The sequence below is a fragment of the Musa acuminata genome, chromosome BXJ1-2, assembly GCF_036884655.1.
Source record: "Musa acuminata AAA Group cultivar baxijiao chromosome BXJ1-2, Cavendish_Baxijiao_AAA, whole genome shotgun sequence".
NCBI lineage: Eukaryota > Viridiplantae > Streptophyta > Magnoliopsida > Zingiberales > Musaceae > Musa > Musa acuminata.
Genome location: NC_088328.1, coordinates 3,584,746 through 3,873,103, shown reverse-complemented (window position 1 = coordinate 3,873,103; position 288,358 = coordinate 3,584,746). Strand labels below are relative to the sequence as shown.

The 288,358-nt window shown below is 37.7% G+C and overlaps 2 protein-coding genes across 2 annotated transcripts; one reads left to right on the top strand and one right to left on the bottom strand.

The window, feature by feature from the left end:
- Nucleotides 1-19,814: 19,814 nt before the first annotated feature.
- LOC135595272 (myb-related protein P-like) lies at nt 19,815-22,802 on the bottom strand. Its single transcript, XM_065085997.1, has 3 exons — nt 22,551-22,802; nt 22,269-22,398; nt 19,815-20,737 (listed from the first exon to the last, which is right to left on the bottom strand). Exons 1-3 carry the CDS (start codon nt 22,681-22,683, stop codon nt 20,038-20,040), a joined length of 963 nt encoding a protein of 320 aa, XP_064942069.1. The 5' UTR covers nt 22,684-22,802; the 3' UTR covers nt 19,815-20,037.
- A 121,573-nt stretch (nt 22,803-144,375) lies between these two features.
- LOC135594650 (bZIP transcription factor 53-like) lies at nt 144,376-144,825 on the top strand. The gene has a single exon (XM_065085063.1). The coding sequence runs from the start codon at nt 144,376-144,378 to the stop codon at nt 144,823-144,825; it is 450 nt and encodes a 149-aa protein (XP_064941135.1).
- The last annotated feature ends 143,533 nt before the right edge of the window (nt 144,826-288,358 follow it).

The following is a 288,358-nucleotide window of genomic DNA, read 5'->3' as shown; positions in this document are numbered from 1 at the left end:
AAGACATCCTTCCAAAGAACAGGAAGGATATGGCACTCAGAACTTTAGAAGACCACTTGAGAGAAAACTCAAGTGATGAGGACTATTACGATGACGAGGCACTTCTAACAAGAAAATTCAAAAAATTCATTAAAAGAAACAAGTTTAAGAATGACACAAAAAATAAACTTGAACCCAAGAAGGACTAAGTTATTTGCTACGAGTGCAAAAAACCAGGATACTACAAAAGTGATTGTCCCCAAGTCAAAAAGAGAACATCAAAGAAGAAGGCGCTCAAAGCAATGTGGGATGACTCGAGCGCGTCCGAAGAAGAGGAGTCCAACACCGAGCAAGTTGCTCATTACACCTTAATGGCCATCGGAGAGGAGGTAACGAATTTAATAGATGTAGATTTATCATTTGATGAATTATTAAATGCCTTCCATGACTTATTTGATGAATGCAAGATTATTAGCAGAAAATACAAATTGCTAAAAAAGGAGAATGATAGTCTTACTTGTAATTTCGATAAGTTAAAAACTGAATATCATGATAGTTTAGGTTCATGCATAAAATGCCATGATCTAGAAACTCTCCAAAAGGAAAACTTGCTACTTAAAGACACCTTGAAAAAATTCGAGGTTGGTAGCAAGTCATTGAACATGATCCTTGCAAGCAAGGGTCACGTTCACAAAAGAAGTGGAATCGGATTTGTGAGAAGTCCTCACCAAAATCCAACCACCTTCATAAAAGGCCCCATCTTACATGTTCGACACCAAAGCAAATGCAACTTTTGTTGCAAACTTGGACACAAAACGCATTATTATACATTCAAAAAAATTAGTCCAAACAGATTAATTTGGGTTCCTAAAGGAACCATGATAAATTCTATGCAACATGATAAAAAATGTTGATCTATTTTTGAGGCACCCAAAAGCAAATGGGTACCTAAAGATCATCCTTTCTTGTAGAAACCTATACCATTGCAAGCTAGGAGCAAGAGATGGTACCTTGATAGTGGATGCTCAAGGCATATGACCGGAGATCCATCTCAATTCTCTAAGCTCACTAGCATAGACGAAGGCTATGTCACCTTCGGAGACAACAACAAGGTTAAAATCATTGGCAAAGGAACCATAGGTAACAAATCCAACTTCTTTATTGAAGATGTTTTGTTAGTTGATGGTTTAAAACATAACCTCTTGAGCATTAGTCAATTATGTGATAAAGGATATATTATCATATTCGAATCTAATGCTTGCATCATTCAAAAACCACACAAAAACACGTCTATGATTGCATTAAAACAAAATAACGTATACACTATTGACATCAATGATTTGTGTAATGAAATGTGTTTTTCGGTTTTGAATGAGGATGCTTGGCTATGGCATAGAAGATTAGGTCATGCTAGCATGAAACTAATCACTCAAATATCATCTTGTTAGAACCCTTGCGGATTCTAAACTTGGGGTTGATCTCTTTAGGGGATCGGCCTCCTTGGAACTCTATAGGGGTTCCTCCCTCCAAGTTGCTGCTCAAAGGCTGCAGAAAAGATTCATCTATTACTTATGAAAAGAGGAGGAATACATGACTATTTATAGGGCTTCTAAACCCTAACTCCTTATAGGACTCCTACTCAAGACTCCTACTTCTAACCAACTCCTAATAGGACTCCTACTTAAGACTCATATTTCTTTACAACTCCTAATTCTTAAGACTCCTATTCCTTTACAACTCCTAATTCTTATCTAAGAAACAACCTCCTACATGAATGCCCCTTTCAATTAGGACTCTCCTAGCTAGAGTCCTAACAGAATGTCCCTCTCAATTAAGACTCTCCTAGTTAGTCCTAACAGTTTTACATGAATATCCCTCTCAATTAGGACTCTCCAAGCTAGAGTCCTATCAGACCCGCCCTCTTCAAATCAGCCTTGTCCTCGAGGCTGATGATTCGTGAATTCTGGGAATTTGATCTTCAAGTCGTCATAGTTCTCCCAAGTGGCATCTTCTATTGGTAGGTTCGCCCACTGTATTAGCACTTCATTAGTGGGTCATCGTCGTCGAGTCACTATCCGTCGATCAATAATGGCACTTGGCTGAGTCTGGAGTTCTCTTTGGGTAGTCATATTTAGTGGGTGGCTTTGGGCTATCTCCAAGCACCTATTTACAACTTCTATCTGCCGTCGATTTGTGGGTGATATGTCACACTCCTTTTCAATTTAGTACCCTGCATATGGAATAACTTTGTCCAAAATCTGCTCTTAAAGATGCAAGTAGAATTTGTCACAAGCACAATGTGTCCCTTATAGCATAATTCTTTTGAGTCCCGATTGTAATGAGCCACGGAGCTTGGTGCTTCCTCTAATTTTTTTTTTTTGATCTTACTAGTCTCCGAATCTTCCTGCCATTCCATCTTAATATCCTCAAGGAAGTCGCTGGTTGGAAGTAAAACAACCGAAAATTCAGCTTGCTCAGGTAGTTGCGAAAGCACATCTGCAAGAACATTCTCTTTCCCCTTTTTGTATGTTATTTCATAATCAAATCCAAGAAGTTTTGTTACCCATTTTTGCTGCTCAAGGGATGATATCTTTCGCTCTAAAAAGTACTTGAGGCTTTTATGGTCGGTTTTAATTTGAAATCGTTGACCAATCAAGTAGGGTCTCCACCTCGTTGCTGCGCGCACAATGGCAAGCATCTCCTTATCATATGTTGACTTATTTTGATGGGAGGGAGATAATGCCTTGCTAGTGTATGTGAGTGGTTGACCATCTTGCATAAGAATGGCTCCAATTCCGACTCCAGATGCGTCGGCCTCAATAATGAAGGGTCGGTTGAAATCTGGTAGTGTTAGCACCAGCGTCGTCGTCATGGCTGCCTTAAGTTTGTCTAAGGCAGCGGAGGCTCTGTCCGACCATTGAAAGACATCTTTTTTCAGTAAGGAAGTAAGTGGTGCACTGATCTCTCCATAGTTTTTCACGAACTTGCAGTAGTAGCCTGTTAAACCCAGAAAGCCATGTAGCAATTTTATATTCCACGGAGTCAGCCAGTTTTGCATTGCTCCAATTTTGAAGGGGTCTACTGCCACACCTTCCTCTGATATGATGTGCCCAAGATATTCCACCTTCTTATGAAGAAAGCAAAAATTCATAGTGGTTGTTGTGTATTCAAAAGGTGGTTTTCGGTATGTCTTCTTCGCATACTCGTATTTGATGATACCCGGATCGAAGGTCCAGCTTTGTGAAGATTTGTGCTCCCTTAGCAACTCATCTACTACTGGAATAGGGTATTTATCCTTGATGGTTATGCCATTGAGAGCTCGGTAATCAACACATAATCTCCATATTCTATCCTTCTTTCGTATGAGGAGCACCGGTGAAGAGTAGGGGCTGCAACTTGGCCGAATAACTCCTGTTTTGAGCATTTCTTTTACAATCCTTTCTATTTCATCCTTCTGGAGATATGGATATTGATATGGCTGAGCATTTGCTGGAGATTTGCCTGGAAGAATCATTATACATTAATCATGCCGACGGGTAAGAGGTAGGTTGCGCGGTTCGTCAAATATATCTGAAAATTCAGCAAGCAAAGGAAGTAGATTTCGATCTTCAAATTTTGTTGGCTCTCCCATAGTTTGTTGCTCAAGTTGTACCAAAAAGCCGCTGCATGCTTTATGCAAAACCTTCTCCATTTGTTGTGTGCAAATCGTCGTTACGTCGCCCTCACGTTTCCCGTGCAGTATCACCTGTTTCTCCTTACTGTAAAATTTTATAATTAGTTGCATAAAATTCCAAGAAATATCACCTAATGTCATCGACCATTTAATTCTGAGTATGGCCTCATGATCATCAAGAGGGAGGAGGAAGAAATCTGCAATTGCGGGCACCTATGATCACACTTCAAAATCCGTCCGTCGACGACTTGAATGACAAACATGCTGTAATTCTCAACAGGTAAGTTCATATGGACAGCAACCTTACTGTTTAGGAAGTTATTAGTGCTGCCCGTGTCGATGAGAATAGTGATCGGTTGTTGTTTGAGAAGGCCTCCAACTTTCATCATTTGCGGGTTTGAGTAGCCGGCTAGTGTATGTACCGTAACTTCGGTCGGTTGGGGCTCTTCTTCTGCATCTTCTTCTTCATATTCAAGGCTCTTTTCTGGATGTTCAATGACCTCTTCTTCTATTGGTTCAATCATAAGAAGTCTCCCTTTACTACAACGATGCTCACGGCTCCACGGCTCGTCACAATGCCAACATAACCCCTTCGCATATCGCTCTTGAAGCTCTACTCTTGTTAACCTCTTTGGTGTGGGGACTTGGTCGACAGTAGGAGGGGCTGAAGGCTTCATTATTACAGATTGAGGAGCGACCCTAGTCCTCCGAGCTTTATGATTCAATTGCTCCTCTTGATGTCGTGCGAAAGAGATGGCTGCCATAAGCGTATACGGTTGTCGCGCTTTAACTTCTCCTCGGATCTCCGGCTTCAAGCCCTCAATGAAGGTCCTCAATAGCTGTTTTTGAGACCAATCACGAGTTTGATTAGATAACCTTTCAAACCTAGTTTGGTACTCCTGAATGGTGGAGGTTTGTCGGATCTTTGCTAGTTGTCTGTCAATATTCTCGTAATCGGTTGGTCTGAAGCGGATTAGCAGTCCTTCTTTGAATTGTCGCCATGAAAGAACTCCATAAGTATGTTCAAACTAGTTAAACCACTGTATAGCATCCCCTTCAAGATGTATAGCTGCAATTTTCACCATAGATGCATCCGCGGTTTTGTGGTACTGAAAATATCGCTCCGCGCGCGAGATCCAACCAATCGGGTCTCTTTCTTCCCATCTAGGGAAGTCCACTCTCATGCATGGATAGTTGGGGTCAGTCATAGAGCTTCCCCTCTCTTGGAAGTCATATCTTTGGGTTTGGTGCGATTGGGCATAGCTCTCTCCTTGATGTGATTTCTTCGTGCTTAGTGGTCGGCCCAATCTGAGTTCGATAAGGAGCATCCGAATCTTATCCTCCATTCGTGCCTCGAAGGCTTTGAATTTAGCATTGATTACCTCCTCAGATGCCATAGTATATGCCGCCAAATCTGTGATGTTAAGATCTCTCTTTTGTTGTCGGGTTAAAGGCATGTATTGGTTGAGAGAGATGATGGTCGAAAGGGTTGGTAGATCGGTGGGTGTAGGCTACGGTTTAGGCTTGTTTTGTAGCTATTTTGGGTGCAATTTGAGGGTGTGGTTTGGTGGAGTTTTAAGGCTGTAGATGAAAGTTTTGGATCTGTGGTAGATGGTAGCAAAGGTTTGATAGAAATAAGTGGAAGTTGCAGCAAGTATGTGCTGTCTTATAAGAGTAGAATTGTCGTCGAAGAAACAACGGTTTCTCGACGTAATTTCCACCAAAAACTTAAGAGAATTGAGGAGGGAATTGATAGAAAAATCACAGATTATATGACAGCAAGGATGTCTAATTTAATCAAGAGAATTTCAGCAGTATAACAGTAAGAAAATTGGTGCAAATTGCGATAGCAGAATTATCGTCGAAAAATTTCAGCGGGTTACGATGAAAATTTGCAGCAACACAATTATTTTTAGAGATGAATTCCTTAATATATCAATTTTACATGGAAGCCAAGATGATCTATGAAGTGTATAAGAAATTTCATTCAAAAAAGATTGCAAATAGATGGGTTAAGTAAACAATATGCCGCTGAAATTTTCTACAGCACAGATTTTTAAGTATAGCAGATTGGACGTAAAAGATCAGTGGTTTATATTGAGAATTTTTTGATGAAACTAAAGGGAAATCCACTGTTAGGAAGTGTCAAAGCTATCATAAAAATTTCGTAGAGATTTGGATAGAAACAATATAGTATCAAGATCAAACAAACAGTGCTATGCGGCTGAAATTTTACAATGCAGATTTTCAAGTATAGCAAATTAGACGTAAAAGATCAATGGTTTATATTGAGAATTTTTTGAAAAAACTAAAGGAAAATCTGCTGTTATGAAGGGTCAAAGATGTCATAAAAATTTCATAGGAATTTGGATAGAAAAAGCACAGTAGCAAGATCAAACAGATGGTGCTATGCGGCTGGAATTCTGCAATGTATCTTTCGTCGTAGAGATGAAAACTTTGTGACGAAAGGTTTATGCAGCAATATAGGAACAGTTTTTTTTTTTTTTTTTTTTCGAATAAGGATAACTAAATTGCAGCAACAGTAAGGTAGGAAACCAGAACCTGTTGCAATTCACGGGGAGATCAAAGGATGATCCACGGTGGTGGAGATTATGGCGGAATTCAGCGACGATCTTTTAAGCAATTGTGGGAATTGCTTTGGGCGATTGTGGAGGGCTGATGGATGGCAGTGGAAGGGCAGCAAGATGCCAAGAACGTTGCTCTGATACCAGGTGTTAGAACCCTTGCGGATTCTAAACTTAGGGTTGATCTCTTTAGGGGATCGACCTCCTTGGAACTCTATAGGGGTTCCTCCCTCCAAGTTGCTGCTCAAAGGCTGCAGAAAAGATTCATCTATTGCTTATGAAAAGAGGAGGAATACATGACTATTTATAAGGCTTCTAAACCCTAACTCCTTATAGGACTCCTACTCAAGACTCCTACTTCAAACCAACTCCTAATAGGACTCCTACTTAAGACTAATATTTCTTTACAACTCTTAATTCTTAAGACTCCTATTCCTTTACAACTCCTAATTCTTCTCTAAGAAACAACCTCCTACATGAATGCCCCTTTCAATTAGGACTCTCCTAGCTAGAGTCCTAACAGAATGTCCCTCTCAATTAGGACTCTCCTAACTAGTCCTAACAGTTTTACATGAATATCCCTCTCAATTAGGACACTCCAAGCTAGAGTCCTAACTCTCCAAGCTAGAGTCCTAACACATCTAAAGAACTTGTAAGAGGAATTCCTCATATCAAGTTCATCAAAGATAATGTATGTGATGCTTGCCAATTAGGTAAACAAATTAAAGGTAGTTTCAAATCTAAGAATCAAATAAGCACCTCTAGGCCCTTACAATTGATCCATATGGACTTGTTCGGACCAATCTCTACATCAAGCCTAGGAGGTAGCAAATACGCCTTCGTCATTGTGGATGACTATAGCAGATACACATGGACTTACTTCTTAAAACAGAAAAATGAATGCTTTAGATATTTTACCATGTTTTGTAAACTTATTCAAAATGAGAAGGGTTCTATAATTTCGTCAATTAAAAGTGATCACGGTGGTGAATTTCAAAACCATGATTTCCAAGAATTTTGTGAACTCAATGGATACAACCATAATTTTTCTACTCCTAGAAATCCTCAACAAAATGGAGTAGTAGAAAGAAAAAATCGAAATTTACAAGAAATGGCAAGAACCATGTTGAATGAACATAGCCTACCCAAATATTTTTGGGCCGAAGCCATAAACTTTGCATGCTATATTTTGAATAGAGTTCTAGTAAGACCCGTACTCACCAAAACTCCCTATGAGTTATGGAACAACAAAAAACCCAATATTTCATATTTTAAAGTCTTTGGGTGTAATTGTTTTATCTTGAATGAAAAAGATAACTTAGGAAAATTTGATACTAAATCCGATGAAGGAATCTTCCTTGGTTATTCTTCGATTTCTAAAGCTTTTCGTATCTTCAATAAAAGAACTTTAATTATTGAAGAATCCATTCATGTTGTTTTCAATGAGATTTCCGAAATCAGGAAAAATGATTTTGATGATGATGTTAATTTTGATTCCTTGAATTTAAATGAAACCCCATCTCCAACTAGCAACTTGGATGCATCCACTTCCGAAACATCCTTACCCAAAGATTGGAAGTATATAGATGCTCATCCTAAGGAGCTAATCTTAGGAGACACATCAAAGGGGGTTCAAACACATTCTTCTCTTAAAATTTTTTGTTCCAACGTCGCTTTTCTCTCCCAAATTGAACCCAAATGTGTTGACGAAGCCATGAAAGATGATTCATGGATTATCGCAATGCAAGATGAATTAAATCAATTTGAGAGAAATGAGGTATGGAAGCTTGTTCCTAGGCCAAATGATCATTTAGTTATTGGTACTAAATGGATTTTTAGAAACAAGCAAGATGAATATGGTATCGTGGTTAGAAACAAGGCTTGATTAGTGGCCAAAGGTTTCAACCAAGAAGAAGGTATCGATTACGAAGAAACCTTCGCTCTTGTGGCTCGATTAGAAGCCATAAGGATGCTCCTTGCCTACGCTAGTAGTAATAATTTTAAGTTGTTTCAAATGGATGTTAAAAGCGCTTTTCTTAATGGCTTTATTTCCGAAGAAATCTATATTGAACAACCTCCTGGATTTGAAAATAATAGCCTCCCTAATCATGTGTTTAGATTAACTAAAGCTCTCTATGGTTTAAAACAAGCTCCGAGGGCTTGGTATGAGAGACTTAGTTCTTTTCTTATTGAAAATAATTTCACAAAAGGTAAGGTTGATACTACATTGTTCATCAAGAATTTTGAAAATAATTTTCTCATTGTTCAGATTTATGTTGATGATATTATCTTTGGTTCTACGAATGAATCTCTTTGTGAATCTTTTGCTAAAACTATGAGTCTTGAATTTGAAATGAGTTTAATGGGAGAATTAACATTCTTCTTAGGCTTACAAATCAAACAACTAAGCAATAGCATCTTTATTAGTCAAACTAAATATGCTATGAATTTGCTAAAAAAGTTTAATATGAATAGCTCAAAAGCTATTAACACTCCTACGAGCACTTCCACTAAGTTAGAAATTGATGAAAGTGGAGAAAGCTTCGATCAAAAAACTTATAGGGGCATGATAGGAAGTTTACTTTACCTCACTGCAACTAGACTAGATATCATGTTCAGTGTAGGACTTTGTGCTAGATTTCAATCAAACCCTAAGATATCTCATCTCAAAGCAGTTAAAGGAATACTTAGATATCTTAATGGTACCACAAATCTAGGATTATGGTACCCAAAATCAAAGAATCTTGAGTTAATTGCTTATGCTGATGCGGACTTTGCTGGCTGTAGACTAGATAGAAAAAGCACATCAGGAACATGTCAATTTTTAGGACATGCCCTTGTTTCCCGGTCATCTAAGGAATAAAATTCGGTTGCACTATCAACAACCGAAGCTGAATATATTGCAGCAAGTGCATGCTGTGCACAAGTTGTATGGATGAAAAACACCTTAGAAGATTATAAAGTTCATCTTAAAAATATTCCCATTAAATGTGATAACACAAGTACAATATGTTTAACAAAGAATCCTATACAACACTCAAGAACAAAACATATTGATATTAGACATCACTTTATACAAGATCATGTTACTAATCATGATGTAATCATAGAGTTCATTGACACTAAACATCAACTAGCTGATATTTTTACAAAACCTCTAAGTGAAGAATAATTTGATTTCATAAGAAGAGAATTAGGAATGTTGATGTGTCTGAATACATAAACTTATTGAAATTATTTTTCGGACTTTATTGATTGATTGATCAATTTCACTTAATTGCTATGATGATTTTACACAATTACCTGTTAGAAATTATGTGTATGAATATAAAAATTTCCATGATGATAAGCATGTTTTGTCTTCATGATCATATTTGAAAATCAATAGCACGGTCTCGTCCGAATGCATGAAAGTCTTAATTTCGTTTTCGGATTCTCTTAAAAATCGGAGTTTCTCGATACATTATCCTCTTCCGGACTTAATAAAGCATATGTCATAACGAGTTTTCTCATCATTGTTGACATATGAAATACATCTCTCATACACCTATGTGAAGAATATTCTTTAAAGAAATAGATTTAATAAAATGATTCCTGATTATATGAATGATAGTGTTTTTACTAACAAGGATTCGTTTCTAATACATATCTTGATCCTTGTGAAAATGAAGCAAGATTTAATCTCTCATCAATTTTAACTTCATTTAAAGTAAACTCACAAATAGATGGTGGAGATGCAGGGTAAAAACAGAATTGATATCTCCATGTCATGGTTGCATAATTGACTCACTATTGAAAATGACATGAACCTAGTAAAGGCATCACACTTATGCTCAAAATTCGCTTATATTGTTCTCCTAGTATCACAATTACCATGCTTTTTGTTGATGACAAAGGGGGAGAAATATATGAGTATTAATGCCATGCTTGCATCACCAAGAGATATATGAATTGCTATGCTATGATTGCTATAATTTGCATTATGCCTTTTTTGTATCATGTCAAGATATCAAACAAAAAATCTTCCTTCGCAATTTTACATGTTGATATCTTACAATATCATGAATTGCTACTATTACCATCATTCAAACTTGTAATGTAAAATTTGAAAATGAATGTCAAGTCTTGACATCATCTTCAGAGAGATACATCATGATGGGAATCATGATGGGAGTATTGATAAGTTTAAATGATTTTAACTTATAAATATGTCTCTTGAATTCAAAGGTTTTGAATTCAAGAATGACTTATCTCAAGTATGGCATATAGATAGGGGGAGTTAAGGTTAACTCCATTATCAATTGATTGTCATCATCAAAAAGGGGGAGATTGTTGAATCTCGGATTTTGATGATGAAGTCAATTGTCATTTGTTATCTAATCTATATGTTGAGATAAGTGTGCAGGATTAACTACGATGAAAGTAAGATATGCAGCAGGAGTTGCGACGGAGTCAAGACAATGATCACGTTGGGAGTTCGAGAGTTCGACGGAAGTTCGGACAATCGTCGGAGGTTCTGCGGGAACAAATCTGAGAAGTCCATGAGCTTGCCAAAGAAGCTCGTCGGAACTCGCCAAGTAGATCGTCGCAAGTCCAGGAGTTTGCCGGAAGTCCGCAAGAGCATCACCGAGGGTTCATCGGATGATCAACGGAAGTTCGCCGGAAGCTCGTCGGAAGAAGCGATTGATGCACCGGAGCAAATTGCAGTAAATGTCTTAGGAAATATCGTAGTTAGCACAATGATTAAGTTGAAAATGGGAGGTAATCCCATTAACTTAATCTTGGGGCAATTGGGCCCCTGAAAAACCCAAATTGGGCCGAATGGATCAACCCATTCGGACCCTGATTTCTGCCAGGCGGTTGAACTGCCCCAGCTAGGCGGTGGCACCGCCTGGGCTCAGTCTCCAAGCGAGACTAGGCGGTGCAACCACCCTTGATAGGAGGTGGCACCACCTGAGTTCGGTCTTCGAGCTCTAGCAGGAGGTGCAACCGCCTCAGTCAAGCGGTGGCACCGCCTGAGCTCAGTCTTCGAGCTTTGGTAGGAGGTGCAACCGCCTCAGTCAGGCAGTGGCACCGCCTGAGCTCGATCTTTGAGCTCTGGTAGGAGGTGCAACCACCCTTGACAGGAGGTGGCACCGCCTAGAGGCTCAATCTTCGAGCTCTGCCAGGCGGTGCAACCGCCTCAGTTAGGCGGTGCAACCGCTAGATCCCGGAATTCCGGGAATTGACAGTTTTGAGCTCGGAATTCAAACTGGGTTGGGGCCTATAAATACCCCACCCTTTGATCACTGAAAGGGCACTCAAACACACCAAAATCCTGATCTTATTCTGTGATTTTTAGAGCTCAAAATTGTTGTAAAAGCCAAAAGTTCTTCTCCCTCTTTTCTTCCAAGTTCTGATCTTTAAAGAGAGGAGAGAAAATTTTGTAAGGGTTGTCTCCTAAGCCTGTCAAAAGGAGTGAAACTGTAAAAGGGTGGTTGGCCTTCGCCTATTGAAGGAAGGCCTCTAGTGAACGTCGGTGACCTCGTCGGTGGAGGAAGCCAAAAGTGGATGTAGGTCAAGATTGACCGAACCACTCTAAATCTCTGTTTGTATTTACTTTAAGCATATTATCTTTACTGCAAACCTCCTCAAAAGCTTACTGCTTTCTGCGCATATACGATTGGGTTTTAAGCTTTTCACTTTCCGAATCGACGTTTATATGTAAATTAGTTTTATCGTACGATCATCATATTTCAGTTTGCGTTTACGTTTTGATTTCTATCATAACTGCAAACTGCCTTTATATCCTTGCTTTAACTGCATCTCGCTTAATCAAGTGATTTACGAATCAGCATTTAGACGTAAATCAGTTTTTTCGTATGAATATCATATTTCAGTTTGCGCCTACTATCTGATTTGAACCATAACTGCAAACTACATTTATATCTTTGCTGCATCTCGCTTAATCAAAAGTTAAAATGATTTACGAATCGGCTTTCTTACTGAAATCACTTTTATCGAACGAACGCAGTTTTTTTTTTAATCGTAGAAGGTTTTCCGCTGCATAATTCACCCCCCCCCCCCTCTTAGTGCTCTTGATCCTAACAAAAGTTATGTTGATAATATGTAATTATATATGCAATACTCATGATTTTATGATGTATGCAATGATGTGAAAGTTAACGGTTTTTATTTTTTGAAATTCAACATTATTTCAACATAGTATATTGATAGGGGGAGTTTTGTTTAAACTCTGTCATCAAATGGTTATCATCATTAAAAAGGGAGAGATTGTTGAATCTTAGATTTTGATAATGAAATTAATTGATGAGTTTACAATCTAATCTATGTTTTAAGTGATGTAGGATTAACTTATATTAGAAAAGACAAATCGACTAAAGTAGGAGGAATCGAACGTTAGACCGGAGTGAAATATGTCAGGAGATTGGACATCGAGCCAGAGGATCGTTCAACATACCGGTAGAAGAATTTCATGCCATGAGTTCAGGCATCAGACCAAAGGATTGAATACTGTGCTAAAAAGATCGAAAGTTACGGGAGTCAACATGCCAATTGGGTAATACGCCGAAGAAGAGGACGACGCGTTGAAGGATCAAACAAAATATCGGATGACCAGTGACATGCCAAACAATATAGGATTCATGCTTGTAATCGTATGTATAAATCGAGTTAGTTTAGAACTAATTATCTTGGTTTGGGGATGAAACAATACCAACTCAATTAGAGGCTAATTAGGCCTGAATCAGGACTGAATTGGGCTTGTTGTTTGGCTCATTCAATGACCTATAGTAGGGTCTAGTAGTGGTACCGCTCAGACTAGGTGGTGGTACCGCCCAAACATAGTTTCTCAAACTATGTCAGGTGGTGGTACCGCTAGATTGGGGGTGGTACTACGCAAACATAGTCTTCCAAACTATGTCAAGCGGTGGTACTATCAGATTGGGCTGTGGTACCACCCAATGTTAGTGTGTCAAGTAGTGGTATCGCTTAGTGTCAGATTGATAGGCGGTGATACTGCCTAGTATTGGCGGTGGCATCGCTAGTACCTCAAAAACCTAGGGATTTGAATTTTGGCTTCGATTTTTTAAGCCATTTGGGGTTTATAAATATCCCATAAATTTTTGCTTGAAATAAACACGAAAGTGGAACAAAAACTCTAGGATTCCAAGGTTGTAATCTCTTAAAGTGTATAGTCTCTCCTTCTAGAGCTTAGTGATAGTTCTAAAGAAAGTATGTGAAGGAACACTTACAAAAGATGGGTGTAAAGGTACTCTCCTGAGCCTATAAAAAGGAGAAAGAGTTACAAGAGTAATTGATCTTCGCCCGTTGGAAAGAAGATTGGTAGTGGAAGCTAGTGGCCTCGAGTAAAGAGAAATCGAGAATAGATGTAGGTCACGATGACCGAACCACTATAAATCTAGTGTGCTCTTTTCTTTTACTACTTACTTAGCTGCTCACTTCACTTTACACTTACTTTAAGTCAAGCTTAAACACTTTTCGATATGGAGTTTATCGAAATGATTTTCCTACGTTGAACGAGTTTTCAAATCGATGTAATTTTTACGTAAATACTAATTCAACCCCTCTCTCTCTCTTCTCTTAGTGTCAATTTTGATCCTAACAAGCTATAGTAGGATAGCAATAGCCGATGCAATAAAGATTACGGGTAATATCATACTTTAGAAAATAAAAGATGCTATGTGTAAATAGATTAAAAAACAAGAGCCCCATTTGATAGATTTCAATAGAAGAATGAGATCTCCTAAATAAATTATTTTTGAACAAAGAGAATCTATTAACTTGAAACTTATGCTGTACATAAAGGGTTTCAATGCCCCATTTGTATATCTAATCCACGTAATACTTTATTTATCCCTATCTTAATTATTTTTTCAATAATTTCTTCAAAAAAATTTCATATTTGAGTATAATTTTGGAAGAATTCGTAGAGCTCCTATGCGAGGTTAAATTACGGCTACATTGGGTTTAGCTCATAAGACTCGAAATTTCTAAGAGTAATAGTAAACCAAGTACTTGTAATTCGATATGCGTTCACATCGCTTTCCTTAGCAAGAGAAAAGTGTCGAGTAGCCAGAAATTGTTGGGTCCAGCCCATATGTGGGCTTGGACAATTGGGCCTATTGAGCCCAAATCAGTAATTAAGAGAGAAAGGGCAAAATTGGGTAGCGTGTAGGCAGTGTGTGTGTGCGCACAGTGAGATTGCAGCGTGCGGCGTGCAGAGAAAAGAGGAGAGAGAAATAGAGAGAGAAAGATTAGGTATCTGAGTTTTCTGCTTGACGATCGGTGGCCAAACGTTGTCAGTTTCGGCCCAAATTTTATGTGGAGAATCCTTGCAGCAAACTCTACAATCCTAACGGTGTTGATCTACAGTTTACCCTCTCTAAGGTACTTCCTGCGATATCTACTCTATGAGACCTAGAATTCTCTTTTGAGGAGATCCATCCTATGTGATGAAGATATGCTATCCTTGAGCCAAGATCTATGATCTTGATGTTATTCTGATCCTCTAGTTATTCTAGAGAAGACCTACTGTAAACCTGTTATCATTATTATTGATAGTGGAAGTTTGAGGTGGACTACGGTCCCGTGGTTTTTCCCACATTGGGTTTTCCACGTTAAAAGATTTGGTCTCACTGTGTGATTGATTTTTGCTCTATTGTTTATGCTGTGCTGGTTGATATTTTCATTTGGATATCAAGTTGGTATTTTGATGAGGAACCTATTTTGATACACAAAGAGGGAAAGAATTATTCCGCTTTAACATGTTTCTTCCCAACAAGTGGCATCAGAGCATCAGGTTGTTTGGTGCTAGTTTTTCTTGTGTGATTGAAATGGAGTTTTATGGTATGTTTAAATTGAACTCATCAAATTATTCCACTTGGAGGCGTCTGATGGAAGATTTGCTATATTGTAAAGATTTGTATAAGCCTATCAAGGTTAAAGATAAACCTTCTACTATGGACGATGAAGAATGGGAAGTTCAACATAGAAAAGCTATTGCCTATATTAGAAGATGGATGGATATAAACTTGCATGAGCATATTTCAGATGAAATCAGAGCTGATGTTGTTTGGCAAAGGTTAGAAAATCTCTTTGCAAAAAAGACAGTGGGAAATAGAATTTCTCTCCTCAGAAGGCTTGTAAATTTGAAGTATAAAGATGGTGGTAACATTGTTGAGCACATAAGCCTATTTCAGAGTCTTGCAAACAAGTTGGTTGCTATGAAAATGAATATAGATGATGAGATGCAGGGATTGTTACTTCTCAGCTCTTTACCAGAAAGTTGGGAAACGTATGTGGTGACTATTTGTAACTCCACGCCAGAGGGGACTCTAACCATAGATATGGTTAAAGACAATTTGCTAAATGAAGATGCAAGAAGGAAAGAATAGGGTGAATCTTCTTCTGGTGCATTTGTTACTGAAAAATAAGAAAGACGTGGAAGAAGTCATAGCAGAAATCCATATGGTTATAGAGGAAGATCCAAGTCTATAAGAGATATCAAATATTTTTACTGTAACAGGCCAGGTCACATGAAGAAAGAGTGTAGGTTTTGGAAGCGAGAACAGAATGAAATGAAGAAAAATGAGAAAGAGATCAATACAGTTGCTGCTGAAGGTAATATCACTATTGTCTGTGATGAAGGTTGTGTTAGCCTTGTAGCTCAGGACAGTAATTGGGTAATTGACTCTAGTGCTTCATTTCATGTTACTTCTCATGGTGATTTCTTTAGATCTTACAGTGCTGGTGATTTTGGTAATGTCAGAATGGGAAACAATAGTACATCTAAGATTGTGGGTATTGGAGATATTTGCTTGGAGACCAGTATTGGGAGCAAATTGATACTCAAAGATGTAAGGCATGTTCCAGATATTCGTCTTAACTTGATATCTACAGGTAGACTTGATGAGGAGGGCTTTACACATTATTTTGGTGAAAGCAAATGGAAACTCACTAAAGGTTCTCTAATCGTGGCAAAAGGAAAGAAGATTAACTCTTTTTATGTCATGGAAGCTAAGCTACACAAAGGAGAGATTAATGCAATTCGAAAAGGTGAAAGTATAGATCTTTGGCATAAGAGGCTTGGACATATCAGCGAGAAGGGACTTCAAACTCTTGCTAGAAAGCAGTTCTTACCAGAGTTGCAAGGTACATCTCTTAAATCTTGTGATCATTGCTTAGCTGGAAAAACACATAGAGTTACGTTTCAGACATATCCATCATCTAGAAGATCAGATGTTATTGATTTAGTTCATACTGATGTTTGTACTATGCAAACTAGAACTCTTGGAGGTGCTCTTTATTTTGTTACTTTTATTGATGACCATTCTAGAAAAGTTTGAGCTTTTGCTTTGAAATCTAAAGACCAGGTACTCGATGCTTTCAAGGAGTTTCATGTTAGTGTTGAAAGAGAAACTGACAGAAAACTAAAGTGTATTCGATCAGATAATGGTGGCGAGTACATGGGTCCTTTTGAGAATTATTGCAGGTTTCATGGTATCAGGCTTGAGAAAACAGTTCCTAAAACTCCTCAGCAGAACGGTGTGGCAGAAAGGATGAACAGAACCATTGAAGAAATGATTAGGTGTATGCTTTCCCACGCCAAGTTACCAAAGTCATTTTGGGGGGAGGCTATGAGAACTACAGTTGACCTAATAAATCTTTCTCCATCAGTTCCTCTGCAAGGTGATGTTCCAGAGAGAGTATAGAGAGGAAAAGATATATCTTATAATCATTTGAGAGTCTTTGGGTGTAAAGCATTTGTGCATATTCCCAAAGATGAGAGGTCCAAGCTTGATAATAAGGCAAAAGCATGTATCTTCTTGGGATATGGTCATGAAGAGTTTGGGTACAGATTATGGGATCTAGTGAACAAGAAGATTATTAGAAGCAGAGATGTTGTGTTTCTTGAAGACCAATTGTTTGATGATGGTGATAATGTTGAGAAGCCAGAAACCTCTGTTTATATTCCTTGGAGTTTGGGTCCAGTTCCTTCACCTGTAGTTCATGATGATCATGGGGGAGATGAACAAGAAGATCATGGTGAGAATGTAAATGATGATACACCTACAGTTGATGATGCTGAACTAACTGAACAGGCACCTCCACCACCAGTTGAGATTCTATTGAGAAGATCCACTAGAGAGCGACAACCCTCTACCAGATATCCTCCACATGAGTATGTTATGCTTACTGACGGGGGAGAGCCAGAAACTTACCAAGAAGCTATTCTACAAGAGAATAAGAGTGAGTGGGTTAAAGCTATGCAAGAAGAGATGAGATCCTTGCTTGAGAAACATACCTATGACTTGGTAAAGTTGCCCAAAGAGAAGAAAGCTCTCAAGAATAAGTGGGTTTATAAATTGAAGACTGAAAACAATAGCTCACAACAGAGATACAAGGCACAACTAGTTGTGAAAGGATTCAGTCAGAAGAAAGGTATTGACTTTGAAGAAATATTTTCTCCGGTTGTGAAAATGTCCTCTATCCGAGTTGTTCTTGGTTTGGCTGCCTGCTTGAATTTAGAAGTTGAGCAACTTGATGTAAAAACAGCATTTCTTCATGGTGACTTAGAAGAAGAAATTTACATGGAGCAACCAGAAGGTTTCAAAGTCAAGGGAAAAGAAAATCTGGTATGTAAGCTTAAGAAAAGCTTATATGGACTCAAACAGGCACCTAGACAGTGGTACAAGAAGTTTGATTCCTTTATGATGAGCTAAGGGTATGATAGAACCACATATGATCATTGTGTGTTTATGAAGAAAATTTTCAGATGATCATTTTATTATTTTACTGCTATATGTTGATGATATGTTGATTGTTGGCCATGATGTTGGAAAAATTGAAAAGCTTAAAAGAGAGCTAAGTAAATCTTTTGCCATGAAAGACTTAGGATCGGTGAGACAAATACTTGGCATGAAGATTCTTCGTGATAGGAAGAAAAGGAAGATTTGGCTATCTCAGGAGACTTACATTGAAAAGGTTCTTGAAAGATTCAACATGAGTAAAGCCAAAGCAGTTTGTTCCCCACTTGTAGGTCATTTCAAGCTTAGTTCGAAACAATGTCCTACAAGTGAGAAAGAAAAAGAAGAAATGTCCAGAGTGCCTTACTCATCTGTAGTAGGCTGTTTGATGTATGCTATGGTTTGTACTAGACCAGATATAGCTCATGCAGTTGGAGTTGTTAGCCGATTTCTCTCAAATCCTGGAAAGGAACATTAAGCAGCAGTGAAATGGATATTAAGATATATAAGAGGTACTTCCAGGTTGTGTTTATGTTTTGGTGATGATGAACCTGTGTTAGAAGGCTACACAGATGCAGACATGGCAGGTGATACTAATTCCAGGAAGTCCACTTCGGGATTCTTGATGACATTTGCAGGAGGAGCAGTCTCTTGGCAGTCTAAGTTACAGAAGTGTGTTGCTCTATCAACCACAAAAGCAGAATACATAGCAGTTACTGAAGCCTGCAAGGAAATTTTATGGATGAAAAAGTTTCTACAGGAATTGGACTTGAAACAGGAAGTATACACTGTTTACTGTGACAGTCAGAGCGCTATTCACCTCTCCAAGAATTCAACATACCATTCTAGATCCAAGCATATTGATGTGAGATATCATTGGATTCGTGATGTGCTTGAGATGAAAGAATTACAGTTGGAAAAGGTGCATACTAATGATAATGGTTCAGATATGTTGACAAAGTCTTTGCCTAAGGAGAAGCTTGAAGCATATAGGCGAAGAGCGGGCTTAGTACAACCCACCATATGAGCTGGAGGGGGAGAATTGTTGGGTCCAGCCCATATGTGGGCTTAGACAATTGGGCCTATTGAGCCCAAATCAGTAATTAAGAGAGAAAGGGCAAAATTGGGCAGCGTGCAGGCAGTGTGTGTGTGCGCACAGTGAGATTGCAACGTGCGGCGTGCAGAGAAAAGAGGAGAGAGAAATAGAGAGAGAAAGATTAGGTTTCTGAGTTTTCTGCTTGACGATCGGTGGCCAAACGTTGTCAGTTTCGGCCCAAATTTTATGTGGAGAATCCTTGCAGCAAACTCTACAATTCTAACGGTGTTGATCTACAGTTTACCCTCTCTAAGGTACTTTCCTGCGATATCTACTCTGTGAGACCTAGAATTCTCTTTTGAGGAGATCCATCCTACGTGATGAAGATATGCTATCCTTGAGCCAAGATCTATGATCTTGATGTTATTCTGATCCTCTAGTTATTCTAGAGAAGACCTACTGTAAACCTGTTATCATTATTATTGATAGTGGAAGTTTGAGATGGACTACGGTCCTGTGGTTTTTTTCACATTGGGTTTTCCACGTTAAAAGATTTGGTCTCACAGTGTGATTAATTTTTGCTCTATTGTTTATGCTGTGCTGGTTGATATTTTTATTTGAATATCAAGTTGGTATTTTGATGAGGAACCTATTTTGATACACAAAGAGGGAAAAAATTATTCCGCTTTAACAGGTTTCTTCCCAACAAAAATGAATGGATAAAAGGTCTCTAAGCTAATTATATCACACAAAAGAGCCAAACATTTCCTACGTCATTCCATAATCTCCTAAAGAGCCTCTTTTTATTTGAAAAGTGGTAAGGAATCTCAAAATGACAACCCCAAAAAGATTGTGAAAACATGCATCATTGATGGCACACCTTCACTCTACAAGAACTACTCTCTTTCTAATGACTTTACATGGTTCCTAGAAGTCGCAACTGTTCCTTTCTAACACGAAGAGCAGTAAGTACCGTCTCCAAAGGACGCTCTAACCTCAAATAAGCCAGCCATCATCTAATGAGCCTTCTTGGTATCCAGAGTCATCCACACCACGGAGGGCTAACTCCCCATTTCCACTGTCCCACATCCATGGCCACATCTCTCCAGCTTCCTCGTTGGCCCCCAAGTCCCACTCCAAGAGCTTCTCCCTTTGCCATGAACCCATCTCATCCTCACTCTTGGATGCCAATTCAACTCTACTTGTGCTCATCACACCACTGTCTGCCTGAGTGTACCCCCACCCAATCATGCTTTCCTCACTTGGACCAAACAGCACGTGTTCCATATCAGCATCTGTGTCCCAAAGCTCACTTACCATCTCTTCATTAGGATCCATGGTGATCCCATCAAACGTGACGCTGCTAGCTTGTTGGTTTTGATCAGGATCGGAAACCATGATATGACCCTCATCACTCTGCACTACCGAAGCTGGGGGCCGGATGTCAGCCATGTCTTGCTTATCTCTTCTGATTTCTCTATTCATGGTGTTGGTCTTCTTCATGGCCGACCGGTCAATGCAGGCACCCTGCTGCCTGCCCCCACCACCGCGAAGCTTACTGAGGTCTAAGACTGCGGCCTTGCTGTCCATTCCAGTTCGCCGGAAGCTTTGGATTTTTCTGCTGAGGTGAGAGTTCCAGTAGTTCTTGATCTCGTTATCGGTTCTTCCCGGGAGATGGCCGGCTATTAGGGACCACCTGCAATGACAGAAGGAAAGACTTCATGAGAGACTCATCGTTGTCGCTCCCTACCTTGATCGTCACTGGCATCGGTCAAAATTAATGCAGTCACGCGAAATTTGATGCGACAATTGAAACGCTCTGGACGGTTGAGCTTATTGAGAAAGTATATTCGCATCTAATTAACTCTACATCATATTATGATATGGTGACTGCCGTCGAGGATTCAAACTGGACTTTGGCGCATGCAGTAGTCATGCGTGCAAGGATTTAGAATATCTAGTTTGTTGATCTCGTTGTCAAGAGTAGAGTCTCCATCGTTGCCATCTCCCAGATTGGTTTTGCGATCAGTAAAAGGGAGAAGATCACTATATATATATACATATATATATATACATATATATACATATATATATATACATATATATACATATATACATACATATATATACATATATACATACATATATATACATATATATACAATACATATATATACATATATATATATACATATATATATATATACATATATATATATATACATTTATATATATATATATATACATTTATATATATATATACATATACATATATATATATACATATACATATATATATATATATACATATACATATATATATATATATATATATATATATATATATATATATATATATATATATATATATATATATATATATATACTTCCTTAAACTCTGAACTCTTAAATCTACAATAAAATGTCAATGATACTTTCATTGTGTACAGCTATCCTCTGAATAAACTAAAAACAGATTCTCTCTCTATCTCTCTCTCCAAGAAGTTAATTATTCTTTTACCTGTTAGCAAATAGCAAGTCAAAACTTGCAGTCTAAAAGAATCAAGAAAACATAAAAGAAGAGATTGAGATTAATAAACAAGAAGCCATGTACGTCAGGTTGTCTTTAGTAGTTTTTTCCTGTTTTCTTTATATGTTTGTTTTGGTGTTAAGCTAAAAGGATTCTGACATCCATGGCGGTAAGCAGAGAGAGAATGAGAGAGGCGTGATGGCGACGAGAACATATAACTTTTCTACAACACGACAAGGCTCTACAAGCTTCAAAAAGTGTACAGAGAAACCCTCGTTTTCCACTTAGGTCCACTGTCACCTCCCGTATTTAAGGAGGGTCGTCGGTATTCGCATAAAAAAGGGATGAATCCTGTCATGGTGAGCCCACCTCTATGTCGATGTGGGCAAACTCCGTGCATGTGAAGAGAGGCAAAAGCATGCACAGCGACTAAAATATGTAAAATAGCGAGAAAAGAACCAATTAATCATCAACTCTCATCAGCAGAAAGGACAAAAAAAATCATCATGTGAGCAACACGCAGTTTGGTTTATTATAAAGTAATGGACTGCCTCGATTGATAGATGGATTTGCCATGAACTCCATGAGAATCCCCAAAATCATTGTTTGATTATATATGTAACTTCCTCAAACTATCATGTAGAAACCACTCTCGATAAAAACATGAAAATGGAGGTAAAAGGATTAGAGCGGTCACCTGTTTCCAAGAGTGGCGTGCAGCTTGATGATGATATCCTCCTCGTCTCTAGTAATGTTACCTCTCTTTAGGTCAGATCTGAGGTAGTTTATCCATCTGAGTCTGCAGCTCTTTCCACACCTCAAGAGCCCTTCCAAACACCAAATACCAAAAAAAAACAAAGCAAAGAAAGAAAGAACAATACAAACAGATTAGAAACCATCCCATGCTCAAGAAGACATAGTTATGCATATGTTCCGAATCCATTTGAACATGAGAGAAGTATATATATTCTTGTTTGACCTGCATTCTTGGGCAGTGATCTCCAGGACCCTTCTCCATTAGCAGCAATGTACTTCACCAGGATCTCATCCTCTTCCGCTGTCCACCTCCCCTTCTTCAGCCCCACCTTCTCACAGCATGGAGCTCTCCCCATTTTCTCCCAGAAGTTGGAAGGAGAGAGCGAGATAGATGGAGGATGAAGATCTGAGTCTGATCTCTACAATGCGAGGGTGGTCAGTGGTAGTTTTCGGGGGACGGGCTCTAATATAAGTTGGCTGCAACAGCAAGCGGGATGGAAGGGTAATAAAGTAGCAGGTGGGTGTGACATAGAGAGAGAGAGAGAGAGAGAGAGAGAGAGAGAGAGAGAGAAAGTCGAGTTGGGAAAGGGAGCCACGTATTCATCACGGCGATGGGGGATGTCGTGGCGCGAGGCTTCGCGTATACGAATCTCACGGGCTTCCGTCAACCACGTTGCTGGCTCGACCCTCTTTCCCTTCCACTCGTGTTTTCTTCTTTTCTCCGCTCAACCCCATTGACTGCATATAATCTTTTTATTCTTCAAGGGTTTTAAATGCCTATTCGTCTTTAATATAGTATGCGTTGTTCCTCAAAATATTTGTGAGTGTGGTGAAATTCGTAGTTACATAGCAATTTTTAAAAAAATTACTGATCAGAATTTGATAATATATCGACGAAAAACTTGTGAATTAGTTTTTTATTCACTGACGTAATAAATTTACCACGGAAATTTTTTTATTCACTGTATATATATATATATATATATATATATATAAGAAAAAGTCGTTTGCAGATATAAGAGGTGTCTCTATTCCGTCATGCTTGTGCATTGAGCATGAGAAGAAGAGTACATTAACAAATGCCGTTGTTCCACGTAAATGTTATTGTAAACACACGGTAGACAGACTTGACAAAGATTCTTTTCATTAAGGGGCAAAACAATAAAATACGAAATGATTGGAAAGACTTTTCCACCCTTTTGATTCCAAAAATATCCAATCGACCAAACACAAATTAAATAAAATAAGATGAACCCCAAGTAACTCAAAGCCATAGCCTTCTGCAATGGGTTACTAGAAGATTACAATCAACTCATTGTACAACCTGAGTTTCAGATTGAGTACTAGTACTCTATCTGGCTAAAAATGATTAGCTACAACTTTAATGGAGCACTGCCTTATCATATATTGTGCATGGAATAGGCTATAGCAACTGTAGAAATTATCATTATTTTCTTAACGTTCCACCTCAATCATTCACTTCTTTCTTTCTCCGTATTTTCTGCATCGCCAATTCAAACACCTCCTTCTCATAATTCCTCCATCATACGTTGCATTCATTACCGCCATACGCATGCAGCACACTTGAGATACAGTCGCAATCTGTAATATTAATTGCGTGCTTTAACTTCTGCGTACTTCTTTCAGAATTATTTTGATAACCAAAGGAAAATTAAAACCTAGATAGAGGGCCACGGTACATCTACTTGGCGGCTTATGGATCTTATATCTATATGTGCCTTTGTTTCATAAAATGGATCACACAACAATTCCAAGAATCATCAGGCTTCTTCCTGTGACAGTCATTGCAATCAACAGAGTATTTGTCATTATAACCATGATCACAGCATTCTCTCGTTGATGCCAAATTATTGGAAGGCGAAAACATAGCTTAATATCAGCGGTATATATTAACAGCCTAATATATCAATAGATAATTTGTTTTTTTCAGTTGTTATGGAGCTTTAATGACAAAAAATACTGAAGTTTGTATTTAGATTTCAACACAGTACGTATGCATGCGTAGACAAAATTGTGGTGACTTTTGCTATTTATATAAGGGAAACAAATAAAATGAAAGTGTATTTATCATCTACATATGCTTGTACAACTGGCAAAATCCAGCTTATATATATATATATATATATATATATATATATATATATATATATATCATATGCCAAATGTAGACAATCTGGATTCTTCCTCCACATTAATTATAGAGCATATTCAAAGAGTATTTTTGTTTCTTATATTAATTGAAATGTTGTCATGACATGCAATGTCAAGGTCACATAAACAACCAAAATGCAGCTAATCAGCAAAAAAAAAAAAAAAAGGAAAAGAAATCCTTGTGGTATTACTGTTGGGACGTTCAGTATTATTTTTTTTTGGTAGCAGATGCATCTTGTAGGTCCTTCACAAAATCTTTGTGTTTGCCACCCCATAAAATGAAGTCATTGGTTTAAATGCAGCCACATGGTTTAGCCTCTTTCGTCTCTAAATAATTTTTCATGGGGACCGTGTAATATGTATGTTATTGGACCTTTTGTTTTTCTGAGGGCAATTGTTTTAGGATAATCTCCATATTTGGGTTTTTCTAGGATTCTACTCGTCATTTCTATATTTCCCGAGGAGCTAAAGCTTATTCCCTGTGAAAAAGATCAAAGTATATTTTAAAAGGAGATGTTATAGTGTTTGATTATTAAACTAAAATACTGTGATTCTATTCAAAAGTACTGTAAATAGAAAATCTGATATTTTTTATTATTTCTTGATGATAAATTATCACAAATATTAAGGTTTCTAAAATATTTGGACCAAGATTCAAGACAAAGTGAAATAAAATATAATTTGTATATTGCTTTGCCATAAAATATATCAAAACATTTATAATTTCAATCTATAGCCGTTAGAATTATCATATAAATTATTTTAGAATATTTCAAAACATATAGTAAAGTTGATACTTATGGTTAATGAGAATTTCAAATGATTCAAACTTATTGTTGCTGTTTTTTAGTAGGCTATAGTGTCTTGAATTGATGACAAAATACTATAGATCCATTAAGAAAACATTCTAAGTGGGAACACCTATTGTTTTATCATTATTATTTTTCAATAAATAAAAACAAATATTATAAGTTTTTTTTTTTAAATTATAGACCTAGATTTAAAGTTACATTAAAATAAAAGGAGCTGTCTTCCTTTATTCTAAATTTATGCCAGAATATTTTTAATCTTCATTCAAAATCACGTGAAAGCTGTCAAATAAAATATCTTATGAAACCATAATGCATATAATAAAGTTAATAATTAAGATTTATGAGAATTTATATTAATTAATATTATATTATAGTGTTTTTCAATACGTTACAGTGTTCTTAGTTTGGTTTAACCAAAAACACCATAACCCTATATAAATACACCATGACATATTTGGTTTATCAAAGAACTGCTTTCACTAATCTGATTCAGGCGGGTTTCAGTGGAAAAATCAAAAAATAAAATTGTTAGCTGTCAGTTAAGATATTTTATAATTTAAAAAAATTGAGGCTCTTTTTTGATATTTTGGAAATGAGGGATCCTATCCAACAAAAAAAAAATCATGTTTTTTTCCGGATAAACACCCTCTTTTTTAAGCCTCAAATCTATTTGATGATTAATAATTTATGAATTTTTAAGGTTGACTTTTACTTGCTCGATTTAAAATCCCATGTCACATCTAAAGCCCGTAGTAATTTACTTTATTTTGTATTTTTTTGAATGAAAAAAAATATAAATACGTTATAACAGTCAAAAGCCACATGTTCAGAAATTGAGTCAAAATTCAAGGACAGGAGATGCTCTTAGTACTCGTTATATAGCCAAAGAATGAGTTTTTCTATTGTTATTTCTATATAAAAATCTCAATTAACTACACTGACACTTTTACCTAGCAGAATATAATCTCACGCGATACTATCAAGTCTCTTCTCAAAAATGTCCAAATTTTGACAACTTGAAGTGAGTTCAAACCTAGATGTCACTGAATTTTTAGTTGACCACATGTTTTATTTTGTAAAATTTCTTGAATAATTAGTTGGTAACAATAAATGATAGATCATGGATGCTAGAGAATATGATATGAGACACTAAGATTTAAGAATTCTTATTTATTATAATAATTTATAATATTTGAAATTCTGAATTTCCTTTTTTAAACTTTTTTTCTAATTGAATCTAATGCAATACAGATTAATAATGTTGAACAGAAGCCAAGAAGATAAGGAGTTCATATTAGGAATGATGATATTAAGTAAAATAATATCTCTAAGATACATAAATCATGGTAATATATTATCCTAATTTTTAATTCTAAAATTATACTAATATATTTTATGATTCTCTCAAATCATGAAAATCATGATAATAATTATAAAATTATATTAATATATTAGAATAAATATTTTATTTTTATTATTAATTAAAAAATCATATTATTATCTTATTTTATAATAACTATTTGTGCATAAATTCATGCAAACTATTGATCAAAATTCAAGCTAGTTATTTCTTTTGTGATACTAAAACATTATGTTCTAACAAGCTTTTCATTCTTCTAAGTTGCTTTAGATTGTTTTTTCTTTTTATTTTTTTCAACAGAGTTGATAATATTTTTTCAACTAGCTAGTCATCACATATTATTCATAACTTCTTTAATCCTAAAAATACTCTCATCTTTGTTAATGCTTAGCCCAAGCTCCTCTCAAATTTGTGCCAACAAATAATGCCTCTTAGCATTCTTAATTTTATTCTTTCTTAATTGATTATGATGTTTTAGATCTTAACAATACTTAACCTAAGTCTTTAATAAACTTCAAAGCTCACCCAAGTTGAGTTTACTCAAGCTTCGAAGCCTAATTTGGCCAGTCAAAGTCAACTCCCACTCAGTACCACATTAGCCTAAATCTCAATCCAAGTAGGACTCGAATTATGATAGCATGCAACCAAATGATAAGCACACTTAGGGATGTTGGTCTTAACAAGTCCTAAAGGCATTAGGACTATCCAATTTCTAAAAAGAGTATCTATAAGACAAAGCGGGCCATCACTCTTAATAATTCCAAAAATTAGTCGGATCTAGGGAAGTCTTCCAACCGAGAGCAATATTAGAATAAGAAGAAAGAAGGAGCTAAGTTTATTGCCTCTCTTTCTTCTAGTCATGTAGCCTTCATCTTCCAATTACCCCATCCTGTCGTAGTGGCATTGTTTTAGTTAGCCCTAGCAATTTGCTAGTGTTGAGAGTCAAAAAAAGAGAATGAGAGGAGGTGCTATCAAGTTTCTTCCAACCACAACCCTTTCTTTCTTGAATTCCAATAGCCAAGCTTTGAAACTTTGTCTAACGAAGTCCAAAAGCCCTATTATTTGCTATCCAAATCTTAGAAAGAGATTCCAATAGCAAAAGAGAAAGAGGAGACTCAAAGATGATCATCCTATTGAGAGAACTCAGGTTCTATCTAAGACATGCATTCTTCTACACCTAGTTGAGTCATTTTATACTTTTTATTTATGTTGCTTAGCCCCATATAGTTAACACTTTTGATTTTAAAATAATATAGGTTATTTTCTTTTGGTTTTACGCATGGTTACATAGCGATATCTTTCTTATCCATCAAAACATTTCATCTAAAAGGTGATATCGGATCAACGAAGTATTAAACCTGAACTCCATACATATTAAGTAGTATAAGAGTAATGATCTTGTAGATAGTTGTCACGCCCCCCCCCCTCCCCCTCCCCCCCCCCCTAATTTATCACATTTAGGAGGTGTGACCCTGTCTAAAATCAATAATATGATAATTCATCATTAATTCAATCCAGGATCCAATCTAACAATTTGAGGATACTAAGAATCATTCAAAATCGATATTCACGATTCATAAACCTGTACGTTACATAAATCATAATCCACTTTACTCAGAGATTCATAAAATCTAAAGGCAACTCAACTAAACATCAACCACAACATAAATCCATAATCGTAGAAATATATACAATCACAAAAAGATAATTATTTACCATGAGTTCTTATCCTTATACAACTTAAACGTATCATTCCATAAACATGAGCGATCCTTTAAACTTTTACAACACATAAGTATCAACATATCGTTAACATTACATCAGTAGTAAAGTATAATATACAACAAAAAAAGACCTATCATCCAACAAAGATTAGCTCAAAAATCTTCGTGCCTTTCACAGCTTCAACCCAATTCTAGCTTTTCAGTGTATGACAAGCTACCTTGAAAAATTTATATAGCAATGGGGTGAGCATAAAGAGCTCAGCAAGCGACTAACATATCCATGGCGATAGGAGAAGTTCAAGCAGGCTTAGTATCAAAATAACAAAAGCAGAAATACAAGCGTTTATTTGGAATCATCTCATTAGATATATAAAAAAATCACAAAGGGTTACCTCATTCGAAAATAGGCATTAGACATAACAATAGGAGAAAGGAAATTGGAGTATTTCATTGGCAAAAGAAGTATTTAGGCATGTATCGAATGACACATTAAGCATTTAGGAGCATATCAAAGGTGTAAGAGTGTTTGGAAGCATAACAATGACATACGAAACACTTCAAAGTATAACAAGTGAACCGAATAATAAACATAAGCTTGTATGTCATTTTTGATGTAGCATGCATTCCATTTTTTTATCCAAAGCATAATATGAACTCATAAACAAAACTTTGGATATCATATCAATAAACATAGAGGGCGCTGTGGGACCATATACATAATGTGATTCATCCATTTCTGGATGACCACCAAGCATAAGTCTCCCACGTTTGGGAGCTCCATCCACCCACGTCTAAGTGAAGTCAATGGGGCTGGTAGAGCAATCGCGGGCTCTAAGCATAACTCCCTTTACTATTTCTGGCAAATGTTCACAATATCCCATAAGACACCAGAGTACAAAAGAGTAGTATGAATAATAACATTGGCACATATCAAAAGCACATGGGAACAACGGAGATATGCATGTGCCTTTATCAAATAAGGAATGCAAACAAAGCATTACATAATAAATTTCAGATATACAATAATTTCAGGATGAACAATACAAGAACTTTAAAGGACTAATATAAAGCTAAATTGAAGAAGAATTTAGCAGAAATCAAATTTCCAATAGGATGAAAATTGAATAGGCAAAACCCAACAAAGTTTTCAATTATGACAGAATTTGAATGGTACATTTTCTGAATTGTTTGAGTGACCAAGCATGCTCCAAATCACTAAAAATAGGTGTCATTGGAAATCTGTATCAATCTATTTTCAGATGAACTCAGATTTATAATTTTTTTGATTCTTAACAGGAAGTTACAACAAATAGAGTAAAGGAAGGTCAGAATTGATCATCCCTGTTTTGCAGACTTGATAGGATCAATTTAAATAGATGTTTCAGAAGGAAAACATACTTCAAAATTTCCAAATTATATGTCAAAAGAAAGATATACGAATCTAGTTTCCAAAGAACCAATTTTGCTTAAGTCAAAATTTTTACTAGAGAGTTATGAGCAATTCAGTAACAGAAGGTTAGAATTGATCATCTCTATTTTGCAGAATTGATAGAATCAATTTAAATAGATATTTCAGAAGGAAAATATACTTCAAAATTTCCAAATTAGGTGTCAAAAGAAAGATATATGAATCTAGTTTCCAAAGAACTAAGTTTAACATATTTCAGAATTTTCACTAGAGTTATGAGCAATTTAGTAACAGAAGGTCAGAATTCATAGTATCTGTTTTACCAAATACATGAGGTCTTTTCATTCAATTGTTTGGATAGGTAAATTTACTCCAAATCTTTCAATTTTTATGTCAAATGAAAGCTCTATAAGTCTCCTTTCGTAGAAAGAGGCTTTTCCTCGATCTGAAATTGGTGCAAAAAGTTATGGTCACACAAGTACTAAAAGGTCAAAATCAGAAAAAATTCAGATTCAACATTTGATGTATAAACGGCATAGATATCTTACATGCAGCCACAATCTCCCAATTTTCTCAAAGTGAAGGTGAAAACAAGGATCAAAATTTATTTCTAGGATGGGTTAGAACACTTGCCTTAGATGAGTTTGATTCCCAAATATAGGGAGTTGATGCAAAACCTCAAACAAAGTTTCCTCTTCTTCTTCTTCTTCTCCTTCTTCTTCTTCTTCTCTTCTTCTTCTTCTCCTCAAACTAACGTTGGCTGCAAAGTTTTTTTTTAATGGTGCCTTAAATTACTTAGGTTTGGCTCATGCTAAAATAGTGAGGTGGCAAGCATGCATGGGGGTTTAGGTGTCAACTTTAGAATAAATGCAAGTGGCTCATCCTTGTTAATGACACATGTCCTCCATTTTATTTTATTTACTCAATTCTAAATATTCTATAAATCATATCAAAAATTTATTATTTACTCTTAGGTCCTTAGCCATAAACTTTAATATAATATTATTTAATAAAAAAAATTATTAAATAATCCTCATATTTACAAACAAGCATTTACTATTTTTTTTTTAAAATGGGGGATGTTACACTCTCCCCTCCTTAAAAGAAAATTTAGTCATCTAAATTTGTCATACCTCTTTCGGCGAAAAGATGAGGATAAACTTTCTTCATTTCTTCCTCTAGTTCCTAAGTCGTTTCATTTGTAGAATGATGCTTCCAAATTACTTTAACCAGAGTAATGATTCTATTTCTTTAGATCTTCTCTTTTTTATCAATAATCCGAATGGGCTCTTCCTTGTAAAATAAGTCTTTCTCAATCACAATCGGCTCATACTCAATGACATGAGAGGGATCAGGTATATACTTTCTGAGCATTGACACATGAAATATATCATGAATATGACACATCAATGGTGGTAAGGCAATCTTATAAGCGACAGAGCCAATTCTTTCAAGGATCTCAAAAAGTCCAATGAACCTTGGGTTTAACTTTCCTTTCTTTCCAAATCTTGCAACGCCTTTGGAAGGGGAGACCTTTAGGAATACAAAATCCCCTACTTGGAACTCGATATCTCGTCTTCTGTTATCAGCATAGCTCTTTTGCCGACTCTAAGCAGCCTTTAGCCTTTTTATGATAACCTGAATCTTTTCAGTAGTCTCTTGTACTTTATCTGGTGCTAACAACTTTCTATCACCAACTTCCTCTCAACATTTAGGCGTTCTGCATTTTCGCCCATACAATGCCTCATAAGGAGCCATCTGAATGCTCGAATGGTAACTATTATTGTATGTGAACTCAATAAGAGAAATATCTTTATCCCATTCACCTCTCCAATCCATAACATAGGCTCTAAGCAAATCCTCAAGTACTTGAATTGTTCTTTCAGATTGACCATCAGTCTGAGGGTGATAGGCAGTGCTAAACTTTACTTTAGTGCCAATAGATTCCTGTAACCCTCTCCAAAATCTAGATAGAAATCTGGAGTCTCTGTCAGAGATTATCTCCTTTGGAACACCATGAAGTCTTACCATTTCATTGATATATAAATCTGCAAGCCTATCAAGAGAATAAGTCATATTGATTGGTAGGAAATGTGCAGATTTCGTTAACCTATCAATGATAACCCAAATAGCATCATGCTTTTTAGAAGTTCGGGGTAGTCCTGAAATAAAGTCCATGGTAATACATTCCCATTTCCATTCAGGAATATCTAAAGGTTGCAACAAACCTCCAGATCTTTGGTATTATGCTTTGACTTGCTGACAAGTCAAACACCTTAAAACATATATTGTAATCTCCTTCTTCATACCTTTCCACCAATAATGACTTTGGAGATCTCTATACATTTTCGTGCTACCAAGATGCATGGTGTACTTTAAATTGTGACCTTCGTTCAAGATTTTGTTCTTGATATCTGGGTTATTTGGAACATATATTCTATCCCCAAATCTCTATAGGCTATCCTCAGAAACTTGAAAATTCAGTTTCAATCCCTTTTCTACTTCATTCGTTAAGTAGATTAAGCATCGATCTCGTAGTTGTCCTTCTTTAATTTATTGAATGAGATCAGATTGCACTTGGATGGAGGCCATCAATATCATTGAGTCTTGCCCTTTTCTCATAATATTCAAATCATAATTCTCTTCTAATAACTTCCATTGCTTTACAAACAAAGTCGTCATAAAACTTGTAGATTTTCTACAAAGGGCATCTACTACAACATTAGCTTTACTTGGGTGATAACGAATGGTACAATCATAATCCTTTAGAAGTTTTATTCATCTTCTTAACTAACACCGGAGCACCCCATGATGAAACACTAGCACTGGAGCACCCTTATCTAATAGTCCTTGTAGTTGCTTTTTCAATTCCACTTACTCAAATGGTGTCATTCTACAAAGAGGCTTAGATATTGGAATTGTCCCAAGGACCAAATCAAAAGCAAATTCATCCTCTCTGTCTAGAGATAATCTAGGCAAGTCATCTTAAGATACATCAGGCAAGGAGGTGAATCATGCCCAATACTCTCAAAATAAAAGATGGGATGATCTAGTATACAAAAAGTGATCATTTTGTATAACAATCTATACTGGTATGATTGGAAGATAGTCAATCCATACTTAATATAATATCAAAACTCCAAATATCTAGGAGAACTAAATCAGCAAGAAGTTCGTGTTCTCCAATAGAAATCAAACAAGATGACCAGATCGAGTTTGTTATCAAACAATCCCTAATAGCCATATTTATATATAGCATATAATCTAGTGGTTTAGGTTGAATGCCCATGTGATAAGCAAAATATTATGAATCAAATCATAGATGAGACACATGATTAAACAAATATTTGCATTCTTTCAGAAACTTGAATAGTACCTTCGACCACTAATTCAAAAGCTTTAGAATCATATTCCGTGATAACATACACTCTGACATGGGCTGATGATTTATGAGATAGTGATTCTTTATTCTTGTCCAAAGGGCAGTCTTTTATTTTATGATCCAAATTTTCACAAGCAAAATAGGCTCCAATCACCTACAAATACAAACTTATTTCATAATTTAACTCGCATCATACACAGGATTGAATCTTTTGTGGTGACTTCCCTTTTTAAATCGATGATGTCTTGACCTTCTTGTTATCACATTCTGATTCATTTCTAATCTTCTTTTTTTTTGGTAAACTTGTCCTTGCTATTCTTGTCCTTGATCTCTAAAAATTCTTTTGATCATCAGAATAATTTCGTACATCAAATATCTTCTCCAATCACATCATCTATTTTTTTGCAACCAATGTATTAGGTTCACCATGCTTCTACTGCGCTACTTAGATTTAATATCCCTGATCATCCCTTTTATCGTACTTAATTAATCAAAAGCATATGAAGTAGGAGGACTAAATGTCCTCGTCATCCTAGATTCCTAAAATGCATCAAAGAAAATTTCCACCAATCACTATAGTTCACTAGACCTCAATATATTTTGCAGGTCAACATATCAAATATTTCAGTGATCCTCAAACCATGCTCTGATACAAACTTTGTCACGCCCCCCCCCGAATTTATCACATTTAGGAGGTGTGACCCTGTCTAAAATCAATAATGTGATAATTCATCATCAATTCAATCCAGGTTCCAATCTAACAATTTGAGGATACTAAGAATAATTTAAAATCGATATTCACGATTCATAAACCTGTACGTTACATAAATCATAATCCACTTCACTCAGAGATTTACAAAATCTAAAGGCAACTCAACTAAACATCAACCACAACACAAATCCATAATCGTAGAAATATATACAATCACAAAAAGATAATTATTTACCATGAGTTCTTATCCTTATACAACTTAAACGTATCATTCCATAAACATGAGCGGTCTTTTAAACTTTTACAACACATAAGTATCAACATATCGTTAACATTACATCAGTAGTAAAGTATAATATACAACAAAAAAGACCTATCATCCAACAAAGATTAGCTCAAAAATCTTCTAGCCTTTCACTGCTTCAAACCAATTCTAGCTTTTCAGTGCATGACAAGCTACCATGAAAAATTTATATAGCAACGGGGTGAGCATAAAGAGCTCAGCAAGTGACTAACATATCCATGGTGATAGGAGAAGTTCAAGCAGGCTTAGTATCAAGATAACAAAAACAGAAATACAAGCGTTTATTTGGAATCATCTCATCAGATATATAAAAAAATCACAAAGGGTTACCTCATTCGAAAATAGGCATAGACATAACAATAGGAGAAAGGAAATTGGAGTATTTCAATGGCAAAAGAAGCATTTAGGCATGTATCGAATGGCACATGAAGCATTTAGGAGCATATCAAAGGTGTAAGAGTGTTTGGAAGCATAACAATGACATACAAAACACTTCAAAGTATAACAAGTGAACCGAATAATAAACACAAGCTTGTATGTCATTTTTGATGTAGCATGCATTCCATTTTTTTATCCAAAGCATAATATGAACTCATAAACAAAGCTTTGGATTTCATATCAATAAACATAGAGGGCACTGTGGGACCACATACATAATGTGATTCATCCATTTCTGGATGACCACCAAGCATATGTCTCCCACGTCTGGGAGCTCCATCCACCCACATCTGAGTGAAGTCAATGGGGCTGGCAGAGCAATCGCGGGCTCTAAGCATAACTCCCTTTACCATATCTGGCAAAGGTTCATAATATCCCATAAGACACCAGAGTACAAAAGGGTGGTATGAATAATAACATTGGCACATATCAGAAGCACATGCGGAACAACGGAGATATGCATGTGCCTTTATCAAACAAGAAAATGCAAACAAAGCATTACATAATAAATTTCAGATATACAATAATTTCAGGATGAACAATACAAGAACTTCAAAGGACTAATATAAAGCTCAATTGAAGAAGAATTTAGCAGAAATCAAATTTCCAATAGGATGAAAATTGAATAGGCAAAACCCAACAAAGTTTTCAATTATGACAAAATTTGAATGGTACATTTTCTGAATTGTTTGAGTGATCAAGCATGCTCCAAATCGCTAAAAATAGGTGTCATTAGAAAGCTGTATCAATCTATATTCAGATGAACTCAGATTTATAATTTTTTTGAGTTCTTAACAGGAAGTTACAACAAATAGAGTAAAGGAAGGTCAGAATCGATCATCCCTGTTTTCCAGACTTGATAGGATCAATTTAAATAGATTTTTCAGGAGGTAAACATACTTCAAAATTTCCAAATTATATGTCAAAAGAAAGATATGCGAATCTAGTTTCCTAAGAATTATATTTTGCATAATTCAGAATTTTCACTAGAGAGTTATGAGCAATTCAGTAACAGAAGGTCAGAATTGATCATCTCTATTTTGCAGAATTGATAGAATCAATTTAAATAGATGTTTCAGAAGGAAAATATACTTCAAAATTTCCAAATTAGGTTTCAAAAGAAAGATACGCGAATCTAGTTTCCAAAGAACTAAGTTTAACATATTTCAGAATTTTCACTAGAGAGTTATGAGCAATTTAGTAACAGAAGGTCAGAATTCATAGTATCTGTTTTACCAAATACATGAGGTCTATTCATTCAATTGTTTAGATAGGTAAATTTACTCCAAATCTTTCAATTTTTATTTCAAATGAATGCTCTATAAGTCTCCTTTCGTATGAAAGATGTTTTTCCTCAATCCGAAATTTGTGCAAAAAGTTATGGTCACACGAGTACTGAAAGGTCAAAATCTGAAAAATTTCAGATTCAACATTTGATGTATAAACGGCATAGATATCTTACATGCAGCCACAATCTCCCAATTTTGTGAAAATCAAGGTGAAATCATGAATCAAAATTTATCACTAGGATGGGTTAGAGCACTTGCCTTAGATGAGTTTGATTCCCAAATATAAGGAGTTGATGCAAAACCTCAAACAAAGTTTCCTCTTCTTCTTCTTCTTCTCCTTCTTCTTCTTCTTCTTCTTCTCTTCTTCTTCTCCTCAAACTAACGTTGGCTGTAAAGTTTCTTTTTAATGGTGCCTTAAATTACTTAGGTTTGGCTCATGCTAAAATAGTGAGGTGGCAAGCATGCATGGGGGTTTAGGTGTCAACTTTAGAATAAATGCAAGTGGCTCATCCTTATTAATGACATATGTCCTCCATTTTATTTTATTTTATTTTTATTTACTCAATTCTGAATATTCTATAAATCATATCAAAATTTTAATATTTACTCTTAGATCCTTAGCTATAAACTTTAATATAATATTATTTAATAAAAAAATATATTAAATAATCCTCATATTTACAAACAAGCATTTACTATTTTTTTTTTTAAATGGGGGATGTTACAATAGTGATCAAGAGACAAGTATACAAAGAGTGGGATGAAAAGCTATAAGATTTGAAGTTTGAGTCATGCTATCTCGGAAGAAGGACCATCAATGATATGGTAGCCAACACATTGATAGCCTTGGCCAACCTTCCTACTCAAATGATAATTTAAATCCAATAGATGGAGATTGTGATAGGTTGGATACAAGTCTAAGCTAACTCTCCGATAACCAATAATCGAGTAAAAAATATCATGGCAAAGAAGAGTGCGTACTCTATTCGAGATGTATAGTATTGAAGAGGATGCTATCGAGTGGAATATCATAGCAAGAACTCGATTGTTTTGAGTCAAGGCTCACATCAACATACCCTCTTATGATAGATCAATTGATGCTAAGATTTAGACACATAGATAGATTAAGTTGACATTTACTTTAATTTATATGATTACAATAATGAGAATAAAATAATGCTTACATGACTAAAGTTGACAAAACATATGCACACATGGTGTAAAGCCTATCTTTGAACCAACGATGATGAAAATATATCATAGATATAATTCAAATGCTCATAGGAGAAAAATTTTACCCTATGGAGTATCTAAAAAAAGATATAGTGATACTATTTGTGCTAAGGAACTAGTTGTGGAAAGGGTATACCATGAGTTTCAACAAGCAATGATGCTAAATTTTTTTCTTAATGATCAATTGACGATGATAAAATACACCTCTAGACTTTATGCACAAATTCATATAGAGTTGAGCTTCATTAATATTTATGATATTTTGATTGCTAGCAATATAGTAATTGTAATTGAGAGAAAGAATTACACTCACGACTAGAAGCCTATAGAAAAGGCCAAATGAGAGCCACATGAAGGCTCAAGAGAATTTTGAGGATGATAAAACTTCTTCTTCCTCAAAATAAAATGATCTATTTTGTGAATATTTTAAAATTATAGATCATTCGAAATAAAAATATTGAAAGGTTCACTAGAAACTCTTTTCAAAAAATTAGTCGAAGAACGATTAAAATTGGTGAACCATGACCACAATTGTGGGTGATGACTCCATTGAACTTTTATTAGTTCCTTACACGGATCTGAGTCTATCACTGATAGCTAGACCGAAGGTTGTAGACTTATATTTGACCACTAGTTCAAAGATTTGAGAAGTACTTTTTAGCATAAAGATCCATGCGAAGTAAGAAGTCAATGCAATTTTTGACATCGAGTGTTGTAAGAATCTTATCTGAACGAGCTTGGCTAAGAAGCTCAGCCTAGAGATGACATTGCATCCATGCCTATATCCTCTTAGATGGCTTCATAATGATATGGAATTGAAAATTGACCAACAATATAAGATATGCTTCACCACTACAAAGGAATTCATCGATGAGATGACATGCGAGATGGTTCTGCTTGATAGATGCTAAATCATCCTTGGGAGCCTCCACTTATGAGATTGAGATGTCATTTATTTTCACTAATTCTAGATGTATCAACTCTAAACGGATAAAAAGAAGTTCCTTATTACTCAAGATTTAATTCGTTCGATAGAAAACTTGACATTCATTGGCTAGGCAAAGAGGATAGTGATCATATGTCGAAAACTCATGGCCCGCATTTTGACATGCAAGAGATCAAACCCTTCCTCAAATATGATAAAAGAGGAGGAGAAACCAAAAGAGGCATATGCAAGCTTGAAGTTCCAAGAAAGGAAAGAAAGCTCTCTAAGTCGATGATGATCGACAATGAAGAGAACCCCAACAAAATAACATGTATAGATTGCATGGTCGGTCATGGTGATGCTGACCACATCAACAAACCGAAACAAAACCTCCAACCTATAGAAAGAGAAAGAAGAAACCTCAAAGAAAGAAACATTAGGAGTTCAATTATCTAATTGGGAGAGCTATGATCAGGAATAATCTCAATGACACTCAACTAAAATCTCGAACAAGCTCCAAAGCTCACCCAACTTGGGCAAACTCAAGCCAAGTCATAACTCAAGCTTCAAAGTCTAATTTAGATAGCTTAAGTCAACTCCTACTCAATGCCATATCAACCCATATTCCAATCTGAGTGGAAGTCAGACTAGGGCAACATGAAGCCAATTGATAAGATGCATTTAGAGACATCAACCTTAAGAAATCTGTTAGGACCCTTTTTCTGAGCTTTTGAATAATATTTATTGAGTCTATTTAATCCAATTATTTATTGAGTCGGTTTGGTTCAATTAGAGTCAAGTAGAGGTTTATTTAATATTTATTTATTATTAGAGTTCAAGTCCTGATGAACTCTGGGTAGAACTCTATAAATAGGGATGTAACTGCTTCTTTTCAGTAATCAATGAAAAATACTATTCTATCTTTTGACAAACCCTAGGAGGCCGATCCCCTCGAAGTGATCAAGGAGGGCCGATCCCCTCGAAGCGATCAAGGAGGGCCGATCCCCTCGAAGTGATCAAGGAGGTCGATCCCCTCGAAGTGATCATTATCATCCCCATTTCTCTCATTTCTTCGACGATAAGACTTTAGGGTCTTATCATTTGGTATCAGAGCCTATGATAAGACCTTTAGGGTCTTATCATTTGGTATCAGAGCCTACGATAAGACTTTAGGATCTTATCATTTGGTATCAGAGCAACGATCCTTGGCGCAGCCTGCCGTAGCCTTGCTTCCCTTCTTCCCCACCACTACTACAAGGCAACTCTTTCTTCACCGTTGTCGCTGTTTCCCTGGCCAACAACCTTCGACCACTGCTCGACCTCCTCGCTGCCCCATCTCATTCAAAAAAAAAAAAAAAAAAGGAAAAACACGAGAGGAAGAAGAAACCGCAGCCACCCCTGCGTCCCCTGCTTCCGGCTAGCCCACCCGCCGCTGCTGCTCTCCGACCAGCGTCCACCATTGCCCCGCTTCCTGGCCGGTGACCACCGCCGCTGCTGTTCCCCGGCTAGGAGACGACGCTGCTAGCGTCCATCCCAGCCCTACTGTTGCCGCCCGCCTCCCCTTGCGTCGCAGCGCAGCCGCTCGACCTTTCCTCATTGGCGATCGTTGGTAACGCTGCTCCCAGCCACGCCACCACCGCTGCCTCTCCACCGTCGCCCGCCTCCCCTTGGGTCGTAGCCGCAGCCGCCGATTGTCGCCCTCCTCGCGGCGACCGAAATAGGGCAACTCACGGGTTGCCCTTGTTCCCAACCGCGTCACCACCACTTTTCCCAACTGCATCGCCGCCGCTCGATCACCCGGCCAACGACCTCTTCTCCTTGCGTCCCCATCTCGCTCGAGTGAGAAGGACCGCCGGCACCGCAGCCGTAGCCGTCGGTTGCCGCAACCCCTCCTTACAGTGGTTGCAGAAATAGAGCTTCCTCTGTTGCCGCAGCCCCTCGTCGATCGCAGCCACGCCTCGAGCGCTGTCGCCTTCCAGCCGACCCACCACCACTGCCAGCCATCGTGCGGTTACCGCTGCTCGCCTCCCAACCGTCGCTCCCCCTGGCTCAGGCGAGAACGACCGCCGCCACTCCCCCTTGCTCTGCCCCCTTGTGACCGAGAAACAAGGCAATCCTCTTGCTGCTACGAACGCCGGTTGCCACCACCGTCGCCACTACTGCCCAGCCAGCGACGACACCGCTCACCGCCTAGCCTGCCATGACTACTGCTGCCAGCCATCGCAGCCTTCACCTCAGCCCCCTCGATCTGCACCGTTGCTGCAGCCCCCTTGCTCTGCATCTTTGCCGCAGCCGCCGGTTGCCACCACTGCAGCCTCAACCCTGGCCGCTTCAACGCCACCTCCCTCTTATTCTGCCTCCGCTGCTACAGTTGTTGGTTGGCATCACCGCAGCCTCAACCCGACTGCTCAATGATTGCTTCCTAGGGTCACAACAGTCACAACCGTTGCCTTTCAGCCTCGGCGCTCTCATCTCACACAGTGACAAAAACACAGGACAGCAACTCTTCCTCCATCGCAGCCACCGCAGCGGCGAGTCCTTGCCAGCGCTGCCCCCAACCACATCACCATCGCTGCCTCCCAGCCCTTAGTAGCAGCGATCCCTCCATGCAGCGACTGCAACAAGCATCGTTGCCTCTCACCAGCGCCTCCTTCCATAGTGTGACAGAAACATAGCAACGCTGCCTTCCATCCGCGCCGTCACAGCCATCGCAGCGGTGAGCCCTTGGCGGTGCTGCCCTAGTCGCACCACCATCGCTGCCTCCAAGCCCTCAGCAACAGCGATCCCTCTATGCAGCGACCGCAACAAGTATCGCTGCTTCCCACGTGGCGACCGCAGCCACATCCCTGCATCCTCGCAGCAACCCTTCATTCTCATAGTGTTGCCACCGACTGCGTCACAACAGCAGCACCGAATAGGGCAGTGATTGATGCCCTTGACCGACACCAAAAATAAAAGTTGAGATTATAGATTTGCAGTCTAATGCAATGGCCACTGATAACTCGGTGAAAGCACAAATGGAAGCATTGGAAATCAGAATTGAGAACCGACTGCAAGAATCACTTAATGATTTCAAAAAGAGCCTACTGGAGAGACTTAGCAAATTTCAACAAAATGGGGGCTCAAGTTCTACGTTGCACAGATCTGAAAATACAGGAAAAGGACCACAAGATTGTGACACAAATTTCTCACACATGAAGATGGAATTTCCGAGGTGGAAAGATGGAGATCCGACCAATTGAATCTCTAAGGCAGAAAATTTTTTCCGTTTTCACAGAACCCCAGAAGAATCCAAGGTAGAAGTGGCCTCAATCCAGCTCAAGGGAGATGTACTCCAGTGGTACGATTGGTATGAAACTTTTCATGGAGTTCCTTCTTGGGAGCAGTTTAAAAGAGGGCTTCTTGTTCGCTTTGGCCCATCCGAATATGAGAATATTGATTGCCAGCTCGCTAAAATTCGTTAGACTTCTACAGTGTTAGAATATCAGAGTAGGTTTGAAAGATTGTCAAATCAAGCTAGAGATTGGTCAGACCGATAACTTATTGATACATTTATTGAAAGGCTTATTCCAGAGATCCGGTGTGAAGTTAAGGCTCGTCAACCCTGCACTATGATAGCTGCGATCTCATTTGCAAATCTATATGAGAAAAAATTTAGCAAGGAAAGATCAGCAAGGGGTTTGTATTATGATGAAAAATAGAGTATGGAGCACCGATGTAAACAAGGGCAACTTCTGATGATTGAACCAATTGGAGAGGAACCGAAAGCTAAGAATGTCGACTCCGATCATGAAGGTATAAATTCTAATGAAGATGTTGGATCTACCATATATATAATGCATGCATTAGCCGACTACTCTAACCCGCAAACTATGGAAGTTGGTAAAACTCTAGAACATCAGCCTGTTATAGTTTTGATTTATACTAGTAGCACTAACAATTTTATGGACAATGAGACTGTTGACCGATTGGCCCATCACATTGAAGACTATGATAGATTCGAAGTAAAGATCGTTGATGGACAGATTTTCACTTGTGATAGCAAAGGTTCAAAGATAAAATTGATTATACAGGGCCAGAAGTTTCGTGCAACAATTACTACACTGAAAGACCGACCCGTTGCTTACACTATCAAAAAGTGGAGATCATACTTACTTGATCAACGGGTTGTGATGCGTTGCAGATAGTCTATGGCTAGTGCTGAAAAAGAAGCTCCCCGAGATTGATGCTGCTCAGCCTTGAGGACAAGGCTGATTTGAAGAGGGAGGAACTATTAGGACCCTTTTTCTGAGCTTTTGAATAATGTTTATTGAGTCTATTTAATTCAGTTATTTATTGAGTCGGTTTGGTTCAATTAGAGTCAAGTAGAGGTTTATTTAATATTTATTTATTATTAAAGTTCAAGTCCTGATGGACTTTGGGTAGAACTCTATAAATAGGGATATAACTGCTTCTTTTCAGTAATCAATGAAAAATACTATTCTGTCTTTTGACAAACCCTAGGAGGCCGATCCCCTCGAAGTGATCAAGGAGGTCGATCCCCTCGAAGTGATCATTATCATCCCCATTTCTCCCATTTTTCTTCGACGATAAGACTTTAGGGTCTTATCATTTGGTATCAGAGCCTACGATAAGACTTTAGGGTCTTATCAAAATCCTAAAGGCATTAAGATTCTTTAAATTAATAGCAACTAAGATTTTTCCAACTGCATGAGAAAATCTTGCTACTTTGTTGGGGAAAATCCTCCCTTCTAACATGTATAAATAGAGAGTATATATCAAACAAAAAAAACATCTTCTTCATCATTTATTCTATCATGGTATCAGAGCCACTCTTGCTTTAGCAAGATCTCCTCTTGTTCCATTGAGTCGACGCTGAGAACCTTCTCTCCTCTACCTCGGTGCACCTCCGACGATATTAATATAAAGCAACGAAGGCTGTCCTACAACCATCACTTTCTTCCTTGTGGCTACTGTGACACTTCCTCGGTGGATAGCGACTGTCTTCTCCCACTGTCGCTCTACGCTATTGTTAGAACCCTTGCAGATTCTAAACTTGGGATTGATATCTTTAGGGGATCAGTTGTTTAATCTCGGATTTTGATGATAAAGTCAATTGTAATTTGTTTAATCTAATATATATGTTGAGAAAAGTGTGTAGGATTAACTATGATAGCAGTAAGACATAAAACAGGTGTTGTGCCGGAGTCACGATCGAGATCTCATTAGGAGTTCGAGAGTTCGACGGAACTCCTAACATTCGTCGGAAATTCTGCCGGAACCAACCGAGAAGTCCAGGAGCTTACCAAAGGCGCTCATCGGAACTCACTAAGAAGATCATCGTAAAGTCCAAGAGCTTGCCGGGAGTCCGCTGGAACATTGCCGAGAGTTCGTCGGATGTTCAACGGAAGTATGTCGGAAGCTCACCGGAAGAGCAATTGACGCACCAGAACAAGAAGCACTGTAAATTATATCTTAATTATTGTAGTTAGAGCATAAATTAAGTTAGGATTGGGAGGTGATCATATTAGCTTAATTAGGGGCCAACTGGGCCCTTAATAGGGCTGAATTGAGCTGCCAATTCAGCCCCTGAAAACATGGTCAGCGGTGGCATCGCTTGGAAGGTAGTGCCCTTGGATTTCTGAGCGGTGGTACCACCCAGACTAGGTGGTGGTACCACCAACAGTAGTGTTGCCAATGGTGGTACCACCCTTGTTTGGCGGTGGTACCACCTAGAGTGAAATTAGTGGTGGTAGTACCGCCTAGTAATGGCAGTGGTACCGCCAGTACACCGAATTCCGAGGATGTGACACTTTTTGGCTCTAATTTTGAAGCCATTGGGGCCTATAAAAATCTTACCCTTTTCTGCATGAAAGGACATGAAAGTATTGGCTTAATCTTGAATTTTTTATTCATAAAAGTGTTGTAAAAGTTAGAGTTCTCCTCTTTCATCTCTTAGCCTTGTAACCATCCAAGAAAGAGAAGTGAGACTTATAAGGGTTGTCTCATAAATCTGGGAAAATGAGAAAGTGCTATAAAGAGGTGTTCGGTATTCACCTATTGAAGGAAGGTCTTTAATGGATGTCGGTGACCTCGTTGGAGGAGGAATCCGAAAGTGGATGTAGGTTACCTTGACCGAACCACTCTAAATTTTGGTTTGCTTTTCATTTGTACAATTTACTTTACTGCAAACCTCCTTAATCTTCTCTTGCACTTTTACAAAAGCTTTCAAGTTCAACTTCTCTCTGAAACTGATTGAATTGAAACCATTTTCGTCGGAATCAGTTTTAAACGAAATAAACAATTTTCTAAAATTACGAAAGTTTTTCGTTGCACTAATTAACCCCCCTCTTAGTGCTGCTCTTAACCCTAACAATTGGTATCAGAGCAAGGTTCACTCTCATTTGATTTTAAACCCAAGAGAAATGACATTTGCTAACAACCTAGAGGACCATTCAATTACACGTCCGCCCATATTCAATGGGACAAATTACATATATTGGAAGACTAGAATGAGGATTTTCCTAATTTCAATAGATTTCAAATTATGAAATATTGTAAAAAATGGCTTTCAAAAGTCTTCTCTTCCAATGAACTATTGGAATGAGTTGGAGAAGAAGACTTTCGTTTTAAACGCAAAGGCTATGAATTCCTTATTTTGTACATTAGATAAAAACGAGTTTAATTGAGTATCGATTTGTGAAATAACTTTTGACATTTGGCACACACTCGAAGTGACTCATGAAGGCACTAGTAGAGTGAAGGAGTCAAAAATTAATCTTTTAGTGCATTCTTATGAGTTGTTTTGAATGAAACTGAGTGAGACCATTGGAGACATATACACCCGATTTACGGATGTCGTCAATGGTCTAAAAGGACTTAGTAAAAGTTTCTCGGATTTTGAACTTGTTAATAACATTTTAAGATCCCTTTTAAAAAGTTGGGACCTTAAAGTAACGGTCATTCAAGAGGCCAAAGATCTAAATAATTTTTCTTTTGAAGAACTAATTGAGTCACTAATGATCTATGAAATGACATGTAAAGCTCATAAAGAGCTTAAGGACACCCTTCTAAAGAACAGGAAAGATATAGTACTAAGAACACAAGAAGACCACTTGAAAGAAAACTCAAGTGATGAAGACTTTGATGATGACGTGACACTCTTAATAAAGAAGTTCAAAAGGTTCATAAAAAAATAAATTTAAAAATGATACTAAAATTAAATTTAAACCTAAGAAAGAACAAAGAGGAGGCAATCAAAGAAGAAGGCTCTCAAAGCTACATAGGACGACTCAAGTGCTTCGGAAGAAGAGGAGCCAACCAACACCGAGCAAGTTGCTTACTATGCACTAATGGCTATTGGAGATGAGGTAACAAGTTCATTAGACGCAAATTTAACTTTCGATGAGCTTTCAGTGCTTTTCATGAATTATTTTATGAATGTAGAACCTTGAGTAAAAAGTACAACTCTTTGAAAAAGGAACATGCTTCTCTTATTAGCGACTTTGATAGAGTAAAGATTAAGCATGAAAATAGCTTAGCTTCCTACATAAAATGCCATGAACTAGAAATACTTCAAAAGGAAAACTTGCTACTCAAAGAAACTTTGAAGAAATTTGAGGTTGGTAGCAAGTCATTGAACATGATCCTTACCAATAAGGGTCACATTCATATAAAAGGTGGAATCGGATTTATGAGTAGCTCTCACCAAAATCCAACCACCTTTGTTAAAGGCCCTAGTTTGCATGTTTCACCCCAAAAGAAATATAACTTTTATTACAAATTTTGGCATATAGCTTATCATTGCCATTTAAGAAACGTAGTCCACACAAATTGATTTGGTTCCTAAAAGAATCTCAAATAACTCAATGTAAAATGATAAGCTATGTAGATCGATTTTTGAGGCTTCCAAGGTCAAATGGGTACCTAAAAATCATCTCTTTTTGTAGAAAAATACACCATCACAAGCTAGGAGCAAGAGATGATACCTTGATAGTGGATGCTCAAGGCATATGACTAGAGATCCATCTCAATTCTCTGAACTCACTAGAATAGACGAAAGATATGTCACCTTCGGAGACAACAACAAGGGTAAAATCGTTTGCAAAGGAACCATATGTAACAAATCCATCTTTTCTATTAAAGATATGTTGTTAGTTGATGGCTTAAACTATAACCATTTGAGCATTAGTCAATTGTGTGATAAAAGATACATTATTAAATTTGAATCTAATGCTTGAATTATTGAAAAACAATACAAAAACACATATATGATTGCACTAAAATAAAATAACGTATACACTATTGACATTAATAATCTTTGCAATGAAATGTGTTTTTCAGTTTTGAATGACGATGCTTGGCTTTGGCATAGGAGATTAGATTATGCTAGCATGAAACTAATCACTCAAATTTCATTTAAAGAACTTATAAGAGGAATTCCTCATATTAAGTTGGTCAAAGATAATGTATGTGATGCATGTTAACTAGGAAAACAAATAAAAGGTAGCTTCAAACCTAAGAACCAAATAAGCACCTCTAGACATTTGCAATTGATCCATATGGACTTGTTCAGACCAATTGCTATATCAAGCCTAGGAGATAGTAAATACACATTTGTCATCATGGATGACTATAGTAGATATACATAGACTTATTTTTTGGCACACAAAAGTGAATACTTTAGGTATTTCTCTAAGTTTTGTAAACTTGTTCAAAATGAAAAGGGTTTTATGATTTCATCAATTCGAAGTGATCACGGTGGTGAATTTAAAAACCATGATTTTCAAGAATTTTATGAATTTAATGGATACAACCACAACTTCTGAGACTCCAAAAAATCCTTAACAAAATGGAGAAGTAGAAAGAAAGAATAGAAATTTACAAGAAATGACAAGAATCATGTTGAATGAACATAGCCTACCCAAATATTTTTGGGCCGAAGCCGTAAACACGATATGCTATGTCGTGAATAGAGTTCTAGTAAGACCCTTACTCACCAAAACTCCTTATGAGTTGTGGAACAATAAAAAACCCAATGTTTCATATTTTAAAGTTTTTGGGTGTAAGTGTTTTATTTTGAATGAAACAAATATATTAGGAAAATTTGATGCTAAATCCGATGAAGGAATTTTTCTTGGCAATTCTTCTATTTCTAAAGTATTTCGTATCTTTAATAAAAGAACTTTGATTATAGAAGAATCTATTCATGTTGTTTTTAATGAGGTTTCTGAAGTTAAGAAAAATGATTTTTATGATGATGTTAATTTTGATGCTTTGAATTTAAATGAAACCCTTTCTCCAACTTGTAACTTAGATACATATACTTCCGAAACATTCTTACCCAAGGATTGAAAGTATGTAGATGCTCATCCTAAGGAGTATGTTAGAACCCTTGCAGATTCTAAACTTGGGGTTAATCTCTTTAGGGGATCGGCCTCCTTGGAACTCTATAGGGGTTCCTCCCTCCAAGTTACTGCTCAAAGGCTGCAGAAAAGATTCATCTATAGCTTAAGAAAAAAGAAGGAATACATGGCTATTTATAGGGCTTCTAAACCCTAACTCCTAATAGGACTCCTACTTAAGACTCTTACTTATAACCAACTCCTAATAGGACTCCTAGTCAAGACTCCTATTCCCTTACAACTCCTAATTCTTCTCTAAGAAAATACCTCCTACATGAATGCCCCTCACAATTAGGACTCTCCTAGCTAGAGTCCTAATAGAATGTCCCTCTCAATTAGGACTCTCCTAGCTAGAGTCCTAATAGTTTTACATGAATGTCCCTCTCAATTAGGACTCTCCAAGCTAGAGTCCTAACAGAGTAATCATAGGAGACACATCTAAAGGGGTTCAAACTCATTCCTCTCTTAAGAATTTTTGTGCAAACGCTGCTTTTCTCTCCAAAATTGAACCTAAATGCATTGATGAGACCTTGAAAGATGATTCATGGGTCATCGTAATGCAAGATGAGTTAAATTAATTTGAGAGAAATGAGGTGTAAAAGCTTGTTCCTAGGCCAAATGACCATTTAGTTATTGGTACTAAATGTGTCTTTAGAAACAAGCAAGATGAATTTGGTATCATGGTTAGAAACAAGGCTAGATTAGTAGCCAAAGGTTTCAACCAAGAAGAAGGGATCTATTATGAAGAGACCTTCGCTCCTATGGCACGATTAGAAGCCATAAGGATGCTCATTGCCTATGTTAGTAGTAATAATTTTAAGTTGTTTCAAATAGATGTTAAAAGTTCATTTCTTAATGGCTTTATTTTCGAAGAAATTTATGTTGAACAACCTCCCAGATTTGAGAATGATAATCTCCCTAATCATGTGTTTAAATTGACTAAAGCTCTCTATGGATTGAAACAAGCCCCAAGGGCTCAGTATAAGAGACTTAGCTCATCTCTTATCGAAAATAATTTTTTTAAAGACAATGTCGATACTACATTGTTTATCAAAAATTTTAAAAATAATTTTTTTATTATTCAAATTTATATTGATGATATTATTTTCATTTCCACGAACGAATCTCTATGTGAGTCATTTGCTAAAAGTATGAGTTTTGAATTTGAAATGAGTTTGATGGGGGAATTAACTTTCTTTTTAGGCTTACAAATCGAACAACTAAGTAATGGTATTTTTCTTAGTCAAGCAAAATATACTTTAGATTTGCTACAAAAGGTTTAATATGGATAGCTCAAAGGCTATCAATACTCCTATGAGCACCTCCACTAAGTTAGACATTGATGAAAGTGGAGAAAGCTTTGATCAAAAAGCTTATAGGGGTATGATAGGAAGTTTACTATACCTCACTGCAACTAGACCGGATATCATGTTTAGTGTAGGATTTTGTGCTAGGTTTTAATCTAATTTTAAGATATATCATCTTAAAGCAGTTAAGAGAATACTTAGATACCTTAAAGGAACCATAAATCTAGGATTATGGTATCCAAAATCTGAGAACTTTGATCTAATTGCTTATGCTGATGCGGATTTTGCAGGATGTATATTAGATAGAAAAAGTACATCCGGAACATGTTAAATTTTAGGAAACGCACTTGTTTCTTGGTCTTCCAAGAAACAAAATCCGGTTGCACTATGTATACCCGAAGCCGAGTACATTATAGCTAGTGCATGTTGTGCACAAGTTGTGTGGATGAAAAATACTTTAGAAAATTATAAGATTCATCTTAAAAACATTCCCATAAAATGTAATAACACAAGTGTAATATGTGTAATAAAAAATCCTATTCAACACTCTAGAACTAAACATATTGATATTAGACATCACTTTATATGAGATCATATTAATAATCATGATGTAATATTAGAGTTTATTGATACGAAACATCAATTAGCCAATATTTTTATAAAGCCCTTAAGTGAAGAATAATTTGATTTTATTAGAAGAGAATTAGAAATGTTAATTTGCCCGAATGCATGAATTTGTCAAATTTCATTTTCGGACTTTCTTGATTCTTTGGATCACTCACTTAACTCTTCTCCTCTTTTGATGCTAAAAATTGTTTACCTTGATGTTGTAAATGCTATTTACTTTAATGTTGGAATTTTATGTTTTGATGCTGAAAATTTCTATGATGATTATGATCTCTATTGAATATTGAGAAGTTTTAATCATACATGATGCAATATTGGATTCTTCATTTTTGAGTGCTACAAGCACTAATGATATTACCTCATACAAGTAGTGATGAAAGGCTATGACAAAACATTTTATAAATGCATGAAGTGTTTATACATATCTTGATGTTTGATTCATGAAAATCATTGACAAATGCATCTCTCACAGATTTCACTCTTATGAATTTTTAATGAGAAATGAATTTGATGTAATGCTCTTCTCACTATGATGTTTTATTCGTGAATTTCTCCTTCATGTGATACTCCTCTCCCATAAATTCTTCTCATGAAAATTGAAGGAATTCCAATGGATATCTTAATCCTTGAAAGATGAATTTGTGTGTGGTAATGAAAACATGTTTTAACGAATCCCTTCTCGTGTGTGATAATGAAAGCATTTGTGTGATAATTTTTGTGGAGATTTGATTTCATATGGATATCTTGATCCTTTTTATGAATCCATTCTCTTTGGCAAAATGAAAGCATGTTTTAATGAAAACTTATTTCTCGTTTTTCGACTTAATTCAAATTATTTCACAAATTTAGTTCTTAATAGATTCTCCCCTTACCATCTTTCCTCTTCTTCATGCAAAATGTGATGACAAAGAGGGAGAAGTTGTTGGAATCTATCGTTTTAATATTAATAACATTTAATGATGAGAACTTTTGAGTATGAAACTTGCTTGATTTTTTTTACCACACTTGTATTGTTGAATTGTTCTTCATTTTGTTTATGATAGAGGGAGAGAAATAATACCAAAATATGATAAATTGATGACAAATATATGCAATGTATTTCATCATATATACTTGAAATGTTTGCTTGATAAATTTCTTTCATTATGATAAGATATCTAGAGCTTAACTTGCTATTTTGTAATTGATATTTTGCCATAGAATGATGAATTGCTATCTTTGTCATCTTTCATATTTGAAATATCATACTTGAAAATGGATGTCATGCCTTGACATCATTTTGAGAAATACTTGGCATCGTATTTTGAAAATATTAGATCATGATAGGAATCATGATGTGCATGTTGATAAGTTTAATGAACTTATCTTATCAGTTTGTTTCTTGAATTCAAAGGTATTGAATTCAAGAATGTCTTTTCTCAAATATGACATATAGATAGGAGGAGTTAAGGTTAACTCTATCATCAATTGATTGTCATCATAAAAAATGGGGGAGATTATTGAATCTCGGATTTTGATGATGAAGTCAGAGATCTCATTGGGAGTTCGAAAGTTCGACGAAAGTCCGGACGTTTATTAGAAGTTGTACCAGAACCAACCGAGAAGTCTAGGAGCTTGCCAAGAATATCTTTTCTCAAATATGGCATATAGATAGGAGGAGTTAAGGTTAACTCTATCATCAATTGATTGTCATCATAAAAAATGGGGGAGATTATTGAATCTCGGATTTTGATGATGAAGTCAGAGATCTCATTGGGAGTTCGAAAGTTCGACGAAAGTCCGGACGTTTATTAGAAGTTATACCAGAACCAACCGAGAAGTCCAGGAGCTTGCCAAGGAAGCTCGTCGAAACTCGCTAAGAAAATCATTGTAAAGTCCAGGAGCTTGCCAGGAGTCTACCGGAACATTGCCGAGAGTTCGTCGGATGTTCGCCGGAAGTACGCCGGAAGCTCGTCGGAAGAGCAATTGACGCACCAGAATAAGAAGTATTATAAATTATGTCTTAATTATCATAGTTAGAGCATAAATTAAGTTAGTATTAGGAGGTTAGGGGCCAATTGGGTCCTTAACAAGGCTAAATTGGGCCAAAGTGAGCTACCAATTCAACCCCTGAAAAAATGGTCGGTGGTGGCACCGCTTGGAAGGCCATGCCCCTGGATTTCTCAATTGTGGTACTACTGGCAGTAGTGCTGTGAGCGGTAGCACCACCCCTGTTCGGCGGTGGTACTGCCCTGAGTAAAATCAGCGACAGTAGTACCGCCCAGTAATAGTGGTAGTACCGCTCGTACCCCGAATTCCAGGGATGTGACACTTTTTGCCTCCAATTTTGAAGCCATTGGATCCTATAAAAATCTCACCCTTTTCTGCATGAAAGGGCACGAATGTATTGGCTTAATCTTAAATTCTTAAGTCATAAAAGTGTTATAAAAGTTAGAGTTCTCCTCCTTCATCTCTTAGCCTTGTAACCATCCAAGAAAGAGGAGTGAGACTTATAAGGGTTGTCTCCTAAACCTGGGAAAAGGAGAAAGTGCTGTAAAGAGATATTTGGTCTTCACCTATTGAAGGAAAGCCTTTAATGGATGCTGATGACCTCGTTAGAGGAGGAATCCGAAAGTAGATGTAGGTCACCTTGACCGAACCACTCTAAATTCTGGTTTGCTTTTCATTTGCGCAATTTACTTTACTACAAACCTCCTTAATTTTCTCTTCCAATTTTATGAAAGCTTTCAAGTTCAACTTCTCTTCGAAACTGATTGAATCGAAACCATTTTCGTCGGACTCAGTTTTAAACGAAACGAACAATTTTCTGAAATCGTGAAAGTTTTTCGCTGCACTAATTCACGCTCTTGATCCTAACATCGGCCTCCTTGGAACTCTATAGGGGTTTCTCCCTCCAAGTTGCTGTTTAAAGGCTGCATAAAAGAATCATCTATTGCTTATCAAAAGAGGAGGAATACATGGCTATTTATAGGGCTTCTAAACCCTAACTCCTAATAGGACTCCTACTTAAGATTCCTACTTCTAACCAACTCCTAATTGGACTCCTACTCAAGACTCCCATTCCTTTACAACTCCTAATTCTTCTCTAAGAAACAACCTCCTAACCTTAGCCGGCCTCTTCACCTCTTTAATAGGGGTCGACTTAGGTAGGTTTTACATGAATGCCCCTCTCTATTAGGACTCTTCTAGCTAGAGTTCTAACAGACACACCCTCTTCAAATCAGACTTGTCTTCGAGGTTGAGATTCCATGAACTCTAGGAATTTGATCTTCAAGTCATCATAGTTCTCCCAAGTGGAGCCTTCTGCTAGTAAGTTCGCCCATTGTATTAGCGATTCAGTAGTGGATCGTCATCGTCAAGTCATGATTTGTCGATAAATCAAGCACTCGACTGGGTCTGGAGTTCTCCTTCGGTAGTCATATTTGGTGGATGGCTTTGGTATGTCTTCAAGCACCTATTCACCACTTCCGTCTAGTCATCGATTTGTGGGTGATATGTCGTACTCTCTTTTAATTTAGTGCCCTACATCTGGAATAACTCTTTAGAAGGTGGCAGCCCTTCGATGAAGTCCATGGAGATGTCAGTCCACACCGAGTCTGGTATGGGTAGTGGTTGTAGCTTCCATAGACTTGCCACTATTTCACTCTTGTGCTGTTGACATACATCATATTGTGTTACATATTCAGCAATAATTTTTTTCATCCCTCTCCAATAAAAAATTTGCTTCACTCTTTTGTAGGTTCTTAGGAATTCGGAGTACCCTGCTAAAGGTGTGGAGTGCATTTCATGCAGGATGATTTTGATGCAAGGGGAGTCAAGTATAAGCACAATGTGACCTTTGTAGCGTAGATCCCTCGAATCCCAAGTGTAGTAGGCTATTGCTCTTGGATCCTCCTCCAGTTTTTTTATGATGTTGTTGATTTTTAGATTCTTCTTCCATTCTTCCCTAATGTCCTCGAGGAAGCTGGTGGTAGGAAGGGAGATGGCTGAAACCTTAGCTTGCTCAAGTAGCCGTGAAAGTGCATATGCAACAACGTTTTCTTTCCCTTTTTTGTAAATAATTTCATAATCAAATCCAAGAAGTTTGGTTACCTATTTTTGCTGCTCAGAGGATGATATCTTTTGCTCCAAAAAGTACTTGAGGCTTCTATGGTCGGTTTTAATTGAAAATATCGGCCGATCAAGTAAGGACTCTACTTGGCCACAGCATGCACAATCATGAGCATCTACTTATCGTAAATAGTAATTTTGAGATGGGAAGGAGATAATGTCTTACTAGTATAAGTGAGGGGGCGGCCATCTTGCATTAGTACAACACCAATTTTGACTCCAGAGGCATCAGCTTCAATAACAAAAGTCTTGCTGAAGTCGGGCACTATCATCATTACGACTTTAAGTTCGTCAAAGGTGGTGGTGGCTTTGTCCAACTATTGGAAAGCATCTTTTTTTAGCAAGGAAGTAAGTGGTTCACTGATCTTTCCATCGTTTTTCATGAACTTACGGGAGTAGCCTGTTAAACCTAGAAAGCTATGTAACAATTTTATGTTCCTCGGGATTGGCTAGTTTTACATTGCTTGAATTATGGAGGGGTCCACCACCACACTTTTCTCTGATATGATATGCCTAAGATATTCCATCTTTTGTTGAAGAAAGCAAAAATTCATAGTGGTCATTGTGTGTTTGAAAAGTGGTTTTCGGTATGTCTTCTTCGCACACTCGTATTTGATGATTACTGGATCAAAGGTCTAGCTTTTTGAAGATTCATGCTCCCTTTTATCCATAAATTCATTTACTACTAGAATAGGGTATTTGTCCTTGACAGTGATGCCATTTAAATCTCGGTAGTAGATGCACATCCGTCAAGTTCCGTCCTTCTTGCATGCAAGTAGCACCAGTGAGGAATAGGGGCTGCAACTTGGCCGAACCACCCCTGTTTCAAGCATCTCCTTTACGATATTTTCAATTTCATTCTTTTAGAGATGAGGATATCGGTATGGCTGAGTGTTTGCTAGTGGCTTGCCCGGAAGGATTGGAATCCTATGGTCATGTTGCCGCATAGGAGGAAGAACGCACGGTTCAGCAAAAATGTTGGCAAATTCAGCAAGCAATTGAGCAAGATTATGATCTTCAATTTCTATTTTCTTCCCCTCTAATTGCTGCTGGAGATGCATCAAAAAGCCACCATTTACCTTGTGCAAAACTTTCTCTATTCGTTGGTCGCACTTTAGGATTCTTCCGTCGATGACCTTTATGTCGAACTTGCTACAACCTTCAATGTGAAGCGCCATCCGAGCAGCAACCTTGCTGTTTAGGAAGTTATTAGTGCTGCCCATGTCGATAAGAATAGTGATCGGTTGTTGTTTGAGAAGGCCTCCAACTTTCATCATTTGCGGGTTTGAGTAGCCGGCAAGTGTGTGTACCGTAACGTCGGTCGGTAGTGGCTCTTCTTCCACATCTTCTTCTTCTTGTTTAAGGCTCTTTTCTAGATATTTTATGACCTCTTCTTATACTGGTTCAATCATAAGAAGTCTCCCTTTTCTACAGCGATGCTCGTGGCTCCACGACTCATCGCAGTGCCAACATAACCCGTTCGTATATTGCTCCCGAAGCTCTTCTCTTGTCAACCTTTTTGGTGTAAGGACTCGGTTGATAGTAGAGGGGGTTGAGGGCTTCAGTATTGCTAGTTGAGGAGTGACCCTAGTCCTTCAGGCTTTATGGTTCAATGGCTCCTCTTGAAATCGTGTGAAAGAGATGGCTGCCATAAGCATGTACGGTTGTCGTATTTTAACTTCTCCCCAGATCTTTGGCCTCAAGCCCTAAATGAAGGTCCCCAATAGCTATTTTTCAGACCATTCATGAGTTTGATTAGATAACATTTCAAACCTAGTTTGGTACTCCTGAATGGTGGAGGTTTGTCGGATCTTTGCTAGTTGTCCATCAACGTTCTTGTAATTGGTCGGTCCGAAGTGGATCAGCAGTCCTTTTTTAAATTGTCACCATGAGAGGACTCCATTAGTGTATTCAAACTAGTCAAACCCTATATGGCATCCCCTTCTAGATGTATAGCTATAATTTCCACCATAGATGCATCCACGATTTTGTGGTACTGAAAATATCGCTCTGTGCGCGAGATCCAACCAATCGGGTCTCCTTCTTCCCATCTAGGGTAGTCCACCCTCATGCATGGATAGTTGGGGTCGGTCATAGAGCCTCCCCTCCCTTGGAAGTCATCTCTTCGGGCTTAGTGTGATTGGGCAGAGCTCTCTCCTTGATGTGATTTCTTCGGGCTTGGTGGCCGGCCCAATCTGAGTTCGGTAAAGAGCATCTGAATCTTATCCTCCATTCGTGCCTCGAAGGCTTCAAATTTAGCATTGATTGCCTCCTCAGATGCCATAGTATATGCCTCCAAATATGTGATGTTAAGATTTCTCTTTTGTTTTCGAGTTAAATACATGTATAGGTTGAGAGAATTGATGGTCGAAAGGGTTGGTGGATCGATGGATTTAGGCTACGATTTAGGCTTATTTTATGGCTGTTTTGGGTGCAGTTTGAGGGTATGGTTTAGTAGAGTTTTAGGGCTGTGATGGAAGTGGATAAAGGTTAGGAAAAAAGTTTTAGATCTGTGGTAGATGGCAGCAAAGTTTTGATAGACATCAGTGGAAGTTGCTGCAGGTATGTGTTGCCTTGTATGAACAAAATTGTCATCAAAGAAACAGCGGTTTCTCGACGAAATTTTTAGAAAAAACTGATAGATTTGAGGAGAGAATTGATAGCAAAATCTCAGTTAATATGACAACAAGGACATCCAATTTAATCAAGAAAATTTTGGCACTATAACAGCAAGGAAATTGGTGCAAGTCGCGATAGCAGAATTCTCGTCAAAAAATTTCAGCGGTTTGCGATGAAAATTTGCAGCAACATAAGAATGTTTTTAGAGATGAATTCCTTAAGAGATTAATCTTAGATAGAAGCCAAGATAATCAATAAAGTGTATAAGAAATTTTATTAAAAAAGGATTACAAATATATCGGTTAGGGCAACAATATGCGGCTACAATTTTTTACAGCATAGATTTTCAAGTATAACTGATTGGACATAAAAGATCAGTGGTTTATATTGAGAATTTTTTGACGAAACTAAAGGAAAATCCATTGTTAGGAAGTGTCAAAGTTGTCATAAAAATTTTGTAGAGATTTGGATTAAAAAAACGCATTAGCAAGATCAAACAAATTGTTCTATGCCGCTGGAATTCTGTAATGTATGTTTTGTCATAGAGATGAAAACTTTACGACGAAAAGTTTATGCAGCAATATAGGAACAATTTTTTTTTTAGATTTTTGAATAAGGATAACTAAATTTTTTATGCAGCAAAAACTAAATTGCAGTAGTAGTAAGGTAGGAAACCAGAAACTTGTTACAATTAACAGGGAGATCAAAGAATGATCCGCGGTGGTGGAGATGATGACGGAATTTGGCGATGATCTTTTAAGCAATTGTGAGAATTGCTTTAGATGACTGTGGAAGGGCAGCTAGATGCCAAGAATGCTGCTCTGATACCAGGTGATAGAACCCTTGCAAATTCTAAACTTGGGGTTGATCTCTTTAGGGGATCGGTCTCCTTGGAACTCTATAGGAGTTCCTCCCTCCAAGTTGCTGCTCAAAGGCTGCAAAAAAGATTCATCTATTGCTTATCAAAAGAGGAGAAATATATAGCTATTTATAGAGCTTCTAAACTCTAACTCCTAATAGGACTCCTACTCAAGACTCCTATTCCTTTACAACTCCTAATTCTTCTCTAAGAAACATTATCCTAACCCTAGCCAACCTCTTCACCTCTTTAATAGTGGTCAGCTTAGGTAGATTTTACATGAAAGCCCCTCTTTATTAGGATTCTCCTAGCTAGAGTCCTAATAGCTGCCCACTCGCTACAACTCGTCGTAGCACTTACTATTGCCTACCTGCTCTCTACCCAAGTGGGACATCCTCTGACTACCCTATCTGTGTTGACGTTCTCCCTAACTCTGAAATCGGCCATCGGATGCATCTAGTCACATTTTTCTGTCATTACATCTTGTCCCAGAACACCTAATCTGCCAGCGGACCCCTTTCTTCTCTACTTGGCGCCATCTTTTGCTTCTTCATCATTTGCTGCAATGCCTCCCTTTGGTTCCTACAGGCTGTCAGCGCGATGACCCCTTCTTCATGATCGTCACTCTCGTGATCACCTGTCGCCGCGAGCCTGCCATCGTCTACGTTGCGCTGCTCCCCGTCATCCTTGGCATTATCCTCGGTAGCAATAATGAACCACCTCCCTATGACTAACCGAAGCTTGACCTCCTCCTCTAACCGAAGCCTTCCGTTGGAGGTACTTGCGTGCGTTGGGCCCACTCTACATCACAATAACGCCTTAGAAATGGCCTTTGGCACAATTACATCGAGGTGAGTGCAGCTCCACTACGTCCTCCTCCACCTCGCACAACACCTTTTGGAAGAGCTCAATGCTATAGGGGAGCTCGAGCAGCCCAATAATGATGTACCCGAACTCCTTCTCTGCCTCAATGAGCAGCATTTGGAATAGTGGGTCAACTGGTTGTCGCACTTGGTGTGGACCATGATCAGCTCCCTCTCTAACGTGCACCGTGGCATTTGTAGCTACTGACCCTCCTCACTGACTCCCTGAAGCCATAGCCTTAATATTATGCAGATCTATAGGTCTCTTAAGAACTATAGATCTCTAACAGATCTACAACAAGAACTATAGATCTCTCACATATCTGCCTTAATCTCTCACAAATCTATTTGAAGAACTACATATTTTACATAGATCTACGATAAGAACTATAGATTTCTCATAGATCTGTGGCAAGAACTGTAGATCTCTCACAGATCTATGGTAAGAACTGTAAATCTCTCACAGATTGCAATGATCGCTGTGGCGGACTATGGCCAAACACTTCCACTGTCGAGGGCTCCTCTCCACTTCCCCTTAATGCAACATTCCTCTTTCTTCTCCCTTAGTGCAAAGAGAAGCAAGGAACAATGCTATCATCATCCCTTACGGGAAGAGTCAATGTAGCAGCCCAAATATTTGGTGCAAAGAAGATGAGCTACTCAAATGCACTAGAAAAGATACTAGATGAGAGTGTCGATCTACATCAATAGTAAGCCACAGGTCATAGTAAAGCTTAAGAGCAAACATATAGGAGGTACACTCTCCAAGAAGAATGATCGAGATGCTGCGAGCAAAGAGAAAGAGAAGCCAAGGTCATCACTAAAAGGAGAATTGGATCTCGAGTTTGCTGGTGCAAAGAAGAAGAAGAAGATGACAATGACAATATGCTGAGCTACTCTTGCAATCATTCCCAGGAACTATACTACATCAAAGCAGAAATAGTTCCCTACCCGACACTGTGGCAGAGTTCCTCATCCCATCCTGATCACCGTCCAATCTCTCAACAGCATATCAAGCCATCTTCTCACCCTCCTTCTATAGCTGAAGACTCCCCTTGCTCCCTCCGATTGGTACATATCCTCAATATGTCTTCATCGTCTACCTCTGACGCTCTAGTTACTATTCCCACAAGGAACCATAGCACTCCTCAACATATAGGCCTTATCTCCATCAATGCTACAGCTCTCATCCCCTTCAAGTTATCTAAAGGTGGCAACTACGAACCCTGATTTGCACAATTTTCTAATATCCTATTTGGCTATGATTTACTGGGCTATGTCGATGACTCTCTTCGTTGTCCACTAGTAATGCTAACATCCCAGAAGCACCCAATCTAGTACCAAATCCAGACCACAATTGCTAAATCCTTTGCCCCACTCATATCTTTATGTGACACTAATGTCGAAGCTTAGTACAAGTTACAAACCACCTTGGCAAATCATTCACGTCCTCGCATGCTTAGTCTCCTATCCAGTCTCATACAAATAAAACAAGAGAGAAGTACTATTATCAATTATCTATAAAATATAAAAGTTATCATCAATAACTTGGCCCTGATAGGTCATTCCCTCAATGATGAAGAAATCATTGTCCATACCCTTAACGGCCTAGGAGACGAGTATAAGGAACTGGCAATAGCAATATGTATATGTGACTCACCGATGTCATTTAAAGAACTCTATGATAAATTAACTGACTATGAGATATATCTCAAGCGTGAGGACAAATTGCCAAGACCATCAATCACAACTCAAGTCAGTTAAAAAATCCAAGAAGAGGGGCAATTAGTATAACAAGATCGTCAACAAAGGTTTGGCCAGAATGCCTCCTAAACTTGTGAGCTCTAAATAAACCCCCCACCCCCCCCCCCCCCCCCCCCCCCCCTCCCTCCTCCACATCATCAATATTTTATTCATAACTATCAAGGCGACTACTTCAATTATCCCCAGCCCTAGCATCCTGCCATACAAATCAACAAAGAGTTATTTGCCAATTATGTGATAAAGTTGGCTACTCTGCAAAAGTCTATCGATCACGACCCAAACTTCCTCCTCCATCACATTGGCCTCAAGCAAATCTCACGACTACTCCAAATACTAGTCAACATAATTAGATTATAGACTCTAGAGCATCTCATCATATCACCTTTGATCTATAGAACTTATCCATCCGCAACAATTATGTGGAAATGAAGACATCATCATCGGTTATAGTAAAGGAATTTCCATTACTCATACTAGTTCCACAATGCTTAATTCACATTACACAAATTTTATATTTGATAATATTTTGTGTGCATCTCACATCAAACAAAATCTCATTTTCATTTCTCAATTCTGCAAACAAAATAATACCTCAATTGAATTCTTTCCTAACTTCTTTCTTATTAAGGATTTTGAGCATGTGGGCATCCTTAGTCCAAGGCCAGAATAAGGATAATATTTATGCATGGCCATCAGTTCCACAAATCACCCAGGCCATTGCTTACTCTTTCATTGTAGCTCCAATTGATGTGTGGCATCATCGTCTTGGTCATCCTTTATCCTCGATCCAACAAAAATTACTTTCTCGTTATTCTCTTCCTACTCTTAAAACTAGTAGCATTATAACTCATTGTGATGCCTATTTTAGTAATAAAATTTATAGACTCCCTTTTGGAATATCTTCCATATCTTGCTCTAAATATTTTGAAGTTATTTATACTGATGTTTGGGGCCATGCCCCAATTGTTGAATCTCAGATTTTGATAATGAAATCAATTGATAAATTATTTAATCCAATCTATATATTGAGAAAAGTTTGTAGGATTAACTACGATAGTGATCAAGGTATAAAATAAAACAAAGTGCCAAAGTCAAGATCGAGATTTTGTTGGGAGTTTGAGAGTTCGTCGAAAGTCCGGAGGTTCATTGGAAATGCTACCGGAATTGACCAAGAAGAAGCTAATCAGAACTCGCAAGAAGATCATCATGAAGTCTAGGAGCTTGCTAGAAGTTTGCTGGAAGATTGCCGAGAGATCATCGAAAGTCCATCGGAAGATCATTGGAAGCTTGTCGAAAGAAACCAAGAGTTACCGGGCTTGTTTTGTTTAGTGTATGTCTTAAAAATCATAGTTAACACATAAATAGGGTTAGGTTTAGGAGATAATCCTATTTACCCTATTAAGGGCCAACTGAGCACATAATTGGACTGGTTTGGGCTGGATTCAAGGCCCAAATATGTTGCTGAACCTTGTTAGGCGGTGGCACCGCCTAGGGTGGGCAGTGGAACCGCCTGAGGCTCAGCCTCCTAGGTGGTCTGGGTAGAGGTATCACCAATAGTTATTACTACTAGGTGGTGGTACCGCTAGAGCCCAGTCTCTGAGGCTCTGTTAGGTGGTAGTATCATCATACTTGACGGTGGTACTACCTAGTGTTAGTGTTGTAGGCGATGGTACTGCTAGTACCCTTAAAACCTAAAATGAAACACTTTTTGGCTCCAATTTTGAAGTCATTGGGGCCTATAAATACCCCACCCTTTTCTATATAAAAGGGCAACAAAATGCAATTATAATGTGAAAAAATTTTAAAGTGTTGGGGTGTAAAAGTGTTGTAAAAGTGCAAAGAGTCCTCCTCGTCCCTCTCTTTAGCTTTGTAATCATCTAAGACGAGGTGTGAGGCTTGTAAAGGTTATCTAGAAAACACTGTAAAGAGATGGTTAGTCTTCACCTATTGAAGCAAGACCATTAGTGGATGCTGGTGACCTCAACGGAGGAGGAATCAGAAGTGGATGTAGGTCACAATGACCAAACCACTATAAATTCCGGTGTGTTCTTTCCTTACTGCTTATTTTTCTTTATTTGTGCTACATTCTATTTTACTTCATTATAAATTATCCAATCACCTCTTCTCTACTCACTTACAAGAGCCAAATGACTTTTCAAAATAGTTCTCATTGAACTAAAGTTTTTTCATCGTACGAAGTTTTCGAAATCACTTAAATTGATCATTTTTATCCGCTGCACTAATTCACCCCCCCCCCCTCTTAGTACTATTCTTGATCCTAACAATTGGTATCAGAGTGAGGTCACTCTTATTTTGGTTTAAAATATAAGAGAGATGACATTTGCCAACAACCAAGAGGGTCATTCAATTACACGTCCACCCATGTTCAATGGGTCAGATTACATATATTAAAAAACTAGAATGAGAAATTTTCTAATTTCTATGGATTTTGAGTTATGAAACATTATGAAAAATGACTTTTAAAAGTCTTCTCTTCCAATGAATGATTGGATGAGTTGGAGAAGAAGACATTCTCTTTAAATGCTAAGGCTATGAATGCCTTGTTTTACGCTTTAGATAAAAATGAGTTCAATTAAATGTCTATTTGTGAAACGACTTTTGATATTTGGTACACACTTGAAATCACTTACAAAGGCACTACTAGAGTAAATGAGTCCAAAATAAATCTTTTAGCCCATACTTATGAATTGTTTTGGATGAAACCAAGTGAGACCATTGGAGACATGTACACCCAGTTTACAGACGTTGTCAATGGTCTAAAAGCACTTGATAAAAGTTTTTCTAACTTTGAACTTGTTAATAAAATATTAAAATCCCTTCCAAAGCATTGGGGCCCTAAAGTAATGGGCATTCAAGAGGTCAAGGATTTGAATAATTTCCCTCTCGAAGAACTTATTGGGTCATTAATAACCTATAAGATGACTTGTAATGCTCAAGAAGAGCTTGAGAATAACCTTCCAAAGAACAGGAAGGATATGATACTAAGAACTTATGAAGACCACTTGAAAGGTAGTTCAAGTGATTAGGACTATAATGATGACTTGGGACTCTTGACAAAAAAGTTCAAAAATTCATAAAAAGAAATAAATCTAAAAATAACACTAAAAATAAAATTGAACCTAAGAAAGAACAAATTATATACTACGAATGCAAGAAGCCAAGACATTTCAAAAGTGAATGTCCCCAAATAAAGAAGAAACAACCAAAGAAGAAGAAGGCACTCAAAGCAACGTGGGATGACTCGAGCGATTCCGAAAATAAAGAACAAAGCAATAAGAAAACTGCCAACTACGCACTAATGGCTATCGGAGATGAGGTAAGTGGTTTATTAGATACAAATTTATCTTTAAATGAGCTTTTAAGTGATTTTCATGATTTGTTGGATGAATGTAGAATAATGAGAAAAAAGTTTAATTGTTTGAAAAAGGAGCATGCCCTTTTAAATACTAAATTTGAAAAATTTAAGCATGATAGTCCTTCGTTGCCTCCATGCACTAAGTGTGAACACTTATAGGCACTTGAGAAGGAAAACTTGCTACTCAAAGAAACTCTAGAAAAGTTTAAGGTTGGTAGCAAGTCCTTGAACATGATCCTTGCCAATAAGGGTCACATTCATAGAAGAGGCAAAATCGGATTTGTGGGTAGCTCTCACCAAAATCCAATCACCTTTATTAAAGGTCCTACCTTGCATGTATCCCCCCCCCCCCCCCACCAAATACAACTTTTGTTGCAAACTCGGACATGTTACTTACAAATGTCCATTTAAGAGATATAGTTCACACAAATTGATTTGGGTTCCTAAAAGGACTGTAAAAAACTCTATACAAAATGATAAGTTGAGTATATTGATTTTTGACGTACCCAAGGTCAAATGGTTACCTAAAAATCATCATTTTTTGTAGAAATATTTACCATCATAAGCTAGGAGAAAGAGATAGTACCTTGATAGTGGATGCTCAAGGCACATGACCAGAGATCCATCTAAATTCTTTAAGATCACTAGCTTAGACAAAGGGTATATCACCTTCAGAGACAACAACAAGGGTAAAATCATTGGCAAAAGAACCATAGGTTACAAATCTAACTTTTTGATTAAAGATTGGTTGTTGATTGATGGCTTAAAGCATAATCTTTTGAGCATTCGTCAATTGTGTGATAAATGATTCATCATTAGATTTGAATCCAATGCTTGCATTATTGAACAACCACACAAAAATACATCTATGATTATCCTAAAATAAAATAATATATACACTATTGACATTGATGATCTTTGTAATAAAATATGTTTTTCGGTTTTGAATGACGATACTTAGCTTTGTCATAGGAGATTAGGTCATGCTAGCATGTAACTAATTTCTCAAATCTCATCTAGAGAACTTGTAAGAGGCATTCCTAAGATTAAGTTTGTGAAAGATAATGTATGTGATGCATGTTAATTAGAAAAACAAATAAAAGGTAGTTTCAAATCAAAGGATCAAATAAGCACCTCTGGACAATTATAATTGATCCATATGGATTTGTTTGGACCAATTGATACAACAAGCCTAGGAGGTAGCAAATACGTGTTTGTAAATGTAGGCGATTATAGTAGATACACTTGGACATACTTCTTGGCACACAAAAATGATTGTTTTAAGTGTTTTTCCAAGTTTTGTAAACTATTTCAAAATGAAAAAGACTTTATGATTTCATCAATTCGGAGCGATCACGGTGATGAATTTCGAAACCGTGATTTTCAAAAATTTTGTAAATCTAGTTTATACAACCACAATTTCTCTACTCCGAGAAATCCTCAACAAAATGAAGTAGTAGAAAGAAAAAATTAGGAGTGTACAAGAAATGACAAGAACTATATTAAACGAATATAGCCTAAGCCTAAGCCGTTAATATGGCATGCTATGTCATGAATAGGATTCTAGTAAGCCCATTACTTTCCAAATTTCCTTATGAACTATAGAAAACAAAAAAACTAATATTTCATATTTTAAAGTTTTCGGTTGTAAATATTTTATCTTGAATGAAAAAGATGCCTTAGGAATGTTTGATGCAAAATCTGATGAAGACATTTTTCTTGGTTATTCTTCTATTTCTAAAATCTTTCGTATCTTTAATAAAAGAACCTTGGTTATAGAAGTGTCTATTCATGTTATCTTTAATGAAGTTTTCAAATTTAAGAAAAATAATTTTGATGATGATATTAATTTTGATGTTTGAATTTGAATAAAATCTCTCCTCCAACTAGCAACTTGGATACATCTTCTTCCGAAACATCCCCTTACCTAAAGAATGGAAGTATGTAGATTCTCATCCTAAGGAGCTAATAATAGGAGATACATCAAAGGGTGTTCAAACTCATTCTTCTTTAAAATTTTTTTTTGCCAATGCCACTTTTCTTTCTCAAATTGAACAAAAATGCATTGACAAAACCTTGAAAGATGATTCATGGGTTATCGCAATGTAAGAAGAGTTGAACGAATTTGAGAGAAAGGAGATGTAGAAGCTTGTTCCAAGACCTAGTGACTATTTAGTTATTTTTACTAAATGAGTCTTTAGAAATAAGTAAGATAAATTTGGTATCACGGTTAGAAATGTTCGGAACGAGTCGACACTAAGAGAGAGAGGGCGGGGGGGGGGGGGGGGGGGGGGGGTGGGGTTGGTGAATTAGTACAGTGGTAAAAACGTCGGTTCTGAAAAATTCTTCATATATTGAAAACCAATTTCGGAAGATGTTAACTTAAAAACGTATTCATAAACGTATTAAAAGTAGTAAGCAAGTAAGGAGGTTTGCAGTAAGATAAATTGCATAAAAGAAAAGGAAAATCAGATTTTTATAGTGGTTTAGTCATCGTGACCTACATCCACTCCGCCAATTCCTCTTCCATCAAGGCCATCGGCATCCACTATCGATATTCCTTTAATAGGCGAAGATCAACCTCCTTCTTACACCCCTCTTCTCCTTTTCACTGGTCTAGGAGACAACCTTTACAAGCACACACTCCTCTCTAAACAAAATTCTAAATTTAAGCTAGAGGAGAGGATTTCTCAAGAGATTTCTATAGTGTTTTATCACTTTTAAACTCTCTGTGCTTGTGTGTTTTAACCAGGGATGAGAGGGGTATTTACAAGTTGATTCAAACTTAGAGCCTAAAAACACCTCATCCCGAGTTTCCTAGGTACGGACGGTACCACCGCCAGTGTTAGTCTAACATTGGGTGGTACGACCACCTGACAGGAGTGGTGGTACCACCGCTGGCAGCATTTACTGTTGGCGGTACCAACTCCCAGAATTCCTAGGGTGTTGTTCCCCAAGCAATGCAACCACCAGCTAGTCTTTCAGCATCCTAGTTGGGCCTTGAATCTGGCCCAAACTAGCCCAACTTTGGGCCCAATTGGCCCCTAATAGAGTTGATGGGATTACCTTCTAATCCCAACTCTGATTATGTGCTAACCATGATTCCTAAGACATATTCTAAGCAAAATAAATCCAGTTTCTTCCGGCGAGCTTCCGGTGATCTTCCAGCTAACTTCCGACGATCTCTCGGCAATGTTCTTATGGACTCCCGGCAAGCTCTTGGACTTCATGACGATCTTCTTGACGAGTTCCGATGAGCTTCTTTGGCAAGCTCTATGACTTCTCGGTCAATTCTGGCAGAACTACCGACGAACGTCCGGACATCTGATGAACTCTCGAACTCCTATCAAAATCGCGTTCATAACTCCGGGACTTCATTTTGCTTTATTCCATGCTATCGTAGTTAATCCTGCACATATAAAATACACTTTGATCTAGACAATTATTACTAATCATGAATCATGTTGTCTAGCATATCATTGGTCCTTCGACGCTTCGTTTGATTCTTCGACGCATCGTCCTCTCTTGCGATCTATTGCCCAATCGGCTAGTTGACCTCCGTAACTCTGATATCCTTAGCGTAATATCCACTCTTCTTGGCCCGATGCCCGAATCTATGGCCCAAAGCCTTCTGTTGATATGTCAACTGATCCTCCATCACGACGTCCAATCTTCTGACATGTTTTTCTCCGGCCCAATATTATTCTTCCTGCTTTAATTATCTCATCCTAATCAAAGCATCCTGTGTCACTCAAAACACAGTTCAAATCATAAGTACTTATCAATTGGTTTTATCATCAAAATATGAGATTCAACAAGAAACAAGGCTAGATTAATGGCCAAGGGTTTCAAACAAGAAGAAGGTATCGATTGTAAAGAAACTTTTGCTCCTATGGCAAGGTTAGATGCAATAAGGATCCTCCTTGCCTATGCTAGTAGTAATAAATTGAAGTTATTTCAAATAGATGTTAAAAGTGCTTTCTTAAATGGCTTTATTTCCGAAGAAGTGTAAATTGAACAAGCACCCAGATTTGAGAACTCACTTTTTCCTAATCATATGTTTAAGTTAACTAAAGCTCTATATGGATTAAAACAAGCCCCGAGGGCTTGGTATAAGAGACTTAGCTCATTTCTTATCTAAAATAATTTCTCTAAAGTTAAAGTCGATACTACATTGTTTATTAAAAATTTTAAAAATAACTTTCTTATTGTTCAAATTTATGTTGATGATATTATTTTTTGTTCTACAAATGAATCCTTATGCAAATCATTTACCAAGAGCATGACCCAAGAGTTTGAAATGAGTTTAGTGGGTAAACTAACTTTCTTTTTAGGCTTACAAATGAAACAACTTAGTGATGTTATTAGGAACGAGTTTTCCAATATGTGTAAACAACTAAATTCGACTATATTCCATAAATCGAGATTCAAGGAAAGCAAACAAACTCTCATTCGAGTTTTCCAATATGTGTATTCCATCCCATTGAACAAGGGAGGACGAATGAGTGAGTGACCCTTTTGAAAGCCAAAAAAAGCCATTTCTCTTTAGTTGTTAAACCAAATGAGAAAAATGAAGCTTTGATACCAACTATTAGGAATGAGTTAGCACTAAGAGGGGGGTTGAATTAGTGCAATGGAAAGATTACGTCAGTTTAAAAAATCTTCGTTCGATTCAAACCGATTTCGACAAAAATCACTTCAGAGATATGTTAACTTTGAAATCGTATTCGTAAGCATAATGGAAGTAAATCAAGTAAGTAGTTTGCAGTGAAGGTAAATAACAAAAATAGAAATGCAAACCAAGTTTTTATAGTGGTTCGATCGTCGTGACCTACATCCATTCCGCTGATTCCCCTTTCGTCGAAGCCACCGGCATCCACTAATGATCTTCCTTTAATAGGCAAAGATCATCCTCATTCTTACAACTCTATTCTCTTTTTGCAAGCTCAGGAGAGAACCTTTATACCCCCTTTTTACAAAGCTTCCCTCACACTCTCCCTTAGAATGGTCTCTAAAATTTAGGACGAGGGACTCTATAATTTACAAGGGTTTTCAACTCTTGAAACATAGAGTTTTTGTTCACTTTTCTTGCTTCTCCAAGTAGGAATCGCTAGGATATTTATAGACCCTAAATTGCTTCAAAAATGGAGCCAAAATTTAAATCCCCGAAATTTCTAGGTATGGGTGGTACCACCGCCCAATTTGGCGGTACCACCACCTAGAAGACTGTGTCTGGGCAGTACCACCATCCAAACTAGTGGTACAACTGCTTGACAGTCTCGAAGACTGTGCCATGATGGTTTCACTTGTTTGGTCACTATTTGTGCCTTTCTCTTGGCCCAACACTACCCAAACTTGGCCCAACTATCCTCTAATTACGTTGGCCCAATTCTAATCCCAATTATGTGTCAACTATAAATTTTAAGATATTTACTAAGCTAAACAAAGTTCGTAAGTCTAGGTTTCTTCCGGCAAGCTTCTGATGATCTTCCGGCGAACTTCCGACGATCTCTCGGCAATGTTCTAATGGACTCCCAACAAGCTCCTGGACTTCACGACGATCTTCTTAGCGAGTTCTGACAAGCTTCTTTAGCAAGCTCCTAGATTTCTTGTTCAATTCTAGCAGAACTTTCGATGAACGTCCGGACTTCTAATGAACTCTCGAACTCGCAACGAAATCGCGTTCTTGACTCTGGGACTTCATTTTGCTTTATGCCTTGGTATTGTAGTTAATCCTGCACACATAAAACATATTTCGATCTAGATAATTATTACTAAACATGAATCATATTGTCCGGCATGTCATTGGTCCATCGACGCTTCGTTTGATTCTATGGTGCATCGTCCTCTCTTGTGGCCTATTGCCCAATCGGTCTGTTAACCTCCGTAACTCTGATATCCTTATGCAATATCCACTCTTCTTAGCCTGATGCTCGAATCCATATCCCGAAGCCTTCTGTCGATACGCCGACCGATCCTCCGACTCGACATCCAATCTTCTGACATGTTTTCCTCCGACCCAACATGATTCTTCCTACTTTAATTGTCTCATCCTGATCGAAGTATCCTGCGTCACTCAAAACGCATATCAAATCATAAACACTTATTAATTGGTTTCATCATCAAAATATGAAATTCAACAATCTCTCCCTTTTTAATGATGACAACCAATTGATTGACGGAGTTACCCTTAACTCCCGGAGTTTAAACAAACTCCCCCTATCAATATGCCATATTGATAGAAACTTTGAAATCATAGTATTTCAACATTACATGCAACATAAGTATTGAAATAACCAATTTATCATATTATTGCATGCATTATAAAATCATGCATAACCAAAATATCCAAATACATCATTGCATGCATGATTATCATTATAACTTCTCTCCCTTTGTCATCGATAAAATGGAAGAGTGCAACAATCAGTTTTTAGAGATATGCAAGTTTTACAACATACAAGCTAGCAAATTTAATGATGTGCAAGTTAGCATATTTGCTTTTCCTTCTGATGTTCAAACTAGTAAATTTTTTAATATACAAGATAGCATCATTTTTGCATTTTCTTGAAAAGTGTAACTTAGCAAAATTCACATGATAGCATCATTCTTTCTTCTCTTTTGAGAAGTGCAAGTCAGCAATTCTTTCTCCCCCTTTGTCATTGGCAAAAAGAGGGGAATAATAATACAATGGTGCAATTCATCAATTTTTAAATTATGAGAAAGATAAAGTGTCATTCTTATTGCAATATCCCATAATTGAGATAAACCTAGAATTCAAGTCAACACAATTTTAATCATGATTCACATCATATGCAATACATCATATTCATCATCATAATGAAATCATAAGTACTACATGCATCATTCCGAGTCATAGATATTTCATATCATGATGGTTTCAATTTGTCAAATTACATACTACCATGCATGATCGTAACTTCTCCCCCTTTTGTCATTGTAAACAAGAAAGAAGAAGGGAAGAACATAATGGTGTAAAATATTTCAATTATTACAAGACATACAAGTCATAAATACAAAGAAATCATGTCATGAAAGATAAGACCATTTGAATACCAAAAGACATAATTCATATAGTAAATCTCTTCTTTAAATAAAATACAAAGAAAAAATCGTAAGAGTACAAAGAAGAGATATTGATTCAAAAAATCTTAAGTAATTCCAAGAAACCAAGATCATGATTTGGATAAAACTCATTCAAATTCAAATCATCAAAATCATCAAAATCACTTTTTGGAAAGTTCAATGAAGGCAACGTAAATAGATTCATATGAGAACTTGATTCATGCATAGGAAATCTTAAGTTATAAATCTTGAAAAATCAAGATAAAAGCTCATTCAAATTCAAATTGTTAACTCAAAATCATTTTCAAGAGATTCAAAATATAACAAACATACATTCATTGATATCATTTTTTGAAAGATCGATAAAGTAGGGATTGAGAAATTCTTTAAGAAAAATATTTTCCTTCCACCTTTTTTTTTATTTGATTTATTTCACACAAGCATGGGCAAGTTTTTTTTATGCGATATCAAAGCATGCATTATCGTTTACGATCGAAAAATAAATTTCATCATCATGAGCAAAAAAATAACACATTAAACATAAGGATTCTGTTAGAACCCTTGCAGATTCTAAACTTGGGGTTGATCTCTTTAGGGGATCAGCCTCCTTGGAACTCTATAGGGGTTCCTCCCTCCAAGTTGCTGCTCAAAGGCTACAGAAAAGATTCATCTATTGTTTAAGAAAAGAGAAGGAATACATGGCTATTTATAGGGCTTATAAACCCTAACTCTTAATAGGACTCCTACTTAAGACTCTTACTTCTAACCAACTCCTAATAGGACTCCTACTCAAGACTCCTATTCCCTTACAACTCCTAATTCTTCTCTAAGAAAAAACCTCCTACATGAATGTCCCTCTCAATTAGGACTCTCCTAGCTAGAGTCCTAACAGAATGTCCCTCTCAATTAGGACTTTCCTAGCTAGAGTCCTAACAGACCTGCCCTCTTCAAATCAGCCTTGTCCTCAAGGCTGAGATTCCATGAACTCAGGGAACTGGGTCTTCAGCTCCTCATATGGTTCCCATGTGGCGTCTTCAAGTGGTAGATTATTCCAATGTACTAGTACTTCAGTAGAGGGATGTCGGCGACGCATCACGATCCTGCGATCGAGGATGGCTTGTAGTTGGGCTTGAATAACTCCATCCTCAGTTGTGTTGGGCAGTTGGATCTGGGGTGACTTGTGTTCTCCCAACTTGGGCTTTAGGCATGATATGTGGAAGACATGGTGAATTTTGGCATCCTAAGGTAATTTAAGTCTGTACGCCACAGCTCCAATATGCTCTGTGATCTGATAGGGCCCATAAAAATGTGAGGATAGCTTCATGGAGGCTCGAGTGTTGATAGAGAGTTGCTTGTATGGTTGTAGGCGAAGATAAACCCAATCTCCCTCTGAAAATTCTCTTTCACTTCGTCGTGTGTCGGCTTGCTGCTTCATTCAGGCTTGAGCAGTAGAGAGATTATCTTTTAACAGTTGTAAGAGTTTGTCCCTATCAATCAATTCTTGGTCAACCTGATCTACCTTGCCCGAGCCAATTACATACTTTGGAATCACAGGGGCTGGTCGACTATACAATGCTTCATAAGGGGCACATTTTGTAGATGAATGATATGTAGTATTATACCACCATTCGGCCCAGGGAAGCCATTTCGCCCACTCTTTTGGTCGGTCGCTAGTGAAACACCGGAGGTACGTCTCTTAGCACCTATTTACCACCTTTGTTTGGCCGTCAGTTTGTGGATGATACGCTGTGCTCATCTTGAGTTTGGTGCCTTGTAACTGAAATAACTCGGTCCAAAATTTACTAGTGAAGATCCTGTCACGATCACTTACGATGGACCTTGGCATCCCATGCAGTTTAACAATATTTTCTATGAAAATCTGGGCAATACTAGCAATAGTGTAGGGATTTCTCACAGCACAAAAATGAGCATATTTCGTAAGTTGATCAACCACCACGAGAATCGTGCTTTTACCTTTGGAAGATGGCAGCCCTTCAATGAAGTCCATGGAGATGTCAGTCCACACTGAGTCTGGTATGGGTAGTGGTTGTAGCTTCCCTGGATTTGCCACAGTTTCACCCTTGTGCTGTTGACATACATCACATTGTGCCACATATTCAGCAATAATTTTTTTCATCCCTCTCCAATAAAAATTTTGCTTCACTCTTTTGTAGGTTCTTAGGAATCCAAAGTGCCCTGCTGAAGGTATGGAGTGCATTTCATGCAAGATGATTGCGATGCAAGGGGAGTCAGGTATAAGCACAATGTGACCTTTGTAGCTAGATCCCTCGAATCCCAAGTGTAGTGCGCTATTGCACTTGGATCCTCCTCCAATTTTTTTATGATGTTGCTGATCTCTGGATCCTTCTTCCATTCTTCCCTAATGTCCTCGAGGAGACCGGTGGTAGGAAGGGAGATAGCTGAAACCTTAGCTTGTTCAGGTAGCCGTGAGAGTGCATCTGCAATAACGTTTTCTTTCCCCTTTTTGTAAATAATTTCATAATCAAATCCAAGAAGTTTGTTTACCCATTTTTGCTACTCAGGGGATGATATCTTTTGTTCCAAAAAGTACTTGAGACTTTTATGGTCAGTTTTAATTTGAAATCGCCGGCCGATCAGGTAGGGTCTCCACCTCGTTACTGCGTGTACAATGGCAAGCATCTCCTTATCATATATTGACATGTTTTGATGGGAGGGAGATAATGTCTTGCTAGTATATGCGAGTAATCGACCATTTTGCATGAGAATGACTCCAATTCCGACTCCAGATGCGTCGGCCTCAATGATGAAGGGTCTATTGAAATCTGGTAGCGCAAGCATCGGCGTCGTTGTCATGGCTGCTTTAAGTTTGTCGAAGGCAGCAGAGGCTTTGTCCGACCATTGGAGAGCATCTTTTTTTAGTAAAGAAGTGAGTGGTGCACTGATCTTCCCATAGTCCTTAACAAATTTTCAGTAGTAACCCGTTAGTCCAAGAAACCCCCACAGTAATTTCACGTTTGTAGGTTTCGGCCAGCCTTGCATTGCCTCAATTTTTGTTGGGTCTACCGCCACTCCTTCTGATATTATATGCCCAAGGTACTCTACTTTTTGCTGGAGAAAGCTGCACTTTGGTTGCTTAACAAAAAGAGTATTCTCCCGAAGGATCGTCAAAACAATCCGTAAATGCTGAAAGTGAGTCTCAAGAGAAGGGCTGTAAATGAGAATATCATCAAAAAATACCAGCACAAATTTACGAAGAAAGCTCTGAAATATATCATTTATAAGACTTTAAAAGGTTGAAGGAGCATTAGTGAGTCCAAAAGGCATTACCAAGAATTCATAATGGCCATCATGTGTGCGAAATGCAGTTTTTGGAATGTCATCGTCGTATACCCGAATTTGGTGGTAACCGGATCCGAGGTCCAACTTCGTGAAGACTCGAACTCCTTTCAATTCATCAAGAAGTTCATCTACCACTGGTATTGGGTACTTGTCCTTGACGGTGATGCCATTTAAAGCTCGATAGTCGATGCACATCCGCCAAGTTCCGTCCTTCTTGCGTACAAGTAGCACTAGTGAGGAATAGGGGCTGCAACTTGGCCGAATCACCCCTGTTTCAAGCATCTCCTTTACAATCTTTTCAATTTCATCTTTCTGGAGGTGAGGATATCAGTACGGTCGAGTGTTCGCTGGTGGCTTGCCCGGAAGGATTGGAATTCGATGGTCAGGTTGCCAAGAAGGAGGAAGACCGCGCGGTTCAGCAAATATGTCGGCAAATTCAGTAAGCAATTAGGCAAGATTTTGATCTTCAATTTCTATTTTCTTCTCTTCTGGTTATGGCTAGAGATGCATCAAAAAGCCACCATTTACCTTGTGTAAAACTTTCTCCATTTGTTGGGTCGAAACAGTGGTAACGTTGCTTCCGCGCTTCTCGCGTAGGATGATCTGTTTGCCCTTACAGTAGAATTTCATAATTAATTTAGAAAAGTTCCAAGAGACATCACCTAGTGTAGTCAGCCATTCTATACCAAGCACTGCCCCATAGTAATCGATTGGTAGGAGGAAGAAATCGGTGATAATTTCTTGGTCTTGTAGTAATAGTTTCACCTGCGGGCATCTTTGGTCGCACTTTAGGATTCTGCCGTCGGCAACCTTTACATCGAACTTGCTGCAACCTTCAATATGCAGCGTCATCCAAGCAGCAACCTTACTATTCAGGAAGTTATTAGTGCTACCCATGTCGATGAGAACAGTGATCGGCTATTGTTTGAGAAGGCCTCCAGCTTTCATCGTTTGCAGATTTGAGTAGCCGGTTAGTGCGTGTACCGTAATGTCGGTCGGCTGTAGCTCTTCTTCCATATCTTCTTCTTCATGTTCAAGGCTCTATTCTAGATATTCAATGACCTCTTTTTCTACTGGTTCAATCATAAGAAGTCTACCTTTTTTACAGCGATGCTCGCGGCTCCATGGCTCGTCGGAATGCCAACATAACCCCTTCGCAGATCGCTCCCGAAGTTCTTCTCTTGTTAACCTTTTCGGTGCAGGGACTCGGTTGATAGTAGGGGGGGCTAAGGGCTTTAGTATTATAGGTCGTGGAGTGATCCTAGTCCTCTAGGCTTCATGGTTCAATCGCTCCTCTTGAAGTCGTGTGAAAGAGATGACTGCCATAAGCGTGTATGGTTGTCGGGCCTTAACTTCTCCCCGGATCTCCGGCTTTAAGCCCTCAATAAAGGTCCCCAATAGTTGTTTTTCAGACCAATCAAGAGTTTGATTAGATAATCTTTCAAACCTGGTTTGGTACTCCTGAATGGTGGAGGTTTGTCGGATCTTTGCTAGTTGTCCGTCAATGTTCTCGTAATAAGTTGGTCTAAAGCGGATCAGTAGTCCTTCTTTGAATTGTCGCCATGAAAGGACTCCATAAGTGTGTTCAAACTAGTCAAACCATTATATGGCATCCCCTTCAAGATGTATAGCTGCAATTTCTGCCATGGATGCATCCGCAGTTTTATGGTACTGGAAATATCGCTCTGCGCGCGAGATCCAACCAATTGGGTCTCCTTCTTCCCATCTAGGGAAGTCCACTCTCATGCGCGAATAGTTGGGGTTGGTCATAGAGCCTCCCCTCTCTTGGAAGTCATCTCTTTGGGCATGATGTGATTGGTTAGAGCTCTCTCCTTGATGTGATTTCTTCGGGCTTGGTGGTCGGCCCAAACTGAATTCGGTAAGGAGAGTCCAAATCTTATCCTCCATTTATGCCTCAAAGGCTTCAAATTTAGCATTGATTGCCTCCTCAGATGTCATAGTATATGACTCCAAATCTGTGATGTTAAGATCTCTCTCTCTTTTATTGACGGGTTAAAGGCATGTATAGGTTCGATAGAAATCAGTGAAAGTTTGCTGCAGAATTGTGTTGTCTTGTAAGAGCAAAATTATCGTCGAAGAAACAACGGTTTCTCGATGAAATCTCTACCAAAAATTTGAGAGATTTGAGGAGGGAATTGATAGTAATATCTTAGTTTATATGACAGAGAAAATATAGTATCAAGATCAAACAAACAGTGCTATGCGGCTGAAATTCTGCAATGTATCTTTTGTTGTAGAGATGAAAACTTTGTGACGAAAAGTTTATGCAGCAATATAGGAACAATTTTTTTTTTTTTTGGATTTTCGGATAGGGATAACTAAATTGCAGCAGCTGTAAGGTAGGAAACCAGAACCTGTTGCAATTCACAAGATGATCCGCGGTGGTGGAGATGATGGCGGAATTTGGCGACGATCTTTTAAGCAATTGTGGGAATTGCTTTGGACAGTTGTGGAGGGTTGATGGATGGCAGTGAGATGCCAAGAACGCTGCTCTGATACCAGGTGTTAGAACCCTTGCAGATTCTAAACTTGGGGTTAATCTCTTTAGGGGATCGGCCTCCTTGGAACTCTATAGGGGTTCCTCCCTCCAAGTTGCTGCTCAAAGGCTGCAAAACAGATTCATCTATTGCTTAAGAAAAGAGAAGGAATACATGGCTATTTATAGGGCTTCTAAACCCTAACTCCTACTTAAGACTCTTACTTCTAACCAACTCCTAATAGGACTCCTACTCAAGACTCCTATTCCCTTACAACTCCTAATTCTTCTCTAAAAAAAAACCTCCTACATGAATGTCCCTCTCAATTATGACTCTCCTAGCTAGAGTCCTAATAGAATGTCCCTGTCAATTAGGACTCTCCTAGCTAGAGTCCTAATAGATTCTTTAAACAAACAATTTGGTTTATCATTTTGATTCTAATGATAATATTTTTTTTTTAAGTGTTTCATTTTATGTGATTGATTTCATATTAGGATGCTTAGGTTTTTCATATGAAAGCCATATATCATAGTTTAGAATTGAAAGAGCAAATCTATTCATGGAAATCATCAAGATCAATAAACCATAAATTACCCAAAAATCATTATTACTTTAAATCATCATACATAATTAAATATAAAATCATCAAGCATGATACTTACATTATTTTATATAAGCATGCCTTTTTCATTTATGCCAAATCAAAACATGCACCATTTTTAAAACTAAAAAAGCAACTTTCATTACGGTAAAAATCGATAAGCCATAAATTACAAGAATCATCATGCATAATTTCGAAATATAAATTCATTAAGCATAAATATTATGCATTATTAAATCATCAAGCATGATTTCACTAAACATGAAGCATTTTTAATCACATTCAGAAATCATCAATTTAGATACATATTCATGCTTCTTAAACACATACATAAAGTTAATCTTACTAGGTCTACAAGCATTAGATTAATATTTTGTTCATTTATCATAAAACATGTAATTTTTGTGATCATTTTCTCAAAATAAAATGAAGCATGATATAACCTTTTTGTAATTTTGATTTTTTATTTTTTACTAACTAATTTAAAAACAACTCATGAAAAAGCACCAAGTAATTTTAAAATAAGGCAAAGAGGTTTTGGTTACCTCATTATCGAAAGCTGTTAAGGTGTAGTTTGCCACCTAGCCTTTGTTGATTTTCTTCTCGAATTCAAGTTCACCATCACTTGAGCTTATGCTCAAGTGGTCTTCAATTATTCTAAGTCTGAAATCCTTCTTGTTCTTTGGAAGGTTGTTTTTAAGTTCGTTTTGTGCATTGTGCACCATTTCATATGTCATCAATGAACTAAAAAGTTCTTCAAGTAAAAAATTATTAAGATTTTTTGCCTCTTGTATTACGGTTACTTTCAGATTCCAACTCTTATTAAGAGAATGTAAAATTTTGTTTACAAGTTCAAAATCCAAAAAACTTCTATCAAGTGCTTTTAACCATTGATGACATCCGTAAAACGGGTGTACATGTCAACAACGGTTTTGCTTGGTTTTATATGAAACAATTCAAAATCATATATTAAAAGATTGACTTTAAAATCTTTAACTCTAGTAGTGCCTTCGTGTGTAATTTCAAGTGTATGCCAAAAGTTAAAAGCGTTTCGCAAGTAGAAATCAAATTGAATTTATTTTTCTCTAAGGCGTAAAATAAGGCATTCATAGCCTTTGCATTTAAAGAGAAAGTCTTCTTCTCCAACTCATTCCAATCGTTCATTGGAAGAAAATATTTTTTAAAATCAAATTCAATTATATTCCATAAATTGAGATTCAACGAAAGCAAGAAATCTCTCATTCGAGTTTTCCAATATGTGTATTCCGTCCCATTGAATAAGGGAGGATGAATGAGAGAGCGACCCTCTTAAAAGTAAAAAAAAGCTATTTCTCTTTAGGTGTTAAACCAAATGAGAAAAATGAGGCTCTGATACCAACTGTTAGGAATGAGTCGGCACTAAGAGGGGGGGGTGAATTAGTGCAACTGAAAGATTATGTCGGTTTAAAAAATCTTCATTCGATTCAAACCGATTTCGACGAAAATCATTTAAGAGAGATGTTAACTTTGAAATCATATTGGTAAGCGTAATAGAAGTAAAGCAAGTAAGTAGTTTACAGTGAAGGTAAATAGCAAGAATAGAAATGCAAACCAAGTTTTTATAGTGGTTCGGTCGCCGTGACCTACATCCACTCCGCTGATTCCCCTTCCGTCGAGGCCACCGGCATCCACTAATGATCTTCCTTTAATAGGCAAAGATCAACCTCCTGTTTACAACTCTATTCTCTTTTTGCAGGCTCAGGAGAGAACCTTCACACCCCCTTTTTACAAAGCTTCCCTCACACTCTCCCTTAGAATGGTCTCTAAACTTTAGGAGGAGGGACTCTATACTTTACAAGGGTTTTCAACTCTAAAGACATAGAATTTTTATTCACTTTTCTTGCTTCTCCATGCAGGAATAGTTAGGGTATTTATAGACCCCAAATGGCTTTAAAAATGAAGTCAAAATTCAAATCACCAAAATTTCAGGGTACGGGCGGTACCACCACCTACATTGGGTGGTACCACCACCTGCAGTCTAACATTGGGTGGTACCACCTCCCAGTCTGGCAGTACCGCCACCTAGAAGACTATGTCTGGGTGGTACCATTGCTTGATAATCTCGGAGACTGTGCCATGACGGTTTCACCTATTTGTTCACTGTTTGGGCCTTTCTCTTGTCCCAACACAGCCCAAACTTGGCCCAACTATCTCTTAATTGGGTTAGCCCAATTTTAATCCCAATTATGTACTAACTATGAATTTTAAGACAATTACTAAGCTAAATAAAGTTTGTAAGTCTAAGTTTCTTACAACGAGCTTCCGACGATCTTCCGGCGAACTTTCGACGATCTCTCAGCAATGTTCCAACAGACTCCTGGCAAGCTCTTGGACTTCACGATAATCATCTTAGCGAGTTCCGACAAGCTTCTTTGGCAAATTCTTGGACTTCTTGGTCAATTCCGGCAGAACTTCCAACGAATGTCCAAACTTTCGATGAACTCTCGACTTCCCAACGAAATCGCGTTCTTGACTCCAGGACTTCAATTTGCTTTATGCGTTGCTATCATAGTTAATCCTGCACACATAAAACACACTTCGATCTAGACAATTATTACTAAGCATGAATCATGTTGTTTGGCATGTCATTGGTCCATCGACGCTTCGTTTGATTTTTTGGCGCATCGTCCTCTCTTGCGGCCTATTGCCCAATCGGCCAGTTGATCTCTACAACTCTAATATCCTTGGCACAATATCTGCTCTTCTTGGCCCGATGCCCGAATCCATGGCCCAAAGCCTTCTATCGATATGTTGACCGAGCCTCCGGCTCAATGTCCAATCTTCTAACATATTTTCCTCCGGCCCAACATGATTTTTCCTACTTTAATTGTCTCATCCTGATCAAAGCATCTTACATCACTCAAAACACAGATCAAGTCATAAACACTTATCAATTGATTTCATCATCAAAATCCGAGATTCAATAAGCTCATGATACCATTTCATAATGATAGACATTTATCAAGCATTCATGAAACATTTCAAGTATCTACGATACATATGATGCATATGAAATACATTTTGATATGTTTCAAGTATTTGCGATGTGTTGAGATGTATTTGACAATTCCAATCATATTTCAAGCATTCACAAAACATTCAAGCATTTACGATAAGATATATTTTACACATTATTTCAAACATTCATAATGCCAATTTGTTATCAATTTGCCACTTTTCTCTCCCTTTGTCATCAACAAAAAGGAGAACCATTCAACAATACAAGTTTGTTAAAAAAATTCAAGCAAGTTCGACACTAATTTATCTAAGCCAAAAAGGAATGTAAGCAAAAACTTTGCATGATAACTACTTTTGATTTTTAAAATGGATAAGCTAACATTTTTACATTAGATGTGCAAAAGCTTTTTGGTTCTTGTGATGTGCAAGTTTCTTTCTTTGTCATAAAACATAAGAAAAAGAGGAAGAAGCATAAGGGAGGAATTCATCAAGAACCAAATTCATGAAAGAAATTGGTCCAAGTCAAATCCAAAACAATAAATGTGTTTCATCAAATCAAGCTTCTATTTTAACAAAGAGAAAGGATTCAATAAAAGGATCAAGATGCCCGTACAAAATCAAATCCTTATTATTGCAAGTGATCATCATATACTAAAAGTCCATAAAAATTTTTCTTTCATAAGAAGAGTAAGGAAGAATTCATGGGAAAAGAGCATCAAATGAATGATCGAAAATCCACAAATAAAATCCATGAGAGATGTATTTGTCAATGAAATCCATGAGTGAAGGGACCAAGTATATCAAAAATCATTAAGTGATGGAGCAAGGGTATGAAATAAATTTGATACCAAGTAAATTAATATTCCAGATTTCATGAAAACCTTATTTACAAAATGAAATAATTTCATGAGAGCTTTATTTAAAAAATCGAGAAAGTCCGAAAAAGATATACAACAAACTCATGCATTCGAATAATTTAACATCTTTAACTCTCTTTTAATGAAACCAAATTGTTTTTCATTTAAAAGTTTTATAAAAATATCGGCTAATTGATGTTTCATATCAATAAACTCTAAAGATATATCATAGTTATTAACATGATCTCTTATGAAATGATGCCTAATATCAATATTATTAGTTCTAGAGTGTTGAATGAGATTTTTTGTTAAACATATTGCACTGGTGTTATCATATTTTATGATAATATTCTTAAGGTGAATCTTATAATCTTCTAATGTATTTTTCATCCATATAACTTGTGCACAACATGCACCAACTGCTATATACTCCGCTTTGGTTGTAGATAATGCAACCAAGTTTTATTTCTTGGAAGACCAACAAACAACTACATGACCTAAGAATTGATATGTTCAGGATGTGCTTTTTCTATCTTCTCTACATGCAGCAAAATCTACATTAGCATAAGCAATTAATTCAAAGTTTTTGGATTTTAGATACCATAATCCTAGATTTGGGGTTCCTTTAAGACATTTAAGAACTTTTTTAACTACTTTAAGATGAGATAGCTTAGGATTAAATTGAAATCTAGTACAAAGTCCTACGCTAAACTTGATATTCGGTCTAGTTGTAGTGAGGTATAGTAAACCACCTATCATACCTCTATAAGTTTTTTTTTCAAATCTTTCTACACTTTCATCCATGTCTAACTTAGTGGAGGTACTTATAGGAGTATTGATAGCTTTTGAACCATCCATTTGAAACCGTTTTAGCAATTCTAATGCATATTTGGTTTGACTAAGAAAAATATCATCACTAAGTTATTTGATTTGTAAGCCTAAAAAGAAAGTTAGTTCACCCATTAAACTCATTTCAAACTCTTGGCTCATACTCTTGGCAAATGATTCGGATAAGGACTCATTTGTAGAACCAAAAATAATATAATTAACAAAAATTTGAACAATAAGAAAGTCACTTTCAAAATTTTTAATAAATAATGTAGTATCAACCTTGCCTTTAGAGAAATCATTTTAGAACTTATGCACAACATGCACCAACTGCTATATACTTCGCTTTGGTTGTAGATAATGCAACCAAGTTTTATTTCTTGGAAGACCAACAAACAACTGCATGACCTAAGAATTGATATGTTTAGAATGTGCTTTTTCTATCTTCTCTACATGCAACAAAATCTGCATTAGCATAAGCAATTAATTCAAAGTTTTTGGATTTTGGATACCATAATCCTAGATTAGGGTTCCTTTAAGATATTTAAGAATTTTTTTAACTACTTTAAGATGAGATAGCTTAGGATTAGATTGAAATCTAGTATAAAGTCCAACGCTAAACTTGATATCCGATCTAGTTGCAGTGAGGTATAGTAAACTACCTATCATACCTCTATAAGTTTTTTTTTCAAATCTTTCTACACTTTCGTCCATGTCTAACTTAGTGGAGGTACTTATAGGAGTTTTGATAGCTTTTGAACCATCCATATGAAACCGTTTTAGCAATTCTAATGCATATTTGGTTTGATTAAGAAAAATATCATTACTAAGTTGTTTGATTTGTAAGCCTAAAAAGAAAGTTAGTTCATCCATTAAACTCATTTTAAACTCTTGGCTCATACTCTTGGTAAATGATTCACATAAAGACTCATTTGTAGAACAAAAAATAATATCATTAACAAAAATTTGAACAATAAAAAGTTACTTTCAAAATTTTTAATAAACAATGTAGTATCGACATTGCATTTAGAGAAATCATTTTAGATAAGAAAGGAGCTAAGTCTCTCATACCAAGCCCTCGAGGCTTATTTTATTCCATATAGAGCTTTAGTTAACTTAAACACATGATTAGGAAAAAGAGAGTTCTCAAATCCAGGTGGTTGTTCAACATACACTTCTTCGGAAATAAAGCCTTTTAAGAAAGCACTTTTAACATCCATTTGAAATAACTTAAAATTATTATTACTAGCATAGGCAAAGAGCATCCTTATAGCTTCTAATATTGCCACAGGAGCGAATGTTTCTTCATAATTGATACATTCTTTTTAGTTGAAACTCTTGGCCACTAATCTAGCCTTATTTTTAACCACGATACCAAATTCATCTTGCTTGTTTCTAAAGATCCATTTAGTACTAACAACTAAATGGTCACTAGGTCTTGAAACAAGCTTCCACACATCATTTCTCTCAAATTGGTTCAACTCTTCTTACACTACAATAACCCATGAATAATCTTTTAAAGCTTCGTCAATACATTTCAGTTTAATTTGAGAAAGAAAAGCAGCGTTGGCACAAAAATTTTTAAAGGAAGAACAAGTTTAAATCCTTAGGATGAGCATCTACATACTTCCATTCCTTAGGTAAGGATGTTTCAGAAGAAGATGTAAATAAGTTGTTAGTTGGAGTAGAGGGTTTATTTAAATTCAAAGCATCAAAATTAAGATCATTATCAAAATCGTTTTTCTTACATTCGAAGACTTCATCAAAGAGAACATGTATAGACTTTTCTATAACCAAAGTTCTTTTATTAAAGATATGAAAGAATTTTGAAATAGAAGAATAACTAAGAAAAATGCTTTTATCAGATTTTGTATCAAATTTTCCTAAGGCATCTTTTTTATTCAAAATAAAATATTTACAACCAAAAACTTTAAAATATAAAATGTTGGGTTTTTTATTATTCCATAATTTAGAAGGAGTTTTGGAAGGTAATGATCTTATTAGAACCCTATTCATGATATAGCATGCAGTCTTTAACGGCGTCGGCCTAAAAATATTTGGGTAGGCTTTGTTCGTTCAACATGGTTCTTGCCATTTCTTGTAAACTCCTATTTTTTTCTTTTTACTATTCTATTTTATTGAGGATTTCTCAAAGTAGAGATATTATGGTTGTATGCACTAGATTCATAAAAAATTTAAAAATTACGATTTTGAAATTCACCACCATGATCACTCTAAATTGATGAAATCATAAAGCCTTTTTTATTTTGAACAAGTTTACAAAACTTAAAAAAATACCTAAAGCAATCACTTTTGTGTGCCAAGAAGTATGTCCAAGTGTATCTACTATAATCGTCTACAATTACAAAGGCGTATTTGCTACCTCCTAAGCTTGTTGTATTAATTGGTCCAAACAAACCCATATGGATCGATTGTAATGGTCTAGAGGTGCTTATTTGATTCTTTGATTTGAAACTACCTTTTATTTGTTTTCTTAATTGACAAGCATCATTACATATTATCGTTAACAAACTGAATGTTTGGAATACCTCTTACAAGTTCTCTAGATAAGATTTAAGAGATCAGTTTCATGCTAGCATGACCTAATCTCCCATGCCAAAACTAAGCGTCATCATTCAAAACCGAAAAACATATTTCATTACAAAGATCATCAATATCGATAGTGTATGTTGAATCTCGAATTTTGATGATGAAACCAATTGATAAGTGTTTCTGATTTGATCTGCGTTTTGAGTGACGCAGGATGTTTTGATCAGGATGAGACAATTAAAGCAGGAAGAATCATGTTGGGCCAGAGGAAAATATGTCAGGAGATTAGAGGTCGAGCTGAAGGATCGGTTGACGTATCGACAAAAGGCTTCAGGCCATGGATTCAAGCATCGAGCCAAGAAGAGCGGATATTGCGCCAAGGATATCGGAGTTGTGGAGGTCAACTGGCTGATTGGGCAATAGGCCGCTTGAGAGGATGATGCACCGAAGAATCAAACGAAGCGTCCATAGACCAATGACATGCCGAACAACATGATTCATGGTTCGTAAGAATTGTCTAGATCGAAGTGTGTTTTATGTGTATAGGATTAACTATGATAACAAGGCATAAAGAAAAATAAAGTCCTAGAGTCAAGAACATGATTTCGTTGGGAGTTTAGAGTTTGTCAAAAATCTAGACGTTCGTCGGATGTTCTGCCAAAATTGACTAAGAAGTCTAGGAGCATGCCAAAGAAGCTCATCGGAACTTATTAAAAAGAATGTCGTGAAGTCCAAGAGCTTGTTTGGAGTCCGCTGGAACATTGCTGAGAGATCGTCGGAAGTTCATCAGAAAAAACCTAGACTTACAGACTTTATTTAGCTTAGTAAATGTCTTAAAATTCATGGTTAGCATATAATTGGGATAAAAATTGGGCTAACCAAATTAGGGGATAGTTAGGCCAAGTTTGGGGTATGTTAAGCCAAGAGAAAGGCCCAAACAGTGACCAAATAGGTGAAACCGTCATGATACAGTCTCTGAGACTGTATTAGGTGGGGGTACCGCATAGACACAGTCTTATAGGTGGTGGTATCGCTAAACTGGGCAATAGTACCGCTCAGTATAGTCGGTGGTACCGCCCGTACCTTGAAATTTCAAGGGATTTGAATTTTGGCTCCATTTTTGAAGTCATTTGGGGTCTATAAATACCTTAGCTATTCCTGCATGGAGTAGCAAGAAAAGTGAATAAACACTCTATGTTTCTAGTGTTGAAAACCCTTGTAAAGTATAGAGTCCCTCCTCCTAAAGTTTAGAGACTATTCTAAGGGAGAATGTGAGGGAAGCTTTGTAAAAAGGGGGTGTAAAGGTTCTCTCCTAAGCTTGCAAAAGGAGAATAAAGTTGTAAGAAGAAGGTTGATCTTTGTCTATTAAAGGAAGATCGTTAGTAGATGCCGGTGGCCTCGACGGAAGAGGAATATGTGAAGTGGATGTAGGTCACAACGACCGAACTGCTATAACTCGATTTGCATTTACTTCTTGCAATTTACATTTACTGTAAACTACCCTTCTTTACTTGCTTTACATCCACTGCACTCTTCCGCATGCTTTCAAGTTAACATATTCCAAAACGAGTTTAATCGTAATGAGATTTTCAAATTGATGTAATTTTTACCGCTGCACTAATTCACCCCCCCCCCCCCCCTCTTAGTGTCGGCTCGTTCCTAATAGTTGGTATCAGAGTCTCGTTTTTCATATTTGGTTTAACACCCAAATAGAAATGGATCTTTTCGGCTTTAAGATGGTCACTCTCTCATTCCTCTTCCCATGTTCAATGGGACGGACTACACATATTAGAAAACTCGAATGAGAGTTTTCTTACTTTCTTTGTATTTGAATTTATGGAATATTATCGAAAGCAGTTTTCGAAAGTCTTCTCTTCCAATGAACCATTGGAATGATTTGGAGAAGAAGACTTTTTCTTTAAATGCTAGAGCTATGAGTGCTCTATTTTGCGCTTTAGATAAAAAGAAATTCAATCGAATTTTTATGTGCGAAACGACTTTCAATATATGGCACACTCTCGAAATCACACACGAAGGCATAAGTAGAGTAAAAGATTCTAAAGTTAATCTTTTAATATACGATTTTGAACCGTTTTATATGAAACTAAGCGAAACCATTGAAGACATGTACAACCATTTTACGGATGTCGTCAATGGTTTAAAAGCACTTGGTAGAAGTTTTTCAGATTTTGAACTTGTAAATAAAATTTTACGTTCTCTTAATAAGAGTTGGGATCCGAAAGTAACTGCAATACAAGAGGCAAAAGATCTTAATAATTTTTCACTTGAAGAACTTTTTGGTTCATTGTTGACATATGAAATGGCACACAATACACAAAACGAATTTAAGAACAACCTTCTAAAGAACAGGAAGGATTTCAGACTTAGAACAATCGAAGACCACTCTAGCATAAGCTTAAGTGATGATGAACTTGAACTCCTCACTATGAAATTTAAAAAGTTCATGAAACAAAAATTAAAGAATAAAAAGAACGCAACTACTTACTATGAATGCAAGAAGAATGAAGCACTTTGGGATGAATTAAGCTCCTCCGAAGATGAGAAGAAAATCAATAAAGGTGATGTGGCAAACTACGCCTTATCGACTTTCGATGACGAGGTAACCAAAATTCTTTTAATTTATTTCGAAATTACATGATGCTTTAGCATGAGTTATTTTTAATTTAGTTTAGAAAAATTATATATATTTTTCTTGAAAATTACATGTTATAAAAAAATACAAAAAATTAGGGATCATGCTTTTCTTTTTCTAGCTTATTTTGAAAAAATGATCATGATAATTGCATGTTTTATGAAAATATAATAATTTTCATATTGTCTTTCGATTATAAATGATGATGCATGACTTTTGTATAGAAAACTAAGCATGAAAAGTTAGATTCACCTAAAAAGAAAAATGCATAACTACAACAAACAAAATGATTTTGATGGAAAATGCTTTATGAAATCATGTTTTAATGATGTAATGAAGTTATAATTTGTATCATAATGATTTTTATTGATCTTAATGATTTCTATGATTTTTCTTGCTCTTTCGATTTTAAACTATGATGTATGGTTTTCATACGAAAAACTTAAGCATCCTAATATGAAATCAATCACACAAAATGAAACACATTAAAAGAAAATTATATTATCATTGGAATCAAAATGATAAACCAAATCGCTTGTTTAAAGAAGCCTTATGTTTAATGTGTTATATTTTTTGTCATGATGAGGAAATTTATTTTTTGGTTTAAATGATTATATATGCTTCGATTTGGCATAAATGAAAAAGGCATGCTTCTATGAAGCAAACAACTTAAAATGAAACAACCAAAAAGGGAATGCATTTTGAAAAAAAAATGTTTGTATCATATTTGATTATTTTACATTTTTTAAACTATGTATGATGAGTTGAAGTAGTAATGGTTTGAATGCATGATTCGACTTTTTTTTTTGTCACACGAATCATGACTTCGTCACTTGATACTCTAAATTTTTTATGATTTATGAAAAATTGAGACACTATGCATGAATCAAGTTCTCGTGTGAATCTATCTATGTTGCCTTCATTGAAATTTTCAAAAAGTGATTTTGATGATCATTTTGATTATTTAAAAGGAGAATTGTCAAAATGATTCATGGAATTTTGGATTCATGATCTTTCATTTGTTTATAACATGGTTGAAATCTTTGTACCTTCGAATTCTTCCCTTCTCCTTTTAATTTTTTGAAATTATACATGTTATATATTGAAGATTTGAAAATATGTTTTGGTATCATGAATACCCAAGAAATGTTGTTTTGACAAATTGAATGAGTTGAAAATGAATGATGATTTTTTTTTCTCTCGATTATAACTTGTGATACTTCTTATATGAATCATCATCTTGATTTCTCAATATTTGATACCATCATAATATGAAATATTTATGATTTGGAATGATGCATGCAATACTTATGATTTTATTACGATGATATGATGTATTGCATATGATGTGAATCATATTTAAAATTGCTTTGACTTGAATTCAATTTGAATTTAAGGTTTATCTCAATTATAGCATATTGCAATAAGAATGACACTTTATCTTTATCATGATTTGAAAATTATTATAAAAGAAAAAAGAGATACAAAATTATATTCTTCCCTTCTTTTTGATAATGACAAATGGGGAGATAGCTTGCTTACTTGCTTGCACATCTAAAGAGAAACAAAAATTGCAAATGTACATATCACAAAAAGAGGCAAAACTTTTTAGTTTGCTCATCTTAAAAGCAAGAAATGCTATCTTGCAATCTCAAGAGAAGCAATAGTGTTGCTATCTTGCCTATCTCAAGAAGCAAAACTTGCAACTTACACATTATAAAAGGAAGCAAGAATCGCTAGCTTGCACACTTCAACAAGAAAGTTATCTTGCATTTGCTTCGAAATATTGCTAGCTTACACCTTCTAAAATGAAAAAAAATAAAAAAAATATTTGCTAGCTTGTATGTTTTAAACTTGCTATCTCACTACCTTGCATATCTAAAACTTGATAGCATACATGTTCTAATATGATGTAGAACTTGCTAAATTTGCTAGCTTGCATAATAATTAAAATGGAGATTATGTTTAGTATGCAATAATTTAAACTTATATTTCAAATACTTGATAGTTGAACTTCTCCTTTTTGTTAATGACAAAGGGAGAGAAGTATGATGTTATGCATAAGTTTTATGATAACATGTTGCTTAGATTTTTGAATCCAAGAGTTCTATCAATATGGTATATTAATAGCGGGAATTTGATTAAACTCCCGGAGTTAAGGTTAACTTCATCATCAATTGGTTATCATCATCAAAAAGGGGGAGATTGTTGAATCTCAGATTTTGATGATGAAACCAATTGATAAATGTTTATGATTTGATCTGTGTTTTGAGTGACGTAGGATGCTTTGATCAGGATGATTAAAGTAGGAAGAATCATGTTGGGCCAGAGGAAAATCTGTTAGAAGATTGGACGTCGAGCCAGAGGATCGGTTGACGTATCGACAAAAGGCATCGAGCAATAGATTCGGGCATCAGGCTAAGAAGAGCTGATATTGCACCAAGGATATCGGAGTTGCAAAGGTTAACTGGCCGATTGGGCAATAGTTCGCAAGAGAGGACGATGCGCTGAAGAATCGGATGAAGCATTTATGGACCAATGACATGCCAAACAACATGATTCATGCTTAGTAATAATTGTCTAGATCAAAGTATGTTTTATGTGTGCAGGATTAACTATGATAGCAGGACATAAAGCAAAATGAAGTCCCGGAGTCAAGAACGAGATTTCGTTGGGAGTTTGAGAGTTCGTCGGAAGTTCGAACGTTCGTCGAAAGTTTTACTGGAATTAACTGAGAAGTCTAGGAGCTTGCTAAAGAAGCTCGTCGAAACTTATTAAGAAGATCATCGTGGAGTCTAGGAGCTTGCCGGGAGTTCGTTGGAACATTGCCGAGAGATCGTCAAAAGTTCGCCGAAAGATCTCCGGAAGAAACCTAGACTTATGGACTTTGTTTAGCTTAGTAAATATTTTAAAATTCATAGTTAACACATAATTGGGATTATAATTGGGCCAACCCAATTAGGGGACATTTGTCCAAGAGAAAGGCCCAAATAGTGACCAAATAGGTGAAACCGTCGTGGCATAGTTTATGAGACTATGTCAGGCAATGGTACCGCCCAAACACAGTCTTCTAAGCAGTGGTACCACCAGACTAGGTGATGGTACCATCCAGTGTCAGGCTATAGGCAGTGGTACTGCCCAGTGTAGGCAGTGTTAGGATCGGAGCGACACTAAGAGGGGGGGGGGGTGAATTAGTGCAACAGAAAACTTTCGACGATTAAAATCGCGTTCATGCGATAAGAGTGATTTCGGTATGAAAGTCGATTCTAAGATTACTTTAACTTAAGATCAAGCGAGATGACGTTAAAGTAAATCTATGAAGGCAGTTTGCAGTTATGATGAAAATCAGAATATAAGCACAAACTGAAATACGACGTTCGTACGATAAAAGCTATTTTGGTATGAAAGCTGATTCATAAACCACTTTAACTTGAGATGAAACGAGATGCAGTTAAAGCAAAGATATAAAGGCAGTTTGCAGTTATGATGGAAATCAGAACGTAAGCGCAAACTGAAATATGATGTTCGTACGATAAAACTGATTTGCGTCTAAACGCCGATTCGGAAAGCACTGAACTTTGAAACACGTTCGTAAAAGCATAGAAGGCAGTAAGCTATTGAGGAGGTTTGCAGTAAAGATAAGATGCTCAAAGTAAATGCAAACCGAGATTTAGAGTGGTTCGGTCAATCTTGACCTACTCCACTTTTGGCTTCCTCCACCGACGAGGTCACCGACGTCAACTAGAGGCCTTCCTTCAATAGGCGAAGGCCAACCACCCTTTTACAGTTTCACTCCTTTTGACGGGCTTACGAGACAACCCTTACAGAATTTTCTCTCCTCTCTTTAAAGATCAGAACTTGGAAGAAAAGAGGAAGAAGAACTTTTGGCCTTTACAACAATTTTGAGCTCTAAGAATCACAGAATAAGATTAGGATTTCGGTGTATGTATGTTGCCTTTCAGTGCTGAATGGGTGAGGTATTTATAGGCCCCAACCCAGTTTGAATTTGGAGCTCAAAACTGTCAATTCCCGGAATTCTGGGATCTGGCGGTTGCACCGCTTGACTAGAGCGGTTGCACCGCCTGGCAGAGCTCGAAGACTGAGCCTCTAGGTGGTGCCACCTCCTGTTAGGGGTGGTTGCACCTCCTGCCAGAGCTCGAAGACCGAGATCAGGCGGTGCCACCTCCTAACTGAGGCGATTGCACTGCTCAGCCAGAGCTCGGAGACCGAGCCCAGGCGATGCCACCTCTGTCAGGGGCGGTTGCACCTCCTGCCAGAGCTTAAAGACTGAGCTCAAGCGGTGCCACCGCCTGACTGAGGCGGTTGAACCGCCTGGCAGAAATCAGGGTCTAAATGGGTTGATCCATTCGGCCCAATTTGGGTGTTTTTAGGGGCCCAATTGCCCCAAGATTAAGTTAATGGGATCACCTCCCATTTCCAACTTAATCATTGTGCTAACTACGATTTTTCCTAAGATATTTACTGCAACTTGCTCCGGTGCGTCAATCGCTTCTTTCGGCGAGCTTCCGGTGAACTTCCATCGATCATCCGATGAACCCTCGGTGATGCTCCTATGGACTTCTGGCAAACTCCTGGACTTGCGACGATCCACTTGGCGAGTTCCGACGAGCTTCTTTGGCAAGCTCATGGACTTCTCGGATTTGTTCCCACAGAACCTCCGACGACTGTCCGAACTTCCGTCAAACTCTCGAACTCCCAACGTGATCATTGTCTTGACTCCGGCGCAACTCCTACTGCATATCTTACTTTCATCGTAGTTAATCCTGCATACTTAAAATAAAACTTCGATTGAGACAATTAATCCTAAGCAATTAACCAAGTTGTCCGGCATGTCATTGGTCCCTCGACGCTTCGTCCGATTCTTCGGCGCATCGTCCTTTCTTGTAGCCTATTGCCCAATCGGCCAATTGATGCCGCAACTCCAATATCCTTGGCATAATACCTACTCTTCTTGGCTCGATGCTCAAGTCCATGGCCCGAAGCCTTCTATCGATACGTCGATCGATCCACCGGCCCGACGTCCAATCTTTTGACATGTTCCTGCGGCACAACATGATTTTTCTGCTTTAATTGTCTCATCCTGATCGAAGCATCCTGTGTCACTCAAAACACAGATTAAATCATAAACATATATCAAGTAGTTTCATCATCAAAATACGAGATTCAATAAAAGTATGATAAACTTTCGACGATTTAAACACTTTCGGAAACTTCGTACTATAAAAGCAACGTTTCGTTTGAAACCGTTTTGATTGCATTTTAACTTGAAGGCAGTAAGCTATTGAAGGGGTTTGCAGTAAGGTATTAGTAGGAAGTAAATGCAAACCAAAGAAGATGGTAGTTTATAGTGGTTCGGTCAATCGTGACCTACATCCACTCCTCCGATTCCTCTTCCGTCGAGGCCACCGGCATCCACTAACGATCTTCCTTTACTAGGCGAAGATCAACCTCCTTCTTACAACCTCTTACAAGTGGTTCACCCCTTTTACAAAGATTTCAATGAAAAGAAAGGAGGTGAACACTCAAGCTATTGAAAACAAGACTTTTCCTAAATCTTTTCTCAACTTCTAGCTTCTCAAAACGTTGTTGTCTCAGTAAAGATTTGAGAGGTATTTATAGGCCTCAAGAGGATTCAAATTTGGGCTCCAAAATTTGAATCCTCTTTGGTTCCCGATGCTAGCGATGCCACCGCTTGTAGTGTCAGACACTGACAGTGGACTGGCGGTGCCACCGTCCAGCCAAGCGGTGCCACCGCCCTGCCCAAGCGGTGCCATCGCTTGGCTCTCGGGTGCTCGGCGGTGCCACCGCGAAACCCTTCGGTTCACTGGTTGGGCTTTAAATTTAGCCTAAACCAAGTCTAATTTTGGGCTCAGTTGGCCCGTAACCAGGATATAGGATTATCTCTTAATCCTAATCCTAATTAATGTGCTAACTACGAATTTAAAGATATTTTCTAAGCTATTACAAAGTCTGCAAGTCAAGACATTTTCCAGCGAGCTTCCGACGAACTTCCGACAGACTTCCGACGAACTCTCGGAAACCATTCTACGGACTCCTGACAAGCTCCTAGACTTCACGATTTGATCTTGGCGAGTTCCAACGAGCTTCTTCGGCAAGCTCCGATCTTTCTCGGTGAGCTCCGCGAACTTCCAACGAACATTCCGGCGAGCTTCCGAAAAACCCTTCGGCAAGCTCCCTACTCATTCTCGGCTAGTTTCGGCAGCATTCTCGACGAACTTTCGGACTTCCGTCGAAATCTCGAACTCGCAACAAATCCTTCGCGCTTGACTCTGACACTTTGTTTCACTTTATGTCTTCATCGTTATCATAGTTAATCCTACACACACAAGTCAAAACTCTACTCCGATCTAGACAATTATTACAAAGCGAATTGACATTTTGTTGCCCAGCACGTCATTGGTTGTCGCTTCGTCCGATTCTTCGGCGCATCGTCCTCTCTTGCGGCTTTTTGCCCAATCGGCGGTTGACCTCCGCAACCCTGATATCCTTGGCGTAATTCCGCTCTTAGCCCGATGCCCGACGTCCGAAGCCTTCTGCCATCCAATATCCTAACGTGATCTCCTCCGGCGCAACGTCAATTCCTCCTGCGTTAACTGTTTAATCCTGATCGAGTAGACCTGCATCACTCAAAATGTAGTTAAACATCTAAACACAATCAATTAGTTTCATCATCAAAATCTGAGATTCAACAATCTCCCCCTTTTTGATGATGACAACTAATTGATGACTAATTGAGTTAACCTTAACTCCCCGGAGTTTAACCAAACTCCCCCTATCAATATGCCATTGATAGAACACTTGGATTATCCCAAATCCAAATAACATTCATCACATGTTATGAAAAACATTTAAACCATCATGCAAATATATATAAAATATTTAATTCAATGCATGAAGTCATCAATATACTTCTCCCCCGTTGTCATCAACAAAAAGGAGAAGTTCCTGTTGAATCTTGGATTTTGATGATGAAGTCAATTGTCATTTGTTATCTAATCTATATGTTGAGATAAGTGTGCAGGATTAACTACGATGAAAATAAGATATGCAACAAGAGTTACGCCGGAGTCAAGACAATGATCACGTTGGGAGTTCGAGAGTTCGACGGAAGTTCGGACAGTCGTCGGAGGTTCTGTGGGAACAAATCCGAGAAGTCCATGAGCTTGCAAAAGAAGCTCGTCGGAACTCGCCAAGTGGATCGTCGCAAGTCCAGGAGTTTGCCGGAAGTCCGCATGCGCATCACCGAGGGTTAATCGGATGATCGACGGAAGTTCGCCGGAAGCTCGCCGGAAGAAGCGATTGACGCACCGGAGCAAGTTGCAGTAAATGTCTTAGAAAATATCGTAGTTAGCATAATGATTAAGTTAGAAATGAGAGGTGATCCCATTAACTTAATCTTGGGGCAATTGGGCCCCTGAAAAACCCAAATTGGGCCGAATGGATCAACCCATTCGGACCCCGATTTCTGCCAAGCAGTTGAACCGCCCAAGCCAGGCGGTGGCACCGCCTAGGATCAGTCTCCGAGTGAGACTGGGCTGTGCAATCGCCCCAGCCAAGAGGTGGCACCGCCTGGGCTCAGTCTCCGAGCTCTGGCTGAGCGGTGCAACCGCCCCAATCAAGCGGTGGCACTGCCTGAGCTCGGTCTTCGAGCTCTGGCAAGAGGTGCAACCGCCACTGACAGAGGTGGCACCGCCCAGAGACTCAGTCATCGAGCTCTGCCAGGCGGTGCAACCGCCTCAGTCAGGCAGTGTAACCGCCAGATCCCGGAATTCCAGGAATTGACAGTTTTGAGCTCCAAATTCAAACTGGGTTGGGGCCTATAAATACCCCACCCATTCAGCACTGAAAGGCAACAAAAAATACACCGAAATCCTATTCTTATTATGTGATTCTTAGAGCTCAAAATTGTTGAAAAGGCCAACAGTTCTTCTCCCTCTTTTCTTCCAAGTTCTGATCTTTAAAGAGAGGAGAGAAAATTCTATAAGGGTTGTCTCCTAAGCCCTTCAAAAGGAGTGAAACTGTAAAAGGGTGGTTGGCCTTCGCCTATTGAAGGAAGGCCTCTAGTTGACGTCGGTGACCTCGTCGGTGGAGGAAGCCAAAAGTGGAGTAGGTCAAGATTGACCGAACCACTCTAAATCTCGGTTTGCATTTACTTTGAGCATCTTATCCTTACTGCAAATCTCCTCAAAAGATTACTGCTTTCTACGCATATACGATTGGGTTTCAAGCTTTGCACTTTCTGAATCGGCGTTTAGACGTAAATCAGTTTTATCGTATGATCATCATATTTCATTTTGCGTTTACGTTTTGATTTCTATCATAACTGCAAACTGCCTTTATATCCTTGCTTTAACTGCATCTCGCTTAATCAAGTGATTTACGAATCAGCATTTAGACGTAAATAAGTTTTTTCGTAAGAATATCATATTTCAGTTTGCGCCTACTATTTGATTTGAACCATAACTGCAAACTGCACTTATATCTTTGCTGCATCTCGCTTATTCAAAAGTTAAAGTGATTTACGAATCAGTTTTCCTACTGAAATCACTTTTATCGAACGAACGCGATTTTTATCGTAGAAGGTTTTCCGCTGCACTAATTCACCCCCCCCCCCCCTCTTAGTGCTCTTGATCCTAACAATTGGTATCAAAGCGGGGTTAACTCTCAAACTGATTAAAACTCAAGAGAGATGGCATCCGCCGGAAACCAAGAGGGCCATTCTATTACACGTCCACCCATGTTCAATGGGACGGACTACACCTATTGGAAGACTTGAATGAGTATCTTTCTTATTTCTATGGATTTTGAACTTTGGAATCTTATCGAAAATGGATTTTCAAAGTCTTCTCTTCCAATAATCGATTGGAATGAATTGGAGAAGAAGGCTTTCGCTCTTAATGCAATGGGTATGAATGCCTTATTTTGTGCACTTGATAAAAACAAGTTTAACCGTGTTTCGACTTGTGAAACCGCATTTGATATTTGGCACACACTCGAAGTGACTCACGAAGGCACAAGTAGAGTGAAAGAGTCAAAAATCAATCTTCTGTTACATTCTTTCAAACTTTTCCGGATGAAACCGAGTGAGACTACTGGCGATATGTTTACCCGTTTCACGGATGTCGTCAACGGTCTAAAAGGACTCGGAAAAAGTTTTTTAGATTTTGAGCTCGTAAATAAGATTCTAAGATCCCTTCCTAAGAGTTGGGATCCTAAAGTCACTGCTATTCAAGAGGCGAAAGATCTAAACAACTTCCCTCTTGAAGAACTAATTGGGTCATTAATGACCTACGAGATGACTTGCAAAGCTCATGAAGAGCAAGAAGACATCCTTCCAAAGAACAGGAAGGATATGGCACTTAGAACTTCAGAAGACCACTTGAGAGAAAACCCGAGTGATGAGGACTGTGACGATGACTTGACACTTCTAACAAGAAAATTTATAAAATTCATTAAAATAAATAAGTTTAAGAATGATACAAAAAATAAACTTGAACCCAAGAAGGACCAAGTTATTTGCTATGAGTGCAAAAAGCCGGGACACTACAAGAGTGATTGTCCCCAAGTCAAAAAGAGACATCAAAGAAGAAGGCGCTCAAAGCAACATGGGATGACTCGAGCGCGTCCGAAGAAGAGGAGTCCAACACCGAGCAAGTTGCTCATTATGCCTTAATGGCCATCGGAGAGGAGGTAACGAATTTAATAGATGCAGATTTATCATTTGATGAATTATTAAATGCCTTCCATGACTTATTTGATGAATGCAAGATTATTAGTAGAAAATACAAATTTCTAAAAAAGGAGCATGATAGTCTTACTTGTAATTTCGATAAGTTAAAATCTGAATATCATGATAGTTTAGGTTCATGCATAAAATGCCATGATCTAGAAACTCTCTAAAAGGAAAACTTGCTACTTAAGGACACCTTGATGAAATTCGAGGTTGGTAGCAAGTCTTTGAACATGATCCTTGCAAACAAGGGTCAAGTTCCCAAAAGAAGTGGAATCGGATTTGTGAGAAGTCCTCATCAAAATCCAACCACCTTCATAAAAGGCCTCATCTTATATGTTCGACACCAAAGCAAATGCAACTTTTGTTGCAAACTTGGACACAAAACGCATTATTATCCATTCAAGAAAATTAGTCCGAACAAATTAATTTGGGTTCCTAAAGGAACCATGATAAATTCTATGCAATATGATAAACAATGTAGATCTATTTTTGAGGCACCCAAAAGCAAATGGGTACCTAAAGATCATCCCTTCTTGTAAAGACATAAAACATCTTAAGCTGGGAGCAAGAAATAATATCCTGCTCTTTGGATTCTCGATATTCATAACCCGAGATCCAAAAAGAACTCGCGATGCCCTCTAGCCTAAATAACATAAGAGGATTAGAAGGTTAGAATTACAAATGTGATATAGATACAATCCTATTTGATCTCTCAGAATTGGAAACCCATGATTCTCACTTCACATATCCTCTAGATTTTCAAACTCATTGATTTCATCCGTTCGTTACTTTCAAATCCAACTATATCATGAACTTACTAAGTTTGTCATGAACTTGCAAGGCTTACCAAACTGAACAATCTGTCACAAATATGTACACGACATTTAGAGTATGCACGTCACAAGATCTATCTTGATCATGCAAAATTTCTTATCTTACAATGAAAATTCTTACGTAATTACGTAAGTAAAGTTGATTGCTCTGAATGAAAATTCTTCTCAAATCAAAAACATTCAAATTAGATCACACTACGTTCAGAACAAGTGCTCACCGCCTACAGGCGGTGGCACCGCCCCAACTGGAGGTAGCACCTCCGGCTATCACGTGTTGCAAGCGATTGCACCGCCCCAGCCAGCGGTGCAACCGCCCGCAATTCTGCCTCTTTTTAACCCGAGCTAGGGCCGGCGGTGGAACCGACCCCAACTCACTCCCTTCCCCTCTTTACTCTTCCAAAGCTTCGCCACCTCTATTTCACCCCTCATAGCATCTCAAATACTCCTCATTTTGAAGCAAATGATCAACAATCTCTCCTTCTATTGAAGATCTCACTAAGGTATTCTCTAAGAACCCCTTCAATTCTGTTTTTGATTCATTTACTCTTGCTCATTACTATCCTCTTAAATAGCAGTAGTTATGGGGTCTAGAAGATCCTCAAGGGACAAAGGGAAGAGGAGATTAGTGGAAGATTTTGATCTTACCCTTTTCGATTCAAAATATCATGCTGAAAAGTTTTCCTCTTTCGAACTTAGGAGTGTCAATAAGGGAAAACATGTAGATTTAAATGAACTAAGAGACTTAGAGACAATCCAATGGTTTGCAAACTTAGATCTACTCCCTATTTTATAAATTAGTGAACCCATCTATCCAAGACTTGTTAGATTGTTTTACAACAATATACAAGTAGATGAAGAAGAAAGAATGTCTACTTATCTCTTAGGACAACACATCTCCATTACGGATAAATTCATTTGCGACATGATAGGCATTCCCATAAAAAATAGAGGACTTTACTTTAGAGGATCATGGGATGATGAAATTGTTGGGACAACATATGTTGAAGCCTTAGGAACAATTTTCGCCAATCCCAACTTAGCATTTGTTCCTAAAAGTTGTGAACATCTACTGCCACTAAACACAAAGGTACTTCATCATATCCTAACTAGCATCATTCTCCCTAAACAATACCATCATAATGAAGTAAGCCAAATAGAATTAGGGACTATGTATTGGATCATGAAAGGACATGACATCTGTCTTGGTTATCTTATCCAGCAAAACATGTTAGAACTATATAAGAAAGACATGATGCTTCCATATGGTGGTATAATCACTAGAATACTGAAAGCCTACGATATTCCAATACCACCGGAAGAAGAAGTAATAAAAGTAGATAGGTTTAGCATAATAAATAAAAATCTACTTCACCGATTAAGATGTGTTTATAGAAACGGTAACTGGGTTAGAATGCCTAGAAGAACCGATCCCCCTCAACCTGAACCAGAACCGGAAACACCAGTCTTTAGGGGTACTCAATCTCCTCCGATCTGTCCCTTTGAGGAAACATATTCATTTGAGCAAACTCATACATCATCTGTCAAAGATATTGGGATTCGAATGGACCGATTTGAACAAAGACAAGAACGGCTCGAACATCGACAAGATCAAATCCTATCTGAGCTGCAGCAAATTCATCGACAATTTGACTCTTTATTTAGGCACTTTAATTTTCCACCTCCTGAATGAGCTTGTACGTGTTTATATGAACACAATCACCTATTATTATTGTAAACTCTTTATGTTACTCATCACAATGCCCTGTGCCTTGATCTTTGATATGGTTACCTGATGTATTTGTTTGTGAGCAGAGTTACGAACATCACTCATTGTTTAATCTCGTTACTCACTGTCGGATTTTACATTGAAATTAAATGTTTTGGTTTCCATGATAAATATGATTTAAGAAAATGATATACCAATGCAGTTGATGCATCATGTTATTATATTGCCATAATATAAAACATCAACTAGCTGATATTTCTACAAAACCTCTAAGTGAAGAACAATTTGATTTCATAAGAAGAGAATTAGGAATGTTGATGTGTCCGAATACATAAACTAGTTAAAATTATCTTTTGGACTTTATTGAATGATCAAATCACTTAATTGCCATTACATACCTAAATAACATGTTGGAAATTATGTGTTGAATACAAAAATTTCCATAACAATAAGCATGTTTTGTCTTCATGATTGTATTTGAAAATCAATAGCATAGTCTTGTCCGAATGCATGAAAGTGTTAATTTCATTTTCGGATTCGTTTAACAATTGGTATCCTAACAATCGGATTTTCTCATACACTTATGAAAAATATTTTTCTGAAATGGATTTGATGAAATGATTCCTGCTTATAAATTCCATCTTGAAATATAGATGATAGTGTTTTTACTTGCAAAGATTTGTTTCACATACATATCTTGATCCTTGTAAAAATGAAGCATGATTTAATCTCTCATCGATTTTAACTTCACAAATAGCCTTCCTCCTTCATGCAAAGAGATTATAACAAATAAAAAGGAAGAAGTATTCAAAGCAATCTATGTATCATGCTTTCCTTTATATGCTTGGAAAATAACATGTAAAGGCATGAACAACTATCACACTTATGCTCAAAATTCGCTTAATGTTCTCCTACTATCACAATTACCATGCTTTTTGTTGATGACAAAGGAGGAGAAATATATGAGTATTAATGCCATGCTTGCATCACCAAGAGATATATGAATTGATGCTATGATTGCTATAATTTGCATTATGCCTTGTTTGTATCATGTAATGATATCAAAATCTTACTTCGCAGTTTTACACGTTGATATCTTACAATATAATGAATTTCTACTATTACCATCATTCAAACCTGTTATGTAAAATTTGAAAATGAATGTCAAGCCTTGACATCATCTTCAGAGAGAAACATCATGATGGGAATCATGATGGGAGTATTGATAAGTTTAAATGATTTTAACTTATCAATATGTCTCTTGAATTCAAAGGTTTTGAATTCGAGAATGACTTATCTCAAGTATGGCATATAGACAAGGGGAGTTAAGGTTAACTCCATTATCAATTGATTGTCATCATCAAAAAGGGGGAGATTGTTGAATCTCGGATTTTGATGATGAAGTCAATTGTCATTTGTTATCTAATCTATATGTTGAGATAAGTGTGCAGGATTAACTACGATGAAAATAAGATATGCAACAGGAGTTGCGCCGGAGTCAAGACAATGATCACGTTAGGAGTTCGAGAGTTCGACGGAAGTTCGGACAATCGTCGGATGTTCTGCGGGAACAAATTCGAGAAGTCAATGAGCTTGCCAAAGAAGCTCGTCGGAACTCGCCAAGTGGATGGTCGCAAGTCCAGAAGTTTGCCGGAAGTCCATAGGAGCATCACTGAGGGTTCATCGGATGATCGACGGAAGTTCGCCGAAAGCTCGCCGGAAGAAGCGATTGATGCACTGGAGCATGTTGCAGTAAATGTCTTAGGAAATATCGTAGTTAGCATAATGATTAAGTTGCAAATGGGAGGTGATCCCATTAACTTAATCTTGGGGCAATTGGGCCCCTGAAAAACCCAAATTGGGCCGAATGGATCAACCCATTCGGACCCTAATTTCTGCCAGGCGGTTGAACCGCCCAAGCCAGATGGTGGCACCGCTTGGGCTCAGTCTCCGAGCGAGACTGGGCGATGCAACCGCCCCAGCCAAGAGGTGGCACCGCCTGGGCTCAATCTCCGAGCTCTAGTTGAGCGGTGCAACCGCCCTAGTCAGGCGGTAGCACCGCCTGAGCTCGATCTTCGAGCTCTAGCAGGAGGTGCAACCGCCCCTGACAGAGGTGGCACCGCCCAGAGACTCAGTCTTCGAGCTTTGCCAGGCGGTACAACCGCCTTAGTCAGGCGGTGCAACCGCTAGATCCCGGAATTCCAGGAATTGACAGTTTTGAGCTCCAAATTCAAACTGGGTTGGGGCCTATAAATACCCCACCCATTCAGCACTGAAAGGCAACGAAAAATACATCGAAATCCTGATCTTATTCTGTGATTCTTAGAGCTCAAAATTGTTGTAAAGGCCAAAAGTTCTTCTCCCTCTTTTCTTCCAAGTTCTGATCTTTAAAGAGAGGAGAGAAAATTCTGTAAGGGTTGTCTCCTAAGCCCGTCAAAAGGAGTGAAACTGTAAAAGGGTGGTTGGCCTTCGCCTATTGATGGAAGGCCTCTAGTTGACGTCAGTGACCTCGTCGGTGGAGGAAGCCAAAAGTGGAGTAGGTCAAAATTGACCGAACCACTCTAAATCTCGGTTTGCATTTACTTTGAGCATCTTATCCTTACTGCAAATCTCTTCAAAAGCTTACTACTCTCTGCGCATATACGATCGGGTTTCAAGCTTTGCACTTTCCGAATCGGCGTTTAGATGTAAATCAGTTTTATCGTACGATCATCATGTTTCATTTTGTGTTTACGTTTTGATTTCTATCATAACTGCAAACTGCCTTTATATCCTTGCTTTAACTGCATCTCGCTTAATCAAGTGATTTACAAATCAGCATTTAGACGTAAATCAGTTTTTTCGTACAAATATCATATTTCAGTTTGCGCCTACTATCTGATTTGAACCATAACTGCAAACTGCACTTATATCTTTGCTGCATCTCGCTTATTCAAAAGTTAAAGTGATTTACGAATCGACTTTCCTACCAAAATCACTTTTATCGAACGAACACGATTTCTATCGTAGAAGGTTTTCTGCTGCACTAATTCATCCCCCCCCCCCCCTCTTAGTGCTCTTGATCCTAACAGTTCCTACTCTTATGTGTTTAGAGAAAAAAAGTTTCATATATTGCATGAAAAATATAGTATCAAATTTTATCATCATGCAATCTAGCAATTAAAGATGTGTAAGTTTAGCATGTTTGCTTTTCTTGAGATAACAACTAATTGCTTCTCTTTAGACTACCATGAGATAGTGATCTTAGCAAATTTTACATCATGCAAGGTAGCAAATTTTTGTGATGTTCAAGATAATAAGTTCTTTCTTCTCTTTTGAGAAGTGCTATTTTCGCTTCCTTTACAAAGTACAAGCTAGCAAAGTGTTTGAAAAGGTGAGCAAGTTTTGCAACATACAAGCTAGCAAAAATTTCGAAAGCAAATACAAGATAGCTTTCTTGTGTAAGCTCATGATTCTTGCTTCCTATTGCAATGTACAAGTTGCAAGTTTTGCTTCTTGTGATTGGTAAGATAGCACTTTTGCAAATTTTTTGTTTCTTAAGATAGGCAAGCTTGTGATGTTTAAGATAGCAAGCTCTTTCTTCTCTTTTGAGAAGTGTCATTTTTGCTTTCTTAGCAAAATGCCAAACTACCAAGAGACAATGTTTTACATGAGGCAAGTAAACAATTTGGCAAGTGTTACATTTGCATCTTCTCTTTAGATGTGCAGGAAAGTAAATAATTTTTTACATTTTCTTGACATTTCAAGCTAGCAATTTTCGGTGATGTTCAAGATATCAATTTCTTCTCTTTTGAGAAGTTTTTTGCCTTTTTCTTGAATTGTGCTAGCAATCTATCTCCCCCTTTGTCATTGTCAAAAAGAAGGGAGAACTCAATGGCTAAAAAATTCAACCATTCAACAAGCCAAATATGCAAAGAATTCATGAAAGATATCAATAAGGATCAATTCGTGAATACCAAAGATATGATTCGTGGTTCATTAAAATTCTTCTTAACAAGTTCACGATCAAGATTCATATAATTCATAATAAAGCAAATTGATATACAATCATCACACAAGACATACAAGGCAAAGAAATCTTGTTTTTTTTTATTATTATGAAATATATGATATCAAGGCTCATGATTCATTTGAAAAGATATAGCACAAAGAGCAACTTGAAACATTCTTATCAAGATCACATTTTAAAATATTCCAAGTATCAAGATATCAATATGACACTTCATTGAATTCTTAGAAATCAAAAGACAAGTTACACTTCATTTGAAGAATTCCTTTTTGATAAATCGAGGGAGCATAATGAACGATCTTGATTTATAAAGAACTTCATGTTATAATTATCAAGATCACGATTTTAATAATTATTTTCTTTAGCAAAGAATCACAAAAACACTTTATTTTTGCATAAGAAATCTCATTGTATTATGATTTATAAATTCTTTCTCTACACATGAATCGTAGGAGATATAATAGCAATGATATCATGATTCATTTGGTAATAAGTAGCAAGGAGAACAATTTGTTTCATGCATAAGAAATCTCAATAAGATCACATTTCACAAGAAATTTCAAGTATCAAATATCAAGTAATCATCATGTTTCTTCTGAAGTCAAGAAGTCAAGGGAAAGTTCATGATTCAGTTAAAACCAAATTTCATTCAAGTTAATAAAAAAAATCATAATCAAATTATCATTTTTGAGATTCATAACATGAATAACATTATTACTATTTCATCAAAATCAATTTCGAGATTCACACAATATCATGAAATCATTAATCTCGATAAGATGGGAAAAACATTTTCATTTTAAGTGATTCTTTTAACACATAAAAAAAAAACTCATTCATAATTCAAGTGATTTACAAGATATCATAAATGAATTTATCACTTGTATTTCATCAAAATCGAGAACTCTAGAGATAGAAAATGATTGAAGCATTTAACAAGATTGAAGCATGATTCATATTTAAAATGTATCTTATGTTGTAAATACGAATCAAGCATTTGTCAAATCTGAAATCATCCTCAAAATTACATTCAATAAATTCATATATGACAAGCATAGATTTATTGAAAAATCAATAAGATAGAGGATTACTTTTCATTTTTATAAATTTCTATTCATGTGATTTGCTTCTTATGAGCATGCCTTTGCCCCCCTTTTTTTTAAAAAAAATGTCAACATTCAAGATAGAAGGGTAAATTTCGTAAAATAAATTATCAAGCATGATTCCATGATAACATTCTTTTAATATCTTGATATTCATTATCAAGTATGATTTCAAAAAGTATGTTTAAGAGAAATCATTAAGACCAAATTTATGATACACTCATTTATTTTCAAAATATTCATTATGTTTATTTTCATGAGATTCACAAGATTGGTAAAATAAATTCATTAATCTCAATAGGATATAAAATTCATTTCTATTTCATACAATTGATTTCATGTGAGGGTATTCAAGTCTTTTTGTGAAAACATGTATCATCATTTAAAATCAAAACATAAGTTTCGTCATTAAGCCGTCAAGACCAAACACATCAAAAATGATATCACATCTATCATCAAAAGACTATCAAGAAATTCATACATAGATGTACATGCACTATGTCATATTAATATGTCATGAGAATGTCATCTTAATTCGTCATAAAAATGATTAAACCAAAAACATGTTAATCCAATTGTTAATTTAAAATGAGAGTTTCAAATCAATATTTACTTCAAAAACTAATGCATGACATAAAATCATCAAGATACACATGCATAGATTAATCCTAAGCATTATTACATATCATATAGTTATCATCCCTAATGTTGCATACATCATTCAACATTTCAAAACATAACATGTATGAAACCTTAGCAATATACTTTTCATGATTAAATTTTTAATTTTTCAAAAATGCTAAAAATAAAAATAATTTTTTATTTTCTATTCCTACTATTTAAATTAAGCACTCATGAAAAACTTCAAGTAATTTTAAAATAATTCAAGAGAGTTGAGTTACTTACCTTGTAGTCGAAGCCCGTCAAAGCCCAATTCGTTGTTTCACCTTTGGAAGTTCTTGATTCATCCTTGGTTGCCTTCCTCTTTTTTGGCCTCTTCCTTCGTTCAAGTTCATTGTCTATTTTAGATTTTTGTTTAATAAACTTATTAAGATTTAGTGTTCGAAGTTCAAGTTCATCATTGTCCTCATCACTTGAGTCATCGCTCAAGTGGTATTCATTTGTCCGGAGTTCCAAATCCTTCCTATTCTTTGGAAGGTGGTTCAAGTATTGATTGTGTTCATCATGTGCATTGCGCACCATTTCATATGTCATCAATGAGCCGATAAGTTCTTCAAGTGGAAAAATATTTAAATCTTTTGTTTCTTGTATTGCCGTTACTTTTGATTCCCAAGCTTTAGAAAGTGATCGTAAAACTTTACTAACAAGTTCAAAATTCGAGAAATATTTGCCAAGAGCTTGTAAACCATTGACGACATCTGTAAAACGAGTGTACATGTCAACAATGGTTTCGCTTGGCTTCATTCGAAAAAGCTCGAAATCATGCATTAAAATGTTAACTTTCGAGTCTTTGACTCTACTAGTTCCCTCGTGCGTGATTTCAAGTGTTCACCAAATATCAAAAGTCGTTTCGCACGTTGAAATCCGATTGAACTCATTTTTGTCCAAAGCGCAAAATAAGGCATTCATAGCCTTTGCGTTTAAAGAAAAATACTTCTTCTCCAAATCCGACCATTCGTTTATCGGTTTAGAGGGAAGTTGAAAATCATTTTCAATGATATTCCATAAATCCAAATTCATAGAAATAAAAAAAACTCTCATTCGAGTTTTCCAATAAGTGTAGTCTAATCCGTTAAACAACGGTGGACGAACAACCGATAAGCCCTCTTGAAAACCATAAAGAGCCATTTCTCTCGGGTGTAAATCCGAAATGAGAAATACCGGGCTCTGATATCAATTGTTAGGATTGGAGCGGCACTAAGAGGGGGTGGGGGTGAATTAGTGTAACGGTAAAGTATGATAAACTTTCGACGATTTAAACACTTTCGGAAACTTCGTACTATAAAAGCAACGTTTCGTTTGAAACTGTTTCAATTGCGTTTTAACTTGAAGGCAGTAAGCTATTGAAGGGGTTTGCAGTAAGGTAATAGCAAGAAGTAAATGCAAACCAGAGAAGACGGTAGTTTATAGTGGTTCGGTCAATCGTGACCTACATCCACTCCTCCGATTCCTCTTCCGTCGAGGCCACCGACATCCACTAATGATCTTCCTTTACTAGGCAAAGATCAACCTCCTTCTTACACCCCTCTTACAACCTCTTACAAGTGGTTCACCCCTTTTACAAAGATTTCAATGAAAAGAAAGGAGGTGAACACTCAAGCTATTGAAAACAAGACTTTTCCTAAAGCTTTTCTCAACTTCTAGCTTCTCAAAAGGTTGTTGTCTCAGCTGAGATTTGAGGGGTATTTATAGGCCTCAAGAGGATTCAAATTTGGGCTCCAAAATTTGAATCCTCTTTGGTTCCCGATGCTGGCGGTGCCACTGCCTGTCAGTGGCGGTGCCACCACCTGTCAGTGTTAGATATTGACAGTGGACTAGCGGTGCCACCGTCCTGCCAAGCGGTGCCACCGCCGGGCTCTTGGGTGCTGGGCGGTACCACCGCCTGGCTCTCGGGTGCTGGGCGGTGCCACCTCCCAGCTCTCGGGTGTTGGGTGTTAGGATCGGAGCGACACTAAGAGGGGGGGGGGTGAATTAGTGCAGCGGATTAAAACTTCGATTTTAACAAAATCTTTCGTACGATAAGAACGGAACTTGAAAAGTTTAACTTGAAAACGTATTCTTAAAGTTGCGCAGCAAGGGTAATAAGTAACTAAAGCAGTAAGAAGATTTGCAGTAATGTAAATGATAATAATAAAATGTAAACCAGAGATTACGTCGATTTTTAGAGTGGTTCGGTCAAATGACCTACTCCACTTGCGATGTCCCTCTTCGATGAGGCTCCCACCTTCCACTAGCAAATCTCTTGAAATGGAAGGGTAAACACCCCTCTTACAACCTTTTACAAGCAGTTCAACCTCTTACAAATTTTCAATAAGAAAGAAGGAGGAGAACTCTCTAGCAAATTGAAAACAAGACTTGCTAAGACTTTTCTCTCAATCAAAATGCTTCTCAAAAGTTGTAACCTCAGCTGAGATTTGAGGGGTATTTATAGGCCTCAAGAGGATTCAAATTTTGGGCTCCAAAATTTGAATTCTCTTTGGGTTCCCGATACTGGCGCTGCCACCGCCCAGCGTTCGGGTGCTGGGAGGTGCAACCGCCCAGCCCAGGAGGTGTCACCGCCCAGCTCTCGGGTGCTGGACGGTGCTACCGCCCAGCCAGGCGGTGCCACCGCCTGGCTCTCCGATTTCACTGGTTTGGCTTAATTTTAGCCCAAACCATATCTGACTTTGGGCCCAGTTGGCCCCTAACCAGGATATAGGATTATCTCTTAATCCTAATCCTAATTACAAGTGAACTACATAACAAAAACACATCCTAAGCAAGCTTTCAACCACGAACGTCGAGTCTTGTTTCGGCGAGCTTTCCGACGAGCTTCTTCCGACGAACTCCCATCAAGCTCCCGATCTTGTGATGACTTTAACGAGTAGCCGAGCCTTCTTAGTGATCTCCGTGAACCTCCGACGATCTCTTCGGTGAACTTCCGAAAATTCCGATAGGTTCCCGATTTCTTCTCGGTTGGTTCCGGCAGCATCTCCGACGATTCTTCGGACTCTTAAACGTCCATCGATCTTGACTCTGGTATTCTTGCTTTGTGTTTTCTGGTTATCGTAGTTAATCCTGCACACTTAACTCAATAATATGGATTAGATTAATTAACCCATCAATTGATTTCATCATCAAAATATGAGATTCAACAATCTCCCCCTTTTTGATGATGACAATCAATTGATGACGGAGTTAAACATAACTCCCCCTATCTATATGCCATATTATGAGAAGATGAAAACACTTGAATTTCATCCATTGAATTCAAGCATAAACCGATAAGTTCTAACCATAGAACTTATCGTTATTCTCATTAAGCAATAGTAAATGCGAAACTTCGATGAAAATCATAAGTCAAATGATATGGGACAATTTTTACTACGATAGGAGATAAAGATTTTCAACATGAATTTCATGATATCGATGTAAGGCATGCTTTCAATATGATCAATCAATCTTGTGATATTCTCAAGGATTTTGCAAGGCATATAAGACATTCATATCACACAAGCTTTTGCAATTCATATAAGTCATGCTATTAAAATGATACAAGTCATCACTTTTCTCCCCCTTTGTCATCAACAAAAAGAGAATGAGACTTGAAACACATAATTTATCATACAAAGATTTTATCATTGATCATACATCACTCATCTATATTATCATTGATCATACAAAGATTTTATCATTCAAAATTAAGTATGCTGAAATATTTACGCAGAGTTCATCTTAAAGGAAAATTCAGCATTCATCCATATTATCAAATCTCTTCTTTTTATAAATAACAAAAATTGTAGATGTACAAAGAAGAGATTGGGATAAGAAAAAAAAAAATTTTAAGTAGTAACTCCAATAAGTCAAGATTATAATTCGAATACAAATCCATTCAAATTCAATTCGTCAACTTGAAACTCATAATCAAGCCATCAAAATCAATTTCGAGATTCAAAATATCATAAAATCATTAATTTTGATCAGATGGAAGCGTTGTTTGACTCAAGATAGGATAAGATAATTTAACAAGTCACCGAGGAACGGAGAGAGAATGAAAAACTTTACGGAAAATCCATTCAAACAAGTTTATTCTTAGGGACAATTTAACATACCTAATTCCCTTCTAATGAATTCAAATTGGTCTTCATTCAAAGCTTTTGTAAATATATCTGCTAATTGATGCTTTGTGTCAATGAATTCTAGAACAACATCATTGTTAAGGACATGATCGCGTATGAAATGATGCCTAACGTCGATGTGCTTAGTTCTAGAGTGCAGAATTGGATTTTTAGTAAGACATATGACACTAGTATTATCACATTTTATGGGAATGTTTTTAAAGTGAATTCCATAGTCTTCTAATGTATTTTTCATCCAAATGACTTGTGCACAACATGCACTTGCAGCAATGTATTCGGCTTCCGCCATAGATAGTGCAACTGAATTTTGTTTCTTGGAAGTCCAAGAAACAAGTGCATGTCCTAAAAATTGGCATGTTCCGGATGTACTTTTTCTATCGATCCTGCATCCGCCAAAATCGGCGTCTGCATAAGCTATTAGATCAAATTTTTCAGATTTTGGATACCACAATCCTAAATTTGGAGTTCCTTTAGATTGAAACCTAGCTCAAAGTCCTACACTAAACATAATATCTGGTCTAGTCGCGGTGAGGTAGAGTAGACTACCTATCATTCCCCTATATGTTTTTTTATCGAAATTTTCACTATTTTCATCCATATCTAACTTAGTCGCAGTACTCATAGGGGTGTTTATTGCTTTTGAATTATCCATGTTAAATCGTTTTAACAATTCTAATGTATATTTAGATTGGTTAAGAAATATACCATCACTAAGTTGTTTGATTTGTAATCCCAAAAAGAAAGTTAATTCACCCATTAAACTCATTTCAAATTCATGACTCATACATTTGGCAAATGATTCACATAGTGATTCATCCGAAGAGCCAAAAATAATATCGTCAACATAAATTTGCACAATAAGAAAATTATTTTCAAAATGTTTAATAAACAATGTAGTATCAACCTTGCCTTTGGTAAAATTATTTAAAATAAGAAAGGAACTAAGCCTTTCATACCAAGCTCTAGGAGCTTGTTTCAAGCCATAGAGAGCTTTAGTCAATTTGAATACATGATTAGGAAGAAGAGAATTTTCAAATCCGGGAGGTTGTTCGACATATATTTCTTCGGAAATAAAACCATTCAAGAAAGCACTTTTGACATCCATTTGAAATAGTTTAAAATTATTACTACTAGCATAGGCAAGGAGCATCCTTTTGGCTTCTAATCGAGCCACGGGAGCGAAGGTTTCTTCGTAATCGATACCTTCTTCTTGATTGAAACCTTTGGCCACTAATCTAGCCTTGTTTCTAACCACGATACCATTTTCGTCTTGCTTGTTTCTAAAGACCCACTTAGTACCTATGACTAAGTGGTCACTTGGTCTAGGAACAAGCTTCCATACCTCATTCCTCTCAAATTGGTTCAATTCTCCTTGCATTGCAATGACCCAAAAATCATCTTTTAAGGCTTCGTCAATGCATTTAGGTTCAATTTGAGAAAGGAAAGTGGCGTTAGCACAAAAATTCTTGAAAGAAGAACGAGTTTGAACCCCTTTTGTTGTATCTCCTATAATTAGCTCCTTTGGATGAGCATCTACATACTTCCATTCTTTGGGTAAAGAAATTTCGGAAGAAGATGCATTCAAATGGCTATTTTGAGGAGGGGGTTCGTTTAAATTCAGATTATCAAAACCAAGATCATCATCAAAATCATTTTTCTTTAAATTAGAAATTTCATTAAAAACTACATGAATAGACTCTTCTATTACTAAGGTCCTTTTGTTAAAGACACGAAAGGCCTTAGAAACGGAGGAGTAACCAAGAAAAATGCCTTCATCGGATTTAGCATCAAATTTACCTAGGGCATCCTTTTCATTTAAAATGAAGCATTTACAACCAAAAACTTTAAAATAAGAAATATTTGGTTTTTTGTTATTCTATAATTCATAGGGAGTTTTTGATAGAGATGGTCTTTTTAGGACCCTATTCATGATGTAACAAGCCGTATTTACGGCTTCGGCCCAAAAATATTTGGGTAAACTATGTTCATTTAACATAGTTCTTGCCATTTCTTGTAGGTTTCTATTTTTCCTTTCAACTACTCCATTTTGTTGAGGATTTCTTGGAGTTGAGAAGTTGTGATTGTACCCATTAACTTCGCAAAAATTTTGAAAGTCACGGTTTTGGAATTCACCACCGTGATCACTCCGAATTGATGAAATCATGAAGCCTTTTTCGTTTTGAGTGAGTTTACAAAATTTAGAGAAACACTTGAAGCAATCACTTTTGTGAGCTAAGAAATATGTCCAAGTGTATCTAGAGTAGTCATCCACAATCACGAAAGCATATTTGCTTCCACCTAGACTTGTTGTATCAATTGGTCCAAATAAATCCAAATGGATCAATTGTAATGGTCTAGTGGTGCTAATTTGATTTTTTGGTTTGAAGCTTGTTTTTATTTGTTTGCCTAGTTGACATGCATCGCATACCTTATACTTAATAAACTTCATATTCGGAATCCCTCGTACTAATTCTTGAGATGAGATTTTCGATATTGTTTTCATGCTTGCATGACCTAATCTCCTATGCCAAAGCCAAGCATCATCATTTACGGCGGAGAAATACATTTCATTACTTAGTTCATCAAGATTGATGGTATAGACATTATTTTGTTTTAAAGCAATCATAGTCATGTTATGATTTGGTTTTTCAATAATGCACATATTTGATTCAAATCTAACGATATAACCTTTATCGCATAGTTGACTAATACTCAAGAGATTATGTTTTAATCCATCAACTAGTAAAACATCATCAATGGTAAAACTAAATTTGTTACCAATAGTTCCCTTGCCAATGATTTTGCCTTTGTTGTTGTCTCCGAAGGTGACGTACCCTTCTTCTTTGCTAGTGAGCATAGAGAAATGAGATGGGTCTCCAATCATATGTCTTGAGCATCCACTATCGAGATACCATCTCTTGCTCCTAGCTTGTGGGTTTGTCTACAAAAGAGGATGATTTTTAGGTACCCATTTGATTTTGGGTGCCTCAAAAATTGACCCACTAACCTTGTTATTTATTTTTGAATCCTTTATAGTTCCTTTAGGAACCCATATTAATTTTTGTGAACTAATTTTCCTAAATGGACATTTGTAGGCAATATGTCCGGATTTGCAACAGAAGTTGCATTTCATATAAGAGGAAACATGTAATGTAGGTCCTTTTATGAAAGTGGTAGGATTTTGATGTAATCCTTTTACAAATCCAATTCCATTTCTATTTGCGATGTGACCCTTGTGTGCAAGGATCATATCTAATCCTTTGCTACCAACCTTAAACTTGTTTAAGGTTTCCTTAAGAAGCAAATTTTCATTTTTTATTGCTTCTAAATGCTCACACTTAGAGCATGGAGGAGTTTGAAGACTATCAAACTTATCTTATAGCAAAGCATGCTCTTTCTTTAAGATACTTAACTTCTTGCTAACAGTTCTACATTCATCAAATAATTCATGAAAAGCGATAGAGAGTTCTTCAAAAGATAAATCTTCATTAAATAAATCACATACCTCTTCTTCTAAAGCCATTAGCGCGTAATGAGCAACTTGCTCGGTGTTGGACTCCTCTTCTTCGGACGCGCTTGAATCATCCCATGTTGCCTTGAGCGCCTTCTTCTTTGATGTCCTCTTTTTGGCTTGAGGACAATCGTTCTTGTAGTGTCCCGGTTTTTTGCATTCATAGCAAATCACTTGGTCATTCTTTTGTTCAAATTTATTTTTTATATTATTTGTAAGTTTGTTCTTTCTTAAATATTTTTTAAATTTTTGAGTCAAAAGTGCAATGTCATTGTCACTGTCCTCATCACTTGATGTTCCTTTCAAGTGGTCTTCTTGTGATTTGAGTGCCATATCCTTCCTGTTCTTGTGATTTGAGTGACCTCAAGAGTTCTCCAAATATCAAAAGCCGAATCACACATTGAAACATGATTAAATTCGTTTTTGTCTAATGCACAAAACAAGGCATTCATAGCCTTTGCATTTAAAGTAAAAACCTTCTTCTCCGATTCATTCCATTCGCTCATCGGAAGAGAAGATTTTTGAAATCCATTCTCAACAATAGACCAAAGCTCAAAGTCCATAGAAATGAGAAAGATCCTCATGCGAGTCTTCCAATATGTGTAATCCGACCCATTAAACAAAGGTGGTCGTGCAATAGAGTGGCCCTCTTGCATGCCGGAGTAAGCCATCTCTCTTGGGTATTAAACCAAATATGAGAGATAACCTCGCTCTGATACAACTTGTTAGGATCGGAGCGGCACTAAGAGGGGGGGGGGGGGGTGAATTAGTGCAGCGGATTAAAACTTCGATTTTAACAAAATCTTTCGTACGATAAGAATGGAACTTGAAAAGTTTAACTTGAAAGCGTATTCTTAAAGTTGCGCAGCAAGGGTAATAAGGAACTAAAGCAGTAAGAAGATTTGCAGTAATGTAAATGACAATAATAAAATGCAAACCAGAGATTACGCCGATTTTTAGAGTGGTTCGGTCAAATGACCTACTCCACTTGCAATGCCCCTCTTCGATGAGGCTCCCACCTTCCACTAGCAAATCTCTTGAAATGGAAGGGTAAACACCCCTCTTACAACCTTTTACAAGCAGTTCAACCTCCTACAAATTTTCAATAAGAAAGAAGGAGGAGAACTCTCTAGCAAATTGAAAACAAGACTTGCTAAGACTTTCTAAGACTTTTCTCTCAATCAAAATGCTTCTCAAAAGTTGTAACCTCAGCTGAGATTTGAGGGGTATTTATAGGCCTCAAGAGGATTCAAATTTTGGGCTCCAAAATTTGAATTCTCTTTGGGTTCCCGATACTGGTGGTGCCACCGCCCAGCGTTCGGGTGCTGGGAGGTGCAACCGCCCAGCCCAGGAGGTGTCACCGCCCAGCTCTCGGATGCTAGATGGTGCTACCGCCGAGCCAGGCGGTGCCACCGCCTGGCTCTCCGATTTCACTGGTTTGGCTTAATTTTAGCCCAAACCATATCTGACTTTGGGCCCAGTTGGCCCCTAACCAGGATATAGGATTATCTCTTAATCCTAATCCTAATTACAAGTGAACTACATAACAAAAACACATCCTATGCAAGCTTTCAACCGCGAACGTCGAGTCTTGTTTCGGCGAGCTTTCCGACGAGCTTCTTCCGACGAACTCCTATCAAGCTCCCGATCTTGTGATGACTTTAACGAGTAGCCGAGCCTTCTCGGTGATCTCCGTGAACCTCTAACGATCTCTTCGGCGAACTTCCAAAAATTCTGATAGGTTCCCGATTTCTTCTCGGTTGGTTCCGGTAGCATCTCCGACGATTCTTCGGACTCTTAAACGTCCATCGATCTTGACTCCGGTATTCTTGCTTTGTGTTTTCTGGTTATCGTAGTTAATCCTGCACACTTAACTCAATAATATGGATTAGATTAATTAACCCATTAATTGATTTCATCATCAAAATCCGAGATTCAACACTGGGTGGTGCAACCGCCCAGTCTGGCAGTGCCACCGCCAAACCCTTCAGTTCACTGGTTGGGCTTTAAATTTAGCCTAAACCAAGTCTAATTTTGGGCTCAGTTGGACCCTAACCAGGATATAGGATTATCTCTTAATCCTAATCCTAATTAATGTGCTAACTACCAATTTAAAGACATTTTCTAAGCTATTACAAAGTCCGCAAGTCAAGACTTTTTCCGGCGAACTTCCGACGGTCTTCCGACGAACTCTCGGAAACCATTCTACGGACTCCCGGCAAGCTCCTAGACTTCACGATTTGATCTTGGCGAGTTCCAATGAGCTTGTTCGGCAAGCTCCGATCTTTCTCAGTGAGCTCCGTGAACTTCCAACGAAACTTCCGGTGAGCTTCCGAAAAACCCTTCGGCAAGCTCCCTACTCATTCTCGGCTAGTTCCGGCAGCATTCCCGACGAACCTTCGGACTTCCATCGAACTCTCGAACTCGCAACAAATCCTTCGCGCTTGACTCCGACACTTTGTTTTGCTTTATGTCTTTATCATTATCGTAGTTAATCCTGCACACACAAGTCAAAACTCTACTCCGATCTATACAATTATTACAAAGCGAATTGACATTCTGTTGCCCGGCACGTCATTGGTTGCCGCTTCATCCGATTCTTCGGCGCATCGTCCTCTCTTGCAGCTTGTTGCCCAATCGGTGGTTGACCTCCACAACCCCGATATCCTTGGTGTAATTCCTCTCTTGGCCCGATGCCCGACGTTCGAAACCTTCTGCCATCCAATATCCTAACGTGATCTCCTCTGGCGCAACGTCATTTCCTCCTGCGTTAACTGTCTAATCCTGATCGAGTAGACCTGCATCACTCAAAATACAGTTAAACATCTAAACACAATCAATTAGTTTCATCATCAAAATCCGAGATTCAACAGGCAGTGTTACCGCCCGTACCCTAAAATTTTAGGGGATTTAAATTTTGGCTCCATTTTTAAAGCCATTTGGGGTCTATAAATACCCTAGCTATTCCTGCATGGAGTAGCAAAAAAAGTGAATAAAAACTCTATATTTCCAGAGTTGAAAATCCTTAAAAAGTATAGAGTCCCTCCTCCTAAAGTTTAGAGACCATTCTAAGGGAGAGTGTGAGGGAAACTTTGTAAAAAGGCAGTGTAAAGGTTCTCTCCCGAGCCTGCAAAAGGAGAATATAGTTGTAAGAAGGAGGTTGATCTTTGATTATTAAAGGAAGATCGTTAGTAGCTGCTGGTTGCCTCGACAGAAGAGGAATCGGTAGAGTGGATGTAGGTCACAACGACCGAACCACTATAACTCGGTTTGCATTTACTTCTTGCAATTTACATTTACTGCAAACTACCCTTCTTTACTTGCTTTACATCCACTGCACTCTTTTGCATGCTTTCAAGTTAACATTTTCTGAAATGGGTTTAATCGCAATGAGATTTTCAAACCGATGTAATTTTTATCGCTGTACTAATTAACTCCCCCCCCCCCCCCTCTCTTAGTGCCGACTCGTTCCTAACAGTATATACATTATTTTTTGTAGGGCAATCATAGATATATTTTTGTGTGGTTTTTCAATAATGCATGCATTGGATTCAAATCTAATAATGTATCCTTTATCATATAATTGACTAATGCTGAAAAGATTATGCTTTAAACCATCAACCAACAGCACATCTTCAATCAAAAAGTAGAATTTGTTACCTATGGTTCCTTTGCCAATGATTTTACCCTTGTTATTGTCTCCGAAGGTGACATACTCTTCCTCTAGGCTAGTGAGCTTAAAGAATTTAGATGGATCTCCGGTCATATGCCTTGAGCATCTACTATTAAGGTACCATCTCTTGCTCCTAGCTTGTGATAGGAAACATTTCTCATCTTCGATAGTCATTAGTGTGTAGTTGGCGATCTTCTTGTTACTTTGTTCTTCGCCTTCGAAATCGCTAGAATCATCCCATGTTGCTTTGAGCGCCTTCTTCTTTCGTTGCTTTTTCTTCACTTGGGGACATTCGCTTTTGAAATGTCTCAACTTATTCATTAGTGTGTACTGGGTTCAATTTTATTTTTAGTGTCATTTTTAGATTTATTTCTTTTTATGAATTTTTTGAACTTTCTTGTCAAGAGTGCCAACTCATCATCATAGTCCTCATCACTTGAATTTACTTTTGAGTGGTCTTCATGAGTTCTTAGTGTCATATCTTTCTTATTTTTTGAAAAGTTATTCTCAAGCTCTTCATGAGCATTGCAAGTCGTTTCGTAGGTCATCAAGGACTCAATAAGTTCTTCGAGCAGAAAGTTGTTCAAGTCCTTGACTTCTTGAATTGCCGTTACTTTAGGATCTCAACTCTTTGGGAGGGATCTTAAAATTTTGTTAACAAGTTCAAAATTATAAAAACTTTTACCAAGTCCTTTTAGACCATTGATGGCATATATAAACTGGGTGTACATGTTTCTAATGGTCTCACTTGGTTTTATTCGATACGATTCATAAGTATGGACTAAGAGATTAATTTTGGGCTCCTTTACCCTACTAGTGCCCTCGTGAGTGATTTCGAGTGTATGTCAAATATCGAAAGTTGTTTCACAAATAGATACTCGATTAAACTCATTTTTATCTAAAACGCAAAATAAGGCATTCATAGCCTTGGCATTTAAAGCGAAAGTATTCTTCTCCAACTTATTCTAATCGTTCATTGGAAGAGAAGACTTTTGAAAGTTGTTTTCCACAATGTTCCATAACTCAAAATCCATAGAAATTAGAAAAATTCACATTCTAGTTCTCCAATAGGTGTAATCCGTCCCATTGAATATGGGCAGATGTGTGATTGAGTGACCCTCTTGGTTGCTAGTAAATGCCATCTCTCTTGGGTTTCAAACCAAAATGAGAGTGACCTCGCTCTGATACCAATTGTTAAGATCAAGAATGACACTAACAGGGGGAGGGGTGAATTAGTGCAGTAGATAAAAACGACAAATTTCAATGATTTTAGAAAACTTCGTTCGATGAAATTCTAAGTTCGACGAAAACCCTTAGTTAGACTCGAATAAGTTTGCAAGTGAGTCGAGAAGAAGGGATTGGATAGTTTGCAATGAAGTAAAGTAAAATGTAGTAAAGAGAATAAGCAATAAGGAAAGAACATACCAAAATTTATAGTGGTTCAGTCATTGTGACCTACATCCACTTCCGATTCCTCCTCCGTCGAGGTCACCGGCTTTCACTAATGGTCTTCCTTCAATAGGCAAAAACCAACCACATCTTTATAACGCTTTCTCCTTTTCATGAGTTTAGGAGATAACCCTTACAAGCCTCACACCTCTTCTTAGATGATTCTAAAACTAAAGAAAGAGAGGACTCTTACACTTTTATACCCCAACACTTAAACATTTTTTCATATTTAGATATCACTTCATTGCCCTTTCATGTAGAAAAGGGTGGGGTATTTATAAGCCCCAATGGCTTCAAAATTGGAGCTAAAAAGTATCTCATCCCAGATTTCCAGAGTATTGATAGTACCACCGCCTGACACTCTAACACTGGGCAGTATCATTGCCTAGTTTATCGATACTACCGCTTAACATAGTCTCAGATATTGAGCTATGACGGTACCATCGCCTAGCAGTAATAACTACCGGTGGTACCATCGCTCAGTCTAGGTGGTACCACTACCCAAACCACTTGGGAGATCGTTCCCTAGGTGGTTCCACCACCCCAGTCTGGCGATGCCACCATCAGAAAGGGTCTAGCAACCTGGTTAAGCCTTGAATCTGGCCTAAACCAATCCAATTATGAGCCCAGTTGGCCCTTAATAGGGTTAATGAGATTACCTCCCAAACCTAAACCTAATTATGTACTAACTATGATTTTTAAGGCATACACTAAACAAAACAAGCCCGATCAGTCTAGGTTTCTTCCGGCAAGCTTCCGATGATCTTCCAGCAAACTTTCAATGATCTCTCGGCAATCTTCCAGCGGACTTCCCGCAAACTCCTATACTTCAAGACGATCTTCTTAGCGAGTTTTGATAAGCTTCTTCTCAGTCAATTCCGGTAGCATTTCCGACGAACCTTCGGACTTCCGACGAACTTTCGAACTCCCAACGAAATCTCGATCTTGACTTCGACACTTCGTTTTGCTTTATGCCTTGATCACTATCATAGTTAATCCTGCACACTTTTCTCAACATATAGATTTAATTAAATAATTTACCAATTGATTTCATCACCAAAATCCGAGATTCAACAATTAGTGCGTAGTTTGCAACTTTGTCTTTGTTGGTTAGCTCATCATCTTCGGATGCACTAAAATCGTCCCAAGTCATATTGAGTACTTTCTTCTTCTTTGGTAGCTTCTTATTCATTTGGAGACATTCATTTTTGAAGTGCCCCAACTTCTTGCGTTCATAGCATATTATTGTGTCCTTTTTTAGTTTATTTTTGTTCATAGTGTTTTATTTTGTTTTATTCATTTTTAAGAATTTTTTAATTTTTCTTGTAAGAAGTGTCAAGTCATCATCATCATCATCATCACTTGAGTTTTCTCCCAAGTGATTTTTTTTTATTCTAAGTCTTATGTCCTTCTTGTTCCTTGGAAGGTTGTTCTCATGTTCATCATGTGCCTTACATGTCATTTCATAGGTCATTAGAGACCCGATAAGTTATTCAAACGGAAAATTATTCAAGTCTTTTACTTCTTGTATTGCTGTTACTTTTGAATCCCAACTTTTTGGAATGGATCTTAGTATTTTATTTGTAAGTTCAAAGTTAAAAAAACTTTTACCAAGTGCTTTTAAACCATTGACGATATTCGTAAAACGAGTGTACATATCTCCAATGGTCTCACTTAGTTTAATTTAAAATAACTCATAACTATACATCAAAGATTAATTTTTGACACTTTAACTCTACTTGTGCTTTCGTGTGTGATTTCGAGTATGTATCAAATATCATGTGTAGTTTCATATATAAAAATCTAATTAAATTCATTTTTGTCTAGAGCACAAAATAAAACGTTTATTGCTTTAGCATTCAAAGAGAAAGTCTTTTTCTCCAAATCATTTCATTCATTCATTAGTTTAGAAGGCATTTGAAAACCACTTTCAATGATATTCCATAAATCGAAATCCATAGAAATCAAAAAAATTCTCGTGTAAGTTTTCCAATATATGTAATCCGTCCCATTGAACATAGAAGGACGAGTGATAGAGTGACCCTCTAGATTACAAATAAAGCCATATCTCTTGGGTGTTAAACCAAACAGAGAGAAATGTGGCTCTGATACCAACTATCAGGATCGTGAATGACACTAAAAGCGGGGGGGAGGCATGAATTAGTGCTATGGAAACTTTCGATGATTTTGAAAAATTACGTTCAATGAAAGTCGATATCTAAAGTGAGCTTGACTTAGAGTAAATATAAAATAGACTGAGCAATAAAATCAGTAAGTAGTAAACAACAAAGGAAAAGAGCACACCGCATTTATAGTAGCTCGGTCGTTATGACCTACGTCCACTTCCAATTCCTCTTCCGTCAAGACCACCTGTGATTACTAATGGTCTTCTTTCAATGGGTGAAGACTAACTACCCTCTTACAAGTCTTTCTCTTTTTCACAAGTTTAGGAGATAATCTTTACAAGTCTTATATATCTCTAATAATAATCACAAATCTTAAGGAGGAGGACACTTAGCACTTATTCAAGACTTTTAGAACTCAAAATCTCAAGACTTTTGTTCACTTTTTATGCTTTATAAGCATGAAATATTGGGGTATTTATAGACCCCAAATGACTTAAAAAATAAAACAAAAAAGTGTCTCATCTCGGGTTTCTAGGGTATTAGGAAATATCACCGTCTACTCCTTTGACAACTAGTGATACTATCGTCAGTCTGAGCGATACGATTGCCTAATAGAGCCTCGAAGATTGAGCTCTAGCGATACCACTACCTGACGACATTAATTGCAAATGGTACGACCATTTAGTCTGGGCGGTACCACCACCCAAACAAGTCCTAAGAGGCCGAGCCTTCGGCGGTTCCATCACCTGACGTGGCTCTATGTCACTAAATTAGCCAAACAATAGGCCCAATTCAACCCTAATTAAGTCCTAATTGACTCCTATTTGAGTTAGTATGATTACTCTCAAAATTAACTCAAATTAAGAGATAACTATGGCAATTAAGGCTTAAACAATTACAATACAAGCAATCTCAATTGTCTATCATGTCGTTTGTTTATCTGAACTTCCGACGAACTTTTGATGCATCGTTCGAACCTTCGACGTGTTGTCCGTTTTATCAGCATGTTGATTCCCGCAACATCCGAATTTATCAATTGATTTCATTATCAAAATCTGAGATTCAATATAAAAAACACCAAAAAAAGAAAAAATAAAAATAAAACAAAACACCAAGTGAATTAATCAACGTTTCAAATTCATAGTTATTCTAATATTACAATATTATAACTATTCCAAAAGCATATGCTATTAAGACTTAATCTTTATCAAGACAAATGGAGGCAATTGATATCATTTTCCAATGGTAGGAACACTTTCATTGATGGAAGCATGATCATGATATTATCTCTCAATTGAAGTATTATTATATGACTTTGTGTGTGTTTAAAAATATATTTGAAATTGTTAGGATCAAGAGCACTAAGAGGGGGGGGTGGGGGAGTGAATTAGTGCAGCGAAAAACTTACGACGATTAAAATTGTGTTCGTACGATAAGAGCGATTTCGGTAGAAAAGCCGATTCGTAAATCACTTTAACTTGTGATCAAGCAAGATGCAGTTAAAGCGAATCTATAAGGGTAGTTTGCAGTTATTATGAAAATCAGAATGTAAAGGCAAACTGAAATATGATCTTCGTACGATAAAACTGATTTACGTCTAAACATCGATTTGGAAAATACTAAACTTTGAAATACGATCGTAAATTCGCAGAAGGCAGTAAGCTATTGAGGAGGTTTGCAGTAAAGATAATATGCTCAAAGTAAATGCAGTTAAAGCGAATCTATAAGGGCAGTTTGCAGTTATTATGAAAATCAGAATGTAAAGGCAAACTGAAAGTAACGAACTTTGTCATCAACAAAAAGGAAAATGATATAAACAACTTTTAAATATATGTGCGATGCCATAAGTAGGTTCATGTCATTTATAGGATACAAACATCTCAAGAAAAACATGACATGGAGATTATTTATAGAGAGTGAAAACTTCTTCCTTTTTATTTGTTATTATCTTTTTTGCATGAAGGAGGAAAGCCATTTGTGAAGTTCAAATCGATAGGATATTAAGGCATGCTTTACAAGGATATGGATATTTATGTGAATCAAATCCTTGCACAAAAAAAATATCTTCCTTTTATAAGAAGGAATCATCAAATCTATTTCTCAAAGGGAATATTTTTCACATGATAAGTCTAAAAGATATGCATTTGCTAGATGATTCTATTTGTCAAAAATCAATGATGTGAATCAAAGTCCGAAAGAGAATAATGTATTCATGAAATCTGATTGGAACTGAAATTTTAATTTAACACTTTCATGCAATCGGACAAGACTATGAAGACATGCTCATTATTATGGAAATTTTTGTATTAATTTCCAACATGTTATTTTAGGCATGTAATGGCAATTAAGTGATTTGATCATTCAATCAATAAAGTCCGAATAATTTTAACAAGTTTATGCATTCGGACACATCAACATCATGGCAATACATCAACATCATGGTAATATTATGTCACATTAACATCATGGAAATGACACATCAATTTCATGGCTATGTTACTTTCACATATATCATTGAAATCAAGACACAAGGTTTTCAAAGTTGGCATTATAGAAACATTTAATTTCAACATGAAATCCGACAATGAGTAACGAGATTGAGCAACGTAACCCTGCATATTCTTACAAATTAATACATCAAGTAACCATATCAAAGATTAGTAGTCATCAAGGCATTGTGATCAAGGTGAGTAATATAAATAGTTTACAACAACATAATTGTTACAACAAGAGGTTATTTTGTCCATATATACAAGCTTATTCAGGAGGTGGAAAATTAAAGTGCCTAAATAAAGAGTCAAATTGTCGATGAATTTGCTACAGTCCAGATAGGATTTGATCTTGCCAGTGTTCAAGTCGATCTTGTCTTTGTTCAAATCGGTCCATCCAAATCCCAATGTCTTTGATAGATGATGCATGAGCTTGCTCAAATGGATGTGTTTCCTCAAAGGGATAGATCGGAGGAGATTAAGTGCCCCTAAAGACTGGTGTTTCGGGTTCTGGTTCTGGTTCAAGTTGAGGGGAATCAATTCTTCTAGGCATTCTAACCCAATTATCGTTTCTATAAACACATCTCAATCGATGAAGTAGATTTTTGTTTATTATGCTAAACCTATCTACTTTCATCACTTCTTCGTCGGGTGGGATTGGAACATCGTAGGCTTTAAGTATTCTAGTGATTATACCACCATATAGAAGCATCATGTCTCTCTTAGATAGTTCTATCATGTTTTGTTGGATAAGGTATCCAAAACAAATGTTATGTCCTTTCATGATCCAATACATGGTTCCTAATTCCATTTGACTTACTTCATCATGATGGTATTGTTTAGGGAGAATGATGCTAGTTAGTATATGATGAAGTACTTTAGTGTTTAGTGGTAGTAGATGTTCACAGCTTTTAGGAACTATCACTAAGTTAAGATTACCGAAAATTGTTCCTAAGGCTTCAACATATATTGTCCCAACTGTTTCATTGTCCCACGATCCTCTAAAATAAAGTCCTCTACTTTTTATGGGAATGCCTATCATGTCACAAATGAATTTATCCATAATGGAGATGTGTTGTCCTAAGAGATAGGTAGACATTCTTTCTTCTTCATCTACTTGTAGATTGTTGTAAAACAGTCTAACAAGTCTTGGATAGATGGGTTCACTAATTTGTAAAATAGGGAGTAGATCTATGTTTGCAAACCATTGGATTGTCTCTAAGTCTCTTAGTTCATCTAAATCTATATGTTTTCCCTTATTGACACTTCTAAATTCGAAAGAGGAAAATTTTTCAGCATGATATTTTGAATCGAAAAGGGTAAGATCAAAGTCTTCCACTAATCTCCTCTTCCCTTTGTCCCTTGAGGATCTTCTAGAGCCCATAACTACTGTTATTTAAGAGGATAGTAATAAGCAAGAGTAAATGAATCAAAAATAGAATTTAGATGCTTCTTAGAGAATACCTTAAGTGAGATCTTCAAGAGAAGGAGAGATTGTTGATCTTTTGCTTCGAAATGAGGAGTATTTGGGATGTTAAGAGGGGAGAAATAGAGGTGGAGAAGCTTTGGAAGAGTAAAGAGGGGAAGGGAGTGAGTTGGGGTCGGTTCCACCGCCGGCCCTAGCTCGGTTTAAAAGGGGTAAGATTGCGGGTGGTTGCACCGCTGGCTGGGGCGGTGCAACCGCTTGCAACCCGTGATAATCGGCGGTGCTACCGCCAGCTGGGGTGGTGCCACTGCCTGTAGGCAGTGAGCACTCGTTTTGACTGCTGTGTGGTCTGTTTTGAATGTTTTTGACTTGAGAAGAATTTTTATTTGTGGAGCAGTCAACTTTACTTACGTAATTACGTAAGAATTTTCATTTTAAGATGAGAAATTTTGCACGATCAAGATAAATCTAGTGACGCGCATACTCTACTTCAAATGTCGTATTCATGTTTATGACAGTTTATCCAAGTTGATAAGCTTTGCAAGTCCATGACAAACTTTGCTTACAAGACATAAGTTCATGATATAGTTGGATTTGAAAGTAACGAACAAGTCAATTTGATGGGTTCGGAAATCTAGAGGATATGTGAAGGTAGAATCATGGGTTTCCAATTCTGAGGGATCAAATAGGTTTGTATTGCTCTTGTAATTTTAATTTTCTAATCCTCTTTTTGTTATTTAGGCTAGGGAGCATCACGTGTTCTTTTTGGATCTCGAGTTATGAATATCGAGAATCCAAAGAGCATGATATTATTTCTTGCTCCCAGCTTGGGATGGTTTACGTTTCTACAAGACAGGATAATTTTTAGGTACCCATTTACTTTTGGGTGCCTCAAAAACTGATCTACATTGTTTGTCATGTTGCATAGAGTTTATCATGGTTCCTTTAGGAACCCAAATTAATTTTTTCGGACTAATTTTCTTGAATGGACAATAATGCGTTTTGTGTCCATGTTTGCAACAAAAGTTGCATTTGCTTTGGTGTCGAACATGTAGGATGGGGCCTTTTATGAAGGTGGTTGGATTTTGATGAGGATTTCTCACAAATCCGATTCCACTTCTTTTGGGAACGTGACCATTGTTTGTAAGGATCATGTTCAAAGACTTGCTACCAACCTCGAATTTCATCAAGGTGTCCTTAAGTAGCAAGTTTTCCTCTTGGATAGTTTCTAGATTATAGCATTTTATAGAAGAACCTAAACTATCATGATATTCAGTTTTCAACTTATCAAAATTACAAGTAAGACTATCATGCTCCTTTTTTAGCAATTTGTATTTTCTACTAATAATCTTGCATTCATCAAATAAGTCATGGAAGACATTTAATAACTCATCAAATGATAAATCTGCATCAATTAAATTTGTTACCTCCTCTCCGATGGCCATTAAGGCATAATGAGCAACTTGCTCAGTGTTGGACTCCTCTTCTTCGGACGCGCTCGAGTCATCTCATGTTGCTTTGAGCGCCTTCTTCTTTAATGTTCTCTTCTTGGCTTGGGGACAATCACTTTTGTAGTGTTCCGGCTTTTTGTACTCATAGCAAATAACTTAGTCCTTTTTGGGTTCAAGTTTATTTTTTGTGCCATTTTTAAACTTGTTTCTCTTAATAAATTTTTTGAATTTCCTTGTTAGAAGTGTCAAGTCATCGTCACAGTCCTCATCACTTGAGTTTTCTAAAGTGTTTATCTAAAGTTCTAAGTGCAATATCCTTCCTGTTCTTTGGAATGATGTCTTCTTGCTCTTCATGAGCCTTGCATGTCATTTCATAGGTCATTAATGACCCGATTAGTTCTTCAAGAGGGAAGTTGTTTAAATCTTTAGCCTCTTGAATAACAGTGACTTTAGGGTCCCAACTCTTAGGAAGGGATCTTAGAATTGTTGAATCTCGTATTTTGATGATGAAACTACTTGATATATATTTATGATTTAATCTGCGTTTTGAGTGACACAGGATGCCTCGATCAGGATGAGACAATTAAAGCAAGAAAATCATGTTATGCCGGAGGAACATGACAGAAGATTGGACGTCGGGCCGGTGGATCGGTCGACGTATCGACAGAAGGCTTCGGGGCGTGGACTCGGGCATCGGGCCAAGAAGAGCGGGTATTGTGCCAAGGATATCGGAGTTGCGGAGCCAACTGGCCGATTGGGCAATAGGCCGCAGGAAAGGACGATGCGCCGAGGAATCGGACGAAACGTCGAGGGACCAATGACATGCCGGACAACTTGGTTAATTGCTTAGGATTAACTGTCTCGATCGAAGTTTTGTTTACATGTGCAGGATTAACTACGATGAAAGTAAGACATGCAGTAGGAGTTGCGCCGGAGTCAAGACAATGATCACGTTGGGAGTTCGACGGAAGTTCGGACAGTCGTTGGAGGTTCTGCGGGAACAAATCCGAGAAGTCCATAAGCTTACCAAAGAAGCTCGTCGGAACTCGCCAAGTGGATCATCGCAAGTCCAGGAGTTTGCCGGAAGTCCGCAGGAGCATCACCGAGGGTTCATCGGATGATCGACGGAAGTTCGCCGGAAGAAGCGATTGACGCACCGGAGAAAGTTGCAGTAAACGTCTTAGAAAATATCGTAGTTAGCACAATGATTAAGTTGGAAATGGGAGGTGATCCCAATAACTTAATCTTAGGGCAATTGGGCCCCTAAAAAACCAAAATTATGCCGAATGGATCAACCCATTCGGACCCTGATTGCTGAGAGGTGCAACCGCCCAAGCCAGGAGATAGCACCGCCTGGGCTAAGTCTCCCAGGGAGACTGGGCGGGGCAACCACCCCAGCCAGGAGGTAGCACCACCAGGGCTCAGTCTCCGAGCGAGATTGGGCGGTGCAACCTCCCCTGACAGGAGGTAGCACCGCCTGAGCTTGGTCTTCGAGCTTTGGCAGGCGGTGCAACCGCCCCAGTCAGGAGGTGCAACCGCTTGAGCTCAGACATCGAGCTCTGGCAGAGAGGTGCAACCGCCCCTAACAGAGGTGGCACCGCCCAGAGGCTCAGTCTTCGAGCTCTGCCAGGCGGTGGAACCGCCCTAGTCAGGAGGTGCAACCGCCTGATCCCGGAATTCCAGGAATTGACAGTTTTGAGCTCCAAATTTGAACTAGGTTGGGGCCTATAAATACCCCACCCATTCAGCACTGAAAGAAAACAACTTACACTCGAAATCTTGATCTTTTTCTATGATTCTTAGAGCTCAAAATTGTTGTAAAGGCCAAAAGTTCTCCTCCCTCTGTTCTTCAAAGTTTTGAGTTGTAAAGAGAGGAGAGAATATTTCTGTAAGGGTTGTATCCTAAGCCCATCAAAAGGAGTGAAACTGTAAAAGGGTGGTTGGCCTTCGCCCATTGAAGGAAGGCCTCTAGTTGACGTCGGTGACCTCGTCGGTGGAGGAAGCCAAAAGTGGAGTAGGTCAAGATTGACCGAACCACTCTAAATCTCGGTTTGCATTTACTTTGAGCATTTTATCTTTACTGCAAACCTCCTAAATAGCTACTGCCTTCTGCGCTTTTACGAACGAGTTTCTAAGTTCAGAGCTTTCCGAATCTGCGTTTCGACGTAAATCGGCTTTTTCGTACGATCATTACATTTCAGTTTACGTTTTGATTTCAATCATAACTGCAAACTGCCTTCTGCGCATTTATAAAACGTATCTCAAAGTTCAGTATCTTCAAAATTGGCATTTAGATGTAAACCGGTTTTATCGTACGAACGTCGCATTTCAGTTTGCGCTTGCATTCTGATTTTCATCATAAACAGCAAACTGCCTTTGTAGATTTACTTTAACATCATCTCGCTTAATCTTCAGTTAAAGTAATCTTAGAATTGGCTTTTACATCGAAATCGTTTTTATCAAACGAATGCAGCTTTCGATTTTAATAGTGAAAGATTTCCGCTGCACTAATTCACCCCCCCCCCTCTTAGTGCTCTTGATCCTAACAATTGGTATCAGAGCCTGGTATTTCTCATTTCAGATTTACACCCGAGAGAAATGGCTCTTCATGGCTTTCAAGAGGGATTATCGGTTTTTCGTCCACCGTTGTTTAATGGATTGGATTACACTTATTGGAAAACTCGAATGAGAGTTTTCTTGATTTCTTTAAACGCAAAGGCTATGAATGCCTTATTTTGCGCTTTGGACAAAAATGAGTTCAATCGGATTTGTACGTGCGTAACGGCTTTTGACATTTGGCGAACACTTGAAATCACGCACGAGGGAACTAGTAGAGTCAAAGACTCGAAAGTTAACATTTTATTACATGATTTTGAGCTTTTTCGAATGCAACCAAGCGAGACTATTATTGAATCTCGTATTTTGATGATGAAACTACTTGATATATGTTTATGATTTAATCTGTGTTTTGAGTGACGCAGGGTGCTTCGATCAGGATGAGACAATTAAAGCAGGAAAATCATGTTGTGCCGGAGGAACATATCAGAAGATTGGACGTCGGGTCGGTGGATCGGTCGACGTATCGACAGAAGGCTTCGGGTCGTGGACTCGGGCAACGGGCCAAGAAGAGCGGGTATTGTGCCAAGGATATCGGAGTTGCGGAGTCAACTGGCCGATTGGGCAATAGGCTGCAGGAAAAGACGATGCGCCGAAGAATCGGACGAAGCGTCGATGGACCAATGACATGCCGGACAACTTGGTTAATTGCTTAGGATTAATTGTCTCGATCAAAGTTTTTGTTTTTGTGTGCACATGATTAACTACGATGAAAGTAAGACATGCAGCTGGAGTTGCGCCGGAGTCATGACAATGATCACGTTGGGAGTTCGCGAGCTCGACGGAAGTTCGGATAGTCGTCGGAGGTTCTGCGGGAACAAATCCGAGAAGTCCAGAAGCTTGCCAAAGGAGCTCGTCGGAACTTGCCAAGTGGATCGTCGCAGTCCAGGAGTTTGCCGGAAGTCCGCAGGAGCATCACCGAGGGTTCATCGGATGATCGACGGAAGTTCGCCGGAAACTCGCCGGAAGAAGCGAGTGACGCACCGAAGCAAGCTGCAGAATATGTCTTAGGAAATAATCGTAGTTAGCACTTTGATTAAGTTAGAAATGGGAGGTGATCCCATTAGCTTAATCCTGGGGCAATTGGGCCCCTGAAGAACTCAAATTGGGTCGAATGGTTCAACCCATTCGGACCCAGGTTGCTGTGGGAGGTGCAACCGCCCAGGCAGGGAGGTAGCACCGCCCAGGCTATGTCTCCCAACGAGACTAGGCGGTGCAACCGCCCCAGCCAAGAGGTGCAACCTCCCAGGGCTCAGTCTCCGAGCGAGATTGGGCGGTGCAACCTCCTCTGTCAGGAGGTAGCACCGCCAGAGCTTAAGTTTCGAGCTCTGCCAAGCGGTGCAACCTCTCTAGTCAGGCGGTGCAACCGCTTGAGCTCGGTCTTCGAGCTCTGGCAGAGAGGTGCAACCGCCCCTGACAGAGGTAGCACCGCCCAGAGGCTCAGTCTTCGAGCTCTGCCAGGCGGTGCAACCGCCCCAGTCAGGAGGTGCAACCGCCTGATCCCGGAATTCCGGGATTTGATCGTTTTGAGCTCCAAATTTGAACTGGGTTGGGGCCTTTAAATACCCCACCCATTCAGCACTGAAAAGATACAGACCTACACCGAATTTTTGATCTTTTCTGTGATTCTAAGAGCTCAAATTTGTGTAAACTCCAAAAGTTCTCCTCTTTCTTTTCTTCAAGTCTTGAGTTGTAAAGAGAGGAGAGAAAGGTTCTGTAAGGGTTGTCTCCTGAGCCCGTCAAAAGGAGTGAAACTATAAAAGGGCAGTTGGCCTTCGCCTATTGAAGGAAGGCCTCTAGTTGACGTCGGTGACCTCGTCGGTGGAGGAAGCCAAAAGTGGAGTAGGTCAAGACTGACCGAACCACTCTAAATCTCTGGTTTGCTTTTATTTTGAGCACTTTATCATTACTGCAAACCTCCTACATAGCTACTGCTCTCTGCGCTTTTACGAACAAGTTTCTAAGTTCTGATCTTTCCGAATCTGCATTCAGACGTAAATCGGTGTTTTCGTACGATCTTTACATTGCAGTTTACATTTACGTTTTGATTCTATTTATAACTGCAAACTGTCTTCTGCGCTTTTACGAACGAGTTTCTTTATAGTTTACGTTTACATTTTGATTCCATTTATAACCACAAACTGCGCTTAGACGCAATCTGCGCCTAGACGCAAACTGCGCTTAGACGCAAACTGCGCTTAGACGCAATCTGAGCTTAGACGTAAACTGCGCTTAGATGCAAACTGCGCTTAGACGCAATATGCATTTAGATGCAAACTGCATTTAGACGCAAACTGCATTTAGACGTAAACTGCGTAAACTGCGCTTAGACGCAAACTGTGTTTAGACGTAAACTGCACTTAATCATAAGTAATCTTAGAATCGGCTTTTGCATCAAAATAGTTTTTATCGAACGAACGCAGCTTTCGATTTTAATCGCTGAAAGATTTCCGTTGCACTAATTCACCCCCCCCTCTTAGTGCTCTCGATCCTAACAATTTGTATCAGAGCGGGGTATTTCTCATTTCGGATTTACACCCGAGAGATATGGCTCTTCAAGAGGGCTTTTCGGTCTTTCGTCCACCGTTCTTTAACGGATTGGACTACACTTATTGGAAAACTCGAATGAGAGTTTTCTTGATTTCTCTAAATCTGGATTTTTGGAATATCGTTGAAAACGGTTTTCAACTTCCCTCTAAACCGATGAACGAATGGTCGGATTTAGAGAAAAAGTATTTTTCTTTAAACGCAAAGGCTTTGAATGCCTTATTTTGCGCTTTGGACAAAAATGAGTTCAATCGGGTTTCTTTGTGCGAAACGGCTTTTGCTATTTGGCGCACTCTTGAAATCACGCACGAGGGAACTAGTAGAGTCAAAGACTCGAAAGTTAATTAAATGATTTCGAGCTTTTTCATATGAAACCAAGCGAAACCGTTGTTGACATGTACACCCGTTTTACGGATGTCGTCAATGGTTTAAAATCACTTGGTAAAAGCTTTTCGGATTTTGAACTCGTTAACAAAGTTTTGCGCTCACTTTCTAAAACTTGGGATTCAAAAGTAACTGCTATTCAAGAATCGAAAAACTTGAACCAATTTCCACTTGAAGAACTAATTGGTTCATTGATCACATATGAAATGACGTGCAATGCACGTGAAGAACTTGAGAACCACCTTCCAAAGAACAGGAAGGATTTGGGACATAGAACATTTGAAGACCACTCGAGCATAAGCTCAAGTGATGGTGAACTTAAACTACAAATGAAACAAAAATTAAAAAGTAAAAAGAACGGAACTACTTGCTTTGAACGCAAGAAGAAGAACAAAAATTGGGATGAATCGAGCTCCTCCGAAGACGAGGAAAAAATCAACAAAGGCGAGGTGGCAAACTACGCCTTTACGCCTTTCGACGCTGAGGTAATCAAAATGCCTTTAATTTACTTTGAAATTACATAATGCTTTTCATAATGCATTTTTCTTTTTTATTTTCTTGAAAATTGCATGTTTAATAATTTTATGATGAAAATATAAAAAATTAGGAATCATGCTTATCATTCTAGTAATTTTGAAAATAATCATGAAAATTGCTTGTTTATGATAAACAAAATGATTTTGATTAAAAATACATTATGAAATTATGCTATATGTGGTTGAGAAGTAATAATGTGTATCATGTTGATTTCCATTGTTATTTCTCGATTTTGAGTATATGAAATCATGTTTAATTTGAAGTTATGATTAATGAGTATATATTTTTGAAATTATGGTGATTCCTGATTATCGATTTTCATGATAATAACAGTGGCTTTAAAAAAAAAAAAATTTGATGCATGTTTTCATAAATGAAAAGGCATGCTAACATGAAATCGATCACTTTAAATGATGTGTATCATGAATGCTTAAAAAAAATTAAATAAATAAATGTTTATATCATGTTAGATGGTTTTACATATTATGCATGATAAGCTATAGTAATGAGTGAAATAATGATTGAAATAATATGAATGATGATTTGGAATCATGCATATAATAATGAGTTTATATGTTTTAAAAAATGTGCATGTTTTAATTTGAAAATATAATGATGCACAAATGAGATTGATACTAACCTTTGTCATGATTTAAAAATTGATGTAAAGGGTTTTTCCCTTCTTTTTTACAATGACAAAAGGGGAGATAGGTAGCTTGCACAATTCAAGAAGAAAGCAAAAATTACACTTCTCAAAAGAGAAGAAATTGCTATCTTGAACATCACCAAGAAGTGCTATCTTGCAAATCTCAAGACACACAAATGCAATCATGCAAAATTTGTAATTTTCACATCATTAAAATTTATGATGCTTTGGTGATTATGCATGTTCTAAAATGTTATAAAATTCACTAGCTTGCGGGCCTTAAAATGTAGAAATTTTTGGCTAGCTTGTATATGGTAAACTTGCTATCATACTACCATGATGATGAGCATGCCTTATCTTCATGATTATATTTGAAAAACTATGGCAAAAATCTGTTCGAATGATTAAATCTGTTAAAATTATTTTTCAAACTTTTTTGATTAAATGATCAAATCACTTGATTGCCATAATGATTTTACACAATTACTTGCCATGATTACATGTTGGAAATTATGTGCTTAAATACAAAAATTTCCATGATAATAAGCATGTTTTACCTTCATGATTGTAATTGAATATCTCTAGTAAAACCCTGTCCGAATGTATGAAAGTGTCAAATTTCATTTTCGGATTTTCTTGATCCTAACAATTGGATTTTCTTGATACATTATCCTTTTCCGAACTTAACAAGCATATGTCATATCAAGTTTAATTCACATCATTGATTTTTGACATATGGAATCATCTAGCAAATGCACTTATCATGTGAAAAATATTTTTCGAGAAACATATTTGATGATTCCCTCTTATAAAAGGAAGATATTTTTACATACAAGGATTTGACTCACTTACATATCTTAATCTTTGCAAAAATGAAGTGTGCTTTAATATCTTATCGATTTGAACTTCACATATGGCTTTCCTCCTTCATGTAAAAAGATAACAAATAAAAAGGAAGAAGCAATAAAAGCTATCTCCATGTCATGTTTTCCTCGAGATGTTTACATAATTGGTATCCTATCACTCACTATTGGAAAATGACATAAACCAACTTATGTCATCGCACTTATATTTAAAATTTGCTTATATCGTTCTCCTTGTTGTTGATGACAAAGGGGGAGACATATATAAATTGATACTATGAGTGCCATATTTGAAGAATATGAATAGATGTCATGAATGCCATATTATGATGAGATATCAAAAGCAGCATTCATATGAATAGGTGCTATGAATGTCATATCATGTTAAGATATCAAGAACTTGAATCACAATTTTACATGTTGATATCTTACCATTTGATGATAGTAAACTTGCATGATGATAACAAAAGATATTATGTTTTTCATGCAATGAGTTAAACTTACATCACAAACACTTGATTGTGGTACTTCTCCTTTTTGTTGATGACAAAGGGGGAGAAGTATGTTGATGACATCACATGTTATGCATAAGTTTATGATGACATGTTGCTTGGATTTTTGAATCCAAGAGTTTCTATCAATATGGCATATTGATAGGGGGAGTTTGTTTAAACTCTGGGAGTTAAGGTTAACTCCGTTTATGATGACATGTTGCTTAGATTTTTGAATCTAAGAGTTTCTATCAATATGGCATATTGATAGGGGGAGTTTGTTTAAACTCCGGGAGTTAAGGTTAACTCCGTCATCAAGTAGTTGTCATCATCAAAAAGGGGGAGATTGTTGAATCTCGTATTTTGATGATGAAACTACTTGATATATGTTTATGATTTAATTTGCGTTTTGAGTGACGCAGGGTGCTTCGATTAGGATGAGACAATTAAAGCAGGAACATCATGTTGTGCCGGAGGAACATATCAGAAGATTGGACGTCGGGTCGGTGGATCGGTCGACGTATCGACAGAAGGCTTCGGGTCGTGGACTCGGGCAATGGGCCAAGAAGAGCGGGTATTGTGCCAAGGATATCGGAGTTGCGGAGTCAACTGGCCGATTGGGCAATAGGCTGCAGGAAAGGATGATGCGCCGAAGAATCGGACGAAGCGTCGAGGGACCAATGACATGCTGGACAACTTGGTTAATTGCTTAGGATTAATTGTCTCGATCGAAGTTTTTGTTTTTGTGTGTGCAGGATTAACTACGATGAAAGTAAGACATGCAGTAGGAGTTACGCCGGAGTCATGACAATGATCACGTTGGGAGTTCGAGAGCTCGACGGAAGTTCGGACAGTCGTCGGAGGTTCTGCGGGAACAAGTCCGAGAAGTCCAGAAGCTTGCCAAAGGAGCTCGTCGGAACTTGCCAAGTGGATCGTCGCAGTCCAGGAGTTTGCCGGAAGTCCGCAGGAGCATCACCGAGTGTTCATCGGATGATCGACGGAAGTTTGCCGGAAACTCGCCGGAAGAAGCGAGTGACGCACCGAAGCAAGCTGCAGAATATGTCTTAGGAAATAATCGTAGTTAGCACTTTGATTAAGTTAGAAATGGGAGGTGATCCCATTAGCTTAATCCTGGGGCAATTGGGCCCCTGAAGAACTCAAATTGGGTCGAATGGTTCAACCCATTCGGACCCAGGTTGCTGTGGGAGGTGCAACCGCCCATGCAGGGAGGTAGCACCGCCCAGGCTATGTCTCCCAGCGAGACTGGGCAGTGCAACCGCCCCAGCCAAGAGGTGCAACCGCCAAGGGCTCAGTCTCCGAGCGAGACTGGGCGGTGCAACCTCCTCTGTCAGGAGGTAGCACCGCCAGAGCTCAAGTTTCGAGCTCTACTAGGCGGTGCAACCTCTCCAATCAGACGGTGAAATCGCCTGAGCTCGGTCTTCGAGCTCTGGCAGAGAGGTGCAACCGCCCCTGACAGAGGTAGCACCGCCCAGAGGCTCAGTCTTCGAGCTCTACCAGGCGGTGCAACCGCCCCAGTCAGGAGGTGCAACCTTCTGATCCTGGAATTCCGTTATTTGATCGTTTTGAGCTCCAAATTTGAACTGGGTTGGGGCCTATAAATACCCCACCCATTCAGCACTGAAAAGATACAGACCTAAACCGAATTCTTGATCTTTTCTGTGATTCTAAGAGCTCAAATTTGTGTAAAGTCCAAAAGTTCTCCTCTTTCTGTTCTTCAATTCTTGAGTTGTAAAGAGAGGAGAGAAAGGTTCTGTAAGGGTTGTCTCCTGAGCCCGTCAAAAGGAGTGAAACTGTAAAAGGGCAGTTGGCCTTCGCCTATTGAAGGAAGGCCTCTAGTTGATGTCGGTGACCTCGTCGGTGGAGGAAGCCAAAAGTGGAGTAGGTCAAGACTGACCGAACCACTCTAAATCTCTGGTTTGCTTTTATTTTGAGCACTTTATCATTACTGCAAACCTCCTACATAGCTACTGCTCTCTGCGCTTTTACGAACAAGTTTCTAAGTTCTGATCTTTCCGAATCTGCATTCAGACGTAAATCAGTGTTTTCGTACGATCTTTACATTGTAGTTTACATTTACGTTTTGATTCTATTTATAACTACAAACTGTTTTCTGTGCTTTTACGAACGAGTTTCTTTGCAGTTTACGTTTACGTTTTGATTCCATTTATAACCGCAAACTGCGCTTAGACGCAATCTGCGCCTAGATGCAAACTGCGCTTAGACGCAAACTGCGCTTAGACGCAATCTGAGCTTAGACGCAAACTGCGCTTAGATTCAATCTGCGCTTAGACGCAATCTGCATTTAGACGCAAACTGCATTTAGACGCAAACTGCGTAAACTGTGCTTAGACGCAAACTGTGTTTAGACGTAAACTGCACTTAATCATAAGTAATCTTAGAATCGGCTTTTGCATCAAAATAGTTTTTATCGAATGAACGCAGCTTTCGATTTTAATCGCTGAAAGATTTCCGCTGCACTAATTCACCCCCCCCTCTTAGTGCTCTCGATCCTAACAACTATAGGCGATATGTACACCCGTTTCATGGATGTCGTCAATAGTTTAAGAGCTCTAATGTTTTTCGGATTTTGAACTCGTAAACAAGATTTTGAGTTCTCTTTCTAAGAAGTGGGATTCAAAAGTAACTGCAATACAAGACGCTAAAAACCTAAACAACTTACCACTTGAAGAACTAATTGGTTCATTGATGACATATGAAATGGTGCACAATGCACATGATGAACATGATGAACAAAATCACCTTCCAAAGAACAGGAAGGATTTGGAACTCCGGACAAATGAATACCACTTGAGCGATGACTCAAGTGATGAAGACAATGATGAACTTGAACTTCGAATACTAAATCTTAATAAGTTTATTAAACAAAAATCTAAAATAAACAATAAACTTGAACGAAGGAAGAGGCCAAAGAAGAAGAACACAAAGTGGGATGAATCGAGCTCCTCTGAAGACGAGAAGAAAATCAAGAAAGGCGAGGTAGCAAACTACGCCTTAACCACTTTCAATGATGAGGTAATCGAAATCCTCCTAATTTATTTTGAAATTACTTGATGCTTTCATGATGTATTTTCTTTTTTAGTTTAGAATTAATGTTTATATATATATATATATATATATATATATATATATATATATATATATATATATATATATATATATATTATGATCATGCTAGTAATTTCAAAAATGATAATATTGCATATTTTATGATAAACAAACAAAATGATTTTGATTGAAAATATGAAATCATGGTTAAGAAGTAATAATGTGTATCGTATTGATGTCCATTGTTATTTCTCGATTTTGAGTATATTAAATCATGTTTAATTTGAAGTTATGATTAATAAGTATATATTTTTGAAATTATGTGTGATGATATGAATACATGAAATATTCATTAATTTATTTCGATGCATACAAATGAAAGGTTATGATCATGAATGGTAGGATATAATTTAACAAAATTGATACCATCATGATATGAAACATTTATGATTTGCAATTATGCACGCAATACTTGAGCTTTTTAATTATGATGTGATATATTGTATATGATGTGAATCATGATTTAAAATGCTATGAGTTGTTGCTAAAATGAAATATTCATGATAAATGATGATAATGTCATGAATGCTCTAAATGATGAATGTTTGGTATCATGATCAAAATGAAGTGATAAATACTTTAAAAATAAATGTTTGTATCATGTTAGATGGTTTGACATATTGTGCATGATAAGCTATAAAGATGATTGAAACAATGATTGAAATAATAGGAATGATGATTTGGAATCATATAATAATGAGTTTATATGTTTTAAAAATATATATGATGATAATGATGCATGCAAAGATGAAATATTCATGATAAAATAATTGTTTTGACATTCAAGACTTGAATTTTCATCAATGCTATTTACCTTTGTCATAATTTAGAAATTAACGTAAAAGGTCTTCCCTTCTTTTTGACAATGACAAAGGGGGAGCAAAACATGCTTGAAAGCTAATTTCTAGCTCATATAATTCAAAAAAAGGGGAGAAAGAAAATAATTACACTTCTCAAAAGAAAAGGAATTGCTATCTTGAACATCACCAAGAAGTGCTATCTTACAAATCTCAAGATGCACAAATGCAAACATGCAAAATTTGTAATTTGCACATCATTAAAATTTATGATGCTTTGGTGATTATGCATATTCTAAAATGTTATAAGATTCACTATCTTGCATGATGTAGAACTTGCTATATTGAACATCACCAAGGAATGATATCTTGCAGAAGCAAAAAGTTAACTTGCACATGTAGCAAAACTTATATTTCAAGAAGCAAGAGTTGCTTTCTTGAACATCTCAAAATTACTAGCTTGCGTGTCTTAAAATTATAAACTTGTCATCGTACTACCATGTTATTGAGCATGCCTTATCTTCATGATTGTATTTGAAAAACTATGGCAAAAATACGTCCTAATGATTGAACGTGTTAAAATTATTTTTTGATTGAATGATCAAATCACTTGATTGGCATAATGATTTTACACAATTACATGTTGGAAATTATGTGCTTGAATACAAAACTTCCATGATAACAAGCATGCTTTACCTTCATGATTGTAATTGAATATCTATAGCAAAACCTTGTCCGAATGCAAGAAAGAGTCAAATTTCATTTTCGGATTCTCGTGATCCTAACATATCAAGTTTACTCTCTTCCGAACTTAACAAGCATATGTCATATCAAGTTTAATTCATATCATTAATTTTTGACATATGGAATCAATCAGCAAATACATCTCTTATACACTTATCATGTGAACAATATTTTGTTTTGATAAATGGATTTGATGAAATGATTCCTGCTTATAAATTCCTTCTTGAAAAAGGAAGTCATTTTTACGTACAAGGATTTGATACATATCTTGATACTTGTAAAAATGAAGCGTGCTTTAATATCTTATCGATTTTAACTTCATTCGAGTAAGCTCAGAAATAGCTTTCCTCCGTCATGCAAAAAGAAAATAACAAATAAAATGGAAGAAGTTTTCAAAGCTATCTCCATGCCATGTTTTCCTTGAAATGTTTGAATATTTGGTATCTTATCACTTTTTGTTGAAAAATGACATGAACCTGCTTATGGCATCACACTTATATTTAAAATTTGCTTATATCGTTCTCCTTTTTGTTGACGACAAAGGGGAAGAAATATCTGAATTGATGCTATGAACACTGATGCTATGATTGCCAAATTTGCATTATGCCATGTGTTAAGATGTCAAGAACTTGTATCGTAATTTTACGCGTTGATATCTTACCATATGATGAAATGCTACAATTGATAAACACTTGAAATGTTTGCGTTATGATATCAAAAGCTTACATCGCAATTTTACATGTTGATATTTGATAATAGCAAACTTGCATGATGATAAAACTTGATATTATATTTTTCATGCAATGAGTTGAACCAATATCACAAACGCTTGATTGTGGTACTTCTCCTTTTTGTTGATGACAAAGGGGGAGAAGTATGATGTTATGCATAAGTTTATGCATAAGTTCATGATGACATGTTGCAAGTATTCATGATGAATATTGCAATGACTTGAATTCAGTTTGAATTCAAGGTTTTATCAATATGGCATATTGATAGGGGGAGTTTGTTTAAACTCCGGGAGTTAAGTTTAACTCCGTCATCAAGTGGTTGTCATCATCAAAAAGGGGGAGATTGTTGAATCTCGTATTTTGATGATGAAACTACTTGATATATGTTTATGATTTAATCTGCATTTTGAGTGACGTAGGATGCCTCGATCAAGATGAGACAATTAAAGTAGGAAAATCATGTTGTGCCGGAGGAACATGTCAGAAGATTGGACGTCGGGCCGGTGGATCGGTCGACGTATCGACAGAAGGCTTCGGGCCGTGGACTCGGGCATCGGGCCAAGAAGAGCGGGTATTGTGCCAAGGATATCGGAGTTGCGGAGCCAACTGGCCGATTGGGCAATAGGCCGCAGGAAAGGACGATGCGCCGAAGAATTGGACGAAGCGTCAAGGGACCAATGACATGTCGGACAACTTGGTTAATTGCTTAGGATTAATTGTCTCGATCGAAGTTTTGTTTACATGTGCAGGATTAACTACGATGAAAGTAAGACATGCAGTAGGAGTTGCGCTAGAGTCAAGACAATGATCACGTTGGGAGTTCGAGAGTTTGACGGAAGTTCGGACAGTCGTCGGAGGTTCTACGGGAACAAATCCGAGAAGTCCATAAGCTTGCCAAAGAAGCTCATCGGAACTTGCCAAGTGGATCGTCGCAAGTCCAGGAGTTTGCCGGAAGTCCGCAGGAGCATCACCGAGGGTTCATCGGATGATCGACGGAAGTTCGCCGGAAGCTCGTCGGAAGAAGCGATTGACGCACCGGAGCAAGTTGCAGTAAACGTCTTAGAAAATATCGTAGTTAGCACAATGATTAAGTTGGAAATGGGCGGTGATCCCATTAACTTAATCTTGGGGCAATTGGGCCCCTAAAAAACCCAAATTGGGCCGAATGGATCAACCCATTCGGACCCTGATTGTTGTGGGAGGTGCAACCGCCCAAGCCAGGAGGTAGCACCGCCTGGGCTAAGTCTCCCAGGGAGACTGGGCGATACAACTGCCCCAGCCAGGAGGTAGCACCGCCTAGGCTCAGTCTCTGAGCGAGACTGGGCGGTGCAACCTCCCCTGATAGGAGGTAGCACCGCCTGAGCTCGGTCTTCGAGCTCTAGCAAGCGGTGCAACCGCCCCAGTCAAGAGGTGCAACCGCCTGAGCTCAGTCTTCGAGCTTTGGCAGAGAGGTGCAACTGCCCCTGACAGAGGTGGCACCGCCCAAAGGCTCAGTCTTCGAGCTCTTCTAGGCGATGCAACCGCCCTAGTCAGGAGGTGCAACCGCCTGATCCCGGAATTCCAGGAATTGACAGTTTTGAGCTCCAAATTTGAACTGGGTTGGGGCCTATAAATACCCCACCCATTCAGCACTGAAAGAAAACAACTTACACTCGAAATCTTGATCTTTTTCTGTGATTCTTAGAGCTCAAAATTGTTGTAAAAGCCAAAAGTTCTCCTCCCTCTGTTCTTCAAAGTTTTGAGTTGTAAAGAGAGGAGAGAAAATTTCTATAAGGGTTGTCTCCTAAGCCCATCAAAAGGAGTGAAACTGTAAAAGGGTGGTTGGCCTTCGCCCATTGAAGGAAGTCCTCTAGTTGACGTCGGTGACCTCGTCGGTGGAGGAAGCCAAAAGTGGAGTAGGTCAAGATTGACCGAACCACTCTAAATCTCAGTTTGCATTTACTTTGAGCATTTTATCTTTATTGCAAATCTCCTAAATAGCTTCTGCTTTCTGCGCTTTTACGAACGAGTTTCTAAGTTTAGAGCTTTCCGAATCTGCGTTTAGACGTAAATCAGCTTTTTCGTACGATCATTACATTTCAGTTTACGTTTACGTTTTGATTTCAATCATAACTGCAAACTGCCTTCTGCGCATTTATAAAACGTATCTCAAAGTTCAGTATCTTCAAAATTGGCATTTAGACGTAAACCGGTTTTATCGTACGAACGTCGCATTTCAGTTTGCGCTTGCATTCTGATTTTCATCATAAACTGCAAACTGCCTTCGTAGATTTACTTTAACGTCATCTCGCTTAATCTTAAGTTAAAGTAATCTTAGAATCGGCTTTTACATCGAAATCATTATCAAACGAACGTAGCTCTCGATTTTAATAGTGAAAGATTTCCGCTGCACTAATTCACCCCCCCCCCCCCTCTTAGTGCTCTTGATTCTAACAAGAATCTTATTCACGAGCTCAAAATCTGAAAAACTTTTGCCGAGTTCTTTTAGACCATTGATGACATCCGTGAAACGAGTGTACATGTCGCCAATATCTCGCTCGGTTTCATTCGGAAAAGTTCGAAAGAATGTATCAAAAGATTTATTTTTGACTCTTTCACTCTACTTGTGCCCTCGTGAGTCACTTCGAGTATATGCCAAATATCAAACGTGGTTTCACAAACTGAAACACGATTAAACTCATTTTTATCAAGCGCACAAAATAAGGCATTCATAGCCTTTGCATTAAGAGCGAAAGTCTTCTTCTCCAATTCATTCCAATCAATAATTGGAAGAGAAGACTTCGAAAATCCATTTTCGACAAGATTCCAAAGTTCAAAATCCATTGAAATAAGGAAGATCCTCATTCGGGTCTTCCAATAGGTGTAGTCCGTCCCATTGAATATAGGTGGACGCGTAATAGAATGGCCCTCTTGGTTTCCGGCGTATGCCATCTCTCTTGGGTTTTAATCCGTTTGAGAGTTAACCCCGCTCTGATACCAATTGTTAGGATCAAGAGCACTAAGAGGGGGGGGGGGGGGGGTGAATTAGTGCAGTAGAAAACTTTCGACGATTAAAATTACGTTCATACGATAAGAGCAATTTCGGTAGAAAAGCCGATTCGTAAATCACTTTAACTTGTGATCAAGCAAGATGCAGTTAAAGCGAATCTATAAGGGCAATTTGTAATTATGATAGAAATCAGAATGTTAGCGCAAACTGAAATATGATGTTCGTACGATAAAACTGATTTACGTCTAAACACCGATTTGGAAAATACTAAACTTTGAAACACGATCGTAAATTTACAAAAGGAAGTAAGCTATTGAGGAGGTTTGTGGTAAAGATAATATGTTCAAAGTAAATGCAAACCAGAGAGCGTCGTGATTTTAGAGTGGTTCGGTCAATCTTGACCTACATCCACTTTTGGCTTCCTCCACCGATGAGGTCACCGACGTCCACAAGAGGCCTTCCTTCAATAGGCGAAGGCCAACCACCCTTTTACAGTTTCACTCCTTTTGACGGGCTTAGGAGACAACCCTTACAAAATTTTCTCTCCTCTCTTGAAAGATTAGAACTTGGAAGAAAAGAGGGAGAAGAAATTTTAACTCATACAACACTTTTGAGCTCTAAAAATCACATAGTAAGATCAGGATTTCGGTGGTTTTGGTTGCTCTTTCATTGCTGAAAGAGTGGGGTATTTATAGGCCCCAAACCAGTTTGAATTCCGAGCTCAAAACTATCAATTCTCGAAATTCTGGGGTCTGACGGTTGCACCACCTAGTAGAGCTCGGAGATTGAGCCTCTAGGCAGTGCCACCGCTTGTTAAGGGCGGTTGCACCTCCTGCTAGAGCTCGGAGACCGAGCTCAGGTGGTGCCACTGCTTGACTGGGGCGGTTGCACCTCTGTCAAAGGCGGTTGCATCGCCCAGCCAGAGCTCGGAGACTGAGCGTCGGGCGGTGCCACCGCCGACCCAGGCGGTGCCACCTCTGGCCAAGAAATCTGGGTCCGAATGGGCTGATCCATTCGGCCCAATTTGGGTATGTCAATGGCCCAATTGCCCCAAGATTAAGTTAATGGGATCACCTCCCATTTCTAACTTAATCATCGTGTTAACTACGAATTTCTTAAGACATTTACTACAGCTTGCTTCCGGTGCGTCAATCACTTCTTCCGGCGAGCTTCCGTTGATCATCCGATGAACCCTCGGTGATGCTCCTGCGGACTTCCGGTAAACTCCTGGACTTGCGACGATCCACTTAGCGAGTTCCGACGAGCTTCTTTTGGCAAGCTCCTGGACTTCTCGGTTTTATTCCCACAGAACCTCCGACGACCGTCCGGACTTCCGTCGAGCTCTCGAACTCCCAACGTGATCATAGTCTTGACTCCGGCATAACTCCTACTGTATGTCTTACTTTTATCGTAGTTAATCATGTACACTTATCTCAATATATAGATTAGATAACAAATGACAATTGACGTCATCATCGAAATCTGAGATTCAAAAGAAATATGTGATGAGAGTCCAATCAATATTTCAAATGTGAATTAAGATTTGATGGAATGGACATTTTAAATATAACTTGACGTTTAATAAAATTTTTTCAAATCATATTTGGTTATGTTGCGTCATAAATACTCAAATATTGATACCGATAGCATTAGTATTTTAGCATTTGCTGTAAAATGTTAAAAACATTTTTAAATTTTTTAAAGTACCATATGACTTTCTCTACAATCACAAAACTATTTCTATATAATAGAAATTCCAACCCTAATCTCCTTTTCCCTTCTCCTCAAAGCAACATGATTTATGGATGTCATCTCATATATAATTTTATTTATTTATTTTAAAAATAATTTTAATTTATTTATATGATTATATATTTTTATTTGTTATATATTTGAGCCATACAAATTTTTTTGTAAAATTATATATATATATACTTATTAATTTAAATTTAAAAATATGTAATCACTTTTGAATGAATATTACAAATATTATAAGTGTAAATTTATCATATAATATAAAATTTTAAAATATAAATTTTTTCAAGCAATACTTACGTGAATTTAAAATATAGTTTTGATTTATTATTTACTAGACATTCAATACATTTTACAACTGAACATTCATTTATTTTTAAAAAAATATACATAAAAAATATAAATATATTTTTAAATTTATATTAATTATTATGTCCTCTCTCTCGCACATATGAAAAATATCAAAATGGGATAGAGCTAGTGGATATAGAGATAACTCTATCGAAACATAGCCCAACAAACCTTGACTCCCTTTTTCTCTAACTTGACAACCCAATCCCATCATAAGTACATCTCATTCAGAGAGCATCCTTCCCCGAATTCAATCGATATGTTTCGAGTTATATTATTTCAATCTAGAGTGAGAATAAAAAGAAAAAGAAAGGAAAAAAAAAGCAGCCCACGTGCTGCGCAGAACCCAATCATCGTCCCGAAATGCCCCCCTTGATCGATAAATACTCCACTCCATCGCATCACAAGTCCTCTCATCCATTTGCTCGATCGGTTGGTCGGTTTGGCTGCGCCTGTCATTCCAGCTAAGTTTTCTATTCTCTTATCTACTCTCCTTATTACTTATGCTCTGTGTCCGTTCGTCCGTCCCTGTACAATACTTCTCTTTATTTCTGGTCGATCTCTGGCTGTGATTCAAGATCTGATCCTTCGCAACTAGTTTGGTTTTGGGGCTGTCGTCGAATCCCAGTGTCGAAATCGGATCTTTTGTTTTTGATCTTTCTTCTTGTCGGGAATTGATTTGGTAAATCTGGTACCATCCTCGATAAACTACCTTTCTTTGCTCACAGACAAAAGGTTTCTTTGGAAGAAATTAAAGATTGTTGATGAACTTAATGTACTTGTCTCTGATTCTGTGGAGAATCAGCTCCAGGCCTTTATGAATCTCGCTACTCTGAGCGTCTGCTTCCTCCATTCCTTCTCCCTCGTGTTCCTCTACTGGTTTTATGTGATCTCATGAACTAAATCTCATTGCTTGATCCATTCGTTCCCCAAAAAGGGGATCTTTCCGTCCAATCCGATTTTGACTAGCTTAGAATCAGGGAATCACCCTGCAAAAGAGTATGTCTTCCTTTCCAGTCCGCCAAGCTTCGAGTTTGGAAGGAGATCCGCAGCTGGTGATAGATGAGAGGAAGAGAAAGAGAATGCTCTCGAACAGAGAATCTGCGAGGAGGTCTAGGATTAGGAAGCAGCAGCACTTGGATGATCTAATAAACCAGGAGGCACAGCTCAAGAACCAAAATGGTAAGATTGCAATGCAAATCAATCTGGAGACACAGAAGCACACGAAAGTGGAGGCCGAGAATGCCATCCTAAGGGCTCAGGTGAGCGAATTGACTGCGAGGCTGCGCTCGGTGAACTCAGTGCTCCATTTCTTTGAGGGGGTCAGTGGGATGACCATAGACACACCAAAGATGGCGGACCCTCTCCTGAAACCATGGCAGCTTCCTTCTGCAGCACAGCCAATAATGGCAAATGCTGACATCTACCAGGCTTGTGTCTCCATTGATTAGTCTATCAGTTCCATGGTATGATGCTTATGTATTTATTTTGTTGAGTTGTATGTCAATTAGCATGTTTTATGTGTTTGGGTCAGTCTCTGATATGATGTGTGCACTTGCTATAACATTACCCCTCAGTAAATGTTGCATTAGCTATTTGAAATGTCTTGCTTGATTACACCAAATTTGCACATTTATCAAAATTCTCCGAAGATATTATACCAGTGGCATCTGAATATGTTCCATTGGATGGTAGATCTTATATTGTAATTTAATATCTCAGTGGATGGTATCATAGCAGCACAGGCATGTTGCTACTGAATGTAATTGTTCCTGTTTTGCTTCAGTTCCATGTTGTTGTTATTGTTGTTATCTCTTCAAGGTTTGTGCTTTCTCATTTGCATTACATGCATTTGATGTGCACCCTCTCTGGAAATATCCATAGAAAATGATCTGATAATTTATTCTGATCTAGTAACAGATGTCTTGATTCTTTGCTAGATAGCTTGAATTATATTCTGTCTTCTGCTTCAAGAACAAACATTCATTTGCCAGGTACTAGCCAAATTCCCCAACATAAACACCTCATTGTGCTGCTCAAATAGTTTTGCCTGATACCTTTTTTACATCCAATCGAATGTCATTTCTAATCCAAATTTTAGTCACAAACATAACCATATCTTTAATGTCATCATATAATACCGAAGAAAGTGGTCATGATTTTTTGTTCTTATGCAAAAAGGCAAGATATTCCTTTATCACTTTCAAAAGATCAGATCAATTCTCTCTAATGAGCTTTGGATAGTTTGACAACTATATCTGTAAGATGTCAGTTTTAACTCTGGATATGGAGACATGTATATAGACTGGTCATTTGACTTTGTTCAAGCCTTGCAATGGTTCATTGGTTTAGGATGCTTTCCTTGGATGTCCGTCTGGAATTGGTCTTCTGTTCATTTTCCAATTCATTCAGTAAGCACAGAAGAAACTTTTTGATACTGTCACCAATGATCTCTATGCAGATTAATTCTGAACCTAATCTGCCAGAAAACAGAGGAGACTATTGTCTCTCTTATATTGTAAATGGCTATCACTTCTTGTGCATCCATGGATATTCCCTTATCAATATCTAATCCTGACGAGTCTCTACATACTAACGTCAAAACTCAATCTTCTCTTCTGCTATTTAGCTGTCTTCTTTATCTGAAATCAAGTCCCGATACCTGAATCTGTTGAGAGTTTAACTTCAACTCACCTGCTAAAACAAATGAAATGGACCAATTATATTATTAAAATGACACCCCTGCACACTGCTTGTTACTCTGCAGATAGAGGAAAGGAGAAAGATAAAGAGAGGATGGAGCAAAATCTGAAGAAGCAGGAGGCTAAAGAGGAGTAAGAAGAAGAAGGTATTATTCCTCCAGTTGCATGGTAACAACACTTCCACTAGGAGACTTGCATGGGAATCTATTAGAAATGCCCATTGGGAAACCTTTTCCATCGTAGATTCACTAGATGGAGTTCCATGATCTTGTTATATGAGACATCTCAATTACTAAGGAAATTTTGAAATATAACTGAGAAATGATGTATCACTTGGAGACTAATACCAGGGAGAAGAAGCTGATAAGAGAGGCAGTAGGGTTGCACAAAGACATGTATGTCTTCATGATAATAATAGAGGCTTTCTGGTAAGACAGATTCCAACTCATCCTATCATTTATACTAAAGAAATGAAAGTGACTCCTAATAAGGTCACAACTACTAAGGAACAAGAGATGAGGATTCAGTGTCTCAAGATATTTGGGCAACATCTAAAGATACAATCCAACTCTTTATATGTTTGAGAAAACCATGGACTTAACAATAAAGATAAGCTCCCTCAACATTTACATGAAATCAACTGTCAAGAAGTTGTCCAAGTCAAATTTAGGACCTATGTGATTAGCGATCTACATATTGTGCTGTGCTTTAACGTCAACAGTATGAAATTCGAAACTAAATAAAGAATAAAATAAAATGACAAAAATTAATATATTAGTCAATTAGGTGGATTTTAGGGATGGGAATTTGTTATGACCAAACAAACTTTTTTGAAGTCAAAAAGTCATTTGAGAGGGTTGACCCTTATCTTTGATTCGGTAGGTAAATATGAAGGTTCCTTTTTTTAGCATAGATGATATTTCTCCTTGAAGATTCTACCATATCTAGAGCCTAATTTTATAATGGATCCTGTATTATTTTTGTTGTTCATTTGTTGGATCTCACTTTTAATTGAAAGACAAACGGAGCCCAACTTGACATGACAATAGAATCAGATTCTAATTAGCATAAAAGACGATAACATGATATTTCTTATACTGAATCGTATCCAGATCAGTCAAAATCATACTTAGTCAAATTGGACTTCAGCCAAGACCGACTAGGGCTACTCCACTTAATAGGATTAGTTCTCTTTGGCAAGGGTGTCTAAGTTCTACTAAAATTTGGAATTTATATATTTTTATTTTACAGGGAGACAAGATTACTTAGTTTCTTAGGAATAGGAAAAGGGAGAGATGAAACCACGTAAGTGATGGCTTTTTTTAAGCTCTAAAGATATTCCATGATATCATAATTAAAGGTTATGAGAACTATCTCCTATTTAGTTCTCTCTAACCCTCTTTTTTTTTTCCCCCCTCTTATTATTCTATCTTATTTTTTTTCTTCTACATCTTTTCCCTTATCTCTGATTTGTCTAGTGAGATTAAAAAAAAACATGTGTTTAGTATGCATGATCTTATCGTAATCTATGTATATATGTAGTCAAATAAAAAAAAAAGCTTCATGTGTCGTACTTTTTAATGGCAGAAATAGCTTTAAAGCCTAAAATCTTAATCTAGTTACTAACATATGATCAACAATTCTCAGTTCAAAATTATAGTATGAAATAGTTACCTAATATATATTTTTTAAAAAGCGTAAGTGATAAAGATGAGATATGAATCCAATCAGAATCTTATAATAAATTATCAAAATCTTTATTAACGAGTTAGTTGATATCTTCATAATTATCTAACTTAAAACCATGATGCATTATTGAGCCGTTAAGATTGACAAAATTTTTAGGTTTAATTTGAACAAGCACTAAACGATTGACTCAAGAACGATGGCGTGTACTAAATAAACTTCCAACTAAGTGTTTGATGTTGATTTATCTCTTTGGACAAAGGTGACATTTACGAAGAGGAACTACAATGCCGTGTTCTTAAGGTGCACATTTTCAATCTATTGGATTTATTCATCTTTGATGTTGTGAGTAAAGCAATAACACCGTAGTTTTAGTATTGTATCAAGAGTGGACAAGGATTTAAATTGGTTTATATTGTCACATATTTTGATTATCTGATTGACAGATGATTGTGATCTAATTATGATCCTTTTCCGAGATGTTACAAGATGATCAAAAGCGAGATCATCAAATCCTTACACTAAGACCCTACAAAACTGCATCAAGGGCAAACTCAATAAAGATCCTCTAATACTTAAGTTGGCAATAGGATTTAGAATATTAGTTAAAGCTGAATTTAAGGAGAAATCAAGTAGGAGATGGATTCTTATGACCATATACTTGGGTGTTTATAGTCAATTGTAAGAATTGAGAGAGTGTATACGAAAATGGGGATTACAAATTCGAAGTAAGTGATGATCCGATTTATTTGGATATTATTATACATTTAATTATACATCAAATTTAAATGTTTTAGAGTTATTTAATAATTTTTTCATCAATACAAGTGTCCTCCTTTAATATGATATCAAACCGTCTATCACGTGTTACTGTAGTGTCGATCACATATAGCTAAGGTGTCAATCACACGTAACTAAGGTATCGATAGTCTACCAAGTGTCATTTTCCTATATCAATTTATAAAAATAATCAAATCTAAAATGGAAATTCAAGGCCTCATAAGTATTTTGAGATATTTAATTTAATTTTTATATTCTTTGTTTCTTAATTTTTTATGATTTTAACTCTCGAGCTAATAGTTGGTTGCATTTGTATATAATCCTCTTTTTCTTGCCAATGGAATGAAGAAAGTGTGATTGGCTAAGACAAGCTACTCCCTTCAATAAAGAAGATAGGGGGTGGGTGTCCTAAGTTATACTAAATAAGAAGTTTTCACAAAACCATTATAATGCTAGTCACAAAGGTAAAAGAAAATTGAATATTCTGTGTGATTTTCTATCATGAGGAGGTTAACTATGAGTTTTGACAAGCTAGAGCATAATGGGTTGCAATTATAGATTAGACCAGAATGCAAGGGTTTCCTGTTAGGAATGAGTCGGCACTAATTTTGTGTGAATTAGTGCAGTGGTAAAAACATCGGTTTTGAAAAATTCTTCGTACGTTAAAAACTGATTTTGGAAAATGTTAACTTGAAAGCGTATTCGTAAATGTATAGAAAGCAGTAAGCAAGTAAGGAGGTTTGTAGTAAGATAAATTGCACAAAAGAAAAGGCAAACCAGATTTATATAGTGGTTCAGTCATCGTGACCTACATCCACTCCGTCGATTCCTCTTCCGTCGAGGCCACTGGCATCTACTATCGATCTTCCTTTAATAGGAGAAGATCAACCTCCTTCTTACTATTGAATCTCAGATTTTGATGATGAAACTAATTGACTGTGTTTAGATGTTTAAAAGCATTTTGAGTGATGCAGGTCTACTCAATCAGGATTAGATAGTTGACGCAGGAGGAATTGACGTTGCGCCGGAGGATATCACGTCAGGATATTGGACGGTAGAAGGCTTCGGTCGTCGGGCATCGGGCCAAGGAGAGCGGAATTGCGCCAAGGATATCGGGGTTGCGGGAGGTCGACCGCCGATTGGGCAACAAGCCGTAAGAGAGGACGATGCGCTGAAGAATCGGACGAAGCGCCAACCAATGACGTGCCAGGCAACAGAATGTCAATTCGCATTGTAATAATTGTCTAGATCAGAGTAGAGTTTTAGCTTGTTTGTGCAGGATTAACTATGATAACGACGAAGACATAAAGCAAAACAAAGTATCGAAGTCAAGCGCGAAGGATTCGTTGCGAGTTCGAGAGTTTGACGGAAGTCCGAAGGTTCGTCGGGAATGCTGCCGGAACTAGCCGAGAATGAGTAGGGAGCTTGCCGAACGGTTTTTCGGAAGCTTGCTGGAAGGTTCGTTGGAAGTTCGCGGAGCTCGCCGAGAAAGATCGTAGCTTGCCAAAGAAGCTCGTTGGAACTCGCTAAGATCAAATTGTGAAGTCTAGGAGCTTGCCGGGAGTCCGCAGAATGGTTTCCGAGAGTTTATCGGAAGACCGCCGGAAGTTCACCGGAAGCTCGTCATAAGAAGTCTTGACTTACAGACTTTGTAATAGCTTAGGAAATGTCTTTAAATTCATAGTTAGCACATTAATTAGGGTTAGGATTAGGTGTTAATCCTATAACCCAAGTAGGGGCCAATTGGGCCCGAGTTCGGACTTGTTTGGGCCAAGTTTGGAGCCTAACCAGTGAGCTGAAATAGTGTAGACGGTGGCACCGCTAGATTAGGCGGTGGCAACGCCCAGAACCCAAGAACTGAGTGGTGGCACGCTGGACTGAGCGGTGGCACCGCCCAGCACCCGAGAGGTCTGGAAGTGGCACCGCCAATACACTATCAGTGTTAGACACTGATAGGCGGTGGCACCGCCAGCCTCGGAAACCGAAGAGAATTCAAAATTTGGAGCCCAAATTTGAATCCTTTTGGGGCCTATAAATACCTCTCAATTCTCGGCTGAGAATACAACCTTTGGGAAGTTAGAAATTGAGAAAAGCTTTAGCAAAAGTCTTGTTTTCAATAGCTTAAGTGTTCACCTCCCTCTTTCTCTTTGAAAAATTTGTAAGAGAGTGAATCACTTGTAAAAGGTTGTAAGAGGGGTATTTGTCCTTCCCCTTCAAAGTGATTTGCTAGTGGAAGTTGGGAGCCTCATCGAAGAAGGCTTCGCAAGTGGATGTAGGTCGCATGACCGAACCACTATAAATCGGTTTACGTTTATCTTTTTGTCATTTATATTACTACAAACCATCTTCACTTTGATGCTCTACTTCTTTGTCTCCTCCTTACATATGCCTTCAAGTTAAAACGCAATCGAAACGGTTTCAAACGAAACGTTGCTTTTATCGTACGAAGTTTCCGAAAGTGTTTAAATCGTCGAAAGTTTATCGTACTTTACCACTGCACTAATTCACCCCCCCCCCCCCCCCTCTTAGTGCCGCTCCGATCTTAACAATTGGTATCAGAGCCTCGTTTTTCTACTTTGGTTTAAAACCCAAATAGAAATGGCTCTTTACGGCTTTCAAGAGGGTCACTCTTTCATTTGTCCTCCCTTTTTCAATGGGACGGACTACACTTATTGGAAAACTCGAATGAGAGTTTTCTTACTTTCTTTGGATTTGAATTTATGGCACATAGTCGAAAATGGATTTGAAATGTCTTCTCTTCCTATGAACTATTGGAATGATTTGGAGAAGAAGATGTTTTCTTTAAACGCAAAGGCTATTAATGCCTTATTTTACGCTTTGGACAAAAATGAGTTCAATCGGGTTTCTTTGTGCGAAACAGATTTCGACATATGGCACACTCTTGAAATCACACACGAAGGCACTTCTAGAGTTAAACATTCGAAAATTAATATTTTAATGCATGATTTCGAGCTTTTTCGAATGAAGCCGAGCGAAACCATTGTTGACATGTACACCCGTTTTATGGATGTCGTCAATGGTTTACAAGCTCTTAGTAAATGTTTCTTGAATTTTGAACTTGTTAGTAAAGTTTTACGATCACTTTCTAAAGCTTGGGAATCAAAAGTAATGGCAATACAAGAAACAAAAGATTTAAATATTTTTCCACTTGAAAAACTTATCGGCTCATTGATGACATATGAAATGGTGCACAATGCACATGATGAACACAATGAACACTTGAACCACCTTCCAAAGAATAGGAAGGATTTGGAACTCCGGACAAATGAATACCACTTGAGCGATGACTCAAGTGATGAGGACAATAATGAACTTGTACTACGAACACTAACTCTTAATAAGTTTATTAAACAAAAATCTAAAATAAACAATGAACTTGAACGGAGGAAGAGACCAAAGAAAAGGAAGGCACCCAAGGATGAATCAAGAACTTTCAAAGGTGAAACGGCAAATTGGGCTTTGACGGGCTTCGACTACAAGGTAAGTAACTCAACTCTCTTGAATTATTTTGAAATTACTTGAAGTTTTTCATGAGTGCTTAATTTAGATAGTAGGAATAAGAAATAAAAATTATTTTTCAAAAATTATATCATGTTTTTCTTTTTAGCATCTTTGAAAAATTAAAAAATTTAAGCATGAAAAGATAGTTTCACCTAAAAAGAAGAAAAATGTATGACTACAACAAATAACAAAATGATTTTGTTTGAAAATGCCTTATGCCCAATGAAACCATTATCGATGAATATGCTTTATATTTAATAATTTCTTTGGCTTATATGCCTTATTATGATAAACGTTTTGAAAAGTTTGTATCATACTTGATGATTGTTATACATGATGATTTATTGGTCTTGAAGTTATTCAATTTTGATTAAATAAAATCATGTTTGACTTGAAGTAATGAGTTGAAATAAATTTTTTTGAATTATGTGTTGCACTTTTTTTTTAATGATTTTTGATCTTTCCATTTTAAACGATGATGCATGGATTTAAACAAAAAAAAAAAAAGGACATGCATGTATGGAATCAATCAATAAGTTGAAACAAAAGGAGGAAAGAATTTTTTATTAAAAATTTTCTTTTTCTCTATCTTATTGATTTCTACCTAAGAGACCAATAAAATTATTTATGTCATTTTGAATCTCTTGAAAGAAATGTTGAGATTTTGATGGTTTGGACGATTTGAATTTGAATGAGTTTTATTCAAAATCATGATCTTGATTCCGTGATATTTACAAATTAAGATTTATTATGAATCAATATTTTTTCATTAATAGATCTCCTAAGATTTTCTTTTGATTATTTATGAGTAGGTTTTTCAAAAAGAAATCGTGCCTTTTGGTATTCATATGTTCTAATCTTTCATGATATGATTTTTATACAATTCCTTGTATTCATGAAATGTTTATCGCATCACCCAATTACTTTCTTCTTGATATTCCTTATGTGGTGATATAAAATTATGCATGAAATACTCTTGATATTATTTTGATGCATACAAATGAAAAGTTATGATCATGAATGGTCGGATGAAATTTGACAAGTTAATACCATCATGATTTGAAACATTTATAATTTGAAATTATGCAAGCAATTGCGTTTTATTATGATGATATATGCATATAATGTGTATCATGAATACTTTATTATCATACATGAAAATGGTGATAAATATTTTGAAAATAAATGTTTGTATCATGTTAGATGATTTTACATTTTGTGCATGATGAGTTATAGTGATGATTGAAACAATGATTGAAATGATATGAATGATGATTTGGAATCATGTATATAATGATGAGTTTATATGTTTTGAAAATATATATGATGATTTGGTATTATGCATGCAATAATGATGCACACAATGATGAAATATTCATGATAAAATTATTATTTTGATATTCATGACTTGAATCTTCCTTTCTTTTTGCCAATGACAAAGGGAGAGAAAGAGTTGCTAATGTGCTATCTTGAATTGATGTAAAGGGTAATCTCAAAGATAAATTAGCTACCTTGCACAAGTCAAGAAAATACAAAAACTTGCTTACTTTCTTGCACATCTAAAGAAAAGATACAAATGTAACACTTGCCAAATTGTTTGCTTGCCTCATTTAAAACATGGTCCCTTGCTAGTTTGGTATTTTGCTAAGGAAGCAAAAATGACACTTCTCAAAAGAGAAGAAAGAGCTTACTTTCTTGAACATCTTTAATATGCTAGCTAGCATGATGTACAATTTACTATCTTGAGCATTACAAAGAAATACTATCATGCACATTGCAAAGAAAAGAAAATATGCCAACTTGCACATCTTTAAATTTGCTAGCTTGCGTTAGGATCGGAGCGGCACTAAGAGGGGGGGAGGTGAATTAGTGCAGCGGATTAAAACTTCGGTTTTAGAAAAATCTTTCGTATGATAAGAACGGAACTTGAAAGACTTAACTTGAAAGCGTATTCTTGAAGTTGCGCAGCAAAGGTAATATGGAACTAAAGCATGTAAGAAGGTTTGCAGTAATGTAAACAGCAATAATGAAATGCAAACCAGAGATTACGGCGATTTTAGAGTGGTTCGGTCAAATGACCTACATCCACTTGCGAGGCCCCTCTTCGATGAGGCTCCCACCTTCCACTAGCAAATCTCTTGAAATGGAAAGGTCAATACCCCTCTTACAACCTTTTACAAACAGCTCAACCTCTTACAAATTTTCAATAAGAAAGAAGGAGGAGAACTCTCTAGCAAATTGAAAACAAGACTTGCTAAGACTTTCTAAGACTTTTCTCTCAATCAAAATGCTTCTCAAAAGTTGTAATCTCAACTGAGATTTGAGGGGTATTTATAGGCCTCAAGAGGATTCAAATTTTGGGCTCCAAATTTTGAATTCTCTTTGGGTTCCCGATACTGGCGGTGCCACCGCCCAGCCAAGCGGTGCCACTGCCCAGCGTTCGGGTGCTGGGAGGTGCAACTGCCCAGCCCAGGAGGTGTCACGGCCCAGCTCTCGGGTGCTGGGCGGTGCTACCGCCCAGCCAGGCTGTGCCACCGCTTGGCTCTCCGATTTCACTGGTTTGGCTTAATTTTAGCCCAAACCATATCTGACTTTGGGCCCAGTTGGCCCCTAACCAAGATATAGGATTATCTCTTAATCCTAATCCTAATTACAAGTGAACTACAAAACAAAAACACATCCTAAGCAAGCTTTCAACCGCGAATGTCGAGTCTTGTTTCGGCGAGCTTTCCGACGAACTTCTTCCGACGGACTCCCATCAAGCTCCCGATCTTGTGATGACTTTAACGAGTAGCCGAGCCTTCTCAGTGATCTCCGTGAACCTCCGACGATCTCTTCGGCGAACTTCCGAAAATTTCGATAGGTTCCCGATTTCTTCTTGGTTGGTTCCGGCAGCATCTCCAACGATTCTTCAGACTCTTAAATGTCCATCGATCTGGACTCCGGTATTCTTGCTTTGTGTTTTCTGGTTATCGTAGTTAATCCTGCACACTTAACTCAATAATATGGATTAGATCAATTAACCCATCAATTGATTTCATCATTAAAATCCGAGATTCAACAATCTCCCCCTTTTTGATGATGACAATCAATTGATGACGGAGTTAAACATAACTCCCCCTATCTATATGCCATATTATGAGAAGATGAAAACACTTGAATTTCATCCATTGAATTCAAGCATAAACCGATAAGTTCTAACCGTAGAACTTATCGTTATTCTCATTAAGCAATAGTAAATGCAAAACTTCGATGAAAATCATAAGTCAAATGATATTGGACGATTTTTACTATGATAGGAGATAAAGATTTTCAACATGAATTTCATGATATCGATGTAAGGCATGCTTTCAATATGATCAATCAATCTTGTGATATTCTCAAGGATTTTGCAAGGCATATAAGACATTCATATCACACAAGCTTTTGCAATTCATATAAGTCATGCTATTAAAATGATACAAGTCATCACTTTTCTCCCCCTTTGTCATCAACAAAAAGGGAATGAGACTTGAAGCACATAATTTATCATACAAAGATTTTATCATTGATCATACATCACTCATCTATATTATCATTGATCATACAAAGATTTTATCATTGAAAATTAAGCATACTAAAATATTTACGCAGAGTTCATCTTAAAGGAAAATTCAGCATTCATCCATATTATCAAATCTCTTCTTTTTATAAATAACAAAAATTGTAGATGTACAAAGAAGAGATTGGGATAAGAAAAAAAAATTTTAAGTAATAACTCCAATAAGTCAAGATCATAATTCGAATACAAATCCATTCAAATTCAATTCGTCAACTCATAATCAAGCCATCAAAATCAATTTCGAGATTCAAAATGTCATAAAATCATTAATCTTGATCAAATGGAAGCGGTGTTTGACTCAAGATAGGATAAGATAATTTAACAAGTCACCGAGGAACGGAGAGAGAATGAAAAACTTTACGGAAAATCCATTCAAACAAGTTTATTCTTAGGGACAATTTAACATACCTAATTCCCTTCTAATGAATTCAAATTGGTCTTCATTCAAAGTTTTTGTAAATATATCTGCTAATTGATGCTTTGTGTCAATGAATTCTAGAACAACATCATTGTTAAGGACATGATCGCGTATGAAATGATGCCTAACGTCGATGTGCTTAGTTCTAGAGTGCTGAATTGGATTTTTAGTAAGACATATGGCACTAGTATTATCACATTTTATGGGAATGTTTTTAAAGTGAATTCCATAGTCTTCTAATGTATTTTTCATCCAAATGACTTGTGCACAACATGCACTTGCAGTAATGTATTCGGCTTCCGCCGTAGATAGTGCAACTGAATTTTGTTTCTTGGAAGTCCAAGAAACAAGTGTATGTCCTAAAAATTGGCATGTTCCGGATGTACTTTTTCTATCTATCCTGCATCCGCCAAAATCGGCATCTGCATAAGCTATTAGATCGAATTTTTCAGATTTTGGATACCACAATCCTAAATTTGGAGTTCCTTTAAGATACCTAAATATTCTTTTAACACTCTTTAGATGAGATAATTTAGGATTAGATTGAAACCTAGCGCAAAATCCTACACTAAACATAATATCTGGTCTAGTCGCGGTGAGGTAGAGTAGACTACCTATCATTCCCCTATATGTTTTTTGATCAAAATTTTCACTATTTTCATCTATACCTAACTTAGTCGCAGTACTCATAGGGGTATTTATTGCTTTTGAGTTATCCATGTTAAACCGTTTTAACAATTCTAATGTATATTTGGATTGGTTAAGAAATATACCATCACTAAGTTGTTTGATTTGTAATCCTAAAAAGAAAGTTAATTCACCCATTAAACTCATTTCAAATTCATGACTCATACATTTGGCAAATGATTCACATAGTGATTCATCCGAAGAGCCAAAAATAATATCGTCAACATAAATTTGCACAATAAGAAAATTATTTTCAAAATGTTTAATAAACAATGTAGTATCAACCTTGCCTTTGGTAAAATTATTTAGAATAAGAAAGGAACTAAGTCTTTCATACCAAGCTCTAGGAGCTTGTTTCAAGCCATAGAGAGCTTTAGTCAATTTGAATACATGATTAGGAAGAAGAGAATTTTCAAATCCGGGAGGTTGTTCGACATATACTTCTTCGGAAATAAAACCATTCAAGAAAGCACTTTTGACATCCATTTGAAATAGTTTAAAATTATTACTACTAGCATAGGCAAGGAGCATCCTTATGGCTTCTAATCGAGCCACGGGAGCGAAGGTTTCTTCGTAATCGATACCTTCTTCTTGGTTGAAACCTTTGGCCACTAATCTAGCCTTGTTACTAACCACGATACCTTGTTAGGATCGGAGCGGCACTAAGAGGGGGGGGGGGGTGAATTAGTGCAGCGGATTAAAACTTCGATTTTAACAAAATCTTTCGTACGATAAGAACGGAACTTGAAAAGTTTAACTTGAAAGCGTATTCTTAAAGTTGCACAGCAAGGGTAATAAGGAACTAAAGCAGTAAGAAGATTTGCAGTAATGTAAATGACAATAATAAAATGCAAACCAGAGATTACGCTGATTTTTAGAGTGGTTCGGTCAAATGACCTACTCCACTTGCGATGCCCCTCTTCGATGAGGCTCCCACCTTCCACTAGCAAATCTCTTGAAATGGAAGGGTAAACACCCATCTTACAACCTTTTACAAGCAGCTCAACCTCTTACAAATTTTCAATAAGAAACGAGGAGGAGAACTCTCTAGCAAATTAAAAACAAGACTTGCTAAGACTTTCTAAGACTTTTCTCTCAATCAAAATGCTTCTCAAAAGTTCTTCTCTCAGCTGAGATTAGAGGGGTATTTATAGGCCTCAAGAGGATTCAAATTTTGGGCTCCAAAATTTGAATTCTCTTAGGGTTCCCGGTGCTGGAGGTGCCACCGCCCAGCCAGGCGGTGCCACCGCCCAGCGCTCGGGTGCTGGACGGTGCAACCGCCCAGCCCAGGAGGTGTCACCGCCCAGCTCTCGGGTGCTGGGCGGTGCCACCGCCTAGGCCAAATCAGCTCACTGGTTGAGCTCCAAACTTGGCCCAAACCAGTCCGAACTCGGGCCCAATTAGCCCCTACTTGGGTTATAGGATTAACACCTAATCCTAACTCTAATTAACATGATAACTACAAATTTAAAGACATTTTATAAGCTATTACAAAGTCCGTAAGTCAAGACTTCTTCCGGCGAGCTTTCGGCGAACTTCCGACGGTCTTCCGATAAACTCTCGGAAACCATTCTGCGGACTCCCGACAAGCTCCTAGACTTCACGATTTGATCTTGGTGAGTTCCAACGAGCTTCTTCGGAAAGCTCCGATCATTCTTGGTGAGCTCCGCGAACTTCCAACGAACCTTCCGGCGAGCTTCCGAAAAACCCTTCGGCAAGCTCCCTACTCATTCTTGGCTAGTTTTGGCAGCATTCCCGACGAACCTTCGGACTTCCATCGAACTCTCAAACTCGCAATGAATCCTTCGTGCTTGATTCTGACACTTTGTTTTGCTTTATGTCTTCGTCGTTATCGTAGTTAATCCTGCACACACAAGCAAAAACTCTACTCCGATCTAGACAATTATTATAAAGTGAATTGACATTCTGTTGCCCGGCACGTCATTGGTTGGCGCTTCGTCCGATTCTTCGGCGCATCATCCTCTCTTGCGGCTTGTTGCCCAATCGGCGGTTGACCTCCGCAACGCCGATATCCTTGGCACAGTTTGCTTTCCTTGGCCCGATGCCCGACGTTCGAAGCGTTCAGCCATCCAATATCCTAACGTGATCTCTTCCAGCGCAACGTCAATTCCTCCTGCGTCAACTGTCTAAACCTGATCGAGTAGACCTGCATCACTCAAAATACAGTTAAACATCTAAACACAATCAATTAGTTTCATCATCAAAATCTGAGATTCAACAATCTCCCCCTTTTTGATGATGACAACTAATTGATGACTAACGGAGTTAACCTTAACTCCCGGAGTTTAAACAAACTCCCCCTATCAATATGCCATATTGATAGAACCTTGAATTCAAACAGAATTCTAGTCATTGCAATATTCATCATGAATACTTGCAACACATCATCATAAACATATGCATAAAACTTATGCATCATATGTCATGTCATCAACATACTTCTCCCCCTTTGTCATCAACAAAAAGGAGAAGTACCACAATCAAGTGTTTGTTATATGGGTTCAACTTATTGCATGAAAAACATAATATCAAGTTTTATCATCATGCAATCTAACGATTAAAGATGTGTAAGTTTAACATGCTTGGTCTTCTTGAGATAGCTATTGATTGCTTCTCTTTAGACTACAAACTAGCAGTTTTCACGATATGCAAGTTGCAAGCTAGCAAATTTTTGCTTCCTTTGCAATGTTTGAGCTAGCAATTTTGCTTCTATAGTAAGTTAGCATATTTTACATTTTTAGATAGCAACTATTGGCTTCTCTTTAGACTATAAGATAGCAATTTTTACACTATGCACGTTTTACTACATACATCTAGCAAAAAAAATTACGAAAGCAAATACAAGATAGCTTTCTTGTGTAAGCTCATGATTCTTGCTTCTTATTGCAATGTGCAAGTTGCAAGTTTTGCTTCTTTTGCAATGTGTAAGTTTTCAAATTTTGCATCTTGAGCGAGCAATATTTCTCCCCCTTTGTCATTGTCAAAAAGAAAAGAAGAATACAGTTTTGTTGTTCTTTTTCCTTTTACAACGATTTCAAAATCATGACAAAGGATGAATAATCAAGTTATGAATGTCAAGACAATTTTTCATCATGAATATTTTATCATTGCATGCATCATTATCATAAGTTGAAGTATTACATGCATATTTTCAAAAACCTTATATTTCATTCATGCACGATATTGAATAAATCGATCGACATTATGAGGATATCATACATGATACTAAAATTTTTAACTATTTATCAATATTTTGATCATGGTACCAAACAATCATCATTTAGAGCATTCATGATACAAAACATTAAATCATCATTTATCATTTTAGCAACAACTCATAGCATTTTAAATCATGATTTACATCATATGCAATACATAACATCAAAATTAGAAAGCACAAGTATTGCATGCATCATTGTAAATCATAAATGTTTCATGATGGTATAAATTTTGTCAAATTATATCCTACCATGCATGATCAAAACTTCTCCCCGTTTTATCATTGAAAACAAGAAAGAAGTAGGGAAGAGCATAACATTTGTGTAAAATATTTCAATCATTTCAAGGCATTTATATCATAGATATAAAGAAATCATATCATCAAAGATAAGACCATTTGAATACTAAAAGACATGATTCATTTTATCAAATCTCTTCCTTTTATAAATAACAAAAATTGTAGGTGTACAGAGAAGAGATTGTGATTAAAAAAGAATCTCAAGTAGTAAATCCAAGAAATCAAGATCATAATTTAAATACAACCTCATTCAAATTCAAATCATCAAATTCATCAAAATCTCAACATTACTTTCAAGAGATTCAAAATGGTATACATAGATTTATCATAATAATCATCAAGATCAATAAGATAGAGAAAATTAAATTTTCAAGGAAAAAATATTTTTCTCTTTTTAGTTGTTTCAATTCATATGATTTTATTTCATTTATGCCAAATAAAAACATGTATCATGTTTAAAACCGAAAGTGTAAGATTTATTACAACAAAGATCAATAAGGCACTTCCATTATAGTAAAAATCAATAATCCATAAATCGCAAGATTCATCATGCATAATTTTAAAATTTATTAAGCATGATCATTATGCATGACACTAAAACATGGTTTCAAAATGTTTAATATTTTCATTGCACAATTTAATCATTATGCATCATCATATTTTCAAATTCGAACATGCATAATTTCAAAACTATATCTTTTATTTTTCATGCATGATACAAATAACTCAATCATCAATATCGGCATATCATATATGATATTCAAGCATTCATGATAAATCATTTTGGCAACATGATCATAGCTATTCAAATGATAGTATCTAAATGTCAAAATTCATTACATCCTATCATGCATGATCATTAACTTCTTATTTGAATTTCATGCATTATTTTGTTTCATTACATAAGGAATATCAAGAAGAGTTATTGGGTGATGAGATAAATATTTCATGAGTACAAGGAATTGCATGAAAATCATATCATGAAAAGATAATAATAGAAGACACATTTTGTTTTGAAAAATCTCCTCTTAAATAATCAAGAAAAAATCTTAGGAGATCATGATATAGATAAAATTCATTCAATCTTAGAATAAGATATTAATTCAAGCATATAAAATTTCTCAATTCATTATGAATCATAAAAAGAATTGTGGTTCCGAAATATCACGATTCATTTAGAAAAATTTTCTCTTTAGTGCACGATAAGAAGAAATATAGCAATGATACCAATCATAATTCATTTGGATAATAGATGCTAAAAAGGAACATTGAGGATACAAGATCTTGATTTTTATAGAGTAAATCTCAAGTTATAAATCTCAAAAAATCAAGATAAAGCTCATTCAAATTAAAATCATCAAATCAAAATCATTTTCAAGATATTCATAAAAAGATGATAAAATAGATTCATCAAACCAAGAATTTTCAAGAAAAATACTTTTATCTATTTAGTTGTTTCATATAAGTATGCCTTTGTCCTTTTTGTGCCAAAAAATATATATATATCATCAATAATTTAGGATCGAAAAACAAATTTCTTCATAACAACCATCAAGATCATTATGTATAACTTTTAAAATCTCATGCATAAAATGGTATTAAAACATTTAATATTTTCATTCCATCATTTTGCATTTTTATTGAACATAATTTTGAATGATTCTTATAGATAACTAAAACTTCTTTAGTTTTAATTTATATGATTAACTTTATCTTAGCATGCTCAAATTTTGTTCATATGTCAAAACCATACATCATGTTTGAAAACCAAAGACAAGGTTAAAAAAAATCATCAAGCCTTCCTTTCAAAAGTCATGCATCGTCATTGAAAATAAATATAGAAATCGTCAAAAGACACATTCTTGCTTCTCAAGCACATACATAAGATTAATCTTACTAGGTGTATAAGCATTAGATTTATATCTAACATTTTATTGCATTAACATAACACATGTAATTTTCAAGAAAATTAATCCTAAACTAAATTAAAAATAACTCATGAAAGTATTATGTAATTTCGAAATAAATTAGGGGGATTTCGATTACCTCATTTTTGAAAGTGGTTGAGGCGTAGTTTGCCACCTCGCCTTTCTTCATTTTCTCCTCGTCTTCGGAAGAGCTCAATTCATCCCAATTTTTATTCTTCTTGCGTTCAAAGCAAGTAGTTCCATTCTTTTTTCTTTTTAATTTTTGTTTCATTTGTAGTTTAAGTTCATCATCACTTGAGCTTATGCTCGAGTGGTCTTCATGTGTTCTATGTCCGAAATCCTTCCTGTCCTTTGGAAGGTTATTCTCGAGTTTCCTTTTTGTCACATTGTTCATTTCGTAGGTCATTAGAGACCCAATAAGTTCTTCGAGCGGGAATGTTTTAAGGTCCTTGGCCTCTTGAATGGCCGTAACTTTTGGATCCCAACATTTTGGAAGGGATCTTAAGATTTTAGTGACTAGTTCAAAATTAGAAAAACTTTTACCAAGAGCTTTGAGTCCATTGATGACATCCATGAAATGGGTGTACATGTCTCCGATGGACTCACTTGGTTTCATCCAGAAAAGTTCGTAAGAATGCATAAGAGTATTGATTTTGGACTCTTTCACTCGGCTAGTGCCTTCATGAGTGACCTCTAGAGTTCTCCAAATATCAAAAGCCGAGTCACATATCGAAATGCGATTAAATTCATTTTTGTCAAGTGCACAATATAAGGCATTCATAGCCTTTGCATTTAGAGAAAACATCTTCTTCTCCAAATCATTCCAATGGTTCATTGGAAGAGAAGAAATTTCAAATCCATTTTCGACTATGTGCCATAAATTCAAATCCAAAGAAAGTAAGAAAACTCTCATTCGAGTTTTCCAATAAGTGTAGTCCGTCCCATTGAAAAAGGGAGGACAAATGAGAGAGTGACCCTCTTGAAAGCCGTAAAGAGCCATTTCTATTTGGGTGTTAAACCAAGGTAGAAAAACGTGGCTCTGATACCACTTGTTAGGATCGGAGCGACACTAAGAGGGGGGGGGGGTGAATTAGTGCAGCGGATTAAAACTTCGATTTTAACAAAATCTTTCGTACGATAAGAACGGAACTTGAAAAGTTTAACTTGAAAGCGTATTCTTAAAGTTGCACAGCAAGGGTAATAAGGAACTAAAGCAGTAAGAAGATTTGCAGTAATGTAAATGACAATAATAAAATGCAAACCAGAGATTACGCCGATTTTTAGAGTGGTTCGGTCAAATGACCTACTCCACTTGCGATGCCCCTCTTCGATGAGGCTCCCACCTTCCACTAGCAAATCTCTTGAAATGGAAGGGTAAACACCCCTCTTACAACCTTTTACAAGCAGCTCAACCTCTTACAAATTTTCAATAAGAAACGAGGAGGAGAACTCTCTAGCAAATTAAAAACAAGACTTGCTAAGACTTTCTAAGACTTTTCTCTCAATCAAAATGCTTCTCAAAAGTTCTTCTCTCAGCTGAGATTAGAGGGGTATTTATAGGCCTCAAGAGGATTCAAATTTTGGGCTCCAAAATTTGAATTCTCTTAGGGTTCCCGGTGCTGGAGGTGCCACCGCCCAGCCAGGCGGTGCCACCGCCCAGCGCTCGGGTGCTGGACGGTGCAACCGCCCAGCCCAGGAGGTGTCACCGCCAGTCTAGGCGGTGCCACCGCCTAGGCCAAATCAGCTCACTGGTTGAGCTCCAAACTTGGCCCAAACCAGTCCGAACTCGGGCCCAATTAGCCCCTACTTGGGTTATAGGATTAACACCTAATCCTAACTCTAATTAACATGATAACTACAAATTTAAAGACATTTTATAAGCTATTACAAAGTCCGTAAGTCAAGACTTCTTCCGGCGAGCTTTCGGCGAACTTCCGACGGTCTTCCGATAAACTCTCGGAAACCATTCTGCGGACTCCCGACAAGCTCCTAGACTTCACGATTTGATCTTGGTGAGTTCCAACGAGCTTCTTCGGAAAGCTCCGATCATTCTTGGTGAGCTCCGCGAACTTCCAACGAACCTTCCGGCGAGCTTCCGAAAAACCCTTCGGCAAGCTCCCTACTCATTCTTGGCTAGTTTTGGCAGCATTCCCGACGAACCTTCAGACTTCCATCGAACTCTGAAACTCGCAATGAATCCTTCGTGCTTGATTCTGACACTTTGTTTTGCTTTATGTCTTCGTCGTTATCGTAGTTAATCCTGCACACACAAGCAAAAACTCTACTCCGATCTAGACAATTATTATAAAGTGAATTGACATTCTGTTGCCCGGCACGTCATTGGTTGGCGCTTCGTCCGATTCTTCGGCGCATCATCCTCTCTTGTGGCTTGTTGCCCAATCGGCGGTTGACCTCCGCAACGCCGATATCCTTGGCACAGTTTCGCTTTCCTTGGCCCGATGCCCGACGTTCGAAGCGTTCAGCCATCCAATATCCTAACGTGATCTCTTCCAGCGCAACGTCAATTCCTCCTGCGTCAACTGTCTAAACCTGATCGAGTAGACCTGCATCACTCAAAATACAGTTAAACATCTAAACACAATCAATTAGTTTCATCATCAAAATCTGAGATTCAACAGATACCATTTTCGTCTTGCTTGTTTCTAAAGACCCACTTAGTACCTATGACTAAGTGGTCACTTGGTCTAGGAACAAGCTTCCATACCTCATTCCTCTCAAATTGGTTCAATTCTTCTTGCATTGCAATGACCCAAAAATCATCTTTTAAGGCTTCGTCAATGCATTTAGGTTCAATTTGAGAAAGGAAAGCGGCGTTAGCACAAAAATTCTTGAAAGAAGAACGAGTTTGAACCCCTTTTGTTGTATCTTCTATAATTAGCTCCTTTGGATGAGCATCTACATACTTCCATTCTTTGGGTAAAGAAATTTCGGAAGAAGATGCATTCAAATGGCTATTTTGAGGAGGGGGTTCGTTTAAATTCAAATTATCAAAACCAAGATCATCATCAAAATCATTTTTCTTTAAATCAGAAATTTCATTAAAAACTACATGAATAGACTCTTCTATTACTAAGGTCCTTTTGTTAAAGACACGAAAGGCCTTAGAAACGGAGGAGTAACCAAGAAAAATGCCTTCATCAGATTTAGCATCAAATTTACCTAGGGCATCCTTTTCATTTAAAATGAAGCATTTACAACCAAAAACTTTAAAATAAAAAATATTTGGTTTTTTGTTATTCCATAATTCATAGGGAGTTTTTGATAGAGATGGTCTTATTAGGACCCTATTCATGATGTAACAAGCCGTATTTACGGCTTCGGCCCAAAAATATTTGGGTAAACTATGTTCATTTAACATAGTTCTTGCCATTTCTTGTAGGTTTCTATTTTTCCTTTCAACTACTCCATTTTGTTGAGGATTTCTTAGAGTTGAGAAGTTATGATTGTACTCATTAACTTCGTAAAAATTTTGAAAGTCACGGTTTTGGAATTCACCACCGTGATCACTCCGAATTGATGAAATCATGAAGCCTTTTTCGTTTTGAGTGAGTTTACAAAACTTAGAGAAACACTTGAAGCAATCACTTTTGTGAGCTAAAAAATAGGTCCAAGTGTATCTAGAGTAGTCATCCAGAATCACAAAAGCATATTTGCTTCCACCTAGACTTGTTGTATCAATTGGTCCAAATAAGTCCAAATGGATCAATTGTAATGGTCTAGTGGTGCTAATTTGATTTTTTGGTTTGAAGTTTGTTTTTATTTGTTTGCCTAGTTGACATGCACCGCATACCTTATCCTTAATAAATTTCATATTCGGAATCCCTCGTACTAATTCTTGAGATGAGATTTTAGATATTGTTTTCATGCTTGCATGACCTAATCTCCTATGCCAAAGCCAAGCATCATCATTTACGGCGGAGAAACACATTTCATTACCTAGTTCATCAAGATTGATGGTATAGACATTATTTTGTTTTAAAGCAATCATAGTCATGTTATGATTTGATTTTTCAATAATGCACATATTTGATTCAAATCTAACGATATAACCTTTATCGCATAGTTGACTAATACTTAAGAGATTGTGTTTCAATCCATCAACTAGTAAAACATCATCAATGGAAAAACTAAATTTGTTACCAATAGTTCCCTTGCCAATAATTTTGCCTTTGTTGTTGTCTCCGAAGGTGACGTACCCTTCTTCTTTGCTAGTGAGCATAGAGAAATGAGATGGATCTCTAGTCATATGTCTTGAGCATCCACTATCGAGATACCATCTCTTGCTCCTAGCTTGTGGGTTTGTCTACAAAAGAGGATGATTTTTAGGTACCCATTTGATTTTGGGTGCCTCAAAAATTGACCCACTAACCTTGTTATTTATTTTTGAATCCTTTATAGTTCCTTTAGGAACCCATATTAATTTTTGTGAACTAATTTTCCTAAATGGACATTTGTAGGCAATATGTCCGGATTTGCAACAGAAGTTGCATTTCATATAAGAGGAAACATGTAATGTAGGTCCTTTTATGAAAGTGGTAGGATTTTGATGTAATCCTTTTACAAATCCAATTCCATTTCTATTTGCGATGTGACCCTTGTGTGCAAGGATCATATCTAATCCTTTGCTACCAACCTTAAACTTGTTTAAGGTTTCCTTAAGAAGCAAATTTTCATTTTTTATTGCTTCTAAATGCTCACACTTAGAGCATGGAGGAGTTTGAAGACTATCAAACTTATCTTGTAGCAAAGCATGCTCTTTCTTTAAGATACTTAACTTCTTGCTAACAGTTCTACATTCATCAAATAATTCATGAAAAGCGATAGAGAGTTCTTCAAAAGATAAATCTTCATTAAATAAATCACATTCCTCTTCTCCTAAAGCCATTAGCGCGTAATGAGCAACTTGCTCGGTGTTGGACTCCTCTTCTTCGGACGCGCTTGAATCATCCCACGTTGCCCTGAGCGCCTTCTTCTTTGATGTTCTCTTTTTGGCTTGAGGACAATCGTTCTTGTAGTGTCCCGGTTTTTTGCATTCATAGCAGATCACTTGGTCCTTCTTTTGTTCAAATTTGTTTTTAAATTTGTTCTTTCTTAAGTATTTCTTAAATTTTTGAGTCAAAAGTGCAATGTCATTGTCATTGTCCTCATCACTTGATGTTCCTTTCAAGTGGTCTTCTTGTGATTTGAGTGCCATATCCTTCCTGTTCTTTGGAAGGGGGTTCTCGAGCTCGTCATGAGCTTGACATGTCATTTCGTAGGTCATTAGAGACCCAATTAGTTCTTCAAGAGGGAATGCTTTAAGGTCTTTGGCCTCTTGAATAGCCGTAACTTTTGGATCCCAACTTTTAAGGAGAGATCTTAAGATTTTAGTTACTAGTTCAAAGTTAGTAAAATCTTTACCAAGAGCTTTGAGTCCATTGATGACATCCGTAAACCGGGTGTACATGTCTCCGATGGACTCACTTGGTTTCATTCGGAAAAGTTCGTAAGAGTGCACAAGGATGTTGATTTTGGACTCTTTCACTCGGCTAGTGCCTTCATGAGTGACCTCAAGAGTTCTCCAAATATCAAAGGCCGAATCACAAATTGAAACACGATTAAATTCATTTTTGTCTAGTGCACAAAACAAGGCATTCGTAGCCTTTGCATTTAAAGCAAAAACCTTCTTCTCCGATTCATTCCATTCACTCATCGGAAGAGAGATTTTTGAAATCCGTTTTCAACAATAGACCAAAGCTCAAAGTCCATAGAAATGAGGAAGATTCTCATGCGAGTCTTCCAATATGTGTAATCTGACCCACTAAACAAAGGTGGTCGTGCAATAGAGTGGCCCTCTTGCATGCTGGAGTAAGCCATCTCTCTTGGGTATTAAACCAAATATGAGAGATAACCTCACTCTGATACCACTTGTTAGGATCGGAGCGGCACTAAGAGGGGGGGGGGTGAATTAGTGCAGCGGATTAAAACTTCGGTTTTAGAAAAATCTTTCGTATGATAAGAACGAAACTTGAAAGACTTAACTTGAAAGCGTATTCTTGAAGTTGCGCAGCAAAGGTAATAAGGAACTAAAGCATGTAAGAAGGTTTGCAGTAATGTAAACAACAATAATGAAATGCAAACCAGAGATTACGCCGATTTTAGAGTGGTTCGGTCAAATGACCTACATCCACTTGCGAGGACCCTCTTCGATGAGGCTCCCACCTTCCACTAGCAAATCTCTTGAAATGGAAGGGTCAATACCCCTCTTACAACCTTTTACAAATAGCTCAACCTCTTACAAATTTTCAATAAGAAAGAAGGAGGAGAACTCTCTAGCAAATTGAAAACAAGACTTGCTAAGACTTTCTAAGACTTTTCTCTCAATCAAAATGCTTCTCAAAAGTTGTAATCTCAGCTGAGATTTGAGGGGTATTTATAGGCCTCAAGAGGATTCAAATTTTGGGCTCCAAAATTTGAATTCTCTTTGGGTTCCCGATACTAGCGGTGCCATCGCCCAGCCAAGCGGTGCCACCGCCCAGCGTTCGGGTGCTGGGAGGTGCAACCGCTCAGCCCAGGAGGTGTCAATAACTCAATAATATAGATTAGATCAATTAACCCATCAATTGATTTCATCATCAAAATCCGAGATTCAACAGCTTGTATGTAGTAAAACTTGCATATCGTAAAAGTTGCTAGCTTATAGAGAAGCAAAGAATTGCTATCTCGAAAGAAGCAAAAAATGTAAAACTTAGAAAACTTGTAATATAATTGCTCTTGCCATGCTTTGTATAAAAAATAGGTTGATATCCTTAAAAGCATCGCATTAAATTTTTTAGTATTGTAATGTATCACATGTATTACAAATTGAAATTTTTGAGACTATTATCATATCATGTTTAACAATTGATGTCTTTCATGACATGATTTCCAAGCATAAGTGAGGTATTTATAGACCCCAAAAGGCTTCAAGAATGAAGCCAAAAATGTAAATCCCCAAAATTTCGGAGTATTAGCAGTACTACCACTGGCATTGGGCGATACTACCACCATAACGGGGCCATGAATCAAGGCTTTGGTAGTACTACCATTGACCTAGGCATTACTACCATCTCCCTAGGCGTTACTACTGCCAAAACCATCAAAAAGTATAAATAATACTTTTCGACTAGTACTTAGGCCTAGTGGTACCATTGCCCAGGCCTACTTTAGGTGCTAGTTATAGGTGCCTTGCAAGCCAATAATGTGAGTGATGACTCGTGTGACATGATATACACACTTTTTGCTTATTATTTATATTTGGTATTTTCTTACTTTATATTGCCTATTACATATATTATAATGTCCATGGATTTGTGAAATGGGAATCAGATCGTGATGAGATCACGATAATGAGACCGATTCACTTTTAAACATAGACCCTAAATAATCTAGATTATAGGTCACTCGAGAGGGATATCGAGATGAATGAATATATTAGTGTGCTGTATACCTATCCATATGATGGAGGTGGCTGGTCTCATAGCTGCTTATGTGGGGACACTAAGGATACCGCATAGGTGCTTATTGGAGAATGAGTTCATGTTAGGATCGGAGCGGCACTAAGAGGGGGGGGTGAATTAGTGCAGCAGATTAAAACTTCGGTTTTGATCAATCTTTCGTACGATAAAAAACCGAACTCGGAAGTTCTTAACTTGAAGGCGTATTCGCAAAGTTGTGCAGCAAAGGTAATGAGGAAATAAAGTAAGTAAGAAGGTTTGCAGTAATATAAATAGCAGTAATGAAATGCAAACCAGAGATTACGCTGATTTTAAAGTGGTTCGGTCAAATGACCTACATCCACTTGCGAGGCCCCTCTTCGATGAGGTTCCCACCTTCCACTAGCAAATCTCTTGAATGGAAAGGGTAAATACCCCTCTTACAACTTTTTACAAGTGGTTCACTCTCTTACAGATTTTCAGCAAGAAAGAAGGAGGTGAACACTAGCAAATTGAAAACAAGACTAGCTAGGACATTTCTAAGGCCTTTCTCTCAATCAATTGCTTCTCAAAAAGTTGTAATCTCAGCTGAGATTTGAGGGGTATTTATAGGCCTCAAGAGGATTCAAATTTGGGCTCCAAAATTTGAATTCTCTTTTGTTTCCGATACTGGCGGTGCCACCGCCTGTTAGTGGCGGTGCCACCGCTTGTCAGTGTCTGACACTGACAGTGGACTAGCGGTGCCACCGCCCAGCTCTCGGTTGCTGGGCGGTGCCAGCGGTGGCACCGTCCAGCCTAGGCGGTGCCACCGCCCAGTCTGGCGGTGCCACCGCCAGACCCTTCGGTTCATTGGTCGGGCTTCAAATTTAGCCCAAACCAAGTCTAATTTTGGGCCTAGTGACCCCTAACTAGGATATTGGATTTTCTCTTAATCCTAATCCTAATTACAAGTGAACTACATAACTAAAAACATCCTAAGCAAGTTTTCAACCGCGAATGTCGAGTCTTGTTTCGGCGAGCTTTCCGATGAACTTCTTCCGACGGACTCCCAGCAAGCTCCCGATCTTGTGATGACTTTAACGAATAGCCGAGCCTTCTCAGTGATCTCCGTGAACCTCCGACGATCTCTTCGGCGAACTTCCGAAAATTCCGACAGGTTCCCGATTTCTTCTCAGTTGGTTCCGGTAGTATCTCCGACGATTCTTCGGACTCTTAAACGTCCATCGAACTTGACTCTGGTATTCTTGCTTTGTGTTTTCTGGTTTTCGTAGTTAATCCTGTACACTTAACTCAATAATATGGATTATATCAATTAACCCATCAATTGATTTTATCATCAAAATCTGAGATTCAACAATCTCCCCCTTTTTGATGATGACAATCAATTGATGACGGAGTTAAACATAACTCCCCCTATCTATATGCCATATAATGAGAAGATGAAAACACTTGAATTCCATCCATTGAATTCAAGCATAAACCGATAAGTTCTAATCGTAGAACTTATCGTTATTCTCATTAAGAAATATTAAATACAAAACTTCGATGATAATCATTTTCAAGTCGTATGATAAGAGACAATTTTTACTACGACAGGAGATAAAGATTTTCAACATGAATTTAAAGATATAAATGTAAAGCATTGTTTCAATATGATCAATCAGTCTTGCAATATTAGTCATTCATATCACACAAGCTTTTGTAATTCATATTAGTCATGTTATCGATGCGCATAAGACATTTTCATTAAGTCATGCTATCGAAATGGTATAAGTCATCACTTAGTCATCACTTCTCCCCCTTTGTCATCAACAAAAAGGGAATGAGACTTGAAGCACATAATAACATCAGGAATTCAGCATTGATCATACAAAAATTCATCGTTCAAAATTAAGTGTGCTAAAATATCTACGCAGAGTTCATCTTAAAGGAAAATTCAGCATTCATCCATTTTATTAAATCTCTTCTTTCTATAAATAACAAAAATTGTAGGTGTACAAAGAAGAGATTGTGATTAAAAAATTTCAAGTAGTAACTCCAATAAGTCAAGATCATAAATCGAATACAGACTCATTCAAATTTAAATCGTCAACTTGAAACACATAATCAAGCTATCAAAATAAATTTTGAGATTCACAAAATGTCATAAAATCATTCTTGATCAGATGGGAGCGGTGTTTGACTCAAGATAGGATAAGGTAATTTAACGTTTCATTTAGAATCGAAAGAGAAGGATCAAATTCACCGAGGAACGGAGAGAGGATGAAAAACTTTACGGAAAATCCATTCAAACAAGTTTATTCTTAGGGACAATTTAACATACCTAATTCCCTTCTAATGAATAAAAATTGGTCTTCATTCAAAGCTTTTGTAAATATATATGCTAATTGATGATTTGTGTCAATTAATTCTAGAACAACATTATTGTTAAGGACATGATTGCATATGAAATGATGCTTAATATCAATATGCTTAGTTCTAGAGTGCTGAATTGGATTTTTGGTAAGACATATGATACTAGTATTATCACATTTTATGGGAACGTTTTTGAAGTGAATTCCATAGTCTTCTAATGTATTTTTCATCCAAACAACTTGTGCATAGCATGCACTTGCAGCAATGTATTCGACTTCCACCTAGATAGTGCAACTGAATTTTTTTTCTTGGAAGTCCAAGAAACAAGTGCATGTCCTAAAAATTGGCATGTTCCGGATGTACGTTTTCTATCTATCCTGCATCCGCCAAAATCGGCATCTGCATAAGCTATTAAATCAAAATTTTCAGATTTTGGATACCACAATCCTAAATTTGGAGTTCTTTTAAGATACCTAAATATTCTTTTAATACTCTTAAGATGAGATAATTTAGGATTAGATTGAAACCTAGCGCAAAGTCCTACACTAAACATAATATCCGGTCTAGTCGGGGTAAGGTAGAGTAGACTACCTATCATTCCCCTATATGTTTTTTGATCGAAATTTCCACTATTTTCATCCATATCTAACTTAGTCGAAGTACTTATAGGGGTGTTTATTGCTTTTGAATTATCCATGTTAAATCATTTTAACAATTCTAATGTATATTTAGATTAGTTAAGAAATATACCATCACTATGTTGTTTGATTTGTAATCCTAAAAAGAAAGTTAATTCACCAATTAAACTCATTTCAAATTCATGACTCATACATTTGGCAAATGATTCACATAGTGATTTATCCGAAGAGCCAAAAATAATATCTTCAACATAAATTTGCACAATAAGAAAATTATTTTCAAAATATTTGATAAACAATGTAGTATCAACCTTGCCTTTGGTAAAATTATTTAAAATAAGAAATGAACTAAGCCTTTCATACTAAGCTCTAGGAGCTTGTTTCAAGCCATAGAGAGCCTTAGTCAATTTGAATACATGATTAGGAAGAAGAGAATTTTTAAATCCTGGAGGTTGTTCGACATATACTTCTTCGGAAATAAAACCATTCAAGAAAGCACTTTTGACATCCATTTGAAACAGTTTAAAATTATTACTACTAGCATAGGCAAGGAGCATCCTTATGGCTTCTAATCGAGCCACGGGAGCGAAGGTTTCTTCGTAATCGATACCTTCTTCTTGGTTGAAACCTTTGGCCACTAATCTAGCCTTGTTTCCAACCACGATACCATTTTCGTCTTGCTTGTTTCTAAAGACCCATTTAGTACCAATGACTGAATGGTCACTAGGTCTAGGAACAAGCTTCCATACCTTATTCCTCTCAAATTGATTCAATTCCTCTTGCATTGCAATAACCCAAAAATCATCTTTTATGGCCTCGTCAATGCATTTAGGTTCGATTTGAGAAAGGAAGGCGGCGTTAGCACAAAAATTCTTGAAAGAGGAACGAGTTTGAACCCCTTTTGATGTATCTCCTATAATTAGCACAAAAAGTCTTGTTTGCAATTTGCTAGTGTTCACCTCTTTCTTTCTTACTGAAAATCTGTAAGAGAGTGAACCGCTTGTAAAAAGTTGTAAGAGGGGTATTTGCCCTTCCATTTCAAGAGATTTGCTAGTGGAAGGTGAGAGCCTCAATGAAGAGGGGCCTCGCAAGTGGATGTAGGTCATTTGACCGAACCATTGTAAAATCGGCGTGATCTCTGGTTTGCATTTATTATTGTCATTTACATTACTGCAAACCATTTGTACTTTAATGCTCTACCTCTTTGTCTCCGTATTACTTATCTCTTCAAGTTAAAACGCAATCGAAACGGTTTCAAAAGAAAACGTTACTTTTATCGTACGAAGTTTCCGAAAGTGTTTAAATCGTCAAAAGTTTATCACACTTTACCACTGCACTAATTCACCCCCCCCTCTTAGTGCCGCTCCGATCCTAACAAACACTAGCAAATTGAAAACAAGAAAGGCAAAGACTCTTCTAAGACTTTTCTCTCAATCACTTGCTGCTCAAAAGTTGTGTTCTCAGCTGAGACTTGAGGGGTATTTATAGGCCTCAAGAGGATTCAAATTTGGGCTCCAAAAAATTTGAATTCTCTTATGTTCTCGATGCTGGCAGTGCCACCGCCCAGCCAAGCGGTGCCACCGCCCAGCGCTCGGGTGCTGGACGGTGCAACCGCCTAGCCCAGGAGGTGTCACCGCCCAGCTCTCGGGTGCTAGGCGGTCCTACCGCCCAGCCAGGCGGTGCCACCGCCTAGCTCTCCGTTCACTGGTTTGGCTTAATTTTAGCCCAAACCAAATCTGACTTTGGGCCCAATTGGCCCCTAACCAGGATATAGGATTATCTCTTAATCCTAATCCTAATTACAAGTGAACGACATAACAAAAAAAAACATCCTAAGCAAGTTTTCAACCGCGAACGTCGAGTCTTGTTCGGGCGAGCTTTCCGACGAACTTCTTCCGACGGACTCCCTGCAAGCTCCCAATCTTGTGATGACTTTAACGAGTAGTCGAGCCTTCTCGGTGATCTCCGTGAACCTCCGACGATCTCTTCGGCGAACTTCCGAAAATTCTGATAGGTTCCCGATTTCTTCTCGGTTGATTCCGGCAACATCTCCGACGATTCTTCGGACTCTTAAACGTTCATTGATCTTGACTCCGGTATTCTTGCTTTGTGTTTTCTAGTTATCGTAGTTAATCCTGCCCACTTAACTCAATAATATGGATTAGATTAATTAACCCATCAATTGAATTTATCATCAAAATCCGAGATTCAACAATCTCCCCCTTTTTGATGATGACAATCAATTGATGACGGAGTTAAACATAACTCCCCCTATCTATATGCCATATTATGAGAAGATGAAAACACTTGAATTCCATCCATAGAATTCAAGCATAAACCGATAAGTTCTAACCGTAGAACTTATCGTTATTCTCATTAAGCAATAGTAAATACAAAACTTCGATGAAAATCATTTTCAAGTAGAATGATAAGAGACAATTTTTACTACGATAGGAGATAAAGATTTTTAACATGAATTTCATGATATAAATGTAAGGCAAGCTTTCAAAATGATCAATCAATCTTGCGATATTCTCAAGGATTTTGCAAGGCATTTTGCAAGGCATATAAGACATTCATATCACACATGCTTTTGAAATTCATATAAGTCATGCTATCAAAATGGTACAAGTCATCACTTTTCTCCCCCTTTGTCATCAACAAAAAAGGGAATGAGACTTGAAGAATATAACTTGTGATTATAATATCAGGAATTCAGCATTGATCATATGAAAATCCATAATCCAAAATTAAGTATGCTAAAATATTTACGCAGAGTTCACCTAAAGGAAAATTCAGCATTCATCCATTTTATCAAATCTCTTCTTTCTATAAATAACACAAATTGTAGGTGTGCAAGGAAGAGATTGTGATTAAAAAAATATCAAGTAGTAACTCCAATAAGTCAAGATCATAATTCGAATACAAACTCATTTAAATTTACATCGTCAACTTGAAACTCATAATCAAGCCATCAAAATCAATTTCGAGATTCATAAAATATCATAAAATCATTAATCTTGATCAGATGGGAGTGGTGTTTAACTCAAGATAGGATAAGATAATTTAACATGTCATTTAGAATCGAAAGAGAAGGATCAGATTCATCGAGGAAAAGAGAGAGGATGAAAAACTTTACGGAAAATCCATTCAAACAAGTTTATTTTTAGGGACAATTTAACATACCTAATTCCCTTCTAATGAATTCAAATTGGTCTTCGTTCAAAGCTTTTGTAAATATATCTGCTAATTGATGCTTTGTGTCAATGAATTCTAGAACAACATCATTGTTAAGGACATGATCGCGTATGAAATGATGCCTAACGTCGATGTGCTTAGTTCTAGAGTGCTAAATTGGATTTTTAGTAAGACATATGTCACTAGTATTATCACATTTTATGGGAATGTTTTTAAAGTGAATTCCATAGTCTTCTAATGTATTTTTCATCCAAATAACTTGTGCACAACATGCACTTGCAGCAATGTATTCGGCTTCCGCCGTAGATAGTGCAACTGAATTTTGTTTCTTGGACTTCCAAGAAACAAGTGCATGTCCTAAAAATTGGCATGTTCTGGATGTACTTTTTCTATCTATCCTGCATCTGCCAAAATCAACATCTGCATAAGCTATTAGATCGAATTTTTCAGATTTTGGATACCATAATCCTAAAATTGGAGTTCCTTTAAGATACCTAAATATTCTTTTAACACTCTTAAGATGAGATAATTTAGGATTAGATTGAAACCTAGCGTAAAGTCCTACACTAAACATAATATCTGGTCTAGTCGCGGTGAGGTAGAGTAGACTACCTATCATTCCCCTATATGTTTTTTGATCAAAATTTCCACTATTTTCATCCATATCTAACTTAGTCGTAGTACTCATATGGGTGTTTATTGCTTTTGAATTATCCATGTTAAATCGTTTTAACAATTCTAATGTATATTTGGATTGGTTAAGAAATATACCATCACTAAGTTGTTTGATTTGTAATCCTAAAAAGAAAGTTAATTCACCCATTAATCTCATTTCAAATTCATGACTCATACATTTGGCAAATGATTCACATAGTGATTCATCCGAAGAGCCAAAAATAATATCGTCAACATAAATTTGCACAATAAGAAAATTATTTTCAAAATTTTTAATAAACAATGTAGTATCAACCTTGCCTTTGGTAAAATTATTTAAAATAAGAAAGGAACTAAGCCTTTTATACCAAGATCTAGGAGCTTGTTTCAAGCTATAGAGAGCTTTAGTCAATTGGAATACATGATTAGGAAGAAGAGAATTTTCAAATCCGGGAGATTGTTCGACATATACTTCTTCGGAAATAAAACCATTCAAGAAAGAACTTTTGACATCCATTTGAAATAGTTTAAAATTATTACTACTAGCATAGGCAAGGAGCATCCTTATAGCTTCTAATCGAGCCACGGGAGCGAAGGTTTCTTCGTAATCGATACCTTTTTCTTGGCCACTAATCTAGCCTTGTTTCTAACCACGATACCATTTTCGTCTTGCTTGTTTCTAAAGACCCATTTAGTACCAATGACTAAATGGTCACTAGGTCTAGGAACAAGCTTCCATACCTTATTCCTCTCAAATTGATTCAATTCCTCTTGCATTGCAATAACCCAAAAATCATCTTTTATGGCCTCGTCAATGCATTTAGGTTCGATTTGAGAAAGGAAGGCAGCGTTAGCACAAATTCTTGAAAGAGGAACGAGTTTGAACCCCTTTTGATGTATCTCCTATAATTAGCTCCTTTGGATGAGCATCTATATAATTCCATTCCTTGGGTAAGGAAATTTCGGAAGAAGGTGCATCCAAGTTGCTATTTTGAGGAGGGGGTTCATTTAAATTTAAATTATCAAAACCAAGAGCATCATCAACATCATTTTTCTTTAAATTAGAAATTTAATTAAAAACTACATGAATAGACTCTTCTATTACTAAGGTTCTTTTGTTAAAAACCCGAAAAGCCTTAGAAACGGAAGAGTAACCAAGAAAGATGCGTTCATCGGATTTAGCATCAAATTTTCCTAAGGCATCCCTTTCATTCAAAATAAAGCATTTACAACCGAAAACTTTAAAATAGGAAATATTTGGTTTTTTGTTATTCCATAATTCATAGGGAGTTTTTGATAGGGATGGTCTTATTAGGACCCTATTCATGATGTAGCAAGCCGTATTTACGGCTTCGGCCCAAAAAAACTTGGGTAGACTATGTTCTTTTAACATCGTTCTTGTCATTTCTTGTAGGTTTCTATTTTTTCTTTCAACTACTCCATTTTGTTGGGGATTCCTCGGAGTGGAGAAGTTGTGATTGTATCCATTAACTTCACAAAAATTTTGAAAGTTACGGTTTTGAAATTCGCCACCGTGATCACTCCGAATTGATGAAATCATGAAACCTTTTTCGTTTTGGGTGAGTTTACAAAATTTAGAGAAACACTTGAAACAATCACTTTTGTGAGCTAAGAAATAGGTCAAGTGTATCTAGTATAGTCATCCACAATTACAAACGCATATTTGCTTCCTCCTAGACTTGTCGTGTCAATTGGTCTAAATAAGTCCAAATGAATCAATTGCAATGGTCTAGTTGTGCTAATTTGAGTTTTTGGTTTGAAACTAGTTTTTATTTGTTTACCTAGTTGACATGCATCGCATACTTTGTCCTTAATAAACTTTATATTTGGAATTCCTCACACTAATTCTCTAGATGAGATCTTAGATATTAGTTTCATGCTTGCATGGCCTAGTCTCCTATTCCAAAGCCAAGCATCATCATTTAAAGCGGAGAAGCACATTTCATTACTTAGTTCATCAAGGTTGATGGTGTAGACATTATTTTGTTTTAATGCAATCATAGTTATGTTATGGTTTGATTTTTCAATAATACACACATTTGATTCAAATCTAACGATGTAACCTCTATCGCATAATTGACTAACACTCAAGAGATTATGTTTCAATCCATCAACTAGTAAGACATCATCAATAGAAAAATATAATTTGTTACCTATGGTTCCCTTGCCAATGATTTTGCCTTGGTTGTTGTCTCCGAAGGTGACGTACCCTTCTTCTTTGCTAGTGAGCATAGAGAAATGAGATGGATCTCCAATCATATGTCTTGAGAATCCACTATCTAGATACCATCTCTTGCTCCTAGCTTGTGATGGTGTATGTTTCTACAAGAAGCGATTATTTTTAGGTACCCATTTTCTTTTGGGTGCCTTAAAAACTGATTTAACTTGTTCATCATATTGCATAGAATTGATCATGGTTCCTTTAGGAACCCAAATTAGTTTGTTCGGACTAATTTTCTTGAATGGACATTTATAAGTTTTATGTCCATATTTGCAACACAGGTTGCAATTGCTTTGGTGCCGAGCATGTAAGACGGGGCCTTTAATGAAGGTGGTTGGATTTTGGTGAGGACTTCTCACAAATCCGATTCCACTTCTTTTAGGAACGTGACCCTTATTTGTAAGGATCATGTTCAAAGATTTGCTACCAACCTCGAATTTCTTCAAGATGTCCTTAAGTAGCAAGTTCTCCTTTTGGAGAGATTCTAGATCATGGCATTTTATACATGGAGCTAAACTATCATGATATTCAGTTTTTAATTTATCGATATCACAAGTGAGACTATCATGCTCCTTTTTTAGCAATTTGTATTTTCTACTAATTGTCTTACATTCATCAAATAACTCATGGAAAGCATTTAATAATTCATGATAAGGTAAATCTGCATCAATTAAATCCGTTACCTCTTCTCGGATGGCTATTAGGGCGTAATGAGCAACTTGCTCGGTGTTGGACTCCTCTTCTTCGGACGCGCTTGAATCATTCCACGTTGCCTTGAACACCTTCTTTTTTGATGTTCTCTTTTTGGCTTGAGGACAATCGTTCTTATAGTGTCCCGATTTTTTTGCACTCATAGCAAATTACTTGGTCCTTCTTGTGTTCGAATTTATTTTTTGTATTATTTTTAAATTTATTCTTTCTTAAATATTTTTTAAATTTTTGAGTCAAAAGTGCAATGTCATTGTCATTGTCCTCATCACTTAATAGTCCTTTCAAGTGGTCTTCTTGTGATGTGAGTGCCATATCCTTCTTGTTCTTTGGAAGGGGGTTCTCGAGCTCGTCATGAGCTTAACATGTCATTTCGTAGGTCATTAGAGACCCAATGAGTTCTTCAAGAGGGAATGTTTTAAGTTCTTTGGCCTCTTGAATGGCCGTAACTTTTGGATCCCAACTTTTAGGGAGGGATCTTAAGATTTTAGTTACTAGTTCAAAGTTAGTAAAATCTTTACCAAGAGCTTTGAGTCCATTGATGACATCCGTGAATCGGGTGTACATGTCTCCAATGGACTCACTTGGTTTCATTCGGAAAAGTTCGTAAGAGTGCACAAGGATGTTGATTTTGGACTCTTTCACTCAGCTAGTGCCTTCATGAGTGACTTCAAGAGTTCTCCAAATATCAAAAGCCAAATCACAAATTTAAACACGATTAAATTCATTTTTGTCTAGTGCACAAAACAAGGCATTCATAGCCTTTGCGTTTAAAGCAAAAACCTTCTTCTCCGATTCATTCCATTCGCTCATCGGAAGAGAAGATTTTTGAAATTCGTTTTCAACAATAGTCCAAAGCTCGAAATCCATGGAAATGAGGAAAATCCTCATACGAGTCTTCCAATAAGTATAATCTGACCCATTAAACAATGGTGGACGTGTGATAGAATGACCCTCATGTATGTCGATGTAAGCCATCTCTCTTGGGTGTCAAACCAAATATGAGAGTGAGCCTAGCTCTGATACCAATTGTTAGGATCGGAGTGGCACTAAGAGGGGGGGGTGAATTAGTGCAGCAGATTAAAACTTCGGTTTTGATCAATCTTTCGTACGATAAAAAACCAAACTCGGAAGTGCTTAACTTGAAGGCGTATTCGCAAAGTTGTGCAGCAAAGGTAATGAGGAAATAAAGCAAGTAAGAAGGTTTGCCGTAATGTAAATAGCAGTAATGAAATGCAAACCAGAGATTACGCTGATTTTAAAGTGGTTCGGTCAAATGACCTACATCCACTTGCGAGGCCCCTCTTCGATGAGGCTCCCACCTTCCACTAGCAAATCTCTTGAATGGAAAGGGTAAATACCCCTCTTACAACTTTTTACAAGCGGTTCATGTTGAATCTTAGATTTTTATGATGAAGTCGATTGTCATTTGTTATCTAATCTATATGTTGAGATAAGTGTGCAGGATTAACTACGATGAAAGTAAGATATGCAGCAGGAGTTGCGCCGGAGTCAAGACAATGATCACGTTGGGAGTTCGAGAGTTCGACGGAAGTTCGGACAGTCGTCGGAGGTTCTGCGGGAACAAATCCGAGAAGACCATGAGCTTGCCAAAGAAGCTCATCGGAACTCGCCAAGTGGATCGTCGCAAGACCAGGAGTTTGCCAGAAGTCCGCAGGAGCATCACCGAGGGTTAATCGGATGATCGACGGAAGTTCGCCGGAAGCTCGCCGGAAGAAGCGATTGACGCACCGGAGCAAGATTGCAGTAAATGTCTTAGGAAATATCGTAGTTAGCACAATGATTAAGTTGGAAATGGGAGGTGATCCCATTAACTTAATCTTGGGGCAATTGGGCCCCTGAAAAACCCAAACTAGGCTGAATGGATCAACACATTCTGACCCTGATTTCTGCCAAGCGGTCGAACCGCCCAAACCAGGAGGTGGCACCGCCTGGGCTAAGTCTCCGAGCGAGACTGGGCAGTGCAACCGCCCCAGCCAAGAGGTGGCACCGCCTGGGCTCAGTCTCCGAGCGAGACTGGGCGGTGCAACCACCCCTAACAGAGGTGGCACCGCCTAGAGGCTCAGTCTTCGAGCTCTGCTAGGCGGTGCAACCGCTCTAGTCAGGAGGTGCAACCGTCAGATCCCGGAATTCTGGGAATTGACAGTTTTGAGCTCTAAATTCAAACTGGATTGGGGCCTATAAATACCCCACCCATTCAGCACTGAAAGAAAACAACATATACATCGAAATCCTGATCTTGTTCTGTGATTTTTAGAGTTCAAAATTGTTGGAAAGACCAAAAGTTCTTCTCCCTCTTTTCTTCCAAGTTCTGAGCTTTAAAGAGAGGAGAGAAAATTCTATAAGGGTTGTCTCCTAAGCCCATCAAAAGGAGTGAAACTGGAAAAGGGTAGTTGGCCTTCGCCTATTGAAGGAAGGCCTCTAGTTGACGTCGGTGACTTCGTCGGTGGAGGAAGCCAAAAGTAGAGTAGGTCAAGATTGACCGAACCACTCTAAATCTCGATTTGCATTTACTTTGAGCATATTATCTTTACTGCAAACCTACTCTAAAGCTTACTGCTTTCTGCACATATACGATCGGGTTTCAAGATTTGCACTTTCCGAATCGGCGTTTAGACGTAAATCTGTTTCATCGTACGATCATCATATTTCTGTTTGCGTTTACGTTTTGATTTCTATCATAACTGCAAACTGCCTTTATATCCTTGCTTAAACTACATCTCGCTTAATCAAGTGATTTACGAATCATCATTTAGACGTAAATCAGTTTTTTTCGTACGAATATCATATTTCAGTTTGCGCCTACTATCTGATTAGAATCATAACTGCAAACTGGATTTATATCTTTGTTGCATCTCGCTTAAACAAAAGTTAAAGTGATTTACGAATCGACTTTCTTACCAAAATCACTTTTAACGAACGAACGCAGTTTTTATTTTTCATAGAAGGTTTTCCGCTACACTAATTCACCCCCCCCACTTAGTGCTCTTGATCCTAACAATTGGTATCAGAGCGGGGTTAACTCTCAATCGGATTAAAACCCAAGAGAGATGGCATACGCCGGAAACCAAGAGGGCCATTCTATTACACATCCACCCATGTTCAATGGGACGGACTACACCTATTGGAAGACCCGAATGAGGATCTTTCTTATTTCTATGGATTTTAAACTTTAGAATCTTGTCGAAAATGGATTTTCAAAGTCTTCTCTTCCAATGATCGATTGGAATGAATTGGAGAAGAAGGCTTTCGCTCTTAATGCAAAGGCTATGAATGCCTTATTTTGTGCGCTTGATAAAAACGAGTTAAACCGTGTTTCGGTTTGTGAAACCGCATTTGATATTTGGCACACACTCGAAGTGACTCACGAAGGCACAAGTAGAGTGAAAGAGTCAAATATCAATCTTTTGTTACATTCTTTCGAACTTTTCCGGATGTAACCGAGTGAGACTATTGGCGACATGTTTACCCGTTTCACGAATGTCATCAACGGTCTAAAAGGACTCGGAAAAAGTTTTTGGGATTTTGAGCTCATAAATAAGATTCTAAGATCCCTTCTTAAGAGTTAGGATCCTAAAGTCACTGCTATTCAAGAGGCGAAAGATCTAAACAACTTCCCTCTTAAAGAACTAATCGGGTCATTAATGACCTACGAGATGACTTGCAAAGCTCATGAAGAGCAAGAAGACATCCTTCCAAAGAACAGGAAGGATATGACACTTAGAACTTCAGAAGACCACTTGAGAGAAAACTCAAGTGATGAGGACTGTGACAATGACTTGGCACTTCTAACAAGAACATTGAAAAAATTCATTAAAAGAAACAAGTTTAAGAATGACACAAAAAATAAACTTGAACCCAAGAAGGACCAAGTTATTTGCTATGGGTGCAAAAAGCCAGGACACTACAAGAGTGATTGTCCCCAAGTCAAAAAGAGAACATCAAAGAAGAAGGCGCTCAAAGCAACATGGGATGACTCGAGCGCGTCAGAAGAAGAGGAGTCCAACACCGAGCAAGTTGCTCATTACGCCTTAATAGCCATCGGAGAGGAGGTAACAAATTTAATAGATGCAGATTTATCATTTGATGAATTATTAAATGCCTTCCATGACTTATTTGATGAATGCAAGATTATTAGTAGAAAATATAAATTTCTAAAAAAGGAGCATGATAGTCTTACTTGTAATTTCGATAAGTTAAAAGCTGAATATCATGATAGTGTAGGTTCATGCATAAAATGCCATGATCTAGAAACTCTCCAAAAGGAAAACTTGCTACTTAAGAACACTTTGAAGAAATTCGAGGTTGGTAGCAAATCCTTGAACATGATCCTTGCAAACTAGGGTTACGTTCCCAAAAGAAGTGGAATCAGATTTGTGAGAAGTCCTCACCAAAATCCAACCACCTTCATAAAAGGCCCCATCTTACATGTTCGACACCAAGACAAATGCAACTTTTGTTGCAAACTTGGACACAAAACGCATTATTGTCCATTTAAGAAAATTAGTCCGAACAAATTAATTTAGGTTCTTAAAGCAACCATGATAAATTCTTTGCAACATGATAAACAATGTAGATCTATTTTTGAGGCACCGAAAAGCAAATGGGTATCTAAAAATCATTCTTTCTTATAGAAACCTATACCATCGCAAGCTAGGAGCAAGAGATGGTACCTTGATAGTGGATGCTCAAGGCATATGACCGGAGATCCATCTCAATTCTCTAAGCTCACTAGCATAGACGAAGGCTATGTCACCTTCGGAGACAACAACAAGGGTAAAATCATTGGCAAAGGAACCATAGGTAACAAATCCAACTTCTTTATCGAAGATGTTTTGTTAGTTGATGGTTTAAAACATAACCTCTTGAGCATTAGTTAATTATGTGATAAAGGATATATTGTCAGATTCGAATCTAATGCTTGCATCATTGAAAAACCACATAAAAACACGTCTATGATTGCATTAAAACAAAATATCATATACACTATTGACATCAATGATTTGTGTAATGAAATGTGTTTTTCGGTTTTGAATGAAGATGCTTGGCTATGGCATAGAAGATTAGGTCATGCTAGCATGAAACTAATCACTCAAATATCATCTAAAGAACTTGTAAGAGGAATTCCTCATATCAAGTTCATCAAAGATAATGTATGTGATGCTTGCCAATTAGGTAAACAAATTAAGGGCAGTTTCAAATCTAAGAATCAAATAAGCACCTCTAGGCCCTTACAATTGATCCATATGGACTTGTTCGGACCAATCTCTACATCAAGCCTAGGAAGTAGCAAATACGCCTTTCTCTCCCAAATTGAACCCAAATGTGTGTCAACGCCGCCTTTCTCTCCCAAATTGAACCCAAATGTGTTGATGAAGCCATGAAAGACGATTCATGGATTATCGCAATGCAAGATGAATTGAATCAATTTGAGAGAAATGAGGTGTGGACGCTTGTTCCTAGGCCAAATGACCATTTAGTTATTGGTACTAAATGGGTCTTTAGAAACAAGCAAGATGAATATGGTATCGTGGTTAGAAACAAGGCTAGATTAGTGGCCAAAGGTTTCAACCAAGAAGAAGGTATCGATTACGAAGAAACCTTCGCTCCTGTGGCTCGATTAGAAGCCATAAGGATGCTCCTTGCCTACGCTAGTAGTAATAATTTTAAGTTGTTTCAAATGGATGTTAAAAGCGCTTTTCTTAATGGCTTTATTTCCGAATAAGTCTATGTTGAACAACCTCCTGGATTTGAAAATAATAGCCTCCCTAATCATGTGTTTAGATTAACTAAAGCTCTCTACGGTTTAAAACAAGCTCCGAGGGCTTGGTATGAGAGACATAGTTCTTTTCTTATTGAAAATAATTTCACAAAAGGCAAGGTTGATACTACATTGTTCATCAAGAATTTTGAAAATAATTTTCTCATTGTTTAGATTTATGTTGATGATATTATCTTTGGTTCTACGAATGAATCTCTTTGTGAATCTTTTGCTAAAACTATGAGTCTTGAATTCGAAATGAGTTTAATGGGAGAATTAACATTCTTCTTAGGCTTACAAATCAAACAACTAAGCAATGGCATCTTTATTAGTCAAACTAAATATGCTATGAATTTGCTGAAAAAGTTTAATATGAATAACTCAAAAGCTATTAACACTCCTATGAGCACCTCTACTAAGTTAGAAATTGGTGAAAGTGGAGAAAGCTTCGATCAAAAAACTTATAGGGGTATGATAGGAAGTTTACTTTACCTCACTGCAACTAGACCAGATATCATGTTCAGTGTAGGACTTTGTACTAGGTTTCAATCGAACCCTAAGATATCTCATCTCAAAGCAATTAAAAGAATACTCAGATATCTTAAAGGTACCACAAATCTAGGATTATGGTATCCACAAACCGAAAATTTTGAGTTAATTGCTTATACTGATGCGGATTTTGTTGAGTGTAGACTAGATAGAAAAAGCACATCTAAGAAATAAAACTCTATTGCACTATCAACAATCGAAGCTGAGTATATTGCAGCTAGTGCATGCTGTGCACAAGTTGTATGGATGAAAAATACCATAGAAGATTATAAAGTTCATCTTAAAAATATTCCCCTTAAATGTGATAACACAAGTGTAATATGTTTAACAAATAATCTCATTCAACACTCAAGAACAAAACATATTGATATAAGACATCACTTTATACAAGATCATGTCACTAATCATGATATAATTATAGAGTTCATTGATACTAAACATCAACTAGCTGATATTTTTACAAAGCCTCTAAGTGAAAAACAATTTTATTTCATTAAAAGAGAATTAGGAATGTTGATGTGTCCGAATGCATAAACTAGTTAAAATTATTTTTCGGACTTTATTGAATGATCAAATCACTTGACTGTCATTACATGCCTAAATAACATGTTGGAAATTATGTGTTAAATACAAAAATTTTCAAACCAATAAGCATGTTTTGTCTTCATGATTATATAGCATAGTCTTGTCCGAATGAATGAAAGTGTTAATTTTATTTTCGGATTCGCTTAACAATTGGTATCCTAAAAATCAGATTTTCTCAAACACTTATTATATGAAAAATATTTTTCTGAAATGGAATTGATGAAATGATTCCTGCTTATAAATTTCATCTTGAAATATGGATGATAGTGTTTTTACTTGCAAAGATTTGTTTCACATACATATCTTGATACCTGTAAAAATGAAGCATGATTCAATCTCTCATCGACTTTAACTTCATGATTTAATCTCTCATCGGTTTTAATTTCACTCAAAGTAAACTCACAAATAGCTGGTATCACAAATGGCCTTCCTCCTTCATGCAAAAAGATTAGAACAAATAAAAAGGAAGAAGTATTCAAAGCAATCTATGTATCATGCTTTCCTTTATATGCTTGGAAAATAACATGTAAAGGCATGAACAACTATCACACTTATGCTCAAAATTCACTTATTGTTCTCCTGCTATCACAATTACCATGTTTTTTGTTGATGATAAAGGGGGAGAAATATATGAGTATTAATGCCATGCTTGCATCACCAAGAGATATATGAATAGATGCTATGATTCCTATAATTTGCATTATGCCTTGTTTGTATCATGTCAAGATATCAAAAAACTTGCATCGTAATTTTACGTATTGATATCTTACCATGAAATGCGATAATTGCTAAAACATTTGAAATGTGTGCATCATGTAATGATATCAAAATCTTACTTCGCAGTTTTACATGTTGATATATGATGAATTGCTACTATTACCATCATTCAAACTTGAAATGTGAAATTTGAAAATGAATGTCACGCCTTGACATCATCTTCAGAGAGATACATCATGATGGGAATCATGATGGGAGTATTGATAAGTTTAAATGATTTTAACTTATCAATATGTCTCTTGAATTCAAAGGGTTTGAATTCAAGAATAACTTATCTCAAGTATGGCATATAGACAGGGGGAGTTAAGGTTAACTCCATTATCAATTGATTGTCATCATCAAAAAGGAGGAGATTGTTGAATCTCGGATTTTGATGATGAAGTCAATTGTCATTTGTTATCTAATCTATATATTGAGATAAGTGTGCAGGATTAACTACGATGAAAGTAAGATAAGAAGCAGGAGTTGCGTCGGAGTCAAGACAATGATCACGTTGGGAGTTCGAGAGTTCGACGGAAGTTCGGACAGTCGTCGGAGGTTCTGTGAGAACAAATCTGAGAAGTCTACGAGCTTGCCAAAGAAGCTCGTCGGAACTCGCCAAGTGGATCGTCGCAAGTCCAGGAGTTTGCCGGAAGTCCGCAGGAGCATCACCGAGGGTTCATCGGAGATCGACAGAAGTTCGCCGGAAGCTCGACGGAAGTTCGCCGGAAGAAGCGATTGACACACCGGAGCAAGATTGCAGTAAATGTCTTAGGAAATATCGTAGTTAGCACAATGATTAAGTTGGAAATGGGAGGTGATCCCATTAACTTAATCTTGGGGCAATTGGGCCCCTAAAAAACCCAAATTGGGCTGAATGGATCAACCCATTCGGACCCTAATTTCTGCCAGGCGGTTGAACCGCCCAAGCCAGGAGGTGGCACCGCTTGGGCTAAGTCTCCGAGCGAGACTGGGCAGTGCAACCACCCCAGCCAAGAGGTGGCACCGCTTGGGCTCAGTCTCCGAGCGAGACTGGGCGGTGCAATCGCCCCTAACAGAGGTGGCACTGCCCAGAGGCTCAGTCTTCGAGCTATGCCAAGCGGTGCAACTGCTAGATCTTGGAATTCCGGGAATTAATAGTTTTGAGCTCCAAGTTCAAACTGGGTTGGGGCCTATAAATACCCCACCTATTCAACACTGAAAAAAAACAACGTATACACCGAAATCCTGATCTTGTTATGTGATTTTTAGAGCTCAAAATTATTGTAAAGGCCAAAAGTTTTTCTTCCAAGTTCTGAGCTTTAAAGAGAGGAGAGAAAATTCTGTAAGGGTTGTCTCCTGAGCCTGTCAAAAGGAGTGAAACTGTAAAAGGGTGGTTGACCTTCGCCTATTGAAGGAAGGCTTCTAGTTGACGTCGGTGACCTCGTCGGTGGAGGAAGCCAAAAGTGGAGTAGGTCAAGATTGACCGAACCACTCTAAATCTCGGTTTGCATTTACTTTGAGCATATTATCTTTACTGCAAACCTACTCTAAAGCTTACTGCTTTCTGCACATATACGATCGGGTTTCAAGGTTTGCAATTTCCGAATCGGCGTTTAGACGTAAATCGGTTTCGTCGTATGATCATCATATTTCTGTTTGCGTTTACGTTTTGATTTCTATCATAACTGCAAACTACCTTTATATCCTTGCTTAAACTGCATCTCGCTTAATCAAGTGATTTATGAATCAGCATTTAGACGTAAATCGGTTTTTTTCGTACGAATATCAAATTTTAGTTTGCACCTACTATCTGATTAGAATCATCACTGCAAACTGCATTTATATCTTTGCTGCATCACGCTTAAACCAAAGTTAAAGTGATTTACGAATCGGCTTTCTTACCAAAATCAATTTTAACGAACGAACGCAGTTTTTATTTTTCATAGAAGGTTTTCCGCTGCACTAATTCACCCCCACCTCTTAGTGCTCTTAATCCTAATAGTTCACTCTCTTATTGATTTTCATCAATTTGAAAACAAGACTAGCTAGGACTTTTCTAAGACTTTTCTCTCAATCAATTGCTTCTCAAAAAGTTGTAATCTCAGCTGAGATTTGAGGGGTATTTATAGGCCTCAAGATAATTCAAATTTGGGCTCCAAAATTTGAATTCTCTTTGGTTCCCGATGTTGGCGGTGCCACCGCCTGTCAGTGTCTAACACTGATAGTGGACTGGCGGTGCCACCGCCCAGTCAAGCGGTGCCACCGCCTGGCTCTCAGGTGCTAGGCGGTGCCACCGCCCAGCTCTCGGGTGCTGGGCGGTGCAACCGCCCAATCTGGCCGTGCCACCGCTAGACCCTTCGGTTCACTGGTTGGGCTTCAAATTTAGCCCAAACCAAGTCTAATTTTAGGCCCAATTGGCCCCTAACCAGGATATAGGATTATCTTTTAATCCTAATCCCAATTACATGTGAAATACATAACTAAAAACATCCCAAGCAAGTTTTTAACCGCGAACATCGAGTCTTGTTCCGGTGAGCTCTTCGACGAACTTCTTCCGACAGACTCACAGCAAGCTCCCGATCTTGCGATGACTTTAACGAGTAGCCGAGCCTTCTCGGTGATCTCCGTGAACCTCTAACGATCTCTTCGGCGAACTTCCAAAAATTCCGACAGGTTCCCGATTTCTTTTCGGTTGGTTTCGGCAGCATCTCCGACGATTCTTCTGACTCTTAAACGTCCATCGAAATTGACTCTGGTATTCTTGCTTTGTGTTTTCTGGTTATCGTAGTTAATCCTACATACTTAACTCAATAATATGGATTAGATAAATTAACCCATCAATTGATTTTATCATCAAAATCCGAGATTCAACAGTTCATTGATTGCTCCACTCACGGAATGTTGGATGGTTGATGATGTCTCATTGTCAGACAACGATTTCATTGTCCTAATGGTGTATCTGATCCTTAGACTTGAGATACCAAGGATGTCCTATATGAGTACTCCACTCTTTGATACCAGATTTATAGGCTTGGAAGTTCTAAATCTAGCACAACAAATTATCTAGAGTAGTAGCCAACCTTACAAGGGCTATTAAGTATTGATAGCATATCATCCACTCTTGATATTATGAGAGGAATATCCTATGTATTCTTACTCGGGCAAATCCCTAGCCAGGGTCATTCGAATTGAGAGAAAAAGAGTTTTCCGGGAGAATCCGATTCGAGAAAGACTTGATTATAAACTATATGGGCTTGACAACACCATACCTAGTATACAAACTCTAGGATATTAGATATATAAGAAACTATAAATACATAGTTAGCGAGAATATACATGTCTAATGGATTGGATTTTGTTGCATCATCTAGGGACTACGACGTAGTGGTCTAGTACGTCCTCACTTGATGACTTGAGTGAATTATTATAGATATAATAACTCATAGAGCTAAAAAGAGTTCTGAGAGATATGACTTATGGCTAGCTCGATATTGGGCCTTGAGGGTCACACACATATGGTAGGCGTTACGATGAGTAGAGGTTTAGATATAAGATATCCACTAGAACCCCTATCTTATTAGATATCTAATAAGCCTCTAAATTATTGGATCCTATGGATGAGATCCAATAAGAGCCAATGAGAGATTATTGGATAGAGATCTACTAATCTAAGAGGCTTGGAAAAGGATAATTTTGCTACTCAAAATTTTAAAAATTTCATAGTTTGTCCTTTCTATCCAAATTTCCTAAATACCCTTTATAATTCATAAAATTTCCTACATGTCCCGAATTTTAGAAAAATATTAGTTAATTAAAAGTTTTATTTAACTATTATTATTTATCTAGTAGTCCTATATAATTATATATACATGTAATGTATGATGTGGACGGATGATCATGGACAATTTGATGTGATATTTGTGTATGATATAATAATAATAATAATTATTATTAGTATTATTATTTTTATTAGTATTATTATTGAGACTTGTGAGTCTTCATTTTTTCTTGTTTATTGTTGGGCTTGTATGTTTGTAATTATATTATAATTACATGAGGAGGCATAGTAGGTACGTAGAGGTGATAATAGGAGCCACGAGGTTGAGATGGACGATCCCAACATATGGAGATACATCGAGATTTCGTCGGAACCGACGAGGACTAGATAGACAATCATAGGGCATGGTGATGCATCGATGCACACATAGATCGTGATGTGAGTGAATGGGCCCACTAGCTCAAGCCTGATCACATTAGGCCGTGGTCCATGATTATCTGGAGTGATTGCTCATGTGATGTGTGATTGCTTGTACATCTACTAGATATATATATATATATATATATATATATATATGTATATATATATATATATATGTATATATATATATGTATATATATATATATATATGTATATATATATATATGTATATATATATATATATGTATATATATATATATATATATATATATATGTATATATATATATATGTATATATATATATATGTATATATATATATGTATATATATATATGTATATATATATATATATGTATATATATATATATGTATATATATATATATATATGTATATATATATATGTATATATATATATGTATATATATATATATGTATATATATATATGTATATATATATATATATGTATATATGTATATATATATGTATATATATATATATATGTATATATATATATACATATATATATATATATGTATATATATATATACATATATATATACATATATATATATATATATATATATATATATACATACATATATATATATATATATATATACATACATATATATATATATATATATATATATATATATATATATATATATATATATATATATATACATATATTTGCATGTGATGTAGATATATATTAAATATGTATGTGTGTGACATGTCATAGGAGATTGAATTAAAATCTCCTATCTCCATAATATTAAGTCGGTAAATATGAGGTAATTAGATTGACCCACATGACCTTCCATCGTTATAAGAAGAAATTGATTCCCAATGTAGGCTGAGTTGGTCGAGTCCCTCAAGGCTCACCTATATCACAATTCGATATCTTGCCTATGACATCGAGATGTTACTGGTGACCTAAGGACATGGTATGCTTGGTCAAGTCTCTCGAGGGCTTGGTCGAGTCTCTCGAGGGCATATCGTTGAACTAGACTCATTTTGTAAGAATGGTGATGACTTAACCGAATATCTTGGTTGGTCGAATCCCTTGAGGCCATAGTGGTTCAGAGGCCGAATAAGATGAGAATCACAAAGAGTTGTGATCGGCAAGAGTTGCCTACCTTTTGGGTTTAGTGTGATTGGTCGAGTCCCTCAAGGTTATACTAAAACATCAATTGGATCTTGATCCCAACTAGAAGTCTGCAGGAGACTTCTATTTCATGTGCTTAGGGTGTTATGTGACTCACTAAAAAAATAGTGAGATCACATCAAGATAGATGACCATATCTTGATTATTTATTTTTTGTAAAATATACATGTTATTTATGCTACATCTCCTATTTGTTAGAAACATATCACTTTCAAATCCCTTACATAAAATACTTGATGTCAACCACCTCACTGGTCCAAATTACATAAATTGGCTCCACAAGTTGAGAATCATTCTAACAATAGAGAAACTCATGTACGTTCTTAATATAGTGATGCCTACGCTCGAGGAAGGGGCAAGTGAGGTTGAGATCGCTCGCTACATGAAGTACATAGATGATTCCACTCTTGCTCAGTGTTATATGCTGGGCTAGATGACTCTAGAGTTACAAAGATGTCATGAAAATGTAGATGTCAAATCCATTCTCCTATATATCCATAAATTGTTTGAAGAACAAGGACTCAGCAATATGAGATATCCAAGAGTCTCCTACGTGATAGGATGATTGAGGGGATACTGATTCAGAACCATATCCTTGAGTTGATTGAATGGATAGAGAAACTCATAGGTCTAGGAATGGTCCTAGAGGATATCTTATGTGTGGATCTTGTGCTTTAGTCCCTACTAGAATCATGTTGCCAACTTGAGGTGACTCTTCCTGAACTCTTAAATATGTTAAGGGAGGTGGAGAGCACTATCAAGAAAGAGAAACTAATTCTCTACGTTTATGAGACTAAAAGGATAAGGAAGGCTGAAAAGTCCCATAAGAAGGGTAAGGGTAAGGGCAAACGAGGTAAGGCAAAGTTTTCCAAGATTGACCCAGCGAAGGACAAAGGTCAGTGCTTTCACGATGGTAAAAGACGGGCATTAGAAGAGAAACTATAAGAAGTACCTTATAGGAAAGGTGAAACAGAAGCTTGGAGAAGCTTCAAGTATATTTATGATCAGTCTTAATTGTTAGATTTTTGTGATAGTGCATGAGTATTGGATATCGGTAGTGCTTATCGCATTTGTAATTCATTGCAGATTCTGGCAAAGCCAAGGGGATTAGCGAGAGGCGAGATTGACCTTAAGATGGGCAATGGAGCAAGAGTTGCTACTATTGCTATCGGTGAGGTCACTTTACATTTGCCTAATGGAGCTACTATTGCATTAGATGCATGTTATTTTGTTCCTTCGATTATCAAAAACATTATTTTCATTTCATGTGCAATATTGAATGATTATAAAGTAGTTCTTGAGAACAATAGTTGTTTAATTATTAAGGATGATAAGAGCATCACTAGAGAGACATCGCATAATGGTTTGTTTATTCTAGACATTACTCTATATATTATGAAAGTAAGTACGTCCAACAAGAAATAAGATGAGGTGAATAGTGTATACTTGTGGCATTGTAGACTAGGTCATATTCATAAGGGAAGGATTTAAAAGTTGCTAAAGGATGAATATCTAGATCCATTCGATTACGAGTCATATGCAACTTGTGAGCATTGCTTTTATGAAAAATTGATTAACTCTCTACTTTGTGGAACTGGAGAGCGAGCTACTGAGTTGTTGGAACTCATACATAGTGATATTAGGATCGAGTCAGTACAAAGAGGGAGGTGAATTAGTGCAGCGAATAAAAATCACCGGTTTGAAAAATTCTTCGTACATTCAATGAAAACCGATATCCAAAATATGAGTTTAACTTAAAACATGTTCGTAAGAGTGTAAATCTAAAGTTATGAGGAAGTATAGGAGTTTACAATAAATGTGAATAATAAAGTAGAAATGCAAACCAGATTTTATAGTAGTTCGGTTGTCGTGACCTACATCTACTCCCGATTCCTCTTCCATCGAGGCTACCGGCATCGACTAATGATATTCTTTCAACAGGCGAAGATCAACTACCCTTTTACATCCCTCTTCTCCTTTTCACAAGTTTAGGAGATAACATTTTACAAGCACTCACTCCTCTCTAAACAGAATTCTAAACTTAGAACTAGAGGGATTCTCTCAAGTGATTGTTACAGCATTTTCCCACTTTTAAGCTCTCTATGCTTGTATATATTAACTAGGGATGAGAGGGATATTTATAAGGCCTCCAGTGGATTCAAACTTGGAGCTTAAAAGTGTCACATCCCTAGTTTTCGGGATACTGATGGTGCCACCGCTTATGTTGGGTAGTACCACCGACTGCAACAATAACACTAAGTGGTACCACCGCCCAGTCTGGTGATACCAACGCCTGAAACCCTGCCATTGGGTGTTACCACCGCCCAGTCTAGTAGTACCATCGCTTGATAAACTCTAGGAGATTGTGTTTGGGCGGTACCATCGCCTGACATAGTCTCGGAGATTGTGCTACGGCGGGTTTACCTGTTGGGTCACTATTTATACTTTTTTACTTAGCCCAACACAATCTAAACTTGGGCCTAATTAGCCCCTAATTGAGTTGGCCCAATTTCAACTCAATTATGTACTAACTATGAATTTTAAGGCATACACAAACCTAAATAAGTCTCCAATATTTGCTAAGAGCTTTTAAACTATTGACGAGTTTTGTAAACTAGTTGTACATATCTCCAATAATCTCGTTTGCTTCCATACGAAATAATTCAAAATCACACATCAACATATTTATTTTAGAGTCTTTAACTCTACTAGTGTCTTCATGTGAGATTTTGAGTGTGTGCCAAATATCAAAAGTCATTTCGTAAGTAGAAACCCGATTGAATTTATTTTTGTCTAAGGTGCAAAATAGAGCATTCATAGTTCTAGCATTTAAAGAAAATGTCTTCTTCTCCAAATCATTCCAATCGTTCATTGGAAGAGAAGACTTTTGAAATCCGCTTTCAACAGTATTTCATAAATTCAAATCCATAGAAAGCAAGAAAACTTCATTTGAGTTTTCCAATAAGTGTAGCCCGTCCCATTGAACATGGGAAGACGAATGATAGAAAAGCCATCTTGAAAGCCAAAAAGAGCTATTTCTCTTGGTTATTAAACCAAACGAGAAAGAATATGGATCTGATACTAACAGTTAGGATCAAGAGTGGCACTAATAAGGGGGTGAATTAGTGCAGCGGATAAAAATCACATCGGTTCGAAAAACTTTCGTTGGAATAAAACTAATTTCAGAAAAGATATTAACTTGAAACACGTTCATAAGAGTTTGTAGCAAAAGTAATGAGGAAGTAAAGCAGTTTGCAATAAACATAAATAGCAAAATAGAAATGTAAACCGTTTTATAGTAGTTCGGTCATCATGACCTACATCCACTCTCAATTCCTATTCCTTCGAGGCCCCCGACATCCACTAATAATCTTCTTTCAACGGTCGAAGATCAATTACCCTTTTACACTCCTCTTCTCATTTTCATGGGTTTAGGAGACAACCTTTTACAATCACTCACTCCTCTCTAAAGAGAATTCTAAATTTAGATCTAGAGGAGGGATTTGTTGAATCTCGTATTTTGATGATTAAACCAATTAATAATTATTTATGATTTGATCTGTGTTTATAGTGACATAGGATGCTTTGATCAGGATGAGACAATTAAAGCAAGAAGAATCATGTTGTGCTAGAGGAAAATATTTCAAAAGATTGGACGTCGGGCTGGAGGATCGGTCGACGTATCGACAGAAGGCTTCAGGCCATGGATTTGGGCATCGAGCCTAGAAGAGTGGATATTGCATCAAGGATATTGGAGTTGTGGAGTCAACTAGCCGATTGGGCAATATGCCACAAGAGAGGACGATACGCCGAAAAATCGGACGAAGCATCGAGGGACCAATGTCATGCCGGACAACATGATTAATGCTTAGTATTAATTGTCTAGATCGAAGTGTGTTTTACATGTGCATAATTAACTACGATAGCAAGGCATGAAGCAAAATGAAGTCCTGGAGTCAAGGACGCGATTTTGTTGGGAGTTCGAGAGTTCATCAGAAGTCCGGACGTTCGTCGAAAGTTCTGTCGGAACCAGCCATGAAGTCTCGGAGTTTGCCAGAGAACTCACCAAGAAGATCATCGTGAAGTCCAGGAGCTTGCCGAGAGTCTACTAGAACATCGTCGGAAGATCACCGGAAGTAACAAAGACATAGGGACTTGTTTAGCTTAGCAAATATCTTAGGAATCGTAGTTAGCACGTAATTGGGTTTAGATTTGGGCCAACCCAATTAGGGGCTAGTTAGGCCCATGTAAAGACTGTGTTAGGCATAATAAGAGGCCCAAACAGTGCCCCAAGAAGTGGCACCATCGTGGCACAGTCTTCAAGATTATGTCAGGCCGTGGTACGGGTGGTTATACCGCCCCTAGCAGGGTGCCAGGTGGTGGTACCGCTAGTCTAGGTGGTGGTACCGCCTAGCACAGCCCCCCAGGCGGTGGTACCGTCAAATTGGGTGATGATACCACCTAGTGCAGTGTCAGTGTCAGACTGACACTAGCGGTAGTATCGCCTATGCCCGGGAAACCCAGGATGAGATGTTTTTAGGCTCCAAGTTTGAATCCACTTGAAGCCTATAAATGTTGGGCTAACAGCCCATATTCAGCCCAAGGTGAACTTTATCAGCCCACAACTCACCCCTTCTTAACCTAACCCTAATTTATATTAGGGAGGGGGTGTGGTGGCTATAAAAAAGAGGCAGAAAAAGACAGCAACAAGAGTAGTTTTTGGCATCCATGGGATTCCAAAGAAAAGGAGGAGAACAAGGCAAAAAGGAAGAGAAAGAAAGGGAAGAAGACAAGGACAACGCAGAGAGACTGTTCTCAATCATCTAGCAGTGCTTTCATCTCAAGTTAGATCAGATCTACAGTAGATTCTTACTATGATTACTTAGGGAGAATTAGGGAGGATTTAGATATTGTGCACAGTAACGTGATCCTTGTTTCCTTGTTATTCTCTTGTGATTGTTGCTAGGGTTTTGGGCATGAGATTGAGATTTGTATATTCATTATTTTTATAGTGGATTATCTCTAGTTTGCCCCATGGTTTTTACCCTTCACATTGAAGGGGTTTTCCACGTATATCTTGGTATTCTATTTGATTGTGGTTCCATTTAATTCCGCTGTGTTATGGCCTACTAGTATTTGTTTATATACAAAAGTTTATTTCTCTTTATATCCCATCAAATGGTATCAGAGTAGGGTTGTGGTGATTTAATTTTTGTATTTGAACGTGGAGGCCAGTAATGTTTCTCGCATGATTAGTTTAAATGGAAACAATTGGATGATATGGAAACCAAGAATGAAAGATCTCTTGTATTGCAAAGATTTGTATGGACCTTTGTAGGGGGATAGTGCAAAACCCACAACTATGATAGATGATGAGTGGAATAGGTTAGATTGAAAAACAGTTGGGTTTATTCGATAGTGGCTTGATGATAGTGTCTTTTACCATATTTCTATTGAAAGTTCCACATATTCTCTTTGAAAAAAATTGGAAGGTCTCTATGAAAGAAAAACAACTAGTAACAAAGCTTTTTTGATCAAAAAACTTGTGAACCTAAAATATAAAGAGGGTGCTCCTATTGCTGAGCATTTCAACGAAATGCAGAGTATTACTAACTAGTTATCCTCTATGAAAATATCTCTTGATGATGAGTTGCAGGCATTGTTACTTCTCAGTTTATTACCAGAAAGTTGGGAGATATTGGTGGTTTCCCTCAGTAATTCTGCGCCAGATGGTGTTGTCATCATAAGTCAAGTAACAAGCAGTTTGTTGAATGAGGAGTTGAGAAGAAAGAATTCAGCAACATCTCAAAATGATTCACAAGCACTTATCTCAAAGAACAGAGGAAGGTCAAAGTCTAGAAGTAGTTCATGCATGGGTAGGAGCAAGTCAAGATCAAGAAAAGATATTGTTTGCTATAACTATGGCGAGAAAGGACATTACAAGAACCAATATAAGCAACCTAAGAAGAGCAAGAAAAAAGGAAAAGAAGTGGAGTCTACAGAGTCAAAGGATAATACTACAACTATAGTGCAGGGTGGTGATTATTTGATTTTGTTTCCTTTTGATGATATTTTTTCTTATATGTGTCAGGATCTTGAGTGAGTGATTGACACATGTGCTTCTTATCATGCTACACCACGGAGGGAGTTTTTTGCTACATACAAGTCTGAAAATTTTGGTGTTGTTAAAATGGGCAACTATGGCACAACAGACATCATTGGCATGGGTGATATCCATTTAAAGACCAACCTTGGCTGCAAGTTGGTGCTTAAGGATGTGAGGCATGTGATTGACTTGAGGCTGAATTTAATTTCAGTTGGAAGACTAGATGATGAATACTATGATAGCAGATTTTACAGAGGGCAATGGTAGCTTAGTAAGGGTTCTCTTGTTATAGCTAGTGGAAAGAAATGTCACACCTTATACAAGTTGTAGGCCAAAGCTTGTGATGAGCAATTAAATACTACAGAGAAAGACTTTAGTACGGAGTTGTGGCATAGGCAATTGGGACATGTGAGCAAGAAGGAGCTGCAAGCTCTTTCTAAAAGAGAGATATTGCTAGACCTCAAAGGTATACATCTGAACCCTTGTATTGATTGTTTGGCTAGTAAATAACATAGAGTTTCATTTGCTAGTCCTACTATATATAGAAAAATGCAGGTCTTAGACTATGTTTATACAGATGTATGTGGTCCTTTGAGGACAAAATCTCTTGGTGGATTTGTTGATGTTCTTGGTATAAGTGGTGCACTTTATTTTGTCACTTTTATAGATGATTTTTTCAGAAAAATTTGAGCTTATGCTTTGAATACCAAAGATCAGGTGATTAATGTTTTCAAAGAGTTTCATGCCAAGGTTGAAAGGGAGACAGAAAGATAATTGAAATGTATAAGATCAAATAATGGTGGTGAGTACATAGGATTATTTAATGATTATTGTCAATCACATAGGATCCAACATGAGATGACAGTTCCTGGTACACCTTAGCATAACGTAATTGCAGAGAGGATGAACCGCACCATCATGGAAAAGATCAGATATATGCTTTCACAGGCCAAGCTACCCAAAAGGTTTTGGGATGAGGTTTTGAGGACTGCACTTGATGCGATCAACTTGTCACCATGTACAGCCCTAGATGGTGATGTTGCAGAGCATGTATGGTCAGGGAAAGATATTTCCTACAAGCATTTGAGAGTGTTTTGTTGTCGTGTATTTGCACATGTTCCAAACAATGAGAGGTCCAAGCTAGATGGTATGACTAAAGAATGTATTTTTCTTGGTTACTCACATGATCAATTTGGTTACAAGATTTGGGATCCAAAAAAGCAGAAGGTGTTCAGAAGTAGAGATGTAGTCTTCTTTGAGGATCAAACCTTTGAAGATTTGAAGAAGAAGATATTGGCCAAGACTTCTATAGAAGGATTAGCAGATTGTGACCCAGTTATTCCTCCAGTATATCAGGGTGATGGGAAAGATGTGCAGAAAGATGGTATAGAGCCTGATGTTGATCTATCTGCAGGACATGTTGAGTAAGAAGAAGTTGGAGAGCAACTTCCCGCAGAACCTCAGTTGAAAAGATCTTTTAGACAACATCAAACTTCCAAAAGATGCTCTACAGATGGGTATGTGATGCTTACTAATGTAGGTGAACTAGAGAGTTACTAGGAAGCAGTTGAAAGTGAGTAGAAAGAGAAGTGGTTAGTTGCTATGCAGGAAGAGATGGATGCTCTTCAGAAGAACCACACTTATGATTTAGTACTACTACCAAATGGAATGAAGGCATTGAAGAACAAGTGGGTTTTTAAGTTGAAGACTCAAGAATATTGTTCTCAACCAAAGTACAAAGCTAGATTGGTTGTGAAAGGCTTTGGTCAAAAGAAAGGTATTGACTTTAAAGATATTTTTTCTCCTGTTGTTAAAATGTCTTCTATTCATGTTGCTCTTGATATTGCTACTAGCCAGGACTTGTGTTGAATCTCGGATTTTGATGATGAAACTAATTGACTGTGTTTAAATGTTTGACTACATTTTGAGTGATATAGGTCTACTCGATCAGGATTAGACAATTAACGCAGGAGGAATTGACGTTGCGTCGGAGGAGATCACGTTAGGATATTGGATGGCAGAAGGCTTCGGGCGTCGGGCATCGGGCCAAGGAGAGCGAAATTGCGCCAAGGATATCGGGGTTGCGGAGGTCAACCGCCGATTGGGCAACAAGCCGCAAGAGAGGACGATGCACCGAAGAATCGGATGAAGCGCCAACCAATGACGTGCCGGGCAACAGAATGTCAATTTGCGTTATAATAATTGTCTAGATCGGAGTAGAGTGTTTGCTTGTGTGTGCAGGATTAACTACGATAACGACAAAGACATAAAGCAAGGATACCGGAGTCGAGCTCGATGGACGTTTAAGAGATCGAAGAATCATCGGAGATGCTGCCGGAACCATCCGAGAAGAAATCGGGAACGTGTCGGAAGTTCGCCGAAGAAATCGTCGGAAGCTCGCGGAGATCACCGAGAAGGCTCGGCTACTCGTTAAAGTCATCACAAGATCGGGAGCTTGATGGGAGTCCGTCGGAAGAAGTTCGTCGGAAAGCTCGCCGAAACAAGACTCGACGTTCGCGGTTGAAAGCTTGCTTAGGATGTGTTTTTGTTATGTAGTTCACTTGTAATTAGGATTAGGATTAAGAGATAATCCTATATCCTGGTTAGGGGCCAACTGGGCCCAAAGTCAGAGTTGGTTTAGGCTAAAAATTAAGCTAAACCAGCGAACTAGAGAGCCAAGATTGAAGCCCAACTAGTGGCTGAAAACACTGTAGTTGGGCTGAAAACACTGTAGGCGGTGACACCTCCTTGGCTGGGCGGTTGCACCGTCCAGCACCCGAGCGCTGGGCGATGGCACCGCCTGGCTGGGCGGTGGAACCTCCAGCACCGGGAACCCTAAGAGAATTCAAATTTTGGAGCCCAAAATTTGAATCCTCTTGAGGCCTATAAATACCCCTCAAATCTCAGCTGAGGTTACAACTTTTTTAGTAGCAAGTGTTTGAGAGAAAGGCATTAGAAAAGTCCTAGCTAATCTTGTTTTCATTTTGCTAGTGTTCACCTCCTTCATTCTTGCTAAAAATTTGTAAGAGAGTGAACCGCTTGTAAAGAGTTGTAAGAGGGGTATTTACCCTTCCCTTTCAAGAGATTTGCTAGTGGAAGGTGGGAGCCTCATCGAAGAGGGGCCTCGCAAGTGGATGTAGGTCATTTGACCGAACCACTCTAAATCGGCGTAATCTCTGGTTTGCATTTCATTATTGTCATTTACATTACTGCAAATCTTCTTACTGCTTTAGTTCCTTATTACTCTTGCTGCGCAACTTTAAGAATACGCTTTCAAGTTAAACTTTTCAAGTTCCGTTCTTATCGTACGAAAAATTTGATTAAAATCGAAGTTTTAATCCGCTGCACTAATTCACCCCCCCCTCTTAGTGCCGCTTCGATCCTAACAATTGGTATCAGAGCCACGTTTTTCTACCTTGGTCTAACACCCAAATAGAAATGGCTCTTTACGGCTTTCAAGAGGGTCACTCTCTCATTTGTCCTCCCTTTTTCAATGGGACGGACTACACTTATTGGAAAACTCGAATGAGAGTTTTCTTACTTTCTTTGGATTTGAATTTATGGCACATAGTCGAAAATGGATTTGAAATTTCTTCTCTTCCAATGAACCATTGGAATGATTTGGAGAAGAAGATGTTTTCTCTAAATGCAAAGGCTATGAATGCCTTATATTGTGCACTTGACAAAAATGAATTTAATCGCATTTCGATGTGTGACTCGGCTTTTGATATTTGGAGAACTCTAGAGGTCACTCATGAAGGCACTAGCCGAGTGAAAGAGTCCAAAATCAATATTCTTGTGCATTCTTACGAACTTTTCCGGATAAAACCAAGTGAGTCCATCGGAGACATGTACACCCGGTTCACGGATGTCATCAATGGACTCAAAGCTCTTGGTAAAAGTTTTTCTAATTTTGAACTAGTCACTAAAATCTTAAGATCCCTTCCAAAAAGTTGGGATCCAAAAGTTACGGCCATTCAAGAGGCCAAGGACCTTAAAACATTCCCTCTCGAAGAACTTATTGGGTCTCTAATGACCTACGAAATGAACAATGTGACAAAAAAGAAACTCGAGAACAACCTTCCAAATGATAGGAAGGATTTGGGACATAGAACACATGAAGACCACTCGAGCATAAGCTCAAGTGATTGTGAACTTAAACTACAAATGAAACAAAAATTAAAAACCAAAAAGAATGGAACTACTTGCTTTGAACGCAAGAAGAACAAAAGTTGGGATGAATTGAGCTCTTCCGAAGACGAGGAGAAAATCAAGAAAGGCGATGTGGCAAACTATGCCTCACCCTCTTACAACAATGAGGTAATCAAAATCCCACTAATTTATTTAGAAATTACATAATACTTTCTTGAGTTATTTTTAATTTAGTTTAGGATTAATTTTCTTAAAAATTGCATGTGTTATGTTAATGCAGTAAAATGTTAAATATAAATCTAATGCTTATACACCTAGTAAGATTAATCTTATATATGTGCTTGAGAAGCAAGAATTTGTATTTTGACGATTTCCATATTGATTTTCAATGACGATGCATGACTTTTGAATGGAAGGCTTGATGATTTTTTATGAACCTTATCTTTGGTTTTCAAACATGATGTATAGTTTTGACATAAGAACAAAAATTTGAAGCATGCTAATATAAAGTCAATCATATAAAGTAAAACTAAAGAAATTTTAAATATCTATAAGAATCATTCAAAATTATGTTTAATAAAACCTTACTTGATGTTGTAATGAAACCATTGAAAGTTTTGATGCTATGATTTGATGATTTTATGCATGAAATTGTAAAGTTATATACATGATGATTTTTATGATTTATTGGTCTTGATGGTTTTTATGATAAAATTCATTTTTCGATCCTAAATGTTGATGCACATTTTTATCTAGCATAAATGACATGAATTTAAATAACTAAAAAGAGAAAAGCATTGTTCTTGAAAATTATTTTTCTCTATCTTGTTGATTTATATGAATCCCTTGAAAATAATTTTGTTTTGATGATTTGAATTAGAAATGAGTTATATCAAAATCATGATATTGATTTGACAAAATTGAATGAGTTGAAAACAAATGATGATTTTTCTCTTGAATACAACTTGTAATATTTTTACATATATATTTTCATCTTGATTTCTCGATATTCGATACATGAAATTTTTCCATGAATCAAAATTCTTTCATGAAGTGATTATTCTTGGTATTCACTAAAAATGATACATTCAAATTAACCTACTCTACTTGACATCTTGATAATTTATGACTTGAATATCATGTACAATATGCTCATAATGATGATTGAGTTATGTATGAAAAATGGAAGATATAGTTTTTAAATTTTGCATGTTCGAATTTGAAAATATTTGATATGCATGAAAATATTAAACATTTTGAAACCATGTTTTAGTGTTATGCTTAATGGTCATGCTTAATAAATTTCGAAATTATGGATGATGAATCTTTTACGATTTATGGATCATTGATTTTTACCATAATGAAAGTACCTTATTGATTTTTGTTGTAATAAATCTTACTCTTTCAGTTTTAAACATGATAAATGTTTTTATTTGGTATAAATGAAACAAAATAATATGTTTTGAAATAATCGAAAAGAGGATAACATTCTTGAAAATTATTTTGCTCAATCTTATTGATTTTGATGAATCCATTTGTATCATCTTTGTGAATCTCTTGGATTTTGATAATGATTTTGATGATTTAAATTTGAATAATTTTTTATTGAAATCATGATCTTGATCTCTTGAAATTCATAACATGAAATCCTTTATGAATCAACATTTTCTTTTCTATTTAAAAGGAGATTTGTCGAAATGTTTCTTAGTCTTTTAGTATTCATAATCTTGACAATTATGTTTTGAAACTTTATGTAAACCAAGAATGTTCATCATGAGTCTCTCTTTGAATATTTAAAGAGGAGAATTTTCTAGATGGTTCATGATTTTGATGATTGAATATTTGATATGCATGAATTGAGATCTTGCTCTCCTACCACTCTTTTTGCTATTCACCAAAAGGAAGACTAATTCTAATAAACCATGATATGCTATATGAATTTTATTGTATTCATGAAGTAAGATCTCATCACTAATTTTTGTTTATATTCCTTCATGTGATGATATGAATGTATGAAACACTTATGATATGACTTTTTATACAATTCCATGTATTCGTGAAATATTAATCTCATCACCCAATTAATTCCTCTTGATACTCCTAATGTGATGAAGTGAAATTATGCATGAAATACAAATGGGGATAAGTTTTTTGTAGGATATAATTTGACAAATTGATACCATCATGATATGAAACATTTATGATTTGCAATGATATATGCAATACTTGTGCTTTCTAATTATGATGTGATGTATTACATATGATGTAAATCATGATTTAAAATACTATGAGTTGTCGCTAAAATGATGTATTATAAATATTGATTTAATGTTTTGTATCATGAATACTCTAAATGATGAATATTTGGTATCATGATCAAAATGTTGACAAATAGTTAAAAATTTTAGTATCATGTGTGATATCCTTATAATGTTGATCGATTTATTCAATATCATGCATGAATGAATATAAGGTTTTTGAAAATGTGCATATTCTAATTTGAAAATATGATGATGCACAATTAAGATTGATACTTACCTTTGTCATAATTGATGTATTGGGTCTTCCCTTCTTTTTGACAATGACAAAGGGGGAGATAGCTTGCTTGCGCAAGTCAAGAAGATGCAAAAAATTTGATTGCTTGCTTGCCTATCTTAAGTAGCAAAGATTGCTAACTTGCTTATTTCAAGAAGCAAAAGTTGTCTTCTTGAACATCATTATCTTGCCCATCTCAAGAAGCAAGACTTGCAACCTGCACATTGCAATAGGAAGTAAGAATCGATAGCTTACACACTTCAACAAGAAAGCTATCTTGTATTTGCTTTTGAAATTTTTACTGTATGTTACAAAACTTGCTCACTTTTTCAAATACTTTGCTAGCTTGCACTTTGTAAAGGAAGCAAAAATAACACTTCTCAAAAGAGAAGAAAAACTTACTGTCTTGAACATCTTTAATATGCTAGCTAGCATGATGTACAATTTGCTATTTTGAATATTACAAAGAAATACTATCATGCACATTGCAAAGAAAAGCAAAGTGCAATCGTGCACAAGAAGCAAGTGTTGAATTGCCATGATTGAACTTAAGAATCTTGCTATACTTTTGTGCTTATATGTTGTGATGAAAATCTAGCTTTATGTTGCAAAAACTTGCATATCTTTTAAAATAGCTAGAGGTACTTCTCCTTTTTGTTGATGACATAGGGGGAGAAGTATATTGATGACTTCATGCATTGAATTAAATATTTTATATATTTGCATGATAGTTTAAATGTTTTTCATAACATGTGATGAATGTTACTTGGATTTGGGATAATCCAAGTGTTCTATCAATGGCATATTGATAGGGGGAGTTTAGTTAAACTCCGGGGAGTTAAGGTTAACTCCGTTAGTCATCAATTAGTTGTCATCATCAAAAAGGGGGAGATTGTTGAATCTCGGATTTTGATGATGAAACTAATTGATTGTGTTTAAATGTTTGACTACATTTTGAGTGATATAGGTCTACTCGATCAGGATTAGACAATTAACGCAGGAGGAATTGACGTTGCGTCGGAGGAGATCACGTTAGGATATTGGATGGCAGAAGGCTTCGGGCGTCGGGCATCGGGCCAAGGAGAGCGAAATTGCGCCAAGGATATCGGGGTTGCGGAGGTCAACCGCCGATTGGGCAACAAGCCGCAAGAGAGGACGATGCACCGAAGAATCGGATGAAGCGCCAACCAATGACGTGCCGGGCAACAGAATGTCAATTTGCGTTATAATAATTGTCTAGATCGGAGTAGAGTGTTTGCTTGTGTGTGCAGGATTAACTACGATAACGACAAAGACATAAAGCAAGGATACCGGAGTCGAGCTCGATGGACGTTTAAGAGACCGAAGAATCATCGGAGATGCTGCCGGAACCATCCGAGAAGAAATCGGGAACGTGTCGGAAGTTCGCCGAAGAAATCGTCGGAAGCTCGCGGAGATCACCGAGAAGGCTCAGCTACTCGTTAAAGTCATCACAAGATCGGGAGCTTGATGGGAGTCCGTCGGAAGAAGTTCGTCGGAAAGCTCGCCGAAACAAGACTCGACGTTCGCGGTTGAAAGCTTGCTTAGGATGTGTTTTTGTTATGTAGTTCACTTGTAATTAGGATTAGGATTAAGAGATAATCCTATATCCTGGTTAGGGGCCAACTGGGCCCAAAGTCAGAGTTGGTTTAGGCTAAAAATTAAGCTAAACCAGCGAACTAGAGAGCCAAGATTGAAGCCCAACTAGTGGCTGAAAACACTGTAGTTGGGCTGAAAACACTGTAGGCGGTGGCACCGCCTAGCTGGGCGGTGGCACCGCCCAGCACCCGAGTGCTGGGCGGTGACACCTCGTTGGCTGGGCGGTTGCACCGTCCAGCACCCGAGCACTGGGCGGTGGCACCGCCTGGCTGGGCGATAGAACCTCCAGCACTGGGAACCCTAAGAGAATTCAAATTTTGGAGCCCAAAATTTGAATCCTCTTGAGGCCTATAAATACCCCTCAAATCTCAGCTGAGGTTACAACTTTTTGAGCAGCAAGTGTTTGAGAGAAAGGCATTAGAAAAGTCCTAGCTAATCTTGTTTTCATTTTGCTAGTGTTCACCTCCTTCATTCTTGCTAAAAATTTGTAAGAGAGTGAACCGCTTGTAAAGAGTTGTAAGAGGGGTATTTACCCTTCCCTTTCAAGAGATTTGCTAGTGGAAGGTGGGAGCCTTATCGAAGAGGGGCCTCGCAAGTGGATGTAGGTCATTTGACCGAACCACTCTAAATCGGCGTAATCTCTGGTTTGCATTTCATTATTGTCATTTACATTACTGCAAATCTTCTTACTGCTTTAGTTCCTTATTACTCTTGCTGCGCAACTTTAAGAATACGCTTTCAAGTTAAACTTTTCAAGTTCCGTTCTTATCGTACGAAAAATTTGATTAAAATCGAAGTTTTAATCCGCTGCACTAATTCACCCCCCCCTCTTAGTGCCACTTCGATCCTAATAATGATTTAGTACTACTACCAAATGGAATGAAGGCATTGAAGAACAAGTGGGTTTTTAAGTTGAAGACTCAAGAATATTGTTCTCAACCAAAGTACAAAGCTAGATTGGTTGTGAAAGGCTTTGGTCAAAAGAAAGGTATTGACTTTAAAGATATTTTTTCTCCTGTTGTTAAAATGTCTTCTATTCATGTTGCTCTTGATATTGCTACTAGCCAGGACTTGGAGGTTGAGTAGTTAGATGTGAACAAAACTTTCCTTCATGGTGATTTGGAGGAAGAAATTTATATGGAGCAACCAGAAGGCGTCAAAGTCAAAGGTAAAGAGAACTTTATCTGTAAGTTGAAGAAGAGTTTGTATGGGCTGAAGCAAGCTCCAAGACAGTGGTACAGAAAGTTTGATTCATTTATGACAGAAAATGAATATAAAAGAACAGCTTCAAATCATTATATGTCTAAAATTGATAGGTTGAAGAAGGAATTAAGTGAGTCTTTTGCAATGAAGGATATGGGGCCAGCAAAGCAAATACTGGGTATACAGATTTCTCATGACAGGAAAAATAAGAAGATTTGATTACCATAGGAGAAGTATATCGAGAAGGTATTAGAAAGATTCAGTATGAGCAATGTAAAACCAGTTGGTTCTCCTCTTACAGGTCACTTCAAGTTATGCTCAGAATAGAGTCCGTCAAGATATGAGGAGAAGGAAAAGATGCAAAAGGTTCCTTATGCTTCAGCAGTTGGAAGTATAATGTACGCGATGGTATGTACGAGGCCGGACATCGCATATGCAGTGGGTGTTACTAGTAGATTTCTTGCAAATCTAGGCAAAGAGTACTGAGTAGCAGTGAAGTGGATTTTGAGATATCTCAGAGGGAGCTCTAATATTTGTTTAAGCTTTGGAGGTGGACCACCTGTGTTGACAACTTACACAGATGCAAATATGGCAAAAGATATAGATACGAGGAAGTCCACATTAGGTTATGTACTTACCTTTACAGGAGGAGCTGTGTCATGGCTTTTAGGATCAAAAGTCGAGGTCGGCACTAAGAGGGGGGGGGGGGGGGGTGAATTATTGCAGCGGTAAAAATTACGTCTTCAAAACTTCGTTTCGATTAAAACCATTTTCGATGTAAAACCATTTTGTAAAGGTAAAACTTTGAAAGCGTACGTAAACATATTGAAAGCAGTAAGCTATTAAAGAGGTTTACAGTATATAAATGGCAGGAAGTAAATGCAAACCAGAGTTTTAGAGTGGTTCGGTCAACGTGACCTACATCCACTTTTGGCTTGCTCCTTCGACGAGGTCATCGGCATCCACTAGAGGCATTCCTTTAATAGGCGAAGGCCAACTACCCTTTTACAGCTTTTCTCCTTTTGTCGGGCTTAGGAGACAACCCTTACAAGCACTCACACTCCTCTTACAGAATTCTAAACTTAGAGTGGAGGAGGAAATTTCTAAAGAGATTGTAGCAGCATTTTCTCACTTTTGAATACTCTATGCTTGTGTCCTTTAACCAGGGATGAGAGGGGTATTTATAGGCTTCAAGTTGATTCAAACTTGGAGGCTAAAACTTTCCCATCCCGGGTTCCCCGGGCACGGGCGGTACCACCGCCTGCATTGGGCGGTACCATTGGGTAGTGTCAGTGTGACACTGACACTACCCTAGGTGGTACCACAGCCTAGGTCTAGCGGTACCACTGCTTAAGGAGCAGTGCTAGCCGAGACCACCACCCAGACTGGCGATACCACCACTTGACACAGTCTCGAAGATTATGCCATGATGGTGAGACTTCTTGGGGCACTATTTGGTCCTCTTATTTGGCCCAACATAATTCTTACATGGGCCTAACTGACCCCTAATTGGGTTGGCCCAAATCCAAGCCCAATTACGTGCTAACTTTGAAATCCTAAGATATTTACGAAGCTAAACAAGTCCCTATGTCTATTCTTTCGGCGAGCTTCCAGCGATCTTCCGGTGAACTTCCGATGATCTCTCGGTAATGTTCCGACGGACTCCCGACAAGCTCCTAGACTTCACAATGATCTTCTTGGTGAGTTCTGATGAGCTTCTCTAGCAAGCTCTGAGACTTCTCGGCTAGTTCCGATAGAACTTTTGACTAATGTCTGGACTTCCGACGAACTCTCGAACTCCCAACGTGAACTCGATCTTGACTCTGGGATTTCATTTTGCTACATGCCTTGTTATCATAGTTAATCTTATACATGTAAAATATACTTCGATCTAGACAATTAATACTAAGCTTTAATCAAGTTGTCCGGCATGTCATTGGTCTCTCGATGCTTCGTCCGATTCTTTGGCGCATCGTCCTCTCTTGCGGCCTATTGCCCAATCGGCCAGTTGACTCTGCAACTCCGATATTCTTGGTGCAATATCCGCTCTTGTTGGCCCAATGCCTGAATCCATAACCCGAAGCCTTCTGTCGATAGGTCGACCGTTCCTCTGACTCAACGTCCAATCTTCTGACATGTTTTCCCCCGACACAATATGATTTTTCCTACTTTAATTGTCGCATCCTAATCGAAGCATCCCGCGTCACTCAAAATGTAGATTAAAATATAAACACATATCAATTGGTTTCATCATCAAAATACGAGATTCAATAATCTCCTTTTTATAATGAAAACCAGTTGATGATCGAGTTAACCATAACTCCTAGAGTTTATACAAACTCCCTATATCAATATGTCATATTGATAGAAACTCTTGGATTCAAAAATCCAAGCAACATGTCATTATCAAATCATGCATGACATCAACATACTTCTCCCCCTTTGTCATCAACAAAAAGGAGAAGTTCCACTTTCTAGGTGTTTGACATAAAAGTTTCAAATCGTTGCATAATAAATCTTCAAGTTCTACCATCATGCAATATTGCTATCATCATAGATATGCAAAGTAGTAAGATAGCAATTTCTACAACATACAAGCTAGCAAATTTTATAACATTTTAGAATATGCAAGCTAGCAGTTTTGAGATGTTCAAGAAAGCAATACTTGCTTCTTGAAATATGCAAGTTGTAAGCTAGCAATTTTTTGCTTCCTTTGCAATGTTTGAGCTAGCAATTTTGTTTCCATTGCAAAGTGCAGGTTAGCATATTTTGCATCATGAGATAGGCAAGATAGCACTTTTGGAATGCAAATTTATAGTATGCAAGCTATCAAATTTTATACATAAAAAAGTTAGCAAAATTTTACATCTTTTGAGATGTGGAAGTTGGACTATTTTGCCTCTTTTTGAAACGTGTAACTTGGCAAACATTGCTTCTCTTGAGATTTGCAAGATAGCACTTCTTACTTCCTTTTTGAGTTTAGCAAGCTAGCAAGTTTGCCTCTTTTCGTATTGTGTAAGCTAGCAAATTTGATTTCTATTAAGTTTTACTCCCCCTTTGTCATTGTCAAAAAGAAAGGAAGACCCTTTACATCAATTTTCAAATTATGACAAAGGTAAGGTAACAAAGATGAAAAATCAAGTCGTGAATATCAAAATAATTTTTTATCATGAATATTTCATCATTGGATGCATCAAAATAATATCATGAGTGTTTCATGCATTCATATCATCACATGAAGAATATCAAAAAGAACTTGGTGATGAGATATACTTCATAAATTTAAAGAATTTTACATAATAAAATTCAAGTCATAAACCTTAAGAGATGTCATGAGAGAACACATAAATGATCTAGATTCATGTATAATATATCTTAATTCATTATGAATCATAAAAATTATAATTCTGAAAAATCAAGACAAACTGTGATTCATTTTAAAAAAATCTTCACTTAAATAAATAACATAAAGAATTCTTAGGAGATTATGAAAAATCTTGATTCATGTAAAAGATTTCATGAGAGATTATGATTTTGATAAAACTCATTCAAATTCATCAAATCATTTTCATAATCCAAGAGATTCACAAAAGCATAATATCCATGGATTCATTAATCTTTTATTGAAAAATCAATAAGATAGAGATGTTTCATCTAAATTTATTGGTTTCATACAAGTATACATTTATCTTTTAATTATAAATAAAAACATACCTCAACTTTTAGGATCGAAAAGTGAATTTCGTCATAAAAACCATCAAGATCAATAAATCATAAAAATGATCATGTATAACTTTAAAATCTTATGCATAAAGTCATCAATCATGGTATCAAAATATTTAATATTTTCATTACATCATTATGCATTACTTCAAATCAAACATGATTTCATTTAATCAAAATCAAGAAATAACAATGGAAATCAACATGATACACATTATTACTTCTTAAAAAAATATTCATAGGATCATCATTAGATTTAAATCTAACATTTTATTCCATTAATATAAAACATATAATTTTCATTATCATTTTTAAAATTACTAGCATGATCATAATTTTTGCAATTTTATTTATAAACATGCAATTTTCAAGAAAAAATAATTCTAAACTAAATTAAAAAAATGCATCATGAAAAACATCATGTAATTTTGAAGTAAATTAATGGGGTTTCGATTACCTCACTGTCGAAAGTCGTTAAGGCGTAGTTTGCCACCTCAACTTTCTTGATTTTCTCCTCGTTTTCGAACGAGCTCGATTCATCCCAATTTTTGTTCTTCTTCTTGCGTTGAAAGTAAATGTTAGGATCAAGAGCACTAAGAGGGGGGAGGGGGAGTGAATTAGTATAGTGGATTACTTTCGATGATTTAAAACGACGTTCGCACGATAAAAACATTTTCGATGAAAAACCATTTCGGAAAGTTCTTTAACTTAAGATTAAGCAAAGTACAGTTGAAGAAAAGAAATCGAGGCAGCTTGCAGTTAAGATAGAGAGCAGAATGTAAATACAAACCAAGATTTAGAGTGGTTCGGTCAATCTTGACCTACATCCACTTTTGGCTTCCTCCTCCGATGAGATCACCGATGTCTACTAGAGGCATTCCTTCAATAGGCCAAGATCAACCACCCTTTTATAGCTTTACTCCGTTTGACGGGCCTAGGAGACAACCCTTACAGATTTTCACTCCTCTCTTGAATGATCAAAACTTAGATGAAAAGAGGAAGAACTTTTGGTCTTTTACAACACTTTTGAGCTCTTAAATTCTCAGAATAAGATCAAGATTTCGGAGCCCTTTCATGTAGGAGAGGGTGGGGTTTATATAGGCCCCAACTGGTTCAAATTTGGAGCTCAAAAATGTCATCTCCTAGATTTCTAGGGTCCTGGCGGTACTACCGCCATAACTGGGCGGTACTATCACCTAGCATTGCTCGGAGACCGAGCTTAGGCGGTACCACCGCTCAAATTCACTTGGAGACTAAGCTTAGGTGGTACCACCATCTGATAGGGGGTGGTACCACCACCTGGCATTCCTGGGAGATTGAGCTCTTAGGCGGTGCCACCGCCGGCCAGGAATTCTGAGTTTGAATGGGCTAATCCATTCGGCCCAATTTGGATCTGTCAAGGGCCCAATTGCCCCTAAATTAAGTTAATGGGAACACCTCTCATTCCTAACTTAATCTACATGCTAACTATGATATTTAAGACATTAATACTGCAACTTGCTCTGGTGTGTCAATCGCTTCTTCTAGCGAGCTTCCAGCGAACTTCCGACGAACATCCAATGAACCCTCAGCGAAGCTCCGACAGACTTCCGACAAACTCCTGGACTTGTGACGATCCACTTGGCGAGTTTCGATGAGCTTCTTTGGTAAGTTTCTGGACTTCTCAGATTTGTTCCCGTAGAACCTCCGACGACCGTCCGGACTTCCGTCGAACTCTCGAACCCCCAACGTGATCATGGTCTTGACTGTGACGTAACTCCTGCTGCATGTCTTACTTCCATCATAGTTAATCCTGCACACTTATCTCAATATATGGATTAGATAACAAATGACAATTGACTTCATCATCAAAATCTAAGATTCAACAATCTTTCCCTTTTTGAAGATGACAATCAATTGATAACGGAGTTAACCTTAACTCCCCCTATCTATATGCCATACTTGAGATAAGTCATTCTTGAATTCAAAGCCTTTGAATTCAAGAGACATATTGATAAGTTAAGAACGTTTAACTTTATCAGTACTCCCATCATGATTCCTATCATGATGTATCTCTCCGAAAATGATGTCAAGACTTGACATCCATTTTCAGGTTTTACATTTTAAATGTGAAAGATAGCAATCGTAGCAATTCATCATATGGTAAGATATCAACACGTAAAATTGTGATGTAAGTTCTTGATATCGTAATATAATGCAAACATTACAAGTGTTTAGCAATCATAGCATTTCATCATATGACAAGATATCGATTTGTAGAATTGCGATGTAAGCTTTGGATATCTTAAATATGGCATAGTGCAAATATGACAATCATAGCAATTCTATCACCAATTTATCATATATTTTGATACAAGCTTTTGATATCTTAACATAATTTAAATATGGCACACATAGCAATTCTATCATCAATTTACCATGTATTTCTCCCCCTTTGTCATCAACAAAAAGGAGAACTATTTAAGCAAACTTTAAGCATAAGTGCGGTAATGATTCATGTCATTTTTCAACAATGAGTGATAGGATACCAATTATACAAACATCTCAAGGAAAACATGACATTGAGATAGCTTCATTACTTCTTCCTTTTTATTTGTCATTATCTTTTTATATGAAGGAAGAAAGTCATTTGTGAGCTTACGTGAATGAAGTTAAAATCAATAAGAGATTAAATCACGCTTCATTTTTGCAAGGATCAAGATATGTATATGAGTCAAATCCTTGCAAGTGTTAAATAAGATCTTCATTTTTCAAGAAGGAATTCATAAGAAGGAATCATTTCATCAAATCCATTTCTCAAAAAAATATTTTTCACACGATAAGTCTATGAGAGATGCATTTGTTAATTGATTTCATATGTCAATGATATAAAACAAACTCGATATGACATATGCTTATGAAAGCTACATTAAGTCTGGAAGAGAAATACTAAATCATGTTAGGATCAAGAAAATCCAAAAATGAAATTTAAAACTTTCATGTATTCGGACATGGTTTTGCTATTGATTTTCAAACACAATCATAAAGATAAAACATGCTTATGATCATAAAAATTTTTGTATCCAAAACATATAATTTCCAACATGTTATTAAGGCATGCAATAGTGTAATATTCTCATTATAGCAATTAAGTGAATGAATTAAGAATGTCCAAAAAATAATTTTAATAAGTTCATGCATTCAGACACATTTTTGCCATTTGTTTTTCAAATACACTCATGAAAATAACACATGCTTATCATCATGAAAATTTTTGTATCCAAAACATATAATTTTCAACATGTTATTAAGACATGTAATCGTGTAAACTTCTCATCATAGCATTAAGTGATTGATCATTGAATCAAGAAAGTCCGAAAAATAAGTTCATGCATTCGGACACATCAACATTCCTAATTCTCTTTTAATGAAATCAAATTGTTTTTCACTTAGATGCTTTGTAAAAATATCAGCTAGTTGATGTTTAGTATCAATGAACTCTATAATTATATCAAGATTAGTGACATGATCTCGTATAAAGTGATGTCTTATATCAATATGTTTTGTTCTTGAGTGTTGAATGAGATTATTTGTTAAACATATTACACTTGTGTTATCACATTTAAGGGGAATATTTTTAAGATGAACTTTATAATCTTCTATGGTATTTTTCATCCATACAACTTGTGCACAGCATGCACTAGCTGCAATATACTTAGCTTCGGTTGTTGATAGTGCAATAGAGTTTTATTTCTTAGATGACCAGGAGACAAGGGCATGTCCCAAAAATTGACATGTTCCTGATATGCTTTTTCTATCTAGTCTACACTCAACAAAATCCGCATCAGTATAAGCAATTAACTCAAAATTTTCGGTTTGTGGATACCATAATCCTAGATTTGTGGTACCTTTAAGATATCTAAGTATTCTTTTAATTGCTTTGAGACGAGATATCTTAGGGTTCGATTGAAACCTAGCACAAAGTCCTACACTGAACATGATATTTGGTCTAGTTGTAGTGATGTCAAATAAACTTCTTATCATACATCTATAAGTTTTTTGATCGACGCTTTCTCCACTTTCATCAACTTCTAACTTAGTGGAGGTGCTCATAGGAGTGTTGATAGCTTTTGAGCTATCCATATTAAACGTTTTTAATAAATCTAAAGCATATTTAGTTTGACTAATAAAGATGTCATTGCTTAGTTGCTTAATTTATAAGCCTAAGAAGAAGGTTAATTCTCCCATCAAACTCATTTCAAATTCGAGATTCATAATTTTAGCAAAAGATTCACAAAGAGATTCATTCGTAGAACCAAAGATAATATCATCAACATAAATTTAAATAATAAAAAAATTATTTTCAAAATTCTAGATAAACAATGTAGTATCTACAATGCCTTTTGTGAAATTATTTTCAATAAGAAATGAACTAAGTCTCTCATACCAAGCCCTTGGGGCTTGTTTTAAACCATAGAGAGCTTTAGTTAATTTAAACACATGATTAGGGAGGCTATTATTTTCAAATCCGGGAGGTTGTTCAACATAAACTTCTTTGGAAATAAAGCTATTAAAAAAAGTACTTTTAACATACATTTAAAATAACTTAAAATTGTTATTATTAGCATAGGCAAGGAGCATCCTTATGGTTTCTAATTGAGCCACATGAGCAAATGTTTCTTTGTAATCGATACCTTCTTTTTGGTTGAAACCTTTGGCCACTAATCTATCCTTGTTTCTAACCACGATACCATATTCATCTTACTTATTTCTAAAGACTCATTTAGTACTAATAACTAAATGATCATTTGGTCTAGGAAGAAGCTTCCATACCTCATTTCTCTCAAATTGATTTAACTCATCTTACATTACGATAATCCATGAATCATCTTTCATGGCTTCGTCAATACATTTAGGTTTAATTTGGGAGAGAAAAGTGGCATTGGCACAAAAATTTTTAAGAGAAGAATGTGTTTGAACCCCCTTAGATGTGTCTCCTAGGATTAGCTCCTTAGGATGAGCATCTACATACTTCCAGTCCTTAGGTAAGGATGTTTCGGAAGTGGATGCATCCAAGTTGCTAGTTGGAGAAGGGGTTTCATTTAAATTCAAATAATCAAAATTAATATCATCATCAAAATCATTTTTCTTGATTTCGGATATCTCATTGAAAACAACATGAATGGATTCTTCTATAATTAAAGTTCTTTTATTGAAGATACGAAAAGCTTTAGAAACCGAAGAATAACCAAGAAAAATTCCTTCATCGGATTTAACATCAAATTTTCCTAAGGCATCTTTTTCATTCAAGATAAAACACTTACACCCAAAAACTTTAAAATATGAAACATTGGGTTTTTTATTGTTCCACAACTCACAGGGAGTTTTGGTGAGTAAGGGTCTTACTAGAACTCTATTCAAAATATAGCATTTAGTGTTTATGGCTTCGGCCCAAAAATATTTAGGTAGGCTATGTTCATTCAACATGGTTCTCGCTATTTCTTGTAAATTTCTATTTTTTCTTTCTACTACTCCATTTTGTTGAGGATTTCTTAGAGTAGAGAAGTTGTGATTGTATCCATTAAATTCATAAAATTCTTGAAAATCACAGTTTTGAAATTCACCACCATGATCACTTCTAATTGATAAAATCGTAGAACCTTTTTTATTTTGAACAAGTTTACAAAACTTAGTGAAATATCTAAAGCAATCATTTTTGTGTTTCAAGAAATAAGTCCATGTGTATCTACTATAGTTATCTACAAAAACAAAGGCATATTTGCTACCTCTTAGGCTTGATGTAGAGATTCGTCCGAACAGGTCCATATGGATCAATTGCAAAGGCCTAGAGGTGCTTATTTGATTTTTAGATTTGAAACTACCCTTAATTTGTTTTCCTAATTAACAAGCATCACACACATTATCTTTGATGAATTTGATATGAGGAATTTCTCTTACAAGTTCTTTGGATGATATTTGAGTCATTAGTTTTATGCTAACATGACCTAATCTCTTATGCAAAAGCCAAGCATCGTCATTCAAAATCGAGAAACACATTTCATTAAAAAGATCATTGATGTCAATGGTGTATACGTTATTTTGTTTTAATGCAATCATAGAGGTGTATTTGTGTGGTTTTTTAATGATGCAAGCATTAGATTCGAATTTGATAATATATCCTTTATCACATAGTTGACAAATGCTCAAGAGGTTATGTTTTAAACCATCAACTAGCAAAACATCTTCAATAAAGAAGTTGGATTTGTTACCTATGGTTCCTTTACTAATGATTTTACCCTTGTTGTTGTCTCCAAAGGTGACATAGCCTTCGTCTTGTTGAATCTCGTATTTTGATGATAAAACCACTTGATATGTGTTTATGTTTTAATATGTATTTTGAGTGATACAGGATACTTCGATCAGGATGAGACAATTAAAGTAGGAAAAATCATGTTGTGCTAGAGGAACATGTCAGAAGATTGGACGTCGGGCTGGTGGATTGGTCAACGTATCGACAGAAGGCTTGGGGTCATGTACTCGGGTATCGGGCCAAGAAGAGTGGGTATTACCCCAAGGATATCAGAGTTGTAGAGTCAACTGATCGATTGGGCAATAGGTCGCAGGTGAGGACGATGCGCCGAAGAATCGAACGAAGCGTCGAGGGACCAATGACATGCCGAACAACTTGGTTAATTGCTTAGGATTAATTGTCTTGATCAAAGTTTTGTTTTACATGTGCAGGATCAACTACGATGGAAGTAAGACATGCAGTTGGACTTGCGTCGAAGTCAAGACTATGATCACGTTGGGAGTTCGAGAGTTTGACGGAAGTCCGGACGGTCGTCGGAGGTTCTGCGGGAACAAATCCGAGAAGTCCAGGAGCTTGTCAAAAGAAGCTTGGCGGAACTTGCCAAGTGGATCGTCGCAAGTCTAGGAGTTTGCCGGAAGTCCGTAAGAGCATCATCGAGGGTTCATCGGATGATCGACGAAAGTTCACTGGAAGCTCGCCGGAAGAAGCGATTGACGCACCGGAGCAAGTTGTAGTAAATGTCTTAAGAAATGTCATAGTTAGCATGTAGATTAAGTTAGGAATGGGAGGTGATACCATTAACTTAATCTGGGGGCAATTGGGCCCTTGATAGACCCAAATTGGGCCGAATGGATCAACCCATTCGGACCAGAATTCATGCCAAGCGGTGGCACCGCTAGGGTCGACAGTGGCACTACCCAGGTGAGGGTCTCCCAGGAAAGTTGGGCGGTGCAACCGCTCCAGTCAGGTGGTGGCACTGCTTGGGCTTAGTCTCCGAGTGAGACTTGGCAGTGCAACCACCCTTGATAGGCGATGGAACCGCTTGAGCTCGGTCTCTGAGCTCTGCCAAGCGGTGCAACCGCCCTAGTCAAGTGGTGGCACTGTCACGACTCAATCTCTGAGCGAGACTGGGTGGTGCAACTGTCCCTGTCAGACTGCTACCAAGCGGTTGTACTGACCCAGTTAGGAGGTGGTAACGCCAGGACCCCAGAAATCCGGGAGATGACATTTTTGAGCTCCAAATTCAAACCAGTTTGGAGCCTATAAATACACCTCCCATCCCTGGGTAAAACACACAAGCACAACGAGATTAAAAGAGAGAAAACGCTGATGCAATCTCTAGAATTTCCCTCCTCTAGCTTAAGTGTTAGAATTATATTTAAGAGAGGAGAGTGAGTGCTTGTAAGGGTTGCCTCCTAAACCCGGTATAAGGAGAAGAGGGGTGTAAGAAGGAGGTTGATCTTCGCCTAGTAAAGGAAGATCGTTAGTGGATGCCAGTGGCCTCGACGGAAGAGGAATCGGAGGAGTGGATGTAGGTCATGATTGACCGAACCACTATAAACTCTCGTCTTCTCTGGTTTGCATTTATTCTTGCTGCTTACCTTACTGCAAACCTCCATATGTGCTTTACTTCCTCATTACTTTTGCTGCACTCATTTATGAACTTGCTTTCAAGTTAAGTTTTCGAAAATGATTTTACGTCGGAAACGATATCATCGTATGAACGCAGTTTTAAATCGGCGAAATTTTTCCGCTACACTAATTCACCCTCCCCCCCTCTTAGTGCTCTTGATCCTAACACATCTATGCTAGTGAGCTTAGAGAATTGAGATGGATCTCCAGTCATATGCCTTGAGCATCCACTATCGAGGTACCATCTCTTGCTCCGAGCTTGTGATTGTGTATGTTTCTATAAGAAAGGATGATTTTTAGGTACCTATTTAGTTTTGGGTGCCTTAAAAACTGATCTAAATTATTTATCATGTTGCATAGAATTTATCATGGTTCCTTTAGGAACCCAAATCAGTTTGTTCGGACTAACTTTCTTGAATAGACAATGATAAGTTCTATATCCATGTTTGCAACAAAAGTTGCATTTGCTTTGGTGCCGAACATGTAAGATAGGGCCTTTAATGAAGGTGGTTGGATTTTGGTAAGGACTTCTCACAAATCCGATTCCGCTTCTTTTAGGAACGTGACCCTTATTTGTAAGGATCATATTCAGAGATTTGCTACCAACCTCAAATTTCTTCAAGGTGTCCTTAAGTAGCAAGTTCTCCTTTTGGAGAGTTTCTAGATCATGACATTTTATACATGGAGCTAAACTATCAAGATATTTAGTTTTTAATTTATCAAAATTAATAAGACTCTTATGCTCCTTTTCTAACAATTTATATTTTCTACTAATTGTTTTACATTCATCAAATAAGTCATGGAAAGCATTTAATAATTCATCAAATGATAAATCTACATCAATTAAATTCCTTATCTCCTTTCCGATGGCCATTAGGGCGTAGTGAGCAACTTGCTCGGTGTTGGACTCCTCTTCTTCGGACGCGCTTGAGTCATCCCACGTTGCTTTGAGCGTCTTCTTCTTTGGTGTTCTCTTCTTGGCTTGGGGACAATTACTTTTGTAGTGTCCCGGCTTCTTGCATTCATAGCAAATAACTTGGTCCTTCTTAGGTTCAAATTTTTTTTTGTGTTATTTTTAAACTTGTTTCTTTTAATGAATTTTTAAAATTTTCTTGTTAGAAGTGCCAAGTCATCGTCATAGTCCTCATAACTTAAGTTTTCTCTCAAGTGGTCTTCTAAAGTTCTAAGTGTCATATCCTTCTTGCTCTTTGGAAGGATGTCTTCTTGCTCTTTACGAGCTTTGCGAGTCATTTCGTAGGTCATTAATGACCCGATTAATTCTTCAAGAGGGAAGTTGTTTAAATCTTTAGCCTCATGAATAGTAGTGACTTTAGGGTCCCAACTCTTTGGAAAGGATCTTAGAATCTTATTCACGAACTCAAAATCCAAAAAACATTTACCGAGTCCTTTTAGACCATTGACGACATCCGTGAAATGGATGTACATGTTGCCTATGGTCTCGCTCGATTTCATTTGAAAAAGTTTAAAAGAATGTAATAAAAGATTGATTTTTGACTCTTTCACTCTACTCGTGCTTTCGTGAGTCACTTCAAGTGTGTGCCAAATATCAAATGCAGTTTCACAAACCGAAACACGATTGAACTCGTTTTTATTAAACGCACAAAATAAGGCATTCATAGCCTTTGAATTAAGAGCGAAAGTCTTCTTCTCCAATTCATTCCAATTGATCATTGGAAGAGAAAACTTTGAAAATCCATTTTCAACAATATTCCAAAGTTCAAAATCCATGGAAATAAGGAAGATCCTCATTCGGGTCTTCCAATAGGTGTAGTCCATCCCATTGAACATTGGTGGACGTCCAATCTTCAACTCAAGGTTAAGTGAGGTACATGTTGAATCTCATATTTTGATGATGAAACTACTTGATATATGTTTATTATTTAATCTGTGTTTTAAGTGACGCAGGATGCTTCGATCAAGATGAGACAATTAAAGCAGGAAAATCATGTTGTGCCGGAGGAACATGTCAGAAGATTGGACGTCTGGCCGGTGGATCGGTCGATGTATCGACAGAAGGCTTCGGGTTGTGGACTCGGGCATCGGGCCAAGAAGAGCGGGTATTGTGCCAAGGATATCGGAGTTGCAGAGTCAACTGACCGATTGGGCAATAGGCTGCAGGAGAGGACGATGCGCCGAAGAATCGGATGAAGCGTCGAGGGACCAATGACATGCCGGACAACTTGGTTAATTGCTTAGGATTAATTGCCTCAATCAAAGTTTTGTTTTAAGTGTGCAGGAGTAACTACAATGATCACGTTGGGAGTTCGAGAGTTCGACGGAAGTTCGGACAGTCGTCGGTGGTTCTGCGGGAACAAATCCGATAAGTCCATGAGCTTGCCAAAGAAGCTCGTCGGAACTCGCCAAGTGGATCATCACAAGTCCAGGTGTTTGCCGGAAGTCCGCAGGAGCATCACCGAAGGTTCATCGGATGATCGACGGAAGTTTGCCGGAAGCTCGCCGGAAGAAGCGATTGACGCACCGGAGCAAGTTGCAGTAAATGTCTTAGGGAATATCGTAGTTAGCACAATGATTAAGTTGGAAATGGGAGGTAATCCCATTAACTTAATCTTGGGGCAATTGGGCCCTTGAAAAACCCAAATTTGGCCGAATGGATCAACCCATTCGGACCCTGATTTCTGCGAGGCGGTTGAACCGCCCAAGCCAAGAGGTGGCACCACCTGGGCTAGGTCTCCAAGCGAGACTGGGCGTTGCAACAGCCCCTGACAGGAGGTGGCACCGCCTGGGCTCGGTCTCCGAGCTCTGGTTTAGCGGTGCAACCTCCTCAGTCGGGAGGTGGCACCGCCTGAGCTCGGTCTTCGAGCTATGGCAGGAGGTGCAACCGCCCCTGACAGGAGGTGGCACCGCCCAGAGGCTCAGTCTTCGAGCTCTACCAAGCGGTGCAACCGCTCCAGTCAGGAGGTGAACCGCCAGATCCCGGAATTTCGGGAATTGACAGTTTTAAGCTCCAAATTTGAACTAGGTTGGGGCCTATAAATACCCCACCCATTCAGCACTGAAAGAGCACTGAACATACACCGAAATCCTGATCTTGTTCTATGATTTTTAGAGCTCAAAATTGTTGTAAAGGCCAAAAGTTCTTCTCCCTCGTTTCTTCCAAGTTTTGAGCTTTAAATAGAGGAGAGAAAATTCTGTAAGGGTTGTCTCCTAAGCCCGTCAAAAGGAGTAAAACTGTAAAAGGGTGGTTGGCCTTCGCCTATTGAAGGAAGGCCTCTAGTTGACGTCGGTGTCCTCGTCGGTGGAGGAAGCCAAAAGTGGAGTAGGTCAAGATTGACCGAACCACTCTAAATCTCGGTTTGTATTTACTTTGAGCATCTTATCTTTACTGCAAACCTCCTCAATAGCTTACTGCATTCTGTGTTTTTACGAACGTGTTTCAAAGTTCAGTGCTTTCTGAATCGGTGTTTAGACGAAATCGTTTTTATCGTACGAACGTCGTATTTCAGTTTGCGCTTATATTCTGATTTCCATCGTAACTGCAAACTGCCTTTATATCTTTGCTTTAACTACATCTCGCTTCATCTCAAGTTAAAGTGGTTTACGAATCGGCTTTCACACCGAAATCGCTTTTATCGTACGAACGTCGTATTTCAGTTTGCGCTTATATTCTGATTTTCATCATAACTGCAAACTACCTTCATAGATTCACTTTAACGTCATCTTGCTTGATCTTAAGTTAAAGTAATTTTAGTATCGGCTTTCACACTGAAATCGTTTTTATCGTTCGAACGATTTTTATCGTTGAAAGATTTCCGCTGCACTAATTCACCCCCCCCCCCCCTATTAGTGCTCTTGATCCTAACAATTGGTATAAGAGCGGGGTTAACTCTCAAACGGATTAAAACCCAAGAGAGATGGCATACACTGGAAACCAAGAGGGCCATTCGAGTACACGTCCACCCATGTTCAATGGGACGGACTACACTTATTGGAAAACTCGAATGAGAGTGTTTTTGATTTCTATGAATTTGGATTTATGGAATATCGTTGAAAACAGTTTTCAACTTCCCTCTAAACCGATGAACGATTGCTCGGATTTGGAGAAGAAGTATTTTTCATTAAGCGCAAAGGCTATGAATGCCTTATTTTGCGCTTTGGACAAAAATGAGTTCAATCGGATTTCTACGTGCGAAACGACTTTTGACATTTGGCGAACACTTGAAATCACGCACGAGGGAACTAGTAGAGTCAAAGACTCGAAAGTTAACATTTTATTGTATGATTTTGAGCTTTTTCGAATGCAACCAAGCGAGACTATAGGCGACATGTACACCCGTTTCACGAATGTCGTCAATAGTTTAAGAGCTCTTGGAAAATGTTTTTCGGATTTTGAACTTGTAAACAAGATTTTGCGTTCTCTTTCTAAGAAGTGGGATTCAAAAGTAAATGCAATACAAGAAGCTAAAAACCTAAACAACTTACCACTTGAAGAACTAATTGGTTCATTGATGACATATGAAATGGTGCACAATGCACATGATGAACATGATGAACAAAATCACCTCCCAAAGAACAGGAAGGATTTGGAACTCCGAACAAATGAATACCACTTGAGCGATGACTCAAGTGATGAGGACAATGATGAACTTGAACTTCGCACACTAAATCTTAATAAGTTTATTAAATAAAAATCTAAAATAAATAATAAACTTGAACGAAGGAAGAGGCCAAAGAAGAAGAACATAAAGTGGGATGAATCGAGCTCCTCCGAAGACGAGGAGAAAATCAAGAAAGGCGAGGTGGCAAACTACGCCTAAATCGCTTTCAATGATGAGGTAATCGAAATCCCCCTAATTTATTTTGAAATTACTTGATGCTTTCATGATGGATTTTCTTTTTTAAGTTTAGAATTAATTTTCTTAAAAATTACATGTTTTAAAAAAAATTATGATAATGCTAAGTAATTTTGAAAATGATAATATTGCATATTTTATGATAAACAAATAAAATGATCTTGATTGAAAATATAAAATCATGGTTAAGAAGTAATAATGTGTATTACGTTAATTTCCATTGTTATTTCTTGATTTTGATTAAAAAAAAAATCATGTTTGATTTGAAGAAATGCATAATGATATTTTGATTTACAATTTTATGCATGAGATTTTAAGCTACACATGATGATAAGCATGTGTTATTTTCATGAGTGTATTTGAAAAACTATGACAAAAATGTGCTCGAATACATGAACTTGTTAAAATTATTTTTTGGACTTTCTTGATTCAATGTTCAAATCTAATTGCCATGATGATTTTACACTATTCAATGTTCAAATCACTTGTTAAGATAACATGTTGGAAATTATGTGTTTTGGATACAAAATTTTTATGATCATGAGCATGTTTTATCTTCATGATTATACTTGAAAATCTATAGCAAAATCTTGTCCGAATGCATGAAAGTGTTAATTTCATTTTCAGATTCACTTAACAATTGGTATCCTAACAATCGGATTTTCTCATACACTTATTATAAAATATTTTTCTGAAATGGATTTGATGAAATGATTCCTGCTTATAAATTCCATCTTGAAATATGGATGATAGTGTTTTTACTTGCAAAGATTTGTTTCACATACATATCTTGATCCTAACAATACAATGAGATTTCTTATGCAAAAATGAAGTGCTTTTGTGATTCTTTGCTAAAGAAAATAATTATTAAAATCATGATCTTGATAATTATAACATGAAGTTCTTTATAAATCAAGATCGTTCATTATGCTCCCTACATTTATCAAAAAAGAATTCTTCAAATGAAGTGTAACTTGTCTTTTGATTTCTCAGAATCCAATGAAGTGTCATATTGATATCTTGATACTTGGAATATTTTAAAATGTGATCTTGATAAGAATGTTTCAAGTTGCTCTTTGTGCTATATCTTTTCAAATGAATCATGAGTCTTGATATCATATATTTCATAATATAGAAATAACAAGATTTCTTTGCCTTGTATGTATTGTGTGATGATTGTACATCAATTTGTTTTATTATGAATTATATGAATCTTGATCGTGAACTTGTTAAGAAGAATTTTAATGAACCATGAATCATATCTTTGATATTCACGAATTGATCCTAACAATTGATCCTCATTGATATCTTTCATTGATATGATAAATTATCATCTCATGATATATCGCATAATTATATCATACTTTGCGATTGTATCATGTGATCTTTGCTGAATTTTCACATGAAACACTTATGATATGATTTTTATGCAATTCCTTGTATTCATGAAATGTTTATCTCATCACCTAATAATTCTTCTTGATATTCCTTATGTGATGATAAGAATACATGAAATATTCATTAATTTGTTTTGATGTATACAAATAAGAAGTTTCGATCATGTATGGTAGGATGTAATTTGACAAATTTGGTACCATCATGTTGCAAAATAAATGATGACTAGGAATCATGCATTAATGATGATTGTATATTTTATGATTTGGCATGATGCATGCAATGATGAAATATTCATGAATTTGAAATGATGCATGCAATACTGATGACAATGATGTACATGATGTATTGCATATGATATGTATCATGTGTTAGGATCGGAGCGGCACTAAGAGGGGGGGGGGTGAATTAGTACAGCGGTAAAGTGCGATAAACTTTTCACGATTTAAACACTTTTCAGAAACTTCGTACGATAAAAGCAACGTTTTTTGTTTAAAATCGTTTCAATTTCGTTTTAACTTGAAGGGATAAGTAAGATGGAGACAAAGCAGTATAGCATTAAAGTGCAAATGGTTTGCAGTAATGTAAATGATAATAAGTAAATGCAAACCAGAGATCACGCTGATTTTACAGTGGTTCGGTCAAATGACCTACATCCACTTGCGAGGCCCCTCTTCGATTAGGCTCCCACCTTCCACTAGCAAATCTCTTAAAAGGGAAGGGTGAATACCCCTCTTACAACTTTTTCCAAGCGGTTCACTCTCTTACAGATTTTCAGCAAGAAAGAAGGAGGTGAACACTAGCAAATTGAAAACAAGACTAGCTAAGACTTTTCTAAGGCCTTTCTCTCAAACACTTGCTGCTCAAAAAGTTGTGATCTCAGCTGAGATTTGAGGGGTATTTATAGGCCTCATGAGGATTCAAATTTGGGCTCCAAATTTGAATTCTCTTTGGATTCCCGATGCTGGCGGTGCCACCGCCTGTCACTGTCAGACATTGACAGTGCTGGGCGGTGCCACCGCCCAACGATCGGGTGCTGGGCGGTGCAACCGCCTAGTCTGGCGGTGCCACTGCCAGAACCTTCGGTTCACTTGTTGGGCTTCAAATTTAGCCCAAACCAAGTCTAATTTTGGGCCCAGTTGGCCCCTAACCAGGATATAGGATTATCTCTTAATCCTAATTACAAGTGAACTACATAACAAAACACATCCTAAGCAAGTTTTCAACCACGAACGTTGAGTCTTGTTCCGGCGAGCTTTCCGACGAACTTCTTCCGACGGACTCCCAGCATGCTCCCGAACTTGTGATGACTATAACGAGTAGCCGAGCCTTCTCGGTGATCTCCGTGAACCTCCGACGATCTCTTCGGCGAACTTCCGAAAATTCCGATAGGTTTCCGATTTATTCTTGGTTGGTTTCGGCAATATCTTCGATGATTCTTCGGACTCTTAAACGTCCATCAAACTTGACTTCGGTATTCTTTCTTTGTGTTTTCTGGTTATCGTAGTTACTCCTGCACACTTAACTCAATAATATGGATTAGATCAATTAACCCATCAATTGATTTTATCATCAAAATCTGAGATTCAACAATCTCCCCCTTTTTGATGATGATAATCAATTGATGACAGAGTTAAACATAACTCCCCCTATCTATATGCCATATTATGAGAAGATGAAAACACTTGAATTTCATCCATTGAATTCAAGCATAAACCGATAAGTTCTAACCGTAGAACTTATCGTTATTCTCATTAAGCAATAGTAAATACAAAACTTCGATGAAAATCATTTTCAAGTCGAATGATAAGAGACAATTTTTACTACGGCAGGAGATAAAGATTTTCAACATGAATTTCATGATATAAATGTAAGGCATGCTTTCAATATGATCAATCGATCTTGCGATATTCTTAAGTATTTTGCAAGGCATGTAAGACATTCATATCACACAAACTTTTGCAATTCATATAAGTCATACTATTAAAATGATACAAGTCATCACTTTTCTCCCCCTTTGTCATCAACAAAAAGGGAATGAGACTTGAAGCACACAATTTGTCATACAAAGATTTTATCACTGATCATACATCATTCATCTATATTATCATTGATCATACAAAGATTTTATCATTCAAAATCAAGTATGCTAAAATATTTACGCAGAGTTCATCTTAAAGGAAAATTCAGTATTCATCCATATTATCAAATCTCTTCTTTCTATAAATAACAAAAATTGTAGATGTACAAAGAAGAGATTGGGATAAGAAAAAAGTTTTAAGTAGTAACTCCAATAAGTCAAGATCATATTATCAAATCCATTCAAATTCAATTCGTCAACTTGAAACTCATAATCAAGCCATCAAAATCAATTTCGAGATTTAAAATATCATAAAATCATTAATCTTGATCAGATGGGAGCGGTGTTTGACTCAAGATAGGATAAGATAATTTAACAAGTCATTTAGAATCGAAAGAGAAGGATCAGATTCACCGAGGAACGGAGAGAGAATGAAAAACTTTATGGAAAATCCATTCAAACAAGTTTATTCTTAGGGACAATTTAACATACCTAATTCCCTTCTAATGAATTCAAATTGGTCTTCATTCAAAGCTTTTGTAAATATATCTGCTAATTGATGCTTTGTGTCAATGAATTTTATAACAACATCATTGTTAAGGACATGATCGCGCATGAAATGATGCCTAACGTCGATGTGCTTAGTTCTAGAGTGCTGAATTGGATTTTTAGTAAGACATATGGCACTAGTATTATCATATTTTATGGGAATGTTTTTAAAGTGAATTCCATAGTCTTCTAATGTATTTTTCATCCAAACAACTTGTGCATAGCCTGCACTTGCAGCAATGTATTCGGCTTCCGCCGTAGATAGTGCAACTGAATTTTGTTTATTGGAAGTCCAAGAAACAAGTGCATGTCCTAAAAATTGGTATGTTCCAGATATACCTTTTCTATCTATCCTGCATCCGCCAAAATCGGCATCAGCATAAGCTATTAAATCAAATTTTTCAGATTTTGGATACCACAGTCCTAGATTTGGAGTTCCTTTAAGATACCTAAATATTCTTTTAACACTTTTAAGATGATATAATTTAGGATTTGATTGAAACCTAGCGCAAAGTCCTACACTAAACATAATATCCGGTCTAGTCGCGGTGAGGTAGAGTAGACTACCTATCATTCCCCTATATGTTTTTTGATCGAAATTTTTACAATTTTCATCCATATCTAACTTAGTCGCAGTACTCATAGGGGTGTTTATTGCTTTTGAATTATCCATGTTAAATCGTTTTAACAATTCTAATGTATATTTAGATTGGTTAAGAAATATACCATCACTAAGTTGTTTGATTTATAATCATAAAAAGAAAGTTAATTCACCCATTAAACTCATTTCAAATTCATGACTCATACATTTGGCAAATGATTCACATAGTGATTCATCGGAAGACCCAAAAATAATATCGTCAACATAAATTTGCACAATAAGAAAATTATTTTCAAAATGTTTGATAAACAATGTAGTATCAACCTTACCTTTGTTAAAATTATTTAAAATAAGAAAGGAACTAAGCCTTTCATACCAGGCTCTAGGAGCTTGTTTCAAGCCATAGAGAGCCTTAGTCAATTTGAATACATGGCTAGGAAGAAGACAATTTTCAAATCTGGGAGGTTGTTCGACATATACTTCTTCGGAAATAAAACCATTCAAGGAAGCACTTTTGATATCCATTTGAAATAGTTTAAAAGTATTACTACTAGCATAGGCAAGGAGCATCCTTATGGCTTCTAATCGAGCCACGGGAGCGAAGGTTTCTTCGTAATCGATACCTTCTTCTTGGTTGAAACCTTTGGCCACTAATCTAGCCTTGTTTCTAACCACGATACCATTTTCGTCTTGCTTGTTTCTAAAGACCCATTTAGTACCAATGACTAAATGGTCACTAGGTCTAGGAACAAGCTTCCATGCCTTATTCCTCTCAAATTGATTCAATTCCTCTTGCATTGCAATAACCCAAAAATCATCTTTTATGGCCTCGTCAATGCATTTAGGTTCGATTTGAGAAAGGAAGGCGGCGTTAGCACAAAAATTCTTGAAAGAGGAACGAGTTTGAACCCCTTTTGATGTATCTCCTATAATTAGCTCTTTTGGATGAGCATCTATATACTTCCATTCCTTGGGTAAGGAAATTTCGGAAGAAGGTGCATCCAAGTTGCTATTTTGAGGAGGGGGTTCATTTAAATTCAAATTATCAAAACCAAGATTATCATCAAAATCATTTTTCTTTAAATTAGAAATTTCATTAAAAACTACATGAATAGACTCTTCTATTACTAAGGTTCTTTTGTTAAAAACCCGAAAAGCCTTAGAAACGGAAGAGTAACCAAGAAAGATGCCTTCATCGGATTTAGCATCAAATTTTCCTAAGGCATCCTTTTCATTCAAAATAAAGCATTTACAACCGAAAACTTTAAAATAGGAAATATTTGGTTTTTTGTTATTCCATAATTCATAGGGAGTTTTTGATAGGGATGGTCTTTTTAGGACCCTATTCATGATGTAGCAAGTCGTATTTACGGCTTCGGCCCAAAAATACTTTGGTAAACTATGTTCATTTAACATAGTTCTTGCCATTTCTTGTAGTTTTCTATTTTTTCTTTCAACTACTCCATTTTGTTGGGGATTTCTTGGAGTGGAGAAGTTGTGATTGTATCCATTAACTTCACAAAGATTTTGGATATCACGGTTTAAAATTCGCCACCGTGATCACTCCGAATTGATGAAATCATGAAGCCCTTTTCGTTTTGAGTGAGTTTACAAAATTTTAAGAAGCAGTTGAAGCAATCACTTTTGTGGACTAAGAAATAGGTCAAAGTGTACCTAGTATAGTCATCCACAATTACAAACGCATATTTGCTTCCTCCTAGACTTGTTGTGTCAATTGGTCCGAATAAGTCCAAATGGATCAATTGTAGTGGTCTAGTGGTGCTAATTTGATTTTTTGGTTTGAAACTAGTTTTTATTTGTTTACCTAGTTGACATGCATCACATACTTTGTCCTTAGTAAACTTCATATTTGGAATCCCTCATACTAATTCTCTAGATGAGATCTTAGATATTAGTTTCATGCTTGCATGGCCTAATCTCCTATGCCAAAGCCAAGTATCATCATTTAGAGCGGAGAAGCACATTTCATTACTTAGTTCATCAAGGTTGATGGTGTAGACATTATTTTGTTTTAATGCAATCATAGTCAAGTTATTGTTTGGTTTTTCGATAATACACATATTTGATTCGTATCTAACGATATAACCTTTATCGCATAGTTGACTAATACTCAAGAGATTATGTTTCAATCCATCAACTAGTAAAACATCATCAATGGAAAAACTAAATTTGTTACCAATAGTTCCCTTGCCAATGATTTTGCCTTTGTTGTTGTCTCCGAAGTTGACGTACCCTTCTTCTTTGCTAGTGAGCATAGAGAAATGAGATGGATCTCCAATCATATGTCTTGAGCATCCACTATCGATATACCATCTCTTGCTCCTAGCTTGTGGGTTTGTCTCTTCTCCTAAAGCTATTAGCGCGTAATGAGCAACTTGCTCGGTGTTGGACTCCTCTTCTTTGGACGCGCTTGAATCATCCCACGTTGCCTTGAGCGCCTTCTTCTCTGATGTTCTCTTTTTGGCTTGAGGACAATCGTTCTTATAGTGTCCCGATTTTTTACACTCATAGCAAATCACTTGGTCCTTCTTTTGTTCAACTTTATTTTTTGTATTATTTTTAAATTTGTTCTTTCTTAAATATTTTCTTAAAATATTGAGTCAAAAGTGCAATGTCATTGTCACTGTCCTCATCACTTGATGTTCCTTTCAAGTGATCTTCTTGTGATGTAAGTGTCATATCCTTCCTGTTCTTTGGAAGGGGGTTCTCGAGCTTATCATGAGCTCGACATGTCATTTCGTAGGTCATTAGAGACCCAATAAGTTCTTCAAGAGGGAATGTTTTGAGGTCCTTGGCCTCTTGAATGGCTGTAACTTTTGGATCCCAACTTTTAGGAAGAGATCTTAAGATTTTGTTTACTAGTTCAAAGTTAGAAAAATCTTTACCAAGAGCTTTGAGTCCATTGATGACATCCGTGAAACGGGTGTACATTTCTCCGATGGACTCACTTGGTTTCATTCGGAAAAGTTCGTAAGAGTGCACAAGGATGTTGATTTTGGACTCTTTCACTCGGCTAGTGCCTTCATGAGTGACCTCAAGAGTTCTCCAAATATCAAAAGTCGAATCACAAATTGAAACACGATTAAACTCATTTTTATCTATTGCACAAAACAAGGCATTCATAGCCTTTGCGTTTAAAGCAAAAACCTTCTTCTCCGATTCATTCCATTCGCTCATCGGAAGAGAAGATTTTTGAAATCCGTTTTTGACAATAGTCCAAAGCTCGAAATCCATGGAAATGAGGAAGATCCTCATACGGGTCTTCCAATACGTGTAATCCGACCCATTAAACATAGGTGGACATGTGATAGAGTGTCCCTCATGCATGCCGGAGTAAGCCATCTCTCTTGGGTATTAAACCAAATATGAGAGTGAGCCTTGCTCTGATACCAATTGTTAGGATCGGAGCTGCACTAAGAGGGGGGGGTGAATTAGTGTAGCGGTAAAGTGAGATAAACTTTTCACGATTTAAACACTTTTCGGAAACTTCCTACGATAAAAGAAATGTTTTTTTTTTTAAATCGTTTCGATTTCGTTTTAACTTGAAGGGATAAGTAAGACGGAGACAAAGCAGTATAACATTAAAGTGCAAATGGTTTGCAGTAATGTAAATGACAATAAGTAAATGCAAACCAGAGATCACTCCGATTTTACAGTGGTTCGGTCAAATGACCTACATCCACTTGCGAGGCCCCTCTTCGATGAGGCTCCCACCTTCCACTAGCAAATCTCTTGAAAGGGAAGGGTGAATACCCCTCTTACAACTTTTTACAAGCGGTTCACTCTCTTATAGATTTTCAGCAAGAAAGAAGGAGGTGAACACTAGCAAATTGAAAACAAGACTAGCTAAGACTTTTCTAATGCCTTTCTCTCAAACACTTGCTGCTCAAAAAGATGTGATCTCAGCTGAGATTTGAGGGGTATTTATAAGCCTCAAGAGGATTCAAATTTAGGCTCCAAATTTGAATTCTCTTTGGATTCCCGATGCTGGCGGTGCCACCGCCTGTCACTGTCAGACATTGACAGTGCTGGGCAGTGCCACCACCCAGCTCTCGGGTGGTGGGCGGTGGAACCGCCTAGTCTGGCGGTGCCACCGCCAGACCCTTCGGTTCACCTGTTGGGCTTCAAATTTAGCCCAAACCAAGTCTAATTTTGGGCCCAATTGGCCCCTAACCAGGATATAGGATTATCTCTTAATCCTAATTACAAGTGAACTACATAACAAAACACATCCTAAGCAAGTTTTCAACCGCGAACGTCGAGTCTTGTTCCAGCGAGCTTTCTGACGAACTTCTTCCGACGGACTCCCAGCAAGCTCCCGAACTTGTGATGACTTTAACGAGTAGCCGAGCCTTCTCGGTGATCTCCGTGAACCTCCGACGATCTCTTCGGCGAACTTCCGAAAATTCCGATAGGTTCCCGATTTCTTCTCGGTTGGTTTCGGTAGCATCTCCGATGATTCTTCGGACTCTTAAACGTCCATCGAACTTGACTCCAGTATTCTTGCTTTATGTTTTCTGGTTATCGTAGTTACTCCTGCACACTTAACTCAATAATATGGATTAGATCAATTAACCCATCAATTGATTTTATCATCAAAATCCAAGATTCAACATCATGAATGCTTTAAATGATGAATGTTTGGTATCATGATCAACATGTTGATAAATTTTAATGATGATTGATGATATGCTCATAATGAAAAGAGCTAGTTCTTGCAATCATTATTGATAAAATGTTGCAATCATTTATGAGCATAATGAAAAGAGCTAGTTCTTGCAATCATTTATGAGCATATCATTATGAGCTGAAGTAAGGCTCATAATGATATGCTCATAAAATTTAAGCTTAAAAATTTTAATGCTTGAGTATCATGTATGATATGCTCATAATGATGATTGATTTATTTTTCGGTATCGTGCATGAAAAATAAGGTTTTTGAAATTGTGTATGTTTTAATTTGAATATATAATGATACACAAATAAAATTGATACTTACCTTTGTCATAATCTGAAAAAAAAAAAAGAAAAAAAAAGGGGGGGTCTTCCCTTCTTTTTGACAATGACAAAGGGGGAGCAAGAATTTCTAGCGTGGACATCATGAAAAGATGCAAACTAGCTAGCTTACACAATTCAAGATGAAAGCAAAAATTACACTCCTCTAAAGAGAAGATGCAAATGTAACACTTGCCAAATTGTTTGCTTGCCTCATGTAAAACATTATCTCTTGCTAGTTTGGCATTTTGCTAGCTTGCACTTTGCAAAGAAAGCAAAAATGACACTTCTCAAAAGAGAATAAAGAGCTTGTTACCTTGAACATCACAAGCTTGCCAAACAAAAATTGCAAAAGTGCTATCTTGCCTATCTCAAGAAGCAAAACTTGTAACTTGCACATTACAACTTCATGATGAATATTGCAATGACTTGAATTCAGTTTGAATTCAAGGTTCTATCAATATGGCATATTGATAGGGGGAGTTTGTTTAAACTCCGGGAGTTAAGTTTAACTCCGTCATCAAGTGGTTGTCATCATCAAAAAGGGGGAGATTGTTGAATCTTGTATTTTGATGATGAAACTACTTGATATATGTTTATGATTTAATCTACATTTTGAGTGACACAGGATGCTTCGATCAGGATGAGACAATTAAAGCAGGAAAATCATGTTGTGCCAGAGGAACATGTCAGAAGATTGGACGTCTGGCCGGTGGATCGGTCGACGTATCGATAGTAGGCTTCGGGCCGTGGACACGGGCATCGGGCCAAGAAGAGTGGGTATTGTGCCAAGGATACCGGAGTTGCGGAGTCAACTGGCCGATTAGGCAATAGGCTGCAGGAGAGGACGATGCGCCGAAGAATCGGACGAAGCGTCGAGGGACCAATGACATGCCGGACAACTTGGTTAATTGCTTAGGATTAATTGTCTCGATCGAAGTTTTGTTTTAAGTGTGCAGGAGTAACTACGATAAGATATGCAGCAGGAGTTGCGCCAGAGTCAAGACAATGATCACGTTGGGAGTTCGAGAGTTCGACGGAAGTTCGGACAGTCGTCGGTGGTTATGTGGGAACAAATCCGAGAAGTCCATGAGCTTGCCAAAGAAGCTCATCGGAACTCGCCAAGTGGATCGTCGCAAGTCCAGGAGTTTGCCGGAAGTTCGTAGGAGCATCACCGAGGGTTCATCGGAAGATCGACGGAAGTTCGCTGGAAGCTCGCCGAAAGAAGCTATTGACGCACCGGAGCAAGTTGCAGTAAATGTCTTACGGAATATCATAGTTAGCACAATGATTAAGTTGGAAATGGGAGGTGATCCCATTAACTTAATCTTGGGCCAATTGGGCCGTTGAAAAACCCAAATTGGGCCGAATGGATCAACCCATTCGGACCTTGATTTCTGCCAAGCGGTTGAACCGCCCAAGCCAGGAGGTGGCACCGCCTGGGCTAGGTCTCCAAGTGAGATTGGGCGGTGCAACTGCCCCAGCCAGGAGGTGGCACTGCCTGGGCTCAGTCTCCGAGCGAGACTGGGCGGTGCAACCTCCCCTAATAAGAGGTGGCACCGCTTGGGCTCGGTCTCCGAGCTCTGGCTGAGCGGTGCAACCTCCTTAGTCAGGAGGTCGCACCGCCTGAGCTCGGTCTTCGAGCTCTGGCAAGATGTGCAACCACCCCTGACAGGAGGTGGCACCGCCCAGAGGCTTAGTCTTCGAGCTCTGCCAGGCGGTGCAACCGCTCCAGTTAGGAGGTGCAACCGCCATATCCTAGAATTCCGGGAATTGACAGTCTGAGCTCCAAATTTGAACTGGGTTGGGGCCTATAAATACCCCACCCATTCAGCACTGAAAGAGCAATGAACATACACCGAAATCTTGATCTTGTTTTATGATTTTTAGAGCTCAAAATTGTTGTAAAGGCCAAAAGTTCTTCTCCCTCTTTTCTTCCAAGTTCTGAGCTTTAAAGAGAGGACAGAAAATTCTGTAAGGGTTGTCTCCTAAGCCTATCAAAAGGAGTAAAACTGTAAAAGGGTGGTTGGCCTTCGCCTATTGAAGGAAGGCCTCTAGTTGACGTCGGTGACCTCGTCGGTGGAGGAAGCCAAAAGTGGAGTAGGTCAAGATTGACCGAACCACTCTAAATCTCGGTTTGCATTTACTTTGAGCATCTTATCTTTACTGCAAACCTCCTCAATAGCTTACTGCCTTCTGTGTTTTTATGAATGTGTTTCAAAGTTCAGTGCTTTCCGAATCGGCGTTTAGACGAAATCGCTTTTATCGTACGAACGTCGTATTTCAGTTTGCGCTTATATTCTGATTTCCATCATAACTGCAAACTGCCTTTATATCTTTGCTTTAACTACATCTCGCTTCATCTCAAGTTAAAGTGGTTTACGAATCGGCTTTCACACCGAAATCGTTTTTATCGTACGAACGTCGTATTTCAGTTTGCGCTTATATTCTGATTTTCATCATAACTGCAAACTGCCTTCATAGATTGACTTTAATGTCATCTCGCTTGATCTTAAGTTAAAGTAATCTTAGAATCAGCTTTCACACCGAAATCATTTTTATCGTTCGTACGATTTTTATCGTTGAAAGATTTCCGCTGCACTAATTCACCCCCCCCCCCCCTCTTAGTGCTCTTGATCCTAATAGTACAGTTGAAGAAAAGCAATGGAGGCAGTTTGCAGTTAAGATATAGAGCAAAATGTAAATGCAAACCGAGATTTAGAGTGGTTCGGTCAATCTTGACCTACATCCACTTTTGGCTTCCTCCTCTGATGAGGTCACCAATGTCCACTAGAGGTCTTCCTTCAATAGTCGAAGGCCAACTACCATTTTACAGCTTTACTCCTTTTGACAGGCTTAGGAGACAACCCTGACAGATTTTCACTCCTCTCTTGAATGATCAAAACTTAGATGAAAAGAGGGAGAAGAACTTTTGGCCTTTTACAACACTTTTGAGCTCTCAAATTCTCATAATAAGATCAAGATTTTGGTTCCCTTTCATACAGGAAAGGGTGGGGTTTATATAGGCCCCAACTGGTTTGAATTTGGAGCTCAAAAATGTCATCTCCCGGATTTTTGGGGTCCTAGCGATACTACCAGCATAACTGAGCGGTACTACTACCTGACATTGCTCGGAGATCGAGCTCAAGCGGTACCACTGCCTGATATGGGCGGTACCATCGCTTGGCATTCTTGGGAGACTGAGCTCCTAGGTGGTGCCACCGTCGGCTAGGAATTCTGGGTCCGAATAGTAATCCATTCGGCTCAATTTGGGTCTGCCAAGGGTCCAATTGCCCCCAGATTAAGTTAATAGGATCACCTCCCATTCCAAACTTAATCTACATGCTAACTATGATATTTAAAACATTAATACTACAACTTGCTCCGGTGCGTCAATCGCTTCTTCCAACGAGCTTTCGGCGAACTTCCAACGAACATCTGATGAACCCTTAGCGATGCTCCGACGGACTTTCGGCAAACTCCTAGACTTGCGACGATCCACTTAGCGAGTTCCGATGAGCTTCTTTGGCAAGCTCCTGGACTTCTCGGATTTGTTCCCGCAGAACCACCGATAACCGTCCGAACTTCCATCGAACTCTCGAACCCCCAACGTGATCATGGTCTTGACTTCGGTGCAACTCCAGCTACATGTCTTACATCCATCGTAGTTAATCCTACACACTTATATCAACATATAGATTATATAACAAATGACAATTGACTTCATCATCAAAATCCAAGATTTAACAGCAAGTAGTTGCGTTCTTTTTGTTATTTAATTTTTGTTTTATGAACTTTTTAAATTTCTTAGTGAGTTCAAGTTCACCATCACTTGAGCTTATGCTCAAGTGGTCTTCAAATGTTCTAAGTTTGAAATCCTTCCTATACTTTGGAAGGTGGTTCTCGAGTTCTTCACGTGCATTACACGTCTTTTCATTGGTCATCAAAGACCCTATTAGTTCTTCGATCAAAAAAGTATTTAAATTTTTTGATTCTTGAATAGCGATTACTTTTGAATCCCAAGTTTTAGAAATTGAGTGCAAAATCTTGTTAACAAGTTCAAAATTCGAAAAGCTTTTACCAAGTGCTTTTAGACTATTGACGACATTCGTAAAACGGGTGTACATGTCTCCAATAGTCTCTCTTGGTTCTATACAAAACATCTCAAAATCGTTCATCAACAAATTTACTTTAGAATCTTTTACACTACTTGTGCCTTCGTGTGTGATTTCAAAAATATGCTAAATATCGAAGGTCATTTCGTACAAAGAAACCCGATTAAACTCTGTTTTATCTAAGGCGTAAAATAGAGCATTCATAGCTCTAGCATTTAAAGAAAAATTCTTCTTCCCCAAATCATCCCAATCTTTCATTAGAAGAGAATACCTTTTAAAATCAAATTCTATAATATTCCAAAGCTCAAAATCCATAGAAATTAGGAAGATTCTCATTCTAGTCTTCCAATAGGTGTAATTCGTCCCATTGAACATGGGCAGACGTGTAATTGAGTGACCCTCTTGGTTTTCAGAAAATGCCATCTCTCTTGGGTTTTAATCCAACTGAGAGTCAATCTCACTCTGATACAAATTGTTAGGATCAAGAGTCGAGGTCGGCACTAAGAGGGGGGGGTGAATTAGTACAGCGGTAAAAATTACGTCTTCAAAACTTCATTTCGATTAAAACCATTTTTGACGTAAAACCATTTTGTAAAGGTAATACTTTGAAAGCGTACGTAAACGTATTGAAGGCAGTAAGCTATTAAAGAGGTTTGTAGTATGTAAATGGCAGAAAGTAAATGAAAACCAGAGTTTTAGAGTAGTTCGGTCAACGTGACCTACATCCATTTTCGGTTCCCTCCTTCGACGAGGTCATCGGTGTCCACTAGAAGCCTTCCTTCAATAGGCGAAGGCAACCACCCTTTTACAGCTTTTCTCTTTTTGTTGGGCTTAGGAGACAATTCTTACAAGCACTCACACTCCTCTTACATAATTCTAAACTTATAGTGGAGGAGAAAATTTCTAGAGAGATTGCAACAGTATTTTCTCAATTTTGAATACTCTATGCTTGTGTCCTTTAACTAGGGATGAGAGGGGTATTTTTAGGCTTCAAGTTAATTCAAACTTGGAGCCTAAAATTTTCCCATCCCGGGTTCCCCGGGCACAGGTGATACCACTGCCTGCGTTGGGCGGTACCACTACCCAGTGTTAGTCTGACATTGACATTGCCCTAGGTGGTACCACCACCCAGGTCTGGCAGTACCACCGCCTAGGGGGTAGTGCTGGGCGGTACCACTGCCCAGACTGGCGGTACCACCACCTGGCACCTTGCCAATGGCGGTACAACCGCCTAAACTAGTGGTACCACCGCTTGACACAATCTCGAAGACTATGCCACGACGGTGATATTTCTTGGGGCACTAATTGGGCTTCTTATTGGGCCCAACATAGTTCTCACATGGGCCTAGTTGGCCCCTAATTGGGTTGGCCAAATCTAAGCCCAATTACGTGCTAACTACGAAATCCTAAGACATTTGCTAAGCTAAACAAGTCCCTATGTCTATTCTTCTGGCGAGCTTTCGGTGATCTTCCGACGAACTTCCGACGATCTCTCGGCAATGTTCCGGCTGACTCCCGGAAAGATTATGGACTTCACGACAATCTTCTTGGCGAGTTCCGACGAGCTTCTCTAGCAAGCTCCGAGACTTCTCGGCTGGTTCCGATAGAACTTTCGATGAACATCTATACTTCCGACGAACTCTTGAACTCCCAACGTGATCTCGATCTTGACTCTGAGACTTCATTTTGCTACATGCCTTGCTTTCTTTGTTAATCCTACACAAGTAAAACATACTTCGATCTAGACAATTAATACTAAGCATTAATCAAGTTGTCTGGAATGTCATTGGTCCCTCGATGCTTCGTCCGATTCTTTGGCTCATCGTCCTCTCTTGCGGCCTATTACCTAATCGGCCAATTGACTTGGCAACTCCGATATCCTTGGTGTAATATCCGCTCTTCTTGGTCCGATACCCGAATCCACGGCCCAAAGCCTTTTGTCGATACGTCGACCGTTCCTCCGGCTCGACATCGAATCTTCTAACATGTTTTCCCCCGGCACAACATGATTTTTCCTGCTTTAATTGTCTCATCCTGATCAAATCATCCTGCGTCACACAAAACACAGATTAAAAAATAAGCATATATCAATTGGTTTCATCATCAAAATACGAGATTCAATAATGGCAATCCAGATTACAAAGGTGTATTGTTCTCTCGACCATAGAGGCAGAATATATTGCTGCTACAGAGGTATGCAAAGAAATGTTTTGGATGAAAGAATTCTTATAAGAATTGAGGGTGAAATAGGAAAACTATATGGTGCATTGTGATAGCCAGAGTGCTATCTGTTGAATCTCAGATTTTGATAATGAAATCAATTGATGGGTTAATTGATCTAATCCATATTATTGAGTTAAGTGTGCAGGATTAACTACGATAACCAGAAAACACAAAGCAAGAATACCGGAGTCAAGATCGATGGACGTTTAAGAGTCCGAAGAATCGTCGGAGATGCTGCCGGAACCAACCGAGAAGAAATCGGGAACCTATCGGAATTTTCGGAAGTTCACCGAAGAGATCGTCGGAGGTTAACGGAGATCACCGAGAAGGCTCGGCTACTCGTTAAAGTCATCACAAGATCGGGAGCTTAATGGGAGTCCGTCGGAAGAAGCTCGTCGGAAAGCTCGCCGAAACAAGACTCGACGTTCGCGGTTGAAAGCTTGCTTAGGATGTGTTTTTGTTATGTAGTTCACTTGTAATTAGGATTAGGATTAAGAGATAATCCTATATCCTGGTTAGGGGCCAACTGGGCCCAAAGTCAGATATGGTTTGGGCTTAAATTAAGCCAAACCAGTGAAATCGGAGTGCCAGGCGGTGGCACCGCCCAGCACCCGAGAGCTGGGCGGTGACACCTCTTTGGCTGGGCGGTGGCACCTCCAGCACCGGGAACCCTAAGAAAATTCAAATTTTGGAGCCCAAAATTTGAATCCTCTTGAGGCCTATAAATACCCCTCAAATCTCAGCTGAGGTTACAACTTTTGAAAAGCATTTTGATTGAGAGAAAAGTCTTAGAAAGTCTTAGCAAGTCTTGTTTTCAATTTGCTAGAGAGTTCTCCTCCTTCTTTCTTATTGAAAATTTGTAAGAGGTTGAACTGCTTGTAAAAGGTTGTAAGAGGGGTGTTTACCCTTCCATTTCAAGAGATTTGCTAGTGGAAGGTGGGAGCCTCATCGAAGAGGGGCATCGCAAGTGGAGTAGGTCATTTGACCGAACCACTCTAAAAATCGGCGTAATCTCTGGTTTACATTTTATTATTGTCATTTACATTACTGCAAATCTTCTTACTGCTTTAGTTCCTTATTACCCTTGTTGCGCAACTTTAAGAATACGCTTTCAAGTTAAACTTTTCAAGTTCCGTTCTTATCGTACGAAAGATTTTGTTAAAATCGAAGTTTTAATCCGCTGCACTAATTCACCCCCCCCTCTTAGTGCCACTCCGATCCTTACAAGTGGTATCAGAGCGAGGTTATCTCTCATATTTGGTTTAATACCCAAGAGAGATGGCTTACTCCGGCATGCAAGAGGGCCACTCTATTGCACGACCACCTTTGTTTAATGGGTCGGATTACACATATTGGAAGACTCGCATGAGGATCTTCCTCATTTCTATGGACTTTGAGCTTTGGTCTATTGTTGAGAATGGATTTCAAAAATCTTCTCTTCCGATGAGCGAATGGAATGAATTGGAGAAGAAGGTTTTTGCTTTAAATGCAAAGGCTATGAATGCCTTGTTTTGTGCATTAGACAAAAACGAATTTAATTGTGTTTCAATGTGTGATTCGGCTTTTGATATTTGGAGAACTCTTGAGGTCACTCATGAAGGCACTAGCCGAGTGAAAGAGTCCAAAATCAACATCCTTGTGCACTCTTACGAACTTTTCCGAATGAAACCAAGTGAGTCCATCGGAGACATGTACACCCGGTTTACGGATGTCATCAATGGACTCAAAGCTATTGGTAAAGATTTTACTAACTTTGAACTAGTAACTAAAATCTTAGGATCCCTCCCTAAAAGTTGGGATCCAAAAGTTACGGCCATTCAAGAGGCCAAAGACCTTAAAGCATTCCCTCTTGAAGAACTCATTGGGTCTCTAATGACCTACGAAATGACATGTCAAGCTCATGACGAGCTCGAGAACCCCCTTCCAAAGAACAGGAAGGATATGGCACTCAAATCACAAGAAGACCACTTGAAAGGAACATCAAGTGATGAGGACAGTGACAATGACATTGCACTTTTGACTCAAAAATTTAAAAAATATTTAAGAAAGAATAAATTTAAAAATAATACAAAAAATAAATTTGAACAAAAGAAGGACCAAGTGATTTGCTATGAATGCAAAAAACCGGGACACTATAAGAACGATTGTCCTCAAGCCAAAAAGAGAACATAAAAAAAGAAGGCGTTCAAGGCAACGTGGGATGATTCAAGCGCATCCGAAGAAGAGGAGTCCAACACCGAGCAAGTTGCTCATTACGCGCTAATGGCGTTAGGAGAAGAGGTATGTGATTTATTTAATGAAGATTTATCTTTTGAAGAACTATCTATCGCTTTTCATGAATTATTTGATGAATGTAGAACTGTTAGCAAGAAGTTAAGTATCTTAAAGAAAGAGCATGCTTTGCTACAAGATAAGTTTGATAGTCTTCAAACTCCTCCATGCTCTAAGTGTGAGCACTTAGAAGCAATAAAAAATGAAAATTTACTTCTTAAGGAAACCTTAAACAAGTTTAAGGTTGGTAGCAAAGGATTAGATATGATCCTTGCACACAAGGGTCACATCGCAAATAGAAATGGAATTGGATTTCTAAAAGGATTACATCAAAATCCTACCACTTTCATAAAAGGACCTACATTACATGTTTCCTCTTATATGAAATGCAACTTTTGTTGCAAATCCGGACATATTGCCTACAAATGCCCATTTAGAAAAATTAGTTCACAAAAATTAATATGGGTTCCTAAAGGAACTATAAAGAATTCAATAATAAATAACAAAGTTAGTGGGTCAATTTTTGAGGCACCCAAAATCAAATGGGTACCTAAAAATCATCCTCTTTTGTAGACAAACCCACAAGCTAGGAGCAAGAGATGGTATCTCGATAGTCGATGCTCAAGACATATGACTGGAGATCCATCTCATTTCTCTATGCTCACTAGCAAAGAAGAAGGGTACGTCACCTTCGGAGACAACAACAAAGGCAAAATCATTAGCAAGGGAACTATTGGTAACAAATTTAGTTTTTCCATTGATGATGTTTTACTAGTTGATGGATTGAAACACAATCTCTTAAGTATTAGTCAACTATGCGATAAAGGTTATATCGTTAGATTTGAATCAAATATGTGCATTATTGAAAAACCAAATCATAACATGACTATGATTGCTTTAAAACAAAATAATGTCTATACCATCAATCTTGATGAACTAGGTAATGAAATGTGTTTCTCCGCCGTAAATGATGATGCTTGGCTTTGGCATAGGAGATTAGGTCATGCAAGCATGAAAACAATATCTAAAATCTCATCTCAAGAATTAGTACGAGGGATTCCGAATATGAAGTTTATTAAGGATAAGATATGCGATGCATGTCAACTAGGCAAACAAATAAAAACAAGCTTCAAACCAAAAAATCAAATTAGCACCACTAGACCATTACAATTGATCCATTTGGACTTATTTGGACCAATTGATACAACAAGTCTAGGTGGAAGCAAATATGCTTTTGTGATTGTGGATGACTACTCTAGATACACTTGGACCTATTTCTTAGCCCACAAAAGTGATTGCTTCAAGTGTTTCTCAAAGTTTTGTAAACTCACTCAAAACGAAAAAGGCTTCATGATTTCATCAATTCGGAGTGATCACGGTGGTGAATTCCAAAACCGTGACTTTCAAAATTTTTGCGAAGTTAATGGGTACAATCATAACTTCTCAACTCCAAGAAATCTTCAACAAAATGGAGTAGTTGAAAGGAAAAATAGAAACCTACAAGAAATGGCAAGAACTATGTTAAATGAACATAGTTTACCCAAATATTTTTGGGCCGAAGCCGTAAATACGGCTTGTTACATCATGAATAGGGTCCTAATAAGACCATCTCTATCAAAAACTCCCTATGAATTATGGAATAACAAAAAACCAAATATTTCTTATTTTAAAGTTTTTGGTTGTAAATGCTTCATTTTAAATGAAAAGGATGCCCTAGGTAAATTTGATGCTAAATCCGATGAAGGCATTTTTCTTGGTTACTCCTCCGTTTCTAAGGCCTTTCGTATCTTTAACAAAAGGACCTTAGTAATAGAAGAGTCTATTCATGTAGTTTTTAATGAAATTTTTGATTTAAAGAAAAATGATTTTGATGATGATCTTGATTTTGATAATTTGAATTTAAACGAACCCCCTCCTCAAAATAGCCATTTGAATGCATCTTCTTCCTAAATTTCTTTACCCAAAGAATGGAAGTATGTAGATGCTCATCCAAAGGAGCTAATTATAGGAGATACAACAAAAGGGGTTCAAACTCGTTCTTCTTTCAAGAATTTTTGTGCTAACGCCGCTTTCCTTTCTCAAATTGAACCTAAATGCATTGACGAAGCCTTAAAAGATGATTTTTGGGTCATTGCAATGCAAGAAGAATTGAACCAATTTGAGAGGAATGAGGTATGGAAGCTTGTTCCTAGACCAAGTTACCACTTAGTCATAGGTACTAAGTGGGTCTTTCGAAACAAGCAAGACGAAAATGGTATCGTGGTTAGAAACAAGGCTAGATTAGTGGCCAAACGTTTCAACCAAGAAGAAGGTATCGATTACGAAGAAACCTTCGCTCCCGTGGCTCGATTAGAAGCCATAAGGATGCTCCTTGCCTATGCTAGTAGTAATAATTTTAAACTATTTCAAATGGATGTTAAAAGTGCTTTCTTGAATGGTTTTATTTCCGAAGAAGTATATGTCGAACAACCTCCCGGATTTGAAAATTCTCTTCTTCCTAATCATGTATTCGAATTGACTAAAGCTCTCTATGGCTTGAAACAAGCTCCTAGAGCTTGGTATGAAAGGCTTAGTTCCTTTCTTATTTTAAATAATTTTACCAAAGGTAAGGTTGATACTACATTGTTTATTAAACATTTTGAAAATAATTTTCTTATTGTGCAAATTTATGTTGACGATATTATTTTTGGCTCTTCGGATGAATCACTATGTGAATCATTTGCCAAATGTATGAGTCATGAATTTGAAATGAGTTTAATGAGTGAATTAACCTTCTTTATAGGATTACAAATCAAACAACTTAGTGATTGTATATTTCTTAACCAATCCAAATATACATTAGAATTGTTAAAACGATTTAACATGGATAATTCAAAAGCAATAAACACCCCTATGAGTATTGCGACTAAGTTAGATATGGATGAAAATAGTGAAAATTTCGATCAAAAAACATATAGGGGAATGATAGGTAGTCTACTCTACCTCACCGCGACTAGACCAGATATTATGTTTAGTGTAGGACTTTGCGCTAGGTTTCAATCTAATCCTAAATTATCTCATCTAAAGAGTGTTAAAAGAATATTGAGGTATCTTAAAGGAACTCCAAATTTAGGATTGTGGTATCCAAAATCTGAAAAATTCGATCTAATAGCTTATGCAGATGCCGATTTTGGCGGATGTAGGATAGATAGAAAAAGTACATCCGGAACATGCCAATTTTTAGGACATGCACTTGTTTCTTGGACTTCCAAGAAACAAAATTCAGTTGCACTATCTACGGCGGAAACCAAATACATTGCTGCAAGTGCATGTTGTGCACAAGTCATTTGGATGAAAAATACATTAGAAGACTATGGAATTCACTTTAAAAACATTCCCATAAAATGTGATAATACTAGTGCCATATGTCTTACTAAAAATCCAATTCAGCACTCTAGAACTAAGCACATCGACGTTAGGCATCATTTCATACGCGATCATGTCCTTAACAATGATGTTGTTCTAGAATTCATTGACACAAAGCAACAATTAGCAGATATATTTACAAAAGCTTTGAATGAAGACCAATTTGAATTCATTAGAAGGGAATTAGGTATGTTAAATTGTCCCTAAGAATAAACTTGTTTGAATGGATTTTCCGTAAAGTTTTTCATTCTCTCTCCGTTCCTCGGTGACTTGTTAAATTATCTTATCCTATCTTGAGTCAAACACCGCTTTCATCTGATCAAGATTAATGATTTTATGATATTTTGAATCTCGAAATTGATTTTGATGGCTTGATTATGAGTTTCAAGTTGACGAATTGAATTTGAATGGATTTGTATTCGAATTATGATCTTGACTTATTGGAGTTACTACTTAAAATTTTTTTTCTTATCCCAATCTCTTCTTTGTACATCTATAATTTTTGTTATTTATAAAAAGAAGAGATTTGATAATATGGATGAATGCTGAATTTTCCTTTAAGATGAACTCTGCGTAAATATTTTAGCATACTTAATTTCGAATGATAAAATCTTTGTATGATCAATGATAATATAGATGAGTGATGTATGATCAATGATAAAATCTTTGTATGATCAATGATAATATAGATGAGTGATGTATGATCAATGATAAAATCTTTGTATGATAAATTATGTGCTTCAAGTCTCATTCCCTTTTTGTTGATGACAAAGGGGGAGAAAAGTGATGACTTGTATCATTTTAATAGCATGACTTATATGAATTGCAAAAGCTTGTGTGATATGAATGTCTTATATGCCTTGCAAAATCCTTGAGAATATCACAAGATTGATTGATCATATTGAAAGCATGCCTTACATCGATATCATGAAATTCATGTTGAAAATCTTTATCTCCTATCATAGTAAAAATTGTCCCATATCATTTGACTTATGATTTTCATCGAAGTTTCGCATTTACTATTGCTTAATGAGAATAACGAAAAGCTCTACGGTTAGAACTTATCGGTTTATGCTTGAATTCAATGGATGAAATTCAAGTGTTTTCATCTTCTCATAATATGGCATATAGATAGGGGGAGTTATGTTTAACTCCGTCATCAATTGATTGTCATCATCAAAAAGGGGGAGATTGTTGAATCTCGGATTTTGATGATGAAATCAATTGATGGGTGAATTGATCTAATCCATATTATTGAGTTAAGTGTGCAGGATTAACTACGATAACCAGAAAACACAAAGCAAGAATACCGGAGTCAAGATCGATGGACGTTTAAGAGTCCGAAGAATCGTCGGAGATGCTGCCGGAACCAACCGAGAAGAAATCGGGAACCTATCGGAATTTTCGGAAGTTCGCCGAAGAGATCGTCGGAGGTTCACGGAGATCACCGAGAAGGCTCGGCTACTCGTTAAAGTCATCACAAGATCGGGAGCTTAATGGGAGTCCGTCGGAAGAAGCTCGTCGGAAAGCTCGCCGAAACTAGACTCAACGTTCGCGGTTGAAAGCTTGCTTAGGATGTGTTTTTGTTATGTAGTTCACTTGTAATTAGGATTAGGATTAAGAGATAATCCTATATCCTGGTTAGGGGCAACTGGGCCCAAAGTCAGATATGGTTTGGGCTTAAATTAAGCCAAACCAGTGAAATCGGAGTGCCAGGCGGTGGCACCGCCTGGCTGGGCGGTGGCACCACCCAGCACCCGAGAGCTGGGCGGTGACACCTCCTTGGCTGGGCGGTTGCACCGTCCAGCACCCGAGCGCTGGGCGGTGGCACCGCCTCGCTGGGCGGTGGCACCGCCTGGCTGGGCGGTGGCTCCTCCAACACCGGGAACCCTAAGAGAATTCAAATTTTGGAGCCAAAAATTTGAATCCTCTTGAGGCGTATAAATACCCCTCAAATCTCAGCTGAGGTTACAACTTTTGAGAAGCATTTTGATTGAGAGAAAAGTCTTAGAAAGTCTTAGCAAGTCTTGTTTTCAATTTGCTAGAGAGTTCTCCTCCTTCTTTCTTATTGAAAATTTGTAAGAGGTTGAACTGCTTGTAAAAGGTTGTAAGAGGGGTGTTTACCCTTCCATTTCAAGAGATTTGCTAGTGGAAGGTGGGAGCCTCATCGAAGAGGGGCAACGCAAGTGGAGTAGGTCATTTGACCGAACCACTCTAAAAATCTTCTTACTGCATTTTATTATTGTCATTTACATTACTGCAAATCTTCTTACTGCTTTAGTTCCTTATTACCCTTGCAGCGCAACTTTAAGAATACGCTTTCAAGTTAAACTTTTCAAGTTCCGTTCTTATCGTACGAAAGATTTTGTTAAAATCGAAGTTTTAATCCGCTGCACTAATTCACCCCCCCCTCTTAGTGCCGCTCCGATCCTAACACTATCCATTTTTGTAATAACCCAATGTTTCATTCTAAGTCAAAGCATATAGATGTCAGATACCACTAGATTTGAAATGTATTTGAAGAGAAGCAGTTGCAGCTTCAGAAAATTCACATAGATGACAACAGAGCAGACATGTTGACAAAGACTTTACCAAAAGAAAGACAGGAGATATGCCGATAGTTGGTCGGTATGACTTCACATTGAGGAGTCATAGGACAACCTCCCTTATGGGTTGAAGAGGGAGATAGTTGGGCTGACAAGCCATATTCAACCCAACGTGGGCTTTATCAGCCCACAACTTACCCCCTCTTAACCTAACCCTAATTTATATTAGGGGGGTGTGGTGGCTATAAAAAAGAGATAGAAAAAGGCAGCAATAGGGGTAGTTTTTGGCAACCATGGGATTCCAAAGAAAATGAGGAGAACAAGGCATAAAAGGAAGAGAAATAAAGGGAAGAAGATAAAGAAAACACAAAGAGACTGTTTTCAATCATCTAACAGTGCTTTCATTTCAGGTTAGATCAGATCTACAGTAGATTCTTACTGTGATTACTTGGGGAGAATTAGGGAGGATTTAGATATTGTGCACAATGACGTGATCCTTGTATCCCAATTATTCTCTTATGATTGTTGCTAGGGTCTTGGGTAAGAGATTGAGATTTGTATATTCATTATTATTATAATGGACTATCTCTAGTTTGCCCCACGGTTTTTACCCTTCACGTTGAAGAGGTTTTCCACGTATATCTTGGTGTTCTATTTGATTGTGGTTCCATTTAATTCCGCCGTGTGTTATGGCCTGCTAGTATTTGTTCATATACAAAAGTTTATTTCTCTTTATATCCTATCAATAAATACCCCTCTCATCCCTGGTTAAGAGACACAAGCACAGAGAGTTTAAAAAGTAGAAAAACGCTGTAGAAATCTCTTGTGAGAATTCTCCTCTAGTCTAAGTGTTAGAATTCTATAAGAGAGGAGCGAGTGCATATAAAGGTTGACTCCTAAACCTGAGAAAAGGAGAAGAGAGGTGTAAGAAAGAGGTTGATCTTCACATGTTAAAGGAAGATCGATAGTGAATGTCGGTGGCCTCGACGGAAGAGGAATCGGCAGAGTGGATGTAGGTCACGACGACCGAACCACTATAAAATTGGCGTGTTCTCTGGTTTGCATTTACTTCCTGCAATTTACATTAACTGCAAACTACCTTCAGTACACTTTTACTTCTCTTTCAAAGTTAAGCATTTCTGTGTTCGGTTTTCAACGTATAAAGATTTCACGAAACCGACATTTTTATCCGCTACACTAATTCACCCCCCCCCCCCTCTTAGTGCCATTCTTGATCCTAATAGGATTCTCTCCAGTGATTGTTATAGCATTTTCTCACTTTTAAGCTCTCTGTGCTTGTATATATTAACTAGGGATGAGAGAGGTATTTATAGGACTCAAGCGGATTCAAACATGGAGCTTAAAGTATCTCATCCCCAGTTTTCGGGGTACTAGCGGTACCACCGCCTATACTGGGTAGTACCACCGCGTGTAGCACTGATACTGGATGGTACCATCACCCAGTTTGGTGGTACCATCGCCTGACATAATGCCATTGGGCAGTACCATCACTTAACAGTCTTTCGGAGACTGTGCCACGATGGTTTCACCGGTTGGGTCACTGTTTGAACCTTTTTACTTAGCCCAACATAGCTCAAACTTGAGCCCAATTGACCTCGAATTAAGTTGACCCAATTCCAACCCAATTATGTGCTAACTACGAATTTTAAGATATACACTAAGCTAAATAAGTCTGGTATGTCTAGGTTTTTTCCGGCGATCTTCCAATAAACATCCGACGATCTCTCGGTAATGTTCAAGTGGACTCTCGGCAAGCTCCTGGACTTCACGACAATCTTCTTGGTGAGTTCTGATGAGCTTTTTTGGCAAGCTTTTGGACTTCTGGGTCAATTCTGATAGAACTTCTGACGAACGTCCGAACTTCTGATGAACTCTTGAACTCCCAACGAAATCTCGTTCTCAACTCCGGGACTTCATTTTGCTTTATGCCTTGATCGCTATAATAGTTAATCCTACACACTTGAAACCTAGTTCGATCTAGATAATTATTACAAAGCTTGAATTAAATTTTATCCAGCGTATCATTGGTTCATCGATGCTTCGTCCGATTCTTCGGTGCATCATTCTATCTTGCGACCTATTGCCCAATCGGCCAGTTGACCTCCGTAACTACTATTTCCTTAGCACAATTTCTGCTCTTCTTAACTTGATGCCCAAACTATGTTGAATCTCATATTTTGATGATGAAACCAAATGATAATTGTGTTTATATTTTAGTCCGCGTTTTGAGTGATGCAGGATGCTTCGTTCTGGATGAGACAATTAAAGCAGGAAAAATCATGTTGTGCTGGAGGAACATGTCAGAAGATTGGACGTCGGGTCGATGGATCGGGCCAAGAAGAGCGGGTATTGCGCCAAGGATATCGTAGTTGCGAAGTCAACTGGTCGATTGTGCAATAGGCCGTAGGAGAGGACGATGCGCCGAAGAATCAGACGAAGCGTCGAGGGACCAATGACATGCCGGACAACTTAGTTAATTACTTAGGATTAATTGTCTCGATCATGTCAGGATCGGAGTGGTACTAAGAGGGGGGGGGGGTAAATTAGTGCAGCGGATTAAAACATCAGTTTTGGAAAATCTTTCGTACGATAAAAATCAAATTTGAAAAGCTTCACTTGAACGCGTGTTCGTAAAGGTGTGCAGCAAAGGTAATGAGGAAATAAAGCACGTAAGAAGGTTTGCATTAATGTAAATAGCAATAAGAAAATGCAAACCAGAGATCATACCAATTTTAAAGTGGTTCGGTCAAATGACCTACATCCACTTGCGAGGCCCTCTTCGATGAGGCTCCCACCTTCCACTAGTAAATCTCTTGAAGGGGAAGGACAAACACCCCTCTTACAACCTTTTACAAGCGGTTCACACTCTTACAAATTTTCAGTAAGAAAGAAGGAGGTGAACACTCTAACAAATTGAAAACAAGACTTGCTAAGACTTTTTTAAGACCTTTTTCTCAATCTATTGCTTCTCAAAAAGTTGTTATCTCAGCTGAGAATTGAGAGGTATTTATAGGCCTCAAGAGGATTCAAATTTGGGCTCCAAAATTTGAATTCTCTTTTGTTCCCGATGCTGGCGGTGCCACCGCCTGTCAGTGTCTAACACTGATAGTGTACCGGCGGTGCCACCGCCCAGTCCGGTGGTGCCACCGCTCAGTTCAGCGGTGCCACTGCTTGGTTCTCGGGTTCTAGGCGGTGCCACCGCCTACACTATTTCAGCTCACTGGTTGGCCTCTACTTGAGTTATAGGATTAACACGTAATCCTAACCCTAATTAACGTGCTAAATATGAATTTAAAGACATTTTCTAAGCATTTACAAAGTCCGCAAGTCAAGACTTTTTCCGGTGAACTTCCGACGGTCTTCCAACGAACTCTCAGAAACCATTCTACGGACTCCCGGCAAGCTCCTAGGCTTCACGATTTGATCTTGGCATGTTCCAATGAGCTTATTCGGCAAGCTCCGATCTTTCTCGGCGAGCTCCGCGAACTTCCAACGAACCTTCCGACGAGCTTCCGAAAAACCCTTCGGCAAGCTCCCTTCTCATTCTCGGCTAGTTCCGGCAGCTTTCTCGATGAACCTTCGGACTTTCGTCGAACTCTCGAACTCATAGCAAATCCTTCGCGCTTGACTCCGACACTTTGTTTCGCTTTCTGTCTTCGTCGTTATCGTAGTTAATCCTACACACACAAGCCAAAACTCTACTCCGATCTAGACAATTATTACAAAGCGAATTTACATTTTGTTGCCCGGCACGTCATTGGTTGGCACTTCGTCTGATTCTTCGGTGCATCGTCCTCTCTTGCGGCTTGTTGCCCAATCGGCAATTGACCTCCGCAATCCCGATATCCTTGGCGCAATTCCACTCTTGGCCCAATGCCCAACGTCCGAAGCCTTCTGCCATCCAATATCCTAACGTGATCTCCTCCGACGCAACGTCAATTCCTCCTACGTTAACTGTCTAATCCTGATCGAGTAGACCTGCATCACTCAAAATGCAGTTAAACATCTAAATACAATCAATTAGTTTCATCATCAAAATCTGAGATTCAACAATCTCCCCCTTTTTGATGATAACAACTAATTGATGACTAACGGAGTTAACCTTAACTTCCCGGAGTTTAACCAAACTCCCCCTATCAATATGCCATTAATAGAACACTTGGATTATCCCAAATCCTCAAAACATTCATCACATGTTATGAAAAACATTTAAACCATCATGCAAATATATATAAAATATTTAATTCAATGCATGAAGTCATCAATATACTTCTCCCCCTATGTCATCAACAAAAAAGAGAAGTAGCTCTAGCTATTTTAAAAGATATTCAAGTTTTTGTAACATGAAGCTAGATTTTCATCACAACATATAAGCACAAAAGCATAGTAAGATTCTTAAGTTCAATCATGGCAATTCAACACTTGCTTCTTGTGCAAGATTGCACTTTGCTTTTCTTTGCATGTTCTAACTAGCAAAAGCTTTCTCCCCTTTGTTTTTATCAAAAAGAAGGGAAGATTACAAGCTAGCCAGCATTTGCCTTGAGCTAGCAATCTTTCTCTCCCTATGTCATTGCCAAAAAAAAAAGGAGAGGAACCAATGATTTAGACTTAAATATAAATTATGAATTTGCATCAATCAATATTTCAATCATCACATGATATATACAAGACAAAAATGCAAAGAAATCATATCATGAAAGACATCAATTGTTAAACATTATATGATAATAGTCTCAAAATTTTCAATTTACAATACATGTGATACATTGCAATACTAAAAAATTTAATGCGATGCTTTTAAGGATATCAACCTATTTTTGATACAAAGCATGGCAAGAGCAGTTATATTGCAAGTTTTCTAAGTTTTGCATTTTTTGCTTCTTTTGAGATAACAATTCTTTGCTTCTCTATAAGCTAGCAACTTTTACGATATGCAAGTTTTACTACATACAAGCTAGCAAATTTAAAGATGTGCAAGTTGGCATATTTGCTTTTCTTTGCAATGTGCATGATAGTATTTCTTTGTAATGTTCAAGATAGCAATTATACATCATGCTAGCTAGCATATTAAAGATGTTCAAGAAAGTAAGCTCTTTCTTCTCTTTTGAGAAGTGTCATTTTTGCTTTCTTAGCAAAATACCAAACTAGCAAGGGACCATGTTTGACATGAGGCAAGCAAACAATTTGCCAACCGTTACATTTGTATCTTTTCTTTAGATGTGCAAGAAAGTAAAAGTTTTTACATTTTCTTGACTTGTGCAAGGTAGCTAATTTATCTTTGAGATTACCCTTTACATCAATTCAAGATAGCACATTAGCAAATCTTTCTCTCCCTTTGTCATTGGCAAAAAGAAAGGAAGATTCAAGTCATGAATATCAAAATCATAATTTTATCATGAATATTTCATCATTGTATGCATCATTATTGTACATAATACCAAATCATCATATATATTTTTAAAACATATAAACTCATCATTATATGCATGATTCCAAATCATCATTCATATTATTTCAATCATTGTTTCAAATATCACTATAACTCATCATGCACAAAATGTAAAATCATCTAACATGATACAAACATTTATTTTCAAAATATTTATCACTATTTTCATGTATGATAATAAAGTATTCATGATACACATTATATGCATATATCATCACAATAAAAAGCAATTGCATGCATAATTTCAAATCATAAATGTTTCAAATCATGATGGTATTAACTTGTCAAATTTCATCCTACCATTCATGATCATAACTTTTCATTTGTATGCATCAAAATAATATCAAGAGTATTTCATGCATAATTTTATATCACCACATAAGGAATATCAAGAAGAAAGTAATTGGGTGATGCGATAAATATTTCATGAATACAAGGAATTGCATAAAAATCATATCATAAAAGATTAGAACATGTGAATACCAAAAGGCATGATTTCTTTTTGAAAAACCTACACATAAATAATCAAAAGAAAATCTTAAGAGATCGATTAATGAAAAAATCTTGATTCATAATAAATCTTAATTTGTAAATATCACGGAATCAAGATCATGAATTTGGATAAAACTCATTTAAATTCAAATCGTCCAAATAATCAAAATCTCAACATTTCTTTCAAGAGATTCAAAATGGCATAAATAAGTTTATTGGTCTCTTAGGTAGAAATCAATAAGATAGAGAAAAAGAAAATTTTTAATAAAAAATTCTTTCCTCCTTTTGTTTCAACTTATTGATTGATTCCATACATGCATGCCCCTTTTTTTTTCTTTTTTTTTTTTAAATCCATGCATCATCATTTAAAACGGAAAGATCAAAAATCATATAAAAAAGTGCAACACATAATTCAAAAAAAAAATTTATTTCAGCTCATTACTTCAAGTCAAACATGATTTCATTTAATCAAAATTGAATAACTTCAAGACCAATAAATCATCATGTCTAACAATCATCAAGTATGATACAAACTTTTCAAAACGTTTATCATGATAAGGCATATAAGCCAAAGAAACTATTAAATATAAAGCATATTCATCAATGATGGTTTCATTGGGCATAAGGCATTTTCAAACAAAATCAATTTGTTATTTGTTGTAGTCATACATTTTTCTTTTTAGGTGAATCTATCTTTTCATGCTTTAATTTTTTAATTTTTCAAAGATGCTAAAAAAAAACATGATATAATTTTTGAAAAACAATTTTTTATTTCCTATTCCTACTATCTAAATTAAGCACTCATGAAAAACTTCAAGTAATTTCAAAATAATTCAAGAGAGTTGAGTTACTTACCTTATAGTCGAAGCCCGTCAAAGCCCAATTCACCGTTTCACCTTTGGAAGTTCTTGATTCATCCTTGGGTGCCTTCCTTTCCTTTGGCCTCTTCCTCCGTTCAAGTTCATTGTTTATTTTAGATTTTTGTTTAATGAACTTATTAAGAGTTAGTGTTCGAAGTTCAAGTTCATCATTGTCCTCATCACTTGAGTCATCGCTCAAGTGGTATTCATTTGTCCGGAGTTCCAAATCATTCCTATTCTTTGGAAGGTGGTTCAAGTGTTGATTGTGTTCATCATATGCATTGCACACCATTTCATATGTCATCAATGAGCCGATAAGTTATTCAAGTGGAAAAATATTTAAATCTTTTGTTTCTTGTATTGCCGTTACTTTTGATTCCCAAGCTTTAGAAAGTGATTGTAAAACTTTACTAACAAGTTCAAAATTCAAGAAACATTTGCCAAGAGCTTGTAAACCATTGACGACATCCGTAAAACGAGTGTATATGTCAACAATGGTTTCGCTCGGCTTCATTCGAAAAAGCTCGAAATCATGCATTAAAATGTTGATTTTTGAATCTTTAACTCTAGAAGTGCCTTCGTGTGTGATTTCAAGAGTGTGCCATATGTCGAAAGCCGTTTCACACAATGAAACCCGATTGAACTCATTTTTGTCCAAAGCGCAAAAAAAGGCATTCATAACCTTTGCGTTTAAAGAAAAATACTTCTTCTCAAAATCCGACCATTCGTTCATTAGTTTAGAGGGAAGTTGAAAACCATTTTTAACAATATTCCATAAATCCAAATTCATAGAAATCAAGAAAACTATCATTCGAGTTTTCCAATAAGTGTAGTCCAATCCATTAAACAACGGTGGACGAAAAACCGATAAGCCCTCTTGAAAGCCATGAAGAGTCATTTCTCTCGAGTGTAAATCCAAAATGAGAAATACCGGGCTCTAATATCAATTGTTAGGATCGGAGTGGCACTAAGAGGGGGAGGGGGGTGGGGGTGAATTAGTGCAGCGGATTAAAACGTCGGTTTTGGAAAATCTTTCGTACGATAAAAATCGAACATGAAAAGCTTAACTTGAACGCGTGTTCGTAAAGGTGTGCAGGAAAGGTAATGAGGAAATAAAGCACGTAAGAAGGTTTGCAGTAATGTAAATAGCAATAAGAAAATGCAAACCAGAGATCACGCCAATTTTAAAGTGGTTCGGTCAAATGACCTACATCCACTTACGAGGCCCTCTTCGATGAGGCTCCCACCTTCCACTAGCAAATCTCCTGAAGGGGAAGGACAAATACTACTCTTACAACCTTTTACAAGCGGTTCACACTCTTACAAATTTTCAGCAAGAAAGGAGGTAAACACTCTAACAAATTGAAAACAAGACTTGCTAAGACTTTTCTAAGACCTTTTTCTCAATCTATTGCTTCTCAAAAAGTTGTTATCTTAGCTGAAAATTGAGGGGTATTTATAGGCCTCAAGAGGATTCAAATTTGGGCTCCAAAATTTGAATTCTATTTTATTCCCGATGTTGGCGGTGCCACCGCCTGTTAGTGTCTGACACTGACAGTGTATTGGTGGTGCCACCGCCTGTCAGTGTCTAACACTGATAGTGTACTAGCGGTGCCACCGCCCAGTCCGGCGGTGCCACCGCCAGACCTCTCGGGTGCTGGGCGGAGTCACCTCTTAGTCCAATGGTGCCACCGCTTGGTTCTCGGGTTCCAGGCGGTGCCACCGCCTAATCTAGCGGTGCCATCGCCTACACTATTTCAGCTCACTGGTTGGGCTCCAAACTTGGCCCAAGCCAGTCCGAACTCGAGCCCAATTGGCCCCTACTTGAGTTATAGGATTAACACCTAATTCTAACCCTAATTAACATGTTAACTATGAATGTAAAGACATTTTCTAAGCTATTACAAAGTCCGCAAGTCAAGACTTTTTCCGGCGAGCTTCCGGCGAACTTCCGACGGTCTTCCGACAAACTCTCGGAAACCATTCTACGGACTCCCGGCAAGCTGCGATCTTTCTTGGCGAGCACCGCGAACTTCCAACGAACCTTCCGGCGGGCTTCTGAAAAACCCTTCGGCAAGCACCCTACTCATTCTCGGCTAGTCCTGGCAGCATTCCCGATGAACCTTCGGACTTTCATCGAACTCTCGAACTCTCAACAAATCCTTCGCGCTTGACTCTGACACTTTGTTTCGCTTTATGTCTTCGTCGTTATCGTAGTTAATCCTGCACACACAAGCCAAAACTCTACTCCGATCTAGACAATTATTACAAAGCGAATTGACATTCTGTTGCCCGGCACGTCATTGGTTGGTGCTTCGTCTGATTCTTCGGCGCATCGTCCTCTCTTGCGGCTTGTTGCCCAATCGACGGTTGACCTCCGCAACCCCGATATCCTTGGAGCAATTCCGCTTTTGGCCCGATGCCCGACGTCCAAAGCCTTCTGCCATCCAATATCCTAACGTGATCGCCTCCGGCGTAACGTCAATTCCTCCTGCATTAACTGTCTAATCCTGATCGAGTAGACATGCATCACTCAAAATATAGTTAAACATCTAAACACAATTAATTAGTTTCATCATCAAAATCCGAGATTTAACAAATCAAAGTTTTGTTTTAAGTGTGTAGGATTAACTAAGATGAAAGTAAGACATGCAGCAGGAGTTGCACCAGAGTCAAGACTATGATCACGTTTGGAGTTCAAGAGCTCAACGGAAGTCTGGACGGTCGTCGGAGATTCTGCGGGAACAAATCCAAGAAGTCCAGGAGCTTGCCAAAAGAAGCTCGTCAGAACTCACCAAGTGGATCGTCGTAAGTCCAAGAGTTTGCCGGAAGTCCGTCGGAGCATCGCCTGAGGTTTGTCGGATGTTCGCCGGAAGTTCGCCGGAAGCTTGTTAGAAGAAGCGATTGATGCACCGGAGCAAGTTTTAGTAAATGTCTTTAGAGATTCATAGTTAGCACGACGATTAAGTTAGAAATGGGAGGTGATCCCATTAACTTAATCTTGGGGCAATTGTGCCCTTGACAGACCCAAATTGGGCCGAATGGATCAGCCCATTCGAACCCAGATTACTTGGCTAGAGGTAGCACCACTTGGGTCGGCGGTGGCACCGCCTGGGGCTTACTCTCCAAGCTCTGGCAAGGCGGTGCAACCGCCTCTGACAGAGGTGCAACCGCTTGAGCTCGGTCTCCGAGCTCAGGCTAGGCGGTGCAACCGCCCCAGTCAGGCGGTGGCACCGCCTGAGCTCGGTCTCCAAGCTTTGGCAGGAGGTGCAACAGCCCCTGACAAGCGGTGGCACCGCCCAGAGGCTCAGTCTTCGAGCTCTGCCAGGCGGTGCAACCGATAGACCCAGGAATTCCGGGAGATGATAGTTTTGAGCTCAGAATTCAAATTGGTTTGGGGCCTATAAATACCCCACTCTTTTAGCAATGAAAGTGCAACTAAAAACCACTAAAATCCTGATCTTACTCTGTGATTTTTAGAGCTCAAAAGTATTGTATGAGTTAAAAGTTCTTCTTTCAAGTTTTAATCTTTCAAGAGAGGAAAGAAAATTCTGTAAGGGTTGTCTCCTAAGTCCGTCAAAAAGAGTGAAACTGTAAAAAGGTAGTTGACCTTCGCCTATTGAAGGAAGGCCTCTAGTGGACGTCGGTGACCTCGTCGGTGGAGGAAGCCAAAAGTGGATGTTGGTCAAGATTGACCGAACCACTCTAAATATTGGTTTGCATTTACTTTGAGCATATTATTTTTACTGCAAACCTTCTCAATAGCTTACTGCCTTTTGTGCATTTACGATAGTGTTTCAAAGTTCAATATTTTCCGAATCAATATTTAGACGTAAATCAGTTTTATCGTACGAACATAATATTTCAGTTTACGCTTACATTCTAATTTCCATCATAACTGCAAATTGCCTTCATAGACTTGCTTTAACTGCATCTTGCTTGATCATAAGTTAAAGTGATTTACGAATCGGCTTTTCTACCGAAATCGCTCTTATCATACGAACTCAGTTTTAATCGTCGAAAGTTTTCCGCTGCACTAATTCACCCCCCCCTCTTAGTGCTCTTGATCCTAACAATTGGTATCAGAGCCCAGTATTTCTCATTTCGGATTTACACCCGAGAGAAATGGCTCTTCATGGCTTTAAAGAGGGTTTTTCGGTTGTTCGTCCACCGTTGTTTAACGGATTGGACTACACTTATTGGAAAACTCAAATGAGAGTTTTCTTGATTTCTATGAATTTGGATTTATGGAATATTATGGAAAACGGTTTTCATCTTCCCTCTAAATCGATGAACGAATGGTCGGATTTGGAGAAGAAGTATTTTTCTTTAAACGCAAAGGCTATGAATGCCTTATTTTGCTCTTTAGATAAAAATGAGTTCAATCGGGTTTCTTTGTGCGAAACGGCTTTTTGATGCATGATTTCGAAATCACACACGAAGGCACTTCTAGAGTTAAAGATTCGGAATCAACTTTTTGATGCATGATTTCGAGCTTTTTCAAATGAAGCCAAGCGAAACCATTGGTGACATGTACACCAATTTTACGGATGTCGTCAATGGTTTAAGAGCTCTTGGCAAATGTTTTTTGGATTTTGAACTCGTATCAGGATTTTGCATTCTCTTTCTAAGAAGTGGGATTCAAAAGTAACTGCAATACAAGAAGCTAAAAACCTAAACAACTTACCACTTGAAGAACTAATTGATTCATTAATGACATATGAAATGGTGCACAATGCACATGATGAACATGATGAGCAAAATCACCTTCCAAAGAACAGGAAGGATTTGGAACTCCGGACAAATGAATACCACTTGAGCGATGACTCAAGTGATGAGGACAATGATGAACTTGAACTTCGAACACTAAATCTTAATAAGTTTATTAAACAAAAATCTAAAATAAACAATGAACTTGAACGGAGGAAGAGGCCAAAGAAGAAGAACACAAAGTGGATGAATCGAGCTCCTCCGAAGATGAGGAGAAAATCAAGAAAGGCGAGGTAGCAAACTACGCCTTAACTGCTTTCAATGATATGGTAATCGAAATCTCCCTGATTTATTTTAAAATTACTTGATGCATTCATGATGTATCTCCTTTTTTTGAATTAATTTTCTTGAAAATTACATGTTTAAAAATAAAAATACAAAAATTATGATCATGCTAGTAATTTCGAAAATGATAATATTGTATATTTTATGATAAACAAACAAAATGATTTTGATTGAAAATATGAAATCATGGTTAAGAAGTAATAATGTGTATTATGTTTGATTAACATTGTTGAATGAAATTATGTTTGATTTGAAGTAATGCATAATGATGTAATGAAAATATTAAATGTTTTTGATACAATGATTGAAAATTTCATGCATGAGTTTTTTAAGTAAATGTTGATTTGAAACTCTCATTTTAGATTAATATGTTTTTGGTCTAATTGTTTCTATGACGAATTAAGATGACATTCTCATGACATATTAAGATGACATAGTGCATGTACATCTATGTAAGAATTTCTTGATAGTCTTTTGATGATAGATGTGATATCATGATGTGTTTGGTCTTGACGGCTTCATGACGAAACTTATGTTTTGAGTTTAAATGATGATACATGTTTTCACAAAAGACTTGAATACCCTCACATGAAATCAATTGTATGAAATGGAAATAATTTTCTATCATATTGAGATTAATGAATTTATTTTACCAATCTTGTGAATCTCATGAAAATAAACATGATGAATATTTTGAAAATAAATAAGTGTATCATGCATTTGGCCTTAATGATTTCTCTTTAACATACTTTTTGAAATCAAACTTGATGATGAATATCAAGATATTAAAAGGATGTTATCATGGAATCATGCTTGATGATTTGTTTTTTTACCTTTCCTTCTTAAATGTTGACACTTGTTTTATTAAAGGTAAAGGCATGCTTATAATAAGCAAATCACATGAATAGAAATTTATAAAAACGAAATATGATCCTCTATCTTATCGTCTTTTCAATAAATCTATGCTTGTCATGGATGAAATTAATGAATGTGACTTTGAGGATGATTTTGGATTTTACAAATGCTTGATTCATACTTATGACATGAGACACATTTTAAATATGAATCATGTTCAATGCTTCAATCATGTTACATCTCCTTAATTCATTTTGTTCTCCTACATTTATTTAACAAAGAGGAGAATCTTCCGAATGAATGAAATGATACAAATGAATCACTTATTGATATATCTTTTTGAAATATCTTTTTAATGTGATGTTGATATTTTGAGATGCCTATTGGAATTCATGACATGAGATAATTGAATACTTGACTTACTCTTTATATGGCTTGAAAATGGATGTTTAAAATCTTGCTTGATGAGTTGTTTTATCAGATTTTGCCTTTACGTCTTGAACTTTCATGCTTATCTTGATTTGGCATATAAAGACTAAGGCATGCTTAGATGAAAAAGAATCACTTAAAAAATACTTTTCCCATTTGATCGAGATTAATAATTTCATGATATTTTGTGAATCTCGAAATTGATTTTGATGACTTGATTATGAGTTTCAAGTTAACGATTTGATTTGAATGAGTTTTATCTAAATCATTATCTTGATCTTGCAAAATTGGAATCATAAATAATATCTTTCGGTATTCATGAATTGATACTCACAATATGAAAGTATTGGTATTCATGACTTGAATTTGATTGAAACATTGCATGCTTAAATTTATCATTCTCCTATGTTTCAAAAATTCTTTAAATGTCTTATGTGATGACTGAAAATTAATTTGCTTTATCACAAATCATGACTTGATCTATGATATTGATATATTTTAATCATGATCCTTGGTTGTATAATTCTTTTGCTCTATTAAAAGGATTTGTCGAATGAATCATGTCCTTCTTGAATTTTCTTGATATCATGATAAGATTTTGTAATATGGCCTGTATAATGATTAAAATTTTTTGGCCATTGATTTCTCCCTTCTTTTCGGTAATGACATAGGGGGAGAAAGATTGCTAGGTCAAGGCAAATGCTGGCTAGCTTGTACTCTTCCCTTCTTTTCGACAAAAACAAAGGGGAGAAAGCTTTTGCTAGTTAGAACATGCAAAGAAAAGCAAAGTGCAATCTTGCACAAGAAGCAAGTGTTGAATTGCTATGATTGAACTTAAGAATCTTGCTATGCTTTTGTGCTTATATGTTGTGATGAAAATCTAGCTTCATGTTACAAAAACTTGCATATCTTTTAAAATAGCCAGAGCTACTTCTCCTTTTGTTGATGATAAAGGGGGAGAAATATATGAATTGATACTATGAGTGCCATATTTGAATGAGAAATATATGAATTAATGCTATAAGTGTCATATTTGAATTTGAATTATGTTAAGATATCAAAAGAAGCTTGTATCGAAATATATGGTAAATTGATAATCGAAATGCTATGATTGCCATATGCTATGTTTGCATCATGTTAAGATATCAAGAACTTACATCGTAATTTTACTCGATGATATCTTGTCATGTGATGAAATGCAACGATTTGTTACTAAAATGATGCATGCAATACTTATGCTTTTTATGTGATGTATTGCATATGATATGAATTATGATTAAAATTGCATTAATTTGAATTCAAGGTTTATCTCAATTATGGAATTTTGAAATAAGAATGATTACTCACCTTTGTCATGATTTAGAAATTGACATAAAGGGTCTTCCCTTCTTTAGAAAATGTGTTCCTTTCTTTTTGACAATGACTAAGGGGGAGATAGCTAGCTTGCACAATTCAAGAAGAAAGCAAAAACTGCACTTCTCAAAAGAGAAGAAATTGCTATATTGAACATCACCGAGAATTGGTAGCTTGAAACATCAAGAAAATGCAAAAATGTGCTATCGTGCCTATCTCAAGAAAAGCAAATATGCCAACTTGCATATCTTTGAATTTGCTAGCTTGTAAAACTTGCATATTTCAAGAAGCAAGAGTTGCTTTCTTGAACATCTCTAAATTGCTAGCTTGCAAGTTCTAAAATGTTGTAAAATTGCTAGATTGCATGATGAAAAAAAATTAATATTATGTTTTTCATGCAATGAGTTGAACGTATATTACAAACATAAAGAATAGTTGTACTTCTCCTTTTTGTTGATGACAAAAGGGGAGAAGTATGTTGATGACATGACATGTTAATGGATAAGTCTATGCATAAGTTCATGATGATGTGTTGCAAGTATTCATGATGAATATGTTGGGAAATCTTGGGGGCGATATCACATGCACAGCGGAAGAATAAGAAAACAAAATCCCCGATTCCCAAAGAGATGTTCGTCGTCGTGCGAAGATTGGTGCGCAAAATCCGCGAAACTTAAAACTGCGTATAGAGTAGATTGTGTTACCTAGGGAGATCGTATATCCCTGTTTACTTACAGATCTTTAGGAGAGGGTGAAGGAGGTCAAGCGTCCTCCTCTCTAGCGGTGATCCACACAGTAGGGTTGTGATGACACTCCTCAAAACTCCAGGCCTGCTCTGAGGTGGAGAGGGGGAGGAGAATAGGAGAGGCAAGCAAAGGCTCTAGCCTATGAGGCTCTGAATCCCTCTTATTTATAGAGGTCCCCTGTCAAACCCTAATGGGTCCTCCCCTAGTGGGTATTGGATCTGCATCCAATAAGACAAGGGTTCTGTCGGATATCTCATATCCGAACCTCTACTCATCGCAATGCCTACCATATGTGTGTGACCCTCTAGGCCCAATATCGAGCTGGCCATAAGTCATACCTGTCAGAACTCCTTCTAACTCAATGAATTATTATCTCTGTAATAATTCACTTGACTTATCGACTACGGACGTACTAGGCCACTACGCCGTAGTCCCCAGATGATACAAGGGAATTCAATCCATTGGACCTGTCTATCCTCAGTTACCGTGTACCTATAGTCCCTCATCCATCTAATATTCCAGAGACCGTATATCGAGCATGGTACTATCAGACCCATACGGTTTCTACTCGAGTCTCGCTCTAATCAGATTCTCCTGGAGAAATCTTTCTCTCTCAACCCGAATGACCCTGGCCAAGGATTTGTATGAGCAAGAACACATAGGATATTCCTTTTATGACGCTGAGAGTGGATGATCCTCTATCGACACTCAATAGCCCTTGTAAGGTCGACTACCACTCCCAATGACCAATTGTACTAGATCTGGGATAGCCAAACCTATAAGTCTGGTATCAAAGAGTGGAGCACTCATACAGGACATCCTTGGTTTCTCAAGTCTAAGGACCAGATATACCACTAGGACTACGGAATCATTGTCTGACAATAAGGCATCATCAACCATCCAACATTCCGTAAGCGGATCAATCAGTGAAGTCATTCTCCAATGAGCACTTGTACTGTATCCCTGGTGTCCCTACATGAGCAGGTATGAGACCAACTGCATCCATTATATGGACAGTTATACAGCACACCAGTCTGTCCAGTTATCACGATGTCCCTCTCGGGTAACCTATGACCGGGATTATTTAGGGTATGTGTTTAAAGGTGAATCAATCTCATTATCGTGATCTCATCACGATCCGATTCCCATTGCAAAAATCCAAGGACATCACAATATATATATGCATATATGCAATAGTTATAAAATGATATATGCCAAAATATAATAAGCAAAAAAGTTTATGTATCAAGTCACACGTGCCATCACTCACGTGATTGGCTTGCTGGGCACCTATGACTAGCAATCTCCCACTTGACCTAAAGCCAATCACCTATGTGTCTGATCCCCATCAGACCCCTGTGACGCTCAAAGACAATCTGAGACAACGGCTTTGTCAGTGGATCTGCAATGTTATCTTCGAATGGAACTCTTTCCACTGCTACATCTCCTCGGATTACGATCTCTCTGATAAGTTTGAACCTCCTCAGAACACTTCTGATGAGACCCGGGTTCCCTTATTTGAGTAATCGCCCCATTGTTGTCGCAATATAAGGAAGTCGGCTTCTCGCTATCCGGCACGACTCCCAAATATATGATGAACTTCTTCAACCAGACTCCCTCCTTTGCTGCATCTGATGCAGCAATGTACTCCGCCTTTATGATCGAGTCAGCAGTAGTATCTTGCTTGGAACTCTTCCAGCACACTGCTCCTCCATTCAAGGTATACACATACCCTGAATTCGCCTTGCTATCATCGATATCAGACTGAAAACTTGAATCTATGTATCCTTCAACCTTAAGGCTGCTACCTCCATATACTAGTAAAAGATCCTTAGTCCTTCTCAAGTACTTAAGGATACACTTTACTGCTTTCTAGTGCTCCAAGCCAGGATCCGCCTGATACCTGCTTGTGACACTCAGAGCATGCGCTATATCAGGCATAATACAAAGCATGACATACACGATAGACCCAATTGTTGAGGTATAAGGTATCATATCCATGTTCGCCCTTTCGTCTGGAGTCTTTGTGGACATACTCGTAGAAAGCGATATCCCATGTCTCATCGGTATGAGACCTCTCTTGGAATTTTCCATACCAAATCATTTGACAATGGTTTCTATGTACCTGGACTTGGACAAGCCAAGCATCCTCTTGGATCTATCTCTATAGATTTTAATCCCCAAGATATAGGATGCTTCCCCCAAGTCCTTCATGGAGAAGTGTCTAGATAACCAAGCCTTTACTGTGGATAGCATTCCTACGTCATTCCCAATGATCAGGATGTCATCCACATATAACACCAAAAAGGTGATAGCGCTCCCACTTACCTTCCTATACACACAAGGCTCATCTTCGTTCTTAACGAAGTCATAAGATCTGATTGCCTCATCAAATCTTATGTTCCAACTTTGGGAAGATTGCTTTAGTCCATAATTGGATCTAAGCAACCTACACACCTTATCTGGGCAGTTATTGGACACGAATCCCTCAGGTTGCATCATATACACCTCCTCCTCGAGGTTCCCATTGAGGAATGTGGTTTTCACATCCATCTGCCAGATCTCATAATCATAATGTGCTGCAATAGCCAATAGAATTCTAATGGATTTTAGCATTGCTACGGGTGTGAAGGTTTCGTCGTAGTCAACACCTTACCTTTGACAATACCCCTTAGCCACTATCCTTGCTTTATAGGTCTCTACCTTTCCATCTACTCCGATCTTTTTCTTAAAGATCCACTTGCAGCCGATGGGTACAATACCTTCGAGCGCATCAACTAGGTTCCAAACCATGTTGGAGTACATAGAATCCATCTCAGAATTCATGGCTTCTTGCCACTTCCCGGAGTCTATACTCATAATTGTTAGGATCGGAGCGGCACTAAGAGGGGGGGGGGGGGGTGAATTAGTGCAACGGTAAAGTACGATAAACTTTTGACGATTTAAACACTTTCGGAAACTTCGTACGATAAAAGCAACGTTTCGTTTGAAACCATTTCAATTGTGTTTTAACTTGAAGGGATACGTAAGAAGGAGACAAAGAAGTAGAGCATCAAAGTGAAGATGGTTTGCAGTAATATAAATGACAATAAGATAAACGCAAACCGATTTATAGTGGTTCGGTCATACGACCTACATCTACTTGCGAAGCCTTTTTCGATGAGGCTCCTAACTTCCACTCGAAAATCACTTTGAAGGGGAAGGACAAATACCCCTCTTACAATCTTTTACAATTGGTTCACTCTCTTACAAATTTTCAAAAAGAAAGAAGGAGGTGAACACTTAAGCAATTGAAAACAAAAACTTGCTAAAGACTTTGCTAAGACTTTTATCTCAATCTCTTGCTTCTCAAAGGTTGTTATCTTAGTTGAGAACTAAGGGGTTTTTGTAGGCCTCAAGAGGATTCAAATTTGGGCTCCAAAATTTGAATTCTCTTTGGTTCCCGATGCTGGCGGTGCCACCGCCTGTTAGTGTCTGACACTGACAGTGTACTAGCGGTGCCACCGCCCAGTCCGGCGGTGCCATCGCAGGACCTCTCGGGTGCTGGGCAGTACCACCGCTTGGTTCTCAGGTTCTAGGCGGTGCCACCGCCTAATCTGGCGGTGCCACCGCCTACACTATTTCAGCTCACTAGTTGGGCTCCAAACTTGGCCGAAACTAGTCCGAACTCAGGCCCAATTGGCCCCTACTTGAGTTATAGGATTAACACCTAATCCTAACCCTAATTAACATGCTATCTATGAATTTCAAGACATTTTCTAAGCTATTACAATGTCCGTAAGTCATGACTTTTTCCGGCGAGCTTCTAGCGAACTTCCGACGGTCTTCTGACGAACTCTCGGAAACCATTCTACGGACTCCCGGCAAGCTCCTAGACTTCACGATTTGATCTTGGCAAGTTCCATTGAGCTTCTTCGGCAAGCTCCGATCTTTCTCGGCAAGCTCTACGAACCTCCAATGAACCTTCCGACGAGCTTCCGAAAAACCCTTCGGCAAGCTCCCTACTCATTCTTGGCTAGTTCCGGCAGCATTCCCGATGAACCTTTGGACTTTCGTCGAACTCTTGAACTCGCAACAAATCCTTCGCGCTTGACTCCGACACTTTGTTTTACTTTATGTCTTCGTCGTTATTGTAGTTAATCCTGCACACACAAGCCAAAACTCTACTCCGATCTAGACAATTATTACAAAGCGAATTGACATTCTGTTGCCCGGCGCATCATTGGTTGGCGCTTCGTCCGATTCTTCGGTGCATCGTCCTCTCTTGCGGCTTGTTGCCCAATCGGCGATTGACCTCCGCAACCCCGATATCTTTGGCGCAATTTTGCTCTTGGCCCGATGCTCGACATCCGAAGCCTTCTGCCATCCAATATCCTAACGTGATCTCCTCCGGCGCAACGTCAATTCCTCCTGCGTTAACTGTGTAATCGTGATCAAGTTGACCTGCATCACTCAAAATGCAGTTAAACATCTAAACACAATCAATTAGTTTAATCATCAAAATCCGAGATTCAACAATCTCCCCCTTTTTGATGATGACAACTAATTGATGACTAACAAAGTTAACCTTAACTTCCCGGAGTTTAACCAAACTCCCCCTATCAATATGCCATTGATAGAAACTCTTGGATTCAAGAATCCAAGTAACATGTCATCATAAACTTATGCATAACATGTCATGTCATCATACTTCTCCCCCTTTGTCATCAACAAAAAGGAGAAGTTCCTACTCTTATGTGTTTAGAGATAAAAAGTTCCATACATTGCATGAAAAACATATTATCAAATGGAATCTAGCAATTAAAGATGTGTAAGTTTAGCATGTTTGCTTTTCTTGAGATAACAACTAATTGCTTCTCTTTAGACTATAAGCTAGCAATTTTCATGATATGCAAGTTGCAAGCTAGCAAATTTTTGCTTCCTTTGCAATGTTTGAGTTAGCAATTTTGCTTCCGTAACAAGTTAGCATGTTTTGTATTTTGAGAGAGGCAAGATAGCACATTTGCTTTTTTTTTTTTTTGAGATAGCAACTCTTTTGAGATAGTGATCTTAGCAAATTTTACATCATGCAAGGTAGCAAATTTTTGTGATGTTCAAGATAGTAAGTTCTTTCTTCTCTTTTGAGAAGTACTATTTTCGCTTCCTTTACAAAGTGCAAGCTAGCAAAGCGTTTGAAAAAGTGAGCAAGTTTTGCAATATACAAGCTAGTAAAAATTTCGAAAGCAAATACAAGATAGCTTTCTTGTTGAAGTGTGTAAGCTATCGATTCTTGCTTCCTATTATAATGTGCAGGTTGCAAGTCTTGCTTCTTGAGATAGGAAAGATAGTGATGTTCAAGAAAACAACTTTTGCTTCTTCAAATAAGCAAGTTAGCAATCTTTGTTACTTAAGATAGGCAAGCTAGCAATCAAGTTTTTACATCTTCTTGACTTGTGCAAGCTAGCTATCTCCCCCTTTGTCATTGTCAAAAAGAAGGGAAGACCCTTTACATCAATTATGACAAAGGTAAGTATCAATCTTATTTGTGCATCATCATATTTTCAAATTAGAATATGCACATTTTCAAAAACCTTATATTCATTCATGTACGATATTGAATAAATCGATCAACATTATGAGGATATCATATATGATACTAAAATTTTTAACTATTTGTCAACATTTTGATCATGATACCAAACGTTCATCATTTAGAGTATTCATGATACAAAACATTAAATTAATATTTATAATACATCATTTTAGCAACAACTCATAGTATTTTAAATCATGATTTATATCATTTGTAATACATCACATCATAATTAGAAAGCACAAGTATTGCATACATCATTGCAAATCATAAATGTTTCATATCATGATGGTATCAATTTGTCAAATTATATCCTACCATGCATGATCAAAACTTCTCCCCATTTGTATTTCATGCATAATTTCACTTCATCACATTAGGAGTATCAAGAGGAATTAATTGGGTGATGAGATAAATATTTCACGAATACATGGAATTGTATAAAAAATAATATCGTAAGTGTTTCATACATTCATATCATCACATGAAGGAATATAAACAAAAATTAGTGATGAGATATTACTTCATGAATACAATAAAATTCATATAGCATATCATGGTTTATTGGAATTAGTCTTCCTTTTGGTGAATAGCAAAAAGAATAGTAGGAGAGCAAGATCTCAATTCATGCACATAAAATATTCAATCATCAAAATCATGATTCATCTAGAAAATTCTCCTTTTTAAATATTCAAAGAGAGAATCATGATGAACATTCTTGGTTTACATAAAGTTTTAAAACATAATTATTAAGATTGTGAATACTAAAAGACTATGAAACATTTCGACAAATCTCCTTTTAAATAGAAAACAATCTTTGATTCATAAAGGATTTCATGTTATAAATTTCAAGAGATCAAGATCGTGATTTCGATAAAAAATTATTCAAATTTAAATCATCAAAATCATTATCAAAATCCAAAAGATTCACAAAGATGATACAAATGGATTCATCAAAATCAATAAGATTGAGCAAAATAATTTTCAAGAATGTTTCCCTCTTTTCGATTGTTTCAAAACATATGATTTTGTTTCATTTATGCCAAATAAAAACATGTATCATGTTTAAAACCGAAAGAGTAAGATTTATTACAACAAAGATAAGGTACTTTCATTATGGTAAAAATCAATAATCCATAAATTACCCAAAACCCATCATCATCATGCATAGCTTCAAAAAATAAATTTATTAGGCATGATATCATATTTCATAAGGCATTTTTAATCAAAATCATTTTGTTTATCACAAACATACAATTTTCATGATTATTTTTAAAATTACTATAATGATAAGCATGATTTCTAATTTTTTTATTTTCATGTAATTTTTAAGAAAATTAATCCTAAACTAAATTAAAAATAACTCATGAAAAGTATTATGTAATTTCAAAATAATTCAAGAGAGTTGAGTTACTTACCTTGTAGTCGAAGTTCGTCAAAGCCCAATTCGCCATTTCACCTTTGGAAGTTTTTGATTCATCCTTGGTTTCCTTCCTCTTCTTTGGCCTCTTCCTCCGTTCAAGTTCATTGTTTATTTTAAATTTTTGTTTAATAAACTTATTAAGATTTAGTGTTCGAAGTTCAAGTTCATCATTATCCTCATCACTTGAGTCATTGCTCAAGTGGTATTCATTTGTCGGGAGTTTCAAATCCTTCGTGTTCTTTGGAAGGTGATTTTGTTCATCATGTTCATCATATGTATTATGCACCAATTCATATGTCATCAACGAACCAATTAGTTCTTCAAGTGAAAAAATATTAAAATCTTTTGTTTCTTGTATTGCGGTTATTTTAGGATCCCACCTTTTTGGAAGGGATCTTAAGATATTGCTTATGAGATCAAAATTCGAAAAAGATTTACCAAGAACTCTTAGATTATTGACAACATCCATTAAATGGGTGTACATGTCGCCTATAGTCTCGCTTGGTTGCATTCGAAAAAGCTCAAAATCATATAATAAAATGTTAACTTTCGAGCCTTTGACTCTACTAGTTCCCTCGTGCGTGATTTCAAGTGTTCGCCAAATATCAAAAGTCGTTTCACACATTGAAATATGATTGAACTCATTTTTGTCCAAAGCATAAAATAAGGTATTCATAGCATTGCGTTTAAAGAAAAATACTTCTTCTCCAAATCCGACCATTCGTTCATTGGTTTATAGGGAAGTTGAAATCGGTTTTCAACGATATTCCATAAATCCAAATTAATAGAAATCAAGAAAACTCTCATTCGATTTTTCCAATAAGTGTAGTCCAATCCGTTAAACAACGGTGGACGAACAACCGATAAGCCCTCTTGAAAGCCATGAAGAGCCATTTCTCTCGGATGTAAATCTGAAATGAGAAATACCAGGCTCTGATACCAATTGTTAGGATCAGTGCGGCACTAAGAGGGGGGGGGGGTGAATTAGTGCAACGGTAAAGTACGATAAACTTTTGACGATTTAAACACTTTCGGAAACTTCGTACGATAAAAGCAACGTTTCGTTTGAAACCGTTTCGATTGCATTTTAACTTGAAGGGATACGTAAGAAGGAGACAAAGAAGTAGAGCATCAATGTGAAGATGGTTTGCAATAATATAAATGACAATAAGATAAACGCAAACCGATTTATAGTGGTTCGGTCATGCGACCTACATCCACTTGCGAGCCTTCTTCGATGAGGCTCCTAACTTCCACTAGTAAATCACTTTGAAGGGGAAGGACAAATACCCCTCTTACAACGTTTTACAATTGGTTCACTCTCTTACAAATTTTCAAAGAGAAAGAAGGAGGTGAACACTCAAGCAATTGAAAACAAAAACTTGCTAAAGACTTTGCTAAGACTTTTATCTCAATCTCTTACTTCTCAAAGGTTGTTATCTCAGCTGAGAATTGAGTGGTATTTATAGGCCTCAAAAGGATTCAAATTTGGGCTTCAAAATTGGAATTCTCTTTGGTTCCCGATGCTGGCGGTGCCACCGCCTGTCAATGTCTGACACTTACAGTGTACTGGCGGTGCTACCGCCCAGTCCGGCGGTGCCACCGCTGGACCTCTCGGGTGCTGGGCGGTGCCACCGCCTACACTATTTCAGCTCACTAGTTGGGCTCCAAACTTGGCCCAAACCAAACTCTGGCCTAATTGGCCCCTACTTGAGTTATAGGATTAACACCTAATCCTAACCCTAATTAATGTGCTAACTATGAATTTAAAGACATTTTATAAGCTATTACAAAGTCCGCAAGTCAAGACTTTTCCGGCGAGCTTCTAGCGAACTTCCGACGGTCTTCCGACGGTGTTTCGACGAACTCTCGGAAACCATTCTACGGACTCCCGGTAAGCTCCTAGACTTCACGATTTGATCTTGGTGAGTTCCATTGAGCTTCTTTGGCAAGCTCCGATCTTTCTCAGCGAACTTCGTGAACTTCCAATGAACCTTCCGACGAGCATCTGAAAAACCCTTCGGCAAGCTCCCTACTCATTCTCGGCTAGTTCCGGCAGCATTCCCGATGAACCTTCGGACTTTCGTCGAACTCTCGAACTCACAACAAATCCTTCGCGCTTGACTCCGACACTTTGTTTCGCTCTATGTCTTCGTCGTTATCGTAGTTAATCCTGCACATACAAGCCAAAACTCTACTCCGATCTAGACAATTATTACAAAGCGAATTGACATTCTGTTGCCCGGCACGTCATTGGTTGGCTCTTCGTCCGTTTCTTCGGTGCATCGTCCTCTCTTGCAGCTTGTTGCCCAATTGGTGGTTGACCTTCGCAACCCCGATATCCTTGGCGCAATTTTGCTCTTGGCCCGATGCCCGACGTCCGAAGCCTTTTGCCATCCAATATCCTAACGTGATCTCCTCCGGCGCAACGTCAATTCCTCCTGCGTTAACTCTCTAATCCTGATCGAGTAGACCTGCATCACTCAAAATATAGTTAAACATCTAAACACAATCAATTAGTTTCATCATCAAAATATGAGATTCAACAATAATAGCCTCCTCATAGGTCTGAGGATCAATATTCTCAATATCCTCTCCTCTAATATGTCCCACATATCTCTCAGGAGGATTGGATACTCTATCAGACCTATGTCAAGTTGAAACTTGTGTATTAGGTACCTGAACAGACTCGGGCTGTAGAGTGGTGCTTGAGCTTGGTTCTCCAACCTCGCTCAACTCTATCAGTCTCCCACTATCTCCGCCAAGAATGTGTTCCTTCTCAAGGAACACTGCTCTCTTAGCTACAAAGACCTTTTGGTCCTCGAGATGATAGAAATAATACCCACAAGTTTCCTTGGGGTATCCCACAAATTTGCATCACTTTGTCCTCGATTCTAACTTATCGGGGTTGTGTCTTTTAACATGGGCAGGGCAGCCCCAAATCTTAACAACCTTAAGATCAGGCTTCTTCCCTTTCCATATCTCATATGGTGTAGACACTACCGACTTAGTTGGAACTCTGTTCAGAAGGTAAGCTGCGGTCTCTAGGGCATATCCCTATAATAAGATGAGTAGATCAGCGAAACTCATCATGGACCGTACCATATCTAATAGCGTACGATTCCTCCTTCCAAAGACACCATTGAGCTGAGGTGTATAAAGAGGTGTCCATTCGGATAATATCCCATGTTCCTTGAGGAACTGAGTAAACTCTGTACTTAAGTACTCACCTCCTCGATCTGATCGAAGAGTTTTGATGCTCTTTCCAATCTGGTTCTCCACCTCATTTTTATACTCTTTGAATTTCTTAAAAGCCTCAGACTTGTACTTCATTAAGTACACATATCCATACAAAAATCATCAGTAAAGGTAATGAAGTAAGAGTAACTAGCAATGGCATGAGTTGACATGGGTCCACATACATCACTATGTATGAGTTCCAACAGCTCAGTGGCTCTCTCTCCAGTTCCACTAAATGGAGAGTTGGTCAGTTTTCCATGAAGGCAAGGCTCGCAAGTTGCATATGACATATAGTCGAATGGATCTAGATATCCATCATTTAGCAACTTTTGAATCCTTCTTTCATGGATATGACCTAGCCTACAATGCCATAGGTATGCACTGTTCATCTCATCTTGTTTCCTCTTAGACACATTTACATTCATGATATGTGGAGTAGTGTCTAGTATGAACAAACATTTATGCAATATTCCTCTCACCAGTCTCCCCTCGGCTGTGCTAGAATTTACAATAAATTGTAGATGTGATAAGCAATACTGGTATCTAATACCAATGCACTATCACAAAAATCTGACAATTAGAGATTGATCATGAATGTACCTGAAGCTTCTCCAAGCTTCTATTTCGCCCTCTCTGCAAGGTACTCTTTGCAGTTCCTCTTACAGTGCCCATCTTTGCCATAGTGAAAAACACTGGCCTTTGTCCTTTGTTGGGTCTTTCTTAGCAACCTTTGCTTTACCTGGTCTGCCCTTGCTCTTTCCCTTCTTAAAGGACCTTTCTACTTTCCTTTTCTTTCTGGTCTCACTAGTATAGAGAACTGGCTTCTCTTTCTTAATAGTACTCTCTACCTCCCTCAACATATTGAGGAGCTCTAGGAGAGTCACCTCAAGCTTGTTCATATTAAAACTGTTAGGATCGAGAGCACTAAGAGGGGGGGGGGGGGTGAATTAGTGCAGCGGAAAACTTTCTGCGATTAAAATTGAAAGCTACGTTCAAACGATAAAAACAACTTCTATATGAAAGTTGATACTAAGCAAGGTTAAAGTCAATCTATGCAGGCAGTTTGCAGCTATGATGAAAACCAGAATATCGGGGCAAACTGAAATCCGACGTTCGTACGAAAAAACTGATTTACGTCTAAATGCTGATTCGTAAATCACTTGATTAGATAAGACGCAGTTTAAGCAGGAGTATAAAGGCAGTATGTAGTTATGGTAAAGCTCAAAACGTAAATGCAATCTGCAATATGATGATCATACGAAAAGGCAGATTTACGTCTAAACGCAGATTTACGTGTAAACGTTGAAACTTGTTTGTAAAATCGCAGAGGGCAGTAACTATTGAGAAGTTTGCAGTGAAGGTAAAATGCTTAAAGGAAATGCAAACCGAGATTTAGAGTGGTTCGGTCAATCTTGACCTACTCCACTTTTGGCTTCCTCCACCGATGAGGTCACCGACGTCAACTAGATGCCTTCCTTCAATAGGCGAAGGCCAACCACCTTCTTACAGATTCACTCCTTTTGACGGGCTTAGGAGACAACCCTTACAGAAGTTTTCTCTCCTCTCTTTACAACTCAAACTTTGAAGAACAGAAAGAGGAGAACTAGTAGTTTTGAGCTCTAAGAACCACAGAAAGACAGCAAGATTTCTAGTGTGTGTTCTGTGCTTTCAGTGCTGAATGGGTGGGGTATTTATAGGCCCCAACCCAGTTCAAATTTGGAGCTCAATTCTGTCAATTCCCGGAATTTCGGGATCAGGCGGTTGCACCTCCTGACTGGGGTGGTTGCACCGCCTGGCAAAGCTCGAAGACTGAGCCTTTGGGCGATGCCACCTCTGTCAAGGGCGGTTGCACCTCTCTGCCAGAGCTCGAAGACCGAGTTCAGGCAGTTGCACCACCTGACTGGGGAGGTTGCACCGCTTGGCAGAGCTCGAAACTTGAGCTCTAGCGGTGCTACCTCTTGGCAGAAGAGGTTGCACCGCCCAGTCTCGCTCGGAGACTGAGCCCGGGGCGGTGCCACCTCTTGGCTGGGGCGGTTGCACCGCCCAGTCTCGCTGGGAGACATAGCCTGGGCGGTGCTACCTCCTGGCTTGGGCGGTTGCACCGCCCACAGCAATCAGGGTCCGAATGGGTTAATCCATTCGGCCCAATTTGATTCTTTCAGGGGCCCAATTGCCCCAAGATTAAGCTAATGGGATCACCTCTCATTTCTAACTTAATCAATGTGCTAACTATGATTATTTCCTAAGACATATTCTGCAGCTTGCTCCGGTGCGTCAATCGCTTCTTCCGGCGAGTTTCCGGCGAACTTCCGTCGATCATCCGACGAACCCTCGGTGATCCTCCTGCGGACTTCCGGCAAACTCCTGGACTTGCGACAATCCACTTGGCAAGTTCCGACGAGCTCCTTTGGAAATCTTCTGGACTTCTCGGATTTGTTCCCGCAGAACCTCCGACGACTGTCCGAACTTCCGTAGAACTCTCGAACTTCCAACGTGATCATTGTCTTGACTCCGGCGCTACTCCTGCTGCATGTCTTTCTTCCATCGTAGTTAATCCTGCACACTCAAAACAAAAACTTCGATCGAGACAATTATTCCTAAGCAATTAACCAAGTTGTCCGGCATGTCATTGGTCCCTCGACGCTTCGTCCGATTCTTCGGCGCATCATCCTTTCCTGCAGCCTATTGCCCAATCGGCCTGTTGACTCCGTAACTCCGATATCCTTGGCACAATACCCGCTCTTCTTGGCCTGATGCCCGAGTCCACTACCCGAAGCCTTCTGTCGATACGTCGACCGATCCACCGGCCCGACGTCCAATCTTCTAACATGTTCCTCCGGCACAACATGATTTTCTTGCTTTAATTGTCTCATACAGATCGAAGCATCTTGCGTCACTCAAAACACAGATTAAATCATAAACATATATCAAGTAGTTTCACCATCAAAATACTAGATTCAACAATCTCCCCCTTTTTGATGATGACAACCACTTGATGACAGAGTTAACCTTAACTCCCGAAGTTTAAACAAACTCCCCCTATCAATATGCCATATTGATAGAAACTCTTAGATTCAAAAATCTAAGCAATATGTCATCATAAACGGAGTTAACCTTAACTCCCAGAGTTTAAACAAACTCCCCCTATCAATATGCCATATTGATAGAAACTCTTGGATTCAAAAATTCAAGCAACATGTCATCATAAACTTATGCATAACATGTCATGTCATCAACATACTTCTCCCCCTTTGTCATCAACAAAAAGGAGAAGTACCACAATCAAGTGTTTGTGATATAAGTTTAACTCATTGCATGAAAAACATAATATCTATTGTTATCATCATGCAAGTTTGCTATCATCAAATGGTAAGATATCAACATGTAAAATTACGATTCAAGTTCTTGATATCTTGACATGATATGACATTTATAGCACCTATTCATATGAATGCTGCTTTTGATATCTCATCATAATATGGCATTCATAACATCTATTCATATTCTTCAAATATGGCACTCATAGTATCAATTTATATATTTCTCCCCCTTTGTCATCAACAACAAGGAGAACGATATAAGCAAATTTTAAATATAAGTGCGATGCCATAAGTTGGTTCATGTCATTTTCCAACAGTGAGTGATAGGATACCAATTATGCAAACATCTCGAGGAAAACATGACATGGAGATAGCTTTTATTGCTTCTTCCTTTTTATTTGTTATCTTTTTACATGAAGGAGGAAAACCATATGTGAAGTTCAAATCGATATGATATTAAAGCACACTTCATTTTTGCAAGGATTAAGATATGTAAGTGAGTCAAATCCTTGTATGTAAAAATATCTTCCTTTTATAAGAGGGAATCATAAAATATGTTTCTCGAAAAATATTTTTCACATGATAAGTGCATTTGCTAGATGATTCCATATGTCAAAAATCAATGATGTGAATTAAACTTGATATGACATATGCTTGTTAAGTTCGGAAGAGGATAATGTATCAAGAAAATCCAATTGTTAGGATCAAGAAAATCCGAAAATGAAATTTGACACTTTCATACATTCGGACAGGGTTTTACTAGAGATATTCAATTACAATCATGAAGGTAAAACATACTTATTATCATGGAAATTTTTGTATTCAAGCACATAATTTCCAACATGTAATCATGGCAAGTAATTGTGTAAAATCATTATGGCAATCAAGTGATTTGATCATTCAATCAAAAAAGTCCGAAAAATAATTTTAACACGTTTAATCATTCGGACATATTTTTGTCATAGTTTTTCAAATATAATCATGAAGATAAGGCATGCTCATCATCATGGTAGTATGATAGCAAGTTTACCATATACAAGCTAGCAAAAAATTTCTACATTTTAAGGTCCGCAAGCTAGCAATTTTGAGATGTTCAAGAAAGCAACTCTTGCTTCTTGAAATATAAGTTTTGCTAGATGTGCAAGTTAAGTTTTTGCTTCTTGAGATAGGCAAGATAGCATTCCTTGGTGATGTTCAATATAGCTAAGTTCTACATCATGCAAGCTAGTGAATTTTATAACATTTTAGAACATGCATAATCACCAAAGCATCATAAATTTTAATGATGTGCAAAATTATAAATTTTGCATGATTGCATTTGTGTGTCTTGAGATTTGCAAGATAGCACTTCTTGGTGATGTTCAAGATAGCAATTTCTTCTCTTTTGAGAAGTACAATTTTTGCTTTCTTCTTGAATTGTGCAAGCTAGCTATCTCCCCTTTTGTCATTGTCAAAAAGAAGGGAAAAACCCTTTACATCAATTTTTAAATCATGACAAAGGTTAGTATCAATCTCATTTGTGCATCATTATATTTTCAAATTAAAACATGCACATTTTCAAAACATATAAACTCATTATTATATGCATGATTACAAATCATCATTCATATTATTTCAATCATTGTTTCACTCATCACTATAGCTTATCATGCATAACTTGTAAAACCATCTAACATGATATAAATATTTATTTATTTAATTTTTTTAAGCATTCATGATACACATCATACATTATCATAATAAAAAGCATATGCATCATTCCAAATCATAAATATTTCAAATCATCATGGTATTAATTTGTCATATTGCATCCTACCATGCATGATCGAAACTTCTCATTTGCATACATCAAAATAAATTCATGAATATCTCATGCATTCATATCATCACTTGACGAATATTGAAAAGAAATAATTGGGTGATGAGATAAATATTTCATGAATACAAAGAATTGCATAAAAATCATATCATGAATACAAGGAATACAAGTCACAATCATTCAAGAGAAAAATCATCATTCATTTTCAATTCATTCAATTTGATAAATCAAGATCATGATTTTGATAAAACTCATTTCAAATTTAAATCATCAAAATCATTTTTATGGCTCACAAAATTTATAACATAAATAGATTCATGATTTCATTGATAATATATTTTCCCCCTTTTTAAGTGTTTCATTTTAAGTGGTCGATTTCATGTTAGCATGCCTTTTCATTTATGAAAACATGCATCAATTTTTTTAAAGCCACTGTTATTATCATGAAAATCGATAATCCATAAATATCAAGAATCATCATACATAATTTCAAAAATATATACTCAAAATCGAGAAATAACAATGGAAATCAACATGATACACATTATTACTTCTCAACCACATATAGCATGATTTCATAAGGTATTTTTAATCAAAATCATTTTGTTTATCATAAACATGCAATTTTCATGATTATTTTCAAAATTACTAGAATGATAAGCATGATTCCTAATTGTTTGTATTTTCATTATAAAATTATTAAACATGCAATTTTCAAGAAAATTAAATAAAAAAGAAAAATGCTTTATGAAAAGCATCATGTAATTTCAAAGTAAATTAAAGGCGTTTTGATTACCTCAGCGTCGAAAGGCGTAAAGGCGTAGTTTGCCACCTCGCCTTTGTTGATTTTCTCCTCGTCTTCGGAGGAGCTCGATTCATCCCAATTTTTGTTCTTCTTCTTGCGTTCAAAGCAAGTAGTTCCATTCTTTTTACTTTTTAATTTAGGTTTCATTTGTAGTTGAAGTTCACCATCACTTGAGCTTATGCTCGAGTGGTCTTCAAATGTTCTATGTCCCAAATCCTTCCTGTTCTTTGGAAGGTGGTTCTCATGTTCTTCACGTGCATTGCACGTCATTTCATATGTGATCAATGAACCAATTAGTTCTTCAAGTGGAAAAATATTTAAATATTTTGTTTCTTGTAAAGCCGTTACTTTTGAATCCCACTTCTTAGAAAGAGAACGCAAAATCTTGTTCACAAGTTCAGAATTCGAAAAACATTTGCCAAGAGCTCTTAAACTATTGACGACATCCGTAAAACGGGTGTATATGTCACCAATGGTTTCGCTTGGCTTCATTTGAAAAAGCTCGAAATCATGCAGTAAAATATTAACTTTCGAGTCTTTGACTCTACTAGTTCCCTCGTGCGTGATTTCAAGAGTGCGCCAAATATCGAAAGCCGTTTCGCACAAATAAACCCGATTGAACTCATTTTTGTCCAAAGCGCAAAATAAGGCATTCATAGCCTTTGCGTTTAAAGAAAAATGCTTCTTCTCTAAATCCAACCATTCGATCATTGGAAGAGAAGACTTCGAAAAACCGTTTTCGACAAGATTCCAAAGTTCAACATCCATAGAAATAAGAAAGATCCTCATTCGGGTCTTCCAATAGGTGTAGTCCAATCCGTTAAACAACGGTGGACGAAAAACCGAAAAGCCCTCTTGAAAGCCATGAAGAGCCATTTCTCTCGGGTGTAATTCCGAAATGAGAAATACCGGGCTCTGATACCAATTGTTAGGATCGAGAGCACTAAGAGGGGGGGGGAGGGGTGAATTAGTGCAGCGGAAAACTTTCTGCGATTAAAATCGAAAGCTGCGTTCAAACGATAAAAACAACTTTTGTATGAAAGTTGATACTAAGCAAGGTTAAAGTCAATCTATGCAGCCAGTTTGCAGCTTTGATGAAAACCAGAATATCAGTGCAAACTGAAATCCGACGTTCGTACGAAGAAATTGATTTACGTCTAAATGCTGATTCGTAAATCACTTGATTAGATAAGACGCGGTTTAAGCAGGAGTATAAAGGCAGTGTGCAGTTATGGTAAAGCTCAAAACGTAAATGCAATCTGCAATATGATGATCATACGAAAAGGCAGATTTACGTCTAAACGCAGATTTACGTCTAAACGCAGATTTACGTGTAAACGTTGAAACTTGTTTGTAAAATCGCAGATGGCAGTAACTATTGAGAAGTTTGCAGTGAAGGTAAAATGCTTAAAGGAAATGCAAACCGAGATTTAGAGTGGTTCGGTCAATCTTGACCTAGTCCACTTTTGGCTTCCTCCACCGATGAGGTCACCGACGTCAACTAGAGGCCTTCCTTCAATAGGCGAAGGCCAACCACCTTCTTACAGATTCACTCCTTTTGACGGGCTTAGGAGACAACCCTTACAGAAGTTTTCTCTCCTCTCTTTACAACTCAAGCTTTGAAGAACAGAAAGAGGAGAACTAGCAGTTTTGAACTCTAAGAACCACAGAAAGACAGCAAGATTTCGAGTGTGTGTTCTGTGCTTTCAGTGCTGAATGGGTGGGGTATTTATAGGCCCCAACCCAGTTCAAATTTGGAGCTCAATTATGTCAATTCCCAGAATTCCGGGATCAGGTGGTTGCACCGCCTGGTAGAGCTCAAAGACTGAGCCTCTGGGCGGTGCCACCTCTGTCAGGGGCGGTTGCACCTCTCTGCCAGAGCTCGAAGACCGAGCTCAAGCGGTTGCACCACCTGACTGGGGAGGTTGCACCGCCTGGCAGAGCTCAAAACTTGAGCTCTGGCGGTGCTACCTCTTGGCAGAAGAGGTTGCACCGCCCAGTCTCGCTCGGAGACTGAGCCCGGGGTGGTGCCCCCTCTTGGCTGGGGCGGTGCTACCTCCTGGCTTGGGCGGTTGCACCTCCCACAGCAATCAGGGTCCGAATGGGTTAATTCATTCGGCCCAATTTGATTCTTTCAGGGGCCCAATTGCCCCAAGATTAAGCTAATGGGATCACCTCCCATTTCTAACTTAATCAATGTGCTAACTACGATTATTTCCTAAGACATATTCTGCAGCTTGCTCCGGTGCGTCAATCGCTTCTTCCGGCGAGTTTCCGGCGAACTTCCGTCAATCATCCGACGAACCCTCGGTGATCCTCCTGCGGACTTCCGGCAAACTCCTGGACTTGCGACAATCCACTTGGCAAGTTCCGACGAGCTCCTTTGGCAAGCTTCTGGACTTCTCGGATTTGTTCCCGCAGAACCTCCGACGACTGTCTGAACTTCCGTAGAACTCTCGAACTCCCAACGTGATCATTGTCTTGACTCCGGCGCAACACCTGCAGCATGTCTTTCTTCCATCGTAGTCAATCCTGCACACTCAAAACAAAAACTTTGATCGAGACAATTATTCCTAAGCAATTAACCAAGTTGTCCGGCATGTCATTGGTCCCTTGACGCTTCGTCCGATTCTTCGGTGCATCGTCCTTTCCTGCAGCCTATTGCCCAATCGGCCTATTGACTCCGTAACTCCGATATCCTTGGCACAATACCCGCTCTTCTTGGCCCGATGCCCGAGTCCACGACCCGAAGCCTTCTGTCGATACGTCGACTGATCCACCGGCCCGACGTCCAATCTTCTGACATGTTCCTCCGGCACAACATGATTTTCCTGCTTTAATTGTCTCATCCAGATCGAAGCATCCTGTGTCACTCAAAACGCAGATTAAATCATAAACATATATCAAGTAGTTTCATCATCAAAATATGAGATTCAACAAAAATTCATTATGAATTGTGAAAAGGAATCTGGTAGGGACTGAAGCACAATGTCCACACACAAGTTATCCTCTAGGACCATTCCTAGACCTATGAGTTTTTCTATCCACTTAATCATCTTTAAGACATGGTTCTGAACCGGTGTCCCCTCAGTCATCCTAGCGCGGAAGAGGGTCTTGGATATCTCATATCGCTGAGTCCTTCCCTGTTCCTCAAACAATTTGCGGACATGTAGGAGAATGGATCTGGCATCCATCTTTTCATGTTGTCTCTGTAACTCAGGAGTCATAGAGCCCAACATATAGCACTGAGTAAGAGTGGTGTCATCAATGTACTTCACGTAGCGAGTGATCTCATCCTCGCTTGCCCCTTCTTCGGGCGTAGGCATCACTGTATCAAGGACGTAAATGATTTTCTCCGCCATGAGAACAATTCTCAAGTTACGGAGCCAATTTGTATAATTTGGACCAGTGAGACGGTTGACATCAAGTATGCTACGTAAGGGATTTGAAAGCGACATTTTCTAAAAATAAAGATGCAGCAGAAATGAATAACATGCATATTTTACAAGAAATATACTATCAAGATATGGACTTCTATCTTAATATGCTCCCACTATTTTACTAACGAGTCACGCTACACCCTCAGCAGGTGAAACGGAAGTCTCCGACAGACTTCTAGTGAGGATCAGGATCCAATCAGCGTCTTAGTGTAACCTCGAGGGACTCGACCAATCACACTAAGCCTAAAAGGTAGGCAACTCTTGCCGATCACAACTCCTTGTGATTCCCATCCTGTTCGGCCTCCGAATCACCATGGTCTCGAGGGACTCGACCAACCATGATGCTCGGTTAAGTCAACACCTTCGTTACAAGATGAGTCTGATTTGATGATATATCCTCGAGGGACTCGATTAAGCATACCATGCCCTCAGGTCACCGGTGATAGCTCTATGTCGTAAGCAAGATAAAGAATCGCGATATAGGTGAGTCTCGAGGGACCCGACCAACTCAACCTACACCGGGAATCGGTTCCTACTTATAACGATGGAAGGCCACATGGGTCAATCTAATTGCCTCACGTTTACCGACTTAATATAATCGAGAGAGATGTTTCTATGATTTGGTCTCCTAATATGACATGTCACACATATACATATTTAATATATATCTACATCGCATGCAAATATATATACATATCTAGTATGTGTATAAGCAATCACACCAGATGATCATGGACCACAACCTAATGTGATTAGGCCCGAGCCAGTAGACCTAATCACTCACATCAAGATCTATGTGTGCAACGGTGCATCTCCATACCCTGTGATCGTCCATCTCGTCCTCGTTGGTTCCGTCGACATCTTGATGCATCTTCATGCATCGCGATCGTCCGTCTCGTGGGTCCCGCTATCAAATCCACGCTCCCACTGCGCCTCCTCATGTGATTACAACTTAATCATAGGCATGTAGGCCCGACAATAAATGAGAAATATAATGGAGGCTCGCAGACCTCAATAATAATAATCACAAGTACACACATCACACGGTCCATGATCATCCGTCCACACATCATACATCATATGTCTAAATAATCATCATCATGTAGGACTACTAGATAATGATAAAAAATAATAATCAACTGAACCTTTTAATTAATTAGTATTTTATGAAATTAGGGACATATAGGGAATTTTTGAATTTATAGGTGTATTTTCGTAATTTGGACAAAAGACAGAAACTGGAATTTCTCAAATTTAAAGGGGCAAAACTATCTTTTATCCAGAAAACCCTAATGCCCTACTCCACTTTATTGCTGGTGGCAGACTGTGCGGTGGGGCGGGGCGCTGCCCTCGCCTGCAAGTGGCACGCCCGCTGGCGGCGCTGCCGTTGTGGGTGGTCGCCCCCGCGGGCGGTTCTGCCGGCGGGGCAACGCCCCCAGGCGGTGTTGTCCCGCCGGGAGGTCGCCCCTGTGGGGGGGTTTCACCTGCGGGAGTAGCGGTAGTAGGCGCCGCTGCCCTGCGGTGACTCACCCCACGGGAGAAGCGGTCGCAGGCGCCTCTGCCCGCGGGCTGCTAGCCCCGCTGGACACAAGCCTGCTGCAAGCAGGCCGCCGGCCGATTGTTGTAGACGCAGCCCCTGTGCAGCCTACCTACGGCTGTGCTGCACGCACTTAGATCAAGGGCAACAATTGTTGTTGCCCTTTCTCGCTTTTGCATCAACGATTTTGACGTCAAATGTTTTTCCTAAAAACAACACACGTAGTTCAAAACCAATTATTCGCACGAACAACCTAGCTCTGATACCTCTGTTGGGAAATCTTGGGGGTGACATCACATGCGTGGCGGAAGAATAAGAAAACAAAATCCCCGATTCCCAAAGAGATGTTCATCGTCATGCGAAGATTGGTGCGCAAAATTTGCAAAACTTAAAACTGCGTATAGAGTAGATTGTGTTACCTAGGGAGATCGTATATCCCTGTTTCCTTGCAGATCTTTAGGAGAGGGTGAAGGAGGTCAAGCGTCCTCCTCTCTAGCAGTGATCCACATAGCAGGGCTACGACGACGCTCCTCAAAACTCCAGGCCTGCTCTGAGGTGGAGAGGGGGAGGAGAATAGGAGAGGTAAGCAAAGGCTCTAGCCTATGAGTCTCTGAATCCCTCCTATTTATAGAGGTCCCCTGTCAAACCCTAATGGGTCCTCCCCTAGTGGGTATTGGATCTGCATCCAATAAGACAAGGGCTTTGTCGGATATCTTATATTCGACCCTCTACTCATCGCAATGCCTACCATATGTGTGTGACTCATCGACTACGGACGTACTAGGCCACTACGCCGTAGTCCCCAGACGATACAAGGGAATTCAATCCATTTGACCTGTTTGTCCTCAGTTACCATGTTCCTATAGTCGCTCATCCATCTAATATCCTAGAGACCGTATATCGGGCATAGTGCTGTCAGACCCATACGGTTTCTACTCGAGTCTCGCTCTAATCAGATTCTCCCGAAGAACTCTTTCTCTCTTAACCCGAATGACCCTGGCCAGGGATTTGTCTGAGCAAGAACACATGGAATATTCCTCTCATGACGCCAAGAGTGGATGATCCTCTATCGACACTCAATAGCCCTCGTAAGGTTGACTACCACTCCCAATGACTAGTTGTACTAGATCTGGGACAACGAAACCTATAAGTCTGGTAACAAAGAGTGGAGCACTCATATAGGACATCCTTGGTGTCTCAAGTCAAAGGACCAGATATTCCACTAGGACTACGGAATCGCTGTATGACAATAAGGCATCATCAACCATCCAGCATTCCGTAAGCGGATCAATTAGTGAACTCATTCTCCAATGAGCACCTATATTGTATCCCTTGTGTCCCTACACGAGCAGGTATGAGACCAGCTGCATCCATCATATGGACGGGTATACAGCACACCAGTCTGTCCGGTTATCACGATGTCCCTCTCGAGTAACCTATGACCGGGATTATTTAGGATATGTGTTTAAAGGTGAATCGATCTCATTATCGTGATCTCATCACGATCCAATTCCCATTGCACAAATCCAAGGACATCACAATATATATATGCATATATGCAATAATTATAAAGTTATATACGCCAAAATATAATAAGCAAAAAAGATTTTGTATCAAGTCACACGTGTCATTACTCACGTGATTGGCTTGCTAGGCACCTATGACTAGCAGAATATTACAATGACTTAAATTCAGTTGAATTCAAGGTTCTATCAATATGGCATATTGATAGGGGGAGTTTGTTTAAACTCCGGGAGTTAAGTTTAACTCCGTCATCAATTAGTTGTCATCATCAAAAAGGGGGAGATTGTTGAATCTCATATTTTGATGATGAAACCAATTGATAATTGTGTTTATATTTTAATATGTATTTTGAGTGACGCAGGATGCTTCGATCAGGATGAGACAATTAAAGCAGGAAAAATCATGTTGGAAGAACATGTCAGAAGATTGGACGTCGGGCCGATGGATCGGTCGATATATCGACAGAAGGCTTCAGGCCATGGACTTGGACATCGAGCCAAGAAGTGCGGGTATTGCGCCAAGGATATCGGAGTTGCGGAGTCAATTGGCCAATTGGGCAATAGGTCACAAGTGAGGACGATGCGCTGACGAATCAGACGAAGCGTCGAGGGACCAATGACATGCCGGACAACTTAGTTAATTTCTTAGGATTAATTGTCTCGATTGAAGTTTTATTTTAAGTGTGCAGGATTAACTACAATGAAAGTAAGACATGCAGTAGGAGTTGCGCCGGATTCAAGACTATGATCACGTTGGGAGTTCGAGAGCTCAACGGAAGTCTGGACGGTCGTCGGAGGTTTTGCGGGAACAAATCCGAGAAGTCCAGGAGCTTGCCAAAAGAAGCTCATCGGAACTCGCCAAGTGGATCGTCGCAAGTCCAGGAGTTTGTCGGAAGTCCGTCGGAGCATCGCTAGAGGTTCGGCGGATGTTCGCTAGAAGTTCGCCGGAAGCTCGCCTGAAGAAGCGATTGACGCATCGGAGCAAGTTGCAGTAAATGTCTTAAGAGATTCGTAGTTAGCATGATGATTAAGTTAGAAATGGGAGGTGATCCCATTAACTTAATCTTGGGGCAATTGGGCCCTTGACAGACCCAAATTGGGCCGAATGGATCAGCCCATTCGGACCCAGATTACTTGGCCAGAGGTGGCACCGCTTGGATCGGCGGTGGCACCGCCCAGGGCTCAGTCTCTGCGCTCTGGCTGGGTGGTGCAACTGCCTCTGATAGAGGTGCAACTGCCTGAGCTCTGGCTGGGCGGTGGCACCGCCTAAGCTCGGTCTCCGAGCTCTGGTAGGAGGTGCAACCGCCCCTGACAAGCGGTGGCACTGCCTAGAGGCTCAGTCTTCGAGCTCTGCCACACGGTACAACTGCCAGACCCCGGAATTCCTGGAGATGACAATTTTGAGCTCGGAATTCAAACTGGTTTGGGGCGTATAAATACCCCACTCTTTCAGCAATGAAAGTGCAACCAAAAACCACCGAAATCCTGATCTTACTCTGTGATTTTTAGAGCTCAAAAGTGTTGTATGAGTTAAATGTTCTCCTTCCTCTTTTCTTCCAAGTTTTGATCTGCCAAGAGAGGAAAGAAAATTTTGTAAGGGT

Coding starts and splice junctions, on each gene's coding strand:
- LOC135594650 (XM_065085063.1), top strand. CDS start 144,376: ATGTCTTCCTTTCCAGTCCGCCAAGCTTCGAGTTTGGAAGGAGATCCG.
- LOC135595272 (XM_065085997.1), bottom strand. CDS start 22,683: ATGGGGAGAGCTCCATGCTGTGAGAAGGTGGGGCTGAAGAAGGGGAGG. Junction 22,399..22,550: donor ATCACTGCCCAAGAATGCAG/GTCAAACAAGAA, acceptor GGTGTTTGGAAG/GGCTCTTGAGGTGTGGAAAG. Junction 20,738..22,268: donor CACGCCACTCTTGGAAACAG/GTGACCGCTCTA, acceptor CTGTCATTGCAG/GTGGTCCCTAATAGCCGGCC.